Source organism: Acomys russatus, chromosome 28, assembly GCF_903995435.1.
Source record: "Acomys russatus chromosome 28, mAcoRus1.1, whole genome shotgun sequence".
Lineage (NCBI taxonomy): Eukaryota > Metazoa > Chordata > Mammalia > Rodentia > Muridae > Acomys > Acomys russatus.
In genome coordinates, this window is record NC_067164.1 from 29,129,845 (window position 1) to 29,418,202 (window position 288,358).

Sequence of the window (288,358 nt, forward strand, 5' to 3'; positions counted from 1 at the left end):
TTAGAAAGGGGGAGAAGTTGTTGGAGGAACAAAACCACCTTCAGGGCTGTACCTGAAATTCTAACAGCCAGTCAAAAAGAAATTATGGATCCTCTGTTGAGCATCCTTTTTAAAAGTGTCTGCATACTTGAAATTAATATGCATTTGAGTTTAAATATATGCAAGAATATTTGGTAATATCATCAATTACAATGATTCTACACTACATTCTTTTTAGAAGCAAGGCAACCTATCTTAAGACACACAATTGTCTATTTTTTTCAGTTATTAAATAATTAAAAAGTCACACTTTTAATTGTTGCATCTTTAGAGAGACTTTGTTTCTATTGCATTTAATCACCGTACTTGTCAAGTAAACCCTGATATTTCAGTTCACCCAAAGCCTGTATTTTAGTAGGTGCCCTCTTCGAATGCATGGAATTAGGCCATCCTACAGAAGCAGACAGTTTTGACAACATCAGGCTGTGGGTCAGGCATTGGCAGTAGAACTGAGCGAGGCAGAAGTCTCCGAGCATCTCCAGTACACTCTGGGCAGGAATTCATGGAACTGTCTTCTAGGAAGGAGACATCCCTTCTGTAAGGCAACCTCCAGGGTGTCGTGGCCAGTGGTCTGCGTGCCTACAGCTCCAGTCACCTCTTACGGTTTTCTAGTGACAGAAATATTACCTTGTCTTTACACGAGTTTGTGCTTTACTCACAAAGCCAGTTTACTTCCCTTATCAAACTGTAAAAAATAATTAGCTTGGCCTAATAGAGTCATGGGCTCAGCAGATCTTACATAAATAACCATTCTGTTCAATTTGATTTATTTTTGCGACAGAGTTTTGCTACATAGCCCAGGTTGTTTCAATCCTACTGTATAGGAGAGGTTAGCCTGACATCCGCAATCACCCTTCTTAGCGTCACCCCCTCCCCCACATACTGAGGACACAGCTGTAGTCTACTATGCTCAGCAAAAAAACTAAACCTTGAGCAAACAAATACTATCCTCTAAATGCAAATCCTTAACTGCAGATTAATTTAAAAATAGTGAATTGTTTCATGAAAAATAATTAAACTTAGCTACCATATTTTTGTAAACAAATGTGAGTGTACTTACGTGTGCACTGAAATAAAGGTAGGAGAAGAAAGTAGGTACGAAAGACAGGAAATTGCTTATTCAGCAAAGGATTATGCATGTGTGTGTGTGTGTCCTATGTATGTGCTCTTGTGTGTAGATGTGTGAGTGTGCATATGTGTGTGCACATAAAATATATGTTGCTAGGTATAAATGTGAGAAAATTTTTGTGAAAAAAAATCCTTGGCTATTGTAGTGACAAAATAATTTTTAAAGAAAAATAAGAGGAAATTCAAATGCTAAAAATAGAGACTATCAGATGCTAAGAAATATGGTTAAAATAGGAAACCGTAATGATAAAAAACGACGTTCTTATGGTAGCAGGGCTTGTACTTGGCCTTCATGAGTTTTATCGCTACGTTGTTTGTCTTGCAGCTCAGTTATGCTTAAGCTTGTTAGCGACGTGCCATCGTGCTCCCGGAAGTGAAGGCCAGCAGTCCACATGTTCAGAGCCGTCTTTATTCCGTAGAAATCTCCTGTTCGGAAAGTGTCGTCTGTGGAAACCACTCATTTAGCCTAGCAGTTTGAACCAGTGGATGCCTCTGGCTTCACCAGAGGCTCCTTCAGTCTCCTCGGTGCTCATCCTCGCAGGGTCTGTGCTCTGGGATGAACAGCCTGGTGATGAGCTCTGCAGAAACCACCTAGCTGCTAAGTACTTACATGCGGAGCGCTCCGGCTCCTCAGTCACAGTATGGGGCACCAGCATGAAATGCAGAAGGACTTTATACATATCCAAGTCTGAAAACATAGTGTAGCAAAGAAAAAAGTGGGTGGGAAGTTTTGAGGTTTGAAGTTCTTAGATTGTGGCCCACTGAGAGAAGGGATGAAGTTTATTGGTTTTGTGACCAATAGGGGTCGCTCACCCTTCTGTCTTGAGTTTGAATGTATCAGGCTAACAGAAAACAAAGTACACATTAGGAAGGGAGTTGGGGGTGGAATGATGGGGTGAGGTGGGGGCGGGGATGGACCCGGAAGCATTTTTTTTCCAATGGATGGGCCAGATTTTGGCCACTGTGATAATAATGGTAAACACCAGTGTTTGATGATGACTCTGTGCTTAGCAGTGTCTATGTTCAACTATAAGAAATCTCATGTGATTGGTTGATTGATTGATTAATTTTTTTTTAATAATCAGAAGGCTACTTAATAATAACGCTAAAATGCTTCAGCTGGTTGGACGCTGTGGACTGGGTATCCCTGTTTTTAAGTTGTATAGCTCTATTTTGGATTTGGGATCTGAGCACACACACCCAGTACTTCGCTGAGTTTTTCCAAAGCACGCCCCTTAGGGAGTGTGTTGCCCTGTCTCCCCATTTCTCCCCATACGTAAGCCAACACCCTGTACCTCTGTCAAAAACCATAAGCAGAGAGAACTCAACACCGCTGTTGTCACCCCCTACTGAGTTCCCGACAAGGGGCCTTTCTTCTTTCCTCATCCCACCTCAGCATGAGGCATTTTGTCCACTGTGAAACATGTTGCTAAGTTAGAAGATGCTCTGTGTGTGCTGACAGTGTTCAGTTTCTTGGATACGTTTCGACTATCCACTCCTGAAATGTTCACTTTTGTCTACACAGTATGTGAACGTAGATTAAAAAACAATTAAGCATGAAACAGGAGCTGCAATCTTTGAATGACATGGACTTGTACAAGTTACCTACTCATGTCATAGCCAGCTTTGGCTGGCCCCAGCTCTGTCTTTGATTTCTAAACCAGTGCAGTTCAGGTCAGAAAACAGCCAAGGAATTTCCCAAGAAGTGCAGATACAAGTACTGGCCAGACCAGAGTCTCAGAGTAGAAGTCACCAGCTGAGGGGAATGGGGGGTATTTCCCTGTTTACCCCCTTTTTAAAAAAATCTCTTTGTTTATGGTAGTCTTAAAGATTTGTTGTTTATTTGATATTTGCTATTTTGGGCTTTTTTTTTTTCTTCTATTTTAACAGTGTAACACCAAAGATTCTCAACCTGTGGGTTTTGGGGGCTGAAGGATCCTTTCATAGAATAGAAGCCACCTAAAACCATAGGAAAACACAGATATTTACACTATGACTCACAACTAGAAGAAGTATACTTTTATGATTGGGGAGGGGGGTCACCACAACATGAGGAACTGTATTAAAGGGTCGCAGCATTAGGAAGGCTGAGAACCACTGCTGCACACTAAGCAAGCAGACGTGAAGCATCTTGAATGCGCTTTAAAATATTTTTTGCTTAAGTAACTTTGCAAGGTTCTCACGTTCTTCAGTCCTGCCTGTGTGGAGAATCAGCAGCTACTTTTAAGTTTTAACAGCTTTCACGTGTTTTGTAGTGAAACAGTGTTTGGATAATTCCAACCTTTAATTAGTGGCCTCTGGATTGGTGTAGACCAGACACAGGGACGTTATTAATGTGAAGGAAAGCTACGCGTCTAACTCCAGAACAGATCAAAACGAACCCTGTGCATGCTGACAGCGCTGAACCCCACTGAGATCTGACCAGGATACAGTTTGCAGTTGTAAAAGAGAATTGTAGCTCATGAGTACCTGCCAGATGTGGTACCTCAGTACCTCAGCGTCATCCCGTGTGCCCAGAGTAGCCAGTCATCTCAGGAGGTTGAGCCAAAAGGACCCGATTTGGTATTTGAATCATTTAAAACTTAGATTCATTCAAAATATTTGAACTGGTAAATTGATACAAGTGGTTTCTTTGTAGATTTTTAATTAATTGGTTAACTAATTAAAACTTTACAGGTACTTGTTGGGGGAGGGAGATGTGTGTGAGGAAGTCAGATGGCAACTGGGAGAAACTGACTTTCTCCTATCATGTGGCTTCAGGGGGTTAAACTCAGTCAGTCAGGTTTGACATCAAATATCCTTCCCATGAGCCATTGTGAGGACCTGAGATTTTTAATTGAAGAACAAAACAAAACAAAACCAAAACCCCAAAACAAAAAAACAAACAGACAACACCTCCCCCAAACCAAACCAACCTACCAAACAACAAACCCCAAATATTTGGAATAGCAAATTGTAGAGGACTGTAGAGTGCTATACCTCCCAATTTAGGACACAACACTGGAATCTTCACATGCCATTAAAATTAGTATTTGATACTATTACATCAAGAATAAAAGTTTCACCTACAAAATACATAAAGACAGGATGCTAAGACATTAGCAAACTTGAACACATAGACTTAGGAAGGAGTATCTGTTTCAAGGAGGGAGAAAAAGAATTCTGATTTGTTTCTCTTCAGAAATATATTCTACCTGGGGGGGATGCTACCATGTGCAATTTAAAAAAAAAAAAAAGTCACAAGGCTGACTATGATGGGGAAAAAGAGGGAATGCAGTCTAGTTGGGCTGGCAGTACCTGGGGAGTGTTGAAAGGTATTAGACGCTGTTCAAATGCCCATGCATGGAGTATGTTTACAATTGATTCCTTGGTTATGCCAAGACAGCAAGGAGATTATACCCAATTCGGTGTTTAACACAAGACCATGAACTCCTGGGCGTTAAGGCGACTTACGCGAGCTTTCCTCATCACTCTGCTGCATGCCTTTAGTGAGCTAGGTGTGTGCTCCTTATATTCTCATATCTTTTCTTAAAGCATCATATTTGTGAATGTTTTCTTGGGTTAGACAATTTGCCTTATTTTAATTCTTCAACACAGTTTCAGTATAATTCCCAAGTAATACATAATGCAGATGGTAGGGTATGGTAGTAGCTTTCATCTTACAGGCAAATCGTATTTTATCTGGCTATAACTATAAAAATTTATTCCCGAGGGAATGCTATAGCAAGATTTTCCCCCTAGACTGGGTTTTATTATAGTAAAGGTCTATGTTAAATCCCAGCGATTTGAAATGTGAATTATTATATTATTTTTTCCTATAAAGAAGTAAGTACAGAAAGTAACTCCATGGTATTTTGGTTATATACATAATTTGACACCAAGTTCCCTGTTGACTAACTTGGCAGATATCATTATGTTTCTTTGCTTTTAAAAGCCCCAGGCTGCCTCTTATCGAAAGAAGAGCAACGTTCAAAACTGTGGCTGCAGGCAGTTATCCTACCGAAACTCTCCTTTCTTTCCTCATACCTTGAACTTGTGAGGTGCCAAATGACCACACATCTGAAAAGGGGCGATTTCATTAGACAATACCAGAAGCAAAAGATCTGTATTTAAAAATCTAACTCTTAGGCTCTCCAGTGCTAGTGTGCATGTGAGCCGAGCAATAAAACCACACAGGCAAGCTTGAGCTGGGCTTGAAGGCTGGGAAATAAATTCGAACCTTCTTGGGAATTTTCCCCCTTTGACTTGTTTTCTTCTGCAGTTATAAACCACAGAAGAGGAATTTGTTACTCTCCGTGCTGTGTCTGAATTGCTGGCACTGACTTTTTAAATGATATTACCCTTTAACCGTCCTTCAAAGCACAGAGTTTTACTCTTTGCTTTCCGTGTTATATATCAAAACTTGAGCTTCAGGAATCAACAAGACTCAAGTGTCTCTTGGCTCATTTTCTTCTTAAAGTTCCTAGTAATAATTCATTTAAGAAAATAAGCCCCCTTTTCAGTTAAGTTGAGAAGATGCTGTGGTTCACTCCTCCCCATAGTAAAAATGATTTAAAATCATTATACTTCTAAAAAGTTTTGACTTTTTAAAAAGCTATAAAACCACAATATTCTTTTTTTCTTCCTTGGGTTTTTTTTTTTTTTTTTTTTTGAGACAGGGTTTCCATGTATAGACCTGGCTGTCCTGGACTCTATTTGTAGACCAGGCTGGCCTCGAACTCACAGAGATCTGCCTGCCTCTGCCTCCTGAGTGCTGGGGTTAAAGGTATGTGCCATCATTGCCCAGCTCTATGTTTGAAAACGTATACAGAGGAAGATTCCTCTGGCCTTCCTCGGTTATTGCTTTTGCTAACAGTTCTAATTGCGAATGCAGTCTTACTTAAGTTAAAGTTGTCATGTCCTATTCTTGTCTCATTGTCCAAAGAGATACAGCAATGTCCCTTTTTCTGTGGGGTGGGGGGCTGTGCACTGTGTGCGTGTAGGGCAGACCAGTACCCTTTTCTCCCTACCTGTTTGGAATTGGAAGCGGTGGGATTAATAGCAAGCATTTTTTTTGGAGTGAGAAAGCCTGACGTTTAGTCTTCACTCTGTCTTGAATTAGTTGCACTGACACAGGCAAACTCTTTCATTTCATGGAGTTTCTATTTACTGAGCTGCAAAGTGGAGGAAATTAGTGAGATCATGAGCTCTAACATATATAAACATATATCTAGACTGTGAAGGGACACTACAGATAGGGGACAAGTATGTTTCACAAGTAGCTTTCCTATTAGCAGGTAGAGACCTACAATAATGGATGGGCAACTGGGAGGCTTGCCTTTTCACAAGACTCAGTGATTCCTAAGTTCATAACCTTTCTCTGTATTATTAGCATTAATGAATTATGATAGATTTCTGCCCCCCCTCACAAATCCCTCACCTATAGCAGGAGTGGTGATGAATCCACCTCAAGAGATTTCCAAAGTATTAAAGTGAAACAATGTGTACATAGACTACTTTATTTGTGCCTCATTATTTGGTACACAATACAGTTTTCCTCTTATGTTTGTCATCTGTCATCATTCCCACGCCCCCCCCCCACCCACCACCCACCCCCGAGATGATTATAGTCGCTCCTTCTCTTTCAAAATATACAACTGGTTCTTATTTCACTGAACTCAGGGTGTTGATAATAGGATTATTTCCGTGAAGTTGTAGCATGCACACTTGACATATGGAAAATCAGCAGCTTTTATATACACTAATAACAAACTAGCTGAGAAGAGCGTTAGGGAAAACCTCCCATTTCCCATAAGCCTCAAAAGATAGCTAGGGGGGAATGTAATGAAGGAAATAAAAAGACTTCCACAAGGAAAACCTTAAGGCACTGGTAAAAGAAACTGAATGCAAAAGTCAAGGGGAAGAAGTTTCAAGCATCTGGATTTGCAGAATTCATGTTGTGAAAACGGCTGTACTCTCAGAGGCAGTCTACAGAGTCAGTACCATACCTGTAAGAATTCCAATGACATTCTTCACAGAACTAGGGGGAAAGGTTGCTTAACATTTGTATGGAAACACAAAGACTGTGACAGCCAAAGCAACTGGAAGCAGGAGCGTCCTATAGAGACATCACGGTATCTGACCTCAAACAATACTACAGAGCTATAGTGACAAAGGCAGTATGGTATTGGCACACAGAGAGATGTGTATACCAATGGAACTTAGTAGCGCATCCAGAAGTAAAGTCAAATATGTGTGGACTCCCATTTTTGACAAAAGAATAAAAAAACATGCTGCAACAAAACAACAAAACAACCCTTTCAACAAATGGCGCTGGCAAAAGTGTATATATATTTATATACCTTCAGAAGAATAAAGTCAGGTCCGTATGGTACACTTTTGCCAATATAGATTTTTCTTGAAGATGTACTTCTCATCAACAAACATGTTCAACCTAAAAAAACAATATTTCATAAATAGTTACCAAGCAAGGCTTACCTTTCAAGCTTCTAGTGATATTTTTTTCCACTATAAAACCTCAAACAGACATATTTACAACATTTCTTCATTTAAAGATGTCAGCCTATGTCAGGCTTTGAGCCATAGTATAATTATCTTTTTACACCACAGTCCCTTGTGTAAATAATACCAAAACACCAGATTACTTAGTTATCAGAAAGGCCACCAGGACAGCCTTCCAACAACTGAGGAAGAGCGTGTGGAGAGGGTTTTCACCAATAAACATTGTGAAAGGATCTTTTAGAACATTGTTAATGTCCACAAAATAAAACTAGCCTCAATTTTCCATTAGGTGGATGGACTGGACTGTGAAAAGGAAGCCTGCAGATTGCCCCACAGCCATTTTACTCTCTAGTGCAGCTTTTCCTGCAAGAAGTAACAGTGGCTGAAAGTGGAGATTAATAGAACCTAATGTTTGCATGGATGCTGTCAGTAGGCTAGCTGACCGATTAGCAGTGGAGGACCTGGGATTCTAACTAAAATCTATTGTTCGTAGAGGCTCTTTATAAGTCTGACAAAGACAGCACCATAGTGGAAGAAGTACATCGGCCCCTTCACTCTTAACTTGGTGGTGGAGCACGAGGTCTTTGTTGCGTGCTTGAGACAAGAGCAGGCCTTGTCATTTTTGGTCATGAGAAAGATGGTGAAACGGAGAAGTCAGAGGTGTCTCAGCGACGACAGGTCCCAGGAGAAGACTGGAGGTTGTCTGGTGTCTGGCTCAGCCTGCAGCAAAGACAACTGCTATAGACACTACCCCACTTTTCATGCTTCTTAGGGGTTTTCCTCTTGATGGGTAGACTCCCAGGAGACTCCCAAATCATACGTGCAGCCTTTGCACATGCTTCTCCATTTGCCTGGAAAAGTCCTCATCCTCCTCTCCCCTCGGGGACCTGCTGTTTCAGAAGCATTCAAGTCTCACTTCCTCCATAAAGCTTTTCTGCACTCGCCACACCCCCGTGCACCCCATGTGGCTGCCTCTAGAGAAGGCCGTATATTGTGGATTAGTCAACCCACGTTTACCTCCCTGTATTGCAACTTTGCCTTTACACATCTCTCTTCGGCTACACAGGCAGGGCTTGTGTTTGACTTCTTCTTTACGTGCTTAAAACTTCAAAGGTGGAAGGAAAAATTTAAAGACAAAAATAATGGAATACAAATGTACATGAAGCAGTCTTTACTTGCAGTTTAATGATGTAGTGCTTTTTGTAATACTTGTTAATTTTCGAGATCATAATGACAACATTACTACCCTTTCCCTCTTTAACCCTTTCCTCTCTTTAGTCCTGCCTATGTACCCACTTTGATCTCTTTAAAATTCATGGCCTCTTTTGCTTTAATTGTTGTTATATATATCATTGAATATGTCATATATATTCTTAAATATATAAATGCAGTGTGCTCAGTCCATATAATGTTATCTATTCATATACAATCGTAGGGCTGACCAACTGGTATTTGATAACCAACTTGGGGCGCTCTTTGCTGGGGAAGATATTCCTCTCTTTCTCAGCATTCCCTGTTGCCTGTAGTTCTTTGTCTAGGGTTGAAGTTGGATCTTTCCCCATTCCATGTTCGTATGCCCTCTGCGTGTCATTCTTGTTCAGGAAGCCATGTTGACGAGACTCCATGGCTGTAGCCTGTCTCGCATTTCTAGGAGACACGATCTTATAGCAAACTTCATGGTCCTCTGGCTCTTACAGCGTTTCTGCTTGCCCTTCTGCAGTGATCCCTGGGCTTTGGGGGCGGGGGTAGGGATTTTTCTTGGATTTGTTCCTCTGACAGGGTCTCACTATGTAGTGGTGACTGCCTGGCTTGGAACTCACTGCATTCACCACGCTGACCTCAGACTCACAGATCTGCCAGCTTCTGCCTTCCAAGTGCTGGGATTAAAGCTGTGTGTCACCAGACCTTGCAGACACAGTTAGTCTGTGAGGAAGCAAGCACAATGTCCATTTGGGAAGTCCTAAATCTCAATGTTGGCTGAAAGACTAAATAGTTCATATGGAAAGAACTTCTTCGTCGTCTTCTTCTTCTTCTTCATTTTCATTTTTTCTCTTTCTTATTCTTACTCTTATTAAGGTTTGTGTGTTTAAATGTATGCCACATGTGTGGGGGTGCCTAGAAAGTGCAGATGTAGGTGTTGGCATTCCTGGAACTTGACTTATAGGCAGTTATAAGCCACCCAGCATGGGTGCTGGGAACAGAAGACCAGCAAGTGCTTTGAACTATTGATGAGCAATCTTTTTCAGGCCTCAAAAAAAAAAAAAAAAAAAAAAAAAAAAAAAAACATATTATAGTGGCATTAAGAAGTGATTCTTTAAAAAAAAAAATCAGGCTGGATAGATGGCTCAGCAGTTAAGAGCACTGGGTGCTCTTCCAGAGGACCCAGGCTTAATTCTCAGCACCTATATGGCAGCTCACAACTGTCTTGTAACTCCAGTTCCATGGGATCTGATGCCTTCAGATGGACATATATGCAGGCAAACAATGAAGCACATAAAATATAAACAAATTATTAAGAAACAAATGTGTTATTAAGAAAAATTAAAATAACATTTATTTAAATTCTAGGTTTTGTTAGGGCTGGTAAGTGTGTGTGTGTGTGTGTGTGTGTGTGTGTGTGTGTGTGCGTGTGTTGTTTACCTATGTGTAGTCAATACTTGGTAAGTGCCTAAGTGGTACCAGATCTCTCTCTCTCTCACACACACACACACACACACACACACACAGAGAGACACACACATACACTCCACATCCTCAGAATTAGCTGGAAGCCAGGCCCTACTTTCAGCTAAGCCACTCATGACAAAATGTCAAGTTTTAATTGAATACCATCAGTATATGGTTAATTCCTGAATGAAGAATCAGTGTCAATCAGAGAGATTTGGAGTCTTTTGAGTTTTCTGGCAGCCCATTGGCTACAATGAGAGAGCAACCCCAAGAGCAGTTCCCTGTATGCGTCACTGCCTTCCCACTCTCAGAAAGGCTCCGATAGCCACCCTACCCCAGAGCTAACATCACGGCAGCCTTCTCTCTGGTGCAGAGATGACTTCAGCTGTGAGAAGTTTGCCAGGAAAACCTGCTTTCTCTATTTGTGTGAGGAAGAAAGAGCCCAAACACGGGATCTGTCCCACAGGTACTGACTTCCTCTGAGGCCCCAGAGAAGCCATTTCAGCGATCTTCCTTAGTTCCCCAGCTGTGAAAAGGAACTAATAACGACTGATGATGTATTTCACAAGGCAAACGTGAGGACTGGAGTGGTCCTTTCTCCAAGGTGGTAGGCCGCAAATATAGGACCGTCACACAGTGCGAAGCTTGGTTGGATCAGTGCTCTTCCTAGCTGAGTTTTCTATTTTCTATTACGTGGGGTTTTCAAAGCCCCTTGGTTCATTTAAATGCTCAGATCAAGTGCCTTACAAGCAGGGCTCTCTGTTTCTGCATTAATAATTACATTTTCAACATAGATGTTTTGAGAAAACAATAGAACTTACTTTACATGAGGTACAGTATGCAGTCTCTTCATGTCTACGTGGCAACTGTGAGATCACAGCATTTTTTTCCCTCTCCTGTTTCCTCTCCGGTGCTAAAAATCTATACCCAGCTTTTGCAGAATTCAGAAGTAAAGCGCTAACATATGGGGAAGTGCTTTAAACTCTGTGGTGAAGATGCCAGAAAAGATTAATCTCTGGATGGACAACTGACTCCCAGAGAAACTAACAGGTTTGCCTTAAATCACATGACAAGCGAGCCCAAGGACAAGCACTCCGCACACCGGTTTCTGACCACGGACTTCAGTCTTCTGACTTCCCTAGACAGTAAGTGCTGCTGTAGGTAGAATTTGCTTTCTCACCCCTCAGGGTGCTTTAGTTTTCTTTCTTCTGTGGTCACAGTTTTAATGTGAAATGTTTCCCTCAGGATCATATGTATGAACACTCGGTCCCCAGCAGGTGGCGCTCCTGTGCACGAACGCTCTGCCCCCAACAGGTGGTGCTATTTAGGAGGTGGAGCCTAACTAGAGGAAGGGAACCTCTAGGGCAGGGGTAGCGGCCATGGCGGTGGTGAGGTTTATAAACCAGACTCAAGTCTTGTCCTATCCGTTTCTTGGTCCACAGGGATGACAACAAGCAGCTGTTGCATGCTCCTGCTACCACAGAGCCAAGCCTTCTCCATCATGGTCCCTAGAGCACGGGCAGAAATGAACTCTTCCCCTCAGGTATTTGATAACAGCAGAGAGAACAGCAAAAAAACAAAACAAAACAAACAAACAAACAAACAAACAAAACCCACCAATTAACTCAGCTTTTGCCTCATCCTATAAACGTGGGTCCCATCTTCGGCTGAACGGGCTCTTGGGGTAAAAGAACCAGTAGCTCTGGCTTGTAAGCGAGGAAAAGAGCTTCATGAGACAAGCCAGTCCAACCAACCTATTGGCGGGCGAGATTGCTGTATTAAGTCTGGAGTGGAGGCAGAACGCCAGAGAAACGCTTCTTAAACACCCAGCCTTGTATGCAAGGTAAGTAAAGTACAGGATTAGAACCACTCAGTGTTGTCACTCACGAGGGCCACATGCCAAGTGCACAAGGACAGAAGGACTCTGATGTTGCCGTTTTAACCTGACACACAAACCACCATAGTTAGAAGAGTCCAGTGTTGTTTCGGAGACAACGTCTTGGAGACTAAGCTGGGGCCTTGCATTGGCTATATTGCTGGTGACCCGGAACCCCGCCCAGCAGAACCAGAGCAGCCTTGAGAAGCACACAGGCTTTAAAGACTGATGGGGCGTTCGTTATCCAGAGTATGCTTGTCACTCAGCGGCCTCGTTATTGCTGTCATCATTATAAGCAGTAGTGACTGTTATGAAGGTACAATAGCATATGAGTGCAAGACTTAGTGTGTGGGGAATCAAAACTACAGACACAGTTTCTTCAAATCTTTGCTGCTGGTTCCATACTTTGGGGCATAAGCTGAAAAGAAAAGGAAAGAAAACAAACAAAGAAAAAACAAACAAACAAAAACCAAAAAACAAACAAACAAAAAACCAGCCAACCAACCAACCAACCAAACGAAAACAAGACAAAAACAATGGCTGTTTTTGTTTGTTTGCTTGCTTGTTTCGTTTTAACGCCAGTGCCTCACGCCTTCCTTCCTCTGCTAAGTGCATATGCATCGTCTCATCTAACCAACACAGTAATTCTATGAGGATTATAAACTACATTTTGAGACAGCAAACCAGGGGCTTGGAGAGGCGGTGGAGAACGCAGTCGTTAAGAGCTTGCTGTCTGGAGCCAGACTGGCTGGGACTGAGTCACAGCCCTCCGCCAAGATGTGTGGCACCAGGACAGTACAGTGACTTGATAATTTGAAATAGTACCTCTTATCGTTGTCATGACTATTACACTAAATTCATAGCTGTGACACACTGGGAGGAGTGTCCCGCCCACAGTAAGTACCCGCTAGGCATTGCTTGTCTTTACGACAACCCAAGGTCTGCAGCATCTCACCATAAACAGTGATGTGCCAGAGAAGACCCAGAACGCAGCTCTTTCTGAGCCACCAGCTCGTCTCTTTCTTACCTGTCTCAGTCTACTCTCTCTATGACAGCAGAATAGAGACGTGGCTACCAAAAGGCAGAGGCGACGCTGCAGATTAATTTCTAGCACTCAGCAATTAGACAGCACCGGAAAGAGCATGGCTCCCGCATTCTGGGTCCTGGACACTCTCGTCACAGTCAACATTGTGTTGTTGTTTGTTGTTGTTGTTGTTTTGAGGGGTATTTTGACAGGGTCTCACATAGCTCAGGCTTGCCTCAAACTTGCCCGAGGAAGACTTGATCTACCTGCCTTCATCTCCCAGTGCACGGCTTGTAGGCCGATGCCGGAGATGTTTGTTATTTTCTGATTGCAACCACTCAGAACTAAAACTCAAAGCACACGGTGCTTTATGCTTATATCTGTGCTGTCTCACTAATGCTGGTTTGTCTGTCCTTTTCATCCAATGCACTGAACGAAAGGAAAATGGGCTTCCTGGTGGATAAATAGCTTGGAGGTGTGTGGCAATCATCAGTTCCATTTGTATGTTGAGAAAGCACTGTCTGATATGATTTCCTGGACATGACCCCTGGGCTTGGATTCATTTTTGAAGAAAAACACAGGCGAGCTCGGTGGTGCCATGGACACATCCTGATTCCTGGCAACATAGACCTGTTGTATGTGTGTGTTTGCCTGGGAAAGGAGGGTGAACTAGGCTTGCTGTAGCCAGCCCTGTGGCAGCGGTTCTCAGGCCTCTCTGCGTGTATTAGGCAAAGTTCAACAGGACTTCCGGGTCCTTTGTCTGTTTACAGAGTGAATTGTGACACTCAGACTATTTAGGAGACTAGGGAGTTATGTATGTGTGTGTGCACCTGTGTGTGTGTGCGCGCGCGCGTGTGTGTGATGTGTTTGCACCTATATGTGAGAGTGACATATGTGGGACGAATCTGAGTGTCACTTGCCAGGCATAATCCTTTTAAAACATTTCTATTTTTGAGAGAGGATGTTCTGGTTCGTTTTTTTTCGTCAACTTGACACAAGCTAGAATCATCTGAGAAGAGGGGACCTCAACTGAGAAAATGCCCCCATCAGATTGGCTTGGGTGGGAAGCCTCTGGGGGTCATTTTGTTCACTGAAGATGGATGTAAAAGAAGCCACCGTGGGTGGTGTCATCCCCCGCCAGGTGGTCCTTGTAGCTGTCTTCTGCTCCTTAGTGCATTCTTTTTTCTTCCACCCTTCATTGCCCTCTCCCCGGCCCCCATACACTAGATAGATAGAAAGGAAACGGGGTGATGTTATCATTAGACCACTTCCTGCTGATGGGGGCGTCAAGTTCCTGGGGCATGTTTGATTTTCCACCGTCAGGAGACCTACTTTCTTCTTTGTGCGTGGCAACATAACAAACCACAACAGACAGCAACCAACCAACCGTCTACAAACCTCTAGGGCCTCTACCATTTATACACCCTCTGAAAAGTCCCCAGAGTTCTAAACATCACGCAGTTGTGGAAACTTATCTGCAACTGGCAACATCACGCTCCTGCACCCCTGCGCCCTTGCTGCTAAGAGTACGAGGCAAATCATAGTCAGTGGCGATGACCAATCTGAAGCAGCCCCCATGCCCCCCACACCTGAGATTAAAACAAAAGCGCATTCCTCCCTCCCTCCCTCCCCCCCTCTCTGTATTTTAAAAGAAACCCAAATTCTCACTACAGGTCCTAGGCTATATAAAAAGCAAACTGAGCAAGCCAACAGGAAGAAGCCAGTAAGCAGCATTTCTCCATGATCGCTCTCCCGTTCCTGCTGCTAGGTTCCTCTCTTGAGTCCCTGCCCAGACTTCCTTCATGATAGAACATGCCCTGAAAGTTTTAAGATGAAATAAATCCTTCCTTCTCCAAACTGCTTTTGGTCATGGTGTTTTATCAGAGCAGAAGAAGACCTAGCTAAGACAGTAGGTGTCTTCCTGGGATTCGTTCGTTCACCTAGGCTCCCTGGCCAATGAGTTCCAAGAATCTGTCTCTGCCTTGGATTGCAAGTGGGCATCATCATGCACAGGTTTGGTTTTTGTTGTTGTTTTTGTTTGCTTGTTTTGTTTTGTTTTTTTAAGCATTGGTTCTTGAAATTGAACTCAGGTCCTTGCTTGCAAAGGAGGTACTTTACCTACTAAGCTATTTTTCAGCCTAATTTAATAAAGATTCTTTTTTTTTTTTAAGTTTGAGACAGAAAAACTTTGTATTTGGAGAGTTTTGAGTCAATCCAGTTCTGTTGGTGTTTGCACTGAGATCAGCTCATCTCCCACTGTTCCATGGAGGATGAAAAGCCAGCCCTATGGGAGGGAGTCTGCCTGTTCCACATGCAGAGGGCAACTTTCATGATTTTGCTATCTCATTTCACCACGTAAGTACTGGTTATCAGACTTACGTTGTCAGGCTTGGTGACAAGCGCCTTGAACCACTGTGCCATCTCTGTTTTCTTCCCCTGACATATGTCTTCCTTACAAAGTTCCTACTGGTGACAGGCAAGAATCACATCTTACCCTTTGTATTCCAAATGACTGGCACACAGCCTGGCATCCTGAAAACCCACCAAATGTTGGTTAAAACTGGAAAGTGTTTCTAATGTGTAATTTCCCAAGTGAGAGCTATTCTCTCTGTGGCTTAAAAAAAAAAAACAAAAACAAACAAACAAACAAAACAAAACAAAAAAAAAAAAAAAAAAAAACTGAGGAAAGAATAAAGCACTAGATTTAAAGTTTTTTTTTTCCCCCAGAAAACACTTAGTGTTAAAATAGTATTTTCCTTTAGTTTTTAAAAGTTAGTTGCTGAGTCTGTGCCAGTGGTGTGATATTCTGTGAGAAGCAACGTTTGGGGCTTAAAGCTGTGTGGCATTTTGGTAGCCACAGACGGACTCCAACGCCTTTACTTTTAGAATTAAAGGAGAAACCACCAAGTGTGTCCCTCATCTCCTCCAGGAAATACCTCTCCTAATGTAATTTCACGGAGATGCATCTGTCTCTGGGCAAGCTTCTTCTTGAGCCTCGGCGAAAGGGTTGATGGGAAACTCTCTTTCTCTTCTTCCCAGTTCTGCTTTCCTTCACCCTCCTCTCCGCCTGTCTGGCCCCCCAGCTCGTTCTACACACTTCAGTCTCAGCCACATACGAACCAAGGTGACAAAAAGCGTCAGTATTACGGACGGCGTCCCAGTGCTCAAAGCGATAAACACGAAATAGAGATGGTAGTCACGATATTGCGTCCTTGGGACGTGCCTGATAAATGGTGACGAGGAATTCGCACACTAGTTGAACCCTGCAGTACTCGGTCTTTAATTCATGGATAAGAACATTGAAAGCCGGTGTTCCGCAGATCCCGTTGTCCTGACTTCGGGCTTCACGCACCGCCTTTGTTCTTCAAAGCTTCCCCACCTGACATGGTACTCAACAAGCGGCCCCCTCACGCCCTATCTTCCTACTAAGGCAGGACCGACATACCAGCCTGATCCCCACACACGTCTGACTTGATAAGCCCTGTCTACACTGTACCATCCTCGTTGGATGCACACTCCCTGAAGGTGTTCATGGTCTATTGTCTGGAATCCCCCAACTCATTTTCCCAGCGTGAGCTGTTGCCTCAGCTGTCTCTGAGGTGTGAGCCAAGCAATGAGATTTTGCTTGTAGCATTCCACTGTGCTCATGTGTAGTCACAATCCCTCTCCTCTTTTACACGCACAGATCATCAGGTCTCATTTTTTACTTTGTGTACGTGTGTGTGTGTGTGTGTGTGTGTGTGTGTGTGTACGTGTTCATGTATGTACATGTGTGTGCATGTGCCTGTGAAAGCCAGAGGTTGATGTCAAGTGTTTTCCTCAATGGCATGCTGCATTTAAAAAAAATTTTTTTTTATTTTTTATTTAGAGACGAGATTTCTTCCATCCAGGTGCTTACCAGGCCTGACTCTGTTTTGCTTCCAAGATCAGAAGACTGGGTGTGCGCAGGTTGGTATGGCCATAGACAAGACAGATGGGGTCTTTCACTGGCCTTGAAATGCCCTCCCATTTCTCCCTCCCCAGTATTGGGATTTAAGGCCCACACCGGCGGGCAGACGCAACCTTTTACACCTGTGTGCTGTCGATCAGAGCTCAGGTAGCAGGCATTTAACTCATCAGCCTGTCTTCCTGCCAGCCCCCGACTCACTTCCTGCTTTGAGATACAGCTTAAAGGACGTGCACGGGCAAGGCTGACCGTCTTCAGAAACGGATGAGCCACGGGGACTTGCTTTGTGACGCTGATGCCTCAGGTGATGTGTGGTTCCAACTTTAAGTGAATCTGGGGGATTTACCTAACAATTTCTCCATGTGTCTGTTTCTGTCCCTGGGCAGGCAGGCCATCAGGCAGTGCTAAGGGTGATGCAACAGGGGATGCCTTCCAGACAGCCACCATACACAGATCTTGGCAGAACTGCTACAGTCACAGTAGTACATGAGCACAGAGGTACAATACTAGAACTTCATGAGAGCTTTCAGAAATGCTTATTTTTTTATTTTATGGATATGAATGTTTGCACACACGTGGTGTGTGTGTGTGTGTGTGTGTGTGTGTGTGTGTGTGTGTGTGTACCATATGCACGTCTTGTGGGTGGAGAGGCCAGAAGAGGCTGTTGGATTCGTTTGAAGTGGAGTTACAGGTGAGCTAGCTGGCTGGTTGGATGCTGTGAACCAAACTTAGGTGCTTGGAAAGAGCCTCATGTGTGCTTAATTACTGAGCCATCACTCTAGTGCCTACAGCTTGTTTTTGCATTGCTGGCATCCACAAACAGAGTCCGAGCACTTTGGAAATGTCTTGAGACCAAAACCCACTGTGGGACTGAATTGTAAAAGTGAAATGCGAAAATATTACATAAGGCCAGTGTTGTTGGACAGTTGATTAAAAAAAAAAAAAAAAGCGTTTCTGATTGGACTATTTAACAAACGTTTCTGATTGGACTATTTGATACACATTGGCTATGTTACATGAGTAGTCACGAACAGTGTCTTTTTTTTATTGTGACTTTTTTTTTTACTTAATTGATTTATTCAGATTACATCTCAATTGTTATCTCTCACTTGTATCCTCCTATTCCTCCCTCCTTCCGTCTTTCACCCTATTCCCCTCCCCTAGGTCTGTGACAGGAGGGGAAGTCCTCCCCCACTATATGGTCACAGTCTATCCAGTCTCATCCTGGTAGCCTGCTTATCCTTCCTCTGAGAGCCACCAGGCCTCCCCACCAAGGGGAAATGGTCAAATATGGGGCACCAGCGTTCATGTCAGACTCAGTCCCCACTCTCCACACAACTGTGGAGAATGTCCTGTCCATTGGCTAGATCTGAATAGGGGTTCAATGTTTATTGCATGTATTGTCCTTGGTTGGTACAGTAGTTGGAGCAGAACCCCTGGGTACAGATCTGCTCTTCTTGATATTCTTCTTGTAGGTTTCTAGGACCCTCTGGATCCTTCTATTTCCCCATTCTCCCATACTTCTCTCACCTAGAGTCCCAATAGGGAGTCCCCGCATCTATCCCAATCTCCTGGTAAGCGGAGACTTTCATGGGACATCATCCCTTTTGGGCACACCATTATATGATGCCAATACATAAATTCAGTATTTTCTTCTTTTCAAGAGATAGGGTATCTGCAGGTGTCTATTTGTTACTTCTCTTTTTGGAAGCTGTTTGTATCATCACCATTCTTCTGCTGGGTCTGGGCTAAGCAGAATAAGCTGCTGTGGAGAGATAGCAGGGATTACATTCTTCTGAGACATGCTAGTTGGAGCACAGTTCTGGGGCAGGTGAATAGCTCTCAGCCAACAGCGTAGAGCACGAAACTGTAGCATGTTTTTTTTTTTTTTAATTGTTGTTGTAACTTTATTTTCCACATTAAGTTAATGGAAACACCTCACAGGATATAGTCCTGTTTGTAAAGACAGCCTGGCATAGCCAACCAAAGCTGTATCCTTGGACACTTATAGGCTAGGTATCTGCATCGGAGGACCAGTTTTCAGTGGCCCCTGCATTCACAAAATTAGGTCACTGCAATGTCCCCGCCCTGCCATCACAGTGCTCAAAGGGGGGCGCTGTAGGATCATTTTCTGTGTTTTCTTCTTCAAAGTTAGGCAGAGATCTAAATTTTTACAGAGATAAGAAGCCATGAGTTATGATAAAACGAGACATTAAGCGTGGCAGGTCTTGGATCTAATTTCTATCACTTATTAACATGACTTTAGGGGACATTGTTACTCATTTTTGAAATGAGTAAAAAGGCACTTTTGATCCTGAAAGCATGCTGGCATATCGATCCTCAGATAGTGAGTGAACCCATGGGCTTACCATACACGGCAGGGGTAGGGGTGGGGGACGTGGGCTCATAGAACTGTCTCTCGGATGGTATTTCTGCCAAAGTGTTGACTGGTAAGGTCCACCAGGTGACCTCGCAGAAGAATGTTTGTCCATCGGCTGATGTTCAGAGTGGTGTCTTGCTAGGTAAACTACGTAAGCAGCTCACAGCAGGCATCCTTACCCCCGCATATATGAAAATCAAATGTGATGAATGACAGCTCACGACTCCCTGTGTATTTCTCTGAGCTTAATCTATTTCTAACTCCTTCAAAAAGTAAGATGTAAGAAAACACCCAGCATCACATTTATGCTGTCCAGGGCTTCTCAGAATTTGAAATCCCCCAGCATGCGTATTGACTTTTCTCTTTTCTGTCAAGGAAAGAGAATGGCTCTTTAACAAAGTATGCTCTCTCATGGTCACCACCAGTAAACATTTCCAGCAAGATTTACCATTTCTTGTACTTTGCCAAAGTCTGTTTTTCTACAGTCCAGTCACATCCATTTTGAGTGGTTCTCATAGAAGCTGTGAACGATCAATCTGGTCTTCACTCTCCCTGGGTTTCTCTCACGGAGTCAAACAGTTGTATCATTTGTAAATCTTACCTTCTTTTGACTCACTTAAAAATCTTTCTGATAAGTCTACCAGTTTCCACATATGGCTCTAAGTATATAGACTGCTGGTCTCTTGTGGCTCTCTGTGTGTGCGATAGCTAGAATATTCTAACAGCATCCTGTCTTGGGAGTATTCTGTTGACTTTTATTTCTTATTCAAAAATAGATGTTCATTTCCCCAGGTTTTTTTTTTTTTTTTCAAGCGTGTATTTTCAGCAGTGTGTCTTCTTCTGAAGTGTTTGCTTTTTGTTTTAGGCTATGAGGCAGGGTCTTACTAAGCAGACCAGGCTGGCCTGGAATTCAGACATCCTCTGCATCCCTTGTCCTGGCATTAAGGTGTATGCCGCCATGCCTCATTAGCTATAAAAAAAATGTTTTGTTTTTGAGCAATCTATCTCGTGGTTTTGTGATGGTGACTCATAGATGGGCTGCATTCTTTGCCACGGTTGCAAAGTATTGTACAGTTTGAGTGAGGAACATTTAGTTAACATATGTAATAGTGGTTTAAATTTGCACTGTTTGAAGTCTTTAGTGAATACAAACAGCTGTCTGATTTATGCGTGTAGAAATGATTGTGTTTTGTGCGAAACTAGTTTAGGCAAGTAAAAATTTCTTTAAAAGTTATAGAGTGCTCATTCTTCAATGAACTCTGTTATCTGAAATTTATGAACCTTGTTATCTCAACCAGCGAGATTGAAGAAGTAATTTTCTAGCAACAAGATACGAACAACAGCTAGCCCCATCTGCGTCTCGAAGGTAGAACTTTTTTGAACTGAGGCTTTCTGGGGATGAGTCAGAGCCTGCCTGCCTCTTTCTTCTCAGCTCCCATGATTCAGAGCCTCGTGAGTCAGCAGCCACCCCTTAGTGAGGACACCCAAGGTCACAGCGGGGACAGTGTTCTGAATCTGACTTGAGTTTGAAGAAACTCGCTCAGATCCAGAGGTGTCACAAGTGAGACGGACAGACAGAGGCCACGCTTCCCGGCCACACTTCCCGGCCACACCCCTTATCAGCGTCTTGTCCAACCTCCTCCCTTTTTGTTTCTAGATATTCTAATCTATTGATGTTAAAAGTGTCTTTCCCTGGAGAATTTATTATTCTTTTATACGTCCAAATGAAGAGTTTTCATTTCCCAGTTTCGTTGCAGCTAGCATAATTAACAATGTCAGGTTTTAAAGCTATATTGTGACAACTTTTTGTTTTGTTTTGTTTTTGTTTTTTATTGTGACAGACTTTTAACTTGTTCTGCTTTGCCTGTGGATGTAATCAAGGCAGTGTGTTTGGTATCAGTTTATTCTTAAAAAGCAAAGTAGAAGCAGACGAGGTGTATTTATAGAGTCATCAAACAATGAGTGGAGAAAAGCAGGGGTGGACGGGGTGGGGGGGGGGACAAAAAAAAAAACTAATGGGGAAATGTCAGTCAAAATGGAAGTTCATTTCCAGACCAAAGACAGCTGTCCCTTGGTTTACAGTAAGGGGAAGATGACATTTGTAAAACTACCATACTTTGAAAAGCAGGCAAAAGGTACCATACTTCAAATACGTGTCTACAGTTGGGGTCTGGGCTAGCTTCAGTTCCTATGGTCAGAAGGCCACCTGGAGGAAGTCTGGGAAAATGTGAGAAAGGAAGGAAAACCCCCAAGAAACACGGGGCATTTGGAACTTGGTTCTAGCCCTTGAAAGCGGTTTTGATTTGGAGCCAAAGCTTACGAGGGTGGGGGATGGGTCGCGGTGGTGGTCAGATAGTGGACGGTGCAGGAGGACAGTGTAGGAGATGAAATACATAGTATAAAACCTCAACCTGGGGAATTCGGTCTTCAGAACAGACAAAGAAGAAAAATGAACTGCAGAGTGTGAGGCATACATGTGCATTTCTCTGGTTTCTTGTGAGCTGGGGAGGCACATTCTCTGGCTTATGAAATGAAACACAAAAGTTGTCAAGAATTCCCGGGCATGTGTGCCATTAGACACAGGTGAGGAGGAACAGATGTGCATTGTCTTAAGCACACGTGAGGGGCAGTGGGGGCAGGAAATATAGTCAGTCGGGGATCCTGTTCTTAACCTTTCATATTTCAGTCTAGGGGAAAGTGACTTGGGTCTAAGGAGAGTCCTGTGATGTGCCCTGTTCATCTGGGGGAGTGGGAATTGTAAGGAGATGGCCCCACCAGTCCTCTTGCCAAAAGCCGCTACAGTAATGTTCATGGATGGCTTTTAGAAGACATGCCTTTGGGTTTCTGTGGGTAAATAACCAAGAAGAGGTCTTCACAAATTCTGATTAAAAAAAAAAAAACCCTTTTCTAGATGATGACAGCATATTAATAAGAGCGTCCAGGAAGAATGAGGTGCAGCATATCCGAGGGGGAAGATGTCCTTTGTCTGCTGTGGACACTGTTTTCCACTGCTCCGCCACAGTTCCTTCTCTCTGTCCATTTCCGACATCTCTTCTTTCTTTCTCCACCTCAGCTAGATTTTCCTGATGAGAGAGAATGCTGCCTCATGGTGGTGGGGGTGGGGCAGCCATGGCCTTTACATAAGAAAAGCAGAAACCAAGGAAGAAGGCAGGAAGGCCAGATGGGAGGAAGGAGAAAGACCCAGCACACCCATTTGCCTCAACCAGTCAAGCAGACCATGTCATCTGAGCAGTCTCCTCTGCTGAGGCACATCTGAGGAGGCTGAGGAGATGAGTTCACTGAGCTTTCGGCTTTGTTTGAGTAGAGCTGGCTGCTGTGTTATATAGATAAGCATTGTGCGTGAATGTGTGTGTGCATGCGTGTAGATGTGTATGTGTGTATGTGAGTGTGTGTATGTGCAAATGCATGTGTCTATGTGTGTGCATGTGCATATGCATGTGTGTATATGTGCATGTGTGTGCATGCATATGTGTGCATGTATGTGTGTACATTCATATGTGTGCATGTATGCATGTGCGTGTGTGTATATGTGCATGTGTGTGCATGTATATGTGTGCATGTATGTGTGTACATTCATATGTGTGCATGTATGCATGTGCATGTGTGTATATGTGCATGTATATGTGTGCATGTATGTATGTACATTCATGTATGTGTATGTGCATGTGTGCACATGTGCAAGTGTGTGCATATACATGTATGTGTGTGCATTCATGTATGTGTGTGTGTATATGTGTGTGCATGCCTGTGTGCAGGTATGCCTGTGTGTATGCGTTGTGTGTGTGTGTGTGTGTGTGTGTGTGTGTAAACCCATATTTCCTTCATAACACAGTTATCTGAGTATCTAGGCCACTTCATGGCTGAGAGTACTAGTTTTCAAACTATATGGACAAAGAACACTAAAAATTTTCAGTCAGTCATGTTTGTGTAAAATATAACAAAAAACATGGTCTTAGAAAAAAAGGTCTTCTCCAAATCACGTCAAGTCCCTCTAATGTTCAGTATTTGAGTTACCAGAAAAGATAAATCATTTGTTCAGTGATGAGAAAAGCCTCTCAGGGTGACTCCCACATTTACCCTGTGGCTTTCTTTCCAGAGAAAGGTTCTATCTACAGCAGCAGGTCTCACCTTTCCTAACCCTGAGACCCTTTAATACAGTTCCTCAGGTTGTGGTGACCCCAACCATAACATTATGTCCTCACTACTTAATAGTGTAATTCTGCCACTGTCAGGAACTGTAATGGAAACAGGTGACATGAGACCCCTGTGCAAGAGTCAGTTGATCCCCATAGGGGTCATGACCCACAGGTTGAGAACCACTGCTACAAACGGATGGGAAAGGACACAGATTAGGTTATTTTGGCACAGAGCCACTAACTACCTTTTCTGTTTGTTTGAGACAAGGTCTTGTTACATAGGCCAGACTGGACTTGAACCTGTGATCCTCCTATTTCAGCCCTCCAAGTGCTGGGATCTCGGTGTGGGTCACCTTGCTTATCTGTGTGTTATTGAAGTGTAGACAACAGAAAGATCAGTTCTTGGTTTCCTTATATGTGGAAGTGATCTTATTATTTTGAAAAAAATATTTAATTACCTGAGCAGTGTTGATTCTTTTTTTAATTAAACATTTTTTATTTTTATATATACATTTATATTATTGCACAAATATACAATAAACTACCTATAGCAAGAAGACCCATGACACAATCAGGAATTGTATACAGGTTATGTTCTTAGTGTTTTGGCTATTTGTATTTGACAGCCTTGAAGAAAACATCTTTCCTATTTTGGTGCGTCTAAATTTCTGAATGTGAATCAATATCTATTATATCTCGTCATTATCAAGTTAAAACATCTATCTAGACTGAAAAACATCTATCTAGGCTGAAAAACAACTAATCTTAATTGTAAAACTAAGCTGTCTGGTCTTCAACTGCATCAGAGACTTGAAAAGGAATAAAATTGAATACTTGAGTATACCGGGAGTACAGGTTGGCAGCTTCCCAAATGAGAAGATGACAGAGACAATGTGCTGCGTGAAAAGTCACCCAAAACTCTTTCTAATGTTGAAGCATCATCTTCAGCCTTCTGGCCCAATATACCTGACAGATGTTTGTGAGGCAGGAATCATTGAGGACTTGCTTACCCTGTCTTGGCAGAGTTTAGCTGTCAACTCTGCCTGCATCCAAGCTTGCCCTTTTAGGCACAATTCTGTCTGTGGTAGAAGCGAGGACATTTTGTCCAGTAACTTGTTTGCCACATTTGAAGCCATCTCCATAAAGAGGTTCTTTGATGTTCATCATCCTCTTTGAGATAGGCTGGGTATTGCCAAGAGTTAACCGGTCTCATTGTCAGTGAATAATCAAATAATATCAAATAATCAAAACATTTAAAAATGCTATATTCTGTATGTCTCTGAGGTTTTTGAAGACCTTGTCTAACTATTCTACCTTATCTTTCTATACAATTATATCTATCTGTTGCACCTAAGGTGTATATTCTTGTGATAAAAATAGACTAGTATTTTATATGACCATGATTTGATCAATTAACAATCAGTGTTGATTCTTAAAGACCACTTAAGAGTTTCCTTAAATAAAATAAATACTATACAAGGAGGAGCTCTGTTATATCTGCCCCATCCCCAGTTTGTGCTCAAAAACTGGAATAGTCCTTTAATTTTTAACAAAGATCAAAATCATTTAAAAATGTAAATAAAGATACAGTATTCTGAAACATACATGAATGTACACATACGCACATGCCATGTTATTTCTCCTCAATGGATCTTTATCCAAATATAATGAATTAATGTGGGCTGTTACCCAAACCCAGTGTTGACTGGAGTAGCATACATATGAATATTCAAACAGGAATATTGCAGAGAGCCAAGGGGAAGCTTCCATTGTGAACTGTTTGTTTTTCTCTTAAACTGGAAGACGTTTACCAGTTCCCACCAGTTCCAAGCTGCCCTAACAAACTCTGCACACAGAGCCTAATAGAATTGATTCCCCTAAGAGAAGTAACATAAAGACACAGAGGCTTGAATCAACAAGAAATTCCTTTGCTATAAATACATTATTTGCGGGGAAGACTTTCTTTTCTTTCTTTCTTCTCTCTCTGTCTCTGTCTCTCTCCCCAAAAAACAAACAAACAAACAACCTCAGAGCAGTGCTATCATTTATTGTCCCCACATGGACCAAGTGGTGAAAGGGCTGTGGCGGTTTCCCTTTGTTGTGGCTATCAGAAGGAACCTTTTGGGGAAGGTATCTTTTACAATACCCTATTGTTTGCCATCCAACTTTATGGTCCTGATTCCATGGTAGTTTATTACCATCACATCCCCTCCTGCCCCTGCTGGGTTTGATATGAGATAAATACGACACTCCTGTAATGAGATTTTAAGATTTACTCAGCAATTGAAGATGTGAACTCAAAAGTCTGTAGGTCTGGGATTTGTAGAAATTAAGTGAGTAAGTCAATTGTGGAGAGTAAGCATGACAGAGATGCACTTAAATATGTCACTTAAAAACAAAACAAACAGACAAAAAACCTAGAACTAAATCCTGTACAATGGCAATGGACTGACCAGAATTAGCTTTGTTGTGATTATGGGGAGGAGCTGGCTTTCTGATGACAGAGTGTTAGGTTTGGCTAGAGGCCCCTGTAGGTGGTATATATGGACCAAGTACATAAAGGTTTGGTCTGTGACTTTTGATACTTTAGGATAGCAAAATAACTTAAAAATGGCTGAATTTAAAAGGCTGCCTTCCATCATGGGACTCTTCTAGTGTTCCCAGCTGTCTTCTTCTTCCTCTTCTTCCTCCTCCTCCACTTCCTCCTCCTCTCTGGCAGAAGCTGTGGTCTGTGAGAAGAGACAGCCAGAAGGCAATCACTCCTTGTGTCCTTTGGATGCATCTAGTTTTCACCCAGACACATGATTCACCATCATTTGGCATGCTCTGAGTCTTTCTCCTCCATTTCCTCTCCCACTCCCATACTGCCCAGCCCCAGCCCCAGGGCCTCTTTGTAAGGACTATTTCCATGGTGGTAATGCTGGCTGCTTCAGGGTTAAACACAGAGAAGTAGCCACTAATCAAAAGAAAGAGAGTAAGAGACGCTCCTGAATATTTAGATTGACAACACCAGATTTTCTTCTTCTTCTTCTTCTTCTTCTTCTTCTTCTTCTTCTTCTTCTTCTTCTTCTTCTTCTTCTTCTTCTTCTTCTTCTTCTTCTTCTTCTTCATGTGTATGTTCTCTGTGGGCAAATCAAGGTGGAAGTCAGAGGAGTTATTTTGTTGAGGCAGGAGCTCTCTTAGTTTTCCTCTTGTATTTTCTAATGGGCCAGCAAGCTTCCAGATTATATTGTCTCAGGCCCCCATCTCTCCCCAGCAACACTGGGATTCAACGGTCGCTTGATGTTTATGTGTGTTCCAGGGACCAAACTGAGGTCGTCAGGCTTCTTTCTGTACACTGCGCTTCTTTCCCACTGACACATCTCACCAGCACCATAATGTTGTGTGGGGGTGGGGAGGGGGGTTGTTTTATTACCACCTGGACAGTGCAGACATACAAAAGGAACACTATATACAGATTGACTTACTCTGGAAGGCTGATAGTAGACTCTATCACCTTGAATTCTCTGTACAAACCCAGTTTTCCATGCTTTAAGAGGCAGGGCAGAAGCCGGGCGTGGTGGCACACGCCTTTAATCCCAGCACTCAGGAGGCAGAGGCAGGCGGATCACTGTGAGCTCGAGGCCAGCCTGGTCTACAAAGTGAGTCCAGGCCAGCCAAGGCTACACAGAGAAACCCTGTCTCGAAAAACCAAAAAAAAAAAAAAAAAAAAAGAGGCCGGGCAGACTGTGTATTGTGATTCTGGTTTATTCTTTGCCATCTACAGGTACCCGCCCCCCCCCCTTTTTCTGGGAAATGTATCATATATTGCCATGTTGCTCAGTAGATCTTGGAAATGCATTCTTCCTGTGCAATGAAACACTGTACACCCCCTTTGACTCCCAACTTTTCATTCCAGTTCTTACCTCCAGCCTCTGTAACACGATTCTGCTCTTCCGTCTATTGCTTTTTAAAATTCCACAGGTAAGTGAGACGATGTGGTACTTACTTGTCCTTCTCGGCCTGCCTATTTCTTTTAACACATTGCCCCTTCTGGTTACCACAAGTCATAGGTTTTGTTTTTGTTTGTTTTTTTAAAGACTGAGTAGCGTTTCATTGTATATTTGTATATGTGCGTCTTGTGCTCCTTATCTATTCATCTGCTGATGGAAAATCCGGTTGGTCCTGACTTAGTCGTGACTAGTAATGCGACACACCTGGGAAGGCAGAAGTCGCTTGCTTGTACTGACTTCAATTCCTTGAGATTCCTACTCAGAACTGGAAATGAGCAGTCATCTGATAATTCAATTTCTTTTAGTGTATCTCTTTTCAATCCATGCTCTTTTCCATAATGTCTATGATAATCTGCCTTACTGCTAACAGTATGAAAGAATGTTACAATTGTCACCACCCTTTGGTGTGCGTTGTCTTCTTGACAACACCCATTCGGTAGGGATGAGGTGGCATCTCCTTGTGACGTTCTGAGCATGTATTTTGGTCATTTATATATTTTCATGTAGGAAAATCTTGACTGACTGATATGCTTTCTCTCTTTCTCTTATACAACGCCCCCCACACTCACACTCATACATATACGTACACACACTCACACACACACCATTTAAAATATTTACTGAGCTTGCAGTAAGAAAGAACGTAATATAGTTACACTGTTACTTGGGTAAAGTTAAAATTATCATTTGTAAAACTTCTTCACTCTTTTGATCTAGACTTTATTGAAATAATGTTTCAAGGTGGGAGATGTTGATTATTCATTTGAGAACTGATAATAAGTAACACAATGTGTTATGTTGAGAAGTGTGTCAGATGTAGGATTATAGGAACTCTGGGGAGGAAATATCTTCGTGTGAATTTGAGAAGTGCTAGGTGGAGTTCTGGTAGAGCCACACCAGGGGAACCCTTAGCATTTGTCAGGCTACAGCACAGAGGTGACCACAGCTAAGAACTTATAGGTTTATCTGGACAACTGCAGAAATGTTTTCTTTTAGTGTGAAATTTGAGGTATTCTACAGAAGGTTTCTCTCATGCCTCCACATCTGAAACAATTCACTACTGTCTTTTTTGAAGTCTTTCCTTGTTAGGGAGCTGGCAGTCAGAGACGTATCGCATACAGTGGTTTTCTGTGATGTGGCTTGCTGACCATGGCAAGATGAATGAGGCTTGCAATCACATGAAGTCTGAGGACTACGGTCAGTCTTAAACCATCATCCTTGAGGTGCATGACTGTTGATTTATCAATGTCTTCATTTTCAAGAATGAAGTCCTAAGGTTGTTGTACTCTTGAGTGCTGTGTGCCAAATAAGGTGTAATCTTATAGCCTATTCCCAATGGCGTAGATGAGAGTGCATTATTTTGAGGAACAGAATAAAACAGCAAGCTTTACTGAGCATCTGTATGTTTAAAGACCATGAATAGGATGATGCTGTTGGCAGCAGATCAGATTTCTTTGATACACGCTGTCCCATCCCCCAACCAGAATCTGCATTTGCCCCTCCCTCGATGAGCAGCCTAACCAGTTTTATTTAGTTGTAGTGAGTTTATGGCATCACTTCCAAGCCATTTGAATAAAAACCTGATGAGATATTTCCCCTCCAGTGTGCGATTTCTAGTTTGGTGACATTTCTGTTTTCTAATAAATTCCAGAGGGTCAAAGTAGATACTCAAAGCCTGTTTTATTCATTTCAGGTTTTTTATGTTCAGTGACACTTTGTTTGGAAGGTGTCTGACTAGGGAGTTACTTTGATTTATGAATATTTAGAGAGCTATTTGCAGAAATGGGGGGTGGGAGATTAATACAATCCCACGATATACAGAATAGCTTTTCTTTCTTTGTATTTCACTTTTGGGTAATTTTTTTTACTAATATATAATGCATAACCTATGGATTTAATCACATTATTTACCTGTTTTCAAATTTGATTTCTTTCTAACTTACCACTTGAAGGCTGTGTTAAAAAAAAATCTTGTGGGGGCCTGGAGAGATGGCTCAGAGGTTAGGAGCACTGTCTGCTTTTCCAGAGGTCCTGATTTCAATTCCCAGAAACCACATGATAGCTCACAATCATCTATAATGTGATCTGATGCTCTCTTCTGGCGTGTAGATAGACATGCAAACAGAATACTATATATGTAATAAATAAATAAATCTTAAAAATATCCTGCACTTTAGGGCAGATACAAAAGGTGTCTATTCCATTGTTGTTGTGTCTTTAAAAACACCAACTTTTTATTTTATTTTATCTATCTATATATCTACCTGTTGACTTATTTCTTGGTTTTTGAGACAGGGTTTCTCTGTGTAGCCTTGGCTGTCATGGACTCCCTTTGTAGACCAGGCTGGCCTCGAACTCACAGTGATCCGCCTGCTTCTGCCTCCCGAGTGCTGGGATCAAAGACTTGCGCCACCACGCCAAGCTCTAACATCACCTTTTTAACCCCTACAACCTTCATGGGATGGAATGCAAAGGTTTTTGCTGCCTTACTGTGTTAGTAACACACAGTAACCACTTTCACTAGCTTTCCCTTCATTTTCTTTAATTCTGCAAACAAGTCAGCCTTTTCTATAACTTAAAATAAATGTCAAAATCATGTACATACTTATGCTGATATTTCTTGTGATATTCTGATATTTATGTTAATACTAATGTGTTTGGACAAATAACTCTTCAAATAATCATCACCAAGGTGACTAGAGTTGGGTTTTTTTGTTGTTGTTGTTGTTGTTTTACCAAAACAATAAATAAATCAGGAAATGCATTGAGATAAAAATATTCAGACTCTTAAAGCGATGTAGATATTATTAGACTTGAAAAGAAATCCCTCCCCCATCTCCAAAGACGGATGTAGCAGTGTGGCTCAGCTGTACAGCTCAGGCTGAGCTGTGCGGCCTAGGATCCCAAGCTTAGGAGAATCCAAAGGAAAAGTTTAGAATGTGGATTGTCAGTTAATGCTTTTAACCCCCAATCTAGTTTTTACTTCCCTTGACTTAGGTGATTTGATTTACGCTGCTCTCTAGTGGAGAAAGGCTCTCAGAGGGACGCCCCAAAGGTGGGGGTTACAGGAAGGAAAGGCCCCCTTAAGGGACAGCCAGAAGACAAGTGGTTATCTGAAAACCACCCCCAAGCACCACGTATACAGCACAGATTATTCCAATAGTAAACTCTCTAGTTTTAAGAAAATCACATGTGTGCACACATGCCAACAAACAAAAGGAAACTATAAGATTGCTAAGGATTAATTTAGGTGACCATTTGCAGATAGGATTTCCTCTCGACTCAAACTTCTTATTGCATTAAAAAGTGGTTCACATAAACACTGAAAGGTTCAGAACAAAGCCTTAGGAGACGTGCTCTGCCAGTTTTATGCAGCTTGTGACATGCCAGTGTCACTACATGCAAAGGGCCAGTACTGAATTTTTGTGGAGCTGTTTGGCCATTCTACCCTGTCAGAAATTCTGAGCTTTCTTATCTCCCACTAACAAAAATTTGGCGCCTTTGGTGTGTGAAGCTATTATGAACACTTCGGTGAGAGCTGGGCAAATGAGGAACAGAACTTGATGAGAGGCATTAGGGGGCACTGTGTGGTGTGTGTAATAGTTGTAGGATTGGTGGCTTTATTGTTTGCTTCCAAAGTAGTTGCTGAACTTGTGTCAGCCTTCCTCACTGCGTTTTAAACTCTTTCCAACATTTTATCTTATTAGAATTTATTTTATTTTTATTTTTTTTCAAAGCAGGGTTTCTCTGTGTAGCCCTGGCTGTCCTGGAACTCCTTCTGTGGACCAAGCTGGCCTGGAACTCAGAGATCCACCTGCCTCTGCCTTCCGAGTGTTGGCATTAAAGGTGCGCACCATCACCACCTGGCTTAGAATTTATAACTTGACATATCCAAGGAATTTGGTCAGAAAACATGATAAAGCTGACCCTGATCGATCTAGATCTTTTTTTCCCTTTCTTTTTAATTTTTTCGCTTTATATCCTGATTGTAGACCCCTCTCCTCCTGGTCCCATCGTCCCTCCCTCATCTCCCCTCCCCACCTTCCCTATCCTCAGAAAGGGGGAGCCCTCCTCTCCTACCATCTGACCACAGCCTATCAAGTCTCATCTGGACTGCCTGCATCCTCTTCCTTTGTAGCCTGGCAAGGCCACCTCGCCAGGGTGTATACTTATTTGTAAGTGGATATTAGCCGTATAATGCAGGATAACCACACCACAATACACAGACCTAAAAAAGCTAAATACCAAGGAGGCCCCTACAGAGGATGCTTAGTTCTCATTCACAAGGGCAAATAGAATAGACACCAGAAGCAGTTGAAGAGAAGGATCTTTCTTTTTTTTTTTCTTCTACCTGTCTTTTTCTCTCATTCATTTTCACACCCACATGCTGCCCCAGCCTCTCCCCGATACGGTAGGGACACGAAGAAGCCATTAGTCCCCACCTTCAAGGAGCCTGCATAATACCACAAGGATTTTAGGCATCGCCCCAAATAAATGCTGATTGTCCAGCACACTGGCCAGCAAGCGCAGTAAGCACTCTGGCAGGAGTAAAGCAGGAACATGGGATGAGATGTGGTCACTTCCGTCTTTTTCAGCAGAGGTCAGAGAAGGTCTCCGTGTATAGGGACCTCTGATAAAGTCCTACAGGAGGCGGGGTAGACCATTTGTGTATGTTGTGCGTCCAGGGACGTGGTTTTTAGACACAGGTAACAATAAGAATACCAGTGTGGCTAGGACAAAGGAGAGGCGGGAGCATCCATAGCAGGAGATGAGGTAGACAGAACCGTGAGGCGGGCACAGGCTCAGTAGCTACAGACTTACCTGCTCAGGCTTCTAGGCGAATCCTGTAGGCTGGAGAGCTTCAGAAACACACTTCCCTTTTCTCAGAGCTCTGGGAACCAGCAGAAGGAATGTCTATTTGGGTGGCCTTCTGGTGATGCCTGTCTTCCCAGGTTTTAAAGGCTGCCTTCCCACCTGTCCCCACTGGGCTTTTCTGTCTGTCTGCCTTGGTGTCTCTTCTTTACGTTTTGACAGCAGTCTTTCTGATTTAGGGCCCTACCCGTAGTTTCCCATTTCCCTTTTAAATATCTCCTTAAAGGGCTTACTCTGCAAGATGGTCATGTTGGTGGGGGAGGGCTGCAGTGCGTGAATCGGGGGGGGGGGGGGGGAAGCACAGTTCAGTCTGGAACCGTTCACTACTGACAGCGGTTATAACTCACAGTGAGATGGGCAATAGAGAAGTGATGCCTGGGTGTCTTTTTCAAAGGACTACCACGGTTGCTAGGCAGCCAGGAGAGAAGAAGGGGATGGCGGCAAGCCAGAGTGGATGCGATATGGATGAATCCAGACACTCTCTGTGTCTGTCCTGCCATTCAGCTTTGCTCTGGGCTCTCCATTCTTCTTCCAATGTGAGTCTCTCTGACCTGCTGTGACTGCTGGATCTTTGTTCTGAAACCAGTAGGGGGCCAGGCGTGGGGGGCCCACACTTTTAATCCCAGCACTCCGGGAGGCAGAGGCAGGTGGATTGCTGTGAGTTTGAGGCCAGCCTGGTCTACAAAGGGAGTCCAGGACAGCCAAGGCTACACAGAGAAACCCTGTCTTGAAAAAACAAACAAAAAACAAAAAAATAAAAACAAAAAACCCACCAACAACAACACCAACAACAACAAAAAAGTAGGGAATTGCATATTGCCATCAAGAATAGCAAAACAGTCCAGTTTACTGGCAGACTTCACTGTTCAGAAGCTGTGGTTTGGGTCGGTTCCTCAGGGTGGCATTCTCACTCACTTGCAATCTCTAGGGTGGATAAAAGCCAGGGTGAGGAGACATGACAGGGAAGCCTGGTGAGCTTTGCTTTGGTTAAAGCATCTCTTTCCTTCTGTCTTCGTGTGTCCGGCTCCAAAGTCTCTCGAGTCCAGCTTTATGACCCAGGTTTATGGTATTGCTTTCCATCCTGTCACTCTGCTTTAATATGTGTTAAAAATGCATTATATTATTAGTATGTATTAATGTATAGCCAGGCCCACTGAGCACTGAGGTGGAATGGAGGGAGGACGCTTGGCTAGTGCAGGTGAGTGCAGTGCAGGGCCTTAGGTCAGCCCTGGATGTGCTGGCAAAGAACCCACAGGGATCCCGTTGGGTTTATTGGGAGGGGGGCGGGAAGGGGTATTTATGCCCCTGGGGCCATGGCCAGTGTCTTTGGGGCAAGGTTTGTGTGGCCTGCACCAGTGACCAGGGCAGGGCTGTTATAGAGGGTGCGTCATCTGAATATTCAGGGGCTGTAGGGTGTGGGGGGACACCTTATCAAGTTGAATGAGAGATGAAGCCTGATAACTGCCAGGGTGACAAATTCTTACTAGGGTTGACGGTGGGGGCGCTGGTTTTATGGAGCCAGGTTGAGAGCAGGGAGGTAGGCAACTCCTGCCATCCTCATGTTTGAGGTATCCATATGAAGCTTTCTTAACCCTTTCTCTGTAACCCTGGACCATTATGGTCCCACATAAATATAACACACACACACACCACACACACACACACACACACACACACACACACACATATATACACACACACACACATACACACACACATATGCTAGAAATAGAACCCAGGTCTTGCACTTGCTAGTCACGTGATTAACGCTAGACCTACCGCACTTATTTCCTTGATTTTCTCTATAACAGCGTTCATAAGATTTTTGGCTTTTTGTCTGCCTGCACTTCTACAATCCTCACTCCTGCAGAACAGATCGTCTATACCAGTGCCTGACACATATTAGACCCCTCAGAAACATTCATATGAATGAAGAGATCGAAGAAGAGACACGGGAAGCTGGTCCTGTGGCTAGTCAAGCCCCACAGACTGTGTATGGGGAGAGAAACTGCTCTCTGTAGTGCAGGGTGGGAGGCTGGCAGGGGACCACACCGTAGACAAAGAGCTAAGCAGATTTCAAGGCTGGACGGTTTGTTCTTCGGGTGGTTCATATGTCGATCTGGGAATCCAGAGGTTGGGGCCTTACCTCTGCTCTGGCTCACTGAGTGACAGTGACACAGATCACCAACTTCCACTAGAATTCGTTTCTCCATCTGTGGGGTGTTATTGGCTAGTTTAAATACTTAGAAGTCATCCTTGGCAAATACAACCCTCTTTATGCTGTCTCTTTCAGGACATTGGGTGGTGCGTGGAAAAAAGCCCATTTTTCCTTTGGTTTCTGTACTGAACCTCCTGGGCAGGAGAAGTATTGACTGTCCTGGATTTTCATCCCATTCCCATTCCAAAATATCACCATTCTGTGGTGATGCTGTGAGACTTCTGTGGCCTCTAAGGTCATGACCTCCCAAAGACCTACCTCAATACCATTTTCCCTGCTCTTTCTCAATCCTCTTGATCTGCCTCCTTCCATTAAGGGAAGCTGCCAGCTCATACAACTCAGATACTTAAACCTGGTCAGTGCCTGAGAGGTTAGGGGGCACATATGTAGCTGTTACTCATCTTGTCACTGGGCATCGCTAGGAAAGGAGCTGTTTCCACATCCAAGAGGCAGCCAGTGCACACTCCACTTTCCTTCACTGCTACCCAGACCTCCTGGTGTAGGGGGATCATGGCCCTGAGAACCTCTGCTGTTCTTGTGGAACTTCCTTCTTTGATGCCATTTTGTCTTTGACTCGTGGCTCTGCCCTCTGGCCTTGCCTTATTCTGAGGCAGGCCAGGTATTGTGCATGGCAGTCAAGAGACTCAGCTTTAGACTCAGCCGAATGTGGTTTAAAACCCCACTGTGGCGTGGATGAGACAGTTGTGGGTTAAGACCACTAACTCTGGTCTGGAGGAAGCTGAGCAAACTTGATGAGCATCGATTCCATCTGGGTGTTGAGGATGAGAAGGGTTGATGGACAGGAAATCCTACTGGCTATAGAGCAGGTGCAGCTGGCAAAATGCCTGCTAGGTGAGGGCAAATCCTCATGTAAAAGACTGCATGATAGCTTAATTTTAGGCTGGGCAACTGAAACCCCAAAACTGGGGTTAGCATGAATGTGGCCATCTGGAGACGGGACAGATCCCTCGAGCTCATCATAGGCATGGATGAATTGCTGTAGGATCTGTGAAAGACCCTTTCCAAAAAAAATTAGGTGGAGAGTGATCAAAGGAGAAAGCTGATGGCCACCTCTGGTCTCTCCACACAGGCAAACACACATGTGCATAGACACATGAACTCCCCGCTCCCTTTTCTTTCTCCTCCCTCTCCCTCCGTCTCTGTCTCTGTTTTTCTGTGTCTGTCTGTCTCTGTCTCTCTGTTTCTCTGTCTCTCTGTCTCTCTCTCTGTCTCTCTGTCTCTCTGTCTCTGTCTCTGTCTCTCTCTCTCTCTCTCTCTCTCTCTCTCTCTCTCTCTCTCTCTCTCTCTCTCTCTCTCTCTCACCCACCCACCCACACACACACACAATAATATGATATAGGCCAAGAATCAAGTATAAACCTGGTAAGCAAGCCTAATGTTTTCTAGTGTGGATTCTACATGCCCTCTTCACAGACGCAGTGAAACTGCCTGTGAGTGCTCTCAGCTTGCTCTCCTCACATCCCAGGCTTCTTGCTGAGAGAGCTCCTTTTTAGTTTATAAAAGCTAATCTTCACCTCTGTTGAGACCTCTAATTTGTGCAGTGAGACAGTCAACAAAATTTTAGCTCAGGTGGTCCTCACTCGTCAGCTTGTGTCTGATGGCTGGGGTGGCTAACGGGCTTTGCCTGGTGCCCTAAACCATAACTCTAAAAGAGGACACAATCCAATGTAATGTCTACACAGGCAAGATCAAAGAGGAGCTCCCTCTACTTCCCAGACAATGAAGATCATGGAAATAGCAAATGCCGACAGTTTCAATCAGTTTCTAAATTGAGTATTTTATGGGCCAATTACCTTTTCTTCAAATGTCGATGTTGATGGTATTTTTTTTAAAAAATAATTCCATTTTGGAAACTGATGTGATCTAATCTTTTCCATGCAAAGAATGCTGTGTATACAGGCTTCCCGGATGGCATAGATTGATGAGATATTTGCTTAGTTCCACGGGTGGAATTTGCTTCCCTTTAAAAAGAAGATCTCCCCATAGGGTGTGTAACATGTGTCTTCCAGCTTATTGGGCTGTGGCACAGACTTTCCTCAGTGGTGTGTCATGCTGCTGTCTGCACTTAAGCCCCAAGCTATCTTGTATTTAGAGTGGTGAAGCAGAACAGAGCCTACTGATGCTAAGAAACGTCCATGCTAGAATGGGAGAAAGGGGAAGGGATGGAGAGAAAGAGGAAGGAGGGATGGTAAAAGAAAGAAAGAAAAAGAAAGAAAGAAAGAAAGAAAGAAAGAAAAGGACAATAAAAGCATTGTAAGAAATATTTATGAGTAAAATGTCAACAGGGGAGAAACGCCAAACCAAAACCTATTTCCAAAAATGTCAGAGGAAATGGTGTATCTTTTTATGTGCTTAAGAAAAGAGTTGAAAAGAGCTTCACAACATTGGGACCCTTAAGTACATTTATTGCAGTGATTTCCCAGATATTCCTAAGTTCCATCTAAAACAGAAGTCTCCTATCAAGCAACCCTTTGAAATTATTTACTCTTTTATGGCTGTAAAGTATGGAAACATAATACTTTTAATGGAAACCCTGATAAACGGCACATGCTACAAAGTGTCTACGGATGTACTTTATAGGTGGGGCTTGTGTGTCAGCAGGATTGTGTAGCCTCCACTTCTGGTCCTGTAAATGGCTCCGTGCTAGGGAAGAGGGCATATGGTGTGGTGTGGGCCATTCAAACTCACCAAGAAGGCTACAGAAGCTCACCAGGTGGGAAGCAATTATGTCAATAGCTGGGCGAGGAATTGTTTTTGAAATAAGTACCTTCTTTTGGTAAGTGGATGACAACTTGCTGGGTACCAGAGTTTGGAAAGAAGGATGCTTTCTCACATTTAATCTGAAATGAATTCCCAGAATAAAGTAGGATGTGAGCACTCTTAGTGCATATTTAATTGGAAAAGATGAATTTAAAGTCACTTGACTTATGATGTCCCTATGGACATTGCAAGCAAAAAAGTTTTAATGTATACCCCCAAATGCATGATTCCATGTCAATGTTTAAGTTATGTATCATCAAGTTTATTCTGAAATAATATTCTCAGTTGACAGATGAAATGTCTTCCCCTGGCAAATTATTATTATTATTATTTTACTGAAATGCTTTCAAGTCATTTTGCTCTCACCTGGATGCGTGTTAACAATTCAGGCATTCTGCATGAAACAGTAATTGATTTATTGATATTCGATAGATTCATTCTCATGTTCTATAGTTTAAAAATCTTGTTAAAGTGTTGTTAATAACCTGTGGGTATATGTTTCAGGTAACTGTCATTAAATGCAGAGTAACTGTCATTAAAAAGAGAGAACTAAATGTAATGGAGTAGTTACTTAAATACCGATGGGTGATGAGAAACAGATTTATTCCGGCGGGGGGGGGGGGGGCACTCAATCATGGCTGAATAGATTCATGCCTTTTAAGCAGAAGTAATCATTTTACCTTCTATTTTGTCTCTTTTAAACTAGAGGGCGAGTGGGTACTTTGTGAGGAGTGTGTTTAAGATAGTTCGGTGTCAGTTAACAGTATTCAAAACTTCAGAAGGTGCTCTACTTTTTGAGTCAGTTCCAAAGTGTACCTCAGTCCCCAGGAGGCTGGAAAGGTCCTCTCTCTGAAGGCTCAGTGAGGAGGGGGAGCAGAGGGGTGGGAAACCCACCCCATCCTGTTCATATTTCCCACTTGCTTTGGTGGCTACCTAGCCTTTTAAAAACGTCTGGGATGCCCTGGGTAGAATATCAAAGCCCCGTGCTTCCAACCACACCATTCAGAGATGGCAGTTTGATGCATTCAGACCATCATGATTTGGTTTTGTTTTATTTTGAAATAACAAGCCATATCTCCCAAACTATCTGAAGAGGGTGGTTTCTTTACACGGCCCCTCAGCCTAGCCCACTCCACGTTTGGAGTATTTTGTTGAATCTCTTTGATCTTCTATTTGACTTCTGCCTCATGGGGAAAAAATGCTCATAAACCTTCCCAAAGAGGCCTTTTTTTTTTTACTTTCAGCTTTATTTAAGAATTATAAACACTGGACAGGTCTATAGTAACATGATTTTAAGAGCACTTAGGACTCACATGCTAATTTATTTCCTCACCACCAAAAAAGAGACTTGTTTGGTAAAAAGAAGCTTCAGAAGGTTCAGCTTTGCTCAGTGAAAAAGAATACCACTTTTTAAGTGGCTAAAAATGTATTGCATTTCTTTCTTTCTTTCTTTCTTTCTTTCTTTCTTTCTTTCTTTCTTTCCTTCCTTTAAATATTAAGATCTCTGGAACAGCGATTTCCTTAAAGATGTTATGCGCAAGGGTTGCTATGACATTTGAAATGACTTCACGAGAGTCCTGCTACTTTTGACATGCTAGCAAGCACTTTACAGATGTGCTTCTTGTTGCTGCCATGCTGAGAGAGACAACAGGGTCTCTGACTGCAAACAAGCCTCTCCATGTGTCAGTGTGAGGGAGAGGAGGCCCAAGATGCTAGCCACGGCCCTTGGCATTCCAGCTGGGTGAGAGCCCCTCCTCAGACTTTGGCATCTACCAGTTGGTCTCCACCTTGCCAGATGGCTGTTACTGTGATTTCTCGTAACAACATACATGCCAATAAGTAGGATTAGAACGCCTTAGTGGTTGACATTTTGCAGCTCCCAAGAAAGAAGGGTGCAGGACGGCTTACAGGCCAGTTTTTTTTTTTTTTTTTTTTTTAAATAATGCAGACTTCCAAAGTGCTCCTGAGCTAGCAAGCCCAGTCTCCACAGCTCAGTCAGTAATATTGAGGGTTTTTGTTTGAGAAAAAAAAATTATTTAATTTCATGTAGAAATTCAAACTTCAACATCTTGGATCAGATCACACTGTATTTCCCCAGAAATATCAATTAACAGCAATAATGTTCTTTTTTTAAACATAATTTATCTATTTTCATGTTGTGTGCATTGGTGTTTTTGACTGCATGTGTGTCTGTGTGAGGGTGTCAGAGCCCCCGGAACAGGAATTACAGTAATAGTGTTCTTATAAAGATGATTCAATTAAACCAAAGAAAATCTTTTGGTCCCAGCAAGATGGCTCAGCAGGCTGCAGAAGCCCAATGGCCTGCACTTGAGTCCCAGGCCCCACAGAGGTGTCCCCCGAGCTCCATGACCCTCCACATGAGCACTGTGGCACACGCACGCTGTGGCACACGCACACTGTGGCACATGCTCGCCCACGTCCATATTCTTGCTTACTTCACGTTTCTTTTTTAACTATAAAACAGTGATTTGAAACATCAGGCTGATCCAAAGAACACCGAAACCATCTGACAAGCTGCTGGCCTTTGCTGTTTCATTTCACAAAATCATTTTACTGACCAGTTTGGGCTATTGTAGGGAAACAAGGTGAGTAACTTGAGCACCACGAAGTTATCGCTGAGCCTGGATCAGAAAGAGTAGAAGACGTGTCGAGCTAAGGCAGATCTTTCAGCTTCAGGCTCCCTCTTCTCACAGTTGGCCTTTCTGACCCCAAGCTTTCCCAGCAGAAAGCCTGAAGGGTTGAATTTCCTCGGGGCTTTCTCTTTGACCCTTTGGACTTGAAAGCGTGTTTCAGACTTCCAAAGCTCTGGCCATCGTCCTTGCTTCCTGTTGACGGTGTCTGCTTTGTCTCAGGTCTTCGTGGTTGTGCATATAGCATGGTAATCCTACTCCAACGCTGGATTTCTCCCTTAGCCCGCCAGGTTTGGCTTGTGGGTCTTTGACCTTGAACAGTAGATACACACACACACACACACACACACACACACACACACACACACACACACACACAGAACTGCAGAGGGTAGGACTGGAGGCCTGTGCCTTTCAGCTGGACTAATCTACATGAGCCAATTTAGCATGATGGGAAAAGTTGCCCAACTTCTGAGCCTCAGGACTGTATTTGGTTCTCCTTGTCATGGACTTATGGGGGGAAATTTAGTGTTGTTTTTGAAGTCATTAATGAGGAGTGTTCATGAATTTAGGAGACTATAAGAATAAAATCAATGAATTTGTTTCTAAAAAAAAAAAAAAACAAACAGATAAACATATACGCTAACTAAAGAATTATAAATCCCAAAGGGAAAACTAGAACTGAAGCAAGCTTAAAATATGGTGACTGTCACACTGTGGCCCGCTTTTGTCTAGAGAGTACATTTGTTCATTCTTCTCAATCACTCATTTATTAAACTATGAAGGCCTAATTTAGATGCTGTGAAATTTGCCTTGTTTTCATGAGTGCAGTGAAAACCTCTGCTTTAAGTACCTTTCTGGCAATCACAGTTCCCACCAAGCCACTGCTCCAGCCACTGGACTTACACAGCTACCGACTCACTTGAGATACAAAGTAGTTCTGCCATGCCTCTTAGATCACTGTCTCCTCAGAGCCAGACCCTCCCTTTGCCTCCAGCTTCAGACTGTCAGTGATGACTCCTACAAAACACGTGGGTGCTGTAACCACGTACGGTTGTCCTCAGGCCCCTTTTCGTACTACATGTATAAAGTGTTGGGAGGAAGCAACAGAAAAAAAAAAAAATGCTGATGCTCCAGGGACTGGTACTGCTGTGAGAAATAACCTACTTTACTCTGATCAAAGGACTTTACGTCCTCTGCAGGCACCCATGAAACAAAGGCAGTCAATTTACTACTTTGAAAGTAGAGTAAAATTGGAGACCCCCTTACATCGTTTTTCACAGTTTAGTTCTTTCTTTCCCGATTACAAGTGTTTTGCTAATTTTTTCATGCTCTGTTGCATTGGCTAGAAATTCTAGTGTAGCCAGCATTTACTGCTTTGTGGGTTCCTTACTCTCTTCCACTCTTCTTTGCCCTTACTAACCCCCTATCACCATATAGGAGAGAAAAAAGGATATAGGGGGGCGGGAGGAAGGCGATGTTATCATTAGACTGTTTCCAGATGGTTTTGGTCGTCCTTAATCCTTGGGGCAAGTTTGGTCTTCGCTGTCAGGTTGTCTAATTTCTTCTTCTCATTTCTCTGCACGTGACGATGACGATGACTTAACAAACAGCAACCAGTCATCATCCAGCCAACCAACCACCTACAGCAGCAGCTCTGCCTCTTGGGGCTCTCGCATTTATATACCCCTCAGAAACGTTCCCAGAATCCCAAATGTCACACACCTCGCAGAAACTATCTGCAACCGGCAGAGCCATTGTCCCTACCAGAAGCGTGAGGCAAATCATGTCACCTGCTGCGAAGCAGCCTCTCATCCCCACACCTGGGATTAAAACAAAGACGTATTCCCATTTCTGTGTGTGATTTTTGTTTTGTTTTGGGTTTTTTTTGTTTTTGTTTTTTATAGAACCAAAATTACACAATTCTCACTGCATTCTATCATGGCGTTTAGTAAAAGTATTGGGTATGGGAGAGTCTAGGGAGATAGCTCAGTTGCTAAAGTGCTATCCATGAAGACACAGGGCCTGAATATTGTCCCTAGCTCTCATGTAAAAGGCTGGTGTGCTTTGGTGTGGTGGCATGCTCCTGTAGGACGTGAGAAGTGAAGACAAAATGGATCCTTGCTGGTGAGCTAATGTAGTCTAATCCCTGAACTTCAAGAGACAGATCCCATGTCAAAAGCTAAGGCAGATGCTGACTGAGCTAGATGACTGATGGTGACCTCTGGTCTCCACACACATGTGAATACATGTTCACACATAGGTATATGACATAATGTGTATGCATGCATGCAGGCACATATGAACATATATTTGGTCTCTCTCTCTCGATTTTTTCCAAACAGGGTTCCTTTGAGTTAGCCGCGCTGTTCTGAAACTTACTTTTTAGACCAGCTGACCTTGCACACTAGATCTGCCTCCCTCTGCATCCCAAGTGCCGGAATTAAAAGTGTGTACCACCACGCCCAGCAAATTTCTCATTTATAAATATTATATTAGCTGTGAGCTTCTTATAGTTACCTTTTTTACCAAATGGTGGAGGATCCCACTTATTCCTACTTTTCTCTTTATTTATATTGAACTGTGTGTGTGTGTGTGTGTGTGTGTGTGTGTGTGTGTGTGTGTACAACTTTTGAGGGTTGTTTCTCTCCTCTGTCATGTGGATATGGGCTGTAGGGCTATTACAACAAAGTATTACAGTCTGTGTAGTTGAAACAACAAAAATTATTCCCTAGGCATCTTGGAGACTAAAAACTCATGACCAGGGTGTCAGGCGGTCAGCTATTCGGAGGCCCCCTGCTTGCCTTGCCGATGAGCTTCCTCTGTGTGCACATGTCTGGTCTCTCTGTGTCCAAGTCTCTTTTGTAATGAAGACAGCAATTTGATTGGATTAAAGTCATTCAGATGTCCCGTTACAACTTCCTCACATATTCAATGCACCTATAAGTCAAATAAAGTCATATTCTGAGGCATAGATTAGGGTTTCAATGCAGACTTTTGGAGAGGCCACAGACTTTAGGCCATCAAAGCATCTTTCATTAATTTTGGAACATTGGTAACTGTTGTCCTTCCAATGTCTTCACAGTGTCCCCCACAGGTTCACTGAATGTGTGTTCACCAGCTGGTAGAGCTGTTTTGTGGGCTGTGGGGCCTTTAGAGGCTAAAGCCAGAAAGAAACTTCAGGGACCAGCCTTGGAGTTTTTAACCTCTGATCTTTCTTTCTTTCTTTCTTTTAAGATTTATTTATTATGTATACAGTATGATCAGATCACATTGTAGATGGTTGTGAGCCACCATGTGGTTGCTGGGGATTGAACTCAGGACCTCTGCAAGAACAGCCAGTGCTCTTAACCTCTGAGCCATCTCTCCAGCCCAACTTATGACATTTCTAACTGTTGTTTTCTCAAAACAAAAACCAAAAAACAACAACAAAAAAAAACCCCTTTCCTTGCTAGGTTTCCTTTTTCTGTTCTGACATTGTCCAGTGTTACTGACTTTTCTTTCCACATCCTAGGTTAAATTTGACTGCTCATTTGCAATCCTTCAGGTAATTGATTATTTTTACTAGTTAACTTTTTATTTTCCTCCTGCTTTTATTTATTTCAGTACCTTTGAATTCATTAGTTGAGGGATCTATGCTCTTTTGGAGGAGTCATGCTGCCTTGCTTCTTCACATAGCTTGCACGTCTGTGTTGCAGTGTGTGCATCTGTTGGTTTGGATAGCTCTTATAATTTAATGTAGGCATATTTTTAATTTTTAAAAAGATGTGTGTATTAATTTTGTGTATATATATATATATATATATATATGCTTTGCCTGCCTGTATATGTGTGGACCAAATGTATACCTGGCATCCACGGATGTCAAAAGAGAGGGTTGGAGCCCCAGGAAATGGAGTTACATGGTTTTTGAGCCACCATGTGGGTTCTGGGAACTGAATCCGAGTTTTCTGCAGGAGACTCTTAACCACTGAGCCACCTCTGCACTCCATGCCCACTGAGTGGCTTTAATATCAAGGTTCTACTAGTTTCATACAAATCATCAGGGAGTTTCTTACTTCTCTAGTCTCCAGAACTATATAGAAGTACTTACTATAGAATAAGTGTTGTCTGTTTTTCAAAAGTTTGGTAAGCTCCTTTGCATCTCTAAACTGTATTGAGAATGGTTTAAGATCTTTTGGGTTTTTTCTCCCCCGTTTTTTTTTTTTTTTTTTTTTTTTTTTTTTTCTTCCTGTTTTGCAAGTCTTCTGCCACCTTACTACAGGCACTCTCTTTGTTCTTCCACGGGGACTAACTTGTCCAGGTTTCTCTGAAACTTCTCATCCCCCTGCCTCAGCTTCCTGAATAGCTAAGATTATAGGTCCATATCACTGGGCTAAGCTAATGATTTAAATTTGTGACTTTTGTCTCTCGTTTGAGCTTAGTAATTCCTGAATGAACTTCAAGAATTTGTATTTGACTTAAGGTATTTAATATGAAAATAATAGCCTGCCCAATGGTCAATGTACTTACTGTGTGAGGGACCAAAGAGTACAAAGAGCTACAGGCAGCTGATAAATAGGTGTATCTGATCTTACATTTACTCCCAAACTTGGAAAGTGATATTTACAAAAGATAAAGCAGCCATGCCAGGCAAGATGGCATGCACCTGTATTCCCAGCACTGGGGAGGCAGAGGCAGGTGGATCTCTGTGAGTTCCAGGCCAGCCTGGTCCACAGAGTGAGTCCAGGACAGCCAAGGCTACACAGAGAAACCTTGTCTCAAAAATCTAAAAACAAAACAAAACGAGACAAAATCCCAAAAAGTGGTTGTTGTTTGAAATATAAAATCAGGTTAATGGATTTGATACTTGAAAAATGTACAGCAACTTCTACATATATCTAAATAGCTTAATATATATATGTGTGTGTGTGTGTGTGTGTGTGTGTGTGTGTGTGTGTATATAAACTATAACACTGAGCAATCTGGGAGCAGGAGAGGTGACTCTTCCCAGGCAGTTTTCTAGCTGGTTCTCTAGTGCCAGTCATCCTTGAAAGCATACATACCAATAGCATCATATAGACCAAAACAGGCTATATTCGGGAATATATATGTATATACATATATGCAGACAATAACAACTAATCAAAGGGACTATGAATTTGAAGGAGAGCAGGAGGGGCATATATGGGGGGTTTAGAAGGATAAATTAAAGTACAATCTCAAAGAAAAACTAAGATTGTTGCTTCATTGGGAAGAGGTGGTAGTATTTGGTGTTAATAATAAAAATGTTGCTTTTCAAGGGAGCAGTGATCTTATTGAAAACATTTCTGAGCTACCAAAAAAAAAAAAAAAATTTCAGTTTACCAGTACTGAATATTCATCTAAAGACTTGGGTAGTGATATGAAGGCTTTTGGTTGTTGAATGCTATATTATAGAACATGTTACTTAAATATATGTAGAAGTTAGTATACATTTTCCAAATGTCAAATTCATTAACATCACCTCATAGTCCACAGAACGACTATTTTATCTTTTTAAGCATCACTTTCCAGGTTTGGTTATGCTCTTAACATGTAAGGTATCCTTTCATCTTCAAACATACTAAGACCGTCTGTGGTTTGCATGAGAAAGGTTCCCATAGGCTCATATACTTGAATGTCTAGTCTCTATTTGTTAGAACTGTTTAGGAAGGACTAGGAGGTGTGGCCTTGGTGGAGGAAGTGTGTCACCGTAGGTATGCTTTGAGGTTTCAAAGGGCATGGGAGACCTAGTCTCTCTCCCTCTGCCGACTGCCTGTGGATCAGAGGTAAAGCTCTCACCTACTGCTCCAGAGCAATGGCTGTCTGCTTCCTGTCCTGATGATCATGAACTGACCTTCTGAAATTATAAGCAAGCCCCAATATTAAATGTTTCCTTTTATTGTTTTGATTGTCGGATCTTCACAGCAATCGAGAAGAAACTAAGACACACTATCCTTTTCCAACCTAAAAAAACATTCTGCAGAGTTGCTTGGTAGCCTCAACAGTATGATCAATAATTCAAGTTCTTTCTCTGATGGTTGACCCAAATTGTCAACTTGATTGAATTAAGGGTTGGCCAGGGCTGGTGAAATGTGTGTGTGTGTGTGTGTGTGTGTGTGTGTGTGTGTGTGTGTGTGTGTGTGTGTTGTTCATAGAAATAGATGATTGACAGCTGGTATAGTGGTGTGGTGGGGGAGACTTCTTTGAAAGTGGGTGGCACCCTAGAAAGGCTGGTAGCTCCGATGAGAGGAAGACAGGGCACATATGTGTGAAACTCCTTTGTCTTCTGAGTGAATGGCTATCCTTGCTTCTGCCATGGTCATCCAGCATCTAATTCAAGGCTCTTTTGCCTTTCAGTGTAAGCTGAAAAGCTGTGACTCTCTGGGAGCTTCCAGGCCATCAGCCTTCTACTGTGACTTGCTAAGGCATCCTACTTGTTGGTTTTGGTAGCCACCTGCTTCCCTGTCTCTTTGAAATGCAGGTAGTAATGTTAGAATGACCGAAGACAATCTAGCAAATCTGCTTTTATGATGTGTACATACATCCTATGGGTTCTAGTTCTGTACAGAACCTCCCCTGGTGTGCCATCCTCCTCCTTCTTGTCATCTTTTCCTTCCCTGTCATCCTCCTCCTCCCTGACATACTCCTCCCCCTGACATCCTCCTCCTCCTCCCTGACATACTCCTCCTCCCTGACATCCTCCTCCTCCCCCCTGACATCTTCCTCCTCCCTGACATACTCCTCCTCCCTGACATCCTCCCCTCCTCCCTGACATCCTCCTCCTCCCTGACATACTCCTCCCCCTGACATCCTCCTCCTCCCTGACATACTCCTCCCCCTGACATCCTCCTCCTCCTCCCTGACATACTCCTCCTCCTCCCTGACATCCTCCTCCTCCCCCCTGACATCTTCCTCCTCCCTGACATACTCCTCCTCCCTGACATCCTCCTCCTCCTCCCTGACATCCTCCTCCTCCCCCCTGACATCCTCCTCCTCCCCAACATCCTCAGTGGGTCAGCTCTGACACATCACAACAGTCAGAGAATGATAGATTGTTCCCGTCAGTCTTCTCAGGACAATGTGGCAGCCTCATCATACCTGATTGACTAATAAGAACTCATGTTCCCATTCTCAAGTCAGTCATTGTTCAGAGAGGCTTGGAGCGTGGTTCATGGTCACCTTCTGTATAAACTCTGACAGTAAGTGTACTGCTTTGTGAGCCATATGGCAAGTGATGTGACTTACTACTCACTGCAGCCGTTGAAAGCACAAGGCCTGACAGGGACAAAACACGAATGAGAGGACCAGAATATGTTTTCAGAGCCATCTGGTAGATAGGATTTGATGCAGTGGCCATAGTTCCCCAGCATCTAGCTTAGAATATATCTGAATGCAGAGGCGGAGTTAACTATGAATCAAACACGTGATAATATACATGAGTTTAGCTGTCTTGAAACAAGCCCACACTTATTAAATGTAAGAATGCAACACTAGAAAGACACAGAGACACACAGAGAGGCAGAGACAGAGACAGAGAAAGAGGAAGACAGAGACAGAGAAACAAAGATAGAGACACAGAGAGACAGAGACACAAAAGTGGAGAGAGGAGTGAAGTCCCTCTTTCTTCCATTCTTTCTCCTTTTCTGGGCCCTGGACTATTGCTTGGCGCCACTCACATTCAAGAGGTGGGGGAGGGGTTCCCCACTCATTCTGTGACCCACAGCCCATCGTGTCCTTTCCCTTGTGAGGCCGGGGCTATCCATAACATCTCTGATGTGTCTGGGGTCAAATTCTTTTTAGTCTGGGTCCTGATTACCTTTTACCTTTAAGATATGAGGGTGCCATGGGCAGTGCAGGCTCAAAACTTCATTTAGGGCTTTCATCTTCCCAGCTACGGAGTAACCGTCTTGGGTGAGAAGCAAGGAAACCAACCCGAGCTTTCATTCATGAGCCTTTACACCCCCTTTACCTCCTCCATTCACTGGTATCAAATTTGCACAGAGATTCTTCCTGCCACAATGTTGCTTTTGTTGCCAGCAGGCAAGGGCTGTCTCAGCCCACACCAAGCCCCTGCATGCCACTGGCCTTACTCACAGCTCCTGTGGGTCTCCACCCCCCCACCCCCACCCCCCACACACTTCAGGACAGAAAAGATTTGAAACATACCCTCTGAGGCAACATGGCCCCAGGAAAAAAATTTGCACTAACAGAATCAGGCATGTAGTACAGTTCATTCGGACCTCTCACCCACATCACGATCGTATTTAAAAACTGCCAAGTTTTTTTTTTTTTTTTTTAAGAATGAAAAGTGCACAACTTCATTCTTGTGGCTTTTGTACCCCAATTTCAGACAGGCTTGGACAGATTCGCCCATCTATTGCTAAGTGATGATCTGAACCCATTTTCAGACACAGGATGGGGGGAGGCTAAGGAAGATGCACCTCACCCCACCCCTACCCTGCCACCGTGGGACCACCCAGACTGCTGCCGGGAAATTGTTGCCACTCACATTTCCATCCCTTCCCACGTTTGTGTCATTTCAAAGGAGGTTGAGTGCAGACTGTAGGAGGCTCCTGGATGTCCTTAAGGAAGTGCAGAGTGAAGGACTTGGGAGCTGAAACTCAGCTCTGTAACACCCCCCCCCCCCCCCCGCCAATTCAGTGCTGCTGTGCCAGGTTAAGAGCTGCTGCACTGCGCTGTCATGGTGAGTAACACCCTTCTCCCGGCTGAACTATGAGGCTCCGGCAATTGTCCAAGTTTACCAGGTCGGCATTTTATGCACTGAGTGTTCAGTGCAAAGTCTGAGGCTGGAAATCTGAACAGCTCTCTCATTAGTGCTTTCGAAGGAGACATGGACCTCATGGTAGGATAAGAAGTCTGCAGGGTCGCTTCAAAAAAAGCAAATCACAATATGAGGCATGACAGTACCTGTATACAAACACACATTAGGTCTTTTGGGCAAACACAGATATAATGTCCTGTTGTCCAGTGTCCTGGGACATATAGCAAAAGGAGGCCAGATGCTGGCAGAGGAAGATGTGAAAAGGACCAAGAGAATGCCACAAGCAGGCACACACATGAACACAGTGTGCAGTGAGTTATAGGATCGAGAAAGTTCTGGAAGGTGTCCCTGAAGTCAAGACCCACCCAAAGGCAAGCATGTGATGAGGGGAGGGGCTATGCCTTCATTGCAAAAGAGATGGATTTGCTTTGGGCTTCATCAGAGCATAGAAAATAATCGGTGTGTTATGACCAGGGCACATGACTTGATCAGTTTGGAATTTTCAAAGGATCAGATCCTGGAGAAAGTGAAAATGAAAACGGTGTAGAAGATTCATTTTCAGTATTACAAAGTGAAGGGAACTGGGGGCTGGAGAGATGGCTCAGAGGTTAAGAGCACTGGCAGCTCTTCCAGGGGTCCTGAGTTCAATTCCCAGCAACCACATGGTGGCTCACAACCGTCTATAGTGAGATCTGGTGCCCTCTCTTGTACAGGTATACATGTAGTCAGAACATTGTATATATAGTAAATAAATAAATCTTTAGAAGAAGAGAGAAAGTGAAGGGGGACTCATCAGTTAAAGAGCTATTGCAGGAGTTCACATCCAGGTGACTAAGGCTGGAGCCAAAGTAGTGGCAGTGGGGTTGAGGGCATCGTGCACATAGGGTGTCAATGTATAAGTAAGATTTGATGATGAGGCAGTGGCAAGAGTCAAACACTAGGAGCTGTGTGTCCTCCATGTGCCATCCATGAGTCATCCATGTGCCATCCATGTGCTGTTATTCTCAAGCTCTGAGGTCCCTTTGCACTGGACCTTACACACACAACATATAGAATGGAGACCTTTCCCCTGCGGCTCCCCACCAGCTTCCTCAAAGCCATTTTCCATCATTCACTCTCCCATTTCTTATGCCCTGAGCCACACTGGCCTCCTCAGTACTCTAGGCATCCTCCTGTCTCAAAGGCGTCGTACTTGTCTGTCCCATCCGCTCTTCCACATGTCTTATGCTGACTCTGATTTCTTTCAGATCTCTGCTCCAATATTAACTTATTAGAAATGATTTCCCTTCTTCTGTATGTAACAGAATCCTTACCCCCTGCCATTCTTGTATAAACTAACCTTGATTGATTGATTTTACTTGTTTATTACTGAGGTGTGCGTGAGAGAGAGCATATGTGTACATGCCTGTGCATGTGTGTATGTGCATGCATGTGCATGCACAAGCACTTACTCAATGCATACACAGTGGCACACATAGAGACCATTAGGACAATTTTCAGGAGTCCATCCTTGCCTTTCACCCAGTTGAGGCAGCGTCTCTCTTGTTGAGTTCACTGTGTTGCCTGTTACAGGCTAGCTGTCCTGGCTGCTTCTGGGGCTAGTCTCCTGTCTCTACTTCCCAGAAGGGGTGGGGTTATAGATGTGTGCCACCACATGCAGATTTTTTTTCCTTTATGATGTGGATTCCGGGCTTAGAACTCTCACCATTAAGCTTGAATATTTTTACTCACTGAGCTATCTAGTTTCCTTTACCCATAGATTTTTCTTTCTACTGACTTCTTAGCTTCTAAAAGCCCATTGTGCCTGATAGTCCTGAAATGTTTGTGATTAAGCAAACAAAAGGTTGCCTTTATCTTACATGCCCAGTGCAAGCTCTAGGGGACTCACTAGCTGATGATGTGTCACAGGGGAGAGGCATTTATTTCTTTCCTGTTATTATTATTATTATTATTATTATTATTATTATTATTATTATTAACCTTTTAAGACATGGTTTCTCTGCATAGCCCTGGCTGTCCTGGAACTCCCTTTGTAGACCAGGCTGGCCTCAAACTCACAGGGATCCACCTGCCTCTGCCTCTGGTAGGATTAACAGTCTGTGCCTCCCCAGCTAAGGGGGGAAGCATCTTTTAATGCAGGTTCCCACAGTCACTGCTGCAGTGAGGGGGAGAATGGAAGCTTCTGCACTGGCCCTTAAAGCGTCTCCCTGCAAGTGACATACAAAAATCCAACACCTAAGTCATTGGTCATAACAAGTCCCATCTAATGTCACAAAGGAAAAGATGACGTCATCATCCACCCAGCAGGCAGACCCAGAAATATGTGGTAACAGCACTGTTGGTCATAGCATAATAGGTTATACAGCGATTTCATTATTCATCTCCTTCCTTTAGAATACACAATGGCTTTCTGTGTTTTCCACGGTGTTCCTATGCCTAGAGTGTGTTTGCTATGCAGTTAGTGGTATGCAGCAAGTACTTAATAAATATGTGTTGAATGATTGACCACACATCTGAGTGCTTTCTCTAGACCGTAACTCCTCGAGGGCATACACAGTGCTCATTTGTCTCGGTTTCACCTTTCACTTCTGGACAGTGTCTTGGACCTAAGCATTCACTAAACATCATCTCAATGGAAAAACAAGCCATGGCTGAGGACCATTCCTCCTTCCCCCATTCAGAGAATACTGGAAACGGGATGACATGGTGAGGGGAGAGAAGAGAGAGAGAGGAAGAGAGGGAGAGAGAGAGAGGGAGGGAGAGAGAGACAGACAGAGAGAGACAGAGACACAGAGACACAGAGACAGAGACTGGGTGGGTGGGGGGGGGGGGGTGGAGTGCGGGAGAGGCAGGCTGGAGCCTTTTGACTGAGTGTAGTGTAGAAGTCAGACCACAAGGGGCAGCTCAGTGCAGATTTCTCAAAGGACACTCTTCGCCTGCCCTAATTAATGCTAACTTACCATTCAAACCCTCTGTTCTGTTTAACCCTTGTCTCTAACTTCGGTATGGGGAGTGGGGGTGGGGACAGGAACTGAAACCCAGAAAAGTGCAAGGCTCTTGGAGAGCAGATACAGTAAGCAGAAACCGACCTTCTTGCACTTGTGTTTTTGTTTTTTGGTTTTTTTCTTTCTTTGCTTGTTTTGTTTTTCGAGACAGGGTCTCTCTATGAGAGCCTTGGCTGTCCTGGACTTGCTTTGTAGACCAGGCTGGCCTCGAACTCACAGTGATCCGCCTGCCTCTGCCTCCCAAGTGCTGGGATTAAAGGCACCAACACCGCCCAGCTCCCTTCCTGCATTTGTATTGTCCTCTTTTCCAGTCAAGTTTGACTTCCTTTTCTACTTTATTTTCTCTGAAGTGGAGGAGGCAGAGGCAGTGATAAGCACGCTTGAGTTTATTAATGAGTAAGAAAAAATAAGTTTATGTCAGTGGAAAACTGCCGTGGTGACGCCACAGAGCCAAACGTGAGCTGGGAAGCTGTGCGAGCCAGCTTTCCATGACTGTGAGAAAACGAAAAGGAAGGAGATGGACTTTGCATCATGGCCCCCCAAATTTCTGGACGTGGCTGCTTAGCGCAGGCTGCAGCAGTGGTTCTCTACCTTCCTAACGTGACGGCCTTTTAATACAGTTCCTCATGTGGTGGTGACGCCCCCCTCCCACCATAAAATTGTTTTAGTTGCTGCTTCATAACTGTAATTTTACTGCTGTTATGAATCTTAGTGTAAATATTTGATATGCAGATGGTTGTAGGCAACCCCTATGTAAGGGACATTTGACCCAAAGGAGCCGTGACCCACAGGATGAGAACCAGTATTCTACAGATTTCGGGCGGGGGAGAAGCACAGGATGGGGAGTGTGTGTGTGGCGCAAAATTGCTCAGTTCATGGTGGCCAGAAGCGAAGAGTCAGAAAAAAGGAGTCAGGATCCCAGCATATCTATCAAGGACACCATCCCTAATGTCTTCTGTTCTCTACAGAAGCCCGCCCACCCTAGACATTTCCACTACCTCCCAATAGGATCACGAGCAAGGAGTCAGACCTTCAGCACTTGCCCGTCAAGGGATGTTTAAGAGCCCAAACATAACAAAAGCCAATGGGGCTGTGCATCTGAAGTGCATGAACATGGGTTGGCAAGGAAAGTCAAATTTGCAGTGGAAGCTATCGGCCAGTGCCATAACTTTCTGGTCCCTGGGTCCAGTGTCAGTCCTCTGAAACGGAACGAGTAGGCGAAGGCACACATTCAGCCTTGTTCAGACGTTGAGTGTTCAGATGAACGCATCTGTCCTCGCTTCCCAATTTATGAATGAAAAACACTGCAACTGGACCTACCAACAGAGAAACATGCCTGGACCAGTGGTTTGGAAAGATCTTTGAGGCTTTTGGGTAGGCTTGTGTGTGTGCGTGTGTGTGCGTGCGTGCGTGCGTGCGTGCGTGCGTGCGTGCGTGCGTGTGTGTGTGTGTAGGCTAGAGGCCGGCTTTGCCTGTCTTTCTCAGTCACTTTTCTACTGTATGTTTTGACACAGGGTCTGTTAACTGGTTATAGAGCTAGCCGTGAGCTCCACGGATGCTCTGGTCTCCTGTGCGCCAGCACTAGGGTTACATTCTCACTCCAGTCTCCTTCATCTCACGTTCTGTATCCAACCCCTCTCCTCATCCTACTGATGCTGTCTTAGATGTGGTTGTGTGGGACGTTTTCCATGGTTAGTCCTGCCTCTTGCTGGTAGCCTGTGCCCATTAGCTCATCTGTTTCCCTTCTTTCTCTTCTCCTTGCTCCTCTGAACGTTTCGAAGAGCTGGTAGTCAACTTCTTAAGATGTAAGCAGCACTGTGCCAGTCCTGTACCTAGGTACCCTCATAGACATACTACTTTAAAACACAATCTGTCCTTGCTGCGGTCTACGGCCTGTCCTTCACTTGCTCTCTGTCTTCCTTTCTCATCATTCCCTACCTATTGGCAGCTCTTGGCTTACTGTAGTTCACACACATGGCCCCTTACTGTCTCTTCAACACTCCCAGCACACACCACTTTCACACTCAGATCTTGCTCATTTCTGTTTTCTGAGAGAACAAACCCACTGTGCTAATTTGCTTCCTACTCTCACTCTCTGTTGACCTTTTCTTTAAAAACGCCTTCCTCATCTCTTTCTGTATTTTATAATATATGTATTTAAGGTATTTACCAGAGGGCAGTCACGTCCATCTCTGACGGTCCAGGCCCTGCTATCCCCGTCCATCAGGATCAGTGAGAGGACGAAAGAAGCAAATGAGTGTTCATTTCTAAGCTGCCACCACCACAGTCAAAATATCCAAGTTCTGGTTTTGTTGAGGAGGCCAAATGGGAGTGATTAGCAGCTCAACAGCCTATGCGAGAGAGTGCTTGGGAAATAATGACCGCAAAGAGAAAACAGAGTCTGAGGAAGAAGGAAAGACCCCCGAAGACGTAATTGGAGCACTGGGGCTTTCAGTTGAGTGGTCTGATTCTCTTTCCACTGATCCGTGTGTTTCCTGGTCCCACGTGTCTGATGCTTCTGATTGTTCTGCACTGTGTAGGTCGCGGCATCCTTTTACAAAGCCGCACACGTCACATTTCACCGAAGGATGCAACACGAACGTGTCGCTCCACGAAGGTGGTAGTAATGTATTAATATTATGTCAGCAATATGGCACAACTCTACAATAATATAATAATGAAATAATAAGAAATCTAAACCTGTATACCAAATACCACAGGGAACATAACCTAAGGCGTTGGTTGGTTCACAGGCTTCCTTGTTAAGTCACGTGTGGCCTTTTCCCCAGGCTTCAGCCTTGTAGCTCTCTAAACAAGTGCTTTCCCCTCCAATTAGAGCCATGGAAAAAAATCTTTATTCTCCAAAACAAAACAACACAACACACACACACACACACACACACACACACACACACACACATTTCTACTAAGCACACATAAAATACTGATTAAAACTGACCATGTACCATGTCATAAAGGAAAGCTCAAACTCTCCCCACACTCTGATCACATATAGATTTCCCTTTAAAAGCCACTTCTCCCTCCACTTCTACACCAACAATAACAATCCAGAGCGAGGAACACTTTGATTCCCATCTGAGTTAACTGCGCCTACAAACAATTCATGAGTGGAAGAGGAAATGATATTGGAAATCACAGCGTACTTAAAAATCTAACCAACCACAAATGCATATTAGAAATTAGGGGGCATATCTAAAGTGGTTCAAAGATACGTTTAAGGCTTCAACTAGTCCTCTGAAAGGATATTGTAAATAAACACCATTTACCTCAAGAAAGTGTGTAAGTCACCGGAGGGAATCTGGAGCCCAGAGTGAGATATCATCTATAGTTTATGCGCAGTATTGGTTAATAAGCAACCCTTACTTTGCCCTGGCTTTCTAAAATTTCTATCAATCAGGTTAAAAAAAAATGCTGATTTCATTCACTCTACTCTTTTTCTTCTCCTTTATATCTATGTTTATCAAAACCTTGGGTGACTTTGTAGGTCTTTGGCTTTCTCATATGTCTTATGTGTCTATAATAAGCATAGCTGTGGGCGATATAATTCTCTCTATATAGACGTAATACCCCAAGTTGGACATGATGGCTCCAAATTGAAAACATTTCTGAGAGAAGCAAAACTAGCATGAAGAATAAGGCCAGAGGCCTGGCAGTCAGGTGAATTCTGTCTCTGCTTTACTTGTAGCGGGTGCCCTGAAATGTCCACTTCTATCTCTCAGGGAAGAGTTTCTGCAGTAGTAAGGCCAGCTAGACTGTGTGACAATTTTGAGTCACCAAATACACAAGGCCTGTGTTGCTACAGAGTCAGGGATTGCTTAAGTATTAGAAAGCTATTAAAATTAAAAAGGAATCAGACTCTATGGCAGAAGGAAACAGCTTTGAAAGGCACTTCAATGGAGCTTTTCCATTTGGTTTTTATAGTCATAACACACCGTGAGGTAGACTGGGTCATTTATTCTCAATTTCAAGTAGGGCAGTGAAGTCCCAAAGGACTTAGAGATTTGTGTCAAATCACAAAGCCAGTGGCTGTCACTGTCTGGCATTGGGATCTGGCTTTCCTGACTCCTGGTTCACTGATCTCCTTGGGACATGCTTCAGAGAGACCCAGTAAAAGACCTCAACAGTGTCTCTCCCTCTCTCTCTCTCCTCTCCCTCCTACTTCCTATCCCACGTAGGGATTCCTTCTCTTGGTGATGTATGACAAATCTACTCACTTTGTTGCATCCCCGTTTTATCCCTGGCTAGCATCCCTTTGTATGGATGCGCCCTCACTCATCTATCCTGTAGCCAAGTAGAGACATCTGCAGTGTTTCAGGGATGGAGCGGCTGCGAAGCCACTGAAGCCTTTGCATGTTTCTGTTGTGAGGTTAGTGTTTTAGCTCCCTTTTGCTGTTTTCACTTCTCAGTAGAGAAAATACCTAGGCACATGATTATTTGTTGTTTAGTTTATGACAGCAAGGAAACTGAACCCACCTAGAGGCCCAGCAGCAGGTGAGTGTATACCAAACGCCTGCTACACATACACAATGGAATATAATTCAGCTATAAAGAGAAACGGAATCATGGGATTTGCAGAAATATAGCACAAAGCTTAATATTAAGTGAGTGACCTGAACTCAGAAAAATAAGACAAAAAAACAAAACAGATGTTCTACCTCATGTGCAGTTCTTAGTCTGTTATGTACATATGTATCTACATAAACATGTATACATGTGGATAGAATCTAAAATTTAGAAAGAAGACTAAGAGAGAGTAATATTAGATGAAGATAAGATACATTAAGGAGAGAAAGAGAGATTTTGTAATATAGCATATATTTTGGACAAATATATGAGTCGCATACACTCATTTTTGTATATATGATAGAAATTTTAAGAATCAATTAACACACCTTAATTGTACAAGGATCGTAGGATCGTTACTAATAGATAGCAGATCAACCAGTGCATTAATTTCCTAGTCTCCGTTACAATCAAGATTAGACCACAAGATGTATAGATTCATGGCAAAAGTGCTAGAACTGAAGCACACACATTTTCTGGAATATGTATCAGATCTAATGGGTTGTTTGCCAGCCTAGGCATGGAGAGGAAGGCAAAAGAAATCAGGTTTGCCCAGAAGAACCCCAGGAGCTAGAATTCCAGGACCAGTTGTGATGAGACTTAGACTCAGGTCTAAAATCAGGGAGATCAGATGGCTCAATGAACTGACAACTCTTTATTCAGGCTTATGGCATCAACATCTGGGCAAGTGTCCCAAGCCAGGGTTTCATGTGGCTTTTAAAGAGTCCTGAAGCCTCTGAGGAAAAAGACGTCCACATGCCTGTTCCATGAGGGTTATAAAGCAGAGACGAATCAAGAGAACCTCCCAGAGAAAGGCATGATAAGATAAGGTAGGGGAGCACAGAGAAGCCAAGCAGTGGTGGCACATGCCTTCAAGCCCAGCACCTGGAAGAGAGAAGCAGGTAGATCTAGTGAGTGAGTTCAAGGCCAGCCTGATCTAGTGAGTGAGTTCCAGGGCAGCCAGAGCTACACAGAGAAATCCTGACTCAAAAATCAACCAACCAACCAACCAAACCAACAACACACAGAAGAAAATCCAAGCTCAAGAGGATTAAACCACCAGGATCACTGTCTGACCCACAGGGAATTCAGAAAGACAGATCTGAGACAGCCAAAGTACAGGTATTATTAAAGAAACAACAAAAGAGGAATTTCAAGACTAGAGGCTGTGTTCAAGTGCCATCTTTCTTCCCAAGTCATCTGAAGTATAGCTCTTCTTTGGGAGTTTTTTTTTTTTTTGGTCAGTGTCTATCATGTCCTCTATGTCTCTCTGTCTCTCTGTCTCTCTCTCTCTCTCTCTCTCTCTCTCTCGTGTGTGGTGTCTCTCTCTCTGTGTGTGTGTGTGTCTGTCTGTCTCTGTCCGTGTGTGTCTCTGTGTGTGTGCATCTGTGTGTCTGTCTGTCTGTGTCTGTGTCTGTGTGTCTGTCTGTGTGTGTGTCTCTGTGTGTGTCTGTCTGTCTGTGCGTGTGTGTCTGTGTGTGTGTGTCTGTGTCTCTGTGTGTGTGTGTGTGTTCCACACCATTCAGTTTCTCACTGAATGTGTCAGATTTGACTTGCCGTGTGTTATAGGTCTTTGTGGTTCACCCTCCCTACTGGAAGGTGAGCTTCTTGCAGGTGTGGTCCATTACTAGTCTCCTCCCCAGTGTTGCCCTAGAGCATCAGTTCTCAGGCCACACTTAGATTTCTTTTGCCCCATCTCTGTCTCGCTCCTCTATTTCTTTTTTAGCATCTTTTTAAGGGTCTGTATTGCCTGCTTTTCCATCTGAATGACAACTCTTGACTGCTGAAGACTGATAAGCCGTCCTTATACTGTTATGTATAGACATGTAATATAGAGCCAATCTCGAATTCAGTGGTTCTCAACCTGTGGGTTGCAAACTCTTTGTGTGTGTGTGTGTTTGTGTGTGTGTGTGTTGGGGGGTGGCGAGTCAAATGACGCTTTCACAGGGGTGAGCTAAGACCATCAGAAAACACAAATATTTACGTGATGATTTATAACAGCAGCAAAATTACACCTATGATGTAGCAACAGAAATAATTTTATGGTTGTGAGGGTCATCACAACATGAGGGACTATGTTAAAGGGTCGCAGCATCAAGAAGGCTGAGGACATGGTCCTAAAGCATTGCTCATGCTTAGCACAGTGCGTGTTCAAAAGTGTTAGTGGAGTGAATGACGCGAGAGAGCTGAGTAGATGTCAGCAATGAACGATGTCATTCAGGTGTACTACGTGATAACAGGTTAGGTCTATAATTTAGAACTATGGTGGCAGCCACCGCAAGGGACAGTTGGTAAGTTAATGCTCTTAGATGCATCTGAAGACCAGCATGGGAATTTAGGGGCGGGAGGAGGCAAGCCACTGTTGTTTTTCATTATAAGATTTTTGCAAATGATTTGCTTTTTCACCAGATGTGTGTATTGTTGATTTAAAGACTGTACATGACTCTGAAGACATTTTTTACGTATTTACTGTAAATATGTCATATCAACAACAATAACAGCTAACATTTATTGAGCACTTATTACATGCTAGGCACTGTGCTAAGCTATGTATGGATTATTGAAGAACATATTACACATTTGCTGTCAGTTTGCATAGATTGAAAACATCTGTACTTAACCTATGCAGAAGAAAAACTTCAATCTCCAGATACAAATATTCAATAACATAAACCCAACTGAATACATTCTGCTCATGAGTTTTCATAACAGATATGACTGTTGTGCTTGCCTGCATCCTTACAATGGAAGGAGAAAGAGTAGGATTCTGTAAGATTGCAGACTGGTCCTGTCATCAAGACATGCTGCACTAGCAAGTACAGAGAACGAAAGGAAAATTGTGCACGACTCCGTTTGCAAACATCTGTCAGTATCATCTGTTTGCTTCTCCTTCATCTTTCTCCTTGTCAGCTCATCTGGAGTGTAATGACCTCCAATTCAGGAAATTAATGAGCTTGTTGTGGGTGACATAGCTTCTGACACCATCTTGGAATGTTCGCTGGCTCCGATCTACTCCACCCGACCTGTGTCGGGATGTGCTACCACAACATGGCCAGCTAACGGTTGTGGCTGTTCAGGAGCACCAGAGCCCACAGCCATGGTGGCTTGTTCCTCAGTCAGTCTTACAGTGTGATTTAAATAACGTGACTTGTTTAAAAAGAATTCTCTTGGCACAAGTCTTTTGTTTGAAAGCATCTGCTGTTTACAGTACAGATCTGTTGGGGAATGCCTTCCCTTCCTGTTTTCTCCATGCTTGTCTAACCTCTAGTCTGTCTTTCATGCTTCAGTGAGATGTGCCCTCCCTTCTAGAAAACCACAACGTCTATATGGATAGTCTGCCTTCTGCAACTGTCCTCAGCTCCTGGCACTCCATGCTGGTGTGTCATCTCATCCACGTGCAGCCATGGCCACTTGTTTACTGTTTCATTTTCCGTGGACACAGAGGCTGGACTGGACTGGACTATATTTTTCAAATGGTCTAGAAGTCTTTCGTTTTCTACATCTGCTGGCTATGAGTTTACAGGGAACGGCTCTAGCCATTCCAGCTCCATGCCACACAATGCATGCTCCTCTGGGTGAAGCAGGCTGGAGTTTCCACCAAACCCAGGTATCCTTCTCTTTGCCACCCTTTCCTGATTTTTCTTCACCCATTCAGGATGTATTCTTGGCTCCGCATGTTTCATATACTCACTTTGCACGTCCCTCCTCCTGGCAATACTCTTAGCCTGTTTGTTTACACCAGTGTCAACAGCATGCTGAGTGACAGTGTAGACTCACCTAGTTTTGGTTATGGGGCATTTTCTTCTTGAACAGTATTCATTTCCCTGTTGTCTGTGCTATCATCTTTCTTGGACATTTGTCTTAGAGTTTCTACAGATTAAAACACTTTGACCAAAAGCAACCTTGTAAGGAAAGGCTTTATTACATTTACACAAATACAACACAGACCATCATCAAAGGACATCAGGGAAGGAACTCAAACAGGGCAGGAACCTGGAGGTAGGAACTGATGAAGAGGCCATGGAGGAGTGCTGCTTACTGGTTTGCTCACTAAGGCTTGCTCAGTTTGCTTTCTTACAACATAAAGGACCAGGAATCCAAGTACGGCACCACCCACAGTGATCTTGCTTCTTCCCATATCAATCATTAATCAAGAAAATGCATCACAGATTTGCCTACAGCCCAGTCTGGTGGGAGCATTTGCTCAACTGAGATTCCCTCTTCTGAAGTGACTCCAGACTGTGTTGGACTGACACAAAACTAGCTAGCCAGAGAAATACTCCTCTGTGTGGTCAGAGGAACAACTTCATTGCCTGGACAACATACAGTGAGTGGTGCCTCTCCCTTTCCTGTTTCTGTTTTTTATTTCATTGAATTGCTGTTAGACAGCTGTTCTGTTAGACCCAGTTTTCTTACTGCTAGAATGTGGTTCTGTGCCTCGTATGTAGCAGATGCTCATCACATATTTGCTGAATGAGCAAACAAATGGATGAAAGTCATTGTCACCATAGTACAGTTCCACTTTAGTTCTCACTTACTGATTATCTGTGAAAAGGGATCCCAAACAACCAGACATTTGTGCTTTACAATTGCTAGGTCATCAACTGCTGAGGATGTAAATAAATGCAGCCCCCTACAAAAAAGAATGACATTCCTCAACACATTTGCAATAGGCCACCTTAGGAGCCAGTTGGCCCACTGTGGGGTACTTATTAAAACTTATTAAAAACTGAGATCCAGTTTCCAAGAGACACTAGCCATGGCATGTTATTGCAGCATTATTCCTAATAGCCAAGGTATAGAATGAATCTAGGTGTCCACTGCAGAAACAAAATACATCAAATATATACAACAGAATATTATTCAGCCATATGGAAAGTGGGAAATTCAGTCATTTGCAGCTACCTGGGAGAAAGGTGCTGAAGGGTTCTGATTGAAGTAAGCCTAGATACAGAAAGACAAATGTCACATGCTCTCGCCTATGGAATGATATGAAAAGTTATTCTCAAAGGGATAAAAGAGTAAAACAGATTGGAGTCTGGAAAAGGCATGTGTGGAGCTCTAAAAGGATGGATAGGGGACAATTAAGGACCGCTGTAATTGTGTAGGATGTACATATCAAGTGTAGGGTAACTATCATTGTCAAAAATTACTTAGAATATTTCCAAATAGTAGAGAGGATTTTCAATGTTCTCAACACATACATACATACCTACACACACACACACACACACACACACACACACACACACACACACATCTGATATATGTGTGACGAGATAACTCTCTCAATTACTTGGCCCAATCATTTATTATGTATGCACATTGAAATGTCATACTGCTATCTTTAAACATGTACCTGTATCATGTGTCTAACAAGAACACATCAAGACAAGTGAAAAGATTGATCATTTGCCAACCCCCCCCCCAAAAGGGCTAATGAGCTAAAAATATTGACCTAACTCCAGAAGTTAGAGGGAAAATAAAGCAAGAGGGCTGGGCATGTGTCTCTCTTCCCACGGAACCTGTGCATCTTCCTCAATGACTTCCTACACAAAACAAGAATGTGCCATGTAATATTATCGCCCCATGAAAGGAGAAAGCAAAATGCTTTCAGTGTAACTTGTGCCAAGTGCCTCTGTCGTCCCTTGACAGATGAGTGAGGGAAGTCATCACATTTTCCTGTTTCTTTGGAGCCTGGAATAACAGTCAAAAATGGTTCAAAAAGGAAGAGGAAATCAGAACAGTTGGGCCATTTGGGCCATAAAAAAAGAAAGACTAAAATTCACCTGCACCAGTAGGCATGGGAAGACAAGTCTACTGTGAGCTGAGAAAGAATTAAGCGGAGGAGGAGCCAGGAGACAGAACAAACGGAGGTGATGGGGGCCTGGTTTGTTGCAATGGCAATGAAGTTGAAAATGAAGCAGGGACGTCTTCAAAGGGTTTGAGGGTCTTGAAGCTGCAAGTACTACATCAGTTGAATATTCAGTACCGTGGGTCCTGGGAATTTTGGCTAGGCAGCACATTTTCATTTGCTGGTTGAATTGCAGGTTTTATTTTTCGTGACAAATTGGCCAGAGAGTCAGCTAAACATAATGGCTCTATGGCTGAGTGCATCCCGTTGTCATAAATAATAGCTGTATATCAGCCTGCCTGGTGCCTGATTTAAGAGACAAGGCCACAGGGAACTGTGTTGAGTCTGTGGATTTGGGGACTAAGCTGGAGGTGTAGGTGTAAGACCCTGAACTCTGAACTCTGGAGAATACCGTGACTCCTGCAGCCAGCGTCCTTACTGCAATCAGATCACCTGGTCGGTACTTCAGAGGATGTCTTTCTTGTGCTTAGCGCTACTTCCTCAATGGGCTATCCAATTCCATTTGATAACACTAGGGGGTGGTCTCTCTCTCTCTCTCTTTCTCTCTCTCTGTGTGAGTATTTGTGTGTGTGTGAGTGTTTGTGTCTGTGTGTTTGTGTGTATGTGTGCACGCACATGCACGTGATGTGTTTGTAGATTAAGGAAGCTCTACTTTAACTGGTTCCCTGAGAAGCCAACTTTGAAAACTTGAATTTCAGCCCAGAGGATGAGTGAAACCTGAGATGTGCATTCAAGGAAAGGCTGACTACTGAGTTTGCCCAGGAACTGCATAGAGGTATGTGTTAGTGTGAGTGAAGATAGGAAGGTAGCCTCCAATCCCATCCCAAGTTTGACCATTAAAAAAAAAATAGAAGAGACACTTGCCTTGTCATTCACATTTGCTTTCTCTTCCCTGCTTGCATAAGCACTTGATTATTCCTTATGAAGGCGTCCAGGGTCCTTAGCATCTGTTTGGTAACCCCAGGCAGGCTAAGTTTGGTGAATGAGGACTGGACAGGACAGGCCAATTAGGTGGCCTAAAGAATGCCAATAAAGGGCAGAGCCTGGCTGCATAAGGTCAGCTGATTAAGCCACATTAGGTGGGTGGCCTACAGCTGGAAGCTGGAATCTCAAGGCTAACAGGAGTTATATGCCACCAGCCAGGAGGAGGGGACCATCAAGAACCTCAATCCTGAAATGGGATGATGATGATGATGATGAAGAAGAAGAAGAAGCAAAACCAAAGTCAGGAGGTTGAAGCTGTCAAAGCTGAGGACAGCTTGTATTGGATGGCAGAGAGTAAGCCTCCTCTGCATCTGGGATCCTAATAGTTATCATGGTAGGGGAATCGGCTGGTATTTTGCTGATTTTTCAGGGGTTGACTTTTTGTAGTATCCAATTCCAATGAGATCAAAAGTGCAAACCATATAGGGGGGAAAAGAGTGCGTGCATCCTTGCAGTGCTCCAGCTACATGATATTTGGAAACCTTACAGTTTCTCATCATTATCTCTGGATGTCTCTATGTACCAAGGTCAATAATCACAGAAGGGGGAAAGGTTAACTTACATAGGAACCAGGAACGTGAATGCTGGCTAATACTTACGCCAAATTCTTAGAAGCATTTTTCTTGCATTGGCTTATCTGATTTTCAAGACAAACATTTGGCATCCTATGCTGTAGGGAGGTGATTTGACCAATGCCTTTAGGCTTCTGTCATCACCTTTTGTTTTGAGACAGGGTTTCCCTGTGTAACCCTGCCTGTCCTGGACTCACTCACTCTGTAGACCAGGCTGGCCTCGAACTCAGAGGTCCACCTGCCTCTGTCTCTTGAGCAAATCATGTCTCCTTTTCTTGAGAATGACTGAAGAGTGTGCATTTCATTTTGTCCTTGTTCAGAGCATGACTTGGCACCAGGACACTTAATGACAACTCCTCAACTTCAGTCAGACTCCTCCAAGACCCGAGCTGCCAGGTCAGCAGAGAAACAGAACCTGCTCATGGATGCGATCTAGCTGGATGGGAGCTGAGGTCACAAGGAATTTAGAAAAAGCCTCCATATGTAAAGGGCTCCAGTTTCCTCCCATCTTTCTGGGTCCTTGGGGGTGGCAGCCACAACTGGATCTCTCTATGTACCCTGCTCATCCCACGGTGGTTTTCTATCATGGAGGTAGCTGCCTCAATGACCTGGGGTCTGCTGGTTGGTTCACTATTGTTGAGACTTGCTATTTTATGTTTTCAAGAATATATGTCAATGCAGCCATGGGACAGACAAAACATGAGTGCTAAAATTGGTCATCAGATGAGGGGGAAAGGGAGGGTGGATGGATAGTCGCAAGGACTCAGCCCCAGGCTTGGCTAAATTTAGAGGCATGAGCTGGGGCCTGGGAAGGCTGGTGTAAGTAAGACAACGGCTCAATTGTTACCAATGGGTAGGTGGAGGACACTCATCAGTGGGTTGAGTCAGGCTCAAAGGAATAAAAATAAAACAAGATTGCAACTACTGTCAACTGGATACAGAATGACACGGCTCAGTGACATGAGACATTTTCTCAGAGGCCAGTACTGACTGCTGGAATAATAGCAGAACAACAGATGCATGGCTGGTTTAGGCTGGGTCAGGTCTTGACCGTAGAGGCTCACGTCTATAGCCGACTACAAAATTTACTGTCAGCTAAGCTGAGACCAGAGGTGTAACCTCTGCCTTGACTATGGTCATCATCTACCTGCATAATACATATTAGAATGACCTTGACTGAAGAGCTCCTTCCTCATTTTGAGGCCAGACTTCCTGGATCTCAAAAACATTTGCTCAAGGATAAGTTCACCTTGTCTTGCTCAGTGAGTAGTTTATATATATATATATATATATATATATATATATATATATATATATATATGTGTGTGTGTGTGTGTGTGTGTGTGTGTGTGTGTGTGTGTGTGTGTGTGTGTGTGTGTATTATGAGCCTTTTGAAAAACAGTACATTCTTTGCCCTCCTCTTGGGTTTCTTAACTTCCCAGGTCTATGAAGTTTTACTATGGTCTGGTTTGCATCCTAAACACCTCCTGGGTGGAGCACTACTCATTCTGTTGTTGTTGCTACTGGGTTTTTGCTGTTGTCGTTTTATTTCTAAACCAGCTACCATTCCTGAGTTCACCAGTTGAGCACCCTTGGCTCTACTGAAACATAGGCCTCTTCCCCCACAGGCTGAGTGGTAGTACATTGGCTGTAAGTTGGTACCCCATGCTGCCCCAGGATCTCTTTGTGGTAGGGACCTTACACTCTTTTCAGAGAGAGCTAGGGACAGTGCTTTCCTAGTACTGGTGGAGATTACAGGATGCATCCAGTTTTCAAAACGCCATCAGTCTCCTTGGATCTGCTTTTTTTATCTGTGACCCTGACACCGTGAGCAAGAGGAGAATCTTGCTTACCTTTATGTCCCCAAAGAACATCAAGTGCACACAAGGATCCCACTGTTATTTAACTGCGTCGGCTGATTTCTTTAGGACATGATCTCTGAATTTATATATAAATTTAGGTTTCTTGCATATAACTGCCTTAAACGTGTTTTCATTGTGCGAAAGTAATTTTTCAGTTAAAAGATACCCATTTCAGAGATCTAGTGAGCTACACCCGTAGAATATAAACATTTATCTTAATCATGTATTTATCTGGATCTGAACGTCACATAGTCTTTGAAAGTCTCTCATTTCAAGCCAATGATCTCCTCTCCATTTGTTTTAAAAGAAGTAACTGCTCCTTATATGCTATTGTAGCAAAAATAAGGAGATTAAATATGGATTGTGTTAAATGGCTTGGCCAGACTTCCTGCCTTGGGGCTGAACTAATGATTGAGGTAAGCGATCACTCTAGGAAGAATGGCTTTCCTCTGAATTCTCACACCTTCTTCCCAGCACAGTTTTCCTGACTCTTTTCACATATGGTCTGTTTTGTAACTATTTCTACATCTACACAATGCTCCAATTATGCAGTATTTTGAAACAATACCTTTTGCTCTGAGGCCCTACCACAACTGGGCACACCCGTTGTGAGAATGAATCAGTGAATGAAGGAATATGTCTGATTGAAAAATAATTCCCACTATCTGAGATGGGGTACATTCTTTGAAACAAACTTCCCTTTGAAGGAGCTATATGAAGTTAGCAACTATGATCGTAGCACCAACCAGAGGTGTTATCTGCCTAAAAAACCTGGGACTGAAATGTAGATGTGACCTTGACTTAGTGGAATTATTCGGGTTCTGCTAATCTGCTAATGATTTTTGTTGATATTGTTCTGTTTGTTTGTTTTATCTTTCTTTCTTTCTTTTTTTTTAGAGTTACAAAACTATTGTGGAGAACTTTTGTGACTTTTGTTTCTTTTTAAAAAATTTTTAGTAGTTTATTCAGATTACAACTCAATTGTTATCCCATCACTTGTATCCTCCTGTTCCTCCCTCCCTCCCGCTTTCACCCTATTCCCCGCCCCTAGGTCTAAGACCAAGGGGGACCTCCTCCCCCACTATATGGTCATCGGCTATCAAGGCTCATCTTGGTAGCCTGCTTATTCTTTCTTTGAGTGACTTTTGTTTCTTATTTATATCATTAACCCTCTGCGGGTTTCTCTAAGTGTTACTTCAGGGGAAACTGGGCTTGCTAGTTCCTATTTTTATCTTACTATTATCATCATTATTATCATTATTATTTGTTGTGAGTGGGAGGCGGTATGGTGCGCATATCATATTGTACAAGTGTGCGTGCGATGTGTCCACATGGGTGAAAATATGTATGCACGTGCACATGCATATCGAGACCTCAAATGGATGTCAGGGGTCTTTCCTTTATTACTCTTCATCATATTATTCTATGTTTATTTACTTATTTTTATTTAAAGCTTATAAATTATTTTCTATATGTGGATGTTTTGTCTGCATATATATCTGTGCACCGCTTGCATGCCTGGTGCACAAGGAGGTCAGAAAATGGCGTCAGATCCCTTAGAACTGGAGTGATGGAGGATGGTGAGCTGCCACATGGGGGCTGGAAATAGCACCGAACTCCTCTGAAGGAGAAGCCAGCCATCTCCCCAGCCCCTCCACATTGTTTCCTTGAGATGGGGGGTCTCTCAATGACCCTGAAGCTCACTCATCCGGACTGGCTGGCTGACCAATGAGCTTTAAGAGATTGGCCTATCTCTGTGCTCCCGCTTTTCTACGCCCAGGCTGAGTTTACAGGCATGCACAAGTGTAAAAGTTTACACGTGGGGGTGTTTTCCTGCCTACAGGTACGTGCATCACGTGCATCCCTGGTGCCAGAGAAGGACAGAAAACAGCCCTGGGTCCCCAGAACTGGAGTTACAGCTGAGCTACCATGTGGGTTCTGCAAACTGACTCCAGGTCCTCTGCAAGAGCAACAAGACTTTCATGGAGTCTTTCCAGCTCAAAGGTCCAGTTGTTTCATGTGTGCTTGGGGGATCCAAACTCCTTGTGCGTGGGAGGCTGACACGTTACCAACTGAGCCTTTTCCCTGGCCCCACACAAGTGCTATAGGCACTAGTCCTAAGACTGGGTGGTTTTATTTATTATTTTTATTATAATTTTTATTTTTGTATTAATTTATTCATATTACATCTCAATTGTTAGCCCATCCCTTGTATCCTCCCATTCCTCCCTCCTTCCCGCTTTCCCCCTACTCCCCTCCCCCTACTCCCCTCCCCTATGTCTGTGATTGAGGGGGACTTCCTCCCCCTGTATATGTTCATAGGGTATCAAGTCTCTTCTTGGTAACCTGCTATCCTTCCTCTGAGTGCCACCAGGCCTCCCCATCAAGGAGACATGGTCAAATATGGAGCACCAAAGTTTGCATGAAAGTCAGACCCCACTCTCCACTCAATGGTGGAGAATATCCTGTCCATCGGCTAGATCTGGGTAGGGGTTCAAAGTTAACTGCATGTATTGTCCTTGGCTGGTGCCATAGTTTGAGCAGGCCCCCTGGACCCAGATCTGCGCATCATAATGTTCTTCTTGTAGGTTTCTAGGACCCTCTGGATCCTTCCAGACTTTAGGTGAGAGAAGTATGGGAGACTGGGTGGTTTTAAACTACAGCTATTCTTCCTTTACATGCCTTCTCAGCTGGTTTTTGTGGAATTCAAGGTCAGACCAGTCCAGGTAAGTTCAGGCATGTGGTGGTGTAAGAGAACTACACTTCGAATCACGTTCCAAGATAGCATGTGCACATTTCAGGGTAGACCAGATGGCCTGTGAACCTTTCCTATCATGCCCTGTTTTGACCAAACTTTATTATTCATTCAATGGAATTGTGACAAAGAATAGGAATCTGGACACACACACGGGGACCACAGAGGCTGTTATGTTTATTGTGCAGACAGTGATAATCCACTAGAGAAGCATTGCCACAAGCAAGCTGTCAAAAGTACAAGCGCAGACAGCAACTCTACACAAGGAACAGAGGATAAAGTCAGAGGACGCGCAAAGGAATGGGGAGAGTGTCGGCTGCAGCTAATCACCTTGATACGTTTCTCCTGCAAGCGTAGCTAACTTGCAGAAATGGTAGAGAAGTCAGATGTCCAGTCTTACTTAGCCGTGACCAACAACAGTAAAAAACAGTCTTATAAAATTTATCTCCCACAAAAATAAACTATATATATAAAAATTTTATGATGTTCTCACTGTTCCATTGGACACAAGCCTTTTTTTTTTCTTTTTTCTTCAGTATGAAAAATGAGGTATACTGGGACTTAAGAGGTAGCAGTGTGTTTTGATTGTACAACATACAGGAAATAAAGAATAAGCTTCATTGGCGATGGAAATCACTCGGTGTGCCGAGTCTGGCCAGCATGAGAAACTGCTTCAGTTTTTATGAGCCAGCCAATGAGGTTTCTAAGAGGCCCATCTGAAGATACAGAATACGAATTTGATTTTTATGAGCCACTGTTTATTTGCTTATTTAATGTGCAGTTAACAGTCACGTTGAGTTTTAATTCTCCTCATAGCTCCTTTGATGACTCACAGCAGTGTGTGAGTGGCCAGTTTCAGAGAGGTAATGTGGCCTTTGAAATGGCCTCCCTGAAACGGCTGGAAGAGAGATGGGTTTTTTGTTTGTTTGTTTGTTTGTTGTTTCATTTGGCTTCAGTATTAAAATTCATACCGACACAAGCCACTATGAGAAACTACCTCCTGGCCCAGTGGATTAACACCGTGGAAAAAGTCAGCACACTCATTAAGAGAGAAAGGCACAAACACTCTACACAAGAAGCGCTCAAAATAAATCTGCTTGAGACATTTTACAAAAATCACATTGTGTAAAATACATGAAAATATCTGTCAAGCATATTCTTATAGGCAACTAATCTTTTAAAAACCTATTTTTTTTTTTTCCTTTCTGATTGCATTAGGCAAAAAGCTGAGCTGGTTGTAGCTCACCTATAAAATTTCAAGTCTCCTTGAAGGTTGGCTGGATTTATTCATTTATTTTTGCAAAAGTATGTAAAAATGTGATTTTTTTTCTATCAAGTGTCTTTTACAAAAATAGTTTTGATGAGGGATAGGTGACGTTTGAACTATTTCAAACACTGGAGGAAAAAAATCCAAGAATGCTGCAGGCTACAAGTCCATTCCTTTTGAAGTCTGGAGGTAGGTCCTTGCAAGGCAATTAAGTTCCTTTCAACAATTCATTTGAGGTACAGACTTGGAGAATAATATTTGAACACTACAAATGTGTGTGTGTGTGTGTGTGTGTGTGTGTGTGTGTGTGTGTGTATGGTGTGATACAATGTAATGTCACTGAAGAAAATTATCCTTAAGAACCTAGGAGCAACTTGGTTTAAAAAAAAAAAAACTTTCAAATTAATGTAGCAATCTAGCCGGGAAGCTGGGACAAGCATCTCTACAATTGTAAAAATTAAAATAAAAAAAAAAAAAAATCATAGAAACATGCATAGCCACGCTGAGACAGAGTAAGGGTACTTCTTTGACAAGAATGACAGAGAACTGTGGATGGTAGAGATGCCTACCCAGGAAGTGTTTGTCTCTTTCAGGGTTTGTGTCTAGCAGCGTGTCACGAGTGCAGGACTGTGAAGTCACTGTAGCCTTCAGAGGTAGTGGTGAGTAGTGGGGTTATTGCATCTCTGGCTAAAAGTGCAGCTTGAATGCAGAGATGGCAGACCGAATCAAGATAACGCACCTCGGCCAGCCATCTTATGTCAAAACGAGATGTATTACTTGAAGTAACACACAGTCTTCATTTGAGGTAAATGTTACAGCGGTCTTTCACGGAAACTGGTATACAGAGAACAGAGAGAGAAGAGAGGCAAGGGAGAGAGAGAGGCAGGAGAGAAAAAGGAAAGGGGAGAGAAAAGAGGAGAGAGGGAGAGAGCGAGCGGGAGCTTTTTTTTCCTTCTTTTTAAAAAATATTGTCCTTTAACTATATAGCAAAAGAAATTTATATTTCGCTCCTCCCACCTCATCGCCTGGGTGAGTTAATCAGGTATTGTACCTTTTCATTAAATTGAAAAAAAAAAAAAAGGATAATTTTATTTGTCTAGTTATCTTGGCTGCTTTGAGGTGGACAAGTGTCATTTGTTGCTAAGTGGCTTTCGGCTCTGTAGGAAAGAGCTTGCGGGGTTATCACTCCTGCTGCTGTGTGTGAAGCCATACACAGAGGAGTCAACACTTATCACTTGCTTACTTCCCTTTTTGAAAAAAATGAGTGTAACCTATTCTGGTTTGCTAGCTGTATGAAAAGACACACTAGCATTTTGTTTCATTTAGAATTAAAAAGAAAAAAAAATCATCAAGTAAGTGTCTACAAGATTATACACAAAAGAAAGTAGTGTCTAGTTCTTATCTTTGGTGTTCTAAGTAGAAGATTTACTATGATCAGGGTGGCATCTGTGTGGGCCGGGAGTCACATACAATGCTTTTCTTATACGAATGCCCCGGGTCACCAGGGTGCCGGGTCAGGGTTTGCATGTAGTGACGGATTAAGGCCACTGCAGGGTTTTTCCTCAACTACCCACCCTTCCTTATCAGATCCACGAACTATTAGTAGGTTAAGGAAAAAGAAAACAGTCATCAAAAGTTGCATTGTTAAAACTGTGTCCCCCGTGTTTACAGCAGTTTTTCACTAAACCTGGGACCGTGAAGGGATTACAAAGAAAGTGATTAATAATATAGTCCTTCTCAAGGTTATGTGATTTCTCCCGCCCCGCCCCCACCCCTGCCCCTCACCCAGTCCCTCCCCTGCCCCACCCCGCAGAAAGTGGAAAGACCGTGGCAGTAGAGAAAGTGGTCACTGCAGTGTCTTCTCCCTTCGAAAGATCCAACTGATGCTGAGGTAGAAATCGAATGTCGGCACTCCCTAATCCTCCTCGGCGGACTCTTGCGACGATGTCTCTTCAGTTTCCTGCAACATACCAGGGCAGGTGGGTTAGGTCTTGTTCTGGAACCAGCGCTTGCGCCCCCTACCCCCCACCCCCGCGCTTCCGCACCAGCGCAGGCCTGTCCACCCCGCCTCCACCAGGCACAAGCTGAGCTTGCGTAACCGGAAGATGGCGATGACAACAGCCTGCCCTCCATTTCCAGGCTCCTGAACCGGGCCATTGAGGAATCAAGGGGTTGTCTTTTCCCAGGGCTCCCTTTAGTCGCTGTTGACTTAAGGCATCATGGTTGCTGGTCAGCAAATTCAATTGTTTGCAGTTCCGAGACTGACTGTGGGATCCTTGGAAGCTACACCCACCAAGAAAGAGATTTATTTTCCCAGACAGCATGCCAGTCATCAGCTTTAAAAACTGGCATGACTGGTCTTAAAAACAGTGTTAAGGAAAAGTAAAACCCAGATGCTTGCGATGGTGGCTGATGCTGTTTTTGGTGTTTGCTAGATGAATTTTCATAGCTAAAAAAGCTTGGCTCCTGGACAAGCCACGTGACAAGGTTACAAGGCAAGCAGGGGCAGGTTTGGGTCAAATTGGACTGGTGTGAACCCCACTGCAGAGACAACAGCAGAGCTACACTGTGGGTGCACTGTTTCGGAGAGCTGTTTCCTTATTCTTCCATTAAACAATGAGCGAAGTTTGACATAACTGCTCAGTCTCAATACTAAATCCATCAGCATCAGGCAAACATTCAATGGTGGGCCAGCCAAGCAGAGAAAACTAATATATATGTTTTTTCAGGGCCTCCCCTCCATATAAATCTAACTCCCCCTGCCCCCTCATTCCTTATGGCTCTGGAATTTGTTGGGTTCCTGCAAGCTGGTGTGAGCTACAAATTTTTTTTTTTTTTTTTTTTTTTTTTTTTTTTAGCTTTTGCTTATTTAACAGACCTGCAATACCTTTTAGGACATGGGTGGTAAAGCCGAGACAATAAACATTTCCGATAAAAAGTGTCATTAGCAGGAGGATGATTTTTATCAAATGCTGCTGCCCGACTCCAGAGACAGCATGTGCAACAGATCTGGGAGAGAGGTAAACATTTACTCCAGCAGCCGGTGGAGCCCCTTTAAGAATGGCCAGCTTAAAACAGCCTTCTGCCTTTAATAGATTTGATTTTCCACATGGCTTCATTTTGTCTGGGTGGCTAACTGACACAATTTATACCTCGCTTCCTTTCCCAGGTCACTACAGCACACCTCTCAGCAAAGCCTGCCTTCCAGCCTGCCTGTACTGCACAGCCCAACTTCCATTCATTAGTGTCTGAAACACTTCAGCTGTGAAGGGGCCGTCTAAATGTTACCACGTGTGATGCTTCTTTGCAAGAGTAGCAAATGGGAGGGGAGAAGCCTGGGAGAAGCACAGGCTGCTCCTGCTCTCCTGTGAATGTGAACGAACACACACACACACACACACACACACACACACACACACACACACACACACACACACACACACCTTTTCTATAAATCCTTCGCAGAAGGTTTCAAACACTCTCTCCCCACCCCTAAAGACCGAGAGAGCTCTCAATACTGGGAGTAAACATACATACAAATGAGTGGATTACGGCTTAAAAACCAGAATCACGGCAGCATCAAGTAACAGGAGTTCACATCGGTTTTGTTTAGTCTGCTTTTGGTTTTGTGGGAAATGTGGGACGCATGAAGCTACCCCCGCTTCCATTCCCCTCCCAGGCCCGCCACACCGTGGCCTTCACATCTTGACGAGGCAACGGGCCATGACCCTGCGATTTCTCTGTGGAGTCCTGGTTAGAAAGGAGGCTGTAGCGTGATCAAAGGCGTGGGCAGACGAAAGAGAGACAAGCTGAGGATCGGCTGCCCTCTGACCCTGTCTTTTCACTTAATGTTTAAATTCCAGAAAGTCACTACACGGTTTGGCAGTTACCCTCTTTGTCCCCTCCCGAAGGACTCACTTCTCAGTATGACATGAGGTGTGGATTCGCTTTGGGCTGCTCCTCTGAAGGAGACCACAGCAGAGGAGCAGGAAGGTACGTGTTGCCCCATCCTCTCACAGTGAGCAGATTTAATAGGATGAAGTCAAGCTGGAAAACCGCCTGGACAGAACTATGATTATTCTATTTCTATCAGCTTGATAGTCTTTTTTTCTGGAAGCCCAGATACTTGAAGACTGGGAAGGAAATAGGATTTCTCAGGCCATGAACTTACAGAGACCTTGGGACCTGCTTTTCAAAACGTTCCCCCGGAGCCTTGTTTTGATGTGAGCGCCTGGAAATCCTGATTGTCAAACCCCTTAGACACAACTCGGGCCCCCAAAGACGGTCTCTTGTTTCTTTTACTTAGCAGTTCTTAACACAACATGGGGAGTAGCTTTATTTATGTATCTTTCCGCTGACCTTGAAATTCTTCCCTGGCAACTATCAGTTAGCACTGGGAACTTAGCGAGGAGCTCGGGTGGGAAGTCTCACTCCACTAAACGTTGGCTGGCCATGTGGCTGTCATCCATGCAGCACGGCGGGGTTCTCAAAGGCTTAGTTAGTGGAGAGCTTATTTCTTGGCCTAGCCTTGGCTGGCCTCCCTCCAAAACAAGGCCAAGCTTGGCCAAGAGGGTGGTACTGGCAGGGCGGGTGGCACTTCCCAACTCCACCAGTCTCAGTTCGCACCTCTCTATAAGTGACCTGGAGTTTTGCTCTATAGGCGGCCTGCCCTCCCACCTCCCCCACCCCAATCCCACAGTGAAAACAACTAAAAGAAGAAGAAAAAAGTCCTGTAGGGTACAGTTGGGAAACTGAGTCTAGTCCTATGATCTCACTAAATTTAACCCAGGGCTCTCGTGGTGTGCAAAGAACAGAGAGAAACAAGGGGTTTCTGGGAAAACCAGCTGTCTTTGCTGTCCCGTGAGGCCATTCCACCTCCATGACAGGGAAACTCCCATCAGCCTCCACAGTTACCCATCTTTAGGAACATAGCAGACATGGCTGTGGGCTGTGGACCACAGCTTGCATCCCCAGATGTTTCTAAAGACGGCTTCACGTTGGCCTCATATTTGCCCAAGGAACTTGGAGTGCTATAAGCTGCCACGGCAGCCTTGAAGTTCTAAGGAGATTTGCCATACTGTGTCCGAGAGTTACATATGTCCATCAGGGGCCGGCTGATGGACTGGAACAGCCAAACTGCAGCTGGCTCTGGTCAAGGTTTACCTATTCAGAATGGGGCTTCAGGAATGCTACTCTAAAAGGACATTTTGGAGTAGACCTGCACAGTGACACTTTCACAAGCTGCGGTCAGTAGCTCTCTAGGACACTGGACATGTCCTTGCTATTCACATAGCCACTTATTAAGACATCCAGCAGAAAACTGGCCTCGAACTCACAGAGATCTGCCTGCCTCTGTCTCCCGATTGCTGGGATTAAAGGCATGCGCCACCACTGCCTGGCTACATATTTTTTCTTAATTGTGAAGAATTCTGCCAATTTTTCATTACATGGTGTTACAGACTACAAGTGTTTCTGTGACTGAAACTGTCTCACCAGCCCGCCCACAGAGGTCTGAAGGGCATTCGCAGACACACCGGCTTCATGATTATTCGAGGCCATTCTTCTAAGAGAATGCCTTCTCATCAGGTAAGACCAGGCGCCAATCTTGTCATTTCTATCTGAAGGACCCTGAAAACTATAGTCAGGTTTTCTTAATTTTTCCTTTTGTTCTAGAATTTGACTTAAAAAAGGACTAAGGCTGTGTGCGATGTCATGAAAAATGATTCTTTCCTTCAACTAGGAACACTTGACAGCAGATCTTTAAAAAACCATGTAAAATGGGACATATGTGAACTATGTAACCTGACAGAGCACAGGGGATAACAGTGGGATTTGCAAAGCTGGGCTATTTATAGCAAGGCACTGATCTCCATCAGTGCTGTGATACCCAACTGTCAGGGCCACTTTGTGTGTGTCACCTTCCGCTCAATGAAGTTGCTTCTAAAATCTTACATGTGCGCATTTCATATAAAGAAGGCAAATCTAAGATGTCACTGACCACAGACCCTGACCATGGCACCATGTCATGTGGTCCTATAATCGATGTCTTATGTTCATTGTGGGAGACCAGCAAGGACAATATCCATCTTGTTGCATTATGCAGTTCTGTGAGAGAAGCATGACAAGCACATGGCTAAACATCCTATTAGATGTGGGTGTAGTGCGTTATTTACCTAGTCATCCATTCTGTCTTTGCTTCTATACCTGGGAATAGTAGAGTCTTCAGAAGAAAACAAAACCAAAAAGGGTTGTTTACTAATTCTCTATCAAGAAGAGAAAAAGACGTCTTAGGTTCTTTAAAAACAATGGCTGTGGTGCTAGGCATTGAACCTAGGACCCTGTGCTGTGTTCCCATTGCCCCCTTTTCACTTTTTATTTTGAGACAAGACCTTGCTAAGTTGCCTAGGCTTGTCTGTAGCCCAGGCAGGCCCACTTCATTCTCATGGAATCACAGGCCTGCTCCATGGGCCAGGCACAAAATGCACTAATGTTCATCTTTACATAGTTTTCTCATGGAAAGTCTTTTTTTTTTTTTTTCCCCCATGGAAAATCTTATGACAGGTGTAGCACTGGTCCCTGAGATACCAAGAATTTTTCTGTCTTGGGATCAAGGGCTAGGATTTTTTTTTTTTTAATCTTGAGCTGAAACTCACATTTTTCACATAGAGAAATCATTTCACATACAAGCTACTTACAAACTTCGGGAGCTATACTTTCTGAGGACCGTGGCATCGGCCAAATTTTCCGTTCTTAGGACAGGAGCCTTGTGTGTGTGTGAAAAATAACTGAAGATGCACCAAGAGGGTTTATGTGTGAAAGAAGCACCCAGGAAAAACTCCCCCAATCACCCACGTTCCTGTTTTAATGCAAAGCAATTTAAAAATATGGTGCAGGCGAAGTCGGCCTAATGGATGGAACACAGGCTTGCTTATTGATAGCACAAGCCAGGACAAACCTGTCTTTCCCATCATTTGCTTTGTGTAAAGCTCTGGTTGGCTGCTCTGTTCATTGGCAGGCAACTGAACATTGCCTGAATCTTAATGCCAATTGTACCAATATTTTTCATTATCTTGAGTTTTTCCTTTTTCCATTTCATTTTTGCTTATGTGTGATTGTGGAATATAGTGTGTGTGTGTGTGTGTGTGTGTGTGTGTGTGTGTGTGTGTGTTTGCATGCATGTGGGTATGTATCTGTGCATACACAGATGTGCATAAGTATACATGTGTATTGGTTGAGATAGCTATTTGTTAACCTGCTACTTGGAAGACTCTGTAATAATCTCTGCCCTCAGAGGCTGGGACCACCAGCAGGCTAATGCCTACTGGGCATTTACATGAGTTCTGGGGATCTGAACTCTGGTCATGACATTTGCATGCCGAGCACGTTAGCTACTGAGCCCTCTTCCTTAGTTCTGATACTATAAATATCAATCGTCATAGCAGATGAACAAGTAATTATTCAGCAGATGTTTGATGGTGCAGCAACCCTTCCCTGCCTGATAGCCTGTTCTGTCATGGAGAACATGCTCACAAAGACCATCCATAATTGAATGCTCATCATTATTTATTCTATATTTAATGTGGGTTGGCGAGGGTGAAAGATAAGTTAGATATGTGATAAATACTTGGATTTGACCCAACTTACATCAAAGTGCAAAGGAATGACCATCTGCGATGTGACCGGGAAGACGTCATTGCTTTTTCATGCCTAGGCTAACTCACATAGCTAAGAAAACAACAACAACAAGAACAACACCGCAAACCTGTCAAGTCTAGAAACACTGAGTTTGATTTTTGGAGTTTTGGAGATTGCCTCTGTTGAGTGATACCCTTTCACTTCCCTTAGGGGCTACATTATCTCTGTCACCAATCCTGGCCTGGGAGCAGCTGGCCTTACCTTGCCACGCCTCCTTTATTAGGACTGTCAGCTAAGCTAACCACTGCTCTGTTGATGGTGCTTGGTGATCATTTTCCTGTGCTTCCTCTGCCCTTGGCTTCCTCTGTGCTTCCACGCCCTCGAGCTCGGCTAAACACGAGTTTCAACTTTGCTCACTCCTTTTCCCTTAACCTTTGCCATGCCAGGGGTCAGAGGTGAAGACAAAAAAGTATTTCCTATTCAAGTAAACACCGATACTCAAGGAAATCTTTGATGGGATCCTTCGTGTTTGCCACTTGGTACCAAACATTTATAGGCCCACAAAATGTTTTACCAGCTTGGAAGAATCTAAGCAGGGAAATAAATCAATCAGTGCCCTTTATGACTTAGGGGCGTAAGTCACAGGCACCCGAGTGAGCCGACGGTGACTGTAAATCTGATTTATTATGAACTATTTACTGCATTTTAGCCAAGGTACCATGTAAAAAGTGAGTATCGGAGTGAGAATGCTCTCTTCTATCTCTCCTTCCTTCTTTGTGTGTCTAGACTTAAAGGGCCCAGTAAAAATGCCTTCTTTGAGAAGGGACATGCCGGCTCTAATTCATCAACTTGCTTGTTCCCCAAAACGAAATCTCTCAGTCTGCTCCAAACAATGTTTAGGTTGTCTGCAATCTAAACATCCTTCAAAGCGGCCCTGGAAGTTTCTGTGAAAACATTCAACATTTTGAAAGAGGGCAAGTACCACATGACAACAGAGGTTTCCTGAGATCCCCCTGCCTGCTGCACCCCACACACAGAAGATGGCTGCAGGTAAGAAATCTATTCTGAAGTGGAATGCTATGTCTCAAGTCTTTCTGGAACTGAACAGTATTCAGTTCTCTTGATGGGAAATTTAATAGCTCAGGGAAAGCTTTCAACTGGACAACAGGCACTGAGCGGTGTAATGTCAAGAGAATCAAAACAAAACAAAAAATACTGCTTTGCCTTGGATGAGGAAAATGTCTGGATTGTATATAAGGGGCCACCTCTAGTGTTGATTCAGTGCATTAAGATGGGAACTTAGAAAAACAAGGCACAGACAGCCTAGCAGAGCTTTCTCGGAAGGCAGAGTTAAAAATGAGAGCTTGAGGGGGAAAAAGTTCTTTTGGTCAATAATAATAACTTGAAGGAAAAATCTATGAACCTTTCCTTCTAAAACTGACTTTTGAGTGTATGTGGTGAAGACTCCCTTCAGAGTGTTGAGGAACTTTCTCGTTTCTAATTAACCAGCTTCTACTTATTGCTTATTTTATTACTTTAAAATACAGAGTAACGTTTCTAGTAAGCCTTGATGTCTGCGGTTTGAGAATTTGAGGAGACTCAGTGAGAACACTGCAGACTTCCCCCCTTTAGACTAGAACAGATGAGTTCCCGCCCATAAGAATTCTGGGACAGACTTGAGGCTTGCAAATCATGGAACCAGGTGCATTTCCCAAACTGAAGGCCCTGCATAATAGAGCTTGCCTTAAACCTTTATAAACACACATGCTTATAAATACAAACACAGATGTTGAGACGAAGCATCAGGCTGACTTCGCTCTCTCAGAGTAATGTTTTTTATCGCAGAGTGTGCAAGCATTCTTTACCATGGAGCCTCTGTAATCCAATAGTCATGTGACATACATACAAGGAAGGTGATGCAGATGGCTTTCATCTTAATGGTGGGGTTTAGCAATTGCTATATAACTTCTCCCAATTAAAAAAAAAAATCTTACTGGTGCTTGGGATGGAGGGTGGGATAGGGAGGAGAGGAGAAAATGGGCTATGATCAGTATGTAAAGCGAATGAAAATAAAATTTTAAAAAAATCTTATTTTAAGAATATGCAGTGAAGGTGAGCATGGTGGTGCACACCTTTAATCTCAGCACTCTGGAGGCAGACCCAAGTGACTCTCTGTAAGCTCAAGGCCAAACTGCTCTACAAAGAGAGTTCCAGGACAGCCAGGACTACACAAGAGACTCTGTCTCAAACAAACAAACAAGAACAAAAACCAAAACCAACCAAACAAAAACCAAACAAACACACAAACTGCAATGAAAACACAAGGAAGCAAAAGAGGGACATTTTTGCATTAATGAAAACTCTAAAAATTTTTTAAAAATATAAATCTTAAGATGTGAGAAACTTAGTAGCTAAAAATACATAATTATGTATCTCATGCTTTTCCTGAGATTTAGGGACAAGTCATTCTCACCAGGCATTTCCCCAGATGGATACACAAGACAAAGCTTAGAAGTGGCCAGAAGGAAACACTTGAGTCATATGCATGGCTATCTCTCTGCTCTACATGTGACACACTTAATTGTGCTAATTGTCACCACCTCAAAGCAGGTGCTTTGATGAAGACAGGGCAGCCTGAGACAATCCAGGCCACCTCCCAGACAAGTCTAGGAGGGTATTTTGAAAGATACAGATATAAAGGAAAGAGGGTCTTTGGCTCTGTAAAATTTACAGTGTCCTCCAGGAACTTCCCTGCAGGACCCGTGTTTGCACCACTCATCACTGTGTCTCCAGACGTTATAAGTTAGGTCGTCCGTGAGCTCTGCTCACTTCCGCTCTACTTCTGTCTGAGCTGCATTCCCCTAATGGGAAAATTTGAACAAGGTCTGTAAAGACAGAAAGACAGACAAGTGATGGCCTTTAAGATTCGTGTGTGTGTGTGTGTGTGTGTGTGTGTGTGTGTGTGTGAGAGAGAGAGAGAGAGAGAGAGAGAGAGAGAGAGAGAGAGAGAGAGGAGAGATTTTGCTTATATTTATAATCCTTTGCAGACACATTAATAATTTTTACTTGTGATACATATGCATCTGCTATTCTCCTCTCTATATATTTTATTATATATAGTAGAAGTGTATATATGGATATAGATAGATATCATATTTACATAATATTGTACACTATTCTACTATATATGCTATACATAATGTACACATACCATATATATGATATAATCCTCTACTATTGTACATATTCATTTCACCTTATAACATTTCCTATGTCTCTATTTTCCCTTTGAAACTAGACAGTAATAACAAAAATCAAAGAAAACCCTAAGGGTCAGCTCTTCAGGAATCTGTCCCTTAATAAGTCATGCCCCACCCATTCATCTGTGTCTCCTGTCAGTCACAGAAGCATTGGCATTTTGTGACCATTTGCTCATTAAGCAAATGTTCAAACCTCTTGCCTTTTTTTTTTTTTTCTTTTCTTTTCCTTTCTCTTCTTACCAGTATGTTTGTTCTTGGATGCTTATCAGTGTCGCATAGAGAGTTCATGGAAAATATTTATGCAAAGGTCTTCAAACCAAAATGGATGATGTGCGTGGCCAGTGGGTATAGGCCTGTGTTTCGAAACTTGCTCTCTAGGAAAACAATGGTCTGGATAGATGGTTAATGCCAACACCTGGTACAAAGACTCTCACCCAGTGAGGCAGAGTTTGAAAGAGATGCACACAACTGTCTCACAGAGTTGAGGTGTTTCGTGTTTGCATATGAATCGTCCCTAAGCATAAGCTGCAGTAGGAACTACATGAAAGAGCACTCCATGACTCATGACACTATCTAATGATTTACTTTAATAGGTTCTACTTACATGTCATTAGTTTTGTGTTTGGTGCTGAGAATTGAACACAGCTCTTCATCAATGCTAGGCAACCTTCTACTGTTGAGTTGTACCAGAAGCCCAGGGCATTCTTATACTTTCTTGGTCTACATTCTTGGAAACTATGAATAATTTATATGTCAGTTATATTTTCTTCAAGAGCTGTTTCTTTAGCAAATACGAATTTTATGTTTCTATGTATACACTTGTAGCTTAGATAAGATACTCCAGGCTTAATGAGCCAAAAGAAGTAAGGGAACTTTTAATTGAATGTTGTAGAGTTATAATATTTTAAGAAAGCTCAGGAATGATCAACTTTAACATAATTTCCAGTTGATGAGCCTCACTGGAGGTGTTCAGGGTATCAAATATTGCAGAACAATTCAATGATCAGCTGTTTTCAGTCACACGTCAAGAATAATTTTAGATGTGGCAATTTCTGTATCAAGCCAAAGGATTATGGGCAGTCAGGAGGAGAAGTAAAAATGTAGTGTTTAAGAATTGGTAAGGCAAGCCAAGAATAATGGTGCACACCTTTAACCCCAGTGCTCATGAATTGAGGGCAGTCTGGTCTACATCATGAGTTCTAGGACAGCCAGGACCATATTAGAAAGACCTTATCTTAAAACAAACGAACAAACAAAACCTAAAAAAGAATGAGTTGGCAAAACATATTTTAAAATTAAACTTCTATTTACAGCCTAGACATAGTTTTATTTTGTATATTACTGATGCTTCTTTTATACTGAAGACTTTGAACGTTTTGGTGGTGTTCCAGTTACACACACACACATACACACACACACACACACGGCCACCCTGACATGTGAGTGGAGGTCACATGTGGACCTTGGGGTTTGAACTCAGTTCATCATGTCTGACTTTTTCTAGCTGTCAATTCATTGGCCCTCCTTGGGGTTTTTAACAATATTATATATATATTCCTGGCTCTGAAGACTACAACAAGACTTTTTCAATGCTGACATAATCAAAATAAGAAAATGAAAAATTTTCAGTTCTTGTTTGACTTGAGTTCTTCTGGGAGCCAAATCATAAAAAACCATGTCTTACCTGAGCAGGCTTCTTCTGAATGACTTGTTGTGGCTGAGAAAGAAACAAATGAAAGAAGTGTTATTTTTTATAAGAAAACATATGGAGGGAAAAAACCCTGAGCATTTGTGCTTTAAATACAAACGAGGATTCAAAAAGCATAGGAGAAAATTCAATATTCAAAAAGTTCACCTGCCAGACGTGGTGGCACATGCCTTTAATCCCAGCACTTAGGAGGCAGAGGCAAGCGGATCGCTGTGAGTTTGAGGCCAGCCTGGTCTACAAAGCGAGTCCAAGACTGCCAAGGCTACACAGAGAAAACCTGTCTCGAAAAACAAAAACAAACAAACAAACAAAAACTTCACCTAAGTTAAAGATGTTTATTTATAATCTCCGCTTGTGACTGCCAGTTCTTTAGTATTCATATTGAAATAAACTGGCTACAGGAATAACTTGACTTTTAAGTCTGCGGCCTTATCATCTTTACCAAGATAAAACTTACAAACCACACAATTCACTCATTTAAAATGGTTAATTCAGAGGAATCTTTACTATACAACAGGTGCATAGTCAGCACCACAACCTAATTTTACAACATTTTCATTTTCCATGAAAGAAACTTTGTATCTATTTGTAACCACTCCCCACCATTTTCACCTCCTTAGTCCACCTCCTGAGCTTAATTTATCATCAGTCTACCTTCTGTTATATACAATGCCTTCAGACTTTTCACAGTGGAAGAATTATCTGACAGGTCTTGTGTGTCTTCTCTCTCTCACTGGAACATTTAGTTTCCAGGTGAGGAGGGTAATTCATATTGTAATATCTGAGTTGACTGATCTTAATTGGATTTACAATCATCATGGAAATACACCTCTGGGTGCATCTGTCAAAGTGTTTCCAAAAACACGTTGGCGAGAAGGCCCACCCTGAAAGTGGCAGCATCGCCCCATTGTCTGGGCTCCAGAGCGAATAAAAAGGAGGAAGCAAGTTGAACAACCAGTTTCATCTCTCTTCTTCCAAACAGAGACAGTAATGTGGCCAGCTGCCTCAGGCTCCTGCAGCTGTTACTTCCCACCCGATGGACTGTGTCTCTCTCAACTGTAAGCCCAATCACACCCTTTCTCTCTTAAGTTACCTTTGTCAGGTCTTTTATAACTAAATTGGGGAAAACAACTCTTATAGTATCAACTGTTAATTGCTTTATATGCCAAGTAGCATTTCCTAGGACACACCATATTTTACCTATTTGGATGTTCATAAGCTCTTGGCTACTATGAGCATCTCCTATGCGCTTTCATGAACATATTCTAGTGTGGTAGTTTCCATTTACTCTGGGTAACCTAGGGGCAGTACTACTGAATGATATTGACAATATCCCACCCCAACAACATCCCACCCCAACAACTGAGCAGCTGCCAGATAGAAAGCAGTCACACTGTTGCACAGTGTGATGTAGGGGAGTTCTAGTTTTTTTTTTCCATGTCTGTTTTCATTCTAGACTTTTAACTGGGTGGAAAGTTAAATGCCGTTGCTCCAATTTGAATTTCTCTCTCCACTATTACATGACATATTTTCTTTCATGAAATACTAGCCATCCATTTAGCTTTTGTAAGGAAATGCGTATTCAAATGTTTTGCTCATTAAAACAAAACAAATGTTTGAGTTTTGTTGTTGTTGTTTGTTTTGTTGTTGTTGTTTGCTTGTTTTCAACATTGAGACCTGAAACCTGTGCTGGATAGTTTTATGTCAGCTTGACACTGGATAGAATCATTTGAGAGGCGGTAATCTCAACAGAAAAATACCTCCATAATATCGGACTGTAGGCAAGCCTAATTGAAAATAATTAGTGATTGATGGGGGAAGGCACAGCCCCTCGTGAGTGGTGTCATCCTTGGAATGGCAGTTCTGAGTTCTATAAGAAAGCAGGCTGAGCAAGCCATGAGGAGGAAGCCAGTGAGCAGCACCCTCCATGGCCTCTGCATCACCTCCTGTTTCCAGGCTCCTGCCCTGTTTGAGTTTCCTGTCCTGACTTCCTTCAGTGATGAACAGTGATGTGGAAGCCTAAAACAAATAAACCCTTTACTTTTTTTGATCGTGGTGTTTCATTGCAGCAATAGAAACCCTTACTAAGGCAAGACCCAGAACACTTCTGATGCCCTGAATATATTCCTTTATCACATCTATAGTTTGCAAACATTTTCTCCTGTTCTGTGGATCCAACCACTTTTGTGATGATGCCTTAAGAAGATTTATTTTCTTATCTACATTAATTATTTACTTGTACTCTTTCTCTTTCAAGTGAAACTCCGAAATCTTTTTACAGCCTAAATTAATTTTCCAACGAAGTTCCAGAAATGATTGTTATTCTTCAGGGGCACAAAAGGTGGATTTGAAGCCACAGCCCTTTGATATATTGCTTCCTGACAACATGTTTATGTCTGATTATAAGCCCTATTAATTCCATTTACCCATTCCTGAAGTTTCTGAAAATAACTGAGCCGCCTTGATTCAGAGATTCAAGCGAAAGAAATGAGATTGCTACCGCCTTTCAGAAACACAGGAGGACAAGTAAACACACTGGGTCCAGAATATAGACTGTCTGGAATGAAGTGACGTTTTCTTGGACATTGAAAATATTATATAAAATTAGCAAAGTATTTTTTTTAAAGATGAATGAGATTTAGAGAGAGAGAGAGAGAGAGAGAGAGAGAGAGAGAGAGAGAGAGAGAGAGAGAGAGAGAGAGAAATTGGCAAGATATTTTTACTTATAAGAAAAAAGAAGGGGGGGGCTGCCTCATGAATTGAACCACAGTTTGATGACTCGGGTTTTGAGATTATGATTTTTTTCCAGGCAGACTTGAACCCAGGAAGCCCAGGGCTTAGTGCCTCTCAGGATTCAAACATGTGTGTGCTGAGAGAGTATTCGTTTTCAAAAGGTCACTTTAAAGAAGAGACCGCCTTTCCCCCCTCTTTTCCTCTGCGGCTTACACCTGTACACGTTTACTCCCAAACCGTTTCAAATCCGCACACATTCTCGCAGGCCGCCTGGCTCCTGCTGCTCACGGGGGCCCCCTCTGTTTTTGGCTGAGGAGGCTCCATTCATGCGAGTCCTGCACAGTGCGTCTCAATGAAGCTCTCTGAAAGGGCTGCCAGCTCACCCAATTTTCCATGAATTAGGTCCTGACACTTCAGCGAGGGCAAAGACAATGTCTGAACTTCGGCCAGCCTTGGCTCCCGGCCTAGTTCGTGTCAGAGAACTTCTCCCAGCTAACACTTAGACACAGCACTTCATACGTCTCAGGCCACCAAACAAACAGACCCTTGAACGTTTTCAACACTGGTTGTGGTTATGGTTGCCGGGGATGTTTTCCCAGCCTTTGGCACCCAATGGCTCCAGACTGTGCCCAGAAAGTTTTCTTGTTGCTGCTGCTGCTGCTGCTGCTGGTGCTGTTATTTTGTTTTGTTTTTATTTTTATGAATGGCTTCGATTAAAAATATGCAGGCCAAAATCATAATACTACAGCCATTCATAAAAACGGAGAGGAAGCAAGCTGCCAGCTGGAAAGCTTCCTGACAATAAACTGCAAGCTTCTTATCTGCCTCGCGGCATCTTAGCTCAGAACTAAATGTTAAGACAGGGAAGCGGGATTCTTACGGCTCTTGGCAGCAAACACACTTGGCCACTGTGTCTTCATAAGGGCTGAAAGATAACTCTGCTTATTAATCTCTGGAGTGGTGAACATTAGGTTTTCATAAATCTTAATAAATACATAATATTTTTCACACACACACCCTACAGAAAGGAAAAAAGAAATCCTTTATATTTTTAACACCTGCCTTTTTGTGCCTGGGAAGGCATATGCCTTATTGTTTTTCTATTCTCACCAGGAAACTAAGGCATAGGAACTCTAATCTCCTTGGGTTTATTTCTGAAACTGAAACAACCTATTAATTCTCTCTCCTGAGGAAACCCCTTCACTTCCACAGAACAAAGCAGTCTAGTTGAGAGCCAGCCCAGAAGGAAGAGCTGTGCTTCCTGACACACCTGGGGTGGGGGGGTCACTCTCCTCTGCCTGTCTCTCAGGAGCCCCCAGGGCAGTCACTGAGACGCCAAAGCCCAGCCAGGTCAGCTCTTTTTAGGTAATAAGGGGCCTTGGAGCCCCAGGTGCCCCACCACACATGGTGGGAGATCTCAGTGAGATGTTTTTAAAGGCATGGGTTCCACAGTGATTGCTCTACTGAAGAGACAGCCGTGTCTGTCAAGTTGTTCACTCAGATGATTCCGATGGTTCTGTTTTCTGGTGAGTGTGTGGGCTTATTTAGTGGAGGCAGTTAGCTAGTATGCAGCCTCCTCTACATGCATGGAGAATTAGAACTCACCATGAGACACTACGAGATCTTTCACAGAGCTTGCGTGAACGCTTTATCATTTAAACCTCTTGCATGTGTATGTGTGGTGTACATGTTCGCCGGTGCGTGCACATCAAGATGCCAATGCTAGGTGTCTTCCTCACTTGTTCTCTATCTTAAGATTAACTTTCTTTTTTTTTTTTTTTTTTTACACTTACTTGTCTTATGTCTGTGTTCATACACACAAGCACATGTATGGGTGCCATCACATGCACGCGAGGTCAGAGGACAAACTTGTGGGAGTCAGGTCTCTTCTACCGTGTGGGCTGGAGCTCAGAATGTCCATGTTGGCAGCAAGTAGCCTTTATCAGGTAGCTGTATTGCTTTCGGAGACGGGGACTTTGAAGGAATTTGGAGCTCACTTATTGGCTGGGCTGGGTAGCCAGACAGTTTGAGGGCTCTATCCGTCCCTGCCTGTCCAGTGTTGGAGTTAGAGCTGTGAGCCCACACACTTTTACATGAATGCTAGATCCGGAAGCCAGGGCTTCAGATTGACTCATTGGTCACTTTACTCACAGCAAGCCATCTCCCTGGACTCTTATTTAAACGTCTAAAATTCGATTCATGAAAACTTCCTCCCAGGCCAAAAACGTCACCGTCACCACCAGCAGCAACATCAAGAAGCTCAGAAAAAATGCTATGAAAGGAAAACCGTGACATCCCCAAAACTTTATCAATGGGACATGTTCTGTAGAGACAGAGAGGGGCTTTCTAACCGCACAGCCTTCAGTGTGCTGTCTACAGGTCTGCTTATGCAGGGCTAGGCCAACCTTCACACAAAGCAATAAATAACTGTGTTGGGTAATCCATGCAAACAGCTTAGGGGTCTGGATCCTATGACACCATAGAACAAATGGAAAAAGAAAGGGCATATTTTGGGGATGCTGAGATCCCATTCCCCCTTCAGACACAGGGTCTCACCATGACCTTTGGTTGGCCTGGGACTTGCTATGAACACCAGGCTGGTCTTAAACTCAGAGATCTGCCTGCTTCTGCCCCTCAAGTGTCGGGATTAATGGCAGACACCCCTACACCTATCTAGTTTTGTAGTTTTAAAGTTCACATTGTATTCTTTCTTTCTTTCTTTCTTTCTTTCTTTCTTTCTTTCTTTCTTCTTTTTTCTCCCCGTTTGTTTATTTTCAGATAGGGTTTCTCTGTGTAGCCCTGGCTGTCCTGAAACTGCTCTGTAGACCATGCTGGCCTGGAACTCACAGAGACCCACCTGCCTCTGCCTCCCAAGTGTTGGGATTGAATATGTGTGCCATCCCTGCACGGCTGTATTTTTATTTTTAAGACTCTCCAAAGGAGCTTGTAGGCAGGAAGTAGTTCACCATTCTACCTCTATGGAGTGAAGGAGTTCTCTGACCTTCTTCAGAATACAATCTTTTATCCCAGAGAGGCTAAGTCCAAATCTACCTTGAAGCTGATTAGCATTACACTGCGTGTGTATGACTGTAGCCATGGTGGCTCATAGGACAAGATTTAAGGGGTGATAAGACTGGGGTTTTGCCTTCTCTCTGGTGTCTTGAGTATACCCTCAGGAAGAAGGGACAGATCAATAAGAAACCCTTTAAAATCAATCCATCCGGCAATCTTGGCCCAGTGAACCTACCCAACTGGCCCATCAGATAGAAATCGGTATTTCGCAAGCTATGTGTCCGACGAGGAATAAAAGTAAATGAGAAATGGGTCAAGGAATCCAGAGATTAAAAAGGTAGAGAAGCGAGGAGATAAATAAACGCTGGAGAATAAAATACAATTTTAAATTAATTTTTCCTACAGGACGTTTGTACGTGTGGGAGGGCATGCTCCTTGACAACACAGAACAACAGAAAGGAGGAGAGAGAAAGGCGGCCATAGGGCCCATTCCGACGGGCTCCTCCGTGGAGATGTGCAGTCCTAGAAACAATGGACAGTGTATAGATGTCTGAAAAGTGCGTCGCTAGGTTTGCTCAACACAGACACGAGGCGCACGCCATAGCCAAAGTTTAAGTGCCAGCAACCTAAGGTCAATAGGTAGAAAGACTTATGTGCAACGTTTGATGAAGGAGATCTCATCTATGTGATAATGGGAGCAGGGTCACACACTACTATAGGTGAGCATAATTAATTTACGAGCTTATTGTCAATATTCCAGCTTGCTAGTGTTGTATTTGAAAGTCTACTTAAGATGCCTTTTGTAATTATCTAGACATCAGTTACATTGAATATATTATATATGTAATATTCTGTATAATGTGTATTGTACCCTGTATACTTTCCTGTATGCTTATGTGAGGAAATAATGTGGTTAATTTCATTACCTTTTACTTTCATAAAATATTTAAAATCAATACTTATTTCATTGGACCTGAAATCATTGTTTCAGGTCTTAACATTGAAATGTGTGAATGTTTTAATTATATACTTATTTAAGACTTTTTTTTTTTGAGACAGGGTTTTATACAGCCCAGGATGGCCTCAAATTCTTATGTTGCTGAGGCTGGTTTTGAATTTTTGATCCCCGACTTTATTCTAAGTACCCCATAATGGGTGCCCACTGTGCCACCACACCCTGCTCTGAAATGGATGGCTTTACAGATTCATTAGGCTACCTAAGTTTTTCCTCGAAGCTACACCATTTAGTCACAGAAACCTATTTTTAAAAGCTGAATCATGATTTTAGGCATTTCCTTTCCTAAAGGATGAATTTACTGGTAATCTCCCATGTTCTCAAGAGCTACAAAGGGGTGCTTTACGAGCTAGGGGCCCTGTGATACTTAACTGACTCACATCTCTCCTGGACGCTGAATTCCGCGCTGTGTTCTTGGCACTGATGTGCGGCTGACCTCAGCTGTAGAGTCATTTTCCTCAGAGGAAGCTTAATATTCAATCCAAGAAATGTTAACTACTCCCGAACGAGTTAGCTTATCCCGAGAAACATTTTCAGCACTTGTGGAACTGAGTTCTTCCAATTCCACGTTCTTACACTTCCTGAGTGGCCCGGCATCCCGGCTTTTCCCTTCCTCTTGGACCTTCCCTTGAAGTTTCCTCCGCATCCGTGACTCTTAGAATCTGTGACTTACAGAGTCTCCGTTCTCTTTTAGAAAAGCCGTGTAGCTGGCTTCCCACCTTACTCAATTCCAAACCTAAGTGAAACTTCAGGTCAGCCCCGGAACTATCTACCTCAGTTTCTCCAACGGGCCTTTTGTCGTGCTGCAGCTACGAATTCGCCTGAAATGTAGTTCAAAAGCCTGAAATGTAGTTCAAAAAGCTGCTTCAGCACACCGCCGAACCAGACCGTCTTTAATTATAACTCAGGTGAGATGACGACTGGCATGGCTTAATTTTGTATTTCCACTGCCCAGATGAGGACAGTGTAGCACATATTTCATAAAGTGATTTAGTGCACACTGCCCGATGGACGGCCATCTGAAGCCGTTTCATTCAGATTCACACTCGAAGGTGAGAGATGACCTTCAGAAAGTCCTAAGGCCACTCATGAGGAAATCCTGGTCCACGTCCCATTATATCTCCATACCACATGGCCCTAGGGGCTTTGGGGTAATCATTCATCTTACCCCCATGCTTTTAACTTTTAAAAAATGAAAATCCAGTGTCTTAGCAACTATTGTTTGACAAAACGTCATTTAAAGAATATATAATTATAGTATTTCTAAGACTGATATCATGAGAAAAAAATGACCAAATGAGAAAATTGTATTTTAAAGTAACAATTTTCAGAAGATCAGCGTTAGAAAGAATGTCTCTGATATGTTTTAAGGAGAACTCCGCATTAGGAAATTATTTTTATAGTAACAGTCAGGCTCAGAAAAGAAGAGGTTTTGGTTGTTGTAAACTCAAGATGTCAAGCCAGGTGGTTCGCTCTTGGGATCTCAGAATTAGGGAGGCTGAAACAGGAAGAATACAAGCTTGAGGCTAGTGTAGGCTACATGTGTAGGAACAAATGGTTTACAACGGAATAGCACTTGGTTTCTCCTCAGATTTCTATGAAAGTAGAAATTGCACCTCATCAAGTTAGGGTCCTATTGCTATCTGTATGCCTCATTTAATCTTTTTATTTCTCTTTGATTACTTACAAACTCTAAAAAATTCAGGGGAATGCAAAAATACCTGTGATAAACACTAGTGAAGTATGTCCTTGTTTTATTTTTATTTGTCACTTCCTCTCGCATTTCGTTATGGTACAAATGTTAGCTATGCATTTTGTACTGTATATAGCATAGAAAATGTAAGGCATAGTTTCTACAACTATGGAGTTTGTAATCTCATGTTATATATTATTGTTTGGAACCAAAATGTGAGGAAGGCTAAATATACTTGTCTTCTGTATGGATGTCATACAAGCTCAGCCATCTACATCAGAATTTTCTCATCTCACCTCCATGCCATTCTATGAAAGAAATTTGCCTTTAAATTTTCCAAGAAATTTCTTGCCTTTAATCCCTTGTCTCTGTACTCTGCATGGTCTCTGTACTCATTGGATGATGCCTTCGGGGATGTGCAGATTCCTTTAGAGCGTGACCACCCATGACATGTAATTTTTACCCATGGTACATTGCATTTCTGCACAGAAGGAGTTATTTAGAGCAACCCACTTCAAGCTTACTTATACGTATAATATTTATGCATATTTATATTAAGGCACAATTCTTGTCAAAGACCCAAACACTGACCATTTCTTGCCCAACTTCAGAGAAAGCTGAGTTCACAACTCAGAACACTTGACGGCCCCAGTGCCAAATTTCAGTGAGATTCTTCCCAGGGACATTGTCTACCCTCTTGATCTGGCCCCCAACACACTTGTCATCTTCTATGTGGAATACATTTTCATAAAAGATTTCCAGCCAATTTCTAAATCCCCTCATTGCCTGGAAGAAACCTTTTTCCTTTCCAAAGCAAAGGTGCCAAACCTCTGGCCAGCAATGTCCAAAATGTTGAGCTAAAGAGGGCTAATAAGAATTAAAGCATTGACCACGTACCCTGGATGGGGAGGCCTGGTGGCACTCAGAGGAAGGATAGCAGGTTACCAAGAAGAGACTTGATACCCTATGAGCATATACAGGGGGAGGAGGTCCCCCTCAGTCACAGTCATAGGGGAGGGGAGTAAGGGGAAAGTGGGAGGGAGGGAGGAATGGGGGGATACAAGGGATGGGATAACAATTGAAATGTAATATGAATATATTAATAAAATATATTTAAAAAGAATTAAAGCAATGTCCAATAACCTAGATAATGAATTCTGATGAGTCTCAAATAATTTAGGGAAATGACTGTAGGCTTCTGGAATAAAAGGAAACCCCAACTCCAACTGACTAGGAAGGATATAATTTGTCTAACACAGCAAGCTTAATGATGATACACCTTCCACAGTGGTGAATTCTGTGGGCTAAGAGCTGCTCAGAGACTACCTTTCCATCTTGTTATCTTACATGGGCCCCCTCTCCCTCTCCCTCCCACTCTCTCTCCCTCAGAGCCACACAAATGAGTGGTGAGATGCCTTTAGTAATGAAATGTCCAGCCAAACAGTGGTCCTCACCCTTCCTGATGCTGCAACCTTTTAACACAGTTCATACTGTGGTGAGCACCACCCCCCGCCCCAGCCATAAACTTATACTTCATAACTGTAAGTCTGTTACTGTTATGAATCACAATGTAAATATATGATGTGCAGAATATCTGATATTCATCCCCTGTGAAAGGGTTATCTGTCCCTCAAAGGGGTTGAGACCCACAGGTTGAGGAGCACTGAGCCAAAGGAACAACCAACCAACAAGAACACTCTTCCTTCACGCTGAGCAAATTTCCCTGTGAGGTAAGGCAACCAGCTCCAGCAAGTTGAGCCACCCCTGAGCCCTGAAAAAAGTCACTTTGTGTCACCGAGCATGATAAGGAACAGAGACAGAGGAGCAACCAGGTTGGCTTCCACTGTGCTGTCCTGACCGTGATGGCTGATGGGAACTCCGTCCCAGCTCTGAAGTGAGAGCACAGGCTTCTCCTGATCTGTTGCTTTGCCCTGCCTGTGTGGGCTGCATCTAGTGGTATAGAACAGTCCTCTTTGTGCAATGTACAGGTTTCAGCTTTACAGTTACTGTGAGATGGCTTTCCCAGCCTGGTCTACAATGCGAGATCATTCGCTAGAGCGCAGACCAAAGAATGGGGCTGTTCCCAGTCACCGGTGAGTGGAAGTGCCATGCTGCCTAAAAAAAAAAAAAAAAAAACTGGCTGTAACTCATTGATCGTGTCCAAAGAGACGTCTGGAGACAGTGGGAGCAAATAAATGACAGGAGCTTCTGCTCATATTCTGGAATCTGACTGTCTTCCAGGCTTTTAAAAGAGAGACAACCAGAGGTCTGCTCAGTTAACACCGGAGAGGTTCAGACCCTCCAGGGTGTGCAGGGGCCCCTCTGCTAGGGCAATAACTGCTCTCCCAACTACAACTCCCTGTCAGTTCAGCAGGGAGGGGCCCAACTGTGTGAGCAAGTTGTCTATTGAAATGAGAAGCTTGTCTCCCCAGAAGATACAGTGCTGTTCGAATCCTAGGCTCTAGCTAATACACGCCTTGGTATGTCTGGACTTGCTGCAGACACGTGTATGAACCTCTGACGTTGGAGGGGATGTTAGTGCTGGTAGCATTTTTTTTTTTTTAATTAAGGAAGGGTATTTAGAAGTCACTGATTGTGGTTACCCCATCAGGAAGTGGAGGTTAGTTGGTTTGAGCTATTATAAGGTAGCTTTGGGCCTTGGTGTCATGGTGGGGTTCTCTTCCAGAAACCCAATTTAGTTTAGAGGTAATAACATCTCGGTACCTGAGGTGTTCTTCTGGGAAAGGGCTTTCAAGATAGTGTTAGAATATATGGCTTTGGAATAAGAAAAACCAGCGATCAGGTCTGGGACTCACTACACACCACAGTGTGAGTCTTTAGCAATTTAAATGTCACTTTCCTCATCTGTGTAATGTGGATGCCTCACTGGGTTGTCGGGTGAAGGGGGGGTGACTATATAGGAAGTCACTAAACTGCACAGTGCAACTGCTGGCGGTGGGAATGTAATAAACACCACTTAATAGCACTAGAGCGGACGGCGGAGGGGGCAGCAGCAGCAGCAGCACCGGGGGCAGCGTCAGCGTTTATGATTTCATTGTTCACAATCAAAGACCTTGGTGGCACCCTTGGGAGTGATTGTAGGACTCCGCATTGCACACTTAAAGTCCACACAGTCCTCCCGTTTGCCAGTTTGTCACTTGAGCCCTGTCACTTTTGTGGCCTTCAGGGTTCTAGTTTCCAGCTGTACAGAAATAACGCCTCACCACCAGAACAGAGTGCTTCACGTGCACTGTTCACTTACCTCACACAGGACAAGGGCAGTTTCCTTTGTATTGTGTGATGCAAAGTTCACAGGCACACAGTTCACAGAGATATTATGTGACTGATTTCCTTGATTCAGCCCTAGACTGGCTATTTAAAGCACCCGATTAGTGGATAGAGATCCCCTCCCCAACCCCAATAGATCTTAAGGAAGGAAAAAAAAAACCGAATGGCGCATAATACACACACACACACACACACACACACACACACACACACAGAGTTCTTCAATATACAATTATACAATAGTCACAAGAAATTAGTATTTAATAGTAATACAGCTTGCTAAAAGTGGCTTACAAACTACATGTGAGCTATAAGTCCTGTCTGTGTGTGGATCTAGTCAGCGAACATCAAAGTGATGTGTTGGAATTCTATGAAGCTTTTCCCTAGCATTGATATAACGCTGCATCAAGAATGCAGCCTCTTAAGCATTCACCTGCTGCCTGCAAAGCCTTAAGTGTTTCCTCTTCTCCTATCCACAAAGCTCTGGGGGTTCTGGGAAAGGGAGGCAGTTTTTAAGATGTAGAGGATTTCTTCAGGAAGAAGCTTGTATTTTATTAGGTTTGTGGCTGGAGAGGTGGCTTAGCCATTAAGAGCACTGACTGTTCCTGCAGAGGGCCTGGGTTTGGTTCCCAGCACCCACATTGGAGCAGTTCTGGGGGACCCCACACCCTCTTCTGGACTAGCATGTCACTTTCTGCTGGGATTCCTGTGAGGGGAAGGCCGAAGAACAAATCCTCCTTCCATCTGTCCTGCAACCCCGTAAAGTCCCTCAGGGAGCAGCAGTGTGGTTGGCACAGAGTGCCCGAGTCTGCCCTCCTGAAACCTGCACAGATGCTCGGGCTCCTTTGCGGGTAAGAAAAGAGAATGTAAGCAAGTCAGTGTGACAACGGCCAGCTTGTAAGGTGGGGGACTTCCATTTCCAGCCCGTCAACCAATATGCAGGTTGCCTTCAACTTACAGACCTCCGATTATGTGAAGAAGGTTACAAATCAGGGGGAAAAAAACCTCCCCAGTTATGCTCATTGCTGCTGCAGTGGCAGTGGGGAAAATGGGGGCACGACGAAGCATGACTTGGGTAAAAATATAGGGGCCAAGGTTCTTCGGAAGGCAATTCTTGCATTCTCCAGTTACAACATACTAGATAGTAAAACATGGGAACGCAAACATGCCAGTGAGCTGGGGGAATACAAGGAGCTATTCATTGGCACGAATTCCAGTAGCTCCCTAATGAGAAGCGAAAACATCAAAGCGTAAAAAGAGGCCAGCCTTATTAAACACTGTAACGCCGAGGGAATGGACACAGGAAATGGTCCCTGGGCTGCTCAGGCAATGCTAGCTTTATCCTCTCTGTGGTTTATGGATGCTCGGAGAGCCACCACTGTGGAGGAGCTGCGCCACCCCACTTCTGCGGGCTGTGTGGAGGAGTAGATCTTCCTGTATGTTCGCTCATCTGAATCAGAGCTAAAACATCCATACCACATTCTCTTTAGGCAGCTCTATGAGGGTGTTTCCAGAAAACATTTAACTGAAGAAGGAAGATGCTCCCTGAGGGTGGGTGACACCGTTCTATGGGCCATGGTCCTTGTCTGAATAAAAAAGGAGGAGCCAGGAAACCAGGGGCCAGCAATCATGTCTCTCTGTCTGTCTGTCTGTCTGTCTGCCTGCCTCTCTCTCTCTCTCTGCCTCTCTCTCTCTCTCTGTCTCTCTCTCTCTCTCTGTCTCTCTCTCTCTCCACTCCGTGATTGCAGATGTGATTGTTCTGCTTCATGGGCGATCCTTTTGCTGGAGAACCTGGCTCCCAAAGCCAAAATGTCTACCACAGAACAGTTAAAGAGTGAGGCTAATTCAATGACACAAGTGTAATTAGCTGATCCAAGGGTAGATACTCAGACAGGCTTCGGCATCTTGGATTTGTTAAAACACTTCAGCCCTCCACGGATTGTGTCAGTCTTTCCCCTATCAACTAATGGGGTCCCACCACGTTCAACATCTTACAGGGGGCGGGGAAGGGGAGGCTGAAGAAAAATGCAGATGTTTAATTGGCAATTTGTATGCTAAAAAAGCTGTGAGCATTTGGACACACTTGGGGTACATATGTAGAGCTCTCCGCCCACATACATGTATATTCATATTCACATAGTTATAAACTCAGTTAGCTCCTGGGTCCCATTCTTATAGCCCTTGATAAGCAGGAAAGGTATAATCATATAAAAAGTCTTTATAGGAGTGAAACTCTTTCAACAGTGGGCTGCTTTATATAGTTGTAAGGCGGTGGTTTAGGGAGGAAATAAAGAAGGAAATTCCAAAACGTGAATGGTATTTAAACCTCTTAATTTTTTTTTTCTTCAAAGGAAGAGAAAAAGAACAAAATTATGTTTTCCTATCCAGTGCCATGGTATGCAGAAGGTCCATGGGCAAAAAAGTAACTTTACAAAGAATAAATAGAAAAACCCAGTGACTCCAAGCCCCTTTCATGAAACATGTGGGCTTAAAAAAAAAAAAAAGGAAAGAAAAGAAAAAGAAAAAAGAAAACCCAGTAACTATAAAACAACCTTTCTTTGATGCTGAACAGAAAGCAAGCTTGAAAATTTAGTGCCGCTGAGCAAGTGAATGAAAAATGCAGATGTCTTTACCTTCAGTGCAGCTCAGATCTGCCATCTGAACAGCCTCATGCTTAACTCTTTGTATTATGAGAAGTATCAAAACACCCAGTTAGCACTAAGGCTCCACAGTAAACCTTTGCTCCTCTCCCCTTCTTTTCCAAAGTCTGAGATAATTAGAGAGCTCCTTTGTTCAATACTGTCATCCTTGTCCTTCTCATGTTACAAAGTTAAATGCATAAGATTTATGCCATTTTCTGGTATAGGACTACAGCTAAAAAAAAAAAATTTTTTTTTTTTTTAAATTAAGATACTGAGTATTTAAAACATAGAACTTTGGTGGCGTTTTCATTTTCCAAAGTCATTTTATAACAAGAATTTTCCCAAAGGTCAAAAACAATATATTAAGGAAACACCACCTGATACTTAGGGCTTGGACAGGAAATTTGCATTTCCGCTTTTCGTTATTTGAAGGGAGGAAATGACAGTCCACGTCGTCATTCCAAGGCACAGAATCCCAATAGCGTCCCCTTTTCCCGCTGAATGTCACAGACATTGCAATTTCAGCCCGCCATGGAAGGCAGAGAGCATATGAGGAAAGCACTGGCTCCCCCAAGCTCTCTCCTAGGCTCCCATTAGAGCCGGAAGGGAGCCAACCCTGCAGAAAGGCAGGTATGGGCACATTTTTTCCCCCTGTCTTTTGTAAACAGTCTCAGAAGGATTGAGGTGCTGCTCTTAGCTCTGCCCCTTTGACTTAACTCCAAGAACTAGGGGAGCTCCGGAGGAGAACGCCTGTCTAAAGTTCAATTGGACCCCCTTTTCGCGGTTTTATTTTAAAACCAAACAGGGCGAAGATAGATTGCTTCCTACGTCCAGCCACAGGAAAGAAGCCTGTTGTGCAGACGGACGACATACATCAAAGAGCAAAGGAGCTCCTGGAGGCACCGGGTTTTTTTTTTTTTTTTTTTTTTTTTTTTTTCTTCTTCTTCTTTTTTTTTTCTTAGAATCATTCAACTGCATCTGGGCTCACAAAACCCAGTGCTCCCAAAATAGCCTCTGTCAGTTCAGGTTCCCTGAAGTGTCACCGCCCTGCCCTGCCATCTCTCCTCCCACCTATGGTCTTCGCTCATTATCAGAGACTAACTGCAACTTTCTGCCTAACACCTTACACTTGTGCGTGCGTGCTGCTTCGTGACACTTTACGAAAACTCATTTAATGGACCAAAGACTTACTTGAGCAAGGATAGGCGGTCTCTGATTGAATAGCCTTCTTAAAGTCAACTGTAAGCTGAGTTTAGTCTAAACGTGACTAGAAACAGGTATTCCTTAAATACCTGCTTGACAGAAATTACCTGAAATATCTTAAAGACTTATTTCCCTATGTAGATTAGCTACTTAAATATATATTCTTTTAGAAAGAACAAATTGAAATAGATTTTTTTGTTTTGTTTTGTTTTGTTTTCAATCAAGCCAAGGTGAGTCTTTAAAATTAGCAACAGCTTCCTAGGATCTGGAAGGAGCTGGGAGAAGGAAAAGACTATGATCAAAATGCACATGGCATGAAAAATTCTTTTTGATCAAAACAACTAGCAATATCTTCCTTTCACTGTCAAATGTGAAGTTGTATAGTCAGTGCAGAACGTAAATTGCTGCTTCCCAAAGCCAGTTGTGTTGAGGGCACCACATTGCCACCTTGTCACATAGCGAATGGAGACATCTTATCAGAAGTTAGCTCAGGCACCCTCCTCTTAGTGTGTACACAGGAAATGTGTAGAGAGTAGAGTGCTTGTCTGCTCAGGGCCCAAGACAATCCCCTGGATGTTCTGTTTTAGACTCAGCAAGCTTGCTGTGCACACACCAAGTTTAAATTTTTTAAAAAAATTAGAAAATGAAAAAGCTTAAAAGTACATGAGGAGTTGGGTTGTTTAGTTGGAAGGTCAGAATGTCTGCAAGTGTGACCTGTCTAGGGCGGGAGGGAGGGAGGGAGAGAGAGAGAGAAAAGATGGAGGGAAGGGAGAGAGAGAGAGAAAAGATGGAGGGAAGGGAGAGAGAGAGAAAGAGAGAGAAAGCGAGAGAGACAACGAAAGAGAGAGAGAGAGAGAGAGAGAGAGAGAGAGAGAGAGAGAGAGAGAGAGAGAGAGAGAGAGAGAGAGAGAGAGAGAGAGAGAGAGAGAGAGAGAGAGAGAGAGCACATGAATGTGTGGCCAAAGAGTCCTTGCTTCTCATGAGGAAGTCAGAAGACATCTGCTCTAACCTATTAAAGACACTTGAAGAGCCACATGACAAGGACGGATTCCAGCTTCTAACACATTTTCTGCTTTAGAGTCCACAAACCATTAAGCAAATCTCTTAAATTCTCCCAGTTCCACTTCTCGAGCAAATGGAGATAACTTTTGAATTCTGCAAAATACATATTTTTTGCTCTTTTAAAAATTTTTTTTTCACCCAAGACAGGGTTTGTCTATGTTATCTTGGCTGTCCTGGACTCACTTTGTAGACCAGGCTGGCCTCGAACTCACAGCGATCTGCCTGCCTCTGCCTCCTGAGTGCTGGGATTAAAGGCGTGCGCCACCACCGCCCCAGATTTTTTGCTCTTTAATCATCAATCTCTCACCAGGCCACTTCAGGCTTGTTTCCAGTGTGCTTTAAACATTGGACAGCAGAACTGAACACCAGGAGTCAAAAAAGGCACATTAGCTGCATGGAGAGTGCCCCATCTCCTCATGAAATTGGAATTCCTGGCTTGCCTTCAAGATGGTACCTCACAGGACGACATTTTGGGAAATTGTCTTGTTGGAATCTAATTCAGTTCCTCTAAGTATGGTACTTGGTGGCCCTCTTGAAGTGAAGGAGGAAGCAGCCATTTGTAAAAGGCATTTTCAGGTCTGGATCAAAGGCTGGTTCAAAACCTGTGCCATGTGTTAGGTCCTGCTGCAGGGCGTGGCTAGCATGGCCTGCCCTCTACCTAGGGGCGGGGCTTCCTCTCTCCCAGAGATTCAGGGGCAGTGACACTATGTATACTTTAAAAATTAGTGATTAAAAAATTTTTTTTAAATTAGTGAGAAAACTCAAAAGTACTGAAAGAAAGCCACAAAGCACCGCAGTACCTACTGGCTTTACGCAAAGGTGCAGTGGGTGAGGCTCCCCGAGAAACTGCCATGATACACCCCCTGCTCTCTTTACACTTAGGCAACCACGAGGTTACCACAGTTGACAATGACCAGTGTGGCCATGCCAGGGGCTAGATGCAAGAAGACCTTCATTTCCTTTCTCAAAGCAGCCAGAGGCTACTTTTGGAATCCTGTGGCACATTTTTCTTACACCATTGCCCCCTCCAAGCCAGGGTCGGGGGACAGTAGGAAGGAGGTTCGCTGGAGGCTTCCTGTGCCGATGGGGCAGCGTCAGAGCTTCCCGCTATCCTGCCAACCCTTCCTGTGATCTTTGTCTTAATAAGACTGTAAACCATCATCCAAGTGATTGAAGGCGGGTTTAAAGGGCAAAAGAAAAACGGCGGTGGTTTAATCATTAAACAACCTTTTTATTACTAAACATCTCAGTCGCTATCTTTTAACGTTTAAGTCAATGCCCATACAAGACATGCAAACTGTATGCAGGTGGAAAAAAGGACAAAAACAAACAAACAAAGAAAAAATTGTTCGCATTGTGGTGCACGGGAGGGAAAAGGGGAGCTATCACTTTAAATCTCAAGTGTGAACTTGGCTCCAGAGCCTGCTCTCCACTCCTTTCCCTACCTCCCAGGAATTGATTCTACAAAGTTAAACACATAATTTGTAAAGCTATTGAGAAGTAAACTTCTTGTCTGCAGTAACCGGAGCAGTTGCCAAATGCAGATAAATCTTCAACCCGAGTAGGAAACCCCATGCCGCTCTGAAAACAATCGCTCCTCTTTGGCCCTGTGGGGACTGATTGAAGGCTGGAGCTGCAGGGGCCCTGTTGTTCCCTCATACTTACAGCTTTTAGGGGGAAAATTAAACACTTAAAAAAAAAAAAAGGAAAGAAAGAAAGAAAAGGGGGGGGGGGGAAGCAGTGCTTCCTTAATAAACACTGTGATTTAGTGGGGTTGTTGATTGAACTGAGAACAGAGTAATTATTTTGAGCTGAGCAAGTGTGCAGTGAGAATAGAGACTGTGTTGCTCGGAGATCCCTAGGAGCCGGTAATATATTATCCTCTGTAATTTCTTCCCAAAATAGACTTAATGGAAAGAGGGTGCATAATATCCCCTGCTCTAAGGAAGCCCCCCCACCCCCGAACAACAGAAGCAGTCTTTCTAAAAACAGCTTTATGGGCCTTCGGTCAATAGCTCCATTTTCTCCTCTTTCTCCACTTCCTTCCTCCTGCCATGTAAGAATCTACGTGAGGACAACACACACCCACATCACAGTGCACAGAGCTGGAACAGCCCCCTCTCCCCCCAGGTCTGCAGCCAGCAGCCTCCCAAGGATGCCTATGAGGTCTTTGGAACACTAAGGAGCCTATGCCATGATTTTTCACCTGAGCACTTTGTAAGGATTTGTGTTTAATTTCACTTTCACTCCATAATGAAGAAGAGTGAACCACGAGCCAGCCCAAGGTTAACCATGGTTCAGAGAGCAATTACCATGCACCCACTGTGTTTGAAGCTCCCTGTCAGCTCAGACATAAAAGGCAGATAAGGATGGTGTTCACAGAGCGGGATGGCCTCAAGCAGGACATCCAGAAAATGAATGAAAATGGCAGTAGATGGCGTCCAAATTACCTCTTGTCAAGCTAACCCATGTATGTGAGGTGTGGGTTAGGTTGCTCTTCCAAGGACTTGGAGATCAAATGTCCTAGAGGTTGTGTGTGTGTGTGTGTGTGTGTATGTGTGTGTGTGTGTGTGTGTGTGTGTTCCTCAGGGTAGTTCATGAACCAGCAGGGCATTTTCTCTTGCTCAAGGCCTACCACATCCTGACTGGAATAGATGCAGTCACAATGGTGACTTACTTCGGCACGAATGTTTTTCAACTTTGGAAACACATCTGTACCATGAATGAATACATGTTATAGAAGCTGGTGGTAGTTGCTGTATTTTTCGGACTATAAGACACACCTGACCATAAGACACACCCAGTTTTTAGAGCAGCAAAATAAGAAAAACAGTAAAAACAGCAATCAGACCATAAGGCATATCCTAATACCCCCCACCTCCACTTTTGGGGGGGGGAGTACATATTATGGTCTGAAAAATATGGTAGACTCTAAGGCAAGGTGGCAAAGGCTTACCACTTAAATCACAACACAATTATATAAGAAACTGCCGAAAAATATACCTTTGAGCAGCAGCATAATTAAGAGTTAAAAGTCTTTACAGAGTATTTTAAAAATTCACCTTGGGACTTGACGTTTGAGGAAGACCAGGATCTAACAAAAAACAGTGGGCAGAAGCTTTCAAGGAGGGTTTGCATGGAGACTCCTGGGCATTCTCAGGGCTGAAGATAAATGACATTCTTTATTCTGTTAAATTTTTACCTCAACACATATGGTTTCTCTCTTCTCTGATACATTTATTACCAGGGCCACTCTAGAAATATGACAAGATGGTAGAAGAGGTATGCAGTGGGGGAGAGCTGTGTGCCCCCAAGACCTGGAGAAAGTTGGAAAAGATGAAAGGGGAAAAGGGTATGAGACTTGCACGGGTAAAAATCTGTGCAAGAATAAAGCCTGGAAGGATGTGAAGGCAGAGGGAGTCCAACCTCTGAGCCATATAGCATTCTCTCCTATTCCAAAGCAAACACCCTCTGCCAAACCCTGAGTTACTGTCTGAATGAACTCAGAACTCTCTCTCTCTCTCTCTCTCTCTCTCTCTCTCTCTCTCTCCGCTCTCTCTTCGCCTCTCTCCTCTCTCTCTCTCTCTCTCTCTCTCTCTCTCTCTCTCTCTCTCTCTCTCTCTCTCTCTCTGTGTGTGTGTTGGGGTGTGGTGTGGTGTGGTGTGGTATGGTGTTACGGTAGATGAGACAACTAAAAGGTCAACTAACTATTAATATACTGAGGAAGATTGAGGCTCTCTTCAAACACAGAATGAAGAACAATGAAATTAGGTAAGGAAAGGTTAAGAAATTTAAAAATCATTTTATACCTTAATTTGAAGTTGGTTCATCTAAAACCTCACTTCTGGTTGTGTAATGCAGCCACCGTGGAAATAAAAAAATGGTGGTTGCCTGCAAAACTGAAAATAGACCTATCGTATGTATGATCCAGCATTACCGCTTCTGGGAAAATACCCAAAGGCATGCATGTCAGAACACCACATGGATGCAGGCGTGTTTACTGTAGCATGATTCATTGTGGACAATACATGTAACCAGATGAGATGACCATTAACAGATGAATGGATGTTATTCATTTCCTCTGCTCTCTTCCTTCTCTCTCCCCTCTCTCTCTCTCTCTCTCTCTCTCTCTCTCTCTCTCTCTCTCTCCACACACACACACACACACACACACACACACACACACACACACACACACGGATGGTGGTGGTGGTATTGAGGAGCCTAGGATTTTACTCAGCTGTAAAGAATGGAATTATGTGGGAAAATGGATGATGCTGAAGATCATTATGTTAAAAGAAAAAAGCCAAACTTAGACAAATATCACACCTATCATCTCTCATCAATCCATCATCTCTCATCAACTAATCAATCATCTATCTATGTCAATCATCTATCTACCATCTACTTATCGCTCATCTATTGTCTGTCTATCACCTATCATCTGTCTATCAATCCATTTATCTATCATGTAGCTATAGCTATCTGCCTATCTATCTGCTTATCTACGTATCTGCCTATGTATCTGTCTGTCTGTCTATCTATCTATCTATCTATCTATCTATCTATCTATCTATCTATCATCTACCCACCTACCTAACACCTACTTGCCTAACTATCCTATCATCTATCCCTCTGGCATGGTAACTTGGAAGGGGAACTGTGTGGAAAAAGGGGAACAGGAGAGGAAAAGATGCCCCCACATTCTCTTGTATGTGTGGCGTTTTTGGAGCTCTCTTTATAGATGACTACAGGTTTTGTTCTGTTTCTCTTTTCCTTGGCTGGGCTCAAGTTTACCAATATGTCAAGCAGAAGAACAAGTTACCTTTCTGGTGGCTAGTGGGGATGTGCAATTTCACCTAAATTTCCAAGAGGGGAGACTGAGGAAGGACCATGGGAATCCATTTCCTGAAGTGGCGCTTAGGAGAGCTAGATATAAAATACACATTTTAAGTCACGCCTTCCCATTTTCTCCTGCCTGGCCCTCCTCTTTTCTCAAGAGTCTTCTATTAGATTTTAGTATGCTCCTGATATTTTTTGAAGACTTGGCCTATTCCCAAATTCACAGTCTCTGAATTTGAGAATCCAGGTACTATTTCTCTCACTTGTTGAGATCGCTTCTGAAACCATATTACTACCTAGAGGCACAGGCTTCCTGTGAGTACCCACACCACCAGTCCACTCCCTATCACACTGACCAAGACTCGCCTCCTACATAGTAGCTACTTGCACAAACAAAATGTTTAAAACACAACTTTTGTCTCTTAAGGGGCATTATGATGTAAAATTCAAATTAGCAATCATCACTGGAGCTCTGCTGAGATGTGACTATAGGTAATGTGCTGTGTCACAAACCAAACTATTTTCTCCCAGACTCCAGCGTTCAGGAGGTGTGCTTTCCTTCCTGAGAGAACCAACAAGTGAGTAGATGCCAGGGTCATCAGGCTCCATCTTTAAACACTGAGCACTGATTGCTCAAAGTCTGTAGTGTGTTTTGTTTCTGGTTTTGTTTTGTTTTGTTTTTTTCTGTAAGCCATTTTGAGTTCTTTGTGGGCAGTGGAGTAGTATATGACAATATTAATTTAGCCACAAATAAACTGCAGATCTGAAAATCCTCTAATGAGTAGGGGGTATTATTACTATTAATATAACGATGATGATGATGACGACAACGACGACGACGACGACAACGACAGCGACAACGACGACGACGACAACGACAGCGACAACTGCTCTTCTATTAGCACCATTCTCTGGCATGCATTTCATTGCTGGCAATGGAATAATGGCCTTGCTTTGTTTTGAGACAGGGACTCCAGCCTAGTTTGGCCTTGAATTCTCTTTGTAGCAGAAGAGGACAAGCTCTTGGGCCCCTGACCTTCCTGCCTCCCTCTCCTGAGTACTAGATTACCAGGGCCACAGGCATCTTAAGCCTCGCCAGTTTAACGACTATTCTTATCTTTCCAAGTGAAGAAAAATCAACAGACTTACACAAATAACTGAGAATGACTGGCTTACCCTTTGACATAACATTTGGGGGGGGGGGCGGGGTAAATTTTACATCTCTTCGATTTTATTTCACGTGCAGAACCCTGCTCACGCATCACTCGCTCACTCGCTCTCTTCTTCCTTGAGTTCCCCCAGATATTCCACACTTGCTTCTGTGAAGCTGTACGCTCTCAAGGGAGGCTTCTCTGCCTTGCTCATTCTTTCTGTTTTTGTTTGTTTTTGTTTTTGTTTTGTTTTTCAAGACAGGGCTTCTCTGTGTAGTCCTGGCTATCGAGGAACCCCTTTGTAGACCAGGCCGGCCTCGAACTCAGAGACCTGCTCGCCACGGCTAGGATCACAGGCGTGTGCCACCACGCCCAGCTGCTTTCCTCATTCTTATTGAAGCCATATCAGAGCTGAAATAGGGAAGCAGGTCAGTGTATACTTTGTTCTCCGTGGAAAGCACGGTGGTCACATTTTATGACACATCTTTCCTGCTTCAGTCTGGTTCTTTGGAGTCCAGAGCTTCCGGGATGCTGCTCTGTTTTCAGTGTGGTGTTGTTTAGCAAGACTGCCATATTTCCCAATGTGTTTATCAGGGCAAGCGACAAAGACAGCCTATTGTTCTGTTCAGGAAACCAGTCTGTATTTTTATAGTGTCCTCTGTCGGCTATTTGGGAGGCTTAACCAAATCTCTATGGCGTAAAGTTTCCAGAGGGACAATGGCTGCAATTTTTATGAGATCTTAAAAATAGTCTTATCTGATAGAAATCTGTTTCTGTAAAAAGAAAATTCTACTAGATGAATCAAGACTGGCTTGACCTTTTTCTTTTCCATCCTGCTAAGAGATTTACCACACAGGTACCCTTCATTTCCTACAGAAGTATATGTTAATGATAATATTAATATGAATAGTTTTTATTATATAAAACATCCACACACCTCTACCTATATCTATCCAGCCATCTTTAACTCTCTGTGTATACATAATCTATCATATCTGCGTCACCCCCCTGGCCCTCTGGAACAATCCCCTTAGCCTCCATGGCACTGTAGATGACTGGTAAAACCGTGTCACATCACCCTCAGGTGTCATCCACGAGAGGGTTTTCAGAGTCCTCAATCTCCTGCCATCTGTCTCCTTGACCTTCCCCGGTGGCGGCCTCTTTATTTATTTATTTATTTTTCATTGCTTTTGAAGCATAAGAAGGTGGACAATGACATTTCTGACATCTTGAAAGCCACCTTTCTATCACTACAGCATATGGGCTAGTTAATTGTGTGCGTGTGTGACGTTTTCCAAGTCTCCAGAATAAAAGAGATCTTGTAGACAACACCGAAAGACTTTCTAGATTTAAAATGAGCAACCAGGCACTGCTGACCTCCAGAGGCCCTTCTTGTGCCTTCATAATACGCATGTACCACAGCAGCCAAGATTGCTTTCCCTCATTAATCCCCATATCATAAAATCAAATGAAAGTGATAGCCTGCAAGACTGACTCAGTTGTTAGGTCACTTACAAACTAGTGCTCTTAGGAAAACAGGGGAGAGAGAGAGAGAGAGAGAGAGAGAGAGAGAGAGAGAGAGAGAGAGAGAGAGAGAGTATATTTCAAATCTTTCTTTTTCGGGAATCATTAGGGGCATTGTGAGCCAACTCAGAAAGGCTATGCCACAAGCAACATAACCTATTATTTTGTTCGGAAATTATTTTTTTAAAAAATCCCAATCTAATACATTTCTCTCTGTGGGTGTGTGTGTGGCGGGGGGGTGGGGTGGGGGGGGGGGAGAATGTTTTCATGTTGTGTATAAAAACAGGAAGTCTTCCCTGATCAATTGTCTAGGTAATTATTCATTTTTTGTAATCAGTGAAAACCTTCCTCTCTGACAGTTTGTCGTTCCATGTAGGCTAAGTTCTTAAGGAGCCTCATTAGAGTCTACAGAGAATCTCAGAAGTAATTCTTGGCTTCCCTGAGAAGCTTAAAGTCCCATCAGAGAAAGGAGAATGAGCAACAACAAAACAACAACAACAACAACAAACCAGCTAGATATATAAAGGAACTAAAAGCAAAATCCATACATTAAGATGGTATATCCAGAGACCGCACAGGCCAGGAGACCTTGACCTCCCTTCCCACTCTACTGATACCTTCTTTTTTTTACATCTTCTTCCTCCACTCCATTTCTCCTTTGTGCCCGTTTAGCTCTGTCAATTGCTTAGTGACATTTACAGGTAGGCATTTATCGTCTGCTTCATGGAACAAAACCAAAACCATGATGTGTATCACCCCATTTGCTTGGTACGTGTACGCATTTCCTCACTCAGCCATTCATTAAACAAGCTATCTCACTGTGATAGGTCACACGAAGGACCAGTCCCCTAGCCTGTGCCCCAGTCTTGCCTGTTGGAGAAACAAAACACCAAAGGGCTTGGCTTTTGCCCTTGACTTTTATGAAGGCCACCAGACACATTCTGAAGACCCACAGTGATGGGCAGGTGACGTGCTCAGGGCCCTCTGGTGGGAACATGAGGGTCTGCCTTCTCAGGTGCTTTCTCTTGCTTTTACCTTCTCACTTCTGCTTCCCTTTTGCAGTACCACTTAATGCTCCAGGGCCCAACCAGGAGATGCTTGGTCTTTTCCTTCTCCAGATACATCCTTGGTGTACCCACATGGATTCAATTAACACCCATGGCAGATGAGCCCCAGATTCCTATCGCTAGCCCTGACCTTTCATCCTTTTCTTCAGGCCCATATTTCTTGATGTCGAGAAAATATAGAGAGTAGATATTTCACTGCCATCTACAATCAGGACTAGATTTTATTAGCTCTCCTCCCAGAAGAGACACTGCTGGCTACCCCCTCACCGCCCTACAAGACCTAGTGCCCAAGTTCTGGGGTCTGTCTCAGCAGCATCTCCTCCCTTTCCTGCTCTTCTCTCTCCTCAAGTCTTCAATGGAGACTTGCTAGATCTTTTTCTCTACTATTTTTCCAGATCAATGTGTGTGTTTGTGTGGACGGGGTGTTGAAACAGTCTTTCTACGGCCTCAGCATGGTCTCAAAGTCCCAGAGATCCCCCCTGCCTCTGCCTCCCATGAACTGGGATTAAAGGTACGTGCCATCACACCTGGCTCTTCAAGATTTTTGTTTTTAATTTCCACAGCCAAAGGGCTGTTCTAGATATTAACTGCCTTATTTACTAACATGCTTAAGGAGAAGTCATAAATAAGGACATTTTCTAGGGGACCTCTGTGTATTCAGAGAGAGACCAGGAATGCTTCCTGTCACGTGCTCTCTGCTGATTTATCCAGGGTAAAGAAATGCTTGAAGATAGAATTATGTGATTCTATATTAGCTCTTACTGTTTGCTAATTCGATGGTCATGTTATCATTGGGTTCCCAGGCACCCTAGTGCAAATTTGTTGAGGAAGGAAAATCCATGCAAGGTAAATTGAATGGCATTCCAAGCATATCCATCAAAAGATGTATCTGCGAGACAGTAAAATGTCAGTAAATTTCACCTTGTTTTATCTTCACATTTCCCAGTTCTTCATTCCCATCTCATGCTATACTTTTTGTTCGTTTGACTCCAAGCAGCCTTTCAGCTACTGGAGATCAATGTAGGAATGCCTATGAGTTGCCAAGAATGAGCCCCAGCTAGCCAAGTCTGGCCAGCACAACAGATTTGACCAGCTCCTGAAGAATGTAACTTAGCCTGCATCCTCCTCTGTTCAGCCTGAGTGTAGCGTGCTCAGGGAGATACCCCACCCCCATCCCCGCCCTGTCCTTGTAAACACAGACCTCTTACTTCCAATAAAAAGTGCCCGTGTGTTCATTAAGCTTAGCGCTCCCTTCCCTCCTATCGCCTCAGTCAAGACACTTGTTATGTGGCAGAGGGGAATACAAACAACACGGACACAAGTTCTTGCCAATTTCCTACTTGTTAAGACTCTGTTAACAGACTTTAGTAAAGTCTGTTTTATGTAATCCCCAGCTGCACGACACAACGTGTCAACACACAGAAAAGGGGGAGTCCCACAAACTATGAGCATCAAGGCAGGCATTTGAAGGCACACAGAGAAACAGCCAGGTGCAGCCAGGTGCAGTGGGACCAGAGCTACCCTGAGTAAGGGATGAAGTGCTGTTGATAAGTCCCGTGGCAGGTAACAGATACAGGGAAAGGAAAGGAAGGAAAGATGCATGTTAAAGAGGCAGGGGCAGCGCATGTATTTTGAACATCTTAGTTATGAAATTAAGTCACACGAGAGCCAACGCTGTGGTTACTGTAGTTACAACAGCACCTGGGACTGCTGTAAGCCATCCTCTGAAGCACAGCCCTGTGTCTGCCTAGAGTGGGTGCCTTTGTCAAGTTTGCACAAGGCTGCCATATAAGGTGGCAGTGCAACTGAGAGTGAGTGAGCTATCCTAAAGCGATCCAAATAGTCCCTAATCTTGGAAATGACCGTAAATAAAGAACTAACACTGGAAATTCCTGAGGGTAAATATGAGGTGGAGACACTAAACACTCTAACACCAGTTAAGTGGGTGCTTTGAATATTGCTTCTCTGGGATGCTATCTTCAGAACTGGTCACTGAGAGGAGTGAGCATGCATTTGTGTGTGTGTATGTGTGTGTGTGTGTGTGTAGGGGGTATGGGAACTGTATGAAAATATCTATTAATGGATAAAAAAAAAAAAAAAAACCAGAAGATACTTAAGGGGATGTTTCACAGGCAATAGGCAAACAGAATTATTTCAAATTCTCAACATTTATTCAGATCTAGGCCGGTAAAGTAGGAAACGGTGACCTGATGTGGAGGAGGGGCACAAAGAGAAGGAAAAAGGAAGGGAATCGACATTTATCATAACACTGAGACCGAGCCAGGAATGTTGCATGCATCATAACTTTTGGCAAGGCCCCTGTAAAGAAAGACAGTTCTCACTAAGCTCCACCTCACAGACAAGGAAACGGAAGTTCAGAAACGTTGGGGGCTCTAACTGGGCTCATGGAGCGCGTGGGTAATGCGGCTGCCACTCAGGCTCAGGTTGGACTCTGCAGGCCATGTTCTTTCAATTACATCATGGTGCTTATTAAAGGGCTGGATGGTGTGCCTTGTGAGAAAGCGCTAAAGGAAGTTCTATAACTCATGCTGGACCAAAAAAAAAAAAAAAAAAAAAAAAAAAAGACTGGGAAATAATATACTGTTTTTGAAGAACTGTAGGAAGGAGTAACCTAAAGGGATGGTAACCAGCTGTTTTGAAAGCGGCTCTCAAGAAAGAAAGAGGGATAGGAAATGGGCCTTGGCTGCTGCACGAAGGGCGCTTCCTTACCAGAAGGCTCTCTCGTTCATTCTGGAGTTAGTTGCTGAGCAAGAAACACAGTGGGATCTTCATCCCATGCAAGTCAAGATGACTGACCCAGAAGAGATGAGAAGTGGAGTTTCTCCAGATGGAGACTGTAATAAAGGAGGAGTGGATGACGAGAGAAAAAGAAGAGGAGTGCAGATGGCGAGGGAACTGAGCACTTGGAGGAAAGTTGGACCAGGCAACCCAGAAAACGGGAGTCATGGTTACAGATATTAACAAAAGCTGGAAGTGCATCTAGCATGGGGCTGTCTCCGTTGGTAAGGATCTTCCCATGCAGTCATGGGGAGCTGACTTTGACCCCAAGTACCACATAAAGCTGAGCATATACTGTTATAGGGCCCCAGACTTTAGTAGGCCCTCAGACCTCAGCACAATTGACTCCATGGTGGAAGTACTATCCAGGCTGTAAAACTCAGCATGTAGCCAAAACGAAAATGAAAACAAAGGCCCGATCCATCAAAGTCCATAGAATTCTGGGAAAGTCTCATAATGTCCTAATGTTGAGTTCTAGCTTCTGCAGTTCCACTTCCGGCTAACTGCTCTTGTTAAGTGAAGTGTGTCAAAACACGGTTTTTGTGCTTAAAACCTCATCCCAATAAGGTCTCAGTGCTGCCCTGGGATCCTGAACACCCAGTGTAGTCACTGGCCGGCCAGTAAAGGCTTCCTATTGGCTGAAATTCCTGTCTGGGCAGTCTTCTCTGGCAGACACCACATCACATTAGAGGAGCTTGTAATCTCAGTACTGGGGAAGCAGAGCCAGGAGGGTCCCCGCGTCTCACTGGCTGCCACCATAGCCTAATAAGTCTGACTTGAAGACTCTGTCTTAAAAAACAAGGTGGACAATGCCTGAAGAATGATACTCCAGGTTAACTCATAGATGTACACACACACACACACACACACACACTGCTACACTACCAAAAAAAAAAAAAAAAAAAAAAAGTCTGGTATAGCTCTGCCTACAGCACTTGCTTTTCCAAAGATAATTTTATAGCATATGGATTTTTATTTGAATGGAAGAATTTCAGAACAGTCCTGCTTCTACACAGGAAAGCATTAGAGCATTAAAGGCTAAATGAGCACTTTAGGAACTTTTTGTACTTTCAAAAGAATTAATTTTTTTAAAGCTTTACTTTTAGGTAGGTTTGATAATGTTCACATTTCAAACACTGCATTGACCCATTATGTCCCGCTGTATACCAAATATCATACTATGACAACCTGCATTTTAGATGTATATTTGTGAGGACAGTGGCCCCGTGAAGCTAAGGCACCATCCAGCTAAGGGCCAGCAGTGCTAAGGCCTGACGTGAAGTCCTTGAGTATATTTCAAGCCCAAGATTTTTTTCCCACCCTGGGATTAAGCTTATTCTGCCAAGCATACTGTTGGGGCTGGCTACCTGTCAGCCCCACCACCTCAGCTCATTCTTTTCATTTCTGTGTGAATCACTGTACATCCTAGAAACTGCTTCCTTGCGTGGCTGAAGAACCGATAAACCCAACTAAGGATGCTGAGCAACATAAGAGCCAAACGGAGCCCTGCCTCTCGGCCACCGATGCCATCCTGCAAACACGGTGATGGGACTGGCTTTGGACACACTGAGAAATGATGCCCGAAAGCTTCGTTCTTTATTTGTTGAAACCTCCTCTGCTTCCAGAGAACATTCTTTCCTTCATTTGTTTATTCATTCATTTATTCAAATTTAACACAGATGAGGTCACAGTGTTGGGCCTATTTTTTTGCCATGCTGAAAAGTTTTCAAGTAGTGTACTTCGTCAAAAACTAATTCCTGAATATAAAGAACATACCAGTTTCGCTTTTATCATAATTTTAAAAATTATTTAGCTCATGGACACAAATAAAAAATAATTTAAATATTTATCACTTGCCTTTAGAACCATTGTGTGGAGTGTGGTAAGGCGTGCAACGGTGTTTGAGGGGTTTTAAAAGAGCAAAAAGACTAAAGAGAGGGACACATAGTAAGTGTCTAAATCAGGGATCACGATTGCAAGCTTGCACACGAGAGCTTCTGAAATGTGCATATGCATACACATATATGTACACGTGTATGTGCATATATATTTGAGTATATATGTAATATGTATATTTGTGCCTGTGTGTAGGGATATGTGGCATGTATCTATGTATACATATGAATATGTGTATGCAATATGTGCGTATGTGTATGCATATGGATGTCTGTGTATTGTGCGTATCATGTGTATATGTGTGTGCCGTGATTCACAGAGTATAGTCTTTAGTGAACGAATGCCACTGCAGTCGCCTCATTCCTGTTTGGTCACGCTTGTAAAATAATTTCAAGCATGAAATTGTTAATAAGCATACAGCTAAATGTAGTGAATCCCAAATCTTGGATAGTCAGTGACATAGAGCCTTTAACATGGAGTGTCACTATTTTCCCAAAGATGCCCTGGGTGTGTGTGTGTATGTGTGTGTGTGTGTGTGTGTGTGTGTGTATGTGTGTGTGTGTGTGTAGAAACGTGGGGATGTTTTATAATATAAGAGACCTCACTGTCTCAAATGTGACAAGGGAGACCATGCGAGGTCCTAAATGGAGGTCCTCTTGATGTTGACGGGAATTCAAATGAACACGAACTCATCTGGAGTCCTGGTTTTAGGGACAGCCGGTGGTGGTGGGATTGGCCATGCTAAGCTAACAGGAGGAACAGACCCAGAGCTTAGTGACTGTGACCCAGCCTGCTTCCTGCATTCTAATCTCGCTGTCATTGCACAGCTTTCCTTGGAGCTCTGCCAAGCCATGTGCCAGCAGCGAAGCTTCTCTGATGAGCAGTGGATGTGGAAGGGGACCACTCTGTCACCGGCTTCCGGGGAAGGCTGGAAGCACAGGAAGGTGTTTAGAAGCCCAGTTCTCTGAACAACCAGTCCCATTATTGAGCTATCCTTTAATCTGAAAACTAACTTTAATGCTAAGCGATAGAAGTGGTACACTTGTTATTCTAACTTTTGACTATCTAACTTCTGCGACGAGAACCGGATCTCCTCTGCATCCAACCGTGGGGCCCAGAGGCATTTTCCACAATAGCTTTAGTTGGCCTTAGATGTTATGGTTATCAAATATCCCAACGGAGGTGGAACATGTAAGAAAAGTTATAAGACCTGCTATTTTGTGTTTTAATACACACCACTAAAAAGAGTGTATTTTAAGTTCTAGAAAGATTTTTTTTTTTAAGTAGATAAATACAAGATACGGCGAAAAATGATTTAGGTACAAAACTTTTTTTTTTTTTTTTAGACTCACCTAGATAGGATAGCTAGTATTTTCTCCAAGGTTGCCAAATACAAATGAGGTAAACATTTTGATTGTAACTTTCCTGGTTGTTCCATAACTGTTCTTACTGTGTGCAGTTTATTATAAATAAGCAAATAAGTCCATATGCATTTGGAAAATATACATCTTGAGATAAAAATTAAATATGCAAATTAGAGTAATATATGCTTACAGGGTACACAGTAATGTTATGACTTATGAATAGAGTCACTAAATCAAGCTAATTAAAATATATTATTCAAGAAGTTATATTTTTATGATGAGAACATTTAATATTATTGTCTTATCAAGTTCGCAATGTATGTTATTTACTATGTTCATGTGCTTGTACTGTATATTAAATAACTTACAAGTTTTTTAAATTGTGGAAAATATGGGAAAAAAAATAAGAGGCCTCTGTGACATCATTGGTCCATCCAGATGTAGAAACTAAACACATTGCCAACATTGTTTAACCATGCCAGCAAGGAAGTCTGGGTGTCAAAATACGGCTGCCCGAGCACTCAGTTGTCTAGGCCAGAGCTATTAGTTTCTTCTTAAAATTCAGAGACAGTACAGAAAGAACATGCTTAATAGGCAATGCATATAAGGCTTATATTAAAATGTCCTTTCGTAAAAAATAAAATAAAACAATACCCTTAAAAAAAAAAAAAAAAAAAAAAAGAGTGTGATGCCTATTACTGTGTGTCAGGATTTAGCGCTGTTTTTTTTGTCCTTGAGAGACTCTTCCTGCCCATTGCTGCAGAGCCTGTAAGGGTCCACGGAAGATAGGAACAAGGGTCTAAGAGACTTAGCAAACAGCTGCCCTGGGATTGGCACCCAGTGGTTAGCCATTGCTACTTCTTCTTAGTCTGTATTTCAGAAACTTGGGCATTGAATTTGAGCTTCTAAATTCAATCAGTCCATGGAACAATGGTTTCTCGGCCTTTTCTTTAAAGCAAAGGGAAAGATGTAGGAAAATGGGACCGTCCTATAAAATTGGGACAAATCAGTTTCTATTTCCCAGATGTGAAGATAGAGCAGAGACATTTTAAGTACAAAACAAAAACAAAAACAAAAACAAAAACAAAAACAAAAACAAAACAAAACAAAAAGCCTCACCACTCTCACAAGCACCTGGGTTGCCGAGGGCTCTTTGTTCTAAGGACCTGGAAAAACTGTCCCTGGTGTGGAGACATGTGAGAATACCAAGGAGAGTAGATTAGGAGGGCTTCTTGATTGCTTTTGATTTAGCTTCCCTAGCCTCCTCTAATGCTCTCTTTCCCTTCCCCTCTCTTTCTTTCCTTTCTACCCATCTTCAAATATCCTCTACTCTGCTGTTAACCTTATTTACCCTTGTGTTTGTCCTACTGAAAGTGAGTAGTCCTCACTCACATTCAGTACCCACAATGCAGTGCGCACAGTCTCCGACCAAAGGGCTCATGGGCCATCTATCAGTCGGAATGCTGAGCCTGCCCAGTGTGTTCTCATGTGAAGAGGGGCTGCTTTCCACCCAGACGCTGACTGACCACACGTTCTGCCACACATTTGAAGGCTAACATCTTGGACCTATAAGTAGGGTATACGATTGAGTTAAATGGGTTTGCACACAATTGTGTCTCCAAGTTTCTGTTCCTAGACACTCTACTTTGGCACCATGTCTATGTGGAGAAAACAGATGCATGGTGTCATGCTAGGAGAACAAGAATTTGGTCAGAGAGCCCTGTTTTTACGTCATTACTATCTCTCCTTCTTTCCCTCCCTCCCTCCCTCTTTCTCTTCCTCCCTTTTTTCCCTAATGTTTATCAGTAACTTGAGGACTTGTCACTCCTAGCCTAAGAGGATGTAAGAAAATTTCAATTTGTCTTTCCTATGTAGGCAAAATTCAAAATATGCCCATAAAAGATTAAACAGAAGACTAGAGACACTAAATATTCTAGAAAACAGGAACATATCTGACATTGGAAAAAAAAAAATCAACCCACAGTTTAAATTTCCTGCCTGCAGGGCACACTATACCTTACACCATCTTAAATGCCACAGGTAATATAATTTATATTAAATAGGGCAGGTCCCAGCAAAAATTTGTACTGGCGCCAGGCAAAACAATTACTTTGATGTGTGCTTTTGAAAGTATTGTGGCTTGTGCAGGGATGGGGCTAACCTGTACACAAACAGAAGGCCTGAATGCACATTTTGGAATTAAAATTATTTAGTTGCTAACATGATTATTAACGGTAGTGTGCCAACAAGTTAATCTATTTACTTACTTAAAAAAAAAATTAGATCAACAGTTAAAAAGTAAGAAAAAGTTGACTTAGAGAGTCTAATAGTTTGTTAAGGTGACAGTTCTCTGGGAAAGGAAGCAAGTGAGAGCTCTGCCAGCGGATGTGTCCAGAGAGAAACCTTTTTGAGATGACGGCAGGATACATGTTGCCAAGTCAATCACAGAGGAATTCAGGTGGGGCCACAGCGCATCAAGATTGGTTTTGTAACTAGAAGCGCTTTGCTGGGGTCTGATCATGTTGTAGGAAGTCCTCAATCTATGTGAGGAGTTGTGGTGTCTCAGAAGTAAGTTTCTCTGTAAATTGACTATTTAGAAAACACAGTAAACTCTCGTTGAAATTAGGAGAGGTGAAAAGTAGCAAGGACATGTCCGGTCTCCAGTGAGTGTGCAGACATTGCTGGAGATGAAGAGTCCTCTAAGACGGAAGCAGACACTCACACAGCGCAGCAGACCGGCTGTGCTGCTTCCCAGGCCCTGTGCTCCCACCCATGGAAACAGCAAAGTAGAAGACAAAAAAATGGAAAGGAGAAAGGACGCTGTGGACAAACCCCGTATGTAAACCATGAGAACAAAAATTTAAAGTGGTGGTTAAGCCCAGAGATGATGGAATGTAGGACCAAAACATCCAAAAGAGTGAGCGATCGGGGAGACCGAAGAGAACGGCGCCTGTGAGACGACCCAAGTCAAGGGCTGACTCCTGTGTCCAGTTCTCAGTGGTGCCTGCCTGCTCTCCTGCCGGGGAGCAAGGTTAGGTCCTGGCCAGATACAGGCATTCATACACCATTCATATACCATTCATACACCAGAGCAGTGTGAGGGCTAGCTTCCGGTAACCCAAACAGTGCTTTTTATATTATACCATATTTCACTATTTAAAACAAAATGAATAAATAAGCCAAGGTCTTCCAAACCTAAAGCAAATTTTAGGCAAATTCTTACTTTGCTTGGCTGTTTGATCTGGCTCTCCACCCCTAGCCCCACCCCACCCCCGCGCCCTTTATCGGCAGACTGTCAATACATCATCTGTTTTGTGTACGAGTGTAGGACTCAAGACACTGGGACAGCAGGTTTCCTCTGCCAAGAGTGATAGCAAGAAGTTAATTGGGCTGCTGAAATGGCACTTGGGCCACACTGGGCACTGAGTGGTAGTTGATGCCACCCAGAAGCAGGAGAAAGCCTGGGGATGGTGTTGGAAACTCAGTTCCATCACTACCATCCAGGGCAGCCGTTTAGTCTCATGCCTACCACTTCCTAGAGCCACTCAGCCATGGCACAGTTGTTACCTAGGAATGTCCAGACAGGGGGCATGGGGGAGGGGGTGTGGGGGAGGGGGGGCGCGGGGGAGAGGAGTAAGTGTAGGTTCAATAGTTTCCTGTTAACGACCACTTTCCCTAAATGTTGTCTTAGGTGTCTCCTGAGTTGCCAGCCCATCTTCCTGCTTCTCATTCCCAAATCACTGTCATTCACAAAGAACTCACCAAAACAAGGGGCTTCCTGGTGCTTCCAAAGAGGGATACAGCAGCTGTTCTTCTAGTTTCTGTAGCATTCTACTCCCCACCCCAACCCCATGGTTATTAAGTGCCGAGTGGTGCCCTAACTTGGACGAAAACTCTGAGGCTCAAAACTCTCAGGTGTGGCCACTTCTCCTTTTACTGGAGACAGGAGTCTGAGTATGTGACTCGGGTTTATCCTCTGCTCCCGCCCTAGTAGCCCCAGTTAACTTTGCCTGGGTGCTGGCACATTTTAGTTCATCAGTGATTGCGAGAGAAACTCAAGTTGACAAGACCCTGCTCTTTAATGCTCCCAGCCATCACAACACTGTCATCTGAGGTTGGTCAACTGGACTGGCTTTCAGACAATGGATTCTTACCCTAAGCCTACAATGCCTTATAGATAGCATTTTCAGCCTTCAAAGAACTTACAGTCTAAACAAAGAATAAAAGAGACCTAAAACCCTTACTCTACAGAACTGGGTGTCTGACATAGGCTGTCGGTTTTGGTCTTCTTGAGCACTCTTGTCTCCACTCCCACCCCCACCCCCACCCCTCGCCCCATACCTCCCCCTTAGCCGGTACCACCAACATAATCAACATCAAACAAAAATATCCTCAAAGAACCAGATTTGTTCATTGAACGACCTCATGGCTCTGAATGGAAATACTACACTGGTGGAGCCTGCATGTGCCTTCCCCATTGAAATATAATAAACCAAACCAACCGCAGCCCATCGAGAGGGTTCTGCCTACACATCCTCCGCAAAAGCCACAGAGCCCGCTAATAATAGCACAAAGACGTATGTAAACACACAGTAATGAATATTGCTGGCCTTCAGGGGACCCACACGTGGAGGAATGGTCTTCTGAGGGTTTGCATGAGGCGGAGACAATCTGTATGCTTGCAAGATGCTATCTGCCGAGGCACTGACCCATGTCCCCCACGCAACCCCCTGACTGTCTGTCTGCCTCTCTCACAAGACTTCCAAAGGAACACTCCCCTTTAGCCATTGTTCCATGTGACCTCGTGGCAACTTCCTGACATGAATTTAGCCTCAGGCTGATGTCTAAAAGTTCAGTCACTATAAAAACTGGTTTATTGGATGCAAAAGAGAATTAGGACTTCAAAGCCTCTTACCCTGTCAAATTAGATTAATTTATGGAGCACTGGCCAGGCTGTGACTGGTATTCATAGCACCAGCTATTTGGGAAGACTCTGGCTGAGGCTTACAACAGCCTGTTCACTGTCTTAAGTGAACAGCTTCTGGGATGGAACAGTTCTTCCATGAGTATCCAACAATATGGGAAACGTAAAAGGTCAAACACCAAGTTATATGTAAGGTGAAGTTCAGACATTTCTGAATGAGTTAGGTTCCACATTGCACATAGTGAAACAAAGTTCTTTATTTCAAAGCCAAAAAATGCATACTAAAATATTATCTCTGACTTCTGTCGAGCAGTAGGATTAAGAGAAAATTACATTTTAATCCTTGTACGTTTTATGAATCATCCAAGGAAGTGGATTTTTAATGAAAAATACTCTAGAGATAAGTATGGGTGCTGAAAGTCCTGTGTGTGAATAGGCATAAGCAAATATAATAACACACATTGTTGACTCTGTGTAGATAGTCTAGGAACAAGTGTAGTCAAAGGCTGGTACACCCATGAGACATAGGTAGTGGCTTTGAAATGAGCTAGCTTTTTATTCGCCTCTTTTCCTCTAGTTTTCAATTTAGAACACTGTACTAACATAAAAGCAATGCCTTCTATCACTAACAATATTTTCTTTCCTGGTTTTGTTTCTAAAAAAATTATTAGTTTAAAATAGTGTGGTGCCAGAAAGCTTGGTTAAAAAAAAAAAAAGTAAACAAAAGCACATTGGCTGAAACCTAAGAAACAGATAACATTCAAACTCTTTGAACCAACAGAAATGGCAATGCTGCTTAGTCTAATTGAATAGTTCCTTATTGCTAGTTACATATAATAAATGTTCATGTTTATTCCCATCATGCATATATTTAAGCTGTAGTCATTTTATCATTTATTTCCCCAAACCATCATAAAGCCAATTTTCCAAGAAATAATAGAATATACATTTCAAAGTCAGCTATATGAGATGATTCATTTGCAGTTGGGGTGGTGGGATACTGGATTCCGAACCCAAGGCCTCACAAATGCTAGACATGTAGGTAGTCTATCACTGACTATGTCACCATCCCATATGTAATGCAAAACAATTAATGCTATTTTCAGTTCATTATTCATCCAAAAGACAGCTGAGTTGGCTATAGAGTTACATGTATTCAAAATGTTTATAAGCTTTAAAATAAGACATGTCTTCAGACTAGCAGACAAACATCAAAATGATGGCTGAAAATTTTAGCAGATAGCACCAGTTAGAATCATCTGACTGGCCAGGTGTGGTGGTGCACGCCTTTAATCCCAGCACTCGGGAGGCAGAGGCACATGGATCTCTGTGAGTTCGAGTCCAGCCTGGGCTACAGAGTAATTTCCAGCACAGTCAAGGCTACACAGAGAAATAAAACCCACAAACCAAGCAACCAAACAAACAACAAAACAAAACAAAACATGTGACCAAAAAGTTAATTCTGTACTTTATTTTATTCACCTATAAAAAAGTAACATTTAACTATAAGATTAGGACAAAAAAATCTGGACAAAAATTAAGACAAAAGTTCTGGAATGGGGTGCTGTGGCTGGCACTATTGATTCTAGATACTTCTGGCTAGAACAGGAGGGTAAGCCATGACCATCTGTTGAAAGAGATTGGACTGGGGTGCTGTGATTGACACTAGAAGTCCTCTTAAGTGAAATACCCCACAGCCTGCTGCTCTTAGATGAGTCTAAATCAGAAACTACCATGGGGCTTTGCTCACCAACACACTGACAGACTGGTGCAAGGCCCTAAGTCCAGGTTCTATTCCAGCCCCTCAGCCCACCAGTTCTAGGACAAACCTCTTCGACTGCTCTCCCCAGGGTCTTCTTGCCAGCAAAGATACTGATGTAAAGTTCTGGGTGAACAAATGGTGCTTTGCACATTACGGATTCAAGATACCATGACTACTCGTGATTATCAATACAGGACACATCTGTTTTTCTCTTATTTAGTGTAATTCCCCCTTTCCATCAAACAGAGCATCTTCTCTTTGTTTCCAGCAGGGAATCACGCTCCTCGACATGGGCAGCATGGAAGCTATTTCGTCAGTGTTGGGTCCCATTTCAATAGAGCCCCTAAAAGGGACATTATTTTTTGACCCTGAAGCCATCTGCCTACAGCTGTGATGCAGTTGAAGGTTCACACAATTTGTGACTCGATCCGTATTTGGGGATGAAGGAGCATTAACACTGGAAGGCAGATGGCCTCTCTAGGTCCACCCATGCAGAGTGGCAGGGCTGTCAGAAACATTGTGCGTACATTTGACCTAAACAGACATTTGCTCTGACACCATAGCCAGGGACCCATGTCCACCATCCCCTCCGCTCCCCGCTCCCCGAGCTGCATCAGCATGCTCACTTATGTGTGATTTAACTCTTTACAGCCTGTCCTAGAAGGCATCAATTCTCCCACTTGGATCATTGATTTTACTCTTAGCACTTAGATATCTCAGAAGTTCTCCAGTGTGTTGTAATTTTTATGTATGAAAAGAAAATGGCTGGAAAATAAAAATATAAACATTTAAATCCCCTCTTTTCCTTTCCTTTCAGGCACGCATCACCCATAGATCTGTTCAATTTTGTGGCATGGTATTTTGGGCATTGCTTTAGTGAAATGGCACAAGTTTCGTGTTTTTTGTTTTGTTTTTTGGTGTTTTTGTTTGTTTAATCAGCAAGGCCACTGGATCCAAACTTGCGGTTTGTGGGAAGTAGACACAGTAACTTCTAGATCATATCAAGTGCAATATGAAGCAGATAAATGACTGTGACATCTCCCTTCCTGGTGCCTCTTTCCTTAATAACGAGGTACAAATACAAACACTGAGGTCTGGACATATGATTTTACTTGGAGCACTGCTTTATTCTTTTTCTACTCACACTGCCCGGCTTATGTGCACCATTTTACTCTACAAAATTGAGGTGTATAGTTTCGAATGACTACCAGGAAGTAGCACACCACCAGTTTGCATCGGGACAGAAGTTGAAGAAGTTGGAGTTTTCTTAGAAAAATTGCTTTGATAATTAAACAGCATAGCATCGGCATGCACACCAGAACGACTTTGATCGTGTGAGAAGAGATGCAAACATGGTTCTCTCCTTCCAAATGTAAAAAGATACCGACACATTCAGCCGTCTGCTCCGTTTCCTCATTTTGGGGCACTATCTGCTGCAGAAAAAAAAAAAAAAAGATCTGGCCACCCAGCTGTCAGTTGCTTTTGTTCTGACACTTGTTGAGAAGCATTTCCCCAGGCTCAGTGTGTAGCCAGAGATAACATACAAAGGGATATACTTTTTGCTTGTTTTTCTTTTTAAGAGGCTTTTGGGGGTAAAAAATTCTTTGCAAGAAAGACTTTCTTTTTTCTTTAAGTCAGAATGACGGGAACTCGGGTCTCACCGCTGTCATTTATTACCAGGAAGAAGCTGTGCTAGTCTTGTCCTTATGTACAAATGAAGATATTAGAATCTGGTGCACAAGGGTCACTAAAAGATGAATTTTTTTTTAATTACTTTTTTTAAAAAGATGAGTTTTGAAGAATGGAGCTCATGCAGACCATAACTTGGGGCCGCTGCTTAGCCTTATAGTCTTGTCCTACAGGATATAATTTTAGATTCTCAGCCACCTTCATGGCTTCTTCCTTCCCTTAACAAACGAGACCAGCCTGGTACCTTGCTATTCATTTAGAATGGGGAAAACCAAACAAAACAGAACAGTGACATCATCTGTCAAGCAGGCCGATCCGTATTGCAAAATGAGCATCTGAGTTTGAACTGAAGGCAGGAACTATGTCTTGATAATGTAGTGACAAAGACACAGTCTGATACACAGCTGGCTCTCAAAAAGACAAATGAATGCTGAGCATTGCTGGCACTCCAGCAGCGGAGCAGGTGGGGCGGGTTAGCCTGGCTAGACCCTGAGACTCCACTGGAAACAGAAAGAAATAAGTAAATAAGCAGAAAATTGATACTTCTTTTTATGAAAAGAAGTTAAGTAACATCAATTTTGGCTGTATTTGAAGTATAGTTTTGGGGGCCGCCTATAAAATAGTTTTATATCCAGTATATTTCTGATACTCCAGTTCAGGTAGCTTTTCTGATCCCAAAATAGGTTTGTGGAGCTGCTCCTCCCCTTCCTCCCTCTCCCCTCCTCTCTCTTCTGTGTGTATGTGTGTGTGCACACATACACCTGTGTGTATATTACTGTACATACTGTACACTCATGTGTGTGTGCATGCATACACTTGTGTGTATACTAGTGTACATACCGTATACTCACATGTGTGTGTGCACGCATACACATGTGTGTATACTAGCGTACATACTGTACATTCATGTGCATGTGTGTGCACCAGTGTATATTTTCCTGCTTGCGTGCATGTTTCCCATTCTGTTTCAAAGGTTCTGCTGATGTCCTTGGAACAAGAAACTAAAAGCTAGAGTCAACAAGAACCCTGAAGGATTTATGGATTCAGGCCATAAGGCTTCCATTGTCTTCTAGTATCTAGTAAATGTTTAACACCTGGCTCTCTGAGAGGAAAAGGAAATGTGTGCGTGTGCATATATATATATTTATACACGTATATTGCAAGCTGTGTAAAGGAGTGCAAACATCTTATAAATACTAAATCACAATGCACGGTAGGTTCTGTGCACATGTGACATCAGTGTTACTTGCTACTTTTGTGGAATTCACTATTAAGTTCCCATAACAACGTGGCCAGCAATAATGTGAATTCTACCACAAAGGAAATGCTTGATTGCTATGCAAATCAACAAAGGTAAAGAGCTTATGTCGCTGGCAAATGAGTACAATTTCAATATGAACTATAGCTGACAATTTTTGCACTTAACACCTAAGAGCAAACTGGAAAAAAACTCAAAAACGCAAAAGCCATCAAGTGAAAACTTTACTCGTGCATCAGTGCTGATTCCTGGCTGAATTACGGCAGAGGTTTTGAACACTCAAGGAACACTAACTTTTAAAATCCCATTCACAATGCAAGTGATATGAGCGCAACACGTCCAGCTTCCCTGGAAGGATTAAGATGTTCCTGGTGACATTCTTAGATAGCCATATAAAATCAACCTGCCAATGTCTGTGGGGTAAATGCTCCCACTGTGGTGCGTTTTACTCTTCCAATGTGTCCCCACTGGCCAGGGGTGGAAAGAAATGAACAGGGGCAACACTACTATACAATGTCTTCTCCAGACAGATGTAATAAACAAGAAAACCCACAGACCATACGTGATAGCAAAGCAGAAACATAATTTAACAACAGTGAGATTTGCCTATTACTTTTTATATTTAAGCTGATTTAGTTGTAAATTTATATGTTAATTTGTAAATAATGACTGTGTTTAGCAGCAAGCTCACCAACTCTCTGAAAACATAGGAATTGGCTCTAAACTAGCTCTCCTGCACAAAAAGCAAACAAAAACAAAGCCAACAAACAACAAGAAAACCTAAAAGTTCTGGCTAGTTTCGGTGTTGCTAGCCTTATTTATTCAGGGATGGATTTAATGAGTCTTTGAAGTGACCTAATGTCTCTACTAGAAAGTTAATCCAATTTTGTCCTTTGATTTGTGTTTCACATACTGCAGGATAGTTACTGTACTCTTCATGTTGTGTCTTTTGCCTGGGCTGCAACCTTGGTGCTGCTCAGCCTCCTTTGACACATTGTGTCCAGTGCCTGCTGTGAGTTCCTTCAGGCTAGTCATAGGAAATGCTAAGGATGCTAGTCTGATTCCTAGCATGCTCAAGGCTCTAGTCCGGTAAGCTTTGATCAAGAAACAGACCTTCTTGCTTGAACACACCCTGGAAAAGTTTGGAGGTGAGCCAGGCCATACCTGTGCTCCTTAATCTTGTTGCCAGCTTGATTGGCTTGGGATCAACCAAGAGACCCACCCTCTGGGCAGGTCTGTGAGAGCCTTTCACAGAAGGACTAACAGAAGGCAAAGAGCTTTGCCTCAAGTGCTCAGGACTTCTCAGGAGCCCAGCTATAAAAACGTCTGCGGATTTTCAGGGATGCTTTGCCTGTCCACCTTTGCAGGCAAGTGCATCCATTCTGTTGCAGCTGCCCTCGCTGCCCGCATCCTTCACTGGCAACACAACCAAGTGTCTCCTGCCTCCCAGCATGGACTGAAAACCAGACCTTCAGTATAAAGTTGGTAAGCTGAGGTACCCAGCCTCCTGGACCAAGCAGCTATTTGGTCTCTGGCTCTGCAGTGTACAGACAGCTATTGCTTGACTATGCAGGCTACGTCTGTAAGCTGATCCCTTTTGCAATAGCTATTCATCTCCTCTAGAGAATCCCTACTTAATACCTTTGGGGTCACAACAAAACCAAGCCCTTCAGACAGCACACTCTGCTGATAGACTCATATCACACGGCACTTTGAAAGGAAACATAACACACAATGGTTTAGAGTACAGTAAGGTCCAGCTATATAGAAGAGGCAGAGCAGTGACTAAAAATAAACCAAAATTATTTTCACTGTCAATAGATTACACATGACCTAATCTAACAGAAACCTGATTTTTTTTCTGAGTCACATATACAAAATAACCCAAAATAATAAAGTATTTACCCCATTTGGGGGCTTCTACAAAACACAAAATGCTTATATAACCAACATTATTTGTAACATTTCCTACATACCTGTCTCTAACCCCTGGCTTCATGGGTGGCAGGAACCTCCAAGTGTCCTCAAGTTAGTTATGTAGGTGGCACATTTAAAATGTAACTGGTGAATAAATTCACAACGGAACAGAAAATGCCTGCGCCTTCCCAGTGTGCAGTGGGGTATCTGTAGCCAGAGATGAAAGACCTTTGACACCAAAAGAAACACAAGCCGGGAAAGCCATGTTCTTCCTTGGAAGACAGCATAGGCCATGGTCAAGTCAAGTGTGTGGAATGTAAGGAGCTGTGTGTCATGGGCGAGGCCTTTCCCTAGTCAGGGTCCAGAAATGAGGCAGATCTCCATCTGATTCCTTAAATCAGAACCCTGCTGGTCCAGAGACAACTGCAAGCACTTCCCTTCCTCTATTGCCGCTTTCTGCAACTCGGAAAATAATCCCGTGATGATCATATCATGTTGTGGAGTTTCCAAAGTACGTGATGTGTCCCCATGATAAGGAAGAAAGGCAGGAAAAACAAAATAGGGGGAAACATGAACAGAATAAGTATGGGCAGTTTCCGCTCACTCACCAGCCAGCTAACCTAGCCCAAACAGAAAGCTCCGTGGTCAGCGGGAGAGCCTGTTCTTAAAATAAGGTGAGGAGCAATAGGAGAAAACACCTACTGTCTTCTTCAGGCGCCCACAGATGTGCACACACATCCCCTCCCCCATATGCTAAAAAACATGGGGAAATCCCTTCAATGTAGGTACAATAGTGACTATATAAAAGTTGGAAAGGACTCCATCTCTAGTGGACCATAAGCTACGAAATGTTGGAGACTCGATGGGCCTCTTAAGTTCTCTTCGGACGTCTATATGGAACCTGAATTATGAGGTGAAAACCCAAATCATATGCCAAGCAGGATGGTAATACAACTCCAAAGGTATTTCAACACTTGTTTCCCCATGCCCCACTTTCCCCATTGTTACAGTGGGAATGACCCGAGTACTATTGTGCAGGATCGCCAAGAAGACAGCAGATGCTGAGAATCGGGCTTGGGCGACGTTTAACATATGTGAAGATTGCCCCACTGGAACTGCCATGCTCGTAAGCAAAAGTGACGCCTTTGAGGGCTCCAACACGCTCCATTAGCCCAGGGTGAAGCCCTTGAGTATTATATGACAAGGACTTTCAAATGTGAGATCCCCCACCCCCGAGCCCCCACTTCCTCACTTACCCCATCCCATGCCACCCGACCCCTGGACCATGGGAGAAAAACAATGCCGCCATAGCACCTTCTCAGGACTTGGATGTAGCCTGGTTCTGCAGGAATCTGTAGCTACTCCATGTGTCTATTGAGGTGGGCAGGTACAAATTTTCACTGACAACAAACTTGAACCCAAAGTTCATGGTCTGTGATAGCCTATACTACACAAATTACCACCATATTGATCAAAACACAGAACCTGAAAGATAATACATAAAACAACACTGTATGGAAGAGAGCAGTTTTCTACCCTGCGGTTGGCTGTTTCCTCACCCATTTGTGTATTTAAAGACTTACCTAGAAAGACTTGGACTATAAATATAAACATGAGCACGGCCACACTTCAGCTCAAAAGTGCTCCACTATAATGTTTGTTCCCCCACAAAGAGCCTGAGAGTCCCCGGGAGACGGCCATGTATAGGCAGGTCACATCAGGATGGACATGGGCGTTAGCCTCAAGCGCTGGTGGAAACACGGCCATGGCATGGTGTGGCACAGTGTCATCTGCACCCCTGGAGAACTCATTTGGGTTGACCGACACCTCCTTTGAATTTTCAAACTCTGCTCTTCATGCTTGCTGCCTTTGTGTTCCTTTATTCTAGTTTTTAAAAGCCCCTTTGTCTGGGCTCTAGTAGCCAAACTTAAACATAAGAAAAAACATTAAAAATAAGTAAAATAACCATTAGCTTGCTTAAAACTATCTACCCCAGAAACATAAACAAACAAACAACAAAACCTTTCCTAGAAACACAAATCCAACTGCATGTGTTAGCTGCTACGGAACCTAAAATCACTTTGAACAGGTGAACAGGAAGAATATTTTTCTTCCTTCCTTTCTTTTCTTCTTTCTTTCTTACTTTTTTTTTTTTTTTTTTTTTTTTTTTTTTTTTTTTTTGCTATAGTAGAATCCAGTTTCCAACTAAAGAGCTTTCTATTTTTCTTAGAAACAAACAGGAAGGCAGATAGTAAGGGTAATGACCTCAGAGGCACCATGGAGTATGATTCTGGCCACACAGGCAAAGATGAACCTGCCAGGGCAGCCACATGAGGTCATATTCTGTTCATCTCAACTACTAACTATTTTCAGCAGCTAAATGCGGGGAGTAGGCTATCCAAATTAGATTCTTTGTGCAGCATTCATTCTTCGGATGTTGAATCCATTAGGAAAACATAGATCTCCCTTCAGGCCATGGGACTATTAGATAGCAGGTTTTAGAATTGTCCCATTGCCAACAGAGGCCTGCGACAGAAAGGTTATTGACAAACCACCAGCAGCAGAGGTCAGAAGAGCTGCTTCTAGAAATGGTCACACAGAACACACACAAGATGTACATTCATAAAAAGAAAGGAAAAAGGGAGAGGGAGAGAGAGCGAGAGAGAGAGAGAGAGAGAAAGAGAGAGAGCACATGCGTACAACACACCTCCCAACAACAGCAGCGTTGTGACCCCCTCTCTGATGTTACCCAGTTTTTGTTTATCATGAAAAGACCCCATTAATGCCTCAGCCCCATCAAACAGCAGACCAAGTCCATGAATGGCACCTATCAGAGCCCAGGGTAAATCCAATGATTAGAGGGAATTTGCCAAAGGGCCTTTCTAGCTGAGAAAAATGCCTACTCCGGAGAGGAATGCAGAAAATTCCTGGGCACACAGGCCCCTCTTTGTTGGCAGTCTGGTGGTATTCTGGAGCAAATAAAGGACAAAAATGGGATCTCAGATGCAATGAACATTTGAAGAAAATGGTTTTCAAAGACCTCCTTGAAACATTCCTTTCAACCCCCTCCCAGGAAGAAAGAAAAAAAAAAAAAGTTCTGATAAAAATGAATGACAGAGAATTTCTATCCAAAGCACCAATTTATAGCACAGCATAACCTTGGCAATTCACAGTTGCAATATAGTTTTACTGAGTCCTCTCTTGTCCTGCTGAGTCTCCTGGTTAAACAGTAAACCAAGGTTAAAGCTTTACAGATAGGAGCACACACACACACACACACACACACACACAGAGCTAGCTTTACTAGCAGTGTAAACCAAGATTTAGCATATCAGGAAAGCAGTGGGGTGCACGCAAGTCAGGGGTAAGGGGTATGTAAGACCAAACTGGGCATAGTAACCGTTTTAAGAGCGAAATAAAAAAAGAAAGAATATGCTAAACTATCACTACCATCCAAACATATATAAGCAACTAGAGAAAGAATCTGCAGGCCGACTAGATAGGGTAAAGAAGTGCAGATAAGATGTGAAGACCCTGGGCATCTGTCGGCTGCACTTGAGATTACTTCTGCACACAAGAGCGGTGTTTCTAAGTCAGAATCCTATGACACCAGTGAGATATAACACGCCTGCATTGTTTTGCCTGTGTAATGGCCCAGGTCTATGGGAATACCACCATACCTCCTCACTCAATATGCTTTCCCAGGAAAACAAACTCTTCCGGTTTTGTTTGGTGGGAAGCAGCTAGTGTAACAGAGAAGAATGAGAATCTTACACAATTCCTTTTCCTTTCTTTCTTTCTTTCTTTCTTTCTTTCTTTCCTTCTTTCTTTTTAAAGATTGAAGATCTAGGTAGTCCTCAGAAAAGACATTTTGAACATCTGAATTTCTCATTTTTCTGAAAAAGACGCCCCCCCACCCCTGCTTCCTACAGCCCAAACAATTTTAATGACTTTTCTGCACAGTGTGCCCCTAAGTGCAGTGCCTTTCCTCATAACTCCTGTTATAGACTTATTTTATGTTCCATTTTAATGTCTGCTGGGCTGAGGGGAAGCAAAGTAATAATCATGTAATTCTAGTTGAAGGTTTTCCTCCCCTTTCTCCTGGGCTGAAATCTAATAAAATATTATTTATTTGCATCTTCGGAGAGCTATTCACTAACATTTTTCAAATCTATAGGAAAGGGTTCGCAAAGGTGGTGTCTTTATTGCTTTGCAAATGTTGTTCATTTTACAATTTGTTTTAAATGTCACTTTACTGGTACCGGTGGATTTGCATTACAGACCCGAAGGAGGATGCTATTTGTGGGTACACACAACAGATGCAAACCTTGGGTTGTGTTTTCAGTGCTCACTTCCAGCTTTACCATATAATGACATAAGAGCCTCCCCCGCCCCAGACTTCCCTTGCAAATAATCACGTATATATAATTGTGAGGTTATTGCACCCCTGTTTATGGCCACCCTTGCCCTTTCTAAGAGTTACCCCAATAAGTCTCTACCTGGGGGTGCACCCCTATAATGTTTATACATCTGCACACCAAAAGAGAGAGTTCAAGTTGGCCTTTGCATCATTAAACATAATGTTCTGCAAACGTTAATGAATACAATGCTTTCGAAGCACACATGGCAGCTTAAGAAAACAACCGGCACACTGTCCTAATGCGTTTAGCAAATTTCCTTCTAGGTCTGGACTGAAATAGCTTTATTACCAGAGTGCTCATGAATAAAACCCTTAGTTTTTGCCGATGTAAAAAAAAAAAAAAAAAAAAAATCCATTTGAAAGAAATGTCCAGAGAAGAAATACTTTAAAGTACAGCAAAAGTACATGTTCAACACAGCCCCAGTTGGGATAACTTATAAACGGAGAGCACCTCTCCACCACTCTAGAGGCCTCTGAAATGCTGCCAAACGCATAAATCCTGAACACATCTCCTAAAAGATAAGAATGAGCTTGGAAAATGGATCATCAAAGAAACACGCAGTGCCAATAAAACAAACCACACATACACCCAGTTCTCATTCACAAGATCCTTCATTCACAAACCTCGCAGATGGTAAGCGTTTTAAATGTAAGCTCTGCAAACAGCAATCTGATTTTCTATTTAAGCCTGAGTCCTCAGCGCACTAAGCAAATGCAGTGTGCCTCACGCCGACACCAGGGGCGTGTAAGCACGCTCACACAAAGTCAGACAATAGAAATAATAAGAATTGAAAATTAAGACAAAAACCCACTATCAAGCATTACTTATGTACATTTTTTATATTTTGAGATAATCTTAATAGTACTCCAATCCTTCAACACTCAAATGGCATCAGAGACAGTATCCTTCAGCTGGTGAGATTTTTGTTGTTTTTGTTTTGTTTTGTTTGCAAATTCGGAGCAAAACCTCACACAAAAACACGTAACAGCTGCCCTGTGAGGAAGGGACTCCAGGACAGCGACTGTTTCTCCTCCTTGAAAACTCAGGCCACTCATCCTAATATCTGTCTTTCTCGATCCTCGTCCTCTAAACCAGACCAAATGAATTTTATCCTTTATCCCCTGGAACAGCGTTGGTGTGCTGCTGCCTGTAGGACTCGCTGCTCTGTGACTGTCACGTTGTTGGCTCTAGCATGAGTCCAGAAATCAAAAGTGAGGTCTTGAGGAGCCACTGTTTTTGACACGGCCACATTTGCAAGAATGACAGCCTCAGGCTTCTTGGCCATTTTGAAGACAAGTCTTACTTTACAAATATCTAAAAAAAATATTTAAACATTATTTTAGATTTATTGATTTTTATCTTATGTGCATGAGTGTTTTGTTCACATGTATGTGTGTGTACACCATGCGTATGCCTAGTGCAGGAGGAGATAAGGGTATAGAGTGCCCTGGACTTGGGAATTATGGATGCCTGTGAGCTGACCTATGGGTGCTGGGAATTTAACCCAGGTCTCCTGCAAGAACAACATGAACTCTTTACTGCTGAGCTGTCTCTCCAACTGCAAATTGTAATGCTACCTTTTCTTAAAAGATTATTTTCTAAAGTGCTAGGATTGTACTGTCAAGGAAGGAAGGAAGAGAGAAAAAAAAGAACTACATGGAAGAAATGAATCTTACAACAAAAGAGGGTGTGTGTTCTTTTCAAAAGCATCCCTTTGACCTCTTTTCACAAAGGGTTGAATTGTAGGGCGCCCTGCCATGGCAGATCTTGTCATGAAACTAAACGCCTGGGATTTCAGCTGTGACCACACCTTGTGAAAAGACAGTAGTTGTTGCTATGAACAAAGCGGGTCTTGCTATGGTTCTTGAAGGATCCCCCTGTATTAACAGCAATTAAAGAGTCGAGATGTAATTTCAATCCGCTTCACACAGGACCCTGCCTCACCTTCACCAGGAAATGGGGCCTGAGTCAGTGGGGCACAATTATACCAGCAGTCTGTGAGTGGGGCACTGCGCAGCCATCGGTATAAATCTGTCATAGACACACTTGCAGAGGAAGAAGGCCTTCCATACACTGCAGTCTTTACACTTTCGGATGCAGATACTGATTTATGGCTCTCGGGAAGCAGAGAGCCTTTGAGCCCAAGGGGCCCCGGCGAATCAGGGCCATTTTGTAGGTTTCCGCCAGTCCAAAGGACTACACATTTATAATTGTGCTTGAAGCCAGGCTCCTTCCAGGCCCAGGAGACAGCATCGTTTGGTTGAAATAAAAACGAAGGACTTTCCCCAACAGCCGGTCAGTCCCAGTTTCAAGTTTTAACAACAGGATGGATGTATGGAGCACCGTGGAAGAGATCACAAAAACCAGTATGCCAGACTTTCAGGGACCTCTCCCTAGCCACACTGTCCCTCTGTATCAGGTTCACCCCAAGAAAACCAACTCCCCGCCCCCAACACGGGCTTTGTCACCGCACACAGACGACCCTGTCACAGAGATAACTTTAAAATGACCCAGCTGAGACCTTGCAGGGAATGTCTCCAATGTTTCAAGCAAGGGAAAAAGGAAGAAAAAGAAGTCAGCTAACAGTAAACGAAAAAAGAAAAAAAAAAAAAAAAAAAAAAAACCCAGCCCAGAGTGAGTGTTAATTAATTAAAAACACCGTTTCACAGTATCCCTAATAGAAGATTTCCTCCATGAAGCCAGTATCTGATTCAGAGAATGACTCAAACACTAAAATCGCACTCGCGGCCACTCTCGTGGTGCTGGCAGGCCAAGTTCAATATTTTCCCTGTGAGGCATGCCTGTACTATAAAAAGAATGTGATGTTTGAAAACTAGTGTCTCTGTGCTGGGCTGGCATTCAAAGCCGCCCCCGCCCCCCACCCCCCTCCCCGCCCCCTCCGCCCCGGCTCCCCTGCCACATTTCAAGAGTACAGTATGAATCACAATCATGTGACGAGCCCTGCATTGCCAAATTCTTTCATGCTGCTACCACAGTGTGTTCCCTCTTAGGTCTCTGCCAGCAGCTCCTGTCCCCTAGCCAAGACCATCACCGTGAGCGCTGGTGGAGAGGCAGAGCCCTCTCTGCTCCAGCCAGGAGACAAGGAGGCGCATTACTGTAAACACTGCACTGGCTGATCTGACAAGGGGCAAGGGGCTGGGGACAGTTGAGAGATGGGGCTGCAGAGACACAGTAGCAGAAAGGATGAGATGTGCAGGATGGGGGTCTGCTGATCCAGAAAGGTTGTGCCTGCCAGGCTGGCATGGGAGCGGGTTTCTGAAGTTCAGTCGTCCGGTTCTCCTGCTGAGACGGTATCTCTCATGAGGAAACTGAGAGGGCTGGAATTCTAGCCTGTCTAGCCATCTTATCCATCTGTGGCCCCTCATACATCAGCTCAAACTTGGAGCAGCAGGATGTCCTTCTTTCCCCATCTCGGGCCGCCTACATCTTGACGGTACCTCTTTCAACAGGACACACCATACGTAGGCAAGTATCCGTCACCCAGATTAACAATCACAGGGTCATTTTTGTACAGACATTCCTTGTCCCAGAACCATCTTTAAACCTTACTGTCACCCCAAATGCTACTCCAGCGTCTCCATAGAAACCAGGGGGAGTGTATGAAGAAAAACATTGTCGTTTTCTTTCTTTTTTTTTTACATTATGAATCACTTCTGATGGGACCTCTCAGGGCTTATCCTCTATTTACCACCGTGTTTTCTTTTGTGTTCATTTCTGGCTCTGGTTATATCTGCAGCTGGCTTGCCAGGTTTCTGTGAGTCTTCTGTGAGCCTCGCACTATCTAGACCCTCTGAGGCAGAAATGAACGGCGAAGCTGGGAGGCTGTCTGGGGTTGCAACGCCTGTCCATCCCAGACTCCCTAATTGGCCTGTTAGGTACTAGGGTTTGGCACCAGAGGCGCCATTTACATCACAAAGATGTCTTGCCAAAGTATAGATGAAGGGGCTGAAGAAAACACAGAGGAAGCACTTATGTGGACCTCCCCACCACAGCCTAAACCCCCATGGATTGGGGGGTGGGTTGTGGAACTCGGCAGTACACAGAGTTCTGTTTCACAGGAGGGCAAACATCTGTGCGGAAGTATGGAAAATAATGGCCCGTGTGCCTAGTTTGAGATCGCTGTATGATACAGCCGCCCCTAGCTCCACCCCCAGCCCCCCCCACACACACAAAATGGTTCTATATCTCACACAGAATGTTAGAGATACAGTATTTGGAATAACACCAAGTGTTAGCTTTGCTCTCCTTTTGATTAACCAAGTCACAGGAATGTATTCCTAAATGAATGAGAAGGATTTTGAAAGGGACTCAAGCCAACGCCTACTAATTTACTCAGTCCACTTTACTGACAAAACATGATTTATCCAAAGAGTACGTCTCAGGCTGTGCTAAGGGCTGAGCATACAGATATGCATAAAACACTCTTTGCTGTCCTAGTGGAGCTGAGGTTACTAAGCTAATACAATGCTCTAAGTTAAATCATTTCAACTGCACCCTACGATTGATAACTACTAACTCAATAGTATAATATTTGGGAGGGTGGTACTTGGGCAGCTCTCTCTTCACCAAGTTGTTTTGCTGATTAAAAACCAGCCCGGAAGGACTTGTTCCTTCTCTGTGACTCGGTGATGCTATTGCTCCGTGGATTCTTATTACAGTGATAACAGAGGACATCCTATTGGGACTCTAGATGAGAGAAGAATGGGAGAATGGCAAAGTAGAAGGATCCAGAGGGTCCTAGAAACCTACAAGTAGAACATTATGATAGGCAGATGTGGGCCCAGGGGTCCTGCTCAAACTAAGGCACCAGCCAAGGGCAATACAGGCGGTAAACTTTAAACCCCTACCCAGATCTAGCCAATGGACAGAACATTCTCCACAGTTGAGTGGAGAGTGTGATATGACTTTCTCACGTACTCTGGTGCCTCACATTTGACCACGTCCCCTGGAGGGGGAGACCTGGTGGCACTCAGAGGAAGGACAGCAGGTTACCAAGAAGAGACTTGATACCCTATGAGCATATACAGGGGGAGGAAGTCCCCCTCAGGAACAGTCATAGGGGAGGGGAATAAGGGGAAAAGGGGAGGGAGGGCAGAATGGGAGGACACAAGGGATGGGATAACCATTGAGATGTAACAAGAATGAATTAATAATAAAAAATTTAAAAAAATAAATAAATTTAAAAAAAAAAAAAAAAAAAAGAAAGAAATACACGTGGGTAGGAAAGAATGGGAAAGGGTCTTTAGAGAAGAAGGCAAAAGAATCTTTTCAGGGTGACCGGATACACAAGTGGGTCAAGGATGTAGTAACCAGGTGGCAACGTACAAACAAATAAACAAAGGAATGAGAGAGCCGGTGAGCCGGTGAGCTGACGCCTGAGCCCAGTCCTGGGAATACACACGGCGTAGAGAAACAAGGAAGTAACTAGTGCAATATGGCCTCTGACCTCCACACTTGCCCCCTTGGTGCGTGCACACAGTCACGCACAGTTTCTAAAAATTAATTAATTATTATTATTATTATTTTTTTAAAAGGAAGAAGCAGGTAGCCAGGCATGGTGGCACACACCTGTAATCCCAGCCCTCATGGAGGCAGAAGCAGGTGGCTTGCTGTGAGTTCAAAGCCCCGGTGGTAAAACATGCCACTCTGAAACCCTGCCTGCTCTGCCGTTGTCGGCTGTTACTGACTTTATCTCTGTGTCTTGCTTTTTTTTCGTCAGCGGGACAAGGGCAACGCTTATCTCCTGGGGTTTATTTCTCAAAGGAAACACAATCCTCACAATAGCCCTGGTATGTGCTTTCCCATGACCTAATTCACTTCCTAGCTCGGGTTTGTCTACTACCATCTATCTACGGCTTTAAAGTCGCAGGCCGATCCACTTGCCTCTGTGTCAGCTGCGGTGTTCTGTCTGATGCCCTGCTAGCCTCCTGGACTTCATTTTCATGGTGGTCTCAGAACATAAGGCATTCTATCTTTCAGGCATGCGTGTTTGAACACTTTACTCATGAGGCACATGTTTACTATGTCTGTACATGGCCACTGCACTTCTACAGCCTACAGCCCCTCTGAGCATCATCAATTCAGGGCCAACGTCACTTTGTCAGAAAAGCAAATGCTGGGCCACACTGGCAGCTTGTGGTTCACTGGGTGTGTACCTGATTTCCAAGACAAAAACAAAACAAACAAAAATCCCTTTTTGGTGGTGGTGGTGGGGGGGACTTGAGAGGAGGAAAAATGACAATGATGCTGTGCTCATCACACCAGCCTTAGCAAAATCCAAATGAGAGGAGCCTAGGAAGATGGTTCAGTGGTTAAGAGCACCAGCTGATCTTCCAGAAGACCAGAGTTCTATTGCCAGCATCTACACTGTGGCTCACAACCATATGTAACTCTGGTCCCTGGGGATCTGACACCATCTTCTGGCATCTGTGGCCACCAAGCATGCATGTAGTACACAGGCATACATGCAGACAAAACACCCATGCACATTAAAAAAAAAAAAAAAAGAAAGACTAAAAAGAAAAAATCTTACCTATTAGGGTACTCAAAGTTATGTGACAAGGACAATTATGAAGTTCGGGAGGATAGGGCTGAGTAGGCCAAGCCTATCAGGAGAGAACTGAGACCTATAAACTGCCCTCTGACCTCTGCTGCATACACACACAACACACTGAATTCAGTAACGTGCCAGGGTGGGTTTGAATCCACACCCCCCTCCTTTGAGGAGCTCTCTGTGGTCTCATAGCCAGTCTCCTTCGATGGACCAAAAGGACCTCCCTATAGGGAGGAGGCAGCCACAGGGACTGAGAACCTTCAACTCAATGGAAATGGTACCCTCGAAATTCTGCAGCTCAGCATCCCTATTACCCCAGCATCTCATTCTGTCACTGAAAGCTACTTACTCTACAGCCAACTCTTTTGCAAGTGGAAACAATAGAGCAACAAAGATACAGCCATAATTCAAGCTTAAGAATCTGATCTTAGCTAGGTGCACAGCGCCCGCCTATAATCTCCGCACTCAGGGAGGCAGAGGCAAGCAGATCTCTGTGAGTTCGAGGCCAACCTGGGCTACAGAGTGAGTCCAGGACAGCCAAGCCTACACAGAGAAACCTTGTCTTGGGAAAAAAAAAAAAGGTGGGGGTCAGGGGTAGGTGATTTCCTAGAGTGACACTTGACATTATCATGTCACATAGTTTTGAAATTTCACCTTAACCAGCAGTTACCATTATTATTCTTAATATTTTTGTTATTGACTTGAGGCAGGGAATCCGGGAGGGGCAGCCAGCCTTGCAAATACCTACGTAATACTGAGTGTGTGCTGTGAGGTGCACAAGTGAGCCAGTGTTTTCCTTACTCCCAAAGAGCGCACACTTTCCAAAGGCTGTCACCAGGGCCACTGGTGCACAACAAGTGAATGAGAACACGCATTAGCTCATGTGACAAGTCACAGCGTTTGCCAAATGGAAGAGAACAAAAACTTGGAGGAAAACATTTTGTTTTCAATCTACAAAGATATTAATAAAACTCAAGCCCAGCATTGTGGCTACAATTCCCAGGAAGAACTGTGTTCCTCAGCCAAAAGGACGGCACAACAAACTTTTGTGTCTCCGAACTATGTATCTCGTGATGTCATTTAAAACCCCAGTATTTATCATGAACACAGCCCCCTGGAAACAAGTCTCTCTGCAATTCAGGCACCAGGAAAGAAAACCCGAGGACAGATTTCCAGGACCAAATTTGTAATTCAGACACAATAAATCCAATGAATGAAGTTCGCCCCATTATATGGCAGTTCACAAGCAAAAGCTTTTCCAGATAAAAATCTTAAGGAACTCTAATTAAATTTAAAACAAAACTGAATTGCCATAGTGCCAGAAAGATAAAGCAGAGAAATATATATATATATATATATATATATATATATATATATATATATATATATATATATATATATGTATACACACTTTTAAAAGAAAAGACTCTCAATGTATACATAAGTCATCCTACAGAGAGAAAGAAGGGGACAAATTCTTCAATGGGACAACATCTAAAAATACAGTTTATTCTGGCTCAATGTGGGTTTGAAAACACTGTAAGAAAACTCCCATTTGGAAATCACAAGTGGCTAATGCTTTAGGTCAACGTTTCTATGATACTTGGTCCGCTCCAGGCACACCCTGAATCACTTCACATAATGACAAATTTAAATGCCTCAACAGCCACAATCAATAGCATTATCAATTCTACCCTGTAGCAGGGGCAACAAAGCCAGAAAGTCCGAGAGATTGCTTGAAAGCAAGATTAGCGACTGTTCATTGTGCCTTAGCTGGAAATATTTACACCTTTGAAGGTAGCCCTTGGCAATACCGCCATCCAGCCCTTCATCCACAGGTAACGAAATAGGACACACAGACACTCATTCACCTATGGCGCTCTTAGAAAAAGGCTGTGATTGAGAGGCAGCCAGGAATTTACTGCAGGAACTAAGAGCTCTAGGCACTTACTGGCCATCACCACGCCTTTCTCTGTAAGCTACCAAACCTCTCAACCCCACTGTGCTGTCAGAGCATCTCAGTGGGCTATAGAAACCCAGCGAGCTACAGTAGAGCGCACATGCAGTGCCTGACATCCACTGAGGGCCAAGGCAATACCCACTGCGGTCACGTTGATCACTATTCAGCAATTCACCAGTTGGTTTCTAAACACGACACTAAATACTTGTAGAGTAAGGGACTGCTCTTCTTATCCCTACTCAGAGCTGGGATTAAGGAGACAAAAATCCTGTTACCAACAGTGCTTTTTCCGCAGGTACCATTATCCATGGCCATCTCCATCTTCCTCTCCTTCTACTCCTGGGGCAACCTTTCTGCCTTCAAGGAAGCGTCTTCCATCCGAATTTCACTTTGAACTTGACCTTTTAAAGCTCTAGGCACCATCACTGTGTGTGAGAAGCGTGAAGATGGACACTGCTCTATACACCAGCATCCCCCTACTTCAAGCAGGGCTCTTCATGGAAACACGTATGCACCAGGCATGCAGGTACCACAGTTGACATGTGGGGAGGACAGAGGACAGCCTGTTCCTCTACTGTGTAAGCTCCGGGCACTGGTCTCTGGCCATTTGATTTGGAGGCAAGCTCCTTTACCAGTGAAGTCATCTTGCTTGCCCAGTCACTGTGATTTCCATTAATGTGTTCCTTGCGGGGGGGGGGGTCTGGGGTCGGGGTGGAAAGCTCCTCTGTCTTAGAAAACTCTTCCTAACAGATCCCAGTCTTTCCGGTTTCACCTGCATTGCAAATTCTGCCTTAAAGGGAACCAGGCCACCTTACTGAAGAGTTCCAATGACAATAGCGGGCACTGTGCCACATACTTTGTTTACACTTTCTCACTCAGCTCTTACAACTCTTAAAAGTTACTACTGGCCACCCTGTTTTACCAATGAGAAGATGGAGGCTGAGTGGATTAAAGTGCTCGTCCAAGGTGACTGAAACCTTGGCAACTGGTCCTCTTAAAACTCAACAGAAATAAAGGTGAGCCCTTGGGAGAAGTCATTTCCAGTCTAAGTTGAGCTGTTGCCCAGACATGCAGTATCTATTCTGGGCCTCAGTTTCCCAACTTTGGGAAGATTCGGCCACGCTCTAGGTCCCCTTCCAATTTCAAGCTTGGCGGCGGCGGCGGCTGCGGCAGCCCGGGGAGGGCCGCTTTGTTTTGAGCACTCAGCTGCTCTGGCTGGGTCTCTTCAGGCTGTGCCCTGTTTTGTTTCTGCTGCTGGAGCCAGTACAGACACAGTCCTGGCAACAGAGCAGAAGAGCCCAGGAGAGGCTCCCTCCTTCCCAGAACTGCTGGCTGTTCCAGTATGAACCAAAGGGGGTGGGGGGTGGGGGCAACTGGCAGAGCTACGCGCAACTAGCAGCAGGGTTCTCCCGGGAGCCACAGAAGGGCAACCGTGCCTTCTGCCCAGTGTGCCTTCTGCCCAGTTCACTGTAAAGGTTGCATTGGACACGCAGTCACCAGCGGTGTCTGTGCTTGCTCTCTAGACAGCTTTGGTGAGAGACTTGATTGCTGGAGGTAACGAATGCTCTGTGGTCCCATGCCAGCAGCTGACCGCCCAGGGACAGGAGATGGAAACACCGCTCTTCAAAAGCCACATCCAACCTCGCTGCCTGGACCTCCGTGTAGGCTGCGAAATCAGCCTTGCCAGGGGTTGCCTCGAGCCATGTCTGTGCCAAGGGAAAATGCTGCAGTCGCAAAGGGGTAGAAAGGGAGAGTAGCTATACTCCTCCCCCACACAAGCGGCAAAACAGGATCCTAGGATCACCAGGGCCCCTTCTCCAACACTTGCAATGTGCAGCAGTGGGGGATGTGGAGGGAGTTCCCTTCCCTTCCCCCGCCACCCCCTCTCTCCCCTGGCCTAGGACAAGGCTGGGGCCTGGACAGTTCCAGTCATAACTGGATCTTTCCACTGCTTAGCAGCACACCCGAGGATTGGTGGGAGTGGTGCTTTGTTTTGTTTTGCTACTATTAAGCAAGACTGCTTCCTAATCCTTTAAATGTTTTTTAGCCAAGTGTTATTTACATATCCTGGCCAGCAAGCACGTGATTAACCCGGGACATTGCAGGAGAGAAGGCGAAGGGAATGCTGACGCTGCTGTGTCATTCAGGAGGCACAAACAACATCTGCACTGAGGAACAGGACAGCTGTCTCTTGCCCCAACAGAACACAAAATTCTCAAAGTGGAGAGACACTCTGGGACAAGGAGAAGCTGCAGAGGTAGGTTTGAAGAGGCTAGCAGTGCTTTCATGAATCCTCCTTTTCCCTCAGGATAGAAGGGTGCCCACGGAACCTCCAACATTGGTGCGCTGCCTTATTAGTTCCAAGGCAGAGACTAGGTGCTTTCCCAGACTCCCAGAGCAACCATCAGACAAGCTATGTTTGAATGGACTGTATGGAAATGACCAGACGTAAGAGCATGCCTTTAAGTGAATGCTGTCCATCAGTATTTACGGGGTGACTTTATGTGACAAGTTCATACCTAGCATCAGTGTCCATCTTTCACTTCATGGACCCGGTTATGATGAATAGCACTTCTCAAAGATGCAACTAATGAGCCCACCATAAAGTTAAATGGATCACGACTTAGCGGGTTTGTTTTTAAAGTAAATGAAACCTTAGTCTTAAGATGCAGGTCCAGAGTCTTAGAACAGTCTCTCTCTCTCTCTCTCTCTCTCTCTCTCTCTCTCTCTCTCTCTCTCTCTCCTATTTCTGACCAACTCTTCCATACAGCCATGGCTGACACCCTATTCAAGACATGGATCCTCTTTAATATACATATTATTATCTTTAATGTCCAGGGACCATATTGGGCACTCTTATTTTCCCGTCTAGTTCTAAGATGAAATATTTGAACCTGAGACTCTAATGATACTGTGACGCCTTTCAACCTTTAAATGCCAAGGGCAGCACAGGCTCTCACTGCACAAAAATACTAACGAAATCTTCTTTACAACATTTTCCTAGCTCTCTCAGAGAAAGGCAAGCAAAATAAAACAAACAACAGCAAAAGCAAGGGAAAACTACAGCAGGAAGTTTTAGGAGTGAGACAGGGGGCAGCGATACAGGACCACGGGCAGAGGTTTTAGTAATTTGCTCTGAACCAAACTGCTCTGAAATTGATCAGATTCTCCCTTTGGAAAATGCCCGTGCCCCTGATATTTCTCTGCCGTGATCAAGAGTGACAATCAAAGCTCCCTGAATGGATTTCAGGATGTGTGAGTGGCACCTCCCAGCTTTAGCTGTCTACATTTTTTTTTTTTTTTTTTTTGTTTTTTTGTAACCACTTGCATACTTTTGGTCAACCACTGTAAAATAAACAGTCCTTCCCAAATGTTTTTGTTGTCTTTGACAGTGCAGCTGTAATTCACTTGGAATGCTGAGGAACAGAATTATACTTAATGCTGCTGCAAGGCTGGCTTTTTATGACTTCTATTCATTGAATTGCTTTTACATGAAGAGATGCCAGACTGAAGAGACCTTGGAGATGTGTTGAACTAACGTCTTCGCTCTGTGCTCCCATCAAAATACAAATGTGTGTACATGTGTGTGTGGACGTGCACGCGTGTATAAACACATTTACATGCATGCTTAACATATATCTGAAGTAACGCTCCTCTAGAGTGTTTACTGGTTTTGTCCTTGGACTTTCATTTAAAACTTGAGAAGTGTAGCTTCCAAATTACGACAGTTTTTATCCATGCAAATGAAGATTTAAGTTCATGTTTATTCCTGCTTAGGAAAGCTTGGAGGGAAGCATGTCCCCACACATTTTATGCTTACTAAGTTAATGCTCTCCATCCATTTCCTCTATCCACGTACATACTAAAAATGTATAGAAAATTGATATATATGATAAGATATATGTAATATATATCAAACAATACTGTTTATTCAAAAGAATTTGACTTTCTTTAGAGTTGGGGGATTATTGGTATAGATGTATAGAACAGAATAAATTATACTCCTCTGTCAGGAATGAAACGGTAAGAAATAACTTAAGAAACCCCACAGCCTCTGTGCATGCCCACACAGGATATCTTTGCAGGAGAGCTTAGAGTCTGGATGGTTTATGCACTTGAATCTTGCAGTCTGTACAACATGACTGGAGCTTTTAGCTTCTGGCTGGTATGGGGGGAAAAAATCTTGCATTGAATTTAAGTGCAGAGCCCAGGAGTTTATCAGGCAAGCCGCTGTCACACCTGCATTCTTTGAAAGTGATTCACCCTAAATGCCTGGGCTGGCTTTGGGCTTCTCCAGCAGAGAGCAGTGAAACACTGTTAATAAACCAACTTCTGGAAACCACAGAAGATTGCAAGCTAGGGGGGACCGCCAAAGTAGAACTGGCAAGCCCATCAGACTCACGAAGAAACTGCATTTATAGATTTAGAACATAGATGTTCACAAAAAATTTTTGATGCCCTGGAATTATTTACACCATTGCATATATTTAGGCAGTTAAAAATTAATTTCACTTGGAAATAAGGTAGATAATTCAAAGGAGAAGGAATGTCTTCCAAAAGCGGCTTTGGCCTGAATTCAGCATCATCTTAATGCCTTAATCCCTGGAAGCCAGGCACCTACTTTTGAAGTTCTTCCTGCATCCTTTGCTGACAGCTCAATTAAAAGGCTTGGGGAATGGAAAAGCAGTTTGCGCATACAGAGTTGGAGACTAACAGTGTTGCAAAGATCCATTTCTGCAAGGCTAAAGACAGTTTTGAATGGCTAGAATTCAAGTAATGTTCACAGCGGGACGCGTGAAGGGTGCTTGTAGGTGGAGTGACTTTTAAACATGAACTTGTTAACAAAGGACACCCACTACCCAAACACCTCGTTGCTAAGTGTGTGGGGAGGGGTGTGCGGGGTTGAGGGAGTACTGTGGGTAGTGTAGATAGGGTCTTCTTCCAATCAACAACCCCCATGACAGAATATTAGTGAGAGGAACGGTTGTGCCTCACTGCTTTTTAACAAAAACATGCATTTTTACAAAGGGAAATATGAGGCTTTCCAATTCCATGATGTGGCGCATGTTGATTAGATCTTTTACTTTTCTTAGGTGCAAAGGAATTTGCACCTTTTTTTTTTTTTTTTCCTTAAGAGATCAGAGAGAAGATCTTAAAATCCAGCTGGATCATCTACTTACTGAAGTGGGAGATAACACCAGAAGTAAATCCTACACAAACTTCTGGCCAGTAGATGGATGAGCACCTATGCCAAAACCGGTTCCTCCTTGCCTTCAAAGCAGTGGACTCAAGTGCCAGCCTCTGCACGCAGGCTGCCAAAATACGAAGTGAAGCACAGGGCGCTACACATCAAAGGTGAGAGGGCAATGTGGCGCTGTGCCCAAAAAGCACACTGTACAGTAGAGTGAACTTCGAAGAGACGCGCCAACTCACATCAAAAGTTACGGCACGCGTCTTACTTAGTCTTTCCCAGTGATCCGGTGTCATTTGGACTTGCTTTGCCAGCGCTCCTTGGCCGTTCTATCTGCTGGTCTTAAAGAAAACCATTCCCTTTTTATCCTTCTCAGAGTCCTCTGTGGAAAACTTCCCAGCAAAAAGAAAGCTCTCCAGAGGGTGGACAAAGCTTCAGCAGGCTACTAGTACGCCCCAGCTTCCTGGGGACAGAGACTCAAAGACAGAGTTTCAGGAGACAAGAGTACTCCTATGTCCCAGGTCAGCATTTGCCTCTTGCCTTTTCCAGGGGGTGGGGGGCGTTGTTCAGAAAGCCTGCCTTTAACTAACTCTTTCTCTCTCCCACAACCCACTTTTTTTTCTCTCTTATCAGTTCAAACAAGAACAATGAATTCCTCAGGCCCACAAGAATGTGACAAGGTGTCAACAAAGGCAACCAGGAAGGTGATGTATGGCCCAAGCAGCTCCCATAAATCACTTCACAGCCGGGACTACAAAGAAAAAGGCAGGGACCCGGACATAACTCAGACTTTGAGGCCCTCGCACTCACCCTGCTCCAGCTCCAGTTGTCCTTGAAAGGTTCACCTGTACACACACACACACACACACACACACACACACACACACACACACACACACACACACATGCCCCCAACCTACTGTGGCAAATACTGCACAGACATGGTAGGATACTATATAATTTAATGTGCTTTAGGGACGCACGCTCATTTGGCTTTCCTTTCCTAAAGGCTGCCTGGAGAGCTCTATTTGAAACTTTAGTTTAAAAGTTTACAAATGGCAAATGCATTTGTTCTTAGGTAACAACGTGATTTTAAGAAACTTTGGACTTCAGTGGTGAAAATTATTTTAAAGTTTCATAAATCATAATCCAGGGTCAAGAGAACTTTGAGTTTCAGGCTAGCCTGGGCTACATGGCAAAGCCAGGAAAAGCATGAGTTCTGAGCTAACCTGGGCTACATACATGCCTCAACCAACTAAGACCATTCTGAAATAGAAACTATTTTGACTGCTTTATGGTGACATAAAGTGAAGTTGAAAATTATTAATTTAGAATCCCTTTTGAGGATCATAGGACATGGGTTACTTTAAAAAAAAAATAGTGTGTTGTTTCATATGTGCAAAAATGAGGAGAGAAGTGGCGCCGTTCATCACGGTCTCATGCACAGTGACCTACAGGAAAATGCTAAAAACCAACGGAGATGTTTAATGCCCATGTCTTAATATATTGAGTGCTGCACTGTGATTTGTGAAGGAGTGTGCTATCTACATTTCGAGTGCAAAAACTTTAAAAATATTTAAATGCAAGTGACACTCTAATTTCATAGTAACTTGGACTTCATTCTGCAGAAGCCATGATACAAAATTCCCATTATAAGTACCTTGCATGTGCAGTAGGGTGGACCACAACAGCCAGGTAAACTATTTGTAAGCAGATATACCTATGATAAACTGAATTATAGCCACTATATCCATATATAACATATTTAGAAGAGAAATAGATTTTCCAAAAAAATTTTTTCTAAAAAAAAAAAAAAAGCCAACAACGAAAGGCAATAACAAGAGATAAAGTCCCTCCCTAGTTTCCACAGATAGGGAGGCCAGAATCAGACAGATCAGATCAATATAGAAAAAGGTTCTATTTCTTCCCTCCAAATTCTTTGTATTTTGGATATTCTAAAATTAATATTCTAAAACAAGCTGGAGAAGCAGAGCTGAGCTCCTTGCACCTTGCTAAGCTTACTTATTCTCTAATGACTATAAAAAAAAAAAGTTCAAAGAAAAGAGGAAATAGAAGGGAAAGTTAGCGTATGCACAGAATTAGCACTTCAGACTGCTGGCCAATAGTGGTCTTAATGTCAAAAACAACATGAAACATGAAAGCTTCTAGGAAGGGTTATGAGTTGTACTCAACGGTCTTTGAACTAAGGGACCAATGGCTATTATAATTTGCAATTTCTAGTACATGTAAATAAATCACCTGAAAATAGCATCATTTATTCACTCAGGGTCACAACTACTCAAATAGTGAGATAACCTGGTTATAAGCATCATTAACACAGCCCGAGATGGATATAGTATGCCACTGTGGATATGTCTTCTAGGGTGAGAATGGAGGACTGAAGATCCACTCTCGGACCACACCGAAGGAATTGTTTCTTGTACAAACTACTGCATGCTACTTAGCATGTGAAATCCTTTTTTACGTTTCCACACTTCTAACTTAAAAACAAAGCCGACTGTGGCTCCAATGCTAAGCTACACAGTGGGCCTAAAACTTTATTACTATGGGACAGGCATCTTCCTGGTGGATGAAGGGATATAAGAACCTATGAGCACGTTGAATCTGTGAGAGCCTAATATTTCTGCAGCGGAAAAAAATTAGAGAAAAGCCTCTTCCACAATGTGCTCTGTTTTCTTGAAATGACATTACAAACTGGAAAGGGAAAAGAAGATGCTCGGGCCAACGGTTCAAATGCTGCCCATACTTTCAAGAATCCCTTGAGGAGGAGATGTTAGCCTTCATATTGTCATGTGAAGATTCAGAGAAATGGGCACGTTAGAACCACAGTTGTCTATCATTTTACACATAAAGAAAAAAATACCATTCTCAGTTTTCAGGAAGCCTTGAGAGTGAATCTGGACAGCTCCACATTTAGTGCATCTGCTCAGAGGACCCACAGCACCTGCACTCCACTCCCGTGAAGATGGCTTCAGCACCTGTGGGCATCTTGTGCCTCTTTCTGGAAAAGACAACTAAAACAACTTCTAGAAGGAACCACCTCTTCAGATGGCTTGCATCCTATTTGTAACCTTGGATTTGTAACCTTGTGATTTGTTCCCATAAGATGATTAAAATTTCCCATGTGCTTTGACATCCTCAGAGACCTAGTTATACACCTTTACTTCTTTCAATGTAACCAACAATGTGTTCAACTAAATAATAGATTGTATAGCTTTAAATATGTACTTTACATGTGCATTAACCTTATATATTATTTAGCCTTGTTGTTGAAATATACTTACTGATTTTTATTTAAATGCAAAAGAAAATGTTTTGGCTTTGTAGAAACTAAATGGAATGTATGAAAATGTGCAGGGTGAATTCTTACATTCCTGATGGTCTTCTCGTTTCACAAGGATAGGCACCATATGTTAAGCCCTATTTATATCCTGCATGGTAATCATCTAATAAAGTAATCTGTCATTATTGTTATTGTATAAGCATGGCCAGATACCACAAGCAAGACTTGGAAATGTGTTCCTGTACCCTCATCTTCACGGTTGGATTTGCAATGACTATTTACTAATGATGGATGCTACAAACTAAAACCCAAAGTAACGTGATAGTCATCACATAAGCATATGTGGCTATTTAGGGCTATAGAAGATGGATTATACATTACATGCATTATACCTTATATGCATGTGCATAATTTTTATGTCCAATAAAGTACTAACTTTCTACCAAGTTATCTATCTTTTAAAGATTTATTTATTTATTATTATGAATACAGTGCTCTGCCTGCATGTATGCCTGCAGGCCAGAAGAAGGCATCAGATCACATTAGAGATGGTGGTGAGCCACTCTATGGCTCCTGGGAACTGAACCCAGGACCTCTGGAAGAGCAGTCAGTGCTCTTAACCTGTGATCCATCTCTCCAGTCTCAAGTTATCTACTTTTTCTATGGGAAGTTAAATTTATCTCAATAAATGTGATTCATTAACAGTGATACTGAAAGTTTCCTCTTTCCAATAATGATTTCCATCCTCCAAGATGAAAAGCACACCTGATATAACTACCGATATCTATAACTCACCTGACGCAATGCCAAAAAGAACAGAGAAGATACTGAGAGGAAATAGGGCTTTTTTTGTTGTTGTTGTTGGTAGTTGTGTTGTGATGTGTCCACGGTCCCATTCATTCCTAATGTGCCTGGCGCCAGAATCCATAGGGCTTCTAGTGTAGACATGGACCCATAACTTTTATGTGTCACTTTTATGATGAGCACTGTGCTCTGCACTCCAAACTTAATGATCTATGAGACATGCAGAAAAAGTACACCAGTGAACAATCGCAGCACGTTGTGACACGTGCTCTGCTTCAGGTATGTGTCAACTGTCTTGATGGCCAAGATGAAGGAGTGATGAGATTCAAAAAGGGGACTGCCATATTGGAACTTGTTTTGGGGAGATGTATTGAGGTTTGTTCTGATGGGGGTCGGGGGAAGGGTAAAGAAAAGACAGTTTGACTACAAGTGTGAAAGAGCTGATGTGAGATGGAAAAAGACAAAACCAAAGTGTTCTTTATGAATATGGAAGTAATGACTGCTGCTGGTGGGCGATAGACCCAGAGCCCTATCAACATAAAATGTTATCCCTTGGGAGCATAGTAGCCATTGAAAAATTTTGCCAGGAGAGAGAAATAGGGTTCTGTTTCGACAATAACACTTGAGGAACATCAGGGGTAGGCTGGGCAGACGAGACGAGATGAGCGTCAGCACAGTGGGACAGTGAGGACAGTGAGGAAGCAGTGTGTGGATGGAGGAAAAGGAAGAGGAAGCTGGAAACATATGGTCCAAGGCAGACCTTGGAGGAATGAGCAAGACGCCCCCTGAGTGCTGGAAACAGGATGTGTCAAAGGTGGATCGCTGGAAGAGGACGCTGTCCAAGCTGGAGCACAGACATGGAGATGCAAGTAGGAGCTGAAATACAGGGCATGTGGAGCTAACTCAGAGTGGACGCATGGAAGGAAAACTAGAGAGGGGTCTGCCTCAGAAATTGAGATGAGCAAAGGACACAGGGCAGCCGGGGTGGGAGGGGCAAGAAAGACACAGGAATTAAACTTTCGTTCTGGGATCTAAGGTGGGAAAATGTGAGTGTATTGGGCATTTCAGAACAGATGGGCATTTCAGAACAGATGCCAGCGGAGAACTGTGGAGCGTTGTGGCTTTTCAGTGTGGGGTGACAAGAAGCCTTGTTTAAACTGTCTCTGAAGGACAAAGAGTAGAGTCCGGCATCAAAGACACGAAGAGGTAACTGGTATTTTCCATTAGTGCTTGTTACTCCGCTGCTGTGACGCAATGCCTCCAACCTAGGAAGGGCAGGGTGTGCTAGCTCCTCTTGCTGTCCCCAAACCCCGCACACCTGAGGTGCGTTCCGGGGCTACACTGCAAGTGCGTAATGCCATCGAGCAGTCAGTAGGTCGGTGAGACCCGCGCAACTCAAACAGGAAAGTTTAAGTATGTCGTTAATATCAAAAGTTGCTTCTCTATTCCTGAGCCTTCCAGGGCATGGGCGGCAATGGACACAATTCATATGGTGGTCTTAATATACCCCAGCAGCCCAGTTGACATAGCTCCACACAGGCTACGACCACCAGAGTGCAGTCTAGAAAAAGAATGTGCCCTTTCACCTAAAGGGAAAGCCATGCTTTCAGAATCCCCATAGGAAAAGGAAGATGGTGATGGAGAAAACATTATGCCATTACCTTCTAGCTTTGAGAATTTAGACATAGGAAATGCTCAGAATTCTCCAGAGAAGGGGAAAAAATAATAGCTGGAGGCAAAGCCAAAGGTCACTCGCTTCTATTAATGAACTTAAATTCATTTTCCATTCACACACTAGAGGAAGGAATCCATTTAAATGGATTAGGAGTCCCAGGAAGAGACACCAGGGCAGGTGTTGGCGAACAAGGTCGGCTGTCAGATAGTAAATATTTTAGGCTGTGTTAGCTAGATGGTCTCTGTGACAGCTACCGCCCTGTCACCACAAAGAGCTGCCACCAGCACTGCGTGCACAAGCAGTAGTTGGGACAGAACATATTTTTGTCAGCACAGGAACTCACATTTCCGTGCAGCAAAGCGCTAATTTTTATCGTATTTTTTTTCAATCCTTCATGAACAAAAAGTCTGCTTTATAAATGCATATTTTGGGAGGTTGGGAAGACAGGGCTTTGCTCTGCTGCCCAGATTTTCTCCATACACGTACCCGTGGCCTTGTGATGTAGCCGAGCTGCACCGAGCCCCATGAGCACATTTTTAAAACTGACTTCTAAAGCACAAAACTGGTACAGCCAATAGTCGTGCCCCTCGGGTCACTAGATTATGGCTGATGATGCAGGCTACTGTGTTCACAGTTCCTCTAAGCCAATTCAGATTGCGTTGGTCACTCCCTTGCTTAGAATCTCTGATGGTTTCTCCTTTGCCACAATGCGCGATCCCTAGAAGCACGTCATGCCTGTGTCTTCCTGACTTGTTACCGTCTGCTTTGTAGGCTTTCTTTACACACCCACCCCTATGCTGTGGTCCCCTACTCACACTATCCAAACCAAACGCGCAGCTCTTGCGTGGACACACCCTGCACTTTCCCACCTCCACTAGTGCCAGTGCTAGTCTGGCACAGCATGGAAGGACGGCCTTCTCTGTGAAATTCCTCTACAAGCTTGCCCACTAGAATCCCTTGGTGCTCTGCTGAAGCACCATGTGCCTCCTCTGCATGAAGCTGTCCATGCATCACGTGGTTGGAATAAGAGCCTCATAGATCACAGTTTATGGCTTGCCTCTTGACACATAAATTAAATAATTACTTTATAGGACTCGGACAAGGATTACATAATAAGGCAAGACAGTGTTAATAAAGTCCACCATGATGTTTGAAATATAGTTGGAGTTCAAAAGAAACAGAGGCCTCATTTTACCTACCCCTAAACTATAAATTCTTGTGCTAAAAAGCCATGTTTGCTTTGCTTGCACAGAACTTATAATGACCTGCATGTACCTGTTATATCCTTAATAAACATTTATTAAATATAAATTGAATATTAAGTACTATGTCTTTTTTAAAAAACCAAAATCTATGTTTTTAATTCTAAAGCTAAGTGTGAGAAGAGCTAAAACCCATGATTTCTTTGACTTTCTAGTTGAGTTGTCTGTATGGTGAAAAAAATCATGGACTGTGAGGCTCATAAACCCAGGACCAGGAGTCAGTTTGATTACTGTCTAGCTTGTGTATATGTATAAGTCACTTAAATTTTCTGATATTGTTTCTTCTTTTATAAAACCATCAATAAAATGTCTTAAAGGAACATTCTAGACTACTACGAGACTTCTTTCTATTTGGTAGGATTTTGGTACATATAGACTGAGAATATTAAGAGGGCCAATTTATATTGCCAGCAGTGTGAAAGAATGCTCAAAATAGCACGAGCCTGAATGAAATAAAAATTGTATTCCTCCATTACTTTATAAGTGTAGAAAGAAGGCACCAAATCTCTAGGTCTTTCCTGTGGGAAAAAGCCCAGCAAGTGAAGGTGTTTCCCTGCAGGCTCTGAGGGTTGATCCAGTGGACAATAATCAACAGTAGACAACACCCTCTTGGGCATCGAACCTTAGCAAACAGCAAGAGCAAACGTGAGCTACGACATCAGAGCAGACTGGGAATCCATGCAGCTAGCAGGAGGGGCTTTAAGAGTATGCCAAGCTCCACTGAAGATCCCTGAAGTGCAGTCATAAGAGATCTTTCATGTTCTAGTCGTGACTGTCATCTCTCTGAGTCAATGACCTACCATCTTTCCTCTCCAGTTTTGACCATGAAGGTGCAGGGTGACAGTGATGGGAATGGTACTTCCCTATATTGAATGATGTGGCCCAAGTTGTCTTACACACACACACACACACACACACACACACACACACACACACACACACAAATTAACCACAACCTAGTATTGAATGGAGTGAGTTGAATCCTTGGAAAACTGCCCCGAGCTACAGTCTCACCAAGTTCTCTCTCTAAGTTGAGTATTCAGAAATAGGTTTTGCCTCTGTGATCAAAGAGATGTAGGCGCTTAGGAAAGCCAATCTCTTAAAGCACACAGTACAAAAAGCAATGGAATTGCATTAGCCTTGCACAAATGCCTATGCGCTGTTGACTTGCAGTGCCAGGGAAGTCATGGCAATGCCTATATTTTGTCACAATTCTTAATTTAGTTTCCACCTCAAAATGTTACGGTTCTGTTATTATGTCAAGACTATAACTAAGAGCCATGTGTGGTGGCCACACCCATTAGCTCAGCTCTGAAAGCCAAAGTTTGGGTGGTCACAAGTTCAAGGCCAGCCTAGGTAAAATTGTGACATGTTTTTTTTTACTTGAAGATGAAAACAAAACAGAGTTAATAACCAATAAAGGATGCTAGCCACTGAACTGACAACTTACTAAAATTGAGATGAGCATTCTTACTGAGTCTAGTGGGGATTTCAGAGCAAGTGTTTGGCAGAAATAAATAGGTCCTAGGCTATTCTGACATCTCGTTGTTGACTCTTTAACTTATCCTTTGAGATGATCTGAACTGGAGAACTCGAGAGAAGAGAGAAATGATCTCTATAGTATCTAGAAAAATAAACTCTCATTTCACTTTTTCTCTATCACTGAGGTAAATGGTGCTTTGGGCCCAAAGGGTATATAGCTCTGCGCCTCAGTTACCTCTTTCCAGTTTCATGTTCAGACACCGCTGGGAAGTAACTTGACCCCTCTTGGATCTTCGCTGGACAGCTGCCAGGAACAAGACTCAGCTCTCTTTCTCCCTATGCGCTGAAAAACCATCTACCACTTAAAGAAACTCTGACATGTTCTGAACTCAAAAGACAAACGAAATTGGTATTTTTTTTTTTTTTTAATCTGAAGGCGAAACAAAGGGGTCAGAAACAGGATCCTGCAAGATCAGGCACTTATCTGTGCTTTTCGGTGAAAAAGGAGGCTCCAGGCTCACAAAATTCAGCCATCTACCCACTAGTCTTTCCTCTGGGGACTTCACTGTTACAGGAGATTCTTGCGTTTCCAGTAGCATTCAGCAAAATTTACCCTCTTTCTTTGTGCGGCCAACTACAGGAGGTGACTTGGTATCTGCCCCTTCTCGGATGCAAAGGCTCCTTTGTGAGCAGTGTAGGAAGATGGAAGCAAAGTTGTGTCTTTTTAGCAACGTGGTACACAAGCCTAGCCATTCATGCTCTCGGTGAGCTCTGCTGTGGACACAGTCTAATAAGCAAAAAAAAAAAAAAAAAAAAAAAAGGAACCGCAGGACCATATGAGGCAGAGAGACCGTGTGCCAGCTCGAGGGGCCCTTTGTTTTACAGGTGGAACTTTAAATATAGAGAGTCACATCTTTTTCATTTTTCTTCGGAACCCCACACAAACTTCTTATTCTCCAGCCATCCTTACAGAGTCAGCTAGTGGCTCTCGCCTTGACTCTGTCCCCACAACACTTACATTCTCCACGGTTGCACTACTTGAAACTTGGCAGCAATGTTCTCTGGCTGGTTCGTGTGTTCTGGGTCCAGCGGTTTGTCAGTATCTTGAGGGTGGGGCATCTGCCTTCTCCGTCCTTCCGTCTTTTTTACAGTCATTACTTCTGCAGCTTAAGCACTGTAAACTCACGCTAAGGGAAGTCTTGCCGGCCAATTCGGAGGCCTCTCCACCTACCTCCTGCCTCTCTCCCTCACAGATTCAATTCCTAGACGGTCCCCTTCCTAACAAGGCAGGTGCTGCCCTTGTGTCTATCCAAAAGCAAAGATGTTCACGGCTGAGCAAACTAAGAGTAAAGAGCTCCCCAGTGCTACAGTGGGTTTGACCTCTGCTGGTCACAGAAACAGGGCAGCTCCATGTCATTGGCTACATTCAAAAATAACAGTTAACGAGAAGAGCAGAGCCTGAATCTGTAGAGAGTTAACTCTCGTTTTCTTTCTACTTCTTTCCATGCAGAATTTAGAAACCAAAGAACCAACCAGAACTCCCATCCTCTTCCTCATCCCTCTCTAACTCACCCCAGAAACAATCTGTGTCCAATCGGTGGAGGGCACACAATGGCATGTTGGTACGCATTGGCTACATCTCAGCTATGTGTGTGTTGTTTTGTGAGTCATCACGACTGAAAAGAAATATGGCTGCCTGCATTAACGAAGAGTTGGAATACTGCCTAAAATTTGTGGTGAGGAACATGAGGTGGGAGAAGTGAAAAAAGATAATAATTACCTCATTTTTTAAAAACTTCAAATAGGTACACAAACATCACAGAGAGAACAGAGACAATGGGTAAGGTCGGCTTTTCTCCAGCTCTGACGATAACCCGAAGCATATCCTCAGGTCATTTTTAGCAAATATATGCTAAATTACTAGAGGACTTTACATATAGTGTAAAAGCTCAGTCTCATGATATAAAAATATATTAATGTGTAAATGAGCTAGTGAACATAAAATGTATCAAGGTATTTCTAGTCATGGGCCAATAAAATTAAGAACTAGAGATGATATGATTTCATGTTGCAGTTTATTCTGACTGCACTGTGACCCAAAGGTAAGCCTACCACACATGCTAAATGGAAGCACAAGAAGAATTTGTAGTACGTTCTTGGAGAAAGAGGATTATAGCAACACTGCAACATTAATACTGGTCATGAATTCAAACCATTTCCCTACTGTATTAAATATTCTCTGTGTTAAGAAAAAATCACTACTGTTTTCTTGTTAGTCATGATTCTGTTTCTGGCTGTGTGATTTTTATCTGTATAACACTACTCAATTAAATTGACAGTTGGACCAAGAATTACGGGCTTGGCTGCTATGTGGCAATTCTGCAAACGTCTCAAAGCCCCTTACTTCAGTCTGCCTTTCCTGAATAGTACTTACCTTTTCTCTGGGGTGTTATATGAATTAGGAGTCCAGGAGCCCACAGCACCTAAGCCTGGTTAGTAAGTTGGAAGCTAGGCGGTACAATGGAAGCGGGCCCTATGGTATATTACGGATACCTTAGATATTAGGGTTCTTACATGGCATACTCATCGACCACCAGTAGCACAGAATCCCTCATGCAGCTTGGACCCAAACACGGTCATAAATGTTTACTGCACATGCATAATGCTCTAGAAGTGCTTAGAGATAGCAGAGCCCTACTGTGGGGAACTATTTGTTTCCTTGGCCGCATTTGCATCGCCTGCTATCTGTCTAGAGAAGTTAAGGTCTTATTTTACAACCCGGTTTTGCAGAACTCAGTGGGGTGCCTTTCCTAGATTGCTAAAATGCTTAGCTAATATAGGGCCCCGCGTTCAGTTTCTGTGGCAAGCCAACTCATCTAGAAATACTACAGTTCACGGAAGGTTTAAACTGGTCCCCATACTGCCTGCTCCGCACACAGTTCAGAACCCATAGGAGTCTGACAAGAGAGCCCTGCAGGAAGTCATGGAGACTGGCAGGGCACACAGCCTCACAGTCTTAATCTTTACCTGTTCGTGTGAAAACCTCCCAGGCCCTTTCTTCTGAACAAATCCCAAATTACAACTGACTTTTCTTAACAGCTGATCCGTGCAAAGGAAGTTTCAGATATATAACTATTTGAAGTCTAATGTTCCTTGAAGTCAAAGCGGTTAGTTTAAACACACTCAGGACATGTGTTACTCCTCTTCACAGATGCTCACTCCATACTGCAAGGAGGAAGGTGCGGACGACATGGGAGACTGAGACTTGCACTTGTGCCCTGTTTTGGCTTAATGACTTTAGTAAACCAACAGAAACACTCCATCCCATAAAGATAATTGCACAACAAAACTTTATCTTTTCCAGATGGCAAATGGGATGTCACTAACTGTGACTTAATGATCTGGCCCCCACAAGACTCTCTCCAGGTTCATTTGCCTGTTCAGCCGGGTTGCCGACTCATAAGATCTACCTCAATAGGGAGCCTGGCCTCAACCGCTGATGAAAGTAAGGATCAAGCCACCATTATGAGCTGGGCACGGATGGAGAGGGCGTGGACAATAAGGTGACCGCGAAACATGGTGGCCCTAATCAGTGGCGGCCAGCAAGCTTCTTCATCTCTTCCGCATTTGTGGTACCTTTCCTCTCCATGGTCTACTTGCTTTTGTTCTCAACATTTTCCTGGGACCCTCAACCACCGCTTTGGCTCTTCCACTAGTGACCCCAGGTTTTAAATCTTCATCTCGGCTTCTTCCCCTAAGCTCCATGGGTATGCAGCTGGTATGTGAGTGTTGACCCAACATTCCATGTCCATTATTTTTCTGCAGGATTGTAGCCCCTTAGTTAAGGACTAGGTGTAATATCTTTGCCATACGTTTAGTACAGATGTTTCCCTTAATTTTTTCCCCTCAACCTTCTAGGTTTCTAACAGCTAGTTTCTTTTGTGTTACACATCATACCGATTATTTTAAAATAGTATTTTCAAATTTTCCAAAAATGCTCACTTTTCCCTTTTACAGGATAAATCTACGTGTTTGCTGCGAGATTCTGAAAACAGAAAATTAAACCCAATGCATTATTTTTGTTAATACTCCTTAAATTTTGAAATCGTGTGTTGTGGAACTGGGAAAATGCTTGTGTATAAGCTGATTCTTTTTCAAGACCTATACAGGCATGTTAGTTTTTTTTTTAAGATTTATTTATTTATTTATTTATTATGTATACAGTGTTCTGCTTGCAGGTACTCCTGCAAGCCAGAAGAGGGCACCATATCACATTACAGATGGTTATGAGCTACCATGTGGTTGGTTGCTGGGAATTGAACTCAGGACCTTTGAAAGGAGCAGGCAGCGCTCTTAACAACTGAGCCATCTCTCCAGCCCCTGGCATGTTAATTTTTAAAGTATAGTTTATTCAGAAAAAAAGTTACATATTTTTTTACTGGTTTTACTCTTTAAGATTTTGGTTACTAGACTAGAGAGATGGCTCAGGGGTTAAGAGCACTTGCTGTTCTTTCAGAGGACCCAGGTTCAATTCCCAGCACCTGCTGGCTGGCTCACAACTACATGTAACTCCAGTTCCAGGGGCTGTGACACTCTCTTTTAGCAGTCACACATGTAGTACACAGATAAAATACCCACACACATAAATAAAATAAACATGAAAAATCACAACAGATACACAGGCTGCTTAAGTTATATAGATAGATATACACGTGGGTGGTACATAGATAGATACCAAATACACTATTTTGAAAAAAAAATGTATTTTCACAGTGAGCTACATACATAGAACAATGAACAAAATACAATAACTATGTCCACATTACAAGACTTGCCAGATGGGAGCTCTGTGTTTGCCACTGTGGTCAGCAAATACTTTTTCTGTAAACGTCCCCTTTCCTCTACTCAGTCACTGACTAATGAATTGCTGAAAATGACGCATCTCCTCCCAGTTCTGCCATCATGTTACCAACACTCCATCCTCCGCAGCTTCATCTTAAGCCTGAGCCCTTGAGCAACGCCTAAGCGCAAAGCCTATATCTCTGTCTTTAAAGAGTGTGTTTCTGCTGGGCATGATGGCACAGACACCTTTAATCCCAGCACTCAGGAGGCAGAGGCAGGTGCATCACTGTGAGTTCGAGGCCAGCCTGGTCTACAAAGCATGTCCAGGACAGGTAAGGGTAACACAGAGAGACCCTGTCTCAAAAAACAAAAAACAAAACCAAAACAAACAGAAAGAAAGAAAAAAAGAAAGAAAGAAAGAAAGAAAGAAAAAAGAGTTTGTTTCTAACATCTGCTGCAAACGAGTGGCATTAGTGTCACTTACACATTTCAGCCTCTAAGTGCCAGGAGCCAAGAGCTTAGCAGCCGTAGCTACTCTTCTGAGTACAGCCACTACCGACACAACACTGCAGAACTACAGTGTTAAGACCTTCAATTGTGTGGTTTTAAGAAGTTGTTTTGGGGGCCTGGAGAGATGGCTCAGAGGTTAAGAGTGTTGGCTGCCCTTTCTAAGGTCCTGAGTTCAATTCCCAGCAATCACATGGTGGCTCACAACCATCTATAATGAGATCTGGTGCCCTCTTCTGGCCTGCAGGTGTACATGCAGGCAGAATACTGTATACATACTAAATAAATAATTAAAAAAAAAAAAAAAAGTCATGTTTGTGAGATTGGAGTAGCCCAGTAGATGCTTTCCTCTTCTATTCAACAAATGTATATGAAATAGCTACTGTTTAATACCTAGATAGTAAACACACACACACACATACACACACACACACACACACACACACACACACACACCCTCTACTCACAGAAGGCATCAAATACAAAATATAATCCAAAATAATCATTACAGCAGAAGACTGGTAATGCTACGGGCAAGGCATTAGTGCGCATCCCCGCCTCTTCTGTAAGGCTGCCCACCACTGACTAAGGGAATCAGAACCATTTGTAGATGAACTGAAAATGCCACTTATGCACTCACATTAGAAAAAGTTTTGTGTGCTGGCCGATGGTGAGCAAAAATGGATCTCTGTGACTTGGAGGCCAACCTGGTCTACAGAGCAAGATCTAGGATAGCTATGGCCACACAGAGTTCAGGAGAGAGAGAGAGAGAGAGAGAGAGAGAGAGAGAGAGAGAGAGAGAGAGAGAGAGAGAGAGAGAGAGAGAGAACTTGTGTGGTGAAATGGGTGCTTGTCTTGGAGGCTGAGACTGACAGGAGACAGAGAGGAGAGACGGGGTCATCAGCCTGAGCACACAGCTTCACTTGCATTTCTTTTAGTGCAACCTGTGCCCTGTGACTTTTTTTTTTTTTTTTAAGTCTTCCGAAAGGTCTAGCCTGTAGTTGATGCTTGATAAATGTGGAGCCACTGACTGATAAAGGGGTTTAAAATGGTCTCCAGCGTCACAGCTAGGCAACGCCATTCCCATTTCTCCCTAACACCAAGGGGGCCAATATTCTAGAGCTGTCAAGATCTCCCCTCTATGGCCTTAATGAATATTTCTAGAGAGGCCTTTAGTAATCCAGCCTCAAATGACTCGGCATGGTGGCTAATTACGTGGACAAAAACCCACAGAGGAGCAGGAGGACAGTGTTCAGACTCTGGCCTGGGCCTCAGGTGGCTTTGCATTAAAGGCTCCCCCTCACCACAATATTTAATATACTTTCTTTAATCCCTGGAATGTTGGATTCCTGGGATGGATAATTCCCTTGTGGATTCAACATGTAAAGGATAAGCATAAGAATGCTGTTAAATATCAGGGAAAAGACGAAGAGACCTGGTGAGATTATTGTGGAGTGGGCGTTGTGTTTTCCCCCCTTTTCATTCTTGGGGGACTTTATTCTAGAAGAAAAACAATTACCACACACACACACACAAACCTACCCAGAAAATCATGTCTTAGTCCCTTCATATGTGAAACCTAAATATTATTTGCAGAAGATAAGAGCAAATGGACCACTGGGTACTACACTTTGAAAGCTCAGACAAAGGCAGGAATTACTAAACCAAACTGCTTGTTTGCTTTCCTAATTTCTTTCTTTCTTTCTTTCCCTCCTTCCTTCCTTCCTTCCTTCCTTCCTTCCTTCCTTCCTTCCTCTTTCTCTCTCTCCCTCTCTGTCCCACCTCCTTTCTCTCTCTCTCTCTTTCTTTCTCTTTGTGGGAAAGAATGACTGAGAACTATAAAATCAGTCATAAAATACATAGATCACTGGGGGATGAGTCAAATGACCTGACCTACACTTGTACATATATATACATACACATTTCTTGAATTGGTACATACTATTGGACACAGCATCAAACCATAAAAATAACTCATATGTCTGTTATGTTTTTCCATTTTAAGCTTATAATAGCAATAACGACCTCAGCAAAAGACATTTCCTTGGAATTAATGGCTGGCTGGGAGGCAGAGCCAAGGGCCACTGGTTCTTCCCAGCTGGTCATTAATCCCCAGGAAATGCCTGCACCTCCATCATTATTGCTAAAGCACCATTACAGAAAATTCTCACAGTTCCAGGGTATGGAAATCTGAGGCTATTTTGCAAGCCCACAGTATTCATGTGAGTTAATAGGCCACCACTGAGCACAGCACACGTAATCATCAAGATGACAGAAGGGAAAATATTGTTCTCCTAGGCCTGTAAGATTATAGGAAATGGGACTAGCCTTATGGGAAGGGTATGGTTGAAGCTAAACCACATTAATTTAAAGGGAGATTTGAATCACATATATAAAAGTTAGTGGTGGGGTGGGGGGAGAAAGGACAAGGCAATTTACTCCTATTACATAGTCTTAAAATATTTTTTAAAGATTCAAATTAAGGATATATACACAAATATATACTTCTTCCTAAGCTAATGCATAACATTAAAGAGAATAATTATGAACACAAAGAATTGTATCTAACCAGCGAAGTTTAAGGGAATGGGCGTAGTTAAGAGTGGCGGCTGGGTAGGTAGGATTTCTTTACTTTTAATGCTTATTAAATCTGTAGGCCTTCACCATGAAATACTTCATGCAAGCATTTTGTTCTACACTTTCTGACTACAGAAGCAAGTAAACAGCCAACTGAAGTTCTGGCTTTTGTCTTAACTAGAGGCTTAACATATGCGAACAAGCGAGAAAGAGACTTGAAAACCAATACACATACTCCTGGTGCTCCGTGCTATTGTATTTAGAAATCTTTTTTTCCCCCTTGAAAAATGCATAAGCCTCACTGAAAATGAGAATTAGATGCTTTCAAATCTATTTGCTCCCTACTTTTAAAACTGGGCCCAGGAAACAGCTCAAAGGAAAGAATCAATCCAGAAATCACACTCCCAACAGCCTGTAAGTCTTCCCAGTGTGTACTTATAACAAACTACAAACATTGGCCACGATGCTCTAGGTTTAATGAATCCCCTTCAACATTTCCTCATGTGTTAGCGACACCTGCCTTATTCTACAATGAGCTTGAAGCCAAGCAGGGCTGTTACAGATTAAATCGCTTCCCCCAAAAGATGTGTTGATGTTCCAAGCCGCTTTACACCGACAGGGGAGAAGCCTTATTCGGAAATAGGGTCTCTGTACAATGCAGTCAAGGTAGGCTGTGGTTAACCTCTCTACAGTGACACATTCCTGAAGGACATTGTGTGGCAACATATTGCAGAGTCATCTGTCTAGAAGCCAAGAAGCATTCATGATGGTGGGTGACCCCAAGGGCTGAGGAAAGGGCGTGGCAATGATTCTCACCTAGAAACTTCTAGAGCATGATGCCTCACACCTGTAATCCCAACACTTGGGGGGCTCCAAAGGGAGAAGCACTGCCAATTCAAGGCCGGGTGATCTCTTCTGAAACAGGAGAGAGGGGGAAGGGGGTAATGTGGGGGACAGAAACAGGCATTCACAGAGACAGAGAGAGAGCGTGCGCGTGCTAGACTGGCTTCTGGGAGAGCCACATGATCCTGTAAATACCCAGATGTATAATTTCTACTTCTCAGAAAGGTGATAGAGTATGTTTCTATTGTGTGAAGGCATCCAGGCATGTGGTACTTTGTTACAGCAACCCTCAGAAAACCTTATTCAGGATAGGGGTGGGGGTGGGGGAGCAGGAGAACCAGGGCGCCAACACCACTAATGGAAAACCAAGGAAAGTCGGGCCAGCAGATGAATCCATTTGTTAGAGGGAAAAGCAATGGATTGGAAGTCAGGAAACCTGGTTCCTGTCGGGATAACGAGGCTTGTAACCTGGAGCTGGACCAATAATTGCCCCCTGCTTAGGTTTTGTCACCTGCAGAACATGAAAGGCTGGGACTCCATACGCTACAGAGCAAATCCAGGCTTACTCGTATCTGGGGAGACTGAGCACCAATCACAACAAAACATGAATGCGTTCACAGTCCGGGTTTTGGCACTATGTGGGCCTCAGTGACAGACGGCAGGACACAGGAACACAGCTGCATTTTTATCTGCCACTAGCCATCTGGACTAGCTGCTGTCCACAGCAGCAGTCTGCACACATTGACATGAGCGAGGTAAGAGCCAAAGAAGCCACCATGAAAATAACAGTGTCCTGTTCTGGCACTCCCTTGTAATTTTTGTTATTTATGATGTTTGTTTTGCTTTTGTTTTCCCCTATAATTCCAAGATTCTCTGAAACTGTCTCTGGCTAATTTAAAAGTGAGCTTTTATTTAAGCAAGATAAAAACAAAATAGTCCATTACTTGTAATTAAGAAATATTTCTTTTAAAGTGCCAGTAGGAAATGTATTAGCCCAAAGAGAGGGAAGTCACTCTTGTAGGACACTACAGAGTGGAGACTTAGGTTCCAATAGGTCACTGGGTCCAAATGCTACAAGATATTCTCTAAAAGGCCCCTGTAGCAGTCACTTTTATAGTTGGCTCATTGGTCACTATATTCAAATATAATCACTGTCATCTAGCTAACTAGGGAGATCCCAGATGCGACCATTTGTGAATCCATTTTTTCTCAGAGTGGAGATATTTAGCCAGAGACAGGCTTTTGCTGGGTTTTGCTCTCTCTCTCTCTCTCTCTCTCTCTCTCTCTCTCTCTCTCTCTCTCTCTCTCTCTCTCTCTCTCTGTGTGTTATCTAGTGTGGGTATTCCTAACACTGTCACAGCGGTGAGGTTTTTACTGCATGGAGTCCATGCTAGAGAATGGGATAGGTGATCAAAGTACAATCAACAAAATAGCTTGCCCAATGAATATCTGCTCTCATAGACATATTAAAAAAAACCTACATAAAACAAGTAACTTCTGGCTTAATTTTTATTTATTTATATATTTGTTTATTTTGTGTTCAGGGTTGGAAGTCAAACCCAAGGCTATGTACACACTATGCACATGTTTAACTTTGGGACTGCGTCCCCAGCTTGTAGTTCTGAAGGGGACTAAATGTATTTACCCACAACTTCAGGACTCTGAAGACATATTTGAAAACATCTCAAAAGACAAACAGGGACTCAGGCACACTAGGCAAGGTGTGTGGGGCCTCAGGAAAGGCAAGTGTGCTGCATTCCTATACCAGCCTCCCTTCTTGGCAGAACTCTTCATGTGGTAAAGTGCAGGTTACTCCAGGCAAGGCAGAAGCTGTGTGCCAAGCCCACCTGTGACTCTGCGGTGGGCTAGCCAGCTATTCATAACAAAGGGAGCTGCAAGAGCACCCGTATAGCCAAAGGCTGGCAACAGGCAGGATCCACCTGCCGAGGTGTCTACAAGCAGCCATGTTCTGGTATATTTAAAAGATACATAATGCATCTCAAGCAACTGTCTTAAAACATAATACTTCTGATGATAGATTTCTAAACCTATGTGTGATTAAAAACTGTTTATGACATAATCTCTACACAGACACACACAAATAATTACACATAAAACTGGGGACTCAGAGTGTAACCCTGGGTTAACAGCAGCAGCCTTGTTGAGATAGTGTGACTACAGTTTGTATGGGCTAGAGCATTGCTTAGTAGTAGTTGAGGCTTTGGGCTGATCCCTAGTGCTGGAAAGAAAAATAGGAAAGTGAAAAAGCCACCAGTGAAGGGAACTAGACAAATATAAAAGTCATTTCTTACAACGGCATAGGAGTGAGTCTCTAGTTGGCTCAGGAAGACAAGATTAATCTGGTTGGATCTTGGAGTAAAGAGAGAGGAGGAAGAAAGGGGAAGAAAACCATTTGATTTTGACAAATATACACGGGTGAAATTATCAGAAGATGCTCTTCTAACCCCATGCTTTCCTCATCTAGGAACCGGGAGAAATGTCAAGGGATAGTTTGCTGGTCTTTGTGGGGTGTCAGCACTGGATAAAACAAACAATTCAGGCAAAACATGGGGTGACTCAGGAGTGATACCTTGTCAGCTATTTTTCATAAAAAAAGCATTTCCAGCTGCCATGATATTGTACCTAGCTTAGAAATGCTGCTCTAAGTTACAATTCATTCATCCTGACAAAAACCAAATTAAGATCCTTGAACTCAAGTCAGACCAGTTACAAAGCCAGGACGATGACCTTTCCCGGGCTGACTGACTGGACAGCATCCACACACATTTGCCCCCAGCTTTCTCTGTGAATTTCAGTCGGGGAACCTAAGGCTCTGAGGAGCTGGGCGGGGGGGAGGGGGGCGTTCTCAGATTTGAATGTTTCTCCTTCAGATCCCAAAAGAGACAGAAAAACAACTCAATTTATTGAGTGTTCACCATGTGCCAAGCAGTATGCATTGAATTGCTCAGAGCAGGAAGGGTGGGCCCCATGTGTGGTGAGGATACAGGCTCAGGCCCGAGACATAACATCACCCTACCACCCTGCCTGCTCCGAATCGTTGGCTTGGGAGGCCAGGACCAATTAAGTGATTCAATGTCTAAGGTCATGGGCAACCATGGAGAAAAGACCTCAGAAGAGCAGCCCCTGTGAGTGACTCTCTCAAGGACAGCCGCCCCATGATAGCGGTTCTCTTAGAATATGGGAGCGTGCAGAGCAATCCTCAGGGCCACTGGGCCACTGGGCACTATTTAGCATACCCAAACATGAATATGCTCAGGGTCATAGATAATGTGAAACGAAACTAAGTTGAACAACAAAACCAAAGACACACATAGAGGAAGGAGGCTTGTTTTGTGAACCCTGGCAGTATATTTAATCGATTTAAAATAGAAAAGCAATCGCGCATGCAGATACTCCTTGAGCACTAGGGTGCTTGCTTTCTTTCCTCCTCAATTTCAGTCTGTGTGGTTCAGGTGAAGGGGTCAGCTTTAACTCTTTTTCTTTTCTTTTCTTTTTTTTTTTTCCTGATCAGGCTGGCCTCGAACTCACAGAGATGCACCTGCCTCTGCCTCCCGAAAGCTGGGATGAAAGGTGTGTGCCACCACCACCCAGCTACTGCTCATCTTCTCGTCAGCAGACCCACCTCCTTTCCTAACCTTCCCACTTGAGTATACCTCTGCAAACATGGCTATACCTTTGCTGTCTGGAGTCCCTACAATTGTCTGGCCATTATCACTGTAAACAACCCTTAGTGGCCAAGCGAAGTTGCCTTCGACTTCCCATATGCTCCGATCGCATGTTCTGTTAGACTTTGACTGTTGGCGAAACTCTTCATGCCTTCCTTTGCGTGTCCACCCCTCATCTCTCTAACTCTTTGTTCCCACTTACGTCACTTGGCTCTTTCTAAACATTACCCAACTCCACATACAAATAACACCTCCAATGTCAGGACTTTAACCTTCCAACAATAAAAACAGATGGAAATGGACTAAGAGTTAATGCTTCATAAGTTCAATGGAGGGGGCTAAAGAGGTGACTCAGCAGTTAACAACACTGGCTGTTCTTGCAGAAGACCTGGGTTTGATTCCTAGCACCCACATGGTGGCACACAACTCCAGCTCCAGGGGATCTGATGCCCTCTTCTGGCCTCTGCAGGTACCAGGCTCACAAGTGGTACACAGATAAAAGTACAGGCAAAACACTCATACACATAAACCAAATACCCCAGTCTCCACTTCAGTTCCTGCTCTGAGTTCCTGCCTGGTCTCCCGGAATGATGGACCACAAGCTATAAGATGAAATAAACCCTTTTCTCCCTGAGTGATTTTGGTCATGATGTTTTATCACTGCAACAGAAAGCATAAGGAAGACTTGTGTACACTGAGCCTTCTATTAACACATCAATGTACACACTAGTTGTTCTATCATAGGTACCAGAAAATTGCATGAGACAAACAGGCATAGCAAGAATTAATTCTCTAATTGCTAAGGACCCCTAAGAACCTTCTACAGTGCAAGTGGGCAACTGCCTGCTGTATCCGTTCATCCCTAGGGGAGCTGACATTTAAGAATGGTCCCAGCTGATCTCTACCAAAAATAATGACTCAATAATCACGAAGGTTATTAGACAAGTGTGCCATTTTGTTGTTTCTAAAACTGGAGGTTTCAAATAGTTTTGTGCAGCTCACCCACTATCTACACAGATTCTACATTTTAAAGTACACACACACACACACACACACACACGCGCGCGCGCGCGCGCGCGCGCGCGCGCTAGCAATGGAAGGCTGTTAGTAAGTAAAAACTGTTTTCTGGCTTTAATGACCTCCCCATGAAACACTGGTAGTAAGTCCACCGCCTCCCTATGTTGCTGTAAATTCTACAAGGTACCCTTGGGAGAATTTTTTAAAAAGCATTGTTGACCAATTACCCCACCCCCCCTTTATTTTTTAAATTTCCATGCTAATAGTAACATTCAAGGGGAAGGGAACACAAACAGGGCATTCAAATGAGTTTCTGTCAACAGCATGAGCAACTAGCTTGGAAAACTAGTGAGGGTTAGACCACGAGCGAGCTCATCTATTTGAGGGATGAGCCAACACTGGGTCAAAAAAGTCCTCTCGAGGGGCCGTGCTCACATCCACCTTAAAAAGCAGGGTGCCATTTCCCAAGGGAAGAGACAGAGGTAGTGACATGAGGCAGAGCGTCAGAATCCCTTTGGGGCCTGTGAAGTGGGGGTCCCACCAATTTATGAAGTGGCAAGGCATGAGCTGGCATGTGAACTCTTCGGAGGCATCGTTTTAATGACTAGAGGCTGCATGCCTAAACCTAGCATAATTTCTTTAAAAAAAACACAAACTATCAGGTTTAAAAGAAAGCGAAAAGCCAAGGAATGAAATCTCAATCTACCATTCACTCCTGGAAAACAAATATTCAAAGAATTTGCTTTATAGTATAAAGTTCATATACACTAAAGAAAGAGTGTATTCTAGTCACTAGATATTGGTCAGACACTGCTGTAGGCCTGAAATGGAGCTGATATCGGGAACTACAGTGCAACGCATGAGTGCTGGTTGGACAGGCTTTTGCTGTAGTCTCACTTCCTTCTTCTAAACACCCCTTGGATAAGCTCTGCCTTGCACGCATGGGCCTGGGGGCTGGCAGCAATGGGGACTTGCCTTGATGACGTGGCTATCTCAACCCATGCAGTCTAAGATAGTCTAAGCCACGCAGACTCTGCTCGGTGCTCTCCTGTCTCCAGTGCTAAGGGTCAGAAGATAGGTTTGCTATGCCTCTGACCTGCAACAAGCTCATTTTGAAATACAAAGGGTGTGTATCCAGACTCAAGTAGACAGTGACGCTTCCTTAAGACCCGGTAACTTAAAATGTAACTCCATAAGCATAAACCACACGCAGCGAGCACAAATAGAAACACTGAGATCAACCTGTATTGAAGTGATGCCTACATAGAATTATTGTGGCCTTTCTAACTCTGCTTTCCTTCTCTATAGAGCTTGATACAGACTGTTGATGCCCTACAGAGTGTGTTCCAGGACAGCCAGTGCTATACAGAAAAACCCTGTCTTCAAAAAACAAAAACAAACAAACAAAAAATTATTACATGGTTAGAGGATGAAAGTTTTGTAACTTTTAAACAACCAAGTAAGACCTTTTCAACATCAGAGGATGCTGCCTGAATTTAGAGAACTGTTATTCCACAACCTGAATCTAGCATTGTAACAAATTCTGGGCAATTGTCTGAGTTTAAATATGGACAGAACGCCTTCGAGCAAGAGTAATCTGTTGCTACTGGTCGATGTTGAGGATCTGCTCATGAGAGGGTTTGCTATAGAGTCCTGAAAAGAAGCTTCCTACCGAAGCTGTACAATCCTATTTATTACGAGAACGGACAAATGCTGTGTGCAAAACAAACTGCACTGTCGTGGCTGCACTCAGCCGTCCTGCAGACAGTGTTCGGGACACAGGACACAGATAATCTGAAGACCTTCTGTTAGACACTATTTCCAGGTTCCTCCTCACCGAGCTTTTTACAGAGTGGGCCCCTGTTCTTGCTCCCATCTGGTAGAGGTGCTAATGGTGAAATGTCAAAGGGTGACAACAGGAAAAACAAGGCAGAGGAGGAGCCCAAAGGCTCCAGTATCCTCAGACTCAGTCACCTATCCCTGGCTGACAGAGCTGGCTGTATTAACAGGGGGTGCTACGTCTTACAGCTAGTAATGCATGGGTGGAGCTCCTTACTCAAGATGATGTACAGGGTCCTTAAGCGTGAGAAAATGCAGGGATACATAAAGAACCCGCCCAAAGGAATTTAGATCACAGAGTGCAGCGGTCCTATCATCAGACTGGAATGCAGAACAGAAGCTAGATTTAATGTCATAAAATGTTGAAGTGTGTGTGTGTGTGTGTGTGTGTGTGTGTGTACGCGCATGCGCGTGTGGTGTCATACAGGGCTCTACACAAAACAGTGAAAGTGATCACAGTGCATAAATAGAATCAACATGGTACTTTTTTTTTCTCTTTTCTTGAGCTAGCATCTCCCTATGTAGGCCTGGCTGTCCTGGAACTCACGGAGAACTGCATGCCCTGGCTCCCCACGTGCTGGAATTAAAGGCCTGTGCTATCATGCTTGGCCATGACCTTTATGCATTTTAATTACTAAGGACATAGACAGCACTGCTGTCTTTTTTTTTTTTTTTTATATATAACTAAATAAGATCACCTTATTGTAATGAACTCAGAAATAAAACTTGGAGCATCTAGGAGAAGGGTGTCACTCAAACACTTGCCCTCTTTCAAACGCTGTCCATTTTGGTGAACATGCGCATTGTTAGACACTCCTGAAGCCATGGAGTGTCACGTGGGTTTCACACTTTATTATTAACTGCATTTTTATTCACTTCCCCAACACAATAGAAGACACTATGACAGAGATGGAATAATACTGATATATAAGCTTTAGGTCCTCCTTTCATGGCCGTCATCTTTTGCCTGCATCCTCTCCATCTCTATCACCCAATAGCTTAGTCTTCTAGCTAAATGCTGTGGTATGCCCCCACTTTCATCTGTTTACATAGACATCTATATATTACAGGCTAGGGTCTGTATATGAGGGAGACTATGTCATTTTCTTTCTAAGTTTGGGTCACCCCACTTAATATTATGCTTTGCGAGTCCATCCATACGCCTCCAAACTCTCTGGTTTCATTTTTCTTACTGCGTAAATGTGGCACATTTTCATTACCCACTCACTTGTTGATGGACAACTAGGCTCATGCCGCCTCCGTGCTATTTTAAGCAGAGTGGCAGTAAAATGTGGACATGCAACTGTCTCTATGGCAGATATGGAATTTTCTTGTGCAATAGCTGGGCAGTATGGAAGTTCCACAGGTTTTTAAAAAAGCATGTTATTATTGCAAGTTTTTAAGGGAAAAATGCTCTTGCTTTTACAAATTCCATTTGGCTGGCAATTTTTTTGGTTTTTGTTTTATGTTATATCACGATTATATCTCTTCCCCCTCTGACCTCAGAACAAACTTCAGAATACCTGCACTCTGCATTTCTGGATGTGCCTCCTTACACTCTGAGGTTATATTTCATTGTGAACAAGGCAAGTGTTAAGTCACAGTGGGTACAAGTTTTTCAAAAGGGAAGGTACATCTGGAGAGGGAAGAGATGGAAACAGAAACACAGTGCTTTGCTTCCAAATAGCTTTCCAGGTTCTTCAGCCCATGAATGCTTAGAATCCTTGAAAGAAAACACTTTCAATTGGTCTGATGAGATCCAAATTTACTCTGAGCTAGCATCTCCTGGCCAGTCCTCACATCCTCTCTTATATTTCTAGATCACTGCAGAGCTCTTCTTCTCCATCTAGCCTCCTCATATGTGTGACGAACAAACACAATTGCATCACTTTCCTGTGTACCACAAGCCCTTTTTTAATAAAAGCAAGTGGCCCTGGAAAGAGGTGAAATGGAAACGTGTATTTTTAGCTTAACATCCTGCACACGCCACACTGCCAAATAAAGAAAACCAACAGCCAAGGAAACAGCTGGGCCTGTTAGTGGCTTTCTAGTGGCCATCTAAGTCAGCACCTGGTCCTTGGGTCAACTTCTGGGTCAATCCCATGATCTCTAGAGTAATTTTTTCTTTTGGGAAAAAAAGCATGAATTTCTATTAAGGTATATTTTTCTTTGTTGAAAAATGTTTGAAAAACAAAACACTTAAGGGCACTGCTTGCCCTCACCCACTTATTCCTGGTTCTTGGCACTTGCTTCCTTTCTCCCAGAAGCCCTAGAGGCTTTCCCGGGGAAACATCTGGATGGAGTACTTTGTGAATGAAGTGAACATCATTACTATTTTATTGTGCTCCTGAGCCTGAGCCCCACACTCTCAAATATTTACCAAACATTATCTGTCCCCTCACGGAAAACATGATGACTTCCTCTTCAAGGCAAAGTGGAGAAATGCAGCTACTACCTGAATTCAGCGCCTAGGAGCACTGACTGACCAATGGGATGATGACTGACCAATGGTCTGAGGACCACCGAGTTTCTCTAAGTACATATTAAGGAAAACACCGTTAAAAAGCACCTTTCTAATTAAAGAAGGCATTGCATCAAACTTCTACTAGAAATAAGCATGCTTTTAGCATCAATGTAAACTTTTCCCCTCATGTGAGCAGACATAAAACTCACTTTGATACTACTAATAAGCAATTCCTAAACTTGACAATATGCAACAAAGACACATTGAAATTGTGGAACTACTCAAAGAACTGTGGTCACTGTGGTGCGGGCCTCTCGCTGTATTTCCTGCGTAACTACTGGAGGCTATGGCGGACTAAGGTGCAGTGTAGAGTTGGCACGAAGAGGAAAACATAGAGTGGAATTAAGCCTAATCTCTAACATCTACGAAGCTCTATGTATTAGGAGTTTCATTGAAGCCTTTGCACACATCTTCCCGTTTAACACTCACGAGAATTCTGAGAATTCTGCCTTTTCCAGATGAGAAATGGGGCCTTGGGACAATCATGTAATTTGCTCAAGATGATATAGTAAGTTAAGTGGAGGGTCGAAACTTGAACACAAACCATCCAACTCCTGGTCCTTGGCTCTTAGCTACGAAGGAAATTTAGGCTCTTTTCTTTACCTCTCACCTCTTACATGCACAGATGAGACTGAAAAATCCAGAAAACTCCTATCAAAATAATAGATCTGAAATCTAATCAAACCAGTGGGGGGAGTAGACGAGTGGAGGAAGTGGACAGTAGCAGTATTCCTAACTATCTCTAGTTAAGATGCTCGTGGCATGGCTGACCCCACCCCCACCCTTCCTAAGGGGCTGGACTGAGGCCAAGCTCTCTTCAGCTCTACATGGTTTTGGTGAACCAGCTCTTGACTAAATAGCCAACTCCTGATCCCAGTTACAGTAAAGGCTCTTTTCCAGGCAAGTCACATGGACCTGTAACATTAATAAGGCAAAATGTGTACCTGATATCTCTTGTGAAGCGGCAGCTAAGGAGACTCCAGCGCTTTTCAAGGTGGATGAGAAACCCAAAGGAGTGGAGACTGAGAACAACAGTCGCATTAACTTGAAAGAGGTGGGCAGGGCCGTTGTGGGGGTAAAGGTTAAGATTAAGAGGCAGAAACCAATGGGAGACTAATGGGAGCCTATTATGACCAGCAGGGGTTATCATGAAGCACATGAGATTCTAGTTTGTGGGCAACACTCGGTGAAGCAGACACACCTGCCTAGTGGGGAAACGGAGGCTGGAGACATGATTGATGTGTTCCAGCAGCAGACAGGAGGTGTCTGCCAAAAAACAAAACAAAACAAAACAAAACACCTTGATAAAAATACATTCTCAATTAGAGAGACTCAATTTGTTTCCACTACACTCTGACTGCTACAGTGTAGTTTTCTCTATACCTGTATTTCCCCTTTCCTACTCCTTGATTACACACAGTGGTAACTGGTGTGTGTGCGCAAGCATATTGTATTTTTCTTTCTTTCTTTCTTTCTTTCTTCCTTTCTTTCTTTCTTTCTTTCTTTCTTTCTTCCTGCTCTTATCTTAATCCGGTAAGGTGTTTTGCTCTCGTTGATTTAAAAAAAAGAAAAAGGCTCATCAACTATAACTCTCTGCAGACCTTGCACACTCGGAGAATTAGAATGTTTTCCCTTATCATTGTGAAAGCACAGACAATTTTGGTGACATTTTTGTCTATAGATGTTACATGAAGGGCGGTCTGTCTTGAATAGACAAATTACACTGGAAAAATAGACCTTTGAATTCCCTTCAAGTTAAGCATCTTGTTACTTAAGTAAACTTTTTGCTTTTGTTTTTTGTTTTTTGTTTTTTTTTTTAAAGACTTATGGGACACATTTTAAAAACAAAATGAAAGAGCTTTAAAACAAAACAAGCTACTAGAATAAAGAGAACAATTTGGCCTCTAAACCAAATGCCAAGTAAATCCAGTCAGTTCAAAAATACATCTCCAGCTCAAGGAAATCACGCAGCGCAACCGCTAGGAGGACTTGCACTTAGCACAAAGCCTGTTTCCTATGGAACATGCAGTGATTTATTTCTCCATACAAACTTCCCAGCAAATGACGCCACCGCTGTGACTGATCGCACAGTCACCAAGAGAAGATTTACAAGCAAAGAGGAAACACGCTGTCTAGAAAAAATATATATATACCATTTCCTTTTATTTCCTCCCCTAAGTTGAGGCACTTTTCTTTGGGGACCAAATCAAGGACTTGCTACCATGCACCACACACATGGTTCACTTCTCGCAATCAGCGAAAAGTAGGAGCAGCCAGGTAAGTCAGATCCCACAGCTGTTTCCAGGAAGCCAGGGTCTCCATGGTTGCTGTTTCCCAGGCACCTCTTACCCAGCATGATGATCAGATGTCTAGAAACCAGGTACCCTCCAAATAAACAAGAACCCCTTAAGAATAAACAAACTATACAGACTCTTTAAGTGGTCCATATTTGGTAGAAAGAGGTTCATGAGCCACTGAGGTAGTGGGCATAAACTGGGGGCAGGGAGGCGGGGTGGTGGCTCTGAAGTACTAGGGTGGGCTCTCATCAATTCACCAATCAATTTGGGGACCACAGAAAGTTTCTGAGAAGAGCAGACATGACTAAGACCTATGGACACTAACTCAAGAACCTTAAAGGGTACCTCAAAAGTAGTGGATCTAAGAAGCAGAGCACTCGCCTGGTTAACTTTCATCGGCTTACAACTTACTTCATTTTAGCCTTACTAATCCTATGGCCTCAAATATCTCCTATTGACTACTAGAAAAAGCATGCAGGCCTTTCTTGTTCATTCATCAACAGGATGGGGGCGTGCTTTCAGAGCCTGGGGGCTTGGGAAATAGCAGGCCTGTGTTTAGTCTGTTCGCACTAGCAACATAGTCAGCGCCGCGCTTCACTGCGGTGAAAAGAGCGTGGCGACTCTCCCTGATTTCCCGGAGCAAGTTTGTGACTCCTTCCCAGTTGCTGAACCAGGAGTGAAGACAAGAAGGCCAAAGAGCTTCAAGCTAAAGAGACCATGTGAGCACCTTGTGAGCTGTTAGAAGGCCTGGACTTTTAAAGATGTTGCTAATGCGGGGATTCTCATTAGCGGAGGCTCCTGACGGCTCTACGTAGATGCTTCCAGCTCTGCCCTAGCTATACTCTTGACCCAAAGAACAGGTAGACTTGATGAAATAGTTGCTATTTCACCCTAGTGTGTCCAAGGGAAGCTGACTGCGCAGCAATAGGGAACCACATTTCCAAGAGAGGTAAACCCATTGCCTATGGAACCCGCACCCACCTGGGATGTGATACTTAGCTCCGGGGAACACATTTCAGAAGATTAAAAAAAACAAACAAACAAGCAAAAAAGACAGAAAAAAATGTGCTCAGAAATAAAGGGAACCAAATAATAAGAATGTTCCTTTATGTGAAGTGTTCATTGTCCTCAAGTATTTGAAGGTTTACTGTGAATTAAAGTGAAAACAATTGCTTTGTATATTTCAGGGGTTCAGTATAGAAATGTGGGGGTGAGGGGAGTTTCCAAAGTGGAGTGAAAGATTCTCTGAGTGGTTTAGGATGAGGCAGCCTAGGGGGCAGTGTGATGCCCTTGTTTAAGGTAAGGGGGCAGAGACAGGAGGATGGCCGTGTAGACTAGGTTTGGAGAGAAGTCACTTATTGGGAAACAGGATGAATAAAATGTGTTGGCTTTCAGGTCACATGCACTGCAACACTCAGACGTCTTTAATCTAAAGATCACCCCTATTTCCTTGTGCTAAGAAATCTAATCCTAGCACACGTGGAGCAGAGGGGAAGATACAAGATGAATAAATTAAGTGAAAGGCAATACCAAAGGATAAATAGAAAGTGATGTCGAGCATGAGGGGAAAGGAACAGCAGACCAAGAGGGGAAACACCGCCCACCCACCCCCCACCCCCCCACCCCCCCCACCGCCCACCCACCCCCCACCCCCCCAACCCCCCACCCCGCCAAAAGAACTGGAAAGGAACATTTAAAAGCAGAGGGAGCAGGACCAAACCAGGCAAGAGCTTTGGGGGAGGAGAGGCAAAGTTGCAACCCAGACAGCCTGGGGCCAGACAATGCCATCCACCTTCTTGAGAAACAGCTTTCTTTTGCCGTGGAGACGCCAGTGGGAAAGGCATTCCAGGAGAGCATAGGTCTGCGCCTGGCACCAGCGTCTCTGTTGTCACTATGTAGGCTTGCTGTGAACACTGGAAATGACACCTGTTTCCTGAAGAAACCAATGTGACAAAGAAGATACAGACCATCTAGAAAATGAGACTAGTCCAAAAGAAGAGCCAGAGACGGAACTAGAAAGAGAAAAACATTAAAAAAATAATAATAATCTTATTCATGACTCCTCTGAACGTTATCACCATTGTAATCAACCCCTGAGGGTTCAGGATTCCTTTAACTCTAGTTAGTTGACCCATAAACAAATCATCCAGTTCTTACTCTTTACAAAAGAGTGGAGACTCCGTTGGTGTGCAGAAAGTGATAGAAGGAAGGAGTCATGTCCTGGGAAAATAAACTGTAAATTCTGGAGCCAGATGGTAAAGAAGTGATTGTAGGTCTCGTGACCCAGTCTTCCAAAGATTCATCAAGCCAAAAGTTATCAGTTCGTGACACGCATGAAATAAACCTTTTTGTTTTCATTTTAATTTTTAAAAAGACATTCTTTGCTGTTTAAGAATGGAAATTATGTCTTGTTACTCACCCATTTCCTAGGTCTGCCTCTTGGCCGTTTTTCTCCAATGGTCTCTGCTTTCTGCAAAAGGAAAAAGGAAGTCATGTAGTCTCCTGCCGGACATCATTTACGAGCGCTGTACCAAGGAATGCATTTCCAGTTAGAACATTCTGGACTGCAAATGAGGTATCAAGAATGTCTTGGCAATCTCTCTCTCTCTGTACACTTCACCTTCTGTGGGGTTTAGTGGATGCTCTTTACTGCTCACGGCATGACATAAAGACGTATCTACGCAACCCCTCACCCATAAAAGACTCCTGTAGAGTGACCTCCTCAGAAATGTATGAATATGCTTTTGTTAAACCCATTTTGCCTTTGTTTCTGATCATACAAAAGAAATATTCCCACATGCCATAATTTATGCAAATTAATATTTTACAGAATGAACATTCCTTCAATGATCAGGACTCTCCTTTTGCAACTAGTTAAAAAATTAATATTAACATATTCATTTTAAATAATAAGAGTTCTCTCTGTGTTACTATGGAAAGCAAGTCTGAATGTGAAAAATATTACATAAACACTTTAATATGAATCAATAAATATCTGCCAACTTCTGAATGGCAGATTTCCTGTTCTATGCCCCCAAATAATCGCCTGTCAATCGGTTGTCTAAAGCAGGAAAAATTAGAAAGGGGGTGAGGGAGGGAGGGAGAGAAAGAAGGAAGGATGGGGGAGAGAGGGAGGGAGTGAGATAAAAAGAGAGGAAATAAAAAACACCAGTAAAAATCACCAGTGTGTGTCCCAGAGATTTAAACCATAGCTGCATAAACATAATTATTAATTTTAAAAGGCACCGTTGACAGTAACTCCACACTCAATGTGAGTTTGACATGAATCTATTTCCTGTTATCTTAAGAGTTTGTTTCATTGCTATACTGCATAGATTTTTCTGATATTGGTTATTTCTATTTTGATTCCAATTTTAACATTCATAAAGTAACTAATTAGACTTGGTCATCCTCACTCCCTTCCCTGAGCACATCAATACACCGATGTGTATGTGTCTATACATATACATACATATACACACACACATATACCATGTATACCTTCTATAAAAAGCACATGTTTATACTTTCCTGAAAAAAAGAAAACTGAGGGCACATTGTTCCACGTATAAGAATCATCCCAAGATCCCTCAATGCAAAAATCTAGGCAGACTGAATCAGAACAGCTTGTTTTGTGGTCAGTGGGGCTTGATATTGTGATACTAAAATGAGATATTAAAAGCCTGTACTACCAAATAAAACCTTCCTTCAACTTAGCTAATAAAAACAGATGAATATAAGGGACAAGATAGATAGAAGATACATAATAGATAGCTGAACAGACAGGTGATAGATAGATAGGCAATAGATAGATAAACAGATAGATGAAAGATAGATTAATAGATGAATAGAAAGATAGATATGATATGATATATGATAAACAATATGCTATCCAGCCATGGGTTAATCCAAGTCTGTAATTAGTACAAGCTCTATATGATCACAACATCAGCTCCGATTTATTCAGCATTTCAAATACCCTGGCTTTCGTTAGGTACACACATTACTTTCACCTTTAGAGCAGCCCTGCAACAGGAGCATCATTATTCTACTTAGTTTGCAGATGAGCAACAAAATCCTAGTTAGGGCACACATAACACCGGTGAGTGATGGGCCTGAGGTTCAAATCCAGCTCTGTTTGACCTCTGAGACCTCTGCTACCCTCTTAGCCACGCTCGAGAGGGCTCTGTGCCCAGAGCCACTGACTTTGCTCATTTCTAAAAATTAACTGAAATCCAGTAGCTCTTAAGATCTCTGCCTCGCTGTCAGGGTTGGCTCTGTCAATGGCTTCTGGCTTTGTTTGGGACCAACGGAGGATTCCGTTATGGTCAAAGGTAATGTACCACGTCACCTTTAGTGACGAGAGCATGGGTTTTAAGGTAAGCGAAAGCTGGAGACACTCAGAAAACCACAAAGCCTTTCCAAATTGTCCCCTAGAGGGATGAAGGTGTCACGATTTATAAAGCTTAGGGTCCAAGACCTTTCACTGCTTGTCTAGCTTTATGACTTGGGACAGGACCTCCAGAAGCCTTAATTTACTATTTCCTCAGTAAAGTGCAGGTAAGTTCTGCTTTCGGGGGGGAGTGGGCGCAGAAGGAACATCAAGGTACTTGAAAGTGCCCACCCTAAACAAGATGCTCAAAAAATGTGTGCATACCTAACAGGGTAGAAGGCTTAAGGCAAAGTTTTCCTTTAAGTTAGTCCAATCCCACAGGCAGTTGAGTCAAGGCAAAAATATTCGAGTATATTCAACTCGGCTCCTTTAGAGAAAAAAAAGTGTGAAGAAATGCCTGCCTGGTGTAGAGTTGTAAAGGTTCACAGTTCCCTGGGAGAGAGCAGCATCTGAGTTCATGTTTGGAAGCAGTTGTCGGAGGCCAGTTTGCCCAGAGCATGAAACACAGGAAGTCTTTCTCATGGGAACTGGGGTGGTCCTTGGAGAGGAGCGGAGGCTGCTATTACCCTTGAAGGTAACAGTGCTCTACCAGGTATTTATATACAATTCTTACATCCTAGGGGCTGTGTGAGGTGACCCAGCTGTATCTGAAATCTACTGAAGAGAAGGAGTTTTCAAAAGAAGGGTCTGCCTGCATTTTAAAGTCCGAGAAAACAGATCTCTCAAAGGGAGAGGAGGGAGCGAAAGCCTTGCAAATAAGATAACTTCTAACCAAGTATCCCATTTACAAAAAGCCCATTGAGAAATAAAATTCATGCCATTAACGAAAGAGGCACAAGATCATGATCATCACTCTGACTTGTTAAAAAGCAAACTTGCTCCCCTGGTCTTTGAGGCTGGTGTCCCATGTAAGCTGAAACTCTCTTCTGAGATGACATCTAGAAGAAGCATGCTGGCTGCTCTGTGTGGCCTCTAGCTGGGAGGCTTGCTTGTTCTTTAAAGCCCACACTAATGAAGCACTCTGACCCAACTCCACAAAAGCTGCAAAACAAGCTGGGGTTTTAGTCTGTAAGCCAGAGTAGCTCCCAGGATTTTCAGGTACTGGAAAATTGTACCTTTAACAGTCTTGTGTATGTGTCTCTAGTGTCCTTTGGGGTGCTGTCTTTCAACGAAGACAATCAAAACATTGCGGGTAGTCATTTTAAAACATCAACATATACAATATTGTAAAACGGCATATTTGCCTTGCCTTTGCTGGGTTTGGGGGTCTGTCCTTCACATACATGCATAATTGAGACATAAATACTACTAGGTGCTTTCTGCTTTTTAAGGAGGAAAGCGGTCAGAGCCAGGAGGCTTTCTGCACTTGAGACAAGCAAAACTTCACACTCAGCAGCCTCCGTCAAGCACACAATTCACAACTGTATTCCTAAATTTTAGATGTTCAGGAGCCAGTTCGTGAAAAGTGCAGGGTGACACTAAATGAAAGATGTATTCTCTTTAAGAGGTGCTGGGTATTCCACGTTGTCATTACTTCCATATTTAAAAAAAAAAATTAAAACAGAAAATGTATCTTCTGGACATCTCCGTCGAATTTGAAGATGGTGATTATTATGGTTGGTGCTGATACAGCAGAAGCAGCTTTCACTACCAGATTGTGAAAGGAAGAAAAGAGAGAGAGAGAAGGAGGGAGGGGGAGGAAGAAGAGAGACAGTGAGGAGAGGGAAAGGGTGGGAAGGTGAGAAGTGTTGTGTGTCTGTGTGTGTGTGTGTGTGTCTCGTTGTTGTTGTTGTTATTGTCTTCCTATTTCCATCAAACCTTAGGAGCTTGGTACGACTTTAAAATCCATCTCTTGTAGCCCTTTCATTTAACAAGTAAGGAAACAATCATTCTAGGGCCCAAAGTCTCTGAGCATTAGTGGCCCAAGACACACATTTCTCTGCCTTCACATCTTGGAGACAGCCACATTTCAAGCTTCTCACACATTTACTTCAGTCTATATGTTAAGTAATTAAAGAAGACGATAGACATCAGCTTCGTGGTTGGTATTGTATACACACTGAGGAATCTTAAGAAGCGGAAGGGCCAACTTCAGAGGGGTTGAACACTGGACGTGTGGCAGGTTACAATATGGAATCAGTTTTATCCACTTGTGAAGACCTCAGTGAGGATTAAATAGTGAATCGATTTGTGGAGGGCCCAGCACGACTACGGTATTGAATAGGCACTCAAATGGAATATAACTACTTCTTGGAAACAATGCCCTTCCGAAGAGTACCCACTGAGTCTGCAGGTCTCCACAGCAATATTACAAAAACACTTCTCTTTAGCTAGGGCAGGCCATTCCCTTCCCCAGTTTCCCGCTTCATGGCAGACCCAGTGACGTGCTGAACTTCCACAGGGAGCAGAACTTGACTCAACCTGATGTCACAACAGGAGGGCTGTTTTCTTTGCAGAGATGGTCTCAGATACAAAGCAAAATGGCCACAGGCAAGGTGTAAGAAGAAAGAACTTAAAAAGAAAAAAGAGAAAAGGCCAGGGAAACAAATTTTTTAAAAAAAGAAGAAAGCACCTTAGGATAAATAAATAGTTAAAGCAAATTATTTTCAATATTCCTACATTCCTATTAGGACATGAGTAAAGTCAGTGGCTGGGAACCAAGAGGCTAATTCAAGTCTAACTTCATGTCAAGCTTAGGCATGTAAATAGCTATTCAATTTTTACAATTCCAAATGTTCTCATCATATTTTTATGTTATAGTGAATGTTACATACAATCCAGGAATCCCTATTTCAAACCCGTACGTGTTTGAACACAGAAAAAGAACTGGGAAAATTACAAAACAAAACAAACACACACAGTGGTGTGTGAAAGACTAAACCATACTTGAACTCCAAGAGTTTGTAAGACATAAGGACATCTAGTCAAAAATCTAGGAAAGTAAACTATTTCTTCAAGCTTTTCCTTAAAATAAATTTATAAGCAACGTGAACCAACATCTATTGGAATTGAATTCAACTGGATCAATCATTTGGATTAAGCACTAGGTAAATTTTCCTTTTACCATTTTTATAACCAGTTCTGTGGTTTCCCAAGGCTAAGCGCAACCATTTTTAGTCTTGAAAAGATGCTACAGTTTGGTCACATAATATATTTTCAGTGGTGTATATAAGAAAATCCCATCATCCATTGCAGCTTACACTCATTTACTCAAGGAAACACTTCTGTGAGCCCCCCAGTCATTATTTTGCACACCTGCTTCCACATACATACACAGTAAGCTAAAACCAAAGCCAAAACTGTCGGAAGAGTTCTCATGTTCAAAGCTGGAGACTTTGCTACTCTCAATTGTCTCTCTACTTCTTCTGCCTAGATTTCATCCCCAGGCCTAAAAGATAAACAAACGAACAACAGAATATGCCATTCAGACTTGTTCAGGGTATTGAAGCTATATAAATAAATATAACTCAGTTTATAAATATTGATGGTTGGATGCTCATTTTTCTCCTGGTTAGCTGAGCAACAGGTGCTCGACCAAGAACTGCAGCATTGGGGTTCTGAATTTCAGCTTCTGCCCTCGAGTAAGCCGCGTGGTCCTAAGGTGAACTCTGGAGACTGTTAAAAAGCCAGCTCACAAGACAAGACAGGTTTGAATGACCTAACCGGCATAAAATGTTCTTCATCGCCCATCTATTTTCAACAAAGAACTGAAATGCAACAGAAACACAACTGGGAGCATTCAGGCTCCTTCACAAAATGATCTGCTGAGAGCCAAGCCAGCTGGAATAATGGGGTGGGGGTTGGGCCGAAGAAGTGGCTCAGTGGTTAAGAGCACTGGCTCTTCTTCTGATAACAACAGTTCCGGGGGGCGGGTGTCCAGTGCCCTCTTCTGACCTGTGAGGACACCAGGCACACAGATACGCATTAAAATAAATGAATACATTAAAACGCCATTAAACAAACGGGAGTCTTGAAAGAGTTAAGAGGGTTGGCAGTTCTCAGAGAAATAAGACTGGGCATCCCTGGAGCAAAGTTACTGCATAAAAATAACAGGGACGTGTCTGAATCTCCCTACCCGTCTGATCTGGGATGACTTGGTGGCACTAGCTTATGAGATTTACAGCAGCATTAAGGCTTTCTCTTCCCTGGGTTCGCTGTTGAAGTAAGTCAGCTCCAAATATCAAGATGGCCGAGACAACAGGTGCACTTTCCTTCATTTGATCCGCCCTATGTGCACTCTGCTGGGGTCAGTCTTACACTAGAACTTACCTGCCCATTAAAAACACAGAGGGAGCATATTAAATCATATTAATGTTGTAGAAAGGACAGGCTGGAACTTTATGGCCACCCTCAGTGTCATCTTTGACTGAGTCATCAAAGGTGCCTTTGCCCCCCCTTTTCCATGCTTTTCCTCACAGTGACTAGACTAGCCTCTGCAGTTTATATGGAATGGTGAGTAAGACCCACCTTCATTCTCCAATCCTAAAGTGTCTGTGGTTGATATTAGTAATAATTTATTGGGCAGGGGCAATCACTTTCAGGAACGCAAATGGCATGGACTCAGTCTACAGGGTACCCAGTTAGCCAGGGCTTATTTACATTGGATATGAAGACAGAATTAAATGGTTATTCTGAATGCGTTACTCGAAGTGTACATGCTTTACTCAGATGCAGCTTGCATTCTGTACTCTGTTCTCTGGTCTGGCCATTACGCCTCAAGTAAAAGGAGGTATACAAAACAAAAGGGGAGCCAAGCTGCTAACATTATGAAACAGGGCTACCTCATGTCTGGAATCCTTCTGGTAAGATTAGCTCACCCTCAGAGGGACATGCATCATCGCGAGAAGCCCCTGAATGGGACCTGCTTCGAAGCCTGAAGACCAGTTTGACTTGTGACCTGAGGCAGAGATTTTTAGTGACAGCCCCGCCCTCAGCATTCTCTCCTGATTAAAAAGAAAACAACAAAACCCTAAACACAACGTAAAGGAGATGCTATCTTCCTTCCCTCCACACATAAGAACTGTGAAAAGAAAAAGCATCTCCAGGAAGTTCAACCACAAATGGAAAGCAGAACATGACACAAAGATTAGGAGGTAACCCTGGACCTGAAAACAAACAAATATAATGGTAAAGACACACGGTAACAACACACGCGTACACACGCAGACAAATCATTTACTCCAGAAGGCACCAACTTCTTATTTCTTTTTATTAAGGTTACATTCCAAGTGGGGGAGTTCCTGGGAATGACCATAACGGACACACAAGGGTTATCCATAGAATTGGTCTTGATGGAAGAATAATTTTATTAATTTGTTTCTTGTATATATGACACAAAATAAACTTTCTATTGAAATTTAAAGGATGGCTAACTTAGCAATTGTTCATCCACCTGGTCTTACAACATTCTGCATGCATTGTCAAGTTTCTCACTGTTAATTTTTTCAACAGCAATTTTGTTTTCAAACACCCCAAGGCCAGTTGCTCGGTCCAAGCATAAACTTAGTTAAAAAAAAAAAAAGTTCACAGCAGCAAGAAAATGGAAACAGCATCATCAGGACTCAGTATACACTGCATCTCCTTTATTTGAGGGTTTGCTTCTCTCAAGTACTTACTAGCGCTCTCTCTCTCTCTCTCTCTCTCTCTCTCTCTCTCTCTCTCTCTCTCTCTCTCTCTCTGTGTGTGTGTGTGTGTGTGTGTGTGTGTGTGTGTGTGTGTGTGATAATTCCCAGAGCACAGAAGAATACTTCATTAATCATAGAGTAGATTTTTCACATGTGCTCAGCTCAGTCTGGTGAGGTATTTTCATCTTGTGTCTTTTGAACTGTATAACTCTTTCTAAAAAGGTTTTCAGTTCAAAAATCATGATAATGAGCGCATGCCTTGTTAGATTACCATGCACAGTTGATAGTCATATGTATAAAGGCATAGAAACATCCTCAATAAAAACACATGAAAGTGAAGCACCTTAATTTTATCCATTCCAGGAATGACCTCTTTATCACTTTCCCCAAGTGAAATATGATTTACAGAGCTGAAGAAAAATAAGGTCATATTCTAGACTAATGTATGTATTCATTTTTTACTAAAAGAGGAGCACATTTGTGTGAAGTAAGTATGCCTTGAAGAATGAAACATTTCAGGAAAAGGTTTTCTTTGGTGAGAAGTAATTGCGTTTTAGTAATTACACAATATGCGTATGTACAAGAATGACAGGAAGAGGGCAGCCTACTAGGGCCAGCTGTAGATGCTTATGGCCAAAGTCACTGAAAACCAAACATGCCTGGAAGTGGATCAGCTTTTTTTGGAGTTTCTTTTCCCTTTATATGTTAAATCAGGCACAAGTCTTGACATTCCTTTTGTCAACCATACACTTTTTAAAGTGAAGAGGCCATGATAGGACCATCCTGCCAATTCTGGCCAGTTAGAGAGTTACATAGTCACCAAGAAGATGCCCCACTTTGCTTTGATGGGCCCATTCCTACTCATTCATTCAAGGGAGACTGTTAAACAGTAACATCAAGAAGATGCTCCACCTTCCTTTCTATTATTAGCTTCCAAATCATTAATTTATGGTGAGTTTTAAAGATTCCTTAAGTAATATTATGATAAGGCATTTTCAGAGTGATTATATAATATCTTAACTATTTGCCAGTAGCTACCAAAACATTTTTGTGCTGTCCCTGAGAGCAGAAGTAAGTAAGTGCCACAGAAACACAATGTAGAATATCTCTTTGGTTTAAAAAAAAAAAAAAAAAAAAAAAAAAAAAGTCCATTTCAAGTCACTTATAAATAGAAGAAAGAGAAAGCATTCATATTAAGAACACCACATTATGTATCATTACTTAAATAACAAAGTTATTTAGAGACACTTGAGGGCCAATTGGTTAAATATTAGCTGAACTTTAAAATTCAGTTAATTGGATAGCAGGCTACCAAGAAGAGACTTGATACCCTATGAGCATATACAGGGGGAGGAGGTCCCCCTCAGTCACAGTCATAGGGGAGGGGAGAAGGGTAAAAACGGGAGGGAGGGAGGGAGGGAGGGAGGAATGGGAGGACACAAGGGATGAAATTACAACTGAGATGTAATATGAATAAATTAATAAAATATATTTTTAAAATTCAGTTAATTCAAATAATAGAGAAATCTGCTCTTTCAGTCTGTTCAAAACTGTTAAAATAAAACAGATAGAAGTCATAATTACATCCTAAGTGGATTTTATACCTCACTAGTATCCACGGCAGGGTAGACCACTTAGAACCACCCCCATATAATGTGATCAGTGTTCTTTTCTCACTCACAGGAAAATACACACAGAATATTGGTCCCCCTCACCAAAGAGTCATTTTACACAAATGCTGTATATTTAAATCTTCTGAAAAGATATGTGGAGATTTATCTAATTTTTGAACTATAACTTTCAATTGCAACACACACTTAAAAATAAGATACAAACTATTTCCACTTTATAAGACCAAAGGGTGACATATATTCTGCACCACTACTCTATAGAGGCATTTACTGTGAAATACTTCCTCTACGCTACTGCACACAAACAACACAATAATGATTTTAAAGGTGCAACTTTAAAATCTGTTTTTTAAAAAAAATGATTATCACACTTGGTTGGGTTATATTACACCTCCCAATATTAGATAAAACAAATATTTATTTTTAAAACTTCTCATTGTCTAGCATTTTGGGGTAAAGATTCTCGTGATTATGACAAATTATCTTGCAGATTTGATGCAAATAGTATCTTTATCACCACAGTTAGCTGTAAATTCATAGATCTCTTTTCAGTAACCCATAATTGGATTTCTTTTTAATTAGCATCTACTTGACACATTCTTAACTTTAATAGGGTACCTTGGCTTCTAGTCACCATATAAATAAGTACTGAGTAAATTAATCTTAATTATTTTTTTCCCAGAACATCACCACCTGTCAAAATCTCTAGCTTTGATTTATTCTGAACTAGTACACCATGGGGGTAAATAGTAATGATATCACTTCTACTCCCACTGGGCCCTTCCCCCACTCCACTCCTCACCCCCTCACCCCACTCCCCAAGGCTCTTACTATTTTCAATGGCTTTTTGTTTGTCTAAAATCACCATTATCTTCACGAAGCTTTTAAGCTAAGTATCATCACAAGAAAACAAAAACGGTTAAGACCCGTCTAACAAATATAGGAAATATGTCTTGAGTTATTTGTGTGTAGATTTAGGATGGGGGAAAAAAATCACATGGAGGTCATTGGAAACATTAGGAGAACTTGACTTGAAAATTCTCACCTTCTGAGCTGCTTTAGAGGGACTCTTGTTTTTGCTGCCTTTGGGTCTTCCCCTGGGTCTCTTAGGAGAGGGCTCACAGGTTGGTTCCTAATTGTAGGGAGAAAAAGAAAAGCTGTTGTGGCTAGACCGGCTGAAAGAAATTGACCCTGACTCAGGCTGTGTTTTCTGTATGTGCTGTTTAAGCAGCCTGCTGGAAGGCATTTAGTTCACGCATAGTTGGACGACAGTGACGCTTACAGAAAGGCAGCTATGACCATAGTTTGAATCCAGTGTTCAAAGAGGAAACTGCTTTACATGTGAAAACCGGGTTATATTTCAAAATCAAAATGATGCCAAAGCCTGGGGAAAGTTGCATGTCCTGGAAAGTCATGTTTTTAAGGTACAAAGTTTATACATGGCTGTGCACTTGGCAACTCACAAAAATAATAAACATTTTCGATAACTACCACTCCCCATTCCACTAGGATTTCAAACAACAGAAATAGTTGGGGAGAGCTGGAAAGATAGATGGAGACAAAAAAGAAAAAGAAAAAAGAAAAGAAAGAAAGAAAACAAGAATGGCTTGCAACCACTTCTAAGTACCTGTGTTCCAGGTGGTTTAGGATTCAACCCATATATTCTGAGTGAAATATTGGAGCGATTATCCAAATTCTTCAGCTCAGAATAATTCCACACCCCTAAAGTTTCCAAATAAGTACGGTAAATCTGGGGGTGGGAAGTTTTGCTTGAATTGTCTAGATAATTGCTTCAGTTCTCTGCTTCCTTTTGGAGTGCCAGGCATGGTCTCCAGTCTTTTTTTTTTTTTTTTTTTAAACAAAAATAAACATGTTGTCGTCAAAAAAACTTTTTAAAAAAAGAAACTCTTCGGCGGGGGGGGGGGGGGGGATGGAAAAGAGTGGGTAGTAGGGAGGAGAAGCTGAAACAACCAGGAGGTCACCAGATATATTAACGTTTGAGTGCTAGGCTAAGTAGCCAATACTCAGGCAGTTAAGAAAATGCCCTGCTACACAACGCACCGCCGACCATCTCTCTCCAGTGGATCCTACTCTTGTTTCATTCAAATTGGGTGATTAAATGAGACTAATTACAACTCAGGAACATTCTTAATGGAAGTTCGCGTTCTAGAGCGTGTGCGCCTGTAAGTGGGGGTAGGGTGGTGGTGGTGGTGAGGGGGGTGTCTTAGAAACTTCCATTGGATAGGTACTAGTGCCAGTGGACACTTAGAGCAAACACATCGGAAACACATTTTTCTTTGTGACCTCGGCGTTAATTCAAAGGTAAAAACTCCAGGCTACCTCCGGATCCCGTAGCGTTTTCTTTTAGACTTGGGGGTGGGTGATGGGTGGGAGGTGTGATTAGTAGAATTCGGAAAAGCTAGGTGGCTGGTGGGAAGTAAAGAGACTTCTTGGGAGATGTAAAACAGGATCCAAATGCACTGTAAAGTGTCGCTAAGGGCAGAGCGGGAAACGTGGAGGCCTCTAGATTGGTTTGTTTCCTTTGATGATTTCAAAAGGGTACACCCCTCGTTTTTTCTAAAAACACTCCGGCAAACTGTCTTCGATTGCCCACCTAGCGCTCTGGGCGATTTTGGACTTTTCTAATCAGTCTATTTCATTGAAGAAAGAGAGTTAAGGCAAAAGAAAAAATTAGAGTTTTTTTTTTTTTTTTTTTTTTTTTTTTTTTTTAAGGCCAGGAAGTGCGGAGTTTAACTGTACTCAATAGTCGCGTCCCTAGGTTTGGAAATTGCTGATGAACAACCCCCCCCCTCCCCGCACTCGCCCCGAGCCCCCGGCTCTGGGCGCAGCGCTCAGCTCAGCAAAAGCCGGCTGCACGCTTAATTGGTTGCATCCGCAGACAAAACCCTCCATTCCGCGGTGTCCTGGGTGCCCCTCGACCATCCCCTCCCAGCCCCCAGCCTTTCGCCCAGAAGGACATTAAACTTCTGCAGCTCGGAGGCGCGAGATCCAGGAGCCAAAAGGGGACCGGGCTTCAGGCGGGGAAGTGACCCTAGCTACCGTGCACTCTCTAGGACTCTCTTTCCCGGTCCCGCGGGGGCCTGGGATACCCCAGGCTCCCTTCCCCACCCGCTCCGGCGGGTGCAGTTTGGCAGACTTTTAAAGATCCCCTAGGAGCATCCGGCAGGCAGTCGGCTCCGCACGCGTTCTTTGTCGGGAGGGCGCGAGCCTTGGGCCATGAAGGGAGGGCACCGAGGGGGCGGCCGCGGCACAGCAGCCTCCCTCCCGCCGGCAGTCCCGGGAAGGTGGAGAGTGCCGCTGGTCTCTGAGCCTCCGACCTACCGAATCCCTACCCTCCTAAATGCCCCAGTCCCCCCCGGAAGCCTTCTAGCTGCACAGTCGCAAAAGCGGCTGACAAAGCAATGCTTTTAGTCTGTGGGACCTCAGAGGCTCGCTGTCCCTTAAGCCATGCCGCGCCACTCTGGGGCTGCGCACAATAGCGAAAGTCCGGGTTTGTGCTTGGAACAACCCCACCACCCCGCCGCGTGGCTGCGACTAGTCCCCGGCCCCCCACCTCCCGGTGCCGTGGGGCACAGGCACCGTGGAGCCTTCGCCGCGCGCTCGCCGAGGCGAATCGGTCTCCCGCCCACCTACACCCGAGTGGCTGGCGGGCAAGCTAGCGCTGCCGCCGCAGCCGCTGCGCTCCCGCGCTCCGGTCGCCTGGAGTGTCGCGGGGCCCCGGGGCAGAGGCATCGCGGGTGGGCTGAGTGGCCCCTCCGAGCCGGCGTACTGACTTGCTGCTGCTTCCTGGGTCGGCCGCGTCCTCGCTTTTCAGGCACTGGGGCGGCAGGTTGTCCCTGGGCTGAAGTGGACGGTTGCCCGGCGCCTTCACCGCGTGCGCTCATCCTGCCTCCTGCCGCCGCTACCGCTGCCTCCGCCGCTGCCGCCTCTACCACCGCTACCACCGCTTGGCCTCTGCCGCTCTGGATCCGCCCAGCACCTTTCGGGAGACTGGATGAAGAAGGCTGAAGAGGGCAGGACCGCGAGAGCTGGCGAGCTGGCGCGCGCGCCGAGGGCTGCTGCTGCTTAGGCTGCCGCCGCTGCCACCATCAACACCGGACGTCCAGCGGCTGCCAAAAAGAGAGAAGGGAGGAGGAGAAGAGAAGGAGGAGGAGGAGGCGCTGCGGGCGGTGGGTGGCGGAGGTGGAGGTGGAGGTAGTGAGAGGAGGCGGGAAGCAAAGGAGAGTTGAAGGTAGAGAGGGCTCCCCTCTCCTCTAAGGATCGGGAGTTGTGGGTACTGAGAACGCTCGGCAGCGGCTTGGAAAGGGAAGAGACTTGGTGTAAATTGTGTCCCTTGAAATGTTAGGCGGAGAAAGAATTCCTCCTCCTCTCCCCCACCCCACAGAGAGTGAGAGAGAAGGGAGGTGGGCAGGGAGACAGAAAGAGCAGACTGAGAGACCGAGAGACAAAGAGAGACAGAGAGGGCCAGAGACGGAGAGACAGACTTGTGTCGTCGGAGAGCAAGGAGAGGATGGAAAGGTTCTGCCGGGATTGGGTAGGGCGCTTTGCTCAGCTCTAGCAAGGAATAGAGCAGTGGGTGGCACTGCGCCTCCTCGGGTGGCGGGGCCAGGCGACGGCGGCACTGCAGAGACGCTGAGGGACAAGCTGCTGGCCTCTTGAGTTCTGCGCCCGGTGCGCACTGCCCAGGCTGAAAGTTTTCTGAGTTCCTGCCCAAGATTCAAGAGGGATGAGTGTGTGTGTGTGTGTGTGTGTGTGTGTGTGTGTGTGTGTGTGTGTGTGTACACACGCGCTCTCGCGCTCCCACTTGCGGAGGGGGTAGCGGGAGGCGGGGAGTGCCCACCTCTGAGCCTGGGAGGATAAAGGGGAGGGGGCTGCTGGAGAAGCAAGAGGAGGGGGCAGTCTAGGCGGACCGCCGAGCAAGAAGCCTGGCCGCCGGCCAGAGGCAGCGTTCGAAACACAACTGCCTCGGCGGCGGCGGCGGCGGCGGCGCCCGGGTGGCACCCGGAGCCCTGGCTCACGTGCTCCCGCCGGCGGTGGGGTTAAAGAGACAGGACCTTGGCTCTCCAGCCGGCTCGCCGCCGGTGGCCATTCCAAGGCGGTCGTCCTGAGAAGGCGAGAGAAAATAAGTACCTCAGAACCACTCTATGTAGCTTGGCTTCTACCTGCGCTTCCACAGAGTGGAGCCAGAGGTTTCCGGAAGCATTCAGGGCCAACTACCGCCGCCTTCTATTTCAGCCCCGCGGAAAGGGCGGCCAAGGAGTGGCAGCATGCTCCATACAGCCCTGCTATGTTCAGAAGTGCCCTTACCACAGAGTGCACGGGCCAGGAGCACAAACACAGGGAGCTCAAAGATACATGTGCCCACAAGTGTGACCACACGCATACTTGCACGCAGATGCACGTACACACACACAGTGCACTGGTAAACACACACGCAAACAAATGCACACTTCCAGGCACATGGATGGGCCAGCAAGCACATTCGCAACAAATACACACACTTACACACCGCACCCAGGAACACCGAATGTGCCAGCTTCTTCACTGAGCGTTTCATTCCTCCGGCACTGACTACTGGAGGAGCTGGCGCTGCACAACCATCTTCGGACTCCCATAAAGGATAAGGACCTTACAGATGCCTTACCTCACAACTGCATCAATTGCCTAGTTTTTCCTTCTTTTTACCTTCATTTAACCTTCTCCCTTCAGATTTCCTTTCTGCTAAGTCCTAATTTGATAGCCAGGGCTGTTTCTGTTATGTGAACACTATTGTGGCCACAGTCAGTTTTTAAACGTTGGAGAATGTTCTAAAATGTACTTCTTCCTCATCCTTGAAAAATACAAAACTGGAAAAGGGGGTTGGGGGTGGGACTTAGGTTCAGATTTTCACACATCGCGCCCAAAAATTGTTTTGGACTGACTCCAAAATAAAAATGTTCACCCGGTAAAGAAATGTTCTTACAAAGATATAGACCACCTTAGAATAAAAATGCCTACTTTGCAGCCCTAAAGCGGGGAGCTAAGCTCTGCCACCAGGTTCCGCCGTATTTGAGGCACGTGTAAATGTCTGCTTGGGCGCAACAATGCTGATTGGTCGGCGTTGCCATTTTAAATCCATTTGCAGCTGCTCTTTGCAATGTCGGGACTCTTCTGTGTACGTTGAGTGCTCTGCAGGAACCCAGGGCTGGTGGTGGGTCTGGGAACGCTTAGCTCTGATGGAGAGGAAGAGCCCACCCCCCACCCCTCACCCCCCACCCCCATACCTCCAGCTGGAGCCCAGCAACTGAATCGCAAGGGAGTGGTCTAACAGGCACCAGAGGTTTTGTCAGGGCTTGGCTGAAAGATGGTACCTTCATCAAAGGGACTGAAATTTCACCTTCTAACAAGTGCACACACATTCCCTAGCTGCCAGGTTTGCACGGTGTGTGTGTGTGTGTGTGTGTGTGTGTGTGTGTGTGTGTGTGTGTGTGTGTTCGCATACTTAACTTTCCTGCATGTATTTTTCATATGTCCATAATATCCATAACATGGGCTTCTGGTTTGATTCTTATTTGGTTACATTTTGTCAGAAGGACAGATAAAGTTCTGGGGATGGGTTTAGGCAAAAGTTACCCAGGATTTCAGTCAGCTAATTTTATACTGGGAAATCCATTATCTCCTTGGATTTTTTATTTTGTTTGTTTGTTTGTTTGTTTGTTTAATGCACAGAGTCTAGCAAGCAGAAAATTCCAACTTCTGGGGGTGTTGTGGGGTGTGTGTGTGTGTGTGTTTTCTTTGTTTTGTTGTTGTTTTTGCTGTTGTTTGTATGTGTCTGTGTGATTTTTTTCCATTAACCTAGAATCTAAGAGAAACACATAAAAATTGGGAAATCCAGTCAGTTTGTTTCATTCCATTTGTTCTCAGAAGTGACCCTTTTGAGTTTGTAGATGAAGGATAGACACAAATTTTATACTAGGTTTTATCAAGGCGAGCCTATTATACGGTCATCCTTTGGAACCCATAATCCTTTCAAATTACTGTATGCTTTTTTTGCAGACAAAGCATAAAATTTTGTTTTTATTTTTTAAATTATGAAGACTTTTATTACTGAAGTGGTATTTTTATATGGTAACCTTTTAATTAAGCTCAATGGTTATATTTTCTTCTTAAAGAAACATTTTTTCCATTCACATTTGAAAAGTTTTTTTTTTCCCCAAATTTAAGTTTCTCAATCATTCACTCTCTTTTATCTTGATCTGTGGTACTCATCAATTCTAGGTTAAGCTTTTCCGATTCTAATATGAGAATCTTCCAGGAGGTTGCTGTTCACATTAAATTGTTCCTTTTCTTTTTTCACCGGCTATAAAACTGAACACTAACACATAGGCATATATATCATTTGCACATAGGAGTATATATCATTATTACATAGGCATATATATATATATCATTGGCATATTGGCGTATATATCATTAGCATATCGGCGTATATATCATTAGCATATCGGCGTATATATCATTAGCATATAGGCATATATATCAGTAGCTCATAGGCGTATATATCATTAACACATAGGTGCATATACCAACAAGCTTTCTACTGATCTGTGACTCATGACTTAGATTGGTGTTTAGATCAGTTAAGCACATTGATGGTTAGTAAAATCAAATGAGTGGACCCAGAATGTGGTTTAAAAATAAATAGAAAGCAGCTGGGCTCCCAGTGATGCTCACCTATAATCCCAGCACTCAGGGAGGCAGAGGCAGGCCAATCTCTGTGAGTTCGAGGCCAGCCTGGTCTACAAAGTGAGTCCAGGACAGCCAAGGCTACATAAATGAAAGCTTGTCTCAAACAACAACAACAACAAAAATGATATAGAAAATTAGGGACCAAATCCTTCTCATTTAATTCTCTGCAAAAAACATAGAATTGTTCTAAGATCTTTTGCCCTAGACTTTAGAAATTGGAATGCAGGGAGGGGGGGCGGGTTGTACACCTTTAATGCCAGCACTCAGGAAGCAAAGGCAGGCAGATCTCAAAGCTAGCCTGGTCTATAGAGCAAGCTCCAGGACAGCCAGGGCTATAGGGAAAACCTGTCTCAAAAAACTGAGGAGGTGGGGGTCAAGAAAGAAAGGTTGGGATGCTCAGAATTCATGATGCCTTAGCACTCTGCTATGGTATAGTAAGCAAAATAATCTTGATTTTAGTGGTACACTTGATATGCACATCTAAAATGTATGGGCAGTCCTTGCTATCCCGAGTTACAATGAGACATTTTTAAATGCAACTGAGTTAGAGAGTTTGAGATCTGGATTCCTTTAATCCCTATCTTGACTATCTGTGTGATGTTTAGTCCTTTCCACACTCTGTCTGTCTACACTCTTGATAAAATGAGTGATCAGGTCCTCCCAACTCACTGTGAGATGTGTTTTCAAACTGTGTCATGGATATGTGAAAATTGCATGCATAGTCTCCGAAGACAGGAGCACTCTCAATGTGTCACTTGTAGTTTGTCTTCCTCATTTTATCTAGATGTTATGTGGTTCATAAAAAAAATTTTTTGATGATCATTACTACTTTATTACTAAGACAATGGTGATTTTAATGAAATTACAGTTTTATAAAATATACCACACAGGATAAAAAAAAAGTATCCTGCAATAAAACAGCTTCAATATTCTTAAAGGAAGAGTCATTGGTGATGAAGCAGTCAAAATTCTGAAGGCTTAAAAAAAAAATCTGAAGACTTAGCTAACATATTTTGTTTACAATTTAATATATTCACATGACAAAAGAATACCTTATAGATTTTTTCCTCATAGGTAACTGAATTCATTATGGATGCATTTTAATATATGGGATTATTATAACTAGGTATTTTGAAAGTGACTCTGTATAGGGTCACAAATTAAAGATAATATTTACTAAACAGAAATTTATACACATATAAATTTACTGAGAAATGATACAGTGTAAAATGTATGTATTCCTGCCTTTAGGAGCTTACATTATGATTTTGCTGAAAATCATGTCAAATGTTTAAAACGAGTTCATTTGCATGGCTCAACCCCAGTTGTGTTTCTTTATGCTTAGTATCCGGTGAAATGTAGAAAAGAGTACCTCTGCCCATTCCTCTGGTGTCACAGTGAAAGCCTAGCTGTTACCAAGTTAGGCTTTTGTTGGAGGTGAAAGTCCCCACTATTTGGATATAGTCCCTGTTCCTGAAGTAGGAGAATTACCAAGCAAAATAAGTGTGTTTATTGAACAAATGTTGGTTTTTAGTGAACTGAATTCATATTGACTTGGCTTTGCAGAGATGTCGCCTATTACTTCCCTGAGATTCAGAGATATAATTTATACAGAATTAAAGAATTTTTTGTTTGTTTTATTAATTTATTCAGATTACATCTCAATTTTTATCCCTTGCTTGTCTCCTCCCGTTCCTCCCTCCCTCCCTCTTACACCCTATTCCCCTCCCCTAGGTCTGTGACAGAAGGGGGCCCCCCTCCCCCACCGTATGGTCACAGTCTATCAAGTCTCATCTTGGTAGCCTGCCTATTCTTTCTCTGAGTGCCACCAGGCCTCCCCACCACAGGGAAGTGGTCAAATGTGGGGCACCAGAGTTCATGTCAGAGTCAGTCCCCGCTCTCCACACAACTGTGGAGACTGTCCTGTCCATTGGTTAGATCTGAGTAGGAGTTCAATGTTTACTACATGTATTGTCCTTGGTTGGTGCAGTAGTGTGAGCAGACCCCCTTGGGTCCAGATCCACCTGTCGTGATGTTCTTCTTGTAGGTTTCTAGGGCCCTCTGTATCCTTCTATTTCCCCATTCTTCCATATTTCTCTCATCTAGAGTCCCAATAGGAAGTCCCTGCATCTATCCCAATCTCCTGGTAAGTGGATATCCCTTTTGGGTTAGTGTCCAATGATAAGTGAATATATAGCATGTGAGTCTTTCTGAGTCTGGGTTAACTCACTCAGTATGATCATTTCTAGTTCCATCCATTTGTCTGCAAATTTCAGGATTTCCTTGTTTTTAATAGCTGAGTAGTATTCCATAGTGTAAATATACCACAGTTTCTTTATCCATTCTTCGACTGAGGGACATTTAGGTTGTTTCCAGGTTCTGGCTATTATGAATAAGGCTGCTATGAACATGGTTGAGCATATGTCCTTGTTGTGTGCTGGAGCATCTTTTGGGTATATTCCAAGGAGAGGAATAGCTGTGTCTTGAGGAAGCCCTATTCCCAGTTTTCTGAGAAAGCGACAGATTGATTTTCAAAGTGGTTGTACAAGTTTGCACTCCCACCTGTAATGAAGGAGTGTTCCCCTTTCTCCACATCCTCACCAGCATGTACTGTCACTTGAGTTTTTTGATCTTGGCCATTCTGATGAGTGTAATATGGAATCTCAGAGTCGTTTTGATTTGCATTTCTCTGATGACTATTACATTGAGAATCTTTTTTAAAATACTTAAAGTGCATAGTGTGGTAAATACTCTCTACTGTTTATTTTCTGTCTGTCATAGTTCATTCAAAATCTATTTATTGAGTGCCTAACATGCTATTGGCAAAAGTCGTAGAAGGAAAATAGATTTTTCTGCCTCATTTTAACAGATGAAAGTAGAGATCTGAAGCGCAAAGCAGACATGATACGTTATTGTAAGCCTGAGGACAGAGAGGCTATGTGACAGGGTGCACGTGGTAGTTAGGAGCTGGGGACAGTTTTGGGAAACACCAGTCATTGTTCCCCAACAAGGGTTCTACAAGCAGGAAGTAGTCAGTTCTTCTGAAAGCAAGAGTGAGTTTGAAAGTGGGCCAACATCTTCCCCACAGCCTTGATAAGAACTCTGCTGGGCCAGCATGTTGATGTCACAGGGACCTCAGCCATTGGGTAAACTGACTTCGGACTTAGGAAACCATGAGCTAGTCACTAATATGTAGGGCACTGTGTTTTGTTGTTTTTGTTTTTGTTGTTATTGTTGTTGTTGTTGTTGTTGTGCCAAAATGGAGATGTAAAACAGAGCAGTTTGGTCTCTTCCATCAGCTGTTCACTGGGGCTTCTATCTTGGGCTATATTCCCTGCTATAGTGCCCTCTTCCCTTTGAGCCCATAGGGAAGCTGTGACCAGCAAGAAAATACGTCATCTTGATTTGCTCTCTTCCCCTTCTGGCCTCATCTGCACGTCTCTTTTCACTTAAATAAGATATTACAGGTCCCTACCTCAGAGTCTATTGTCTATAAACCAGGCATGCAGAAATTCCAGCTCAACCTCATCTATGGGACTTTTAAAGCACAGTGAGTGCCACATGCTTTTAATCCCAGCACCTGGGAGGAGGGGGCAGGGAGGCCTTTGTGAGTTTAAGGCCAGCCTGGCCTTTATTCATATATCATAACAGGGTGAGTTTTAGGACAAGCAGCACTATACAGTGAGAGCCTGTCTCCAAAACAAACAAACAAACAAAACAAGCCACATTGGTAACATTTTCAACAACCCCCTCCCCTCCCCAAGTGTGGATCTCACCCACTATTATACTAAATAAAAGGCAGTAAAACCAAGACTGTGCAACTCTAGGGAAAACAAGACTGCAAGAACAGTGCGGCCTTACTTGACCCCAATCTCTTCCCTCCTCTTCTCAATACACCTCAGAGGCCCTGAGGCCAAATGTCCCAGGCTGCATGGAAGCCAGCAAGCTGCAGAGATCACGGAAGGGGCATGAGAAGAAAGAAGAGGAAGCCAAGCCCTGCATTTAAGAACCACCTAGAGAGGTGATGAGCTCTGCCTCACTTCACACACACACACACACACACACACACACACACACACACACACACACACACACACACACACACACACACACACACACACACATACAGACACACACACACACACACACGCATATGCACAAATATACTTTTTGTGTAAGAACTATGTTTTTGGATGGATTATTAGGTATGGAATTTGACCTATCACTGTCTCTTTAAAACTAGATTAGATAGACACACCATCCCAATTGGTAGTCCCAAAGGGAAATAAGGTTAAAAAAAAAAAAATCCCATATTGCTTTTTATCTGGGATTTCCACATGGCCAGGAATCTGTTTGAGTCTCCATTCTACCCGCCCTGTAGCTCTGCCTTGTAGATGGCCCTTGCTCTGTGTGCTCCACAGTCAGAGACTCTCTAGTCACACTGGGATCACTCTGTAACCAGTGTCCCAGATCTAGCAGTCAGTCTTATCCTTTGTAAACCCACTGTCATGTCATTTCTATAAGAATCTCTTTTTAATAATTTGCTGTTGTTTATTTTTGACCCAGGGTCACACTGTGTGGCACAGGCTAGCCTCCAAGTCTTATTTTTTTATTCCCAGTCATGCTCTGTTGCACCTGGCTTTGATCAATTTTGCTTCTTGTTCTTTTGATGAACATTGATGAAAATATAGGTGACAGGAAAATAAAAGGGAAAAAAACATTATTCTAATCACTCTGAGATAACCCTAAAACATATGTTAGCCCTTCTAGAATTAGGTGAACAAATACATGTTCATACTGTGCTTCTGATTTCAGAGCCTTTTTCATCTTGATAACATGCTGGCCATGTTTTTCATATTAATAAATATTCATCTACAACACTGCTTCTAATGGCTCCATCGTATATGTTGTAATTTACATATAAAACAGAATGTATAGAACACAGCACCTGGAATTAAGTAAGCATTTAATAGAAGTGTTTATGACATCCTTGTGGCGAGGTAAGGAAATATGACTTGGTTGTTGCACATTGCTTTGTGCTGACACTGACTTCAAAGGTGGCCTCTTTTATCAGCATCCTGGTATAATTTTCAAATTTTCAGATGTCCTAGAGGCAGAAAGGATCACTAACTCTACCAGTGCTCAAATTAAGAGTCAAGACTCTTTCAACCAACCATAATAAATTCTAAAAAAAAAAAAAAGAAAGAAAGAAAGAAAAAGAAAAAGAATGCAGTGTATATTATTGGTTTCCTAGCATGAGGGGAGTTGGCATGCCAGCACGGGGTGGGAAAGAGAGCTGAAAACTATCTCAATGATTACACATAAGACAGAAAACCAGACCCTACTATGTATTTCTACGTATGTCTATATAGTTTACCAAAAAGAACGCCCATGTTGCTGCGATGGAGATATGAACAAAGAGCTGCAGAGCTGTAAGCTGTGTCTCCTGCTTCTTTGAGGTCCTGGGAGTGGGGGTGGGGGAGCGACAGAGGCAGAAGTCTTTGAGAGGTACTTCTGCAAAAGCCCTTCAAACAGAAGGGTCAGCTGGGAGGGTCCTCGCCTCGTCCCATCTCATCTTTCCGTTTCCAGCTAGGAATGCAAACAAGATAACTAAAGCTCCAGAAACCATCTCTGAGACAATGAAGCTGCTACACAGGGGAGACTAGTGGAGAGGAAATGGAGAAAGACGATGCGGTTCTGTTTACTTCTGGGGTCCCTGTCCCGGCCCTGACCAGCTTGACCTCTACACTGAATTTATGGGCAAGTACTTTGATCTTGTTTGAGGTGCTTCTAAATTCTCTTGGAGTCTCCAGTCTCCGGCAGGTACAACGAAATGTAACTGGTAACTGATAGGCCCAGTCACTGAGTGCTTGGCATGAGTTACAACATAGATTCTCTTTTCCTTTCTTTCAGTCACCGCGTGCTTGGCATAAGTTATGACATAGCTTTTCTTTTCTTTTCCCCTTTAACGCATGCATTTTATTTTAGAAAAGTCTCATGATTACAGTAGAATTGAGCAGAAAAGCCTCTCTATCCTTCTCTGTACACACAGTCTTCTCACCTATGGACATTGGTTCCAATGCTACATGTATTAGTAGCCATGAACCTATATTAATGAATTAATGACTCATTAGCAACAGGGTTTACCCAAAGCCAGCCCCTGCGCCCCTGACACTGATGTGTATCCTGATGTTGTTGTTTTTCTTCTTCCAAATATGTAAGGATGTTCCTACCACTATCGTCTCCTGAAGAGCAGTTTCACTGTCCTAAAATTCTCTGTGGTCTGCCTTGTTAGCCCTCTCTCCCCAGTAACCTATGGCAACTGTTAAGTCTTTTGACTGTCTGCTCAGCTTCGGTTTTTCTAGATTTTCAGATTTTTCTCCTATTACTTAGTCAGAGGCATTTAAGAATCTTTTATGTCTTTTTATGGCTTAACACTGAATAATATTCTGTTACCTAGAAGTACACGTATTTGATCCTTTTGCAGTCTGAAGAGTATCATTTTTGCTTACAGTTCAGGCAATTATGACTACCAGTGCTTATCTTCCTCACTGTACTAATGCTGTAAGGAGGCACCGTGACCAAGCCAACGCTTAGAAAAGGAAGCAATAAATTGGGGCTTGCCTACAGTTTCAGAGCCTTAGTCAGTTATTATGATGGGGAGCATAGCAGCATACAGACAGGTACTGGAGCAGTAACTGGGTCTGGCATGGGCTTTTGAAAAGCCAGTGACACACTTCCTCCAACAAGGCCATGCCTCCTAAACCTTCTAATCCTATCAAAAAGATCCTCCCCCTGGTGACTAAGCATTTGAATATATGAGCCTATGGGGGCCCAGTCTCATTCAAGCCATCACATTCCACTCCCAGGCCTCCATAGGCTTGAAGCCACATCATAATGTGAAATGCATTTAGTCCACCTTTAAAAGTCCTCATAGCCTTTGACAATCTCAGCACTCTGTTTTTGCAAGTCAGAAGTTAGGAGACTAAGAGCAATCCCTTAACTGTAACTCCTGTAAAAAAAAAAAAAAAAAAAAAAAAAAAAAAGCAGATCACATAATTCTAATATACAGTGCCATGGAATATACATCACCATTCCAAACAGGAGGAAAAGGAGCACAGTGAGGAAATACTGGACCAAAGCGAGATCAAAAGCCAGCAGGGAAAACTCCAAATTCTGCAGCTCCATGCTTGATACTCCATGCCTTAAGATCTCCAATCCATTACAGCTTTGTTGACTGCCACACAGTTCTGTCTCTTGAGCTAGTTCCACACTCTGTCTACAGATTTACTTGGCAAGTATCTTGTGATTCTGCCATCTCCAACATCTTGGGGTATCCAATACAACCCAGGCTTCACCCTCAAAGCGTCACACAGTGGCCTCTCTGGGCCTCCATGCAGGGACACTCCTGACACAGGCCTGGCCCCAGTGGCTTTCCTTAGCTATGGAGGAAGATGCCACAACTCTTTCTTTATATCCTTGACTCTAAAGCCAGAACTCTGTGGCCAAAGCTACCGACTTCATCCATTTGCTAGGGCTGAAACTTGGCCCTGTCCTTCAATGACACCCCTCTGTTGTTCTTAATATTTTCTTTAATTCCTTTTTACAAGGTGGAGTCTTTCCCTGACATCACCGCTCCCTTTATCCTATTTAGCATCAAGCTTTTCTTTAAGCTTTTTATTGCTTTGAGCACAGGACTTGGCTATAACAAAACACTTTCTGGTGCTCCTTTTCACTTCAGACTGTACATTTTGCAGTTTTTCTTGACCTGTTTGCTCCTTCTGTAGATCTACATAAGAATGACCACTAACAATCACGTAGCACAGTCAATATTAGGCTGTCTTGAAATCTCTTCTACCAATACCACTAATCCAAAACTCTTCAATTTAGCCTCAGGCAGATTTTCAGGACAAGGGCCCAAAGCAGCCACATTCTTGGTCAAATATCACAAGAATATTGTCTAGGCCTCTTTCTAATGTTCACCCTCAGCGCTGTCCACATTCGCACCAGGACGGATCAGTAAGCTTTGCTTAAAGTGGTTGACTGCTTTTCTAGTTCAAAGTCCCAAGGTTTTTCACAGTGCTCCAAACAACACCATGGTCAGGCCTGCCGCAGAAATACCCGACTCCTGGTACCAATTTTTATCTTGGTTACTGTTCTGCTGCTATGAAGAGACACCATGAATAAGGCAACGATTGTAGAAATAAATCATTTAACTAGGGACCCATTTACCCATCTTTCTAGTCTCTTACATTTATTTTGAGAGGGTCCCTTTACCGGCACAGCTGGCTACATGCTGTAGTCCAAGAATGCTTTGAGCCTGCAATCCTCTTACCTCAGCCTCCTAAGGTGTTGGGATTTCAGGTCTGTACTGTCAGATGCAGGAGAATGTGGGAGCACACATGAGTTTTTCTTTTTAACACCTAAGGGAAGTATTAAAAGAAATTCAAGGGGCTGGAGAGATGGCTCAGTGGTTAAGAGCACTGACTGCTCTTCCAGAGGTCCTGAGTTCAATTCCCAGCAACCACATGATGGCTCACAACCATCTATAATGTAATCTGATCATACTGTACACATAATAAGTAAAAAATAAAAAAAATAAAATTAAAAAAAAAAAGAAAATCAAATTTATCACCTGAAAATCTTTAAATAAAATCATCATGGTTTGAATGAGAAATAGCCCCTGTAGGCTTGGGTATTTGAATACTTAGCTCCTAGCTGGTGGCACTGTTTGGAGAGTTTGGGAAGATGAAGCTGGTGGAAATCAGTGGAGGCAGGCTTTGAGAGTTCATGACCTCAACCTGCTTCCAGTTTGTTCTCTCTACTTACCAAGGCTAAAGATGTTAGTGCTTAGCTTTCTGTTCCTGTCACATGCCTGCTGCTTGCTGCCATGCCTCCCCACTGTAACAAACTATTATTCCTCTGGAACCATGATCTCAAATATACTCTTTTGCACACAGCAACAGAACAGTAACTAATAAAACCCTCTACCAGAGATAGTTAGGCCTCCACACCAAGAGTTTCATATCCTGACATTCAATCAAAACCTAATATGAATTTTCTTATCTGCCCAGAATATGTAAAGACTTTCTTCTTGACACTAATTCCTTAAGCAACGCAGTATAATAAGTACGCAAGTGCTCACAAAGTGGCTACGTTTTGTCAGATGTTGTTATTATAAGCAGTACAGAGATGCTTCAAGCATATTAGAAGGTGTTTATAGGTCTTATACACCATTTTATAAGGGACCTGAGCATCAGCAGATTTTGCCGTCTGCAGGAAGTTCCAGAAAAAGTTTTTTTTTTTTTTTCCTTCAGATACCGGGAGGCAACTGTACGTAATAGAGGTGAATGTTGCCTGCTGAACAAATGTTGCCTGTGTTACTGCTGAAGAAAAATGTGTATATTTGTAGAAAAGTGTCCATCACAACCGGAACATAGTCTAGTTTTAGGAAGTAGCCCCAAGCAGTAAACAGGAAGTCCTGATAACAACGAATGATTGAGTGTCCATTTGCTGTCAAGCCTTGGAGAACAGCCAGAGGTTGGATGAAGCAAAAATGGAAAAAGGAGAAATGAAAGCTCGCCAGACCTAGATGTGGGTTCCGACTTCAAAGAGTTGACCAGGTGGTCAAATGTCACATGTATACAAGCCAGTATAAGGTAAAGCAGGAAAAAAAAGAAAAGAAAAGAAAGAAATAAAGAAAAAAACATTGTCAAGTATGTGTTGAGTGTGGGGGACATGGTAGTCTCCTTGTGGGTAATGGTCCTCAAGAGGGTCTTGAAAGACAGCTAGACACAGAGATGGAGCAATGGGATTTCAAGTGAATGGAGGATTATGAGAAAAAAAAGTTACTGAAATGCAAACCCCAAACCACACAGCAGAGAGTTTTACTTTGGCAAGATGGATGGCAGCTGGAAGCAATTCACTGCAGATGGCCCCCATGCAGCCCCAAAACACGACAAGCAAGTATAGAGATCTCACAGAAGAGAGGTGTTGAAGGTGCCTATATGGGAGTCATGTCGAGGAGCTATTGTCACCACAGAGCTGAAGAAGCAAACGCTGAAGACCTGGGTACAAGTCAGAGCCCTTGAGGAGGAGCTATGATAATAGGAGCCCAAGCTGGCAGAACAGGGGACCAGTGGCAGAGCCGAGGTTCCAGAGAAGGGACAAAGTGAGAACTACTCTTCCACTGGGTGATTGAGACCCCTGGCAAGAGCCTCGAAATCTGAGGTTCTCAATCTGTGGGTTGTGACCCCTTTGGCAAACCTCTAGCTCTAAAAATATTGACATTAGAATTTCACAACAGTAGCAACCTTACAGTTAGGAAGTAGCAATGAAAATAATTCTATGGCTGGTGGGGAGGTTGTCACCAGAATACAAGGAACTGTGTATTAAATGGCTGAGGCATTCAAGAGGCTGAGAACCACTGCTCTCAGTGTAGGACAGGACAAAGCATAGAAGGATGAGTGTGGGGAAAATGTTCTCAAGACGTGATTTGGCTGTTGATGTCTTGAAATTAGATTGGGTTGGGATTACTTACAAGAAATCCTCACGATTGGGCTGGCCCAGGAACATTCCCTAACTGCGGAAGGACCCAGGAGATGCCGGAAGTCCTCTTTCTTCCTAGGGATACGTAAGCTATTAAGAACTTGTGGGAGAGCCTGCTATTTAGTGGTGTGGTCACCTGTAAATTAGTTGCCTGTGGTCCTGTGGATAACCTCTCACCCATGTGCCTATAAATAACCCCAATTAAACTCATGGGTTCACCAAGCCAGACTTGTATGGACAGTTCTATGGTTTGGCGCCATATCTGAACTAAGGGGTGTGTTCGTGTGTTCGCATCTCCCCAGGGACAGGGAGCCCAGTCAGGAGGACTCCATCTTGAATGGGTAGTTGATAAGAGACCAAAGAATAGAAATCTGAAGGAGTGTTAGACGTCATACTACAGAATTTCTAAATTACGCAGTAGGAAACTTAAAGCCAGTGATGTCTTATCAACAAGAATGGGACATTCAGTGGCACCCTAGTGGGGCAGGAGTCCTTGAGTGCCCCCGTGTGTCTGCCTTGCTCCTTCCATGCTGTGCCCGGATTCTTAGGCTCCTGCTTTCACCTGGATCATCACCTCATCTTTAAAATATGGCCATTACCCCCTCAGGTTCAAGAACCATGTGCCAGACAACACAGGAGCAAAAAAAGAAATCGGAGGTGTCCAGAATCCATAGCTGACTTTTCACAAGGTCAGTGTCAGCTCCAGATGAGAGGCTGCAAGAAAAAAAAAATGTAAACTAAAATGTTTTACTACTCTAAATTAAGATCACTTGGGACTTGTTCCTTTGCTGAGACAGAGTCTGACTATGCAAGTCAGAAAGATCTTGGACTCCCTGTAGCCCAGGCTAGCTTTCACCTGTGGTACCCCTTCTTCAGCCTTATAAGAGTTGGGATTACAGCCGTGTGCCACGTGACTCAGAGTCAGTCACTGGAATTTGTCTTCATATGTATGTCTACATGCTGTGTGTGTAAGTGTTTGTTCACATGTTTGGGGTACACCTGTGTGTACATGTGCACATGTGCGCATGCCTGTGGAAGTCAGGTCTATGGATCCTGGATAATTCCCTTAATGGCTTTCCATGTTTTATATTGAGGACCTCTCTCTCTCTCTCTCTCTCTCTCTCTCTCTCTCTCTCTCTCTCTCTCTCTCTCTCTCTCAGTCCATCTTGTCTTTATTGTTTCCTTTTTTATTAATTTATTCAAATTACATTTAAATGTTTACCCCCTTGTTTGTCTCCCCCTCCCCCATTCCTCCTTCCTTCCCTCTTTCACCCTATTCCCCTCCCCTAGGTCTGTGACAGAAGGAGACCTCCTCCCTCACCATACGGTCACAGCCTATCAAGTCTTATCTTGGTAGCCTGCCTATTCTTTCTCTGAGTGCTACCAGGCTTCCCCACCAAGGGGAAGTGGTCAAATATGGAGCACCAGAGTTCATGTCAGAGTCAGTCCGTATTCTCCACACGACTGTGGATAATGTCTTGTCTCGTGACAAGATCTGAGTAAGGGGTTCAATGCTTACTGCATGTGTTGTCTTTGGTTTGTATAGTAGCTTGAGCAGACTCCCCTGGGTCCAGACCCGCCCATCATGATGTTCTTCTTGTAGGCTTCTAGGACCCTCTGGATCCTTCTATTTCCATATTCTTCCATACTTCTCTCACCTATCATGTAGCTAGAGAGACTGTTTCCACTAGTCTGGTCAGCCAGCTTGCCCTGGGGACCTCTTGACTCTACCTCTGCATGCTGGGATCACAAGTGGGCACTGGGCCTATTCAGCATCTCTCAGGGCTCTGGGACTATGAATGCCGCTTCTCACACTTGTTCAACAGATGCTTTGCTGCTCCTAGACTCGGTGATTTGTATACAAAGAGGTAAACCAGTGAATTCTGGGTAGCAAGTAGCAATATTTGATAGAAAAGAACAGCTTTGATGACACCCAGTGCACTTAGTTCTTAATCACTTCCGTTTCTAATAATTTCAAATTCCAATTTGTTCTCACAAATGGAGAACTTGGGAGAAGACACTATTTGGAGGAAGGAATGGAATTTCTGAGATTTGGAGATGCCCTGAAGGCTGAGTGCAATAGTGGATTTACAGTGATGGTAAATAGGAAATAAGATAGAGTTGAGGCAGAACTGAGAGGGGAGGCAAACTGATGATTCCCAATAACTCAGTTTCTTCCTTCATAAAACTGCACTCTCTTGCTCTTAGATTCTGCACGCCAAGTTTACTTAATGGCTATATTTCAGTTGAATTCGGTGACAGGAACGTTTTGGACAACAATTTAGAAGCAGAAGTGTCATGTGCCAGATCCTGGCCACAGAGTGTTTCCCCTTGTCATTTGAGAGTGGACCCTCCTCCATGAAAGAAGCAATCTCAGTCATGGAATGAAGACACATGAAATAAAACCAGAATGAATGCCCAGCCTAGCCCCCACAGAGGGAGGACTGAATGCCAGTGGTTGATAGCTTTGGATTTTTGTGGTTGCTTATAATGCTTTCTGAGGGAAGCATCCTTGGTTCAGGTGCTTACCCTCCAGAGCATAGGGAAATGACTTTACTCCCACTAGGATGCTATGGTCATAAAAGCAGATGACAGAAGCACTGGTGAGGATGCAGGAAACCTGGGACAGTGACACATTGCTTGTGGTTTTTGAGATGTGATACAGTTTCTTGAGAAAACAGTCTGACGGGACTGGTCATGCGAACCTTAAGAGTACAATTTCTACACGACGCAACTGTAGGGACCTTGGAGTCTTCTCACAATACCCCAAGACCAAGTTCTCAGCACAAAGGAGGCTTATTTGCCTCCAGAAGAACAGAGAGAATGGGAAGAGGACAAAGACAGGAGATAGAGGAGAAGAGAGAAAGGGAAGGGAACAAAAGAGAGAGGGGAAGATGGGCAAAGAAGAAGGGGAAGGGATATGGGGGAACACAGGACTCCTCTGGATAGAGAGGAGGAGACAGATGTGGCCAATAGGCAAGTGAAAAGTTATAAAGATAAAAGGGTAAACCCCATGTTAGGATGAGTTGGTTAATTTTGATTGTGCATGTTAATTAAGATGGCCGAAAATAGGCAGGCATGGTGGCACCTTTAATCCCAGCAATCAGGGAGGAAGAGGGAGGTGGATCCTGTGAATTAAAGGCCAACCTGGTCTACAAATTGAGTCCAGGAAAGGCAAGGCTACAGAGAAAAACCCTGTCTTGGGGGTTTTAAAAAGTGGCCAAAATGGGGCTTTTGATGGCTAGACTTCAATACTTTGCAAGCTGGACCTTGGCCAGCTTTCCTCACGGGGAGGAAGTGGCCAAATAAGGGAATAGACCTTGGTGGCTAGGTTTAGGAATGTTGTCTAATGATTGTTAGCAAAGAAGAGGGAATAGGGAAGGGCAAGGCCTTCCAGAGACACTTCACCCAACACGTCTATTCATATTTCATCATATCATTTACATATATACATATACAGAAAAATTAAACATATATCCACATAAACATAATAGCTGAAACATGGAAAAAGCACAAATATAAATGTTTGCAATCTAGTAACTTCATGACATGGGATAGTACACAATACTAAAAAGGGAATGAAGTCCTGACTTGCACTACAACATGTATGACACATGCTACAACATGCGGATCTGGATGTAGAACTCTCAGCTACTTCTCCAGCACCATGTCTGCCTGCCTACATGCTTCCATCCTTCAGCCAAAATGACAGTGGACTAAACCTTTGAAACTATAAGCAAGCTCTAATTAAATGCTCTCCTTTATAAGAGTTGCTATGGTCATGTGTCTCTTCACAACACTAAAACACTGACTAAGATAATTTACATGTCCCAAAGACATCTCCGTGCATTTTATGTGTGTGTGGTATACGTGCGTGGGTGTATGCCTGTTGACATGGGGGTGCACACATGCAGGTTGTGGGTACATGTGCACTCATGTATGTGCTCATGTGGATGCCAGAGGTTGACATTGGGTATCTCAGTCACTCTTCATGACACACACACACACACACATACACATGTCTATGTCTATTTATGTATGTATATATTATATATGTATATGTGTATATATACACATATATGCATGCATGCATACATACATACATGCATACATACATACATACATACATACATACATACATATATGTATATAGTGGAGGGGTCTTTTGCTGAATCTGGAGCTCACTGTTTCATCTAGTCTGGCCAATCAATTTGTTCAGACAGGGATGTATCTGCCTCCCATGCTGGGATTACTGGTCGACCTCCAAACCCATTCAGGTTTTATGTGAGTTCTGGTGTCTAAATTCTGGTCTGCATACTGGCACACCAAGTGTTTCACTGTGAGTCATCTCCCCAGACTCTTTCTGAATGTTTTTTTTTTTCACGAGCTATATGATAATTTGTGCCATGGTTATACCATAGATGAGTTAGATTTCTCCCTACTGAAGAATGCTAGGTTGTTATCAATTTACAGTTAGTAATTTAACTGAGACATTTTGAGAATGTGAGAATTCCTCCTAGATTTTTTTTTCTAGTTGTGTTAATCAGCTTCCCATGGCTGTCGCAAAAGCACAGAGTTCCTGCACTTATAAAGAAAAATTATGTATTTTGGCACACTATTTTGGATATTTTAGCCCATAGTCACATGTCCCCATACCTTTGGGCTAACTATGCCATAACAAATCAAGATGGGCATATGTAATGGAAGAGCTCTGTTCACCTCACAGAGGCAGAAGGGGAAAGAGCGTGGGAGAGGGTGGGGCCAAGGTCTCCCCATCCCTTTCAAGTCTGCTCACCAAATGACTTAACTTCCTATAACTAGGCCCCTCCTTTTAAAGGTTTCCTCACTTCCAATAATCTCACAAGCTGGCCTCCAGACCAGTGGCCTATAGGCCTTAGGAGCATTTAATAGCCAGGTCTATCTTAAATTCTATGTGGAGTTGAAGAAAATGCACACCTGAAAAGTCATTAACTTTTTAGGGATAAAAATGATTCTTTTATTTTTTTCATTTTTTGGTAGAAGCCCAAACCTAAGAGTGGCAAGAGAGAAAATGCACCACACAAGAAAGCAGGCATTGGAGGAGCTACTTCACAGCCTCTCAGTCAGACGCAGAGTAGAAATTGCCACATTAATCAACTGAACTGACATGTTCTACCTCAGAATATAAGAATGGATTTTATACATGGTTTATACAAGAAAGTCATTCTAAACCAGAGTTTTAGCTACTCCTAAGGGTAGTATACTGTTTTATGTCGGAAAATTGGTGAACTAGAATGACTTATTCAAACAGTGGTAGGCACAGCCCCTCTATAAAGGAGCCCTGAGGAGAGGCAAGCTGAATGTAAGCAGGGTCTGCGTTCCTCCCGCTGCCCACTCTGGTAGTGAGCCGCTTGTCTGGTATGGCTTTGGGAGTTCAGCATGATTGTGGGGGTGGGGTGATGTGACCTCCAAGCTGCCGCTTGGTCTGACCATATTGTTAATGTTTCCTACATCAAAACTGGTCATCAAGAAGAGCTACTAACTCAGATCCTAGATGTTATACATTTGTATTACCTATGGCTTTGTATGCAATCTCAGGCTCATGAATATGAACTCTTAGAGTGCTAATATTACCGTTCAGTAAAGGCACACATATGGATAGCAATAGGTTGCATGTCTTTTATGTCATGCCTCTCAATTCTAAGGAAATTCTTACAAAGTGCACAAGATACCTTCCATTACAACTTATTTCACGTTTGTGTTGGGCTGCAAGACGGCTCAGCAGGTAAAAGCACTTGCCACCAAGCCTGTTGACCTCAGTCCGTCTCCAGAATCCACACCCTGAAGGAGAAAACTGACTCCTGAAAATTGTCCTCTGACTTGTATGTGTGTGCTTCACAGCACACATATGCACAAAATAAGTAAATACATACATATTCATATGTATGTAAAAAAAAAGACACAAACATAGTTTACCTGGGATATTGCCAGACTATTTACAACTTAGTTTCACTTTCTGTTTAATAGGGAGAAAGTAAGTAAGTTTAGCTAAATTTAAACAGTTAAAGGTACTTTGTAACCATAAGCCAAAATACACACTTTTTCCTCTAAGTAACCTTGGTCATGTGTTTTATCACAGCAACAGAAAACTATTTCATATGTGAAGTTAAAGTCTCATCAATATTTAAGATTAAAAAAAAAAATAGAAGCCATCTTCAGTGAATTCTCGTCCCTAAGTCTTGTCAGAACTGTGAGCTCCTTCCTAGAGATGCGATCCTTCGTGAGGCTCTTCACATGACTCAGAGATGGCTCAGAGATTAAGAGCATGCTCTGCTCTTGCAGAGGACCTGAGTTCAATTCCCAGCACCCATGTCTGGTGGCTTCCAACCATCTGTAACGGCAGCTTCAAGGGATGCTGTTCTCTGGCCTCCAAGAGCACTTGTAACCACATTAACACACCTATACCCAGAGACATAGACATATACACGATTTAAAAGTAAGAAGTCTGCACAGGGGTGGGGGGGGCTGGAGAGATGGCTCAGCAGTTAAGAGCACCAACTGCTCTTCCAGAGGTCCTGAGTTCAATTCTCAGCAACCACATGGTGGCTCACAACCATCTATAATATGATCTGATGTGCACTGTATACATAATAAATAAACCAAAAAGAGATTTATTTTTTTTTAAAGTGGTAAAAAAAAATCTGCACGGGTTGCTGTACCAACCAAGGACTATACATATAGTAAACTTTGACCTCCTATTTAGATCTAGCCAATGAACAGCTCATTCTCCACAGTTGTGGGGAAAGCGGAGACTGCCTCTGACATGAACTCTGGTGCCCTCTATTTGACTACTTCCCCTTGATGGGGAGGCCTGGTGGCACTCAGAGGAAGGGGAAGCAGGCTATCCAGATGAGACCTGATAGGCTGTGACCATATTGTGGGGGAGGGGGTCCCCTTCTGTCACGGGCCTAGGGGAGGATAAAAGAAGGGGGGACGGGAAAATACAAGTGACAGGAATAACAATCAGGATGTAATCTGAGTAAATTATTTAAAGAAGAAGAAGAAGAAGAAGAAGAAGAAGAAGAAGAAGAAGAAGAAGAAGAAGAAGAAGAAGAAGAAGAAAGAAAGAAAGAAAGAAAGAAAGAAAGAAAGAAAGAAACCAAAGGTAAGCAAAAGACTCACTCACCTTCCAAAATGGAGCTCGAAGCCAAAATCTATCAACTGCTTTTTGCTTACGTTAAATGCTTCGGCATTCGCCTGTGTGTGGTGAGTATCTGTGGTAGTTTGAATGTGATTGGCCTCCATATGCTCATATGTGCGCATGCTCAGTCCCCAAAGTGTAAAGAGTCTGCTGGGAAGGATTAGGGGGCGAAGGCTTATTAAAGGGGGTATGTCACTGGCAGTGGGCTTGGAGGTTTCTAAAACCCCCACCAGGCTCAGCGACACTCCTCTCTTTCTCTGCCTTCGTTTGTCTGTTTGGTTTTGATTTTTGAGACAGGGTTTCTCTGTGTAGCCTTGAGCTCAAGAGATCTGCCTGCCTCTGTTGCTTGTGTTCTGGGATTAAAGATGTGTGCCACCACCGCCACCGCCACCGCCAGTCCCTCTCTGCCTTTTTTATGGTTCAGAAATCTATCTGGACGAAACTAGGCCCACCAAACCTCAGGGATGATCGGTAATTGGCTTGAAATAATCAAGATATTTGGACGCCCTCAAAACTGGGTTTGGTCATGGGATTATCGCAAGAGCAAATCTGATCATATGGGATGACAAATTCAGGAACTTTGGCTTAAACTACATATCTACCTTTCTGTGACAGAACAGGAAGTGAAGACCTATTTATAACTATAGGTAGCCAGACTGGGAATAAAAAGCAGAGAGTTTCCTAGGCCCAAAGGTCCACATAGTGTCATCAGAAGGAAAGAAATTGAAAGAAGAATACACTTTTTGAACACTGAAAAAACATTAGGTTATGCAGTTATATAATCCAACATACTGGTGTGTGTGAATGTGTGCGTGCATATGTGTGTGTATATGTGTGTGCGTGCATGTGTGTGTGTGTGTGTGTGTGTGTGTGTGTGTGTGTGTGTATGTGTGGGTGCCTACAAAGCCACATGAGCATTTGTCTATAGGTGCCTACAAAGGCTACAAGTCAATGCCTAGTGTTCCTGAGAAGCTGCCTTCCATGTGGCTTATTTGTTTTATTTGGTGGTGGTTGTTGTTGTTTCTGTGTTTGGGTGTTTTATATGTATGTGTGTTTGTGCACTACACTCATGCCTAACAGTTGTGAGCCACTACATGGGTGCTGACAGTTGAATGTGGGTCTTCTGGAAGATCAGCCAGCACCCGTAAGCACTGAGCCATCTTTTCCGACCTTCCTTTTGTTTTGTGACATGGGGCTCCCATTGGCCTGGAGTCTGCTGATTAAGTGAGGCCCAGAGACCCTCTTGTCTCTACATCCCATGCCAGCATTACAAGCATGTGCACTTCATCCATCTTTTCTATGTGCATTCTGGGGATCAACCCCAGCCCCCACCCCATGCTTGTGTGGTGAGCACTGTTCCATCTCTGTAGTCTGCATTTGCCTTACACTCAACCTAATTGATGCCTCTTCCTTTCTGGCACTTTGAAAGGTGATACTGCAAAGCCCTTGGTGTTAATCAGCAAGTAATGAAACACTGTTTGTGAAAAGCAAGCAGCTGCTGGCTTACTTATTAAAGATGCACTCAGTGTAAAGGCATTATCTTTGTATTTAGTTCAACCATTCTCCGAGGCACCTATGCTATTTTATACCTTTTCAGTATTTTCCTTCCTGAATAAGTCTTCCCATCAAATGTGTCCACGGTGTCAGCATTCCTCCTGTGCTCCAATGAACAGTCATGAGGGTAGGGGTGGACGAGTTCTGCCCAGGTGCTTGAACGACTTAACAGTGTAGGCCAGTGAATTCTCTGTGATTTGACATCAATATTTCCAGGATCAAATTTTTCTTGTGGCTGCAATCTTTGCCTTAAGATATGCATTTCTTCAAGCTCCCATTTCCAGAAGATACCATAAAATTATATTAATATGGATGAGACATATTATCATTTTACAAAAGAAACAAGTCTCCTACCAATATGACTTTGCTTGGAACTCGTACCGCACACAAATATTCCCAGTTTAAATTCTAACACATGGTAAAGATATAAAATGACTCAAAAGATGGTCCTTTTTTTCCCCTTAACATGCTAATTACATGTTTTTCAAGTTGATTTCCCCCCAGTTATGCCATTATTCACATCGTGTAATGTTCACCTTCTGATTTGTAATCTATTCACCATTTCTGTCCACATATCCAGGCAAACAATGACTCCAAAGGGTGCACTGTGAACACAGTAGTGTCCTTGGTGCTGATAATGAGGTGGGAACGGGTACGGAGCCCTTTTGCCAACAGGGCTTACTATCAAGGAGGAGCAAGACTCAACAGACAATTAACTCAGAACACGGTGCGAAGCTATGAAATAAGAGGCAAGGAGGAAAAAAAAAAAAGCAGTTTGTCCAGACAAAGGAATGGCTGGCCAAAGAGGGACATAGAACACCATGTGGCTATGTGACCTCAGTAATTCCATCTGGAAGAAGGTGTGAAAGGAACAGGGAGAGGAAGGAGAGAGAGTTGGGGTTTGGCCAAGGAGGGTTCTGAAGCCTGTAAAAGCACTGTATAACTGCTATAGTTTGGGTGTGGTTTATGTATTGTCCATGCATCGCTGTGATTGAAGGCTTGGTTCACAGAGTGGTGGTACGTAAGGAACTTTGGGGGTGTAGGTTCCAGTGGGAGGTCTTTGAGTGCCTGGGGCCATGCTTTTGGCTAGCAGGTATTCTGTGGCCTCTTGAGGTCTCTGAAGAAGGTTGCATTAAAAGGACAAAGCCCGGCACCCCATCAACTCTGCATCTTGGAGTGAACTGTGACTGCTTACCTCAGCACTCACTTCTACACATGTGCTCCTTCAGTCACTCGCCACAAAGCCCCACCATGTCTATGCTGACCTGCCACTGGTAACCTGCCACTGGTAACCTGCCACTGAGCTTCCAGTTTGTGAAGAAAAGAAAGCTTTTCTCATTAATAGCCTATGTTGGCTATTTCGCTGTGGCATTTGATTTCCTGAGCCGCTAATATCTCTACACAAAGGCTGAAGGGCTTTTGTTGGAACTGATATGATTGAGCCTGAGGTTTAGAGATTGTTAGCGTTAGAATCCTACACCTGATGACGAGATGCAAAGTGTTACCAATGAGGCTGTGGCAAACACTGTTCCTTAAGCGTGCATGACTTTGCCAGCACTAGTACGCCGCTGAATGGTACTGTTCCATAAAGCTGGAAACTGACAGACAAGGAAGAGATGCATACAAGTCAATAACGAGAGCCTGGTTACTCTGTGGAATCCACAGTCTGGAGGATTCTCTGAGAATGCAAACTGGCTTGAGGAGGAGCCAGTTTCCACCGCTCCTGGGACCTTGTCGACGGAGATAGCAAATTGGATCCACCTTCATTTAAACCCATCAAGTTGCACCATATGGTTATAAATAATGCTTTTGTTATGAGCCTAATCGAGGGAGCTTTAGTGTAGCAGCTAGCCAATTTCAGGGTCGCTATTGTCTAAGATCTTGGATTCCTTTAAAAGTTGAAACAGAAAACTAGACGAAATTACACATATCTGCTGCCTGGAGGATTTCTATTTTCCTTTTGTTTGTTCATAAATGCCATCCTTTTGCTCATCTGCAGACTATTCAATTGCAGGACGTCCTGGCATGGAGCCAGACATCCTGTCCCTGTGGCTTGTCCTTCCCCCTCCTGAGAGGGAAGAAGAGGAAATTTTGTCTTACTGAAGCCCTGTCCCCCAAAAAACAAGAGGAAAAAAAAAGGGAGGGTAGCATAAATATTCTTATGAAGACTATGTCTGGCCAGTCAAAAACTTTCTTGATGGAGGAGGCTATGGCTCCCTCACTCTCTGCAATGGGAACAGAGATAGCATGCATCTCAACTGTGTGTGAAACTTGGGGTGCACTCAATCTCTGTTGGCCTCACTGCCCAGGGCTGGGTGTGGACTGCAGGGGTAAAGACTACTTTCAGCTGTTTCACAGAGGCCAGGCTGTGGGTCTCCCTTGTCAATGAGCATATATCTTTATGTGGTTAAGAAGACAGGAGAAGCATTTCACAATACTGCAAACACTTTCCCCAGAAGCAGTCTGATTCTAACAGCTCATGTGACGCTTTCCACATGCCAAATAATCATCTGCCTGGCTCCTCCCTTCTTACCAGTCTGTTTTCCCTATCAGCCACTACTTCCTCTTCTCCCATCCTCCTTTCTCTCTTTCTTTTTTCCTTTATTTTGATTCTATCTTCTAAGTTTCGTCCTCTCGCTGTTCCTTCTATGCTTATTGTAAGTCATTTCATATCATATCATGCAAGCAAAGATTCCAGCAGCTCAGGAAATCAAATGCCACTCTTGGGAAAAGCGAAATGCTGGCATCTAGCTTATATTGTCGCAGAGTGAAGGATTTCGTCTTAAATTGCTTTTAAACTATACATTGTTAGGGCTGACATACCTTCTGAAGGAAATATATTTTTTTGGAGGGCACTGGTGGTAAGCTGAGCCTTTCATCCCTAAACATGAGATGTTCACGGCAACCCTGGCCAGAAGTGTCCACCAGCTGAAGCCAGTACATGGTCGCAGCGGAACCCATCTCTGTGAGGAAGCAGCTGTTGAAACAGCAGCGATATTCCATCTTCTGTAGCCGTAACTAACATATTCTGACAGCACTGGGGACAAAGGAACTGTCAGGAGTGCCACACAGGGTGTTCTCACTGTGTATCAGTTTTCTGGGGGCTGTGTAGCTCAAAGCAATGGAAATCTCTTCCCACACCTCCCCCCCGCCTCAAAGATGAGAAATCACAGGTCAAGAAGCCTACGGTTTCTTCTGATCTGAGGAAAAACCTGTGCTGTGCTCCCCATCCAGCCCCGATGGCTGCTGGCTTTGTCTTCTCTTCATTCTATCTTCATCTCCATCTTCACACTTGACTTTATGTTGGTGTACATCAAACTTTCCTTTCTTTGTTCTGTTAGACGCCTGTCATTACATTTAGGGTATTCCTTCTACCCAGTTTAACTTCATTTGGAGACCCCTATTTAAATCTGGATATTCCTATTTGCAGGGCTGGGGAGTCACAGGAATTAGTGAAACAGGCAGTAGTTTGTAGGGATAGCTTAGTAACCAGGAAGACACACACACACACACACACACACACACACACACACACACACACACACACACTCACACACACACACACACCCCACTGATCTATGCATATACACACCTCTCTAGACAAAGAAACCAACCCTAATAGCTATTAGGGCCACTCCACCCTAATAGCTCTCTAACAACTCGGATTTAGTTGTCTGACACACTGTGGACCATAACATCAACTAGAGACATTGTATCTACCCAGCTTAGCCTGGTCTAGGTCTATACACCCACATTGTCCTTTGAGTAAAATTTTAAGGAAAATTCTCCGCTTACCATCATATGCCTGTGTAGGATCACAAATGCATGTATAGGGTCATGCATGCACAGTGAATAGAGAGCCTCACATAACCCACACCTATCAGTCAAAACTGAAAACCATCCACAGCTCATCCTGAGCTACCAACTCTTGGTGGACTCATAAGATGAAGTGGGGTGGGGTTGGGGGTTGGGCCAGGTGGCCGAGGGGGAGCTGGAAACAAGCCAGGGCTCTTGAAAAAAAAATCACTCTACCCACCATTCCTTACTGCTACTTTGTATCTCTGCTTTGCTTCTGAATCAAAACCCCTGCTGTGTTCGTGTGTGTCTGTGTGTGTCTGTGTGTGTGTGTGTGTGTGTGTGTGTGTGTGTGTGTGTGTGTGTGTGTGTGTGTGTGTAAGTCTTCAATGATTTGAATAAAGACTCCAAGAACTCAGAAACACTTGCTGCAGATAGACAGTACTGCTAACATCAGGACTTGGATGAATCCTTTGGGGATTGCTTCTCGACAAAAGCACTCATACCAGTAAAGCTACTCCAATGCCGAGGCAGCATTTAGCCAACAAGCCACGAACCTTGAACTCTAGAATGAACTCACAACTTATCATCTAACAGAAGAGCACACACGTGCCATTGTGCTCATAAGCTGGCTGTCTAGGATGAAGTCTACTAAGTTTTGTAAAGACCTGGTCACAGTGTAAAAAAAAAACCACCTGACTGTAGGGTGTCAATCCTGGATTGATACAACTACAATATGATCCCTACACATGAGGTTCAAGGAACATCGTGGCGTAGGGGGTCAGGAAGATGGTACGAGCCAGAGGACCAGGATGTCTGACATGAAACAGCGCCTTCCATGTATGATGTGGAATGACGCTGATGGAGTCTTCATAATATGGTCAGCTACACACGTCAGTTCGCATCCCAGTGTGGATGGGAGAAGTCTTGCAAAGCCCCACCCCCAGATGAAGAACTACAGGCGCTTATTGGCTGCTAAGGGAGGGAGAGTTTTCTCATGAATGATCCCCCATAAATTATCCAATCCCAAACACCTAATCCCAAGACATATGCATATGAGCAGACTAAATGTACTCAGAGAGTTTATTACTTATGCACACACACACACACACACACACACAGGCACATAGGGTAGAAATTATGAAAATACAGTAATTCTCTGTGAAGTTATTTTTTTTAAAGTAATTGTTTAAGAAAAAAGCTAAATAAATAAAATAAAACAAGAGATTATTCTCTTTAAGTGCTCATACCACATTTACAGCCATTTAGAAACTTGACAGAGGAAAATGTGCTGCTCCTCAAATGTTTTATTAAAAAATTAAAAAGATGACAAGAAGAAAAACAATATAGATGGTTTTAGTAAAAAAAAATTTATAGTTAAGAGTCTTGCTGTAAATAGGTGTGGTGGAGCCTTAGTTACATGGAGAAACCCTGTATGAAAAAAAGAAAAGGAGGGGAAAAAAGCATCAAAGAAAGAAAAGAGAAGGAAAGGAAAGAGACAGGAGGGAGGGAGAAATGGAGGAATCAAAGAGAGGTGAGGAGTGGGAAGGAGAAGAGGGGAAGGGGGAGGGAGGGGCTGAGGAGGAAGGAAACCACGTGCTCTGCAACTGGGCCTTGGTTACACAAAAGACACCGTTCAGAGGATAATCAAGAGGAAAAATGATTCAATCCAGGTGTTGGGGTGATGGGAATGGTTGAGACAGGGTCTCTCTATAAAGTCCTGGCTACCCCAGAACTTGCTATATAGACCAGGCTGGCCTTGAACTCACAGAGATTCTCCTACCTCTGCCCCTGTGCCTCAGATGCTGGAATTGAAGTCAAGTGCCACCACACTTGTCTGACTCAGTCAGTTTAAAGCCTACAATCCAATGATCAGCTTGAAAAACAAATCTTCCAAATGTTGTTGCTTTAATTCTAAACAAAAAATAAAATGGTAGATTTCATTTAACCATCAGAAAGTCTCCAATGAACAGTATCATATTTTACCCTGATTTAGGATGGAGTCTGGGATCTGTAAGTAGCTTTTAAAGATGAGTTGAGCTGGGCGTGGTGGCGCACGCCTTTAATCCCAGCACTCGGGAGGCAGAGGCAGGCGGATCGCTGTGAGTTCGAGGCCAGCTGGTCTACAAAGTGAGTCCAGGATGGCCAAGGCTACACAGAGAAACCCTGTCTCGAAAAACCAAAAAAATAAATAAAATAAGTAAATAAATAAATAAATAAATAAATAAATAAAGATGAGTGTTTTCTGTGAGCAGAGCAGAGGGTACAATTTAACCACTGCTAATAGCTCTTCGCACATGCCCTTTTACAACTGATATTTTTAATACATGTTTTAGTGGAATGCCCTTGTGTTCTGAAGCGCAGACCCCACCCACCTATGCAGTTTTGAAATCTCAGCTATTGACTTTGTACACAGAGAAGACCTTTGGAAATCGAATGCTTCTGGAGGATAACTCAGTGACCACATTTTGTCATCAGTCACAAAGATGGGAGATGTTGGATGACGATTACAGTTACCAGGGCAACTAAGATACGTCAAGCCTGGATGTGAGGTTTAGTTCTCAGTGCCCACATGTAATATAGCCACAGCAACGCATGCAACTACTGGGTGGTCCCCGGCATCTCCTTCAGATACCCACACTTCTGCTTCCTCCAAACACTCTGCCTCACCAGCAAATGGACAAGAGCTTATACTCATCTGGCATTGATGTGATTTCAGTGTGAAAATGCTTGCTTGAATTATTGACTATGCCGACATTCAGAGTTACAGGTATATACTATTAGAAACACAGAATGGGGCCCTTTTATAAAACCATGTCGTTCTTTACTGATCTAAACACTAGCACCTGGGAAACAAACATGTAAAATAGGAACCTTATTTGAAATATGTTTATTATGCTTAATTAATGTATACTCCCATTGAATGCAGAGAGATTTGTGCCTACATTAAAAAAAAAAGCAGAATAGGACCCAGTAGTACCACAAAATTCTTGCAGTAGGGCTTCTTATTTAACTAAACTGTAAAACAAATATCTAACATGCTTGGCTCATTAACAATAGTTCCTTGTGTCAGAATTAATAGTCTACATATTTTCTTTGGAAGCCGCAGTGTTGATGTTTATATGAAATGCAAACAATGATGTAAGAATTCACATTTTCCCATTTTTTTTCCACTGTGATATGGTCATTCTTTAGAGTTTTGTGTTATCTCAGCTAAAACATTTTCAGATAATGTATTCCTGCATTGCCGTGAGGGAAGCCCACGAGGGACTTGGGAACCAAAAGCTAAAAAGCAATCTCCATGCACAGGCTTCTCATTTATTGACAACTATTTTGTGCTTCCTAGACCGCTGATGAGTTACTAAAAGACTCAATTTCTAAGTAAATGGCAAGATCGTTTCAATAAAGAAGTGTATGTGGGGACACGAACGTTTGCACAGCAGGCTATATATAGTCTTAGCAGCCCAGAGAAAAATCATGACTATGTGATTCTAAAAAAATCTGAATCACAATTCTGTGAATGAACATCTTTCTCAGGGTGATCCCACATACCCAGCCCTTACTTAACTTGCTTTGCCACTATTCATACTTAAAAAGCATTTAAATATAAGCAAAAATACATCATGACTTTTGTTTTTTTGTTTTTTTTTTTTTCACTCTGTGGTCCAGGCCAGCCTGGAACTCACCGTGTAGCATAGGTTGACCTAGATGTGGTGAGCCTCCTGCTTCAGACTCCTGCATGCTGGCCTTAAAACATAAGCCACAATCCTGACTGAAAAAAATACACACACACACACACACACATACACACACATGTTTTATTTATGTCAGCTCAACTGAAAACTTTAAATCAATCAAGGAAATTTTTTATTTAAAAAAAAGCTAATGGTTGGGCACCAAATTATGAATAGTTGGATGGAAATGGACAATTTTAGTCTTTAAAACATCAACAGCTTTTATTAAAGTCTTGCTGTATGCAAAACACACATGTCTTAGCTCATTAATTCTTTGAAAAAAATTCCTATACTTTATAACAAACAGCCAACTTTGAACCTCAGAGAAGCCACATTTCCTACCACCACAGCTCAGGTAAAAGGCGGGTCTCATTCTCTTAACCACATCCTGCATTTTGTCTCTAAAGGGATTCAAATCACCCATCTTCAGTTTCCTTGATATCACCCGTGTTCTGAAATGTCACCCTATCTATCTTTACGCTTAAATGAACAAAACGTTTTGCTTTCCTGCTGAAAAAGACAGATGGAGAGAGAAATGGGACTTTAGGTTGTTAAAGTATTTGAGCAATGCACCGTGGAGCCAAGTTCTAAATAGCAAGGATGACATTACACATATTTTAGAAGGAATCAGATCGTTTCAGGAGATCAGAAATATTTAAGCATAAGCATAGGAGATGATAGAGTGGCAAATGTGGTAATTCTTGATTTTATGTAGTTTTGTTTTTGAATTGTAGGCTGATTGTGTGATCAAACCCATGGCCTTGTGTGAATGAAACAAGCTCTCTCCTTAGCGAGCTATGTCCCTGGCAATATGGAGACATTTTTAACCCTTAGATTATTAACCACACAATCTGAATTGAGTGCCAGTTGGTAAATACCCACTTTGTTTTGAAGTGTGAAGCTATAGTCTTCACTTTAGATCTTAACATTCAAGAAGTCGAACACTCAAGGCTTCCGGTAAGTCCACTGAAAGTAATGTGTAAAAGGAGGCAGTCCAGCAGGGCCTGGTGGTGTACACCTGTAATCCCAGCACTCGGGAGACAGAGGCAGGCGGACTCACAAAGTGAGTCCAGGTTAGCCAAGGCTACACAGGGAAACCCGGTCTCGAAACAAACAAACAAACAACAATGCACACAAAAACAAGAAGAAGAAGAAGAAGAAGAAGAAGAAGAAGAAGAAGAAGAAGAAGAAGAAGAAGAAGAAGAAGAAGAAGAAGAAAAGAGGCAGTCCACAGTAATTACAACTTTTGCTTAACTCAGCTCAAGGATTCTAGTCTGAAGCTGGCTCCCTCTTATCGCTCCTTACTTCAGTTACTGCTACAGCATTAACTGATGTGGCTGAAAGGACTAGTTTTACAAGCACCATTCTTCTCTTAGTCAAAGAGATGTCCCGTCTCTTAGCTGGCCACACAACCTTCTGGAACGAAGACACGTTTTCTAGTGTCTCTTGTGGCCTGCTGAGTAGTTCTGGTTGTGCTGGCTAAGCTAGGCTTGGGCTTCTGTGAACTTGACACAAGCTAGAGTTATCGGAAAGGAGGGAGTCTCAATTCAGAAAATGCCTCTATACGATCTGGCCGGAGGCGGGCTGGGAAGGCATTTTCTTAATTAGTGATAGATGGGGAAGGGCACAGCCCACTGTCAGTGGTGTCATCCCGGGGCTGGTGGTCCTGGGTTCTCTAAGAAAGCAGGCTGAGCAAGGCATGAGGAGCAAGCCAGTGAGCAGCATCAATCCATGGCCTCTGCATCAGCTCCTGCATCCAGGATACTGCCCTGCTTGAGTTCCTGTCCTGACTTCATTCTATGATGAATAATGACGTGGAAGTGTAAGTCAAATAAACCCTTTCGTCCCAAACCTGCTTTTTGGTCATGGTCATAGAAACCCAACCTAAGACACTACGCAATGGAACTGAAACGCTAACACATCCAACCTCTTGCTGCCTTTCTCATGTAGACTAGCCTGGAGGCATCCTGTTGAGCTTTTCTGCCATTGTTAAACAGAAAGTTCTCTTGAACTGGAGGCTTCACATCTATGGCAGGGCAACAACGTGGAAGGGGGTTGGTGTCTGACAGAGAAAGCCCTTTGGCCAGGATCAGCTAACCACCTTCACACTCCAGGCATAGGCACTACACTAGCCACGTCTTTTCTTTGTGGTTGTGAGCCTAGCTGTTAATGCTGAGCCATTTCTTCATCCTTGTATCCAGCTTGTTAAAACTGCTTTTATTATTTTTTTATTTATTCATCTACCTATCTTTCTTTCTATTTATTTATTTCATTTATTTGTTTTGGTTTTTTGAGACAGGGTTTCTCTGTGTATCCTTGGCTGTCCTGGACTCACTTGTAGACCAGGCTGGCCTTGAATTCACAAAGATCCACCTGCCTCTGCCTCTCAAGTGCTGGGATTAAAGGCATGCGCCACCATGCCTGCCTCTATCTTTCTTTCTTTCTATCTATCTATCTATCTATCTATCTATCTATCTATCTATCTACTTATCAATCATCTATCTATTTATTGTGCAGGTAAACCAACCTAGTTAAAACACAACACAACTTCATAACACATCCAATCATTTCCGTTGCTTATGAAGTTTCATACCAGTTACCAGCACACTTTTAGCTTTAAAACTCTCTTAAACAAACTCAGGTGATCAGAACTTCATTGAATTTTGACAACTTTTAAATCTGCTTCTTGGCTTACTTTTCATGTAATTATGTGGCACCGTTTTTTTGTTTTTGTTTTTTTCCCCACAATGTGTGACCTTTTCTAGTTTTCTAGATATTTCACTTGAAACAGCATAGTTAAATACATCTTGTGCCTTCCTTAGCAAGTTTGGTTGTTGTTTGGTTGTTGGTTGGTTTGGTTTGGTTTTGGGGTATTTGGGGTTTTTTTGTCCTGAATCTGTACTCATGTGAACAACCTAGGAAGTCATGTGAACAACCAGAGCATTCTCAGGTGCTCTGGACCAGGTGAGGATGTTCAGGAGATGAGGGTGAGCCAGGCTTCTATAGATTCTTGATGACTACTGAGGTCACCTTCATGAAGATCCTCCTCAGTAGAGTCATCATGAAAGACAGAGGCCAAGCCTAAGAAGTCAGCTTGCAGCTGTGCCCAAGCCTTCACGACATCACAACAGAAGCTTGATGCTTAATTGTGACTCTGACTGGCTGTGTAGACAAAGCACAGTGACCTAAACTTCAATAGAGTGTTTAGCCAAGCGCAGTCAACTGGCAGCTGCCTGAAGCTAGCTCTGCCTTTACTCTTATTTTTAATAAACTAACCAATTGTTAAACTTTGTAAAGTTCTAGATATGTTTGCTTGTGGTTCTGGATATGATTTGTTTGTAATGGATCTGACAAAACCCAGCAGCCACTGAGTGCCACAGCTTTTATATAAAAGTTGCAGTATTTGAACGTTTCTGTTTTGAAGTACTTATAGTTAAAGGTTTTTTCTTTAAAAAGTGGTTGAATCGCTATTTCCTTCTTGGATTGCGAAACAAATTTTCCTTTCACTTAAAAAAAATCACATTGGAGAAGCAGCCACCAGGGACACCTGGAAAGAGACTTTTTGAAAAGGTTCCAAGTGACTGAGAAAAGAGAATCATAATGGAATTTACACCACAGCTTTTGTCCTGACAGAGGGGCCTAGTCACCCTATGGAATTCTTTTAAAATCACTGACCTGAACAACATGCTTCTGAGAATGGTTTTCTCCTTAGCTTATAAAGATATTATTATGTATCTATGATATAATCACTAGAAAATGCTCCCTCTGGGGCATTTGTTGTTTCTCTAATTATCAGAGATGATTGCCGAGCTGATATGGCTGCCATGCTTCAAGGAACAACAGGAAGCAGATAGAATCTTCTAAGGAAATTGCAACTTCTGTCTTCAGAATGGAATCCGCTGCAATAGGTAATGATCCCATTGATTAAAGAACAGACTGTAAACCCATTCTTTTAAATTTAACAGGCCAAAAATTATGGGAAGAGGGATAAAATAATGATCCCTGCAGTTATTCGTGATTCTGATCTCAGGGCAAATCTACTTTCAACTATAATCTCTTATATAAATTACCACTTAGAGCATATTTCTGTGAAATATCCAGACATGTATCCACTCTCAGGGGAAAGATGACAGGGAAAGAGTCTAACTCCACATTTAGCTCTGTTTCTGTTCATTGTAGCCAAGGACCCATTCAATCCTGATGGTCTGGGCTATAAATAATATAGATTTATAATGTAGCTATTATTTTGGTTGTGAAGCTGACAAGTGGGAACTCCATAAAGTTACCCAATGTTAAAGACATCGCAGGCTTTAATTGTCAATTAGATCTACTCAATTATTCAAACTATTTGGGAAGGATCGCAGGTTCTGTTAATGGGAACCAGCTGTGAGGCTGAACATTCTGGACATTTGGTGTTGTGCTGTGCTTGGCTCTTACATTTGAAGATCAGCGTGCCTGGCAGTCTAGAGATTCACTTGGAAGAAAGAGATGGATTCACTGAGGAGGACTGGTCCAGGTTCAGAGCAAGCCACCCATCTCTCCATCCTGGTCCAGGCTCAGAGCAAGCCACCCATCTCTCCATCCTGGTCCAGGCTCAGAGCAAGCCACCCATCTCTCCATCCTGGTCCAGGCTCAGAGCAAGCCACCCATCTTTGCATCCTGTTTCTGTGCTTAGCTCACCCGTGAACCCACATGTGGCAAAAAGTATCTGCTTTTCCTTAACTAGTGAAAAACTCGCATTTTCTCAAAACTTCCTGGGACTAGGGTGCTGACCGAGTTTCAAGCGATCCCTCTCCTGCAAACTAAGCAAAGAAAATAGAAATGTCTAGAAAGCCAGAACTAACAGATGGGAAGCTACCTGCATTGATCCTGGCCACAGGCTTCTGATAAGTAACTCTGCAGACAATACAGGCTAATGACTATGCGCTTTGAATAGGCTCAAGATACACATCTGCTTGAATGAAACAAAGTCTATGGTGGGAAAAAATCTTTTTTGAGAGAAAAAGAGCAACTCTTAAGAAATCCTCAAATCCTTTATTTACACATAAAACTATTTAACTCATGATTTTGTGTTTGATAGAAATGGATTTAAACTAGGCACAATGAAATATGCTTACATAATAAGAACTGAAGTATAATTTTATTTGTGTATTTATTTGTTGGTTTATTTATTAATTTACTTATTTTGTTATTGTTTGTTTGACACAGGGTTTCTCTGTCTATCCCCTGAATGTCCTGAAACTCACTCTGTAGACCAAGCTGGCCTAGAACTCTGAGATCTGCATGCCTCTGTCTCCTCAGCTGGGATTAAAGGCATGAGCCACCAAGCCTGGCTTACTCTTTTTTTGTTGTTTGTTTTGTTTTGTTTTTAATGACCTGGGTTCTTGCTGTATTGTTATTGCTGATCCCAAATTCAAGTGATCCTCCTGAGTAACTGAGACTAAATCTACACAGGAATATCCAGCTAAGAGGGAAGGCAACAGTTTCTAAGAAAAAAGGTGACATTTTTAACAGAACAAAGATGTTAGACATGGTATTTGGATCAGCTAGCCTGTGTGGCTCTACCATCAAGCTAGCCCTGCCTTCACTCTGATTGTTAATCAACCATTTGTTGAACTTTGTAAAATTCTAGACTCTCTTATAATCTGTTTGCAACTGATAAAACAAATACAGCTTGACGGTTTATTTTTTAAGTATCTGTCATGAATTATGTTATTTGATTAACTGTCTGCTCTATGACGGTTTACTTTAAGGTGCCTGGAATTCACAGAGATTTACCTGTCTCTGCCTCCTAAGGGCTGGGATTAAAGATATCAAGCCATCGCACATGGCATGACACTAAAAACAAAACAAACAAACAAAACCAAGATTCTAGAAAGAAGTGCCATGCTAACAGACATCTTGTGAGAACATGGCATCCGGTTCTAGATCAGCTGATAAAGAGAAACGTTTTTTTGTTCTGCATCATCTATTGTTAACTAAGTTGTCTGTGCACTTAGCAGTTTGGCTGGGCCTTTCTGGCTCAGGGCAACTCAAGACTGCTATTATCCAAAGTACTGATGCTGATCATGATAGGGCCATCTCCTTCTGAGATGGTGGATCCTGTGGCTGACTCCTTAGCTGTTTATACAGTATGCAGGATTTAACACTTTGGCAGGGATCCTGGGACTAAGATGACTCTAAGAAAACTCAAAGGAGCTCACTAAGTTAGACATGTGTAGACAGACCAGAACTTCCATGGTGGTGTGAGTAGGTGCTTAAAAACTTGGAGAAATTGACATGCCAGACTTGGTGTATGCCTGGCTAGAAAGCAGCTGGTCCACAGGAGTGAAACATCTTCCCAGCATTGAAGGACATGCTGATGAGGGCGTTAACAGGGTCCCTAAGAAGTGACCATTCCCTGTAGGTTGAACCAATGGTAGAGATGCCCTTCTCAACAGCAGTGAGGACAAGGACAACAAGAACCCCAGGTAGACACAATTACCAGAAGGAAAAGCAATGTCATTCAGACAAGAAGAAGGGTCTCCTGCTCAAAGAATAGCAAAAACTGTCCATAGAACAAAGTCCCTGTGGCAAAATACATGGACATCCAACGAGGATGCTACTCAATCCATAGAAACAAAGGAAATGAGAGGTGGATGATAGATATCAGGAGGATGGCAGCAGCCATGTTGTAAATGCTTTTGAGTCTGAGTTGGTGTCTGATCCTGGTACCCAAAGACTAAACAACCCAAGTCCCAAGAAGAAGACCGTGCAGTGTGTATGTGTACGTGTGTGTGTGTGTGTGTGTGTGTGTGTGTGTGTGTGTGTGTGTGTGTGTGTGTGTGTATATCAGCTGACTGATCCCAACCTTCATTTGCTGGGCCTGTTGGGTCAGAGTATCAAAGAGCCCCAAGAAAGGCCAAGTGAAACTGCCCCAACCCCATTCTCAGCCAAAATAGTAAATACCAAATAATATTGCTTCCCAGGGGAATGGTATAAATTAAGAGGGGAAAGGACTCTAAACTCTGTATCTCCTTCTGAGATGCACACACTCCTACCTTGTTCACACTGGAACTTGACATTAAGTCTTCTATTTCAAAGCTCATCATCACTTCCGGGTCATTTTACTTCATTGAGTGATTGCTTACCTTCCCTCCTGAGACGACCTATGTCATTGCTTCTGCCATGTGTCACGTGACAGTGTGCCATTGCCCATGACCTCCCATTTCTGCAGCCACTGGCCTCACTAACAGTCTGCAATCAGCTATGATGGCTGTATTTACACCAGCAGTTCTCAACCTGTGGGTCGAGCCCCCTTTGGTAACCTTCTCTCTCCAAAACTATTTACGTTACAGTTCATAACAGTAGAGGGATTGCAGTGATGAAGCCTCAACAACAACAAAATAATAATAATTTTACGGTTGGGGGTCACCACAACATGGGGGCCACAGATGGCATTAGCAACTACTGCTTTACATAAAGGAGACTTACAGACAGAACATACCAGGCTCTCTAGACTCCCAAGCCTGCTCTTAAGCATTCACTGGCTCAGTGGTGCTAAGGATTCTCTCTTCAGAGCTGTAAAGAACAGCGTGTTCAGGCCAAGGTGAGCTAGGTCATTTCCAATTAGAGAGGATGCTCATGGAAATTAATAGATGCACCGCGTCCAACCCAAATGTCTCTCCCTTTCCCAGTGCTCGTGCTTCCTGGGAGATCGGGTTAGTTTCTCTCCACAGGTATCCACCCTTGATTTGTTTTCAATTGCAAGTCAGAGATTAGAGAGCGAAGTTCCCCCCAGCTGCACATTCCTTGGCAGCCCACATCATAAATGCTCTCAGGGGGGAAAAATGCCTCACCCAAGTTTTTAAACAGCTCTGGACTACATTTAATTGATGATGAGAATAAGGACTTTTAAATATGTGCCCCCCCCCCCCCCCCCCCGCACAATTAGGTCACTAAAGCAACTGGGGCAGTTTGGGATGTGTGGGCCTGAGAAACGATACAAGGAGAAATATAGAGGAAAGGAAAGTAATCTCCAGGAAAGAAAAAGTAGAACCCCGGAGGTCAAATTTTGCATTTGCACAGTCACCTTGAATAAACGTGAGTGACAGTACAAAAGAAAGTAATGACCTCTCACCTTTCAACGGGTGGTACTACATTTGAGCATCCCACGATTTCTCCATTTTTGTTTCTCTGGAGCAGATGTAGGGAAAACCAAGTGGTGTCATCATTTCTCAGAAATGAGGACAGTACAAGGAGAGAGCGCCGATCCTCTTTTGCTGGAGGTGTGTGTGGTGCAGACATCATGGGGGTTGCGGGAAAGTGAGCTTTCAAGGAAATGAGACACAAAGGCAAAATGCTCAACATCCAGAGGAGGTGTTGAGTGGAGAGGTCCTCTTTGTAACTTTGACCTCCCGCGTGCCTGACCCTGTCCTGGGTTTTCACACATCTCTATTTGAGCCTGGCAGTGTGGTTTCCATCTGCACTAACCAAACTTTCCCGTATAACCAGCACAACGGCTCTGCGGATACCCAGCATGCTCTCTGCTTATCTGTCTCGAGCACTGCAGGAGTTATTAAGCATCGTTAGTATTAGGTAAGCAGCTCCACTCCCCAAAGTCTGAAATCCCAACTGCTCTAAATCTCAAGTTAAAGTTTCCAATGCTCCTCTTTCTGCGTGTGTTTGAAAGTCTGACAAACTCTGAAGTCTGAAATGTTTCTGATCTCACACAATGCAGCCAAAACACCAGGGACCTACGTCCCCTCTGGTAGTACCAAATTCCACAAGGGAACTATTGCCTAGATGGAAAAGAGAAGAATTCTTGGTTCCTCTTTACCAGTGAATTTTCTCTGGTCCCTAAACTCAAACCTGGAACACTATAAAGCACCTGAATTTGCACCAGGTAAGGTGTCCTGTGCCCACGTCAACACTCAGGAGCCTGACGTGAAAAGGTTGAGATTTTCAGACCAGTCTGGGCTACATAGCAAGATCCTAGCTAAAACAGTGATAAGGACAAGAATCGGAGAAACTGAACTTCCTACTGCTTGACCTTGGGTCCAGCAGAGCCTAGGAGAGAAAAATAGGAATTAGTCTTTTGTGGCAATGGAACAAATTTCCACAATCCCTACCAGGTGCGCTACAGGAACGCATTATGTTACAAATTCTGTAGGTGAGAAAATTTTTGAGTGGCTGTAGTTTCACAAGGCTGGAGTTAAGGGCGCAGGCTGTGCTACTATTCTCGGAAGCTGCGCTCTCTGCTCTCTTCCAGCCTCACTGTTAGAATCCAGAGAGTAGACAGTACACAAGCAAGGTTCTGCTGGCTATTGGTCAGGGCTCAATGTTTTCTCCCAAAGCTGGCTAGTCTTAGTCAATTTGACACATGAGCTAGAGTCATCTTGAAAGAAAGGAATCTCAATTTAGAAAATGCCTCTATCAGATCCAGCTGTAGGACTTTTTTTTTTTTTTTTTAATTGATTGATCGGCAGGCCCATCTCATTGTGGGTGGTGTCCTTAGGCTGGTGGTCCTGGGTTCTATAAGAAAGCAGGGCCGAGCAAAGTATGTGAAGCAAGCCAGTAAGTAGCACCCCTCCACGGCCTCTGCCTCCAGGTTCCTACTCTGTTTGAGTTCCTGTCCTGACTTCCTTTGATGATGAACAGCAATGTGGAAGTGGAAGTGTATAAGCTGTTTCCTCCCCAACTTCATTTTTGGTCATTGTGTTTCATCACAGCCATGGTAACCCTGGCTAAGACACCAACCTTCAAGATCCTTGTACCCGGGCCTCTGATGGCAGCTAATATCTTCAATAAAGTCAGGGATGGGGCATTCCTTCCTTGACTTCTGCATAGTCGACTGTAATGCCACCCCAGGAGCAACTGTCCCATCTCATTCTCAAGTGTCACTCACAATGGAGGGGTCTGGATCACACAGGGTGTAGGCACTGCTATGTGGGACACAGAGGGGATCTTGGAGTTCTACTTCGTCGGAGTTCACTGTGAGACTATGGCTAACATCGGAACAGGAACTGCCTTCCCCACGCACAGCTAACTGCAGCTTACCAGGGTAGATCTAGGTGTCTATGTTCTGACTATTATGAGGTGGCATGCAACAAACCACCTCCACCTCATGCATGAGCAATATAACAGAGGAATAAAAAAAATTACCAGCTCATCTGACTTGCTGCATCCTCCAGGGTGACCTGTATCAGCGACCTCTTATTTTATCTACATCACGGACCCAAACAACCCTGCAGAGCTAGGCTTACTGACACCATGTACTAGGTAAGGAAGCAGATGCTCCTAAAGAGCTCTTTTACACCCAAATGCTCACAAGCAATAAATAGCTAGTCTCACAATTGGGATCTAAGCTTGTAAGGGGGGAGATCCTACCTAAGAGATACCAATAAACCCAGGAAAGAGAACGGAAGAGAGCGAGGTGAGAGAGAGAGAGAGAGAGAGAGAGAGAGAGAGAGAGAGAGAGGTGATAGAGACAAAGAAACAAACACACACACACACACACACACACACGAGAGAGAGAGAGAGAGAGAGAGAGAGAGAGAGAGAGAGAGAGAGAGAGAGAGAGAGAGAGACTAATGAAGAAGGAATGTAAGGAATTTTCCTTTCCCTCAGGGAGAATGCTGGGCCCTTTTACCCTTAGCAGAGTGTTCCTATTTTCCAGGTTGCAGAGGGTCATAGTCCCTACAGTGGAAGAAAAGACCTCAAAAGAGAATTTTGTGAAAGACGAGAAAAGAATATGAACATTAAAATTAGGGATGGTGACAGACTTCTCTGAGATTCACTACTAGTTTACGGGCCAAATAACCTTTTGTTGCTGTGTCCTGCAATGCCATTGCTTTTATAGTTTGAAGCCTCAAAATCAGAAACAACATTAATGGCACAACTATTCAGGTTTTTTAAAATTATTTTTTGAGATAGGGTTTCTCTGTGTAGTCTTGGCTATCCTAGAATTAGCTCTGTACACCAAACTGGACTCGAACTCACAGAAAACCATCTGCTTCTGCATCCTAGTGCTGGGATTAAAGGCTTGTGCCACCACCTCCCAGCTAAAATTTTGCCGAGAAAATCATTGCACTCAGGTAGGGTGCGATGCCATCATTGAGAAAGATGACTCCAAAGGTCTCCATGAATGCCAGAAGACACAGAGACTGACTGGGCAAACTTGCTGCCCTACAAACAGTATTGAAGTTCTTGCTTTTTTTTTTTTCTTATGTTTTTGGCTTCGTGTATTTTCTGAAAAGTTACTCAAGTTTTCAGTGTCAGGGTGACAGGGTGGAAAGACAGAGGGCCACCAAGTCCCTGATGACATCATGGAACCCCTGTGTGGGTCTGAGCTGAACTTGTGTAGGGCATTCTATGCATGAGGGAACAGACCTCCTAACTAGTTAACCTCCTCGTCAGAGCTGTTCCCAGCAAGTCAGAGTCAGTTTGTGATACCATCAGAAAAATAATTGATGGTGAAAATGGTCCATGTGGTGTGAGACAGTGTTATAAACTGTACCTAGGTAAGAGTAAATAAAACAAGAAACTCAAACCAAGATTCAAAACTTGGGCCAGAATTTCCTTCTGTCATAGTCCACAAAAGATAAGCAAAAGCATTTTCTCTAAGGCCTCTGAACTTCATTACCTGCATAAAGAACTAGGGAAGCAATCAGACTGATAGAATTTGACAAGAAAAGGAGTTAAACAAAAATAATTTCCTTTTTAAATTTATTTGACAGCTTAATGAAATGCTATTCATATTTTTATTTTTAATTGTGCATGTGTGTGTGTGTACGTGTGTGTGTGTGTGTGTGTGTGTGTGTGTGTGTGTGTGTCCGTGTCCATGTGGCCAGGTGCCCTCCAAGGCATGCACTTGGATGGAGCTGTAATCACTCAACCTGAGTTCTGGGAACTGAAAGTTGGAGAAGCCTGGGTCTGAGGGCACCTCTCCAGCCTGGGGCTGGCTATTGTTTTGTTTGTTTGTTTGTTTGTTTTTCATTAAAAACCACATCTCTTGATGTGCTGAACTGAGAAATGGGCTCCCTGAGGCTGCAACAGCAGCAGAAGAAAGTGGCCAGAAGCAGAGCATCTCCTCAAGTCAACAGCCCACATAGAACCAGTGAGAGATCCATCTCACTTAGATCTCAGCTAATGATACCTTAGCTCTGGAGAGTAATAAGAAGCCAAGCGTATTGTCACAGGCTGAGAGAACTGAATCTGAAGAAAATTAGGCACTTTGCTTAACTGCAAAATCCTAACCCTCTAAAACACAGGCACTGGCCTAAGTTAGGACACGCAACAGATACTGTGTGGCCACTCCGTGTCCATTTTCTTCTCTTCCTTAATAATAAAACCATGGCTTTTTTGCATCACAATGTATTTAGCTAAGACTATACCTTCCAGCCCTCTTGTGGAAAGGTTTAGACAATGAACTATAAAGGGAATTCTTTGCCAGTATTTTTAAAGATAGCTATTTGAAAGGTGAGGACTGATTTGGGAAACAGCATCCTACTTACTTTTGCCCTGACCCCTTCTTCCTGCCTGGATCTAAAGGTAATGGCTGGAACTCTAGCAGCCGTATTGGGTTACTGATGACGGACATGAGTCAGGGTGGCAGAGTGGAGAGACAAAGGGGCACCAAGTCCCTGATGACACTATGGAGCCTCTGTACTGGTCTGGGCTGAACTTGTGTAGGACGTTCTATACATGAGGGAACAGACCCCCTAACTAGTTAAGCTCCTCATCAGAGCTATTCCCAGCAAGTCAGAGTCAGTTTGTGATACCATGAAAAAAAATAGTTGATGGTGAAAATGGCCCCTGTGGTCTGCGATAATGTTATAAACTATACCTAGGTAAGAGTAAATAAAACAAGAAATTCATAACAAAATGCAATACTTGGTCCAGAATTTCCTTTTATCATAGCTCACAAAAGTGCTCTCTTTAAGCCTCTGAACTGTCATGCCCTGGTGGCTTTTTTTCAGTCAACATGAGACAAGCTAGTGTTATCTGGGAGGAGGAACTTCAACTGAGAAACTGCTTCCCTTGGATTGCCTGTAGGGCCATTTCTTGATTAATAATTGATGGGACAGGTCTAGGCCACTATGTATAGTATCACCCCTGGGCAAGCAGAGGTGGTGGGTAATAAGCCTTTAATGGTTTCTGCATCAGTTCCTGCCTCTAGGTTCCTGTCTTGAGGTCCTGCTTTGATTTCCCTAGCCGATGGACTATTACCTGGAAATGTAGGATAAAAAACAAACAACAACAACAAATCCCATCCCCTTTCCTCTTGTGGTTCTTTGAAAGAGAATGGCTCCCCATAGGCTCAAGTATTTGAATGCTTGGTCTCTAGTTAGTTGGTGAAACTCTTTGGGAAGGATTAGGAGGTGTGGCTTTGTTGAAGGAGGTGTGTCACTGAGGGTGGGCTTTGAGGTTTCCAAAGACTCAGCCATCCCCAGTCAGTTTGTCCCTCTGTCTCTCTCTGTGTCTGTCTCTGTCTCTTCTGCACCGCCCCCCCCACTTTGCCAACTCATGCTGTGAACTCTTAGCTTGCTCCACTGTCATGCCTCCCCACCTGCCACCATACTCTTTGACATGATGGTCATGGACTTTGACTCTCTGAAACCGTAAACCCTAAGTAAACCCTTTTCCCAGTAAGTCGCTCGGTCATGATGTCTTATCGCAGCAATCGAGAAGTAACCAAGACACGTCCCGGATTGCTTTTGGTCGTGATCCTTATCTCAACAAAACCTAAGCTATGGTATTGGACTGATCTGGATTTGGAGAGCTCAGATGGTGTGTTTGGGAGCCTTAGAGGGGCAGAAAGGGCTGGCCCTGGGAAGAAGGCAAGACTACAGTCCTAGGAAGGGGACAAGGTCATAGAAAGAAATGGCTGTCCAATACGCACAGGAGACCTGTGTGTCAGATGGCAAGGCTGTTATCCAAGCTTTGTCAAGGACCCTTATGTGCAAGGCTTTGAAAGCAATGAATAGGTATCCTCCCCCCTACATGTACTGGAGGACATGCTGGGTCTCCCATAGGGCACTGTGATGCCACAGGGACAGAAGCATATATGTCCCTCAGTTCGCAGAACCCACACAGAATTGTCTCTACCTCTGTCCCACTTCTATGTGTCTCTGGAAGGGTGGCAGCAAGTAAAGAGAATTGAGTTTTTCCTAAGTATTGTGATGGAGGAAGGCTCACAGACTTAATTTAGAAAAATAGAAGTACTTTCTTGAACCCACATATGATAAAATAAAATTGATGTCTAAAAAAAAAAAAAAAGAAAAGAAAAGCCAACAGTGACTCTGTTCTGACAGTGACACCCCAGGAAGGACAGGGGGTGTTGTTAACCACACCCACCTACCACCTCCTCTGGAGCATCGACAATCCCACAAGCTTCCCTGGAACTTTGCAGTTCTCCTCTCTCCTTCACAGAAGGGCTGGTGCAGTTAAGCTTGGGTGGACGATGGCAGAAATGGCTCTTTGTGGAGAGATTTTCCTTGAGACAGCACATAGGTGCCCTGCCACCACACGTCTCCATCTCCTCCATCCTGCTGCTTTGGATTGGTTGTCAGCACAGTGACCTTGATATAGAAGCTACATCTGGAAGAGCCACAAGATGGACTCAGCCCAGGTCTGAAGTCTTATGGAACACCTTGCCAGATATGGAGCACCGACCTAGAATTCTACGCTGAGACAAGACTTCCATCTTGTTTGCAGCCTGTGTGGCAAAACCTGACTGGTCCAGGGGTTTGTGGGAAATTGAGGCTACACCAATGGTCTACATGTAGGAGCAAAGTCTACCTGCCCCGGAGGAGAGGGCATTTCGAGGGGGCAGGGGACTATTATCTAGGATCTGAATATTTTTGAAGAATAGAGATTAGCCTTAGCCTGTGTGGCTCCTCTAGGCAAACCCAACACCACAGGACAGACTCTAGAAGGCAGATATCGGTAAAAGATGAGGTGGACCGAGCGACTGTGTTCTGGGAATTGAAGCAAGTCTCATCTGGACTCCACGCCTTGAACTGTAAGCCGAGGGCAGACACCACACCCTCCCACTTTCCAGGTGCCTCTGTTGGTTTCCCATAGGACCTGGAGAAGGCTTTGCTTCCCTCATTGGAAGGGGAGGGAGAGGGCTTTGCAGAGCCTAAGGTCTGGAAGAACAGAGCCCCCGCCCCCGCACTCCCAGCACTAAGCAGCATCCATAGCTCTTTCAATTCTGTCGTTTTCCACACTTGGGTAGCCAAGGTAAAAATCTAAAGAGAATACTGGGGAGAGGGGAGGGGTTGGCATAACTTTCTATCAGAAGAAAGATTCTAAGTTGTAGCTACTCTAGGGAAGAGAGTGGAAGTGCATGCGTGCATGTGATCACCTGAGACGTTGAGGAGAGGCAAGGCCTTCTCGCTCTGAAATCAGATGCATACGTGTTTCAGCCACACTGCAAAACTGGCCATCTTGATCCCATTCGGAAAATATGAACTTTATGAGTAAAACTCTGTCAGCTGTTCTGCTCTCACCAAGTCTCTTTGGATGCCTTTTATCCCCAGAGCTCATTCAGGTGTGCTGTCAGAACACCAAATATAGTACCTTGAAGCCTCGACTTGACAACATATAAATTAGGAGGTGAATAAGCTACATTTCCAGAATATTCTGCGAGCTAACTTCCAAGAAGACAAACCAAGAGCTGTTGCCTTGACGGACACGGAGCCTTCCCCAAAACGGCATGTGAAAGCAATGGGGAAAAGGCTATTTGAAGGACACAGATTCCCTGGAGACATCTTTGTGATGAGGTCATTTACTGCCAGTAGAAGTGTTTAGATGTGTTTGGAGGCTGGCAGTTAACAGGGAAAAAAATCTGTGACATTTGGCTATTGAACGGAGCCAGCCATATGCTGTTGGAGGTGTGTGTGTATGTGAGTGCATGTGTATCTGTGTGTGTGTGTGTGTGTGTGTGTGTGTGTGTGTGTGTGTTTGTTTGTTATCCACTGAGCTAAGGAAAGACACAGAAATACCTACTTAACCCAGGACACCAACAGACCAAAGAAACAACTGCACACAAATCTAGCTTGCTGAACCAACACATTTATTGCTGCTACTCACGGGAGCATGGATGAATGATTACAGGGGCAGGGATGACTCAAAGACAGTTGCATCTCCCAACAGGCCCACTTAGCACCCTGAGACCACATTTAGCTGGGGATTACAGGATTTCAGGCAGCTGGCAGGAGGTGCTGTGCCAACTACTTACCCTTCTCTTCTCTACCCTACCTCCCGCCAGCTGCATCTAATCCCACATGATCCTTCCAGCTCCTTCTGCAGGGAACACAGAGGTCTTGTGGAGGTAATCACAACTACTTTGATTTCGAGACGACACGGCCTTGCTGTACTCACAGGAGTCTACAACATCTCAGAAGCCAAAAATAGGGGGCAGCTTCCGGGCCCTTTTTTCAGGTTTGGTCCATGGCATGTTTATAGACAGGTGGCAGCCAGAGTCACCATTCTGGTGCCCTGATACATCTCCTTTTCATTACAAACATCTTCCAAAATCTATAGAAAAATGTGGACTATCTCACAAGCTTTTTGCTTGTTTGGTGTTTTCTTCTTCTTCTTCTTCTTCTTCTTCTTCTTCTTCTTCTTCTTCTTCTTCTTCTTCTTCTTCTTTTTCTTGTGCTATGCTGCCTTTTCTTTTTGTGCTTAGGGTAAGATTAAATGTGCCCTATTTATAGAAGAAAAACTGTCATTCTTTCCTGGTTAGGTGTTTGTTTGTTTGTTTGTTTTTCAACTTGATACAAGCTAGAGTCATTTGGGAAAAAGAAACTTCATTTGAGAAAAGGTCCCTATGGTTGAACTGTGAGCAAGGCTCCAGGGTATGTTCCCGATTGATGAATGACTAACGTGGGAGGGCCCAGCCCACTGGAATGGCATTATCCCTGAACTGGTGGTTCTAGGATGTATAAGAAAACAAACTGAGCAAGCCATGAAGAGCGAGCCAGTCAACAGTGCTCCTCCGTGCCTCCTCTTCAGTTCCTGCCTTCGGGTTCCTAATTTGAGCTCTTATCCTGACTTCCTTTAGTGGCCTGAGAGTTCTAAGATGATGTAAAGCTTTGCTTTTGACCATGGTCTTTATAACAAGCAGTAAGAACTCTAACTAAGACAGTCTGCAAGGTTTGCATCAGTGGAACCTGTAAAAATGTGAATTGCTATTCTTAAAATACCTGCATAGATGCTCTCAGGAGAGTGGCCTGATGAAACTGTTCTGTGAAATGGCTCCGCGTGAGAGAATTACTTGCAAGGAAGGCTCCATTCACCAATTCCCTCCAGACCCCAAAATTCCTGTCATCTGGACTCATAGATTTGTGTGTTCAGATTTTTCAACTGTTCTCTTACCTGTGCTGACAGAGTATATATTTGACAGAATAATATTTAAAAAAACATATAAGATGGCAAGCAGATGGCTTGAGAAGAGAGATCTTACTAAAAAAAAAAAAAAAGAAAGAAAGAAAAGAAAAGAAAAACGCTCCATGAATGCAGACCGTGCTTTTGTTTAAAGAATGTCTTTTAAAATATTTGGTTTAATCACCAACAGAGGTCTTGAAAGTGCTAAGCTCAATGCCTGTTAGAAATGCTAACTGGTGGACTCCACCTGAAATACGGCCTCTATTCCAAACGGGAGGCAAGAGAGAGGGAAAGAGGTTTACTCAAGTCCTTGCTGCCACATGTCCATATTGCTACCTAAATCATAGAGATGAAAAAGCCTTTTCCTGATCCCAGAGGCCTGATGCAAAGAAAGGCATGGGATTCATTCTGAAAAAAAAAAAAAAAAAAGGAAGCAAAAGAAGACTCAAAGCAAAGAGAATGCTTGTGCATCCGGCACTAACTTCCTCTGCTAGAAGAGCAGGCTGTCGAGGTATTGGGAGGACTCTGCACGGATACTTGAAATTTAAAAGTAATAAGTATCTTTTTGAAGTTTAAAGTGCATCACGATCCATTTAAGACCCTGGTGCCTGCATGTAGGCCAGCATCTTTGAGAGCTTCCTGTAAAGGCTTTTCTTTGGTTGGTATCCATGTCTAATTAAGAGAAAAACAAAACAAAGCAGAAAGAAAGAAGGAAGAAGGGAAAGAAGAAAGAAAGAAAGAAAGGAAGGAAGGAAGGAAGGAAGGAAGGAAGAAAAGAAAAGAAAAAGAAAGCATAGATCAGTGTTTTGGCAGTGACAGTTATGCTTTCTGTTATTCAGCTGGTCCTTTCTACCGCCTTCTCCTCATTAGTCTCAGCTGCCGCCACTGTGAGTACCAGAGGAGTGATGCTCCCTCAGTTCCAAAGGGATCCGCATGCAGTCTCTGGCTCCCTTTTGGACTACTAAGGTGTGTGCTCAGAGCAGCATCGACAAAGAGGCATGGGCATTGCTGATATCTATTTCTACGCTTTGTTACCATATCTGGGGACAGACGGCTGGTTGGGGGCAAACTTTTCATCTTTGGTGCATGCATACCTCTTGCCTTCTTTGCGTCGTGCGAGAGTGTGCACCTGCATTAAAAAGTACCGAGCATGGGGCTAGGGAGATGGAAGGAAGTACTTGTCACACAAACACTGGACCATCAGGTAGAAAGTACCTGTAATCCCCAGGGCAGGGGAAGCAAAGACAGAAGGACCCTGGTGGTTTCTGGTCAACCAGTCTAGCTACACCAGTGAGTTTCAGGCTCAGTAAGAGATCCCGTCTCAAAAACTAGGATAGAAGTGATTGAGGAACATCCAACATTGACCTCTGTGGCCTCCACATACATATGTGCACATTCAAACAGACTTATACACACGTGTGAACACACACACACACACACACACACACACACACACACACACACACACGCTCTTATACTCAAGTGGACCTGTGCCATTTAATTTCCCTGTGTATAATATTTTATCTATTTTTTAAAGTATTAAATATTTTACCCACTTATTGTGTTCAGTCCCAATTTTTAAAATCTCCCTTTATTTTTATTTTACAAATGTCTGAATACCATATGAGTGTGGTGTTCCAGGAAGCCAGCAGAGGGCATTGGATCCTCAGGGACGAGAATTACAGACTGCTCTGTGCTACAATGTGGGTGCCGGGAATAGACCCTGGGTCCTCTGGCAGGAACAGCCAGTGTTCTTAACCACTAAGCCATCTCTCCAGCTCCCCACACTTCAGTTTTTTAATGCCAAAAGAATTTTCTTTTTCCATAGTAAGTTGCTTATCAGCTACCTTTGCCCAAACATAAATCTCTGTTACATTAGTAACTTGTTATAAAAAAACGATTCATTAAATGAACAAATGAGTCATTGAATCCATTAATCTTTTGTCAAGTTGCTATTGTGTTACATACGTTTTATAATCATGAATTGCTAGAAAGTATAACATATAAACAAAGCATTCTTTTAAACAATTCTAAAATCTTATACATTGCCTCCCAAGAATTTTCTTGTCTCTAAGAACTCTCTATTGTTTGGGTAAGCTGATGGCTAGTGAAGTCACCTACCAATAAATAACAAAGAAACTAGTTTAAAACATTTTACTATACACATCTAGGTGAAGAAAAAAGACGAAGTGCTTTAAAAGGTATGCTGAATATTCGTTTCATTTTCATGAAGAAGACAAGATATTCCTATCTTAGCTGATGAGAACGATAAGGAAACATTCTGTCTCAGTTAGGATTTTATTACTGTGAAGTAATGCCATGACCATGACAACTCTTATAAAGGGAAGAGTTTCATTGGCGCTGGCTTAGAGTTCAGAGGTTTAATCCATTATTGTCATGGTGGCATGCAGGCAGACATGGTGCTAGACAGGGAGCTGAGAGTACTACATCCAGACTGGCAGGCATTAGAAGGAGACTGTGTATGTACCATGAGCCTAGGAGACCTCAAAGCCTGCCCCCACAGTAACATACTTCCTCCAACAAGGCCACACCTCCCAGTAGTGTCACTCCCTCTGAGCCTATGGGGACCATCTTAATTCCATCAGAACAGTGTCAGAATGGCAGATCCTGCTTCCTGCCTAGTGGTGTCTACAATCTAGTCCCTCTGGGCATTCATGAAACAAAGTCTTCCCCCTAAATTAATGTTTCTCCTTAGCAGGTAGGATCTCTTTTCATTTTGAAATCATAGGTATTTTTTTTAATGTGCAAACCATTTAAAAATTTTCATATGTATTTCTATTCTGTGACTCACAGATGTTTGTTGTGATTTGTAAACTCAACAGAAAAATAATTTATATTCAGTGCATTTCCTACTATAGATGCTTGAAAATGCACCAAATGGACATTTCAAAATATGCATGGTAATTCTGAACAGTACGTCTGGGATTGGATGTCATTAAATATCTACTTTTGAAATCCTTCTTGTATTCAGAGAAATTTTGGCTCAAGTTGAAAGACCAGGTGACTAGTGACTGAGCCAAATGAAGACCTACAGAGAATACCAGGGCTTATAAACCTATCATTTCAAATGGTGTATCCTCTCTGTAAAATGCAGTCAAAATTCCCAGGGATGCCAAGAGGAATAAGTGACTGTAAGTCCCAAGGTTTGGGGCCACTGACGTTATACATAAAAATTTCAGGCATGCGTCTTAATCACATGGAAGTTCTTTTTAAAATAATCAAAGCATTATAACAGGTCCTGAGGCATGGGGTCCAAGCAACACTGTCCTCCAGGGAGGAGACCACATCCCCACCTCTGTTTCACGTGGCCGTGTGCAGAAGGTTACTGGTCAATAAATAAATTAATAAAATATTCACAAAATTATAAGCTTCCATGAAGCAGAGGGAGTTTTCACAGAAGACACGAATAATATTTTACAAACACCGACAAGCAAAGTGGTACAATTATGTGACTAGGTTTCTTTCCTATACTTGTTGATGTGCGTGTAATCAGGCGGGGCCCTGTTTCCATGTATTCACTTCCCAGTGTCTTCAGAGACTATTCAAGACTGAACTAATGTGCTGCAAGTAGAATTTACTATACTTGTACGTCAGCAGAGTCAGAATCGGCAGAGCAGACATGCCTGTTTTTAACATACTGGCTGCAGCCCACTGACATCTGTCGCCCTGTTCGTTTGTTACTCGTAAGCTCTGCTCTAGAGAGAGAAAGATAGATGTTGCTGCTCCGGTTTTAAGTCTTTACCATGCAAAGTTGTAAGAGACCAGGCATGAGTATTCCTCCAAATTCATGTCTAGATACAGAACGTCCTTACTGTATTGCATCAGGGATAGGTGCCGTAGGGCAGGGGTCAACAGACTAGCTTTGCAAAAGAGCAGAAAGCAGTTTAGGTTTTATGAGCTGCAAGGGCTTTCATAGCAGCCACTCACCTCTATTGTGTTTGTGCGCACAACCACACATAGGGACCACAGCACGGCTGTGTTAGATTAAAACCCCATCCGTAAAAATCAAGTGGTGGTGTGGATTCAGCCAACCCCTGGTTGACAGAATCTGCTATGAAGTGAAGAGCTTCAACAGGAAGGAAGAGCTAAGACACCTGCTCCCGTCTTCCTGACCCCAAGGACTCAGGCACTTCATACTTTAGTTAGATCTGACTAAATAAAAATCACCCTCCATTCACTCCCTACTGTACTCTCCTTTTGCCAATCCCAAATCCAGGTAAAAGGAAGGCACCAAAGTGCATCCCAACCACCATCTTCATGTAGTATGCTTTTAAGGACGAAGTTATCACTTAAGGAAGGGTAGGCTCGCTGTGGTTGATGAGGTAAGGCTACTGTAACGTAAGTGGATGGTCCCTAGTCACAGGCAGAAAAGAAGATGCAGAGAGATGGATCGGGAAGTGTGGGCAGTGCCCAACCTCAAATACAAGGTAGAGCTGATTTTGGAAACAAAGAAACACATGGCCAGGTATAAGGCACAGGGGATTCGGAACACGTGCGTTTAGTTGGTTTAAGCACCTTAGTGACTCTTCCACAACTGACATGGTTTCTTAATTTTCTTGAGCCTACCGTACCTTCTCTGTAAAGTGCAGCTAATATTTTCTTTTCCAGACTGGTAGAAGGTTGTGTCACTTACAGTTCACAAAGCACTTAGCAGGGAGCTGGCACGTAAGAAGCGCTGACACTCTAGACTGAGGGCACAAAGGATACTCTGTTACAGACTTTTGCCAACTGTTTACCATTTAGGAAAAACCTACAGCCTAAACCACAAAAGCTGGGATTTTAAAGAAATGACCATTTCTTTGGTGTTTCCATACTTCTGAGGGAAACTGCCAATTGCACCCATCTTGCTAAGTAACAATTATGCTTGATGCTCAGCAAAAGCTATTGAGCCTCCCATTGAACTTACCTGCTTCTACGTTTCCTTCCTCTGTGTTTGGCTCAGTGTAGGGCCTGATATGGTCATGCAGGCTCTCCCTCGAATGAGAATTCATGGGCTCTGTCACCACCGAGTCCAGAATAAAGTCCAGTTGTGTGTTCTAACTCAGTCTTCAGATGATTGGTAAGGAGAGAGAAGGCGAATGCATTCCCCACTTTGAAGGCAGCCCTGGGACCACCCAGGAGCTCGCCTTGCTGGAGAAAAAGGAGCGGAGTGTTTACGTAGGAATCTGAGCTGTAGAGAACATGGAACACCTGTGGGCTCTGTGGGCTCCGTGGCCCCAATTAGCTTCTGGAAAGAATTCAGGGTAAAACTCCTCTATGTAATGCCCTCAAAGTGCCTCAGTCCTGAGTGCCCAAATGGTTTTCTCAGTTCGGTGAACCATGCATCGGATATACTCACTAATATCGTGCTCACCAGTTGAGGACCATAAAGGGATCATTGATGGTCAGAAAAGAGACTTGGCTTTCTGATGAAGAGAAGAAGATAATGTTTGCCCAGGGAACTGATAGAAAGGTATGAGGGAGGACTTGGCAAAACCCAAAGCACTCCTGATGAAAACAGGATTTCCCTGTGGAGCAAAGGGACGACCAGCTGGAAGAACAGCGGGAAAGAAGTTCACAGTAGAGAAGGGTGGAGGGGTTGCCTACATAGCAGGCGCCTTGTGTTTACTTAGCGAGCATGTCTGAGCGCCCACTATGTATGAACTAGTGCTTCCTTAGTTCTGACACACTGAAAAGGTTTAAATGTATGAAGATAAATACAACAGTAGTTTTCCTTTGAAGCACTTAAAGATGAGATGGAAAGATAACTGGACACAGTGCGATGACAGCAACACTCAAGAGTCAGGGCACTGAGTGAGTGTGCCCGTTAGCTTCAGCTGTCAACCTGACACGGTCCAGAGTCATCAGATAAAAGTCTCAACTGAGTGATTGCCCAAATCAGATTGGCCTGTGGGAACACGACGTGTGGTGGGGCTTGGATTGATGTTAGTTGATAGGGCCCAGTCTCTGGGCAGGTTTTCTTGGGCTGGATATGGAAGCAAGCAGAACATGGGTCTGAGTGAGTCAGCGAGCGCTATTTGTCTATAGTTTCTGCTTCAAGTTCTTGCCCTGGCTTTCCTCAGAGATGGCCTGGGGCCTGGCATCTTAAGCCTAGTGAGCCCGTTCCTCCTCAAGGAGCTTTTGGTTGGGAGTGTTTTTATCATAGCAACAGAAAGGAAACTAGAACAGCAGGTGACACTTGGGGACAGGTGCTGGTAGCTAGTGATTCTGAGCCTCAAAGGATTAGTTAAATGGAATCATACGGAAGAAGAAGGGAAGAAGGAACAATGTAAAAGAAAAAGAAAGAAAGAAAAAAAGGCACCATCAGAAACAGTGGTGTTTCAACTAGTTTAAAATTCTTTCAGGGAGCTGAGGGTGGTGGCACATAGTTGCAATCCACTGGGGGGGCAGGGGCAGGAAAATCGGTTCCGTACATCCTCACCTACATAGTGAGTTAAAGACCAGCGTGGACTATTTGCGACCCTATCTTCAGTAAATTACATTAAAAAAAAATCAAACCACTGTCACTAGTGGTGGGTCACAGAGCTGTCATCAAGGTGTCTCATCTGTTGCAAAAACGTGCCGTCTAGGAAGGGTGAAATAGGTGAGTAGCGGGAATCCGTGATGACACGAAGAACAAATTTTAGTAGCAACAACAAAAGAGAGTAGAAAGGGCATAGAGATTTTTGCAAATAATCATAAGATCAAACAACTCGTAGCTGTTTTGTGTGTATTTATTATCTTGCGTGCATGTGTGTGCCACAGCACAGGTAGAGAGTTCGGAGACTCTTTGTGGGAGTCTGTTATCTCCTACCACTGTCAGGGTCTCCGGGATCAAACTGAGGGTCTGCAGAGGCATCTCGGAGGCTCCCAAATTGACAATTCTCTAGGATGTTATGGTGCAGATGCAGACTACGTAGTACACCTGGCCAGACACAAGCATATATAACGGAAGCTTTGCAGCTGGCTATGTTAGCGCATGTCAGTAATGTACCACTGGGAGAGGCTGAGGTGGGAGGACTGCAGGTTCGAGGCTCCACAGTAAGACTCTATCTTTACAGGCAGAGAAGAGGAGAAAGAAAGAAAGGCACAGTAACCTCCAGCGAAGAAAGACAAGCTGCTCATGCCTCACTCTGTGATGACTTGGTGGACAGCTCCAGTTCTGCTTTCTGAATGTTTAGCTATTTGCAACCTTAAAGCCCAACAACAGGAATGAGTTGCCTAATGTGGGTTTTGGCTGGAAGCACAGAAGTGAGGATTTAGTGTGATGGGGGTATCGCTGCCCCCACCCCCACCCCCCACCCCCGTGTCCATAGTTTGATCAGACCTGGGATTTTCACTAAAGGACATGTGTTCAGATCTGTTCTGAGGAGAGATATGAAAAGAGAAGAGGCTCCCAGCCCAGCTACATTCTGTGGGAAACTTTTGAAGAAGTGATGATTAAGTGGAGCCACCTCAAGAGCTCTAGTAGCCGCCTTCAAAAGGCTCTCCCGGGGAAGATGTCAAATGCTCTCCGTTCAGCAGGCTTACCAGTGGTGTTGTCTACGTCTTTAGTTGAAACAAATTGAATTATGTAAGCCCTGCACAAATAACCTAATTTTTTAAAGAAGAAAATGCAATTACATAGTGTGGAGGCCACACCTCTAACCACTCCACTTAATGAGAGTCTGTGGGCCCCAGAGTGAGCACAAATTCCTTTTCTCCGGGTCATTTCCCCCCTCAGAACATGAGCGTCTTGTCAATAGCAGCATCATTCCATCTGTGAAAAAAAATTGGGGGTGGATTTCTGGGGAGCTGAACTTAGGGCTTTGCATACTCTAGCTGTGTTCTCTGCCACTAAGCTAATGCCTTGGCACTGAAAATAAGATCTTGTTTTTTCATCCATTTGTCTCTAAAGTGTGAGCTGGCTACCAGCTCATCTTTCAGCCAAAGAAACCGTGGTCAGTTCCAACAGTGGGAAACGTTTGCCAAAGAATGAAGGGCTGGCAGGTAGCTCTTGGGACTCGCCTGAACTAGCTTGGCCATTTGCACCCGATGCCTCGTATTGAGTTTAGAAGCAAAGCTCCTGTAAAAGAGGCTAGTTCACAACAGAACCACAAGGGAAACATTGCAGGGAGATTTCTCTAGCTCCACCTGAGGAGGACGTACCTAAGTAGTTCTTTGAGGAAATGGCATCTGAGCCAGCTAGCCAGAAACAAGAGAATTTTTCATCACAGATGAGACTAGGGGGTTTGGTGATAGCAGTGAATTAAGCCAAATCTAATTAGCCTCTTGTGATCTAGGGTACAAAGACCAGCCTCATCTTGCATCTGAGACTTCATTTGTACCATTTTCTCTGTCTGTTCAATCCTTCCTTCATCTGCCTCCGTTTCTGATCTTTTGAATGCAGCTGTCTCTATTTAGAGAGCATGTCCCTGTCTGTCCCAGGTCAAGTGCAGCCAGTAGACAGTGCATTGCAGCTGCCTGTGGCTGCATTTCTAATGGCCACTCCATTGTCCTTACTGCTATTTTCTTCTTAGTTCCTGACCCTCATTTTAGAGGGAACTTCCACTTTTACTGCCTTAGGTGGCTTTACGATATATATAGCTATTTCTATGATGAAGTTGAATAACCAACAGCAAAGCCCCAGAGAAGGAAAAAAGACCAAGTTTAACATCACGGGGCAAGTATGTAAGAAAACATTCAGAACCTGGTGATTTGATGCTATTACCCTTTCCTTCTTTCTCATAAATGGGTAGTTTGGGCGGAGCTCAGCAGGGTGAGCCACTCAAATGCTGGGGATGATGTTGGCAAGGGGGGGCTGCACCCACTTCAAGGTCACCAATGACTGATATGAACAGATAGGGAAGACCATTGCCAGCTCTGCCCATTGGGACCCACACAGGGCTGTCTTTGTGTGGCTTAATGGTTTCTTCTTGGCTTATTCTCTGGGATCCAACAGCAAGTATCCCCAGAGAACGAGAAAGAAGAAGATATTCACTGTGACTTCTTTGAAGCATCTGTCTAATAATTTACTTTTTTAATTAATTAATTAATTAATTAATTAATTAATTGTCTATTAGTGAAACAAACCAAAACACCTGGGTCTCCTTTCTGACATTACTCTTGGAATGTGTGGTTTCAAAATCTATTTTTTAGGTGACCTGGCTAATTTAGTAAGTATACCCAAGGAAGTTAAAGCAGATACCTGGATTAAGGTAAAGCTTATCAGGAGCATTCATGCAATGAGCAGGCTGCCCTGTCTGCATGAAGTGACAATACTGCTGTCAACAGTCATCTTGGTACTTTTTCCCCTTCTCCCGCCTTTGCAGTCAGGCTTATTCTAAGGCCCTGTACTCACCTGGACAGAGCAGGCATGCCACCCAGCAAGGGCGGAAGGTAGCACAGGAGGATGGAGAAAAGATGCTCCTCCTGATCCACTGCCTCTGCTGTCCCTCCAGCTCTCTTTCTGATCAGTCTTCTACTGGGACAAGCACTTCTACTCACCCTAAACTGCCCAGTCAACAAGGCAAGCGAACCAAACTAGACACTCACTGTGCAGAACAGTGGTTCTCAAACTGTGGGCCATGACCCCCTTCAGGGATCAAACAACTCTTTAATTGGGGTCACCTAAGGCCGTTGGAAAACACGGATGCTTACATGACAATTCATAACAGTAGCTAGATCACATCTATGTAGTAGCAACAGAAATAATATTATGGTTGGGGTCACCACAACATGAGGAATTAAAGGGCCGCAGCATCAGGAAGGCTGGGAACCGCTGATCTAAAGCAACAGAACACTGTTTTGAATCTCAGCCTAGCACTGAGCAATAGTTGGATCCATTGCAATGTAAGAATACGTGTGCTTGTGAGTGTCTATGTGTAATGTACACTCCAGAACTCCAAGGAAGAATTTTTTTTTAAAAAAAAAATCACATTTGGATGCTTTCTGATCACTGGCTTCTTCTGGTTCAGTGGAGTAAGATATGAGAAGGTGGAGGGGACAGGGAGCAGAGTGCAGGGTCCTCGGATCCGATTCCAAGTCTCCCTTGGTAGATACACTGTTACAGTTCACATCTCTGATTAACATTCATGAACAGGGCGAGCATCTTGAGTGTGACTTGGCAGCTTCAGGAATGCCTGAAGAACTAGCAGAGACGTAGTCACAGACACTCTTCCAGAGGTCCTGAGTTCAAATCCCAGCAACCATATGGTGGCTCACAACCATCTATAATGAGATCTGTTATCCTCTTGAGCAGGTGTACATGCAAGCAGAACACTGTATATGTAATAAATAAATAAATCTTAAAAAAAGAAAGAAAGAAGAGAAAAGAAAAGAAAAAAAAGAAACCCATCCTAGTATTAGGAACAATAGCTCTCAACAAATGTTCTCCTCCTTCCTTCCTTCTTCCTCCCTCCCTCCCTCCTTCCTTCTCTCTCTCTCTCTCTCTCTCTCTCTCTCTCTCTCTCTCTCTCTCTCTCTCTCTCTCTCTTGTGTGTGTGTGTGTGTGTGTTGGTTTGTTTGCATGTTTTGGGACAAAGTTTCTCTCTCTGTAGTCCTGTTTGTTCTGAAACTCTCTATGTAGACCAGGCTAGACTTGAACTCACAGAGACCCTCCCACCTTCAGGCCACTAAGACTAAAGATGAGTGTCATCAAGCCCTGCTAGCTGCTCTTCAGCAACAGAGAACCCCTTACTCTTCTGGATCCTTCACAAACAGTGGAGAACTAAGTTGGGTAAAGCTGTGGCAGCCACTAAGGTGGCCTGAAGCAAACGCTAGGCCAGTGGGCTACTTTAGAAGATTCTTTTGTCCCTCCTTCCTCAGGAAAATGCAATACTTGACTTGTCTACAACCCCTCCCCCGCCCCCCATTGCCAAATTGCAAGCTCTTCAGGGTTTTCTGATAAGGAAGCTGCTGAGGTTCCCCAGGCACAGAGATGGGTGACAGGGGACAGTGCATTCCCTCCTCAGCAGCCAGAGTGTACTGCTTCCTCTGATGAGACCATCCAGGTTGAGACAGACTGCATTAAAATTCCATAACAAATAGAATTCAAGCCATCCCTCCCTCTCAAGGGTCAGGGATTAGAGAGAGGTTTGGGCCTGGTAAAAGAGACCCAGTCTCTCCCTCCTACCTCAGGAATATTCCAGACCATAAGAGGCTTAAAAACATTTTTTTTCCAGGTTCATACTAAGGACTAACAATGAGCGTAATTTATTTTTTGAAAAAAGCGGGGGAAAGGCAGGGAGGGATCATGACTCAAAATCTCAGCGGTCAGCCGGAGTCAGACCAAACACACACCTTGGGGACCAGGGACATTAGTCAGTCTGGCCCATGGGTGTGAAGTGACTCTCTGGAGGTGGACAGTGAGGTAAGCAGGAGTAAAGAGGAAAAAAGGGGATTCCTGAACAGAGGGAGAATCGATATAATGGGTCAGAATTATGGGTTTCTGTCTGCAGAGGATAAACAAAGTGTTTCTGGTAAGATGGGTTCAGGGACAAAAGAACCTGAAAGATCAGGTGACACACATGGGGCCAGAGAGAGAGGGCTGGGCTTACCTTTGTGGTAATATAAAGGTTTCCTTCTGGTGCTCGGGAGTTGATGGAATTCTCAACAAGGCATTCCAGTGTGAGCTGCATCTGCCTGGGGAAATTGATGGCAGTGCAGTACCAGCAAGCGTCTCCCCACCCCCCACCCCCACCAAATATAACCCAGGGTGGTCTCTGAGCATCGGCTCCCTTTTTCCTCCTGAGCGTTAGGGGCTTCTGATAGCTGGCATGCCTCCCAGCTAAGAGTCATGTGTCGCTGCCACCTTGGCAAATGTACAAGAGTGCTACAGAGCTGGGAAAACACTGGTCCAGTGGGAGGCCGCTGGGAGTTCTCCTGTTTCTCCACTACAGAGAGCGTGTCCTTTCTCTTTAAGGGTCTTCACATGTTTTTTCAGTTCTTTTCAGGTACTCAAAAACAGGCCTCCTTTGGCCAACACCAGTCAAAGCGGGGCTTTAGCAAGTAGTCATTTTTCACAATAAAATTGTGACATAAGTTCAGAAAATGAGTTCCTTTGACAGTTGTTTCTCATTAAAATTCTTACCTTAAAGATTTAAAACAGGATTTCACAGCACACATGAAAACTCTCTCTCTCTCTCTCTCTCTCTCTCTCTCTCTCTCTCTCTCTCTCTCTCTCTCTCTCTCTCTCTCTCACCCTAGCAAAGGATTGCAGAAATCTGTAACAGACTCCAAGGCTTGACATCATTTTACATAAGGACAAGGAAGAGAGGATAAGAAAGTGAGGGTTGGGCCATCCAACATAGACAGTGCTGTGGCCTCACTAGAGAGGAGGCATGCCTCTAGTTTGTCTCTAGGAAGCCAGCATTTAAGACAATTCAAGCCATCACAAAAAGCATGAAGGCGACATATGAGATAGACCCTCCAAATATAAGTCATAGGACTTCTGACAGAACACTGCCCCAACTATAGGCCACTCAGATGTCAAGAAAGCCTCTTGTTTTGCACCAAAATTGGAATGCCTCCTTGCTTTCAGGAGGAAGCAAGATGCTCTCCCATAGGCTGTTAGCTGCTGTGTGAGATGGTCTCTCACACATCCTGGGTTCTCCTGCACTGGCTTGTGAGAGAGTAACTGAAGGAATTCCTGGTATGGCCTGTTGACAATGGCTTTAAAGACACTATAGAGAAGGTAAGACAGCCAGCCTCCTGAACAAGGAGAGGGAGAGGGAAGCAGGCGTCATGTGTGTTGTTCGAAGGCCAGTCTGGCTCATCTCAGTGCCACTTTTCCATCATGACTGAATGGTGTCACCTTGGGCTTTGGGGGCCAACTAACCACAGAGGATGGCTTTAGTGACAAGAGGAGAATTTAAGACTTGCTGAGACAACAGCAAGTCTAATTCTAGTGGCCAGAGTGTAGAAAATGACAGGCTGTAATTTTAGAGAGTGTGTTCAACTGCTGATAACACAGAATCGTTCAGGTAGTGTTTCACCAGAACCTTGTTAGATGGGGCTTTTTGTTTCAGCCTTGTGTAGGTGTCCTTTGGTCAAAGCGTTCACTCTATTTTGTTTGAGGACCTATCAGCCCCTACTACAGTCATTGGGCCTCTTGAGAGCAAAAGCTTGTCAACTGTATTCCTCCCTCCTGGACCCACTACACTTTCCACATAGCTCACATAGTTTTGGAACAAGAGGTCTGCGGTGTACAATGGGGACTTCCCTAGACTGGGCCCCAGGCAACAGGGTATATCTGCTTGCACAATGTACTCTGTCTTCAAAGTCTTGTGGAATGGATGGTTTAATTTTGGTTTTGACTAGTATACCATTTATTCCTTATGTCCACAAATAAATTCAATTTGTGATTCTATATAAATCTTCCCTATTATTTTCATAGGGTTTTGAAATACAATCAGTTCTCAGAACCTTGTGATGACTTAATAGCCACTTAGTTATAAGGAGGGGAAAATGCTAAACCTTTGGACTTAGAGACTTTGTTTTTACTCCAAGGAGTTCCAACACCTCATTTCTTCTATCTAGGTTGACATTTCAATTTGCCTTTGATTTTGAGTGAATTGTGGGACCTCCAGAAAGTGCTATAAATTCTGCTATCTTCCAACCAGAGTTTTGTATATAAGTTACATGCATTTTAAAATGAGATAAAACACTCTGAGGCTAGATAGTTTTATTGCCTGGACACAAGCAGCAGCTTATATGCAAGTGACTCTTTCTGTAATACGGCAACAGCCCGAGAAAATAAATATGCTTTCTTGTCTGGACGTCTCACTTGAATGGCAGCTATTATGAGCTACAGCTCTTTGCTAAAACGCGGATAAGCTATGAGAAGAGGGCACCTGCCTTGGAGACGAAGATGAACTATCAATAATATCATTGCAAAGTGCTTGAAGCTGAGTGAATCCTGCCATATCAAAAGGCAAAGTCATTTCAACTCTCATGTGTAACCTCAAGCTAGAAAACATCTATCTATCCCACAGGGCCACTTGTTGTCTCCCACAAACACCATGTGTATCCTGGGGGTGGGCCTCCGGTCCTTGGGCAGCAAGCTTCTTTACCCACTATGCAACCTTTCCAAATACCAACTAATTTAAATAGTAACATGGTACAATAGTGTACATTTTGCTCTATTTCACACTTGATTCTGAGAGCTTTATATGCATTTAAAAAAAATCTAATTCTCAATATTTCCCCATAATTTTATTACCCACTTACAAATGAAGATATTGGAAACCCCTGGGGGATAAATAATTTAATTGGACAGCTAGTTAGTGAGTTGCAAACCCAGGATGTGGGCTCCAGCTGTTGAGCCAGCTCTAGGGTAGGAACTAGAGATGCGAAATGAATGAGGAAAAATGGCTTTGTCATCACAAGGCTCAGTAGGGAAGACACAAAAGTGAAGATACTGGGTAAGTAGGTGAGAGGAGGAAAGGTGACATGAAGCTGAAAAGATCGCACACTCATAATCTCTAATATACATTACACAATCAGAATGAATTTAGCATAGAGTAGAGGAGAAGGGGACACAAGGCACAGAGCTGGCAACACGTAGCAGGTACAAATCCTTTGTGGCCAAGTGTTATACTTAGGTAAGACAATAAACCAGAGGTTAGTCTAGACTTCTGCAAGCCTGTCCTACTTGAAAGGGGTTGGGTTGACACAATGAGATTTCCTTTGTAGGAAATTAGGAGGCAATTTAGAAAATTGGCCAAAATGAAAAGAAAACCCTGAAAGGGAACACAGGTTTACCACACCCCCAGCCCCACCACCTATCCCCGCCCCCGTGATAGTCTATTGAATAATTACGGTTTCAAAAACAACATATTATTTCCTATTCCAAAGTGGGAGGAGGTGGCAGTCTTCTTATAGCACCTGAGGAGAAAATGGCAACAGATGAAGACCCACCTCAGCAAATTCCACTGCTAGGGGCAAAATCAGGGACACAATTTCAAATGAAACCAGGAGAGCCCCACTGCAAGAGTTGTCATTAAGTCACCATTTCCAATAGGGATGGGGAAGGTGAGTACGAACTATTTGCTTGGAGGCGAATAAATAGACACAATAAAGACAAATATTGCCTCAGAAGAAATAAGTAGAAATTCACTGTTGAATGAAATAAATTGTCTAGCTTGTGAACCGTTTACAGGACGGTATGTTAAGTTCACGAATAGCCCTGAATTATTCTTCATTTTAGTTTGTGTTCCGTGTTGTCTCCAATTTTTCTAAAAATTTAATCTTGTTGTATAATTTCTGTTCATGCTTTAAATGAGATACAATCTGATAACTTATTTTGTTGTTTGTTTGTTTGTTATTAGACAGGGCTTCTAGCTTTGGTTGTTCTAGAACACACTACGTAGCCCAGGGTAGCCCCAAACTCTTAGGGATCTGCCTGATTCTGCTTCCTAAGTGCTGGGATTAAAGACATGCAACACCATGCCCTCCTGGCCTGCGATTTCTAAGCGGTAAGTGGGGGAGACCCTAAATTCCTGGGTTGGTCTTTTCTCCTTCACAACATCAATAACAAAATGCCCCAGACTGGGTTATTTTATAAAGAAAAGAGTGTTATTTGGCTAAAAGTTTTGAAAGCTGAAATTCCAAGATCAGGTAACTTCATTGGGCTCTTAAGAGCCTTAAGCTTGTCATCTCAAGGAGATGCGTGGGAGAGATGAGAAATCACAAGAAGAGACAGGAAGCCAGACAACATCAGGGCCACAACTCATCTGTCCAGAACCACCAACCCGGGTCCCAATAGAAACACACGGACTAACCGTTTTTGAGATTGGTGTCCAGTTTTATCTGTGTTCACAGCTCTGACTTGTATACGAAAGAACAGTAACAGTTACTCAGAGAAAATGTATTAAGGCAGGCATTCGGGTGGAGAACATTGTGCGCTTGCGTCGTTTAGTGGTGGGCTCAGGGCTTCGGTGTTCTCACTTAGACATGCAATATGTAATATCTGTCTTTAGTGTTGAAGACATACATTTAATCTATTCCTTTCAAAGAACACGTAATGGTGCTGAGACCCTGCCCCCCACCACCCCCACCCCCACCACGGCCAAGCTCGCGTGCTCTCTCTCTCTCTCTCTCTCTCTCTCTCTCTCTCTCTCTCTCTCTCTCTCTCTCTCTCTCTCTCTCTCTCACACACACACACACACACACACACACCTGTTTTACCTACAGAAAACCACAGCCAATCAAAACGCAGAGTTGTGGAGCCCAGTCCTAACATTTTTCAGTGTGTGAAACAGAGTTTAGAAAGCTTCATGCAAAAAGCTGAACCCAAGGTAACTGAAGAGCTACAGTTTTCGATACACAGGAATCACAACATCACCCTCAAAGTAGTATCACACTGTGGCTGAGTATATATAAATATAAACCAGTGTATGTACTCCCCCGCATCGACGGCGAAGAGACTTAAACTTTAACGGTTCCCGCGAACCAGTCTTTATAGAGTGGAGAAGAATACACAGCCTACAGGGAACCGATGGGTTATGGCGACCACCCAGGTGGTGCCAGAAGTTGAAAGTACCCCTCCTCCCCGAGCCCCTCCATCAATGCAGCTCAGAACGAATTGGCTTTTCAGGAATGCTGAGAGAAAAGGAAAAGCCGGCCAAATCTTCCAGGCAGAAGTAGTTCCGATCCGAGGATTAGAGCCTGTCAATTAGGGATGTCCGAATGGGAGGGAGGGAAGAAAGAAGGAAGTGTGGCTTAAGCTCCAGGGGGAGATTATTTATTTTTATTTTTATTTTTATTTTTATTTTAGGAGAGAGGGGCAAGCGCTAGGAATGATTTTTCTTATTCTGATTGGAAAGGAGTCAGTCCTGATCCAGATTTCCTTCCGGAAGAAACGAGTTAAGGAGCTTGCGGGGCGGTGGGGGTTGGGGTTGGGGGGTTGGAGGGGGGGTAGCGGTTACTGGGCTGGGGTTGCGGTGTAACAAGTCTAGGTGGCGTTGCTGGGCTGGGGTTGCGGTGTAACAAGTCTAGGTGGCCAGAGCATGGAGCATAGCACAGCCTTGTCAGAGGCTGTCCTGTGGCTACACCAAAGGCCATGTCAGTACCCACGCATCCGCCTGCGGGACCGAGCATGCCAGGATGCGCCAACTGGCCTCCCCCGCGCCGAGCGCCCCAGCCTTCTGAGCTGCGCAAGGGGTCAAAAGGCCCGCGCCGACAGGGGCGCCTTTGAAGTCTCGGCAGCAGACTGGGTGGGAGATGGATGACCTAGGAAGGACAGGGACGAAAGGGCCCCTCCTGGTTCCCACGATCCGCGGCGTGAGGGGCCCCCGCGCAGTGCGGGCCGCGGCTGGGGCGGAATGCGAATGAGTGCATGTGGATAATCTCCGAGGGTGAGCGCGCGCCGGAACGGTCCCTCAGTGTTAGCCAGAAGATTTCGCGAGTGATGGTCCCTACGGAACGCAGGGAAGGTGCCACCCGGGGAGGGGGTGAGGGGGAGGCTGGGGCGCGAGGCTTCAGGAGGGATAAGACCTAGGGAGCCTCCGTGAACGTGAAGGTGGTGCGCATGAGAGGACCATGCATAAGGTGGAGAGGATGGCGAGGTCGTAGTGTGCTGGGTAGGGGTGCAAGCCTGCTCCGTGCAGCTAAAGGCGAACCTGGCCGAGGCATGACTGTCTGTAGCTCCCGGTCTCTAGCCAGGACCGCTGAGCGTCCCGACCTCTCGGAAGCGGCGATGGAGAGACAAGACGCAGAGCAGCGACAGCTACGAAGTTGTTATCCTTTCTTCTCAAAAGGAAAAAAAACCCGCCAAATTAGGGACCCCAAAGAAGGGATCTCTAAGTGGGGTGGGGGCGGTGGCCAAATCCCCACTAGGTCCCACCCCTCCAGGCTCCGCCCTCTCAGACTGCGCGACGCCGGCCTGAAGCCAATGGGCATCACGCAGTCACAGCCAGGCTGCAAATCACCGCTAGGCGTGCCTGGGCCCTAATCAGATCGACCTCTGTGGTTCGACCTGAGCACGGGGTGTAGCATAGAGGGACCCAGCTTGGTTCCTCGGGTCCAGCCTGGAGAGAGCTGAGGTTGCTGGCTGGCGAGGCCCAGGGAGGTTGTGTCCCCTCCAGTCTCCTCCAGCTTTTCTGGACATAAATCATTATCATCCCAGAGGCACATTAGATGGAGATTCCATGCTAAAGGCTTCCCTGAGAGATAGAAGAAACCGACTTCTCTCTCTCCCTAACTCACTTCTCATGGGCTTCTCATGTCAGTTAAAAAGACATCTGTTCAAATGGACCAAATATTTGTTGGCGTAGGAGTGGAAGTAGCATAGAAGAGATTTGGGATCTTGGAGAGACAGCCTGTAATGAGCAGGAAGGAGTTTTAAAGGTTACCTAGGTCAACCCCCACTTACATTTTATTTTGTTCTTTTTGTTCAGGATGTGATCTTGGGATGCATGGTAGTTTGAATTTCCTAAGACGTGGTGAGGAGCAAAGTTTTGAAGTGAAGGAAGGAAATACTGAATAGAGCAAATTGACACAGTAGAAACAAAAAGACGTTAAATAGGAGGGTGATTGACACTTGATAGAGGGAGCCTCACAAAATTGCCTTCTGTGATCTCAAACTCAAATGATGTCCCTGCCTTGGCTAAGCTAGAACTCAAATCTGCGTCCTTAGGCAGCTACAGGTAAAAGTTTTTGCATTGGTGGATGTGATGGTAGCCCCAAGGGATATCTGCTACAAGATGGCTGTGCTGGGGGGCACTCATAGTGGTCCTTTTGTTTAAAGTTCAGGGGTTTTGAACCCAAGACCTGCTGTAAATGGCTCTTCTTTTCTTCCTCTCCCTTCTCCTCCCCTCCTCCTCCCTTTCTCGCCTCTCTCAAATTCCAGCTGTAGGTCACATTTTCTTTCTCCTCATCCACCTACCTCTAGGTTCTGAGAAAAGGAACGCACTACACAGGACCAGTTTACTTATTGTATGATGCTGCAGACAGTTGCTCATAATATAGTTTGTTTCAGATTAACTTTATTTGATGAAAAGTGGCTGATTTGTAGCAGCAAATACATCCTTATCATAGATACTATTGTAACGGCATGTATTAGTGCCAGGGGATTGGCTCAGTGGGTCAAGTGCTTGAAAAAGAGAGGAAGGAGGAGGAGGAGAACAAGAAGAGGAAGAAGGAGAAGGAGGAGAGGGAGAAGGAGGAGAAGAGCTGGCCATGGCTTGGCCTGTAACACTAGAAAGGGTTGGGGTAGCAGGGGGCTCTTTGAGTTTGTTGGCCAGCCAGTCCATCTCAAAAAATAAGGTAGAGATCGGAAGAGGAGGACACAGGACACTGTCCACCAGCCTCCGCGCAGGTGCACACACAACACAGACTGCCCTTACTGCAATGAATTGGAATTAAAGTTAAAAAGGAAGCATGCAGATGATGGTTGTGAAATTGTAACCATTGAAGCTTTGAAATTAAACTGCATGCTCTTTTTTAAAAATCAGAAGCCTTCTACCTCCACACCCATTTCCTTTTCTGTTTGGCAACACCAACCATGGAGTAAAGAGGAGCTGTTGCTGCCTTTTCTTCTTAACGGTTATCTTTATAGGTTGTATGAGGCATGTAATTCGGTAAAAAATGAAATAAATGCAATGAAAAATACATCGAAAAGGGAACTTTCCCATGGTGTTGTCATGTAGCCTTTACCCCAACTTGTTATCTCAAAATAGCCATATTGCTAAACTATTAAGTTTTTTTTTTTTTAACAAAACAAAACAAAAAAAACCACTTTGATTGTTGTCCTCTTTTCTCAGCTCAGAGTCCCACATCCTATTTATCACACCTCTAACCTATACCTAGGTCTCACCCAATTCCATCTTCTGTGTCCTACCATAGCCACACCATTGCTTCCACCCAGAAGGTTGGGCTAGCCTTTGCTTACTGGTTTTCCTGGCCCTTATCAGCTCCACTGTCGCATTCTCGCCATTCCCCCATTCTCCTCTTCCAACTCTCTCCACACTTCCCCTGTGCCCCCTCCCACCCTCACCCCCATCCCCCCACCCCATGCCCCACACAGGCACAGCTAAGGAGATCTTACTTAACCATAAGTGGATTCTATCACAGAGTTTCAAAACTCTCTGTGTCTTTGGACTATTCAATCCGTATAATGCCCATTTGCTGACCTTTCTAAATTTCTCCTGGGTATTTGCCCCTGAGCACTGTGTGCTCTGGTTTCTCTTCCACACACTCTGCATGGGTGGCTTCTCCCTTAGCTGTCAGCTTGAAAGCAGTCTCGGAGAGGCAGTTTGTTGCTCTGTTGCTTTCTGAGAGAGCCCTGTCTTTTCTCTGAACTCACAGTCTAGCATAGTATTAGCTAACTAAACCAATGATTGGATGACCAAACTGCGCTGGTGAACATCTCAGTACTGGGCTCTACTTCTGACATTTCCTTTGACATACCAGACTCAGCGTGCCACCAGGCTTTCATTATGGGTTGCCCCTCCTGTTGTTGACGGTGCCTCTACCTATGCTCTACCTAGAAACCTTTCTACCAGACAGGATTTCTCCCCCATAGACCTAGCATCTTCAACGCCATGCCATTCCCTTTAATGGTCAGGATCCATGTCTTTCTCCTCTGCCCCTCTGTCCTTTAGGAGTCAGGACTTTCTAGTGTCACAAATGGTCATTTCTGGGTTCTTTTGATCTTGGCAGGCAGAAATCATGAATCAGCAAGTGGCCAAGGCGCTGAGCATTGACAGGCCTAGTTCTAGAGATTCCAACTCTCCAGGCTGCCACACCGAGAGGCTTCATGGCTCCAAGTTTATAGGCTTACTGATCTGCATGCTCATTCTACCTGCTGCTGTGATAAAACATCCTGGTAGGACTGTCCAGTGGCTTGTCTCCGAGTTGATTCCAGTGCCTGCCCAACTGACAATTTTCACCATCTCAGCTTCAAGCCTCAGAAAGCTGGAGGCTTAATGCTCCAGGAGTTTAAGGCAGAAGAAGAAGAAGAAAAAAAAAAAAAAAAAAAAAAAAAAAAAAAGAAATTAAAAAAAAAAAAGCTCTGGCTTAAAAGTCCTAACACTCACTGGCTGGAGTGACAGACTAAGCTTCCGGTATTGGCATCGTTGGCAAATTAACCCAATTCTAAGAATTGAAGGTTGTGTTTCTCACAACCCCTGCTCCTGCCTTCGTCGCTTGCTTACCAACCTCTCCTTTTCAGTACCTCAGCTTCCAACCATCTCTTCCCTTCACACATTGACCATCCATAGTCCTGGCTTCCTGCAGATTCTGTCCTTGGTCACTTTCTGGAGCTCATGAGCCATCTCAGTGTTCTGGCTCAGACTGTGGGCACCGGGTCCTTATTGCTCAGTGGCTCTTTGCTTTTCTGGCTCTGACCTTTGGGCATTAAGGACCTCAGCTCCTATGACTCTGGAGGCTTACAACAGCTTCCTCAACTGCTGCTTTCAGGGCTGGGGGGTTTGGGGTCTGTTCTTTGTGCAAGGAGCTCAGGCAGCTCTACCAGTAAGAAAGACATGGAGCAGGACAAGGCCGTTTGGAAGGAAGCCTTATTGTGGTCTAAGGTTGCAACTCAGGAGGGAAGCCTCTTGCAGAAATAGCCTGTATACGTGGCTAGAAAGGGGCTAGACATACTTGTGTTCAGATTGTACCTGGCTTCCAATTCTATCAGTTGCCCACTCTTAGATTAGCCAGGGGGCGGGGCAGGTGTTTACCTTCCCTTCCTAAGTGAAAAAAAGTGTAGGGTCATCCAGAGTTCACTGAGCTTTGGTTTACCTGGGGTGGAGTCGTCCAAAGCAGATGAAAGATGCCAGCAGCAGTCATGGCTAAAATAAGACCTTCTAAAGCAGGAACCATCAATGCTTCTACAGCAGCTGAGCCTCATAGCTAGAGTGGCGTTGCGTTGGGGCAACCACGGAATGTTCAAATAAGGAAGCAAAAAGAAGGAGCTGCTCGGCTGATAGCATGCCCATGCTCAGAGGCAGCCAGGCATGAGGGAAGGGTCTGTCAGCTGTCACTCAAGGGACCGGACAACTGTTTTCCTGCAGCTTTGCACATTTCTAACATCAAAGGGTGCTTAGAGTTAAGCCCCAAACGTGGAACTGACATTATCAGCGTTACTCAGCTATACTTTACCTGCAGCCGGGTCCTCCTAAGGATCGGTCTCCTTTTTTCTTTCCTGGTTACCACACTGGTCTCTGGCTATAGCTTGCATCTGGAGTCCCCAAAAGTCATGTGCTAAATGGTCAGTCCCAGCATGTGGCACCATCAGGACTTAGTAGAACCTTCAACAGGTGAGGTTTAGTGCGTGCAGCCTAGGTTTTGAGGCATGGCGTCTCCTTCTTTTCTTGCTTCTGTATCATGGTGAGATGACCAAGGGTTCTGTGACATGTGCTTTTACCAAGATCACTGCAAAAGTAACTTTTATTCTCCTGGCTCAGTTGTTGTCTGGGAGGCTTACTACCTCCTGCTAACCTAGGCCTAGTCCTGGAAGCGTCTAGCCTGCATACAATCTAATCTAGGCCTAGAACGTTTTCAGCCTCTGAGACTTACTGCTTAATAAGCTCGCCCTTACTTGTTCTTTCTGAGTTCTGGGATGGCTAGTTCAATTCAGCTGTTCTGGCTCAAACTTCTCTCCCAGCTGACTTATTCAATCTGGCTTCTCTCTCAGCCTGGGATTGCTCTGCTTGACCTCAAACGAACTCATCAATCTGGTCTAATCTTCTGGCTTCTCATTTTCTGGTTCATTCCATCTTCACTTGAGTTCTCTCTCTGCATCCCATCTCTCTATTACTGTCCTGGTAACACTGCCTCCTCTCTCTGTAAAACTGCCTCTTAAGTACCTTCCCTTTCCTCTCTCTTCTCACAAGAGTTTGGGTGTATCTTATTCTGTCAAATCTTCTCTGATTTATCACCTTTTCTGCCACTCAATTAGACATCACCTTCAAGCGTGAGTAAGTTCTTCTACAAACTAACTTTACCTTTGTTTGGGATTAAAGGTGTGTACCTCATACCTAGACCTAACCTTTTCTTTACCTGGAACTTGCTCTATACCAGGCTGGCCTTGAATGCAGAACTGTTTGCCTCTGTCTCCTGGATTAAAGGCGTGTTTGTATCCCAGCTGGATCACACAGACCTAGAAGGTCTTTGGATGTGATCTCTTGCCAGAGCAGCCATGTTCTGAATTAACATCCCTCTACACATCACAGGTCCGAAAGCAACAGACTTGACTAAGCACCGACCAACACTTCAGGGGGAAAAATATGAGTCAAAGTAAAAATTTTCCTTGTTTGCAGTTGTCTTGCTCAGGAATTTTGTCACAGCAACAAAATGTGGATGTTTCTGATGGCCCTCCATATGTTTGTTCCTCTCTTCTGGGGAGTGCTTTCCTCCCATGTCCACACAATTCACTCTTTTATGTCCTCAGCCCCTTTCTCAAATGGCATCTTTGTCAAAAACACTGTTGTGGTGCTTTGAGTAAGATTGGCTCCCATAGGCTCATATGTTTGAATGCCTAGGCATCAGGGAGTGGCACTACTTGGTACAGATTAGGAGGTGTGGCCATGTTGGAGGAAGTGTGTCACTGGGGGGTGGGCTTTGAGGTTTCATAAACCCAACCCAGGCCCAGTTGCTTACTGTCTTTTCCTGCTGCCTGTAGATCCAGATGAAGAACTCTCGGTTACCTCTCCTAGCCTGCACGCTGCCATGCTTCCCACCATGACAATGGATCAAACCTCTGAAGCTGTAAGCCAGCCCTAACTAAGTGTTGCCATGGTCGTGGTGTCTCTTCAAGCGATAGAACACTGACTGAGACGCTTTTCTCATCTGATCACTGTGTCCCAGCTTGTACCAGTCTCTTTGGTCCCTACCTTTTCTAACCTCACTGCCTCTTCCTTTATTCACCCTTGAAGCAACTGTAACAGTTTTGCTATCCTACCCTGGGCCTTTTTCCTTGAAACACCAGACTCTTGGGGCTTGCCATGTTGTACTTACCTCCATGCTGTGGGGTCTGATAGTCCAACTTCTAGGAATTTTCTGTTGCTTCTTCCTTAGCTTATAAACTCCCACACATCATTCTAGAACCAACCCAACCCACAAAACTCTCACTGAAAGAAAAGGTACTGTGAAGAGACCATACTTCAGTCTGTCCACCCACACTATGAGATATATTTTTAAGTTTAGCATTATCGCTTCAGGTTGTAATTATTTATTTATTTGTCTTTTATCAATGTAGAAAGTACTCAATCAGCATTTTATTAAAGGAGTTTTATATACTTGAGAGTCTCTTTCTAATTAATGCTGTGTTTGAGGATTAATACCACACTGAAACCTCTCCTTCTCTTTAACCCCTTTCTTTCTTTCTTTCTTTCTTTCTTTTTTCTTTAAAAAACAAAAAACAAAACTAGGTGTGCTGGATAGTTTTGTCTACTTCACAGAAGATAAAATCATCTGAGAGGAGGCACTAAGAAAATGCAGCCAGGCAGTGGTAGTGCATGCCCGTAATTCTAGCATTCTGGGAGCAGAGGCAGGCGGATCTCTGAGTTCGAGACCAGTCCGGTCTACAAATCGAGTCTAGGATAGCCAAGGCTAAACAGAGAAACTCTGTCTTGAAAAACCAAAACAAACAAACACCTCAAGAGGTTAAGAGCATGGCTGTTCTTCCAAAGGTCCTGAGTTCAATTCCCAGCAACCACATGGTGGATCATAACCACCCATAATGAGATCTGGTACCCTCTTCTGGCACATGTAGGTGTACATTCAGGAAAAACATTGAATACATAACAAATAATAAATAAATAAATCTTTTTTAAAGATTTATTTATTATGTATACAGAATGCATCAGATCACATTATAGATGGTTGTGAGGCACCATGTGATTGCTGGGAATTGAACTCAGGACCTCTGGAAGAGCAGTCAGTGCTCTTAACTGCTGAGCTATCTCTCCAGCCCCCAAATAAATAAATCTTTAAAAAGAAAAAGGAAAGAAAGAAAATGCCTTGCTGGGTGTGGTGGGGCATGCCTATAATCCCAGCACTCAAGGAGGCAGAGGCAGGCTGATCTCTGTGAGTTCGAGGCCAGCCTGGTCTACAAAATGAGTCCAGGACAGCAAAGGATACACAGAAAAACTTATCTTGAAAAACAAAACAAAAGCCTCTATAAGATCCAACTGTAGGCAAGCCTATAGGGCATTTTCTTAATTAGCAATTGATGGGGGAGGGCCTAGCCCATTATGGGTGCTGCCACTCTGAGCTGGGTTCTCTAAGAAAGTAGGCTGGGCAAGCCAATAACCACCCCTCCATGGCCTCTGCATCAGCTCCTGCCTCCAGGCACCTGCCCTGCTTAAGTTCCTATCCTGATGATGAACATGGATGTGAAAGTGTGAACCAAATAAATCCTTTCCTCTCCAACTTGCTTTTGGTCGTGCTGTTTCACTGCAACAACCAAAACCCTAACTAAGAAACAAGGTCTTTCCATGTAGCCCCAGGCTGGCCGTCAGCTCATGGTCTCATTTGTCTCTACCTCCAAAGTGCTGAGACTATACATGTGCGCACATGCGCGCGTGCGCGCGCGCGCGCACACACACACACACACACACACACACACACACACACACACACACATACACACACACACAAACAAAAAATCCTAGGCCTGGCTACATGGAAATGATTACTTTACCTCATTGTTACATGTTTCTCATATTTATAATTTTATAGGCCAGAGAGTGTGGGAGGGAGAAACAGCATTTGAATTACTCTCAGATGCTAATATCGGGCAGTTGGATACCGTGTCTTAAACAAGATGAAAATCATCTGATTGGCTGTTTTCCTTTTCACAGAGGCAATCCAGAACTCATAGGATAGCTCCCCAGTCCTTGGAGACTTTTTTCTTTTCTTTTCTTTTCTTTCTTTCTTTTTCTTTTCTTTCTTTCTTTCTTTCTTCTTCTTCTTTTCTTTTTTTTTTTAACATTTTCTAGGGGATCAAGATTGTCTCATAGACTGTGATGGAGCTACAGCCATTGTATCTTTGTCAAAGACAGGGAGGAAAAAGAGGCACCGGTCAGAATGGTGGATCCTTTCATTCATCTTTGATTTCTCTTGGGCTCGGTACTACAACGTTCCTGGTCACCATGCAGCTAATCATAACTCTAGATTAAAGCAATTTGTTAATGTAAATGTGAAGGAGGAGAGTTTAAAACAGCAGCAAAACCACTGCTACTCTCCCCACTGAGAACTCCGCAACTACCCAGTAACCTTGCTTGACCCAGCAAGGGGCAAAAGTCACTTCTAAAAGTAGATCAGTAAAGAGGCATCCCTACATTTCCAACTCTCAAACTGTAAGTGAACTGAAATGGCTGTTGTAAGCTGTTGGGTTTAGTATGTATTTGTTCACAGCAATAAATGACATATTATAGCCTGTTCTGATTAACAGGAGGCAGTTTCACCAAGTTATTTCTTTCAAACAATTCCTTTCATAGGAGCCTGTCTTCTTCTTCTTCTTCTTCTCCTCCTCCTCCTCCTCCTCCTCTTCTTCCTCCTCCTCCTCCTCTTTTTCCTATGAGTAGCCAGCTTCACTATTAATCTCCCATTTACAAGCATAAAAACTCAACAGCCCCCTCTCCCAACAAGCAAGTTGAAAAGCATTTAACAAAACAGAGCCAATGCTACGGAGTCAGGAATCCTGGGACCTGCCATCTCTGCTTTGGTAGCTAGAAGAGTGTGTGAACCTTTCCAAGCCTTCCAAGGCTTCAGCGAGCCCGGGGTTGGGGTTGTCATTTTGGGAGGGCTCCTCGGGGTTCCACTGGTAGAGATACATCTTTCTGAACTGGAGGTACAAGAAGCTTAATCTAGTATGGCTATTCACTTCAAGGTACTTCAAAGAAAGAAGCCCCAGCTTTACTCTGTTGGCCTTGGAAAATTGCTTGAACTTCATCTTGTTCCTTCGATAAAGGAAGCAAATTTTTCAGTCTGTCAGCCATCTCCTTCAGAGTCTCCTCACTAGGCTTGGGGAGGAGCCTGTTTTCACTCAGTGCCTATCAACCGCTCCCTGCACCTCACAGATTATAAATTTAACTATTTCGCATAAGTATTCTAAATCTTTTATATGTGTCCAATGCCTCCTTCTTATTATGTGGACGAACCTGCCAAGAATAGTGAAATAGGCCTGTAAATTTCACCAACTCTTCCCTTTTTTTTTTTTTTTGTGGATAGGAACTGGTCATGGGCCACAGTGCATGATCTCAATATAGACTGTTAGTAATGTTTCTTTAAGAACAATCTCCATGGAGACAATGTGCTAAGTGAAATAAGCCAGCGGCTGAAAGACAAACATTGCATGATGATATTCATGTGCATTATCAAGAATGGTCAAATTCATAGAAACATCAGGTAAGATGGAGTCTTCCAAGGATGGGCAAAGCTTAAAGGAGGACTTGTACTTGATGAATAGAATTTCTGCTGAGGAAGATGAAGATTTTGGGGGAATGTGTAGGTGAGGTCTGGGTAATACCATGAATGGAAATACCACAAGGCCCAGATACTTAAAAGTGCTTGATCCCAGGAGCTGCAGAGATGGCTCAACAGTTAAGAGTGCCTACCGTGCCAGGCATGGTGGCTCATGCCTTTAATCCTAGCACTGGGGAGGTAGAGGCAGGCAGATCTCTGAGAGTTCAAGGCCAGCCTGGTCTACAAATAGAGTTCCATGACAGCCAGGACTGTTACACAAAGAAACCCTGTCAAAATTAATTTTATTCTTTTTTTAAAGGTACCTACTGCCCATGCAGAAGACCCATATTTGGCTTCCAACACTCAGATCAGGGAACTCACAACCATCTATAACTCTTTGTTCAGTAATTCCAGGGAATCTGACACCTCTGGCCTGCTGAGGGCACCTGCAGTCACATGCACACACCCACACACAGATGCGCAATTAAAGGAATAAAAATATGCCTTCTTACACAGTGACTGATTCCTGATTGGAGGCCACACCCAACCACCTCAGGTTGCTACTATTCTATCTTCCCCACCAAAGTGAACTGTGACCTCTCAAATTGTAAGCAAAAACAACAAACTCTTCTTTAAATAAAAAAAAAAAAAAAAAATGGTTGACAGACATATTTGTGAGGACTTGCTTACCCTGTCTTGGCAGAGTTTGGCAGTCGACTCTGCCTGCACCCACACTTGCCCTTTTTTTTTTTTTTTTTAGGCAGAATTCTGTATTGGGCCAGGAGGCTGAAGAAGATGCTCCAAAGTTATAGAGAGTTTTGGGTAACCATTCAGGTAGAAAACTGTCTCTATCATCTTTTCATTTGGAAAGCTACCAAACCTGCACTCCCAACATACTCAGATAATCAAGTTTACTCCTTCTCAAGTCTCTGAGGGAGTTGAAGACCAAGTAGCTTAGTTTTACAATGAAGTTTAGTTGTTTAGGGGTTAAGATGTTTTTATGTCTAGATAGGTGTTCTAAGTTGATAATGACAATATGTGATGGAGATCGATTTACATTCAGAAATTTAGATGCACCAAGATGGGAAAGATGTCTTCTTCAAGACTGTCAAATACAAATAGCCAGAACACTAAGAATGTAACATCTATATAATTCCTGATTGTGTCATCGTTCTTCTTGCCATAGGTAATTTATTGTATATATGTGTAATAATATAAATGTATATGTACAAAAATAAAATAACTAAAAAAAATTTAAATGGTTGAAATGGTACATTCTTCATTCCAACATCCCCATTACAGTCAATACAAACAAAAATATCACATGGTCCTAAGAGCATAAAATGGGATACTTTCTCTTTCAGCTGTCCTCTGTCACAGTAAATAGGAAGACAAATTAAACCTTGGTTCTCCTTGATTCATTAATATAAAGTAGAAATGTCCTCAAAAACCACGTGTCTGTAGTATATAACTGTGGACACAAACATCAGCATTTGACTCCATTTTGCCATAAGCTCCCCCTGGAGTATAAAGGGAAAGGCAGCTTGTTCAGTCACAGGTGCCTGTGGGAGTGCTGCTGAGGCCTTCCACCAGCCAGCCACTGTGGGTGACCAGGACACAGCAGCTTTGGAATTTTTTTCCCATGCCCAAACAGTACGTCCGGAGCTCCTGGGTCTCAGTTAGACATTTGTTCAAGCCCTGGAGCTCATTCACATCAACTTCCTAAGGAACATTTTGGTTCATCCTCAAGATGGCCTCTCAGGCAATCTAGGCTGCTCCTCCTCTATAAAAACATTGATTTGATTTTGCCGCTGTTGGAGAAAGCTGGCAGTTTTAGCCTTCGGTGCCCGAAAAGCTGTCCTCGATAATCTAAAAGCAATACCAACACACTGGGCTCCTGCTTGATTTAAAATTAAAAGTATAATTGGGTCTTATTAAGACCCCACTGAAGAGACTATCTCCAAGGAAGGCTGCCTGGTGCCGGTGCTATTTATTGTTCAAGGTAGATGCCTAAAATCAGGAATAGTCTGCAAAAACTCATTTTCACTCGAATCTTGGTTTCTTTGGGGAGCTATTAGAAGGACCAGGGCTATTATGCACCTTTAACTTTTCTATAAGAGTAAAGTTAGGGCATTGCCTTTTATATCCCCCATGCCACTTATGGGTGCTCTATATTGTGAACCCCTTCTGTAATTTCATTTCAAGACGAGCATTCTTGACTCTTTCCACCGCCCACACTGTCATCACGTAGACCTTTTTTTCTCTTCGCCTTTTTCTTTTGGCTGCTGGGAATCTCAGACCCAAACCTGAAACCAAATCTCAACCATCATGGCAACCCGAAGATTTGGCTCATTTCAAATTCCCATTTTTTTTTCTTTCATGGACTTCTATTTTGATTTGACCAATTAATTTTGCATAGGGTGTCTCCATTTGTAGACCACCCAGATGCTTTTTTTGGAGAAGTCATAAGAAAAGTGTATTTAGCTCATAACCCTTACTTTCTCTTTACTGGATCGTCTCAGCTCAACTTCACTTACAGAAATCAAGCCTAAGGGCCTGCAAGGTGGCTCGGCTGGTAAGGGGGCTGCCGGGCAAGCCTGAAGACATGAGTTCAATCCGAGACCCAGCGAAGTAGAAACTGACTCACATCTGACAGTCTACACACACACACACACACACACACACACACACACACACACACACACACACACACACACTCGTGTTTGTATGTGGACACAACAAGAGAGAAAGAAAGAAAGAAAGAAAGAAAGAAAGAAAGAAAGAAAGAAAGAAAGAAAGAAAGAAAAAGGGAGGGAGAGAGATGAGGGAGAGGGAGGGAAGAGAAAGTGAATTGTTAATTATTTTGGTTAAAAAAGAAATGGACTCCTAAAATGAGCATTTCAGAGATTATAAAAGGAGCAAAGGGACAGCTTTAAGCTGGTAAAAGGAAGCATACAGAAAGGTCTAGAAGCAATATACTTATTCTATACCAAGGAGGCATTTGATAGAAGAGCAACCTTCCATGAACTTCCCTTACGTGGGACCCAAAACAGTTGAAGTTCGGCCAGACTTGGCTTAATTTGGAACAGCCCTTCAGCTGGAAATAATCTCCTTTCTACTGGAATCTCCGAGGCTTTCTTTCCACCCTGTCTGGAGGAATCAAGGTTTTCTACCCCTTGCCATCACTTATTGGTGAAAATTCCCTTTTCTTGCCTGTTACCAGACTGGATGAGCTCTGAGGGCAGGGACCCTGTGCCTATGCGCATTCTAGAAATCCTCTGATTCTTTGTTGCCCTTTTTCATCAGAAACAGGTGGTTCAAATATTCATTGGATGAAAAAAACAGACACCCTGTTCACTAACTAAATAAATGATGCTCCTTGGACCGGCCCCCTTGCACGTGTTGCTCACTCTTGGGATCTGCTGCACAGGTTTGCCCCTCTCTCTGTAGTGTCAAACACTGGATCCTTGCCCAGAAAGGATAGCAAGATCTAAGAAGCCTGTGACATTCCTCCAGGGGCTTTGTTCTTGTCTGTTATAGCCGTAAACCCAGTCCTTTCTGTTCCTCTTCAACATTAGCTCGGTCGTTAATTTCCCATCCTAAATTACCGCATTTAGTTGTCTCAACTGATGGGAATTTACAAAATTTTGAATTTGGGGATACCGTCCCAGAAGACAAGATTTAAAACACCAATTTGTATGACTGTCATGTGTGAGTTGAAGTAGACATTAAAACAAACAAACAAACAACAAAAAAAAAAAAAAAAAAAAAGGTAGAACTCTCTTCCAGAGACGTTATCAGCTAATTTCCACTCTGGAGTAAAAAACCTAGTAGCTGAGAGAGAGAGAGAGAGAGAGAGAGAGAGAGAGAGAGAGAGAGAGAGAGAGAGAGAGAGATATTAAGCCGGGAAGTCATCAACCCTAAATACACACAGTACTGTATATGAATTGGCACAGTACATTGGTAGTCCTCGGTGAGCTGCCTGGTTGAGTGCTTAAAATAGCTTCTGTGTCCCTCCCCGTCCCTTGTGCAGAGCTCAGGGTCTGCTTTGGTCCTGCACCAGGTGGAGGAGACACACTAGCAGTGTCACCCAGGCACACTGGAGCAGGCCAGCGGTGGGTCCCGCGTTCCTCTCCACGTGCCACCAGGAGACAGCATAGGGACACCCCAGGCTGAGTGGCTCCGCCCCACTCTGGGTGCCTCCGTACAGCCTAGGATCCCAACTATCCTGTAGGCTACAGAAAGCCTCATTTCCATTTCAGGAGGCTCTCGGAGAAGAGGCAAGGGATGACGGAGCTAAGAAAGATGGGGAGCTCCCCCCTCGCCCCCCGCACCCCCCCCCCCGCCCTTGGGTGCTGGGGCTGCTCCTGGAAAATGCGGGGGAAGGGATCCCGCGCCACCTTCTCATAAATTCATAAAAGCCTAGAACGCTTTTAGCTCAGCCACATCTCATGCCCAGTGTTAACAATCTCTACCAAATCACAAGGAATCTAACACGCTAGGAGCCTGTGGCGGTTTATCGATGGTCCCCAGGTGTCCTCAGATTAGCCTGACAGCTCTTTGCCTAAAAATACCAAGTAAAAGTTGCCATATCGGGAGCAGTTAAATGGTGCCAGGGAATTCAATCTCAGGAATGGCACATTTGATTCGCATAATAGGCAAAGCATAGAGGTGACAGGATATTATGTGAATACGGACAAATTGTTAGACCAAATATTTTGATACTGATTGTTTTATTAGCTCTTTGTGGCTGTTGCAGTCTCCTGGGACTGACAAGTTAAACAATAGTCAGTGGGGATAAATAGCCCTGCATAGCGTAAACTAATTGTCCCTGTCAGAAAACCACAGCTTTATAAGAATTATTAACACGATTATTCCTTTGGGGTATTTAAAGAGAAAGGATTTGGAGATTGGGGGGGGTGGGGGAGGTGGGGTTTGGGTTTTATTTCTGACTCAATTTTTCTCGCACAGAAATAAAGTTGAATTGAATGACACCCAAGTCTGAAAATTGACCCTACTGGTGTTTAAATATATTTCAGTTTGTTCTATTTGGAGCCCTTAGGGAAATTCAGTTGAATGTGTGCCCTGGCTTATTAAAACTAACTGTTATTCTTTTAAAGTCAAGGGATATAATCATTAATCAGAAATTTTAAAACATATTTCTTTCGTCTACGTGCTGGAGAGATGACTCAGCGGTTAAGAGTACTAACTGATCCTTTGGGTGACCTGAGTTGGGTTCCCAGCAGCCAGGTCAGCAGTTCACAATGGCCTGCACTAACTCCCGCTCCTGCAGACCTAGCGCCCTCTTCTGGCCTCCCCATGCACACCCACACACCTGGTACACATAACATAGACTAAGGTGCACACCTACATAGAAAATAAAACAACAAGATAAATATCTGGAAAGATCTTTTTAAGATATTTTACTAGAGAGAGGGAAATTAAAATTTTATTTTTGTTAAAAAAAAAAACCTGTGCAGTTACTTAGTTACATGTAAATCACATTCCAACTTTATTAGTCGTGAGTATATTAACTCAAGCTGGCCAGTTGATATTTTGCTGACAAACAGAAATACAGCACCCTCCCCCAATCTTTGTGTTTTAAGTAAAGCTTTAGTAACAAAGAAAATAATTTTTAATTCTTAAAATATGTTTTTTAAAATGTGTGGGGGTGGTGGGGCGGGGTGATTTGCTTGCATGAATGTCTACACACCAAGAGCATGTCTGGTGTGTGAGAAGCCAGAAGGGGGCATCAGGTCCCCTAGAACTGGAGTTACAGACTAGTGTGTGCTGCCGGATAGGAACTGGGAACTGAACCTGGGCCCCATTGCAAGAGTTTCCTGAGATTTTACCTACTGAGTCATCTCTCCAATGCTGACAAAGAAAAATAAATAAATAAATAAACAAATAAATAAATAAATAAATAAATAAATAAAACAAATGAATTAGGGCTCTAAAAGAAACAGAAGGTCAGATTTTACATCGACAGTCTGTAACTCTTCTTGAGTAACCGGAGCCTTCCTCTAAGGTGAGCTGGACTTGGAGGGGGGTGAAGGATGGCAAAAAGGAAGGAAGAACTCAAGAAAATATTAGTTTATGAAGAACAACATAAGTTCATCGGTAATCCAGGTAGAGGTTTTTAACTCTAGATAATAAAACAACAACAGCAAAACTTGTTAAAAATTCCTCGAGGCACAGAAGAAGCTCTCTTTCTGGGGCACTAATTTAGCTAAAAATGTTCCTCCTAATAAGAAGTGAAAATCAGTTGGATCCTCAGAGCCAGGATGCTTCTTGGGAATGTGCCTTTGCCAGGTAGTATTCACAGACTGCCTTTAGCATTAGAGCAAGAGTCAGGAAAAGAGAGCAGGGGGCGCTAATGCTTCTCAGAGAGAAGCATGGGGAGCGAAACTTAACACACATCTCTCTCTCCAAGTGTTAAAGGAGTTCAGTGTACAACCCTGGAGAGGACGCTGGGTAGGAATAGGCACCGGGGAAGTATTTATTGTTTGAGCGGGGGAGTCAAGGCAAGTCAAAAGATTTAGTGTAAAGAAACGAAACTTTAGTTTATAATGGGAGACACGAAGATGACAGATTGACCCCAGTCCTTGTTATCTTGCCATACGTGTCGGGATATTCTGAACTAATTGGCAATGAAGGCTGAAGCAAGGTCCTTCTGCCTGCTTACTGCGCAGTTCTACATGGAAATAAAAATAAAAATAATAAAAATTTTTTAAAAAAAGAAAGAAAGGAAATGCGAAGTGTATCCCATTGAGATTGCGTTCTATCATTCCTTTGGTAAAGTATTTCTAGAATTCGCCCTTTTGTTTGACTAGTCGGCCATATATATAGCCTCTGAATTTCATTTTCATAATTCCTACTCCAAAAGTTGTCTTGATTATAAAAATATTACAGTAAAAGTAAAGGCATACTTTTGAAAGAGAATTTAGTGTGTGTGTGTGTGTGTGTGTGTGTGTGTGTGTGTGTGTGTGTTGGGAGGAACAGTTGCTCTGTGGAGGGCAGAGGCATCAGATTCCCTTGCATCTGGAATTGTAGGCAGTTGTGAGCTGTCTGATGCGGGTGTTAGAAACTGAACTCTGGTCCTCTGCAAAAGCATATGCATTCTCAACCACTGAGCCATCTCTCCACTGCTCAAATTACATTTAAAAATAGGTAATTGTTACTAAAAGAATCCTTCTACACATTTATGTAATGGATAATGGCTTTCTAGATTGCTTATTGCTGAGTTTGATAGCCCATTCCAAAACTGACTTAAAGACTGAGAGTGTACCTTTCTGCGTGTGTGTGTGTGTGTGTGTGTGTGTGTGTGTGAGTGCACGTGCATGTGTGAGGGTGTCTGTTGCATTCACATGAGTGTGCTTGTGTTTATATATGGGGAAGCCAGAGGATGTCTTTCTCTATGGTTCTGCCAGTGAATTTCCAGGAGCCATGAGTTTTCACCAGCTAATACTGGGCTATAGGAATGCATACTTATGTCTGGGCTTTTGTGTGAGTTAGTATGGGGGTTTTGAACTCAGATCTTCACGCTAACACAGCAAGCAGTCTTACCCACTGAGCCATTTCCTAATTGCCTGGACTCACTTTTCCTTGTGCACTTTTATTTTTTTGCTTTTTGAGAAGTTGAGTAAATACAGTCTTGAAGAGTTGGATGTTGGATGTGAACTGCTTACTTCCTACTAGATGTCCACAGGGACCCAACTTAGACTCAGTGAGCCGTAAGAATCCAGGAACCACAGTTTCTAAAAGTTACATAATGCACGCCCACAAACAAGAGAGTCCTTGGGCAGAGAATTGTGTGTGTTCTCTTTGCTGTATAACCAGCCAAGAAGAAAGCCAAGCTAAGAGTCACACTGGCAGTTCTTTAGAGGGGGACTAGGCTTTCTCTTACCATCCTAGTAAGTGATACTGTTTTCAAACAAGACATGTCCTGAGGCTAGTGTGGCCTGGGGACTCTGAGCCCATAAATCTGCGGCTGGCCTTTGAGCCTAGTCCTAAGGATAGGTAGCTGCCTAACGGCTGGCTAGCAGAGGCTTCCCTCTTTGTTGACTGGGTTCCCTCCCTTTCCCTCCCACCTTTCCTCTGAAAAGCTCACCTGTTTTATAACCCTGGTATAATTAACCGCTCACATTCTCCCGCTTTCTCTCTGCTGTCCTAGCACACAGTAATCTTAATCTTTGCTTTCTGTTCCTGCCTACTGGTTGACGTTTTTGTCTCTTTGTTCGCCTCTTTCCCATATTTTTCTATCTGGAGCCATGCATGACAGAAAGCCTGGCTATAGGAAGGGCAAACCTGACATACGAGGAGCCGAGGGAAAGAGGAGACAAACCTGGAAGGACAGAAAGGAAAGAGATGCCTAAAGTCCTTATCTGCCTAAAGAGTTTGTGGGAAAAAGTAGACTACCCAGTTTGGGGTGAAACAACGAAGGAGCATCCTGTTACTGGTCTCAATGCCATTTTTGAACACGCAGAAATTTGAGACATGTGTGCACATCACAAACTTGATCTTTCCTATGCTTCCAAGATAAGCCAAACTTCTGCAGTCTCAACCCACACACGTTTGTTTCTGTGCATTTCTGTTTTAGAATATTCTGTTGTCCCCTCAAAAGGAGAGTGCTTCATTGTCTCTCATATTTAATCTATATAAAATTGGTTGTTTAGATTATTTTATTCCCGCTACCTTCGTCTCCTCATATGTAACATATATATTTAAATTTTTATTGATTATTTTACCATGCCATGCATATTTTGAATTCCCTGTTGCACGTCACTGGGTCTGAGGGGCAAAGACAGGGTGTCTCTTGTGTAAGTCTCAGCTTCCTCTGCACTTCTACAGAGAGGGACTCTGAGTGCTTGTACTTGCAGTTCAGTTGTGAACTCTCCCTAAGACTTGAGCTCCTGTACATCATCACAACCCTGAACTCCTTGCAAATTACTTTCCTCCTTTTGACTGAAAAAATAAATGAAAGGAGCCTTAGAAAAATAAGGCCGGCATTTCCGGGGGGCGGGAGGGGGAGGGGGCGGTGGTACAAACGTTTCTTATAATAAAACTTGAAGGCAGGAAAGATTGTGCCACTGTGGCCATCACTGCCTACACAAAACATTCACCATTTTTTTTTTTTTTATCAAGCTTTTCCATAAATATGGCTTACTTGGGGGCACATTCTTGCCCTTTTGGAGGTGAAAGGGAACGATCAAGTTAAAACCATAAAAAATCCTGAAGTTTCAGTTTTCATTCTTAGGATTATTGGAGTTTGAAATAATGAGTTCCAAAATTAAGGGTGCAAATGCTTCGAAAACCAAAACCTTACTAAATTATGGGAACGGGAGGGAGAGGCTCATCTCACGTTACAGTGGGCCGCTCTCCTGTGCTGCCGCCCTCTCTCCCTTGGACGTTTATTGTCTTGCAGTACTGTGTACCTAGAGGAAACAAAGCCACTCATCTGAGAATAAGTTCATAAAATAGGAAACTACAGGATGAGAGAGCAGTTTTGAGTAACTTCAGGAAGGCGCTGTGAGTGTTCAAAGTGAGATCAGATCTTCTGTAAAACTTGCTATATATATGTGTTTTCTTTTTAAAACTCCACAAAAAGTCTTCCCAGGAGAGGAGTTGTATAGAAAAATATTGGGGGGGGGGGAAACACCTGGCCAAACAAACAAACACACCCTTCATTTAGGGGATTGCCTTGGGGGGGGTGGCGGTGGGGGCGGAAATCTAAGATAGAAAAACACAACTGGTAATTTAATGTTTTGGTTCTTAGGTTAACAGTTTCACCTAAATGAACAGTGATTTAAAATGCAGCCTACCTCTTCCCTCCGTTAACTGCCCCCTTCATTCACAAGGCCGTGAGGCATGCCTTAGAAGGAGACCTTCCATTCTTCAAACACTCTTCCTTGATCTCAGAGACGTGTCAACCAATCAAAGAAGCAGCAAAGCAACACGTGGGCCAGACACTAAGGAATTGAGGTTACTTAGCACCTCCTCTTGTTGAGCGTCTTTGTTTATCACACCGTGTCCCACAAAACCCTGGGGCTCTCTGCCAAGTGAAGATTCCCAAAGACTAGCCAAGAGTAGACAAATCCTGTTAAAGCGCTAAGCAGTCCCGCGCCCTCCTCCTCCCCTCCTCGGGTACCACTAGGGGAGCATGCATCTGGAGAGATGAGCATCAGACCAGCAAAGTCTTAGCAGGACTCTGCATCTTCGTCTGTTTCATCCAAGGAGATGAACATCCTTTCCTTGTTAATGAAGATCAGCTCTAGTTAGAAATCAAGTAACTGTTTGCCCAGGGAAACAACTCAGGTGCCCTGAGATATTTAAGAAAACGAGCTCCACAATCGATGTGGTGCTTTCAGCAGTCTACTCAAATACTCTTAGAGCTGTTTCAGATTCCATCACTGGCACTAAAGCGAGACCCAGAGACACAAGTTTTCACCCAACAGCTTGACGTGTCTATGATCTGTGTGTGCACAGTCACAAACACTAAGCGCGCGTACACATGTCTGCCTTTCCAAGGTTGTAAGACTATATGCACTGCTACAGGCAGGTCTGTCTGAATAGAACATGAAATAAAATCTTTATATAATCCAAGGGACTGTGGTTCTCCAGTATAAAAACTGATAGCGAAAGGGGAGTACACACTAGTGGTCAAGTGGGGGGATGAGCATATCCCAGGCAGCCCGTACCGCATTATGGTACCCTGAGCCTGAAACCTGTGCCAGCCAGAAGCTCCCATGGCAAAGAGCATCCCTATACCTGTCCTATCCCCAAGAAGCCTCTTTTCCTTTCCTGAGCCCTGGACCCTCCCTCCCCTGGATCACTCTGGCCACTCTTTTCACTGCAGTCGTCCCTGCCCTGCGCTGTGTTCACTTGCCTCCTCTGGGCTTTCACTTGGGCAGAGGGAGCCATTTGGTGCCAGAGCATGTCTTTTTTGGTTCTGGCAGGGTGGGAGTCTCATGTACAACCACCCCACTAGTTCTCTTTCCCAGCCAAGAGGAATAAAATTTTGCTTCCATTGTTGAAAAAACAAAAAAACAAAAACCTGCTAGTAAATGCTGGAGTCTCCTTGAATCACTATCGCAGCATTGTAAAGGTTCCATGTGCCTCCCTTGGAGACTTAACGGAGTGGGTAATAAGCTCATCTAGGCACGATGGAAGTCAAACTATAATAAAGATGGAGCAGGGCTAAGTGAGGGGCTGTGAGGTTGGCTGTTTTAACCATGCTATTCATCACAATAATGACAGTCTCGTTACAAGCAGCAGTGGGATCATATATTGCACGGCCTGTCACAAAGCACTGTTAACCACCAGTACCTATAAACCTCAAGACTTCAGCCACATCCCAGGTCACCTTGACATTTGTCCTACTTCATTATTAACACTTCTGTACTATATCAACCGCGTTTACAATATTGCAACACTGCCTGGGTAAGGAGGTAGCGTTGGCATGCTTGTAATTTAAGGCGGTATTTTTCGGGTCATGAAGTGGTTACCTTGGTTCAGTTTAGGTTTGTGGGCTAAGCCACAGGACCTTTCTTCCAGGTGACTAAACAGCAACAGGCATGCAGCTGATGGTATATGTGGCTTTTTGTGCTTAAAGTCTTAATGTGTACGGGTGTTGGTCCTGCGTGTACATCTGTGTACCATGTGTGTGATGCGCTAGTGTTGTGTGTGTGTGCACAATGGGAGTTGGATTCCTTGTGACTGGAGTCACAGACAGTCGTGAGTTGCCACCTGTGTGTTAGGAATCGAACCCAGGTCCTCTGGAAGAGTAGGCAGTGCCTTTAACCACTGAGCCATCTTTCCAACCTTGTGTATATGTTTTAACAGTGAAGTTCAAACACAGTTCACAAAATACCTAGGATTTGAGCCCCGGGAACAGATGTGCCCCCTTACACTATAATTTATGTTGTATGTTCGATATTAACCACGCCCAGGCCTGGCTAAGCTATTTCAGAGAAACAAGTCTGAGAATGTTGAGGTAGCATTCCCTCTTTCTTTACCATGTACCCATCCTCTCCCTCTTTTTGCAGATGCCTGATGGCGTGAGTTGCTACTGTGAGAAAGCGTTCAAAGCACAAACAGGCATTCGGTGATCTAGCATCTTATTCAAGAGAGTAGACATGACCTACATAGCTAGAATCCTCTCCATGCCTCTAAACAGAAACCACATGAGATTAACAGTAGCATTTGTAGAGCATTGCATAGGTGCCCCCTTTATTACACCATCCCATACCAACTGTACCCATTTCACAGGAGAGAATGGCAAGGTTTGGGATGGCTAAGTTTACACATGTATGTCTATGCTCATCCCACCAACATCTCCTTTCTCATTCTGCCACCGCCTTCTACCTCCTCCTCCTCTGCCCTTATCTGTGTGAGAGGCATCTACGGACTCCACGTAGAAATTCTTTACTCCAGACTTTGGTCTGGAAGATTCATTTTGTGCCTGGAGATCAGAAAGGACTGTGGGAGAGAAACAGAGAGGGTGTGATGCCTTGAAATCGTTGGTTTTCTCAAGTGTGTTTTTCAAAAAGAGGTATCTCCCCCCCCCCCCCCCCCCCCCCCCGTGCTCTCAGTAGGTTCTTAAGGAAGCAGTAACTAAAAACACTAAGACTGTGGCTTGCTTCCAATCTGGGGGCATAAAGGTAGGAGAGTGAAGTTGCTAGAAAGTGGGTTCTTTGTGAGGTCAGGGGCATACAAACATACACTGCAAATTTCTCCAATTGTCTCAGAGGTTTTTGTTTTTTTTTAAATCTTTATTTAAAATTTTGTATTAAATCCATCCATTTTATTTTACATGTGTTTTGCCTTCGTGTACGTCTGTGTACCATGTGCATGCTCCGTGACTTCGGAGGGTCAGAAGAAGGCACATTCCCTGCAGCTGGGGGTGTAGATGGTTGTGAGCCACCACGTGCGTGCTGAGAACTCTGCAAGAGCCCTGCATGCTCTTAGCCATCTCTCTAGCCCCAGTTCTAAGATTGTCTGGGGGACTTCTTCTCAGGATTTTCTTCACTGCTCACTATTTGGTTCTCTGCATCATGTGTGTGACCAGGAGCACATCAGAGATGATGGGGCAGCATAGGGTAAGGGCAGGAATGGTGACCATGGAGCACACAGTAGGCATGCTTTTTGCACCTTACTTCCAACAGGCTCTGAAGAAGGGACATTAGTCTCACATTTGACCTTAGAAGCCTCCACTATGCTCGAAAAGCAGTTGAGAGAAATGGGGGGAAATGGTGGTTTTTCACTGTAGAAGGCATTTAGCAGCTGTGGTCTCCTTGGGTCCCCAAAGACTTATCCAGCTGCTGAGGTTTGAATGAAGCAGTTGACCTGATTATATAAGACAAGATTCTATATGCTATGTTCTGAGGAAGCTGGACTGTTGATCACATTTGGAATGTTAGGAGAACTGAACATAAATGGTATTTAACGCCATTGAGGAAGGGATTTGGTGGTGAATCAGTAGGTAGAAAACCCACTTTACAGGGGAATAACATTTATCTGAGAGGACTGGCCAGTAAAGGAGATCTTAATTCTGGTTAGGATCTGAGTATTTATAATTTAAAAAGAGAGAGAGAGAGAGAGAGAGAGAGAGAGAGAGAGAGAGAGAGATAAAACTCAGTAATTCTCCAAACCTATATTCTCATGGATAGAGAGCACAGATCTATCACTAAAATAATTAAATGACTTGTTGGGGTTTTGTTGTTGTTGTTGTTTTGTTGGTTTTGGTGGGGTTTTTTGTTTGTTTGTTTGTTTTTGGTTTTTGTTTTGATTTGGTTTGGTTTTGGTTTTTTTCTCCTGAGGACAAGGTTTCTCTATGTAGCCATGGCTGCCCTGGAACTCACTTTGTACCTGGCCTCGGAAAAATAATGTCGTTGTTGTTGCTGCTGCTGCTGCTGCTGTTGTTTTTGGCAGGGGTCACCAAACCAGGGAGATGATAAGAAGAATGAACCAGATGTGACACCAGCGTTCTTTTGAATTAAAAAAGACATAGCTGAGGGGATTGGATACAACGGGCATGAGCTGCCTGGGAAAGGCACTGACAACGTCACTAAGCTTCCTGACGCTGCCAGAGCTGGACCCTGGGAGACTTCCAAGCAGAGCCAAACCTGGAGACTCGGCAGTTAAAATTCTTAGAAAAGGAAAGACCTCAAAGGGGGTGGGGCAGGGGTCAAGAAGACTAGGTATGAGGCCTGTGAAGCAGAGGTGCAGGCAACAGGGGTGTGGGCGGCAGGTGTGGGCAGTCTGGGCAAGGAAGCAGGGCTGAAAGGTAGATCTTGGTATAAGCTGGAAAGCCTTTCCAGAATTAAACGAAATGAAAACCTTTAGTGTGGAGGAGAAAAGTACATGGCACTTTCCATTCCTCATTGGGAAACTGCAGTGTGGACCTTTAACAATACAAAGCTTAGGTTTCTCCGGACAAACAAGTCATAAAAGTCCATGGAAAATGGACTTTCTAGTCTGTACAAAATAACCCTGGATACAAACTCCAACCTAACACTTGGGTCTTCTCTACCCAAATACTTTTTTCCAGAGGCAACCAATGTTAATATTTGTAAATGAACAGTGGGCACCACACCACGCACACTTTATTCCATATATATTGCATATATGATACATGCGTATCCTCTGTGCCCACAGTATACATATCACAGCCTTCTTACCTTTATGTTCATATAATCTGCTTCATCCCATCAAGAGTTGCAAAGTAGCCCAGTATTGCGATATATTTAACCATGTCCTTGGCCCTGTCTGTCTTCAGCAGACTCCCTTCCTCTCATTCATTCATTCACTGAATTTTAAACATCACTCCCAGCGTGTCAAACACATGGCTGAGCCTGAAAATTTCAAAACTGACATTGTTCCTGCTCCAGGCTTACAACCCAGCGGACATGCTTAAGATACAGTGAATGAAGGACGGTTAAGAAACGTAAGGCAATTAAGATCACCTTAAATCTTGCCAACTGTGCAGCAGGGAGTGTAAAGAAATAAATAGTCAGCTTGCAACACCAGATCAACACTATACCAGGAGCGTAAACAAAGAGCCACAGGAGTCCAGAGGAGTAAGATGGTTCCCAGCAGGACTTTCCTGCCCTGGTCCAGGCCACTGCACCACCAGATTAATCTTCCCTCAGCGGTCCTTTGATCAGCCTTCTGCTCTGCTCAGAACCCTCTAGTGACCCTCAGCCTGGCCTCTTCCCCCATCTGCTGCAGAAATTACTCCAGTGACATCACTGTCCCACTAGAATGGAGGTCATTGTGATATGGTCTCAAAGTGCCCTGGAACTGTGATTACAAGTCTAAGGTGTGAACTCGGCCTCTGTCACTTTTCAGCTGGGCAACAATGACCAATCCACCCACCCCTGAGACTTACACCCTCCACCTGCTAGCTGATGGTAGTGGCCATCCCATAAATTTAGTACAAGGATTAAGTGAGATGATATGGGTGAAAAAATATAAAGTGTTTTGTGAGTACAATACATATTAATTCACATATCCATATCTCTGTATAGCTCATACACATTCATGACATAGTTGGTCATGAATTTATAAATACGGTTAGCGCTTCTAAATATACGCTCATACGTAGTTGTCACACACACACACACACACACACACACACACACACACAAATGGAGGCCAATCTATTTGTTTTAGATTCTGAAAAGTTGGCAGGAATTTGAGAGGAGAATTGGAGGGCAGGGTGGCATGCCAGTCTGACAGAATGGCACGAGAATGATCCAAGGTTTTTTTTTGTTTTGTTTTGTTTTGTTTTTTAAAGCCTATGGAGTGTTTTGAAAACTGCAAATCATCCAATTTGCCCAAGCACAAGGTTTACTCAGCGGAGAAGCTGGGAACCACATTGAAAATAGCTGAGGGCCAGTACTGAGTCTACTCCCAGGGTCTGGCCAGTGAGCCGTAGGGGCAAGAGTGTGGAGGAACGGTGAGGTCAGAGAGTCAGTCTCCCAGCATTCCAGAGATAGACTGGCTGACTGACAGGAGGCTGGTGAAGAGGATAAAGGTGCTGAGGAATTGCGCCTATAGGGGGCGACACGAAATCAGCGATTAGCCTTGCTAATACTTTGTATCAAGGCAAGGGGCGTACAGAAATAAGGCAGCGAGATCGTTGTGAAACTGTGGGCCCATTCGTCCTCTCAGAAGAACAAAACAGGACTTTTTTTCCCCACTTGATACTGTTAGGGTGTGGACGGGATGAGTCCACTGAAGAAGAGAGGAGACGGGGCTTGGGGAAATTCTTTATCTGCCCGGGCTGTGGACACCATGGCAGAGAAAAGAGTGATGCTTGCTTCGAGAGTTGAACCAGCCTCAGAAGCAGCAGCTAGGCCAGGATGTGCTCCCCGTCCCCCCTGACCCTCAATTTCTCATGGAGCCCTAAGCTGAGCTTAAATACTATCTAGGAACAAGAAGTATACCCAGAAAAAAAAAAAATTCATAGTGAAAACTAGACTTGAGAGAGAAAGCTTACAGGAACAAATGGGTTTCAAGACCCCACGCATTAGAAACAAGGCCGTGCTGATTATAATTTATTCTCAGCTGCCTCTTCAGTTCATGAAAGAGTTTCCTTCAAAGGCTTTGGCCTCGAAACTTTATTAGCCATGTTTCAGTGACTGTACGCCCTTAAAAGGAATCCAGATGCATTTCTGTACAAATAATCTTCAATTCAGACATTTTTACCAGTTCAAGCCCACTTTGATTTCTAATATGTCTGAATAAATAGGGCTATGCTGCAGAGCTAATCTGTTTCCAAGGATTTAGAAATAGGTCGGAGTACAGTAGACTCCCCTAAAAAGCCCCAGTGTTCTGCAGCCAGATGTCTCGGAGCCTTTGCCCAAGGAAAGCCTCTGTCCGTGTTCCTCCCCAAAGGAGAGGGACTCTGTCCCCATTGTTAAGACGAATCCAAGTTTCCGTATTTTATGTTGGTTTCCTCCAGTCCATCTTAGACTATACCCGTGCCTACACTGAGAACACTAACCGAATACAGGTCCCCTAAAAAATAATGCCATTTTGCTAGAGATGAGAAAGTGCAATGGAAATCAATTCTCTTAATGAGACCACTATCACAAAGAAAGAAAATCAGTGATACAAAACCCTGAGTCTTATGTATAAGACACACAGTGCTTTACTGCTCTTTCTAATGTTTTTCTTGAATGTTCCAGATACATAAGCTTTAAAGAGCTTCAGTGTTGTGTTAAGATGTTCAGAATTAAAATGATATTATCAGACCATTTTGAACTTTGCTACAGTATACGTGCACTCTTTGACATATATAACAGTTCAAACTCTGAGTACATTATGTAGTCAGGAGGGATTGCAGCGTTCAAAACCGGCAAACATATCTAATGACGTCAGAAAGGCAAACACTTCGTGCAGAATCCCCTCAGCATACGTAATGGCCTGTCAGGAAATTGATAGGCTCCTGACCAGTTTGTGCTCTAGCAACTGAGACTAATATCCAATCCCCCCCCCCTTCTTTCTTTCTTTCTCTCCCCCCCCCCCCCCGAGGAAAAAAAAAAGAAAACAGTTTCCTTTTTGGTCTGAGGATAAGAAATGTCGGAGGCACAGAACCCTCTATTTTTATTCCATATGTTCCGAAGTGAAGCCTGATGGGATTTCAGATTGCGGCTCAGATAGCAGAGGATGGGGCAGCACTCCTGAATGAAAACGCTGAGCTTCTAAATCCAAATCTCAAATTCGGGTCAAGTTTGCTGAGAGGTGTGCTGAGGCCGGTGGCCCTCTGGGTGAACTTGCCTGGGCCTCTGAACTAGATAAGGGCAGATTTCATATGAACCCAAAGATGAGTTACGGGCCCAGGTGCTGACCACGAGGCACGGTTCCTGCTGTGTTTCCGTTTAAGCTGAGGGTGAAGACACACATGAGGTAAAAACGTGTGTCTCTTCCCAACTTCTCGCGAGTCACACACAAACAGAACACATTGAGGCCCAGCAGCTGGCGCTGGTGAGGAGGTGCATTCACTTCCTATACCCCACTTCCACACGGTGGAGGCTTCTGGGATCTTGAAACAGAGGGTGAAGGCAGGAAGGAATCTGAACATGTTTCATGCGGGTGTGGGGCTTACTTCCTCCCATCCTCAAGTAGGAATTTGTGCTGATGGCTTTAAATAAAAACTAAATAGTGGGTATACGGGCTTCCTAACCCCCCGACTGGCTGGAAACACTGTCTACTTTTCCTGGAAAGAGAAACACAGAAGGGCAGGTTCTGGGCTCCAAATTGGAAAGTCTAGGACCACAGTCCTACACAAGTAACAGAAACACAGTAACTCAGGAAGATCTGCTTGTCCCCTGGGGTCCCAGCATCTGTGCTCCCTAAGCTGCCTCTTCAAAGAGGAAGGTGACAGGATTTTACAACTTCTTGCACCCTTTTATTTTTGTACTAAACAAACCTGTACGGTCATGGGAGTTTTCTCCACCCACCCCCCATCTTCCTCCCTCCCTCTTCCCTTCCCTCCCTCCCTTTCTTTCTTCTCCCTTTCCTATAAAACATGCTAGCATTTGTTGACACTGGCGCTTCCTCCCATATTCAAGTAGGGTTGATCATTAAATGATACCCCACTGTAACCTCCGCGAGCTAACATGGAAAGTGGCCTCATCTTCATATAGAGCAGCGATTCTAGACCGTTCTGACCCCGAGGCCCTTTACTGCAACTCCTCATGTTGTAGTGACTCTCCCCGCAACCACAAAATTATTTCCATTGCTACTTCATACTGTAAGTTTGCTCCTGTCATAAATTGTAATGTAAATACCTGATATGCAGGATATCTAATATATGACCCCATGAAAAGATCATCCGACCCTCAAAGGGGTCATAACCCATAGGTTAAGAACCTCTGATTTGGCTGGGCGTGGTGGCGCACGTCTTTAATCCCAGCACTCGGGAAGCAGAGGCAGGTGGATTGCTGTGAGTTCGAGGCCAGCCTGGACTACAAAGTGAATCTAGGACAGCCAAGACTACACAGAGAAACCCTGTCTCGGAAAACCAAAACCAAAACCAAAACAAACAAACAAACAAACAAACAAAAACTTTGATTTAGCGGCCTGGGCAGCTTCCACATATCTATTTTCAAGTAAGCATCTTAGATTCCCTCTTGAGGTGGTTAGAAGACTCCTAAATTGTCTGTTGTGTCCCTCCATTTATGAGGAACTGCAGAGAGCCTTTAAATGTGTATCAGGTCTCCAGAAGACACTGAGGTAAGCCGAGGTGTCCACCATGCAGTCCTCAGACTCAGGAGTCATGGTCAGGTGAGGACTCTCCAGTCCCCAGCTACAGCTTCCTTCTGGCATGGCCACATTAGTCCCTGCAGATAGTAGAAATGGGCTTGAATATAAATCTCCAGTTCTCAGATACATCTCACCTCTCCTGAATTTACTTACATCCAGATGAGAGAACTCTGAACTCTTATAGCCGATGACATCTCACAGTCACTGCTAGAGTCTTGAGATAACTGTCCCAAGAATCGCCCACTGCTCCTGCTCACAGGACCTTGAATTAGATTGACATTCCGAAAGAGAGTACGACTGGATTATTTCAGCCCTTCAACGATTTAGTCAACAGGCAGTTAAGAGACACTTTGAGGAAGAAGTTGAAATCCTGGCTTATGTCTGGAAAGGGTCCCCTAAGATCTGGCTAGATAAAGTGATTAATAGTGACGGAGAAAGGGGAAGCTGGTACTTGAGGCAAAGTCTGGGAGATGACAAAATAGCAGTTTTGTGCCACGAAAGCCTTTCCGTTTGTTTGGTTTTGAGTGCTGGGGATCAAACACAAAGTCCCAGTAATGTCAGACAAGTACTCTACCACAGAACCATGCCATAGTCCTCAAAACAACATTTTTAAATAACAATAATATGACTACTTGTTGTAGCCTGATTTTTCTGATTTTCAAAAACAATTAGGAAGAGTTACATTCTGTGAAAGAAAGAAAGAAAGAAAGAAAGAAAGAAAGAAAGAAAGAAAGAAAGAAAGAAAGGTTTATTAAGGACTTTATTTTAGCCCGGTGTGGTGGTGCACACCTTTAATCCCATCACTTGGGAGGCCAAAGCGTGAGTTGGAGTCCTGCCTGGTCTACAGAGCGAGTTCCAGGTCAGCCAAGGCTACACAGAGAAACCCTGTCTCAAGACAAAAACAAAAACAAAACAAAACAAAACAAAAAATTTTTTTGTTTTGTTTTATGTGAATGGGTGTTTTGCCTGTGTGTGCTATCTTTGCACCATGTGCATGCAGTGCCCATGGAGGACAGAAGAGGGTGCTAGATCCCTCCGAACAGGAGTGTTAGATGGTTGTTAGTCACCATGTGGGTGGCAGGAATGGAACCCGGGTCCTCGGCAGAGTAGCCAGTGTAAGGCTGAGCCACCCCTCTGACGTCAGGGAAGCATTACATTCTGAATAAAATAGCTTTAGGAATGCTGTCACCGCATTTTTTCGTATCACTTTTTAAATTTACACAGGAGACTGAGAACTGATGAAGAAAAGTCTGTATCCAAGTTTAAGTGAATTCTTTGGCAAAGTACAAAATAAATACTTGGCTCTCTAAGCTTGGTGTCATTTTAGTTGACATTTTTTTTTCATTGTATCTATTGTGAGTTTTATAATTAGGGTTATCATGGCTCTAATAAAGCATAAGTGTGGTTGTAATCCTTGTGGAGGAAAAACAAAGAGTGGGAGTGCAGGAGAGCGGAAATCACCAGCGGAAAGGCTTCTGTGGCTCGCTTGCCAGAGTTTTCTCTCCCAGAGTTTTCTTCCCCATCCACAGCTGAAGCTAACAGGGAGTGGAAGCTAAAGACAGCAGAATAACCCATTACACGGCAATAACGGTTTACCCCAGTTTGACAGACATCTTCAAAGTAAGAAAACATACGGAGGAAGGAAACAAATGTTCTTCGTTTTAGGGCTTGTTTGGTGCTCCTGGGTGTGGCCTGGTGCTCCTGGCTGTGGGCTGGCCATTTGCAGTCCTGGGCTGATGAGCCTCTGCAATGCTCCCGTTTTTGTTTTTGTTTTTGTTTTTTCCCCTCCACTTTCTAGTTTTCACAAAAACTAAAACCACCTCAGGTGCTTCTCTCTAGGACTGAGTCAAGCCAGGAACTGTCCAGAAATGAGTACCATACCCTGCTTTTGACATTAGGCTCTGTCCTCTGGGTGGTGTGTTCAGTGGACTGCCCACACCGACCTGCTCTCCGCAGGCACAGCTGGCTGTGTTTCAGATGCTCTGGCCCCTTAAACAACAGGAAATCTGTGATGAGCTCACTGGTTTTCCTAGGTTGGCTCCAAGAGATTCCCAGTAAGAACATTGCACTATTATGGCTTATTTTCCTAGTAAAGAAGTAACTTAAATTGAGAATTCATTCATTGGTCCATTAAATCTTGGCACAAGCTCCGTCTACTCAATTTATGGGAACCCCAAAGCAAATCCCTTTTTTCTTGAAGGGTGAAAAAAGAGAACAGAGATATAAAAGTTACCTTTTGTGTGTGTGTGTGTGTGTGTGTGTGTGTGGGGGTGGGCATGGTGTGAATACGCCTGTTTGTATGCAAGCTTGCATGTGCGTAGGTGCATATGCACGTGGGCGCATGTGCACCTGTGTGCACATATGTGTGGAGGGCAGAGGTTGGTGTCAGGAACCTTCTTTGATCACTCTGCACCCTATGGATCAAGACAGGTTTCTCACATGAGTCTGATTCTGAATGAAATGCGTCTTCCGTTGATCTCTGCAGTCTCACGTCAGTACCTCACTGTTGTCATTGTCGGAGCTCCACTCCATGTTTGTGTGTGCTTTGAGAAGCTTATGATCATTGGTCGAAAAAGCAGGGAGCCCCCTGTGGGACTCTGGAGATGAGGCAACAAGAACAGCGAGAACAGGTGAGGGGTGGGCAGATATAAAACAATGAGGGCCCTCAGTGTATTTCCCATTGGCTTGCCCGTGTCTAAACAATGTGAAACTCTGCTTATATCAGCTATAGGTCACGATAGAGAAAGAGAGGCCTCTTCTCTGCTCTGATCAGTCCCAGCTACAATGGAGAGCGGCTCGCGGATCCCATTGTGCATTCACTTGTATAAAACGAGGCTTTTGCTGTTGTTGTTTCATTTGTTTGTTTGTTTGTTTGTTTGTTTCTGTTTGCAAGCCTGATCATGTCACTTCTCTCTCGTGAGCTTCTTCAGTCATCTGCCTTTAGGCAAAGGATAAAAATCTAAGCAGGGATTGCACAGCATGAATGCCAGTACCTGCCTGTTTGCCCCTCCTGTTCTAGCTGCAAACCCCTAATCATTCACTGATAGGGAGGAGAAGGTGCGGTGTTCTCTGGGCCGCCATACCTGGCCGCCAGCCTTAGCACCTCTACAGCTCCAGCCATACTTCCTCCTTTTATTCTCCTGAGAGATTCTCACTCAACAAATTCCCACAGCCCTTCAAGTTCACATCAAATACAACTTCCTTTAACCAAGTCTCCCCAGCCTCTCTTAGGTGCTCCCCCCCGCCTTCTACACCTCTCCATGATAGCATAGCAATTATTTAAGTATATATCTGCCTTGGAGCAAGTATCACTGTGGTTTCCTTTTTAAATTTCTGATGCTTTGGCACAGCTCCTGGCACACAGTGAGTGCTTTATTGAAAGTTCTCAAATAATTAGTGAAATAATAATTAGACTTGGGATGTAATGTACAGTGACTTTTTTTTTCTGCCAAGGAAAATTCCCAAGTCAGAAAGCAAGACAATTTCACATAAATTTCTTAGTTACGGTCTTGTAAAATTTCTTTTCCGAAGTTTGTCTCTGCTTTGGCCAGAGAGCGTACTTAATGATTTTGCATCCTGTATCTCAGTGTGGACCGACCATAAAGCTTTTCATTAAAAGAAAAAAAAAATTTTAAAGAAACCCCATGGCTGGCTGGAATAAATGTACTTCAATGAAAGCCCAAGATCTTCCTGCAAAAGTGCTCCAATGATCTAAGAAAGGGACCGCTCACAGATCCAGCCTCTCATCCAAACTTCAAGTAGCAAGAAAGCACCTTTTAACCATAAGAACTAAATTGTAAACCTACAGTTGCAGAAGGCCAGATAGTGGTGGTACTTCTGGCTTCTCTGAGCCTTTAACATCCATCTCTATTTTGATCCCAAAAGAGAAGGCAGATCTTGTCTGCAAATGGACATAACCCCACTGGCCTTGAAGTCTGGTGGTTCTGGGCCCGATCCCTAGGAAGCAAGCCAGACAGGAAGCAGAGCTACCTCTCGCGTCCACAAGTTGTAATGGTCTTCCAGATTGCATCTGTGGTCAATGGCTGTCCAGGGTTGGCCAGCCTCCAACAAGCGTGTTTAGACTACTTGATGGGTTGACACAAGCAATGACTCTTCCCAGTGCTGTTGGTGCCTGAACATTAACAAGCAGCAGTGTTCAGCACAACTATTAAAGAGAACAGGCATTTTAATCTTTGTTTTGGAAAGGAGCCCTCCAAACAAACCCATGGCTTAGAAGCCCTGGGAGCAAGTGCCTGGGTGGCAGCAAAGGACAGGAGGAGGTGGGCTAAGGCATTTGAGGGGATCCCCACTCAGGGTCAGAATAACTGGCAAAAAGAAGAAAGCTGGGGAATCCCCAGACAACCTTCCCTCAAGAAAGAAAATGTAAGTACATGGTGCGATGAATTTTCAGCTCGCTGTCGGCAATACTATACACTTAAATTTTAAGCAAATCATTCACAAAAGGCGCCCCCTCCCCCGCCTTTGCCAACAGCAAAATAAACAACTTTCTTCAGAAGCAAGAATGCCTTGTCTTAGAGGAGGTCTCTTGCAATTTTGAGATTGCTAGATGGTATTTAGAATGACAATCCTGGGGACAGGGTAGGTGACAGGTGTATCCCTTCACCAATAACAGTCTCATTTGAAGAGGACTGATGGTGATAAGAATACGACACAAAAGGCTGTGTCTGTCCCCAAGAATGAGCACGCTAAGCAGAAGCATGTCAAGTGGTTCACATGCGAGCGAGACGTGGTAACCCCTGTGCCTTTCCTCTTGTTCTTGTGACAACAAACAACATAGACTCCTAAACTCAGAGTCTGGGGCGGTGGGGGAGGGGAAAGGTTTTATGCTCTGAGGCCAGTCTCTTTTATGAATTACTGAGCTAGAGATGGAAGATGAGGGCTCCCAATAATAGTTTTCCTTATACAGCACTAACCACTTAATTTTTCCTCTAGAGATTTACTGAAAATAAACTCGAAAAATTGAACTCAGAGTCCATGATCATCTAAAGAATTATTGGTGGGGCTGACCTACCAACTCACCTGCCTTCTGAGTTTGTAGGGCATGCATCCTTCTTTAATCATTAATATATAGGGGGTTTTGTTGCTGTTGTTGTTGTTTTCACAGAAAGCAAGAAATGTTGTTTTCACTGAAAATCCCAGGTCGTTCTATTTTACCAGTAAAGACTCAGGAGCCAGATATTGTGGTGAAAAACCTACTAGCTCAGCGAGGCAGAGAAAGCACCCAGCTGGCCTTCCTACTTGGTTGCCATTCCAGTGGAAAAAGGCCAAAAGGCTCACTAGTTCAGGGACAGCCAGGAAGAAAAGGCCAAAGACTTGCTAGCTCAAAACCCAAAAAGCCAAAGGCCAAGGAGCTGAGGAGCTAAAGAGATAAAAGCTGAAGAGCTCCTTGTACTTCTACACCCTGGTTTCTTGCTCTGCCTCTTGACTTAAGGTTAACTTTATTAAATCCTGTGTACTGGAAGCTCTTGGATGAAAGGTGTTTGCTAGGGCTGGCTGAACCACACCGTAATCACCTATATTTACAACCAACAGAAAGCTCTTGGATTAAAGGTGTGTGGTAGGGCTCAACGACATCAAACAAAAGACAGGTTTTTACAGCTCACAATCTCAGGGAATCACATTGGAATGAAATATCCTGCCACAAAGAAATTCTTTTTTTGGTTTCTACAAAATCTGCTTACTTCCAGCCATGGGGAAAACTTAGGCCATCATCTGTTTGATTTATTCAGCAAGGCTGAAATGGAAATACAGATCTTTAGCTATGGTCCATTCTAGATTCCATGAAAGTATTTTAAAGTAGGAGTGAGACACACATAAAATCATCATGTGATATTCAAGTTGAAGAGGAAGAGATGTTAAGACCTTCCTAATCTACCACTTACCCTCACCCACCATCACTGAAGAAAATCTAAACACTGGAT

At 43.5% G+C, this 288,358-nt stretch overlaps 1 protein-coding gene across 1 annotated transcript; it reads right to left on the reverse strand.

Moving 5' to 3' along the window:
• Window positions 1-71,782: 71,782 nt before the first annotated feature.
• Window positions 71,783-187,931, reverse strand: Hmga2 (high mobility group AT-hook 2). The gene is made up of 5 exons (XM_051170734.1): window positions 187,613-187,931; window positions 184,864-184,950; window positions 174,590-174,640; window positions 82,501-82,533; window positions 71,783-71,881 (listed from the first exon to the last, which is right to left on the reverse strand). Exons 1-5 carry the CDS (start codon window positions 187,721-187,723, stop codon window positions 71,837-71,839), a joined length of 327 nt encoding a protein of 108 aa, XP_051026691.1. The 5' UTR covers window positions 187,724-187,931; the 3' UTR covers window positions 71,783-71,836.
• Window positions 187,932-288,358: the final 100,427 nt, after the last annotated feature.

Coding starts and splice junctions, on each gene's coding strand:
- Hmga2 (XM_051170734.1), bottom strand. CDS start 187,723: ATGAGCGCACGCGGTGAAGGCGCCGGGCAACCGTCCACTTCAGCCCAG. Junction 184,951..187,612: donor GACCCAGGAAGCAGCAGCAA/GTCAGTACGCCG, acceptor CCCTACAATTAG/GAACCAACCTGTGAGCCCTC. Junction 174,641..184,863: donor CCTCTAAAGCAGCTCAGAAG/GTGAGAATTTTC, acceptor TTCCTTTTGCAG/AAAGCAGAGACCATTGGAGA.